Source organism: Bos javanicus, chromosome 29 (genome assembly GCF_032452875.1).
Source record: "Bos javanicus breed banteng chromosome 29, ARS-OSU_banteng_1.0, whole genome shotgun sequence".
In the NCBI taxonomy this organism is placed as follows: Eukaryota; Metazoa; Chordata; class Mammalia; order Artiodactyla; family Bovidae; genus Bos; species Bos javanicus.
The window spans coordinates 43,871,333-44,131,970 of NC_083896.1; the positions used below are offsets into that span (position 1 = coordinate 43,871,333).

General features: G+C 50.8%; 8 protein-coding genes and 3 long non-coding RNA genes across 23 annotated transcripts; 7 read left to right on the plus strand and 4 right to left on the minus strand.

Moving 5' to 3' along the window:
- The first annotated feature begins 792 nt into the window (after positions 1 to 792).
- POLA2 (DNA polymerase alpha 2, accessory subunit) lies at positions 793 to 28,236 on the plus strand. The gene is made up of 18 exons (XM_061406930.1): positions 793 to 1,652; positions 4,650 to 4,774; positions 5,263 to 5,360; positions 5,723 to 5,780; positions 9,116 to 9,222; positions 11,919 to 12,112; positions 12,755 to 12,843; positions 14,280 to 14,435; positions 14,948 to 15,010; positions 16,033 to 16,075; positions 19,442 to 19,566; positions 20,345 to 20,383; positions 21,405 to 21,478; positions 24,939 to 25,047; positions 25,301 to 25,407; positions 26,235 to 26,294; positions 26,937 to 27,063; positions 27,776 to 28,236. The coding sequence occupies exons 1-18, from the start codon at positions 1,574 to 1,576 to the stop codon at positions 27,923 to 27,925; spliced, it is 1,803 nt and encodes a 600-aa protein (XP_061262914.1). The 5' UTR covers positions 793 to 1,573; the 3' UTR covers positions 27,926 to 28,236.
- Positions 28,237 to 46,790: 18,554 nt separating this feature from the next.
- On the plus strand, positions 46,791 to 52,657 carry CDC42EP2 (CDC42 effector protein 2). Its single transcript, XM_061406931.1, has 2 exons — positions 46,791 to 46,878; positions 51,228 to 52,657. Exon 2 carries the CDS (start codon positions 51,520 to 51,522, stop codon positions 52,150 to 52,152), a length of 633 nt encoding a protein of 210 aa, XP_061262915.1. The 5' UTR covers positions 46,791 to 46,878; positions 51,228 to 51,519; the 3' UTR covers positions 52,153 to 52,657.
- Positions 52,658 to 62,442: 9,785 nt separating this feature from the next.
- On the plus strand, positions 62,443 to 75,285 carry DPF2 (double PHD fingers 2). 2 transcript variants are annotated; one of them, XM_061406933.1, is made up of 12 exons: positions 62,577 to 62,696; positions 66,918 to 67,078; positions 67,463 to 67,570; positions 67,897 to 68,060; positions 68,873 to 68,965; positions 69,128 to 69,206; positions 69,716 to 69,757; positions 70,746 to 70,883; positions 71,011 to 71,139; positions 71,280 to 71,392; positions 71,910 to 71,991; positions 73,987 to 75,285. In XM_061406933.1, exons 1-12 carry the CDS (start codon positions 62,665 to 62,667, stop codon positions 74,061 to 74,063), a joined length of 1,218 nt encoding a protein of 405 aa, XP_061262917.1. In that variant the 5' UTR covers positions 62,577 to 62,664; the 3' UTR covers positions 74,064 to 75,285. The 2 variants fall into 2 exon arrangements, with proteins under 2 accessions (XP_061262918.1, XP_061262917.1); XM_061406934.1 differs by lacking the exon at positions 69,716 to 69,757 and having other exon boundaries at positions 62,443 to 62,696.
- A 2,255-nt stretch (positions 75,286 to 77,540) lies between these two features.
- TIGD3 (tigger transposable element derived 3) lies at positions 77,541 to 81,143 on the plus strand. Its single transcript, XM_061406932.1, has 2 exons — positions 77,541 to 78,441; positions 79,362 to 81,143. Exon 2 carries the CDS (start codon positions 79,378 to 79,380, stop codon positions 80,791 to 80,793), a length of 1,416 nt encoding a protein of 471 aa, XP_061262916.1. The 5' UTR covers positions 77,541 to 78,441; positions 79,362 to 79,377; the 3' UTR covers positions 80,794 to 81,143.
- Positions 81,144 to 92,211: 11,068 nt separating this feature from the next.
- On the minus strand, positions 92,212 to 99,315 carry SLC25A45 (solute carrier family 25 member 45). Of its 2 annotated transcripts, XM_061406937.1 has the most exons (7): positions 97,954 to 99,315; positions 97,002 to 97,045; positions 96,743 to 96,814; positions 96,241 to 96,426; positions 93,801 to 94,059; positions 93,537 to 93,676; positions 92,212 to 92,505 (listed from the first exon to the last, which is right to left on the minus strand). In XM_061406937.1, exons 1-7 carry the CDS (start codon positions 97,988 to 97,990, stop codon positions 92,464 to 92,466), a joined length of 780 nt encoding a protein of 259 aa, XP_061262921.1. In that variant the 5' UTR covers positions 97,991 to 99,315; the 3' UTR covers positions 92,212 to 92,463. The 2 variants fall into 2 exon arrangements, with proteins under 2 accessions (XP_061262921.1, XP_061262920.1); XM_061406936.1 differs by having other exon boundaries at positions 92,212 to 93,676; positions 97,954 to 99,300.
- A 6,567-nt stretch (positions 99,316 to 105,882) lies between these two features.
- Positions 105,883 to 127,143, plus strand: FRMD8 (FERM domain containing 8). 2 transcript variants are annotated; one of them, XM_061406938.1, is made up of 11 exons: positions 105,883 to 105,973; positions 106,284 to 106,368; positions 108,020 to 108,187; positions 110,358 to 110,459; positions 110,788 to 110,846; positions 110,971 to 111,137; positions 113,391 to 113,615; positions 114,941 to 115,064; positions 115,971 to 116,114; positions 122,242 to 122,440; positions 125,447 to 127,143. In XM_061406938.1, the coding sequence occupies exons 2-11, from the start codon at positions 106,284 to 106,286 to the stop codon at positions 125,563 to 125,565; spliced, it is 1,392 nt and encodes a 463-aa protein (XP_061262922.1). In that variant the 5' UTR covers positions 105,883 to 105,973; the 3' UTR covers positions 125,566 to 127,143. The 2 variants fall into 2 exon arrangements, with proteins under 2 accessions (XP_061262922.1, XP_061262923.1); XM_061406939.1 differs by lacking the exons at positions 105,883 to 105,973; positions 106,284 to 106,368 and adding an exon at positions 106,818 to 106,906.
- Positions 127,144 to 130,153: 3,010 nt separating this feature from the next.
- On the plus strand, positions 130,154 to 157,828 carry LOC133241439 (uncharacterized). Of its 2 annotated transcripts, none has more exons than XR_009734590.1 (2): positions 130,154 to 157,223; positions 157,455 to 157,828. It is a non-coding gene; the product is annotated as an uncharacterized LOC133241439 (long non-coding RNA). The 2 variants fall into 2 exon arrangements; XR_009734591.1 differs by having other exon boundaries at positions 130,154 to 156,546.
- Positions 154,549 to 182,195, minus strand: LOC133241440 (uncharacterized). Its single transcript, XR_009734592.1, has 2 exons — positions 176,559 to 182,195; positions 154,549 to 161,697 (listed from the first exon to the last, which is right to left on the minus strand). It is a non-coding gene; the product is annotated as an uncharacterized LOC133241440 (long non-coding RNA).
- Positions 182,196 to 207,565: 25,370 nt separating this feature from the next.
- LOC133241444 (uncharacterized) lies at positions 207,566 to 228,522 on the minus strand. Of its 2 annotated transcripts, none has more exons than XR_009734594.1 (4): positions 228,414 to 228,516; positions 227,693 to 227,842; positions 217,272 to 217,418; positions 207,566 to 215,147 (listed from the first exon to the last, which is right to left on the minus strand). It is a non-coding gene; the product is annotated as an uncharacterized LOC133241444 (long non-coding RNA). The 2 variants fall into 2 exon arrangements; XR_009734595.1 differs by lacking the exon at positions 207,566 to 215,147 and adding an exon at positions 215,410 to 216,301 and having other exon boundaries at positions 228,414 to 228,522.
- Positions 228,523 to 228,534: 12 nt separating this feature from the next.
- On the plus strand, positions 228,535 to 239,559 carry SCYL1 (SCY1 like pseudokinase 1). 7 transcript variants are annotated; one of them, XM_061406945.1, is made up of 18 exons: positions 228,536 to 228,727; positions 229,075 to 229,215; positions 229,423 to 229,545; positions 229,628 to 229,854; positions 230,293 to 230,383; positions 230,467 to 230,622; positions 233,539 to 233,697; positions 234,582 to 234,689; positions 235,720 to 235,833; positions 236,239 to 236,394; positions 236,913 to 237,101; positions 237,222 to 237,297; positions 237,566 to 237,730; positions 237,871 to 238,013; positions 238,648 to 238,719; positions 238,816 to 239,028; positions 239,120 to 239,174; positions 239,300 to 239,559. In XM_061406945.1, the coding sequence occupies exons 1-18, from the start codon at positions 228,617 to 228,619 to the stop codon at positions 239,422 to 239,424; spliced, it is 2,424 nt and encodes an 807-aa protein (XP_061262929.1). In that variant the 5' UTR covers positions 228,536 to 228,616; the 3' UTR covers positions 239,425 to 239,559. The 7 variants fall into 7 exon arrangements, 6 of the variants coding, with proteins under 6 accessions (XP_061262927.1, XP_061262928.1, XP_061262931.1 ...); XM_061406946.1 differs by having other exon boundaries at positions 238,651 to 238,719; XM_061406943.1 differs by having other exon boundaries at positions 228,535 to 228,727; positions 238,648 to 239,028.
- Positions 239,560 to 239,672: 113 nt separating this feature from the next.
- LTBP3 (latent transforming growth factor beta binding protein 3) lies at positions 239,673 to 259,276 on the minus strand. 2 transcript variants are annotated; one of them, XM_061406941.1, is made up of 28 exons: positions 258,452 to 259,276; positions 255,281 to 255,610; positions 254,921 to 255,045; positions 254,643 to 254,748; positions 254,366 to 254,458; positions 254,108 to 254,230; positions 253,464 to 253,622; positions 253,188 to 253,373; positions 252,626 to 252,642; positions 252,477 to 252,549; positions 252,209 to 252,298; positions 250,260 to 250,385; positions 250,044 to 250,175; positions 249,778 to 249,906; positions 249,417 to 249,539; positions 249,075 to 249,197; positions 246,253 to 246,375; positions 245,899 to 246,018; positions 242,583 to 242,711; positions 242,118 to 242,285; positions 241,852 to 241,935; positions 241,421 to 241,549; positions 241,180 to 241,317; positions 240,945 to 241,085; positions 240,638 to 240,799; positions 240,458 to 240,538; positions 240,243 to 240,374; positions 239,673 to 240,092 (listed from the first exon to the last, which is right to left on the minus strand). In XM_061406941.1, the coding sequence occupies exons 1-28, from the start codon at positions 258,771 to 258,773 to the stop codon at positions 239,941 to 239,943; spliced, it is 3,816 nt and encodes a 1,271-aa protein (XP_061262925.1). In that variant the 5' UTR covers positions 258,774 to 259,276; the 3' UTR covers positions 239,673 to 239,940. The 2 variants fall into 2 exon arrangements, with proteins under 2 accessions (XP_061262925.1, XP_061262924.1); XM_061406940.1 differs by having other exon boundaries at positions 254,921 to 255,123.
- Between the last annotated feature and the right edge of the window lie 1,362 nt (positions 259,277 to 260,638).

Sequence of the window (260,638 nt, forward strand, 5' to 3'; positions counted from 1 at the left end):
TGCCGGGAGAAATATCAATAACCTCAGATACACAGATGACACTACCCTTATGGCAGAAAGTGAAGAGGAACTAAAGAGCCTCTTGATGAAAGTGAAAGAGAAGAGTGAAAAAGCTGGCTTAAAACTCAACATTCAAAAAACTAAGATCATGGCATCCGGTCCCATCACTTCATGGCCAATAGATGGGCAAACAATGGAATTAGTACAGTTTATTTTCTTGGGCTCCAAAATCACTCCAGACGGTGATTGCAGCCATGAAATTGAAAGACACTTGCTCCTTGGAAGAAAAGCTATGCTCAACCTGGACAGTATATTAAAAAGTAGAGACATTACTTTGCCAACAAAGGTCCATCTACTAAAAGCTATGGTTTTTCCAGTAGTCATGTATGGTTGTGAGAGTTGGACCATAAAGAAAGCTGAGTACCAAAGAATTGATGCTTTTGAGCTGTGGTGTTGGAGAAGACTCTTAAGAGCCCCTTGGACTGCAAGGAGATCAAACAAGTCCATCCTAAAGGAAATCAGTCCTGAATACTCATTGGAAGGATTGATGCTGAAACTCCAAAACTTTGGCCACCTGATGCAAAGAACTGACTCCTTGGAAAAGACCCTGATGCTGGGAAAGATTGAAGGCAGGAGAAGGGGACGACAGAGGATGAGACGGTTGGATGGCATCACCGACTCGATGGGTATGAATTTGAGTAAACTCTGGGAGTTGGTGATGGACAGGGAAGCCTGGTGTGCTGCAATCCCTGGGGTCGCAGAGTCGGACACGAATGAGCGACTGAACTGAACTGAACTGAAGGAATCTCTTCCCAGGTGGCGCTAGTGGTAAAGAACCCGCCTGCCAATCCAGGACAAGAAAGAGATTCAGGTTGGATCCCTGGGTTGGGAAGATCCCCTGGAGTAGGAAATGGCAATCCACTCCAGTACTCTGCCTGGAGAAGCCCATGAACAGAGGAGTCTGTCGGGCTATGATCCATGGGCTCGCAAAGAGTCAGACATGACTGAAGACTTAGCGTAGCACCAAGGCTAACTGCGGAGCCGCCTGTAGAGCGGGCGGGCAGCCAGGCACCGGCGCGCGAGCTGGCGCTCAGGCATTTGTGCTCAAGCGTTCTCGGACGCGCGTGCGCGCGCTTAGTCAGGGACCTGACAGCCGGAAGCAGGAGGAAGTGGTGGGGGTGAACCTGGGTCTCGCGCATGCGTGCGCCGTACAAAGCATTTGGCGGGTTTTTCCGGGCTACTCTGTTTTGCTCCCATCACTGAGAAGTTCTGCAGTGGCTTTTAGGAAGCAGGACGTTCCAGGGGAGCGAACTTCTCAAGCTTTCTGTTTTCTTTCTCTAGGCGTTTGAGGGCTACCAAAAAAAGAAGGAAATAGTGTTTCTCTGTGACTGACGACTGGGCCCTTCTGACCGCCTAAGGTCTTGGGCCATTTGGTCACTCTCCGCCTCAGGCCCTCGGAGGGTGAAAGGATCAGAGGGACCTCGTTCTGCTCATCGATCTCCAGGCTTGTGGGTTTCTTGGCGTCAGATCGGAGCTAGGGTGGGCCCGGCCCCGGTCCCCCTCCTGGGTCATCATGGCTGTGTCCGCCCAGCTCTTGGTGGAGGAGTTGCAGATCTTCGGCCTAGAATGCGAGGAGGCTGTGATTGAGAAATGTGAGTTCCTTGCCCCCTCTCTGGTCCCCAGCCCAGGTCCACCCCCTCCCTGCTCTATTCCGAGGTTCACCTCCCCTAGATGGGGCTTGTCGGTGTTTGTGAGATGAGTGAAACTGAGTTTGAAACTTTGAAATGCTCACAGGGTACTGCTTGGATCCCAACTGAAAAATAAGAATGTGAAGAATGGTTTTCAGTCAGCGCAGTTGCACAGAATTAGGAAAATGTTTAAAGCCCAACAGAAAAGCAAGAGATGTTGGGATTTTGAAATGTAGCTTTTTATTCCTGGCTCCTCCCTTTCCAGCCTACACCTTAACTTCTGCTGGTCCATCACTTCTCATCAAAACTGTTGGCGGTCTGTGCAAATAAGAGTCCCTGTCCTGGGTTCCTAAAATTAAATTTTAGCTTTGCAAGGAACTTTAAGGAGCTTAGCAGCTGTTGCTGACAAAGTTTACAGGTGGAGAAACCTATTGTTGTTGTTGTTTAGAGGCTAGGTGTGTCAAAATGTTTTATGACCCCATGGACTATAGCCTGCAAGGCTCCTGTGTCCATGAGATTTTCCAGACAAGATACTGGAGTGGATTGCCATTTACTTTTCCAGGGGATCTTCCCAACCCAGGGATCGAACCCATGTCTGCTGCACTGCAGGCAGATTCTTTACCACTGAGCCACGGAGAAACAGATAAGGAGAGTTAATTGCCTGAGCTGGGCTGTGAACCAGATCTCCTGCGCCCACGTCCAGTAGTCCATTGTATTGGTGAGGCTCTAGGGCAGTGTCAGGAAGCAAACTCTCGGGAGGTGTGGAGTTACCGGTTTTAGAATCAGGATGATCAGGCATCTGCCTTTACCCTTCATCAGCACATTGAACTTCTTTTTTAATATAGAAAACCAGAATGCAAACGTTAATTTATGAGAGACTGGAATACTCTAAATTTTTATGTCCAGGGCATTCTCTTCCCAACAGGAGACTTGAATGAGAAGACCAATCATAGTCAGAAGTTTACTTGGTGAGCCTAGAGTCAAAACAAGAGAAATGAGTTGTGTGAACTAAGTTTGTAAAGGCTTCAATCCAAGATGCCTCCTGGTCCCATTTCGTGTAGGACCACATTGGCAGTGATGTTGGAATTCTAGACTTGTGCTTCATGATTGCTAACCTCACCTGGACCTCAATATTGCCTGACATATCTTAGCATATTTCCCTGATCTGTTCACTCTGAGTCTCCTATGGGAGACATTCGTCACCTGGTCCTCCTTTGACAATCTTCTGTCCCATGCTCACTCTCAGCTGATGAACTTACTTTCTGTTTCCCTGAGAAAAATAGAAGGATCTGTGTCTATGCTATATTCCTTGCCTCCTCCCATTACAGTGAATAAATTCTCCATATTTCCAGCAAAAGCCACCCGCTCCACTTGAGTCTTGAATCCCATTCCTTCTCTCCTCCTTAAGGACATCACTTCAGTAATTCTTCCCTTTCTTATTTTCTGTTTTCTCTCCGTAAGATATTTTTTCCTAGTAGCCTAGGAATGTGACTCTTACCCCAACCTCTAAGTACTCCATTGTTGCCCCATCCCACTCCAGTTATCTTCTCCCAGTTACAACAAATCTTCTCAGAATGATGGCCTCTTCTTCAGTTTTTCCTCTTTAAGCCCATTTCAGTCAGCTTTTTCATCCCCACCGCTTCACTGAAACTGCTCCTCCCAGGGTCACCAACGACCTTCACCTGGCCAAAGCCGCAGATGCGTTTTTCTGTCCGCCTTTGGATGAGCAGCAGCATGTGATGCCATTCATCTGGTCCTCTTCTTTAAAATGCATTTTCCTCTTAGCTGCTTGGACACTCCTCCTGGGTGTTCTAATGTGCGTGCCACCACCTCTTAGCCTTTGCACATTCCTCTGCATTCTAAGCCCCAGCTCCTTGATGATCTCACCTGATCTCATGTGTTTGCTAGTGGTCCCCAGATTTATAACTCAGCCCAGACCTTTTGCCTGATCTGCAGGCCAGTCTGCCTCCCACATGTCTCCAGCTGGAAGTCTGATTGGCATCTCAGCCTCAGTGTCTGAAGCTAAGCTCCTGCTCCCTCTCCTCAGAGTTCCTCCTGCTGCCTCCCCATCTCAGTTCATAGTAACTGGCCCCTTCTAGATGCTCAGGCTAAACCCACAGCATCATCCTCATGACTTTCTCTCTTTACACCCCACATCCAGTCAGCAGATCCCAGGGGCTCTACCTTCAGGATGCTTCCAGTCTAGAGTCCAACCACTTCTCCCCTCCTCTACTGACACTGCCTTGACCCAAGCAACTGTCATCTCTCGCCATGGATTTTGCCATGGTTCTCTTCATTGGTCCCTGATTCCGCCCTTGTCCCCTTCAATCTGCTTAACACAGCAGCCAGGGTGACCCTGTTCATTGGAAGTCAGGTTGTGTTACTGTTCTATTCAAACCACCCAGTGATTTCTGAGCTTGCTCAGAATAGTTACAGGGGCCAGCAGTCTGCACCCCCTTTACCCTTTCAGCTTGTCTCTGTCTCCTCCTTCCTCTTTGCATCCCAGCCGTGGAGGTCTTGCTGCTCTTGCTTCTCCCTCAGGATCCTTGCCTGAAAGCTCTATCCCCTCAACACTGCCTGCCACACTCCTTTACTTCTTCCAAGTCTACTCAGATGTCATGCCCTCAATGAAGCCTTCCCTAATCACTGTGTTTAAAATTGCCAGCCCCCTGATCCCTCTCCAGGCTTTATTTTTTCTACAAAACACATTTAACCAGCTAACATACATTTTTTACTTATTTGGTTGTTTTCTGTCTCCTCTCCATAGTGAGCTGCGTGAGAACAAGGGTTTGTCTCTTTGTTATTCACTGCTATTAATATATCCTCGTGTCTAGAACAGTGCCTGTCCCTAGTAGGTGCTGAATAAATGACTATTGAATAAATAAAAGATTATTTTCACTTTTCAAGGTGAAAGCCACAAGAAATGAACTAAGTTCTTATGTGTCCAATTTCCCCCTACAGTGGTAGAATTGTGCATTCTGTATGGACAGAATGAAGAGGGAATGGCCAGCGAGCTTATAGCCTTCTGCACCAGCACACGTAAAGACTGCTTTACCTTAGAGACCCTGAATTCTTTTGAGCACGAGGTAAGAAGAAACTGTAGGCAAGCTAATAATGTAAATTTCCGTGTCTGCTCTGTCGGAAGGTGGAGCACTGTATTGAGAAGAGTGTGTACCTTAGAATCAGACCTGGATTCCAGTCCCAAAGTGAGCTTGGACCAACTCTTTAATGACTCCTAACCTCAGTTTCCTCTTCAGTCAGTGGTCCCCATGATGTGTATATTTTATGGTTATTGAATGAATTGAGAATGGTTGTAAGTCCCTCCTAAAACTATGCTCAGCAGGTGGTAGTTTGTCAGCAAGTAATTGGTGTTAATATTAGAATTGTTACGTGTTGCAGAGAAACAGCGACAGGTTAAGTCTTTAGTCTATCATGTACACCTTCATTCTTCTTTTGAGGAATTTTGTATTTTCGATTATATTTCAAAATGCCCATGATTACCTCATGACTGTGGGGAACGCTTCCTCTATTACTTGACTATGGAATAATATATTCATTATCTTTTATTCCTCAGTTTCTGAGCAAAAGAGTATCCAAAACCCGACACGGCGCCTGCAAGGACAAAGGGCTCAGGCACGCAGGAGCCAGAGACATTGTCTCCATACAAGAGCTGTATCCTTTTCTGCTCAAGGCCCTTTATCAATCTACATATTGTATTTGCTCGTTGTCTATAGTTGCATGTGTAAGTTAAGAGCAAGTAATAAGGGATCTCCCTGGTGGTCCAGTGGTTAAGACTCCGAGTTCCCAATGCTCCATCTCTGGTCAGGAAACTAAAATCTGGTGTGCCACATGACATGGCCTAAAAAAAAAAAAAATTTTTTTTAATAAATAAATAATTTTTTGAAAACCACAAAAAACATAAGAACAAACTCAAATTTAAAGTAATATACCTAGTATTCAGATTTCTTATTTGATCGATCCTTGCCTTAGATTTTGGGTGGAAGTTTATTGTTTCTCTTAACCAGTGTTTTTAGAATTGAAGTGGAGGAGGAAGAGGAGACCCTCTTGAACTCTTACACCACACCCTCTAAGGTGCGTGTACCCTGTTTGGAAATTGCATTCTACACGTAGCATTTTTTTTCTTTATTCTAAAAATATCAGCACAGCACTTGAAGTTCTGAAGGAGAAAATTAGCCACTCATACAGTTCCTACTCTATTTCCACGTATGCATCTTCCTTTCCGATCATGTGCGTAGATGATTTTACATGATGGCAGTCCTTGTGGACACATAGTTATCCTGCTGTCTTCAGTTAGCATATCATAAAATTTTGGTCAGTGTGATTTCCCCATAATTGCTCTTTTTAGTGGGAGTCTAGTTTTGTATCGGGTGGAGGCACTGTGACTGCTGCTTGTCCAGTTTATGTGTTGGGCCCCGTGGTAAGAGGCGGAGTAGAGCAGTGGAAGGGCACGGTCCTCAAAGCCTGAGTCAAAGACATAAGTGACCTCGAGTGAGCTGCTTTTATCTCTCTGAGCTGCCATTTCCTTTCCTACATAATCAGGGTTCATTCATTCACTTACTGAGCAACTACTGTGAGCCAGACACTGGATGAACTGGTGAATGAAGCAGCCAAGGTTGTGCTCTGCCCTCAAGAAGCCAATAGCCAGCAGATAATACCCCGTGATATTATCTTGAATAATATCTTGAAGGGCTTGAAAACTAAATGAACATGTAAAGTGCCAAACCCAAAGCAATGTATTCAATAATCATAGTTAGTCTTTATGGAAAATGAATTTGTGGCAATCCTTAAACAAGGAGCAAGCCTTAATCTATCAAAGTAAATTACACTGTAACAAAGAAGATGATAAGGGAATTCCCTGGCAAGAACCTGGTGCTCTCACTGCCAGGGCCCTGGGTTCAGTCTCTGATCTGGGAACTAAGATCCCACAAGCCACGCTGCACGGCCCCCCACCCCAAAAAAAAAGAAGGAAGGAAAGGTGAGTCATTTAAATGTGCTTGTGGAGAGCAAAAAAGCTAAAATGTTCACAGCATCAGAGTTGTTCATATTTGGGAGGACTGACTCGTGGTAACTCAGCTCTCAGTAGACTGATACATAAATCAGATGCAAATTTACTTAATTTACTGTTGAAGTATACACATTTCCGATGGCTGAAATACCATATTGAGGACACCTCATTCCTGCTACAGAAGTACTCAGGAGGCTCGAACACAGATCAAAGTTTGGCCATGGAATCATAGCCAAGAGATGAGCTGAAATGAGTGAACAGTTTGAAATATGCATCTGGAGCTCAGAGGAGAGGCAGACTGGATCTGGGGTAGAAACAGGAAAAAGACTTGAACAGTGCCCAGCACGTGGGAACTCGGGCATCAGCGCAGCACGATGACAGGGTCAGAGCCCAGGGCTGGCCTTTCCCACCCAGACCAGTGCCAGGGGCAGGAGGGCCCATATTGCAGAGGTGAGTATGTCAGTGGTCTTAGCTTGTCACCATTAAATATTTAACTTGTGCAATGACAGCTACTCTTTTTTTATTTTAAAATATTTCTTTCTTTCTTTGTGCCAGGTCTTAGTTGCAGCATGTAGGATCTAGTTCCCCGAGCAGGGACTGAGCCCAGGCTCCCCTCCATTGGGAGTGCAGAGTCTGAGCCACTGGACCACCAGGGAAGTCCCACCAGCTACTCTTGCCCCCGTGCTCACCATAAATCTTCCGGTTGTAGTCCGGCTCCCCACATGTCCCGCCTGACAGGGAAAGATGTGTCAGCCTGCGGATTTGAAGTTCCCGTGCTGCTGCCGTCATGCTTCTAATAAGTGAATAATCTGGCTATAACTTGGGTTCCTGTGTGCTGTGAGGATGAGCTCCCCCCAGGGTATGAGACTGCAGTCCCTCTGTATGTCTCGTTATGGGTGGATAACCCGGCCCGTAGTGTTAGCAGTGAGTCTCCTGAGCTTGCTTCGAGTGAGCACACCCCAGGGACGTCTCGAGCTGGTTTGCTGACACAGTCAGGTTTCACCACATGGCTGAGGGCTGAGCCCCAAGGCTCTGCTCTTTCCCAGAGTCCTGTCCTCTTGCTTCATCCTGGGAGATGGACCTGGAGCTCTGTAGCCCCCTATATATTAGAAGGATCTTCGGGAAAAATAGTTTGAGAAAAGCCTATTGAAACCATAAAATCTTTGCCATCGTTTGGCCCAGTAATCGCTCCTAGTAAGAATCTCTCGTAAGAAATCATCCAAATTCCAGGAAAAGCTACGTGTGTTATACCACCTCAGAATTTGTTGTCTCCAGAAACAGATACACCCAACAATAGAGAAGTAGTTACGTAGACTATTATGTATCAATTCCATCCACACAGCTACCAGAAAGGGTGAAGACTGACAAAGAAGGAGAAATGCTCAGAATTAATATACAGCAAAAAACTCAGTATATACAATACTTCAATGAAGGATCATATTCAAACTAAGATTATAACTATTAGAATATTTTCAATTGGAAAAATATTGAAATACTAGAAAGGAGTATTTTTAAATGGCTATTGTATAAGTGTGGTACATAAGGAAGGGTCCTTTTAAAATCTAGTTTCCATTCCAGCCACTTAAGGGTGGTTTTGAATCCTGCTTTCTCTCTCCTTGCCTGTCTGTAGTCACCCCTGTAGGCAGCTTTGGTGGCATAACCTAAACCCGCAGCCAGGAGGAGCCCAAGGGCAGGGGAACGCCAGCCAACTAGCCGGCTGCCTGGTTTCCCTCCAGCGGAGGATTTTGTCTTTGCTCAGCCACAGTCCGTTGTCCCAGACTCTGGGGAGCGAGGGATCTCGGGATTTGCCAGTTTCACCCTCCACTCCAGGCATCTCTTTGGATTCTTCTTAATGAGCAAAACCACTCAGAAAACAAAACTGACCATCAGTGAGGCGTGTGCTAAATACTCTCCAAGTATGAGCTCACCGTGTTATCTGCTTGGAGTCACTCCCTTCTTTAATTCTGAAAACGTGTGGTAGACTTTGCCAGAATAAATAGTAACATGGTCCCATCCCTTGACAGGAAAATGTGTCCGTGCAGGTTAAAACTGTTTGTGTAGCCAGACTCCCAGCTGCGGTGAAGCAGAGAGGTGGGGAAGGAAAGTGAGCACACGAGCGATTTGACAGGACAGATCGCCTGCTTGGCAGTCCTCTGGGGGGATGTTGTTGGCATTTGTTTCATAGTTGCCTCCCAAATGGAGACAGCATACTGCTGAGGACTGAATTACAGTTGCTGAAGTCTGAGATTCTGCTTGAAAGATGGGTTTCAGAAGAAACCCAGACCTGTGCGGTCTGTGCCCTTCATCCAGGCACGTCCTCCCTTTCTTCCTGAGGATATGCGCACTTCACTTAGCAACCTGGGTCTAGAGTGACTGGGCCCTTCTCCTGTTTTGCTTCTAGGGTTCTCAGAAGCGAACTATCACCACCCCAGAAACCCCCCTCACAAAGAGGAGTGTGTCTGCTCGGAGCCCCCATCAGCTCCTCTCACCATCGAGTTTCTCTCCAAGGTATGCATTCTGGTAATTCAGCTGTCAGGCAGCAGGCCTGCCCTCCCCTCTCTCTGGTTACCTGGTGGAGGTAACCAGACACTACAGCCTGACTTAAGGAAGAGGGGTGGACGTTTCCCTCTGCAGTCGACTGGCTGGACGGCCGACTGCTCCCTCCCCTCCCCACCCTCATCCTGTGTGGAAAGTTACTGCTTCTTAGCTGTAGTTAAGGAAACTCACTTTCCACCCTCTTTTCTAGGGCTCATTTCCTAGCTCAGAAACTGATATCTCCTACCGAAAACAAACTGTCTATTCAGAAGTTGGGGAGCCTGCGAGTCTCTTGTCAGGAGGAGGCTAATAGGTTTCCACCTGCTTCTGTTAGTTCATGTGTTGTTGGTTTCTTTCTTCTTTTTTTTAGGTATTTATTTTTTAAAAAGAAAAGCACGTATCTTTGTTCATAATGTTGCGTAACCTGTTCTTTGTTCCTCACTCAGGTTACAACTAGTTGCTGAGTTTTCTTGTCCCTGAACCTACCCCAACTTCATTGGTATTTTATCCCTGCTGCCACTTCTGCACATAAATCCACAGGGATCACGTGTGACTTTTGGAAATCCATAAATGACACGTGTTCCATGAGAGAATTCCGTAGTGGGAGCTCTTCTGAGGAGAAGAAAGGGCTTTAGGTGCTGCCGCATCGGGATGGGGCAAAAGAACAGTGATGTGAACCAGTTAGGGCGACACTGGCTGCTGGGAGTCACTTCTAGACCAAGCAGAGCTTAAGACTTGCCAACCTAAGACTTTCTGTCACATCAGAAAGGAGGTGATAGGGACCTCCCTGGGAGTCCAGTGGTTAGAACTCAGCTCTTTCACTGCCGTAGTCCCAGGTTTGATCCCTGTCAGGGAACTAAGATCCCACAAGCCACTTGGCAGGGCCAAAACACACAAAAGAAAAAAAAAAAGGGAGCGCTAGCATTGTTCAAGATCAGAGCGGGTCAGATTCTTCTTTTTTTCTTCAATTTATTTATTTATTTGGCTCTGCCTAGTCTTAGTTGTCGGAGAAGGCAACGGCAACCCACTCCAGTACTCTTGCCTGGAAAACCGCATGGATGGAGGAGCCTGGTAGGCTGCAGTCCATGGGGTCGCTAAGAGTCGGGCACAACTGAGCGACTTCACTTTCACTTTTCACTTTCATGCACTGGAGAAGGAAATGGCAACCCACTCCAGTGTTCTTGCCTGGAGAATCCCAGGGACAGGGGAGCCTGGTGGGCTGCAGTCTATGGGGTCACACAGAGTCGGACACGACTGAAGTGACCTAGCAGCAGCAGCAGTCTTCGTTGCGGCACGTGGACTCTTTAGTTGTGGCATGTAGACTCTTGGTTGCAGCCTACAGGATCTCGTTCCCTGACCAGAGGTTGAACCGGGCCCCCTGCATTGGGAGCACAGAGTCTTAGGCCCTGGACCACCGGGGAAGTCCCCTGAAAGGTAGTGGATCCCGAGGGCAGATTTGACTTTGGTGTGGCCCACTCCTGCTTTCAGGAGTTTTCACCCTGGCTTCCGAATAGAACTTTCTAGACTTAGAAGGGCATCTTTGGATGCACAGAGATGGCTGGTTATAGAGTGGTTCTCGTAGGTGCCAGCACCATGGCAGCAGGTCTATTCTCTCAACAAGCAAGACTTTGAAACTTGTAGATCTGTTTGCAGCAGACCCCGTGTGAGCATCTTCCTGGGTTAAAGGGCCGGCTGTAATGTGCGCCTCACAGAGCTTCGTGCTTGGCGCAGTCGAGATGCCCTGCCTAGTCATTCTGTAATGCATGCTAGTAAAGCCGACATCAGAAACTGGCTTCGTAATTTATGAAAGTAACTTCTAAATTATTCAGGTGGAGGCAGCACTGGAGACAGAGGTCATTAGTCAGGCTCGTTTGCTGCAGCCTCTCTGCAAAGGAGGAACCGGCAGCACCCACTGGAACAGTGCCCATGTAGAACTGGCTCCCGCAGGGTTTCAGGGCATCAGATGAAGCCTGTTGTAAGCAGGCCTCTCGGTGCACTGTGTTCACAACCAAAGGCTTAGAGGACCTCGCTGTCCTCTAAGCAGATCAGCCACACTCGTGTGTCCCCGGAGGTGGACTTTATCAGCGAGTGAGGAGAAAGACGAGAACTTGCCGATTGAGACTTGGAGAATGGGAGTGTTTGTTCACTAGCTGACAGAATTCATTGCCTGTCCACCTCCAGAGACACTGGGGAAAGCTGATTCCCTTTCATTTAACTTCATTTTGTTACTGTTTTTACCTTGAACTGTATCATGAGGTGTTACGTGTACACAGAGCAACTTTCGGCTTATCCACAGTTGAGGCTCTGATGATATTCTAACAAATGCTAAAAATGCATAAGGAAGAAAATGGTACTTGAAACTGGCTCTTAATCAATTCAGAGTTTGGGTTTTGTTTTACTTTGTTAGTTTTAAGCCAGGAGAAGACCTTTTAAACTGTGTCTCTGTGTCTAAGCTTTTCTAAACACGTTTGGTATTCCTCAACCCCACTCATTCCTAAAATTCCTTAAAGGTCCAGAATGTCCAACCCCATTAAGCTGATTAGATTTATAAAATGTGAGGCCAGGCTGGCATGCCTCCAATCCCAAATTTCCAAGAGGTAACCTCATCTTAGACTCCTCTCCTTTTAGATGTGAACGCGGTAACTTTGATGTCTTTTGCTTCCAATCAGCGCTACTCCCCCTCAGAAATACAGCTCGAGAAGTAACCGGGGAGAAGTGGTTACCTCCTTTGGCTCGGCGCAGGGGGTGTCTTGGTCCGGGAGAGGAGGAGCTAGTCCCCTCAGCCTGAAGGTCTTGGGACATCCAGAGCCGCTCACCGGGAGCTACAAATACATGTTTCAGAAGCTCCCAGACATTCGAGAAGGTATTTGTTTTTCCCTTTGACATTCTGGAGGGTATAAAACCACCTGGAGGGGCTTGAATCAGTAACAAAGCTTCAGCTAGGCTGGTAGAACAAGTTCAAGGTTCCCTTTGATGGATAGATGTCCTCTGGGCGCCCCTATTAGGAAACGGATATGAGATGACCACTCTCAATAATTCTCCCAAATCACAAGCACTTTGCTAAGAAAAAGCACATAACCGTTTCCCAGTAACAACCACTTGAACTGTGTAGAGGAAGCCAATTAGAGTGTTAAAGGAAGCGGAGACATTTATGGCTTCTTCCTTGGAAAGACTGGAAGGCTCTTAGGGTTGTTCTTGGCTTCCCTGAAACCCCCCTGACCACCTGAGTAAGAGGCAGGCTGGGGAGGGATCCAGGCCGACTTTGGGACTGTGACCTCATCCGTGACCCCTCCCTCCCCCCGACCATGGCCAAATGGAAGGCCGGGTTCAGCAACCAAATATTGGGCAATTGGCTCGGGCTTGAGCAGCTTACAGACTGGCTGCTGTCCTTGGCACCCTGCCTGCTTCTGTGAAATGACTGACTTTAGTGTTTTACAAGGTGCTGTGTTTTCTCTGCTTGGCAAGTAAAATGTCTTAAACACGCTTTTTCCCTCTGGGATTTCAGTTCTGACCTGTAAGATAGAAGAACTTGGCAGTGAACTCAAGGAACATTACAAAATTGAGGCTTTTGCTCCTATTCTAGTCCCAGCACAGGTAAGAGTTGTTCTAATAGTCTTTCCTGATTGATACTGTTTTTTTAAATCAATGATGAAAAGTCAACCTCCAGCTTCCTTTTCACTAACTGTCTACCTTCTAGTTAGAACATCTACCTTGGATGAACTTGGTAAAATGGGTTATAAGTGCTGTCTGGTTTTGTGACCAGATTAAGTCATTTGCTTTGCACTTGGGTTAGAGCCTTGCGTGTAAACAAGATTGAGGGCCTTAAGCATTCAAGTGTCAGGATATGAGAACAGCAGCAAAGTGAGGATTTCCAGAAACGGTGACTCATGGTCTCTCCCCTTCTTTGGTCTCTGTCATCAGGGATCAGGTGCTGTGAATAATGTCCACGTCATACTTTAATCTAGCACGTGTACAGTGCTTTCTCTCTAGCATGTACGCTAAGGGGAGATGTGTTCTCAGAGTTTCTTTACAGCGCCTCTGTCACATATTTGCATTCAGAGGAGAATGGCCAGCTGGGGAAGATATGCAAAACCGTGTCATATAAGGAAGATTCGGGGGAGTTGGGAGGAAGTAGTGGAGGGGAGGCTGGGTTGTACAATCCCTTGGGGAAAGATTAGACTTCCTCGGTTTGCTCCCGGGAGTGAGAACAGGATAGAGGAAGCCACCGAGAGAGGAATTTCAGCTCAGTTTAATGAAGAACTTCCTGTTACAAGGCGGTATGGTGTGTGGTTAAAGGATATGGCCCTGGAGCCAAACATCTGGGCTTCAAACCCACACTTTGCCCACTGTTTGACGTTGATTAAATTATCTAACCTTTCAGCTGCTGGTTTTTCTCATGTCTAATATGGATGCAATAATAATATCCACCTCACAGTTATTGTGAGAGTTAAGTGAGTTGATACACATAAGCCTTTAGAACAGTGCCTGGTGTTCAGTGAGCCCAGTAAACCAGAGCTGTCATTAACCGTTATTCAGGAAATGGGTGAAGAAGGAAATGGCAACCCACTCCAGTATTCTTGCCTGGAAAAGTCAATGGACGGAGGAGCCTGGCGGGCTGCAGTCCATGGGTTTACATGACTGAGCACGCATGCATGAGGAAGGTGGAGGGAGATGGATGGGTTGGTAGCGATAAGCTGGTAGAACTTAAAAAAAGAGAGAGATATGTGGTGAGCGGGCTGCCAGTGGGGACGGTGGGCTCGGGCGCCAGTTCCCCTTCACTGGAGATGCTGTGGCTCAGACAGCCACTTAGAGGGGCTGGGGCATTAGATGGTGGACAGGCTAGGTGCCCTTTAAGGGTCCTTTCACCCCTGGGAGCCAGTGATGATACTTGTGGTCGCCTCGGGCTCAAAGTGATGCGCCACCAAAAACATGAGTGCTGTTATCGGAGGGCTGTTTTGCTCTCCATCGGGCGGACCAGATTGTAAGCTCCTGTGTCCCAAAGACTGTTGTTCTCCTGTGTATCGCGGTAGGAGCCCGTCACCCTGCTGGGCCAGATCGGCTGTGACAGCAACGGGAAGCTGAACCACAAGTCAGTGATTCTGGAGGGAGATTTGGAACATTCCTCAGGCGCTCAGATTCCAGTGGATCTATCTGAGCTCAAAGAATATTCTCTATTTCCTGGACAGGTGAGATCAGGGGTGTGTCTCCCCTCTGGATGTGGCTATGCTATTTGCTCCTGGTGTGTATAGTGAACTGTGGCCAGGTGCCCCGCACTTTTGACCTCTGATGCCAAGAGGTGTAACTGGAGCTCAGGCACCAGAGCGGATGCCAGTGTGGGGGTTCCAATCCCCTGTGTGCTCCGACCTTGGCTCTAGGATCTGCTGCCAGGTTTCAACCCCAGCTCCACCCCGCAGGGCGGATGACTGTGGTGATGTTACTTAACCTCCCAAACCCAGAGTGTCCTGATCTGTGAAATGGAAATGATAATCCTCACCTTATAGGAATGTTGTAAAAATGAGATCACCATGTAAAGCGTAATTATTATTACACTAATATAACCCCCTTCATTTGTTTTCTAGAAAAACACCCCAAGCTTACAATTACAGAATGAGAGTAGCTGGACAGTACTTGTAACTCTATCACAGTAACTTCTTCCAGACCTCCTGTTGACCAAGTCTGTCTGCTGCCTGCCTTTCAGGTGGTGGTCATGGAAGGAATCAACACCACGGGTAGAAAACTTGTTGCCACCAGACTCTACGAGGTACAGTGTGTGGGCTTCTCTCCATCCTGGAGCCCATCCTCTGTAAAGGCCTGTTGATTCGCTTCTCAATTCTCTGTAGAGTATGACCTACTTCTAGGTCAGGGCTTAGCAAACTGCTCCCCTAAAGGGCCAGACGATACATATTTCAGACTCCACAGACTTGGTCTTCATACAATGTCAACTCTGCCATCGTAGCACAAAAGCAGGCACGAACAACCCATTATCCAAAGAGCGTGGCTGTGTGCCAGTGAAAGTTTACTTACAGCAACAGGCGGTAGCCAGATTCGCCCGTAGCTTAGCAGCCCCTGCTCTGCGGTGATCCTCTGCCGGCTTCCAGGGCATGTGGAAGAAGTAGCAGCTTAGCAGCCCCTGCTCTGCAGTAACCCTCTGCCGGCTTCCAGGGGACGTGGAAGAAGTAGCAGCACCTGCCCTCCCAGGCAGGACACTGATCCTGCAGTCGCCCGTTTTGCTCCTGCTCTTTCCTGGGTGTGTTTTGAGTTTAGCCGTGACCTCATGCTACCAGGTGTCTTGGCCACTCTGAGCAGTAGAGGAAAAGGGAAGGGGCATCAACTCTGTGGTCTTCCCTAATAGCTCAGCTGGTAAAGAGTCCACTTGCAATGCAGGAGACCCCGGTTCAATTCCTGGGTCGGGAAGGTCCGCTGGAGAAGGGATAGGCTACCCACTCCAGTATTCTTGGACTTGCTTGGTGGCTCAGCTGGTAAAGAATCCATCTGCAGTGCTGGAGACCTGGGTTCGATCCCTGGGTTGGGAAGATCCCCTAGAGAAGGGAACAGCTACTCACGCTAGTATTCAGGCCTGGAGAATTCCATGGATTTCGTAGTCCATGGGGTCTCAAAGAGTCAGACACGACTGAGCGACTTCCACTTTCATCAACTCTGTGGGCTTTTAGCTCCAAGGAGCAAGACACCCACAAACAAGCCCCCATTCAGTGCCCACCCCGTTCCTGACCAGAGGCGGAACCTGGGGCAAAACCTCACCACAGTTTTCTCTCCTGTTTGAAGGGTGTGCCGCTCCCGTTCCATCAGCCCGATGAAGAGGATGGAGGTGAGCTAGACTTCCAAGGGTATTTTGCCAACAGTGCGGGTGGAGAGGGGTGGGCCAGGGTCTGGAGCACAGTTCCTCTGGCCCTGGGAAAGCTTCAGGAGCTGTGAGAGAACCGTTCTGGAGCTCCAAGGCGACCGCAGATTCATGGGTTCACGGGCCCTTTGTGGAAGGCCAGGGGTCTGAGCCTGTGTGGCTGGTCAGCCTTACCTCCTGTGCTCTGATTCCACAAGAGCTGGCATTTCAAGACTAGTGTTTAACAGGTGTTTGAAGGTTGCTTTGAAAAAGAAAAAAACCAGTGGAATTCCCTGGCTATCCAGTACTTAGGACCCCAAGCTCCCAATGCAGGGGCACAGGCTCCATTCCTGGTTGGGAAAGATCTTGCATGCCATGCGGCCAAAAAATGAAAGGGAAGGGGGAAGAAAAGGAAAAAAACAAGAAAAGGGTAAAGAGCACCAATTTAAAAAAGAATTCCTTTAAATGCCATGTGATATTCTGGACAAGGAAAGGGGACATTAGTGGAAAAACCAGTGACATTTAAATAAAGTCACGAGCTAACACTAACATACCAGTATTAATGCCTTCGTTTTGATGAATGTACCCTAGTTATGTAAGATGTTAGCATTAGCGGTTGCTGGGTGAAAGGTGTACATACGGGAACTCTGGACTCTGTTTGGGACATTTCTACAATTCTAAGGTTATTCCAAAAAGGAAACTGTATTTTAAAATTACACACATTTCTCAGGAAGCCTAGACCATCTTGGTAGCTAACCTAGATGAGAAAAGATGAACATTTCAGTAAACTTGGCTTCAGAACAATTCCAAGCATTTTTGTAAGCAGAGCAGTAGGCTGTTGAGGATTAGCAGGGAGATAGCTGATGCTAGCTGTATTGTCAACACCCCCTCCACGTTAATGTTGTGTGAGGTCATCCTTAGAGGCGGCCTGGAATTGGGAGCAAGATTTAGGAGTTTATGACCTTGCACATTCTCTCAGGAAGTAAGTGTTTATGGAAACTGGAGTGCTGGTGTTGAATCAAGTTCAGGTAGCAAAGGGGACAGACAGGGCTGAACTGCCCGGAGCCGGAGCTGCGCCACGGAAATCTTTGGAAGCAATTGAATAAGTTGCTTTTGTTTTGTTAATAGTCATTTATTTATTTGGCTGCACTGGGGCTGCATTGTGGCATGCCGACCCTAGTTCCCTGACCAGGGATCGAACCTGAACTTCCTGCACTGGGAGTGTAGAATCTTAACTGCTGGAAGTCCCTGAAAAAGTTGTTAATAGACATTTTGTGAGCAAGGTGTTGGGCTCAACACCTGGGTGTGGAGACACAGAATACATGGACCTGGCCCCGGGCGCTCACCGTTTACCTGGGGCCGGCGTCTCCTGGGCGCCTTGGAACTGAATGTAGCTTTGTCGCCTCCCCTCTGCACAGCACCAATATTACTCTCCTCCTTGAATTCTCTATCTCAGTTCAGTTACTGCTACGCTCGACTAACAGTGGCCCTCATTCCTGGAATATATTCCTGAACATATGACTTTATATGGCAAAAGGGACTTTGCAGGTGTGACTAAGTTAAGGCTCTCGAGATGGGGGTTGTCCAGGTGGGCTCAGTGTAACCACAAGGGTCCTTATAAGGAAGGGCGGGAGAGGGCGGGTCACAGAGATGGACATGTCAGGTTCTGGCTTTGAAGATGGAGGAGGGGCCGTGGGCCAAGGATGCAGGCAGCTCTGGAAGCTGGAACGGGCCAGGAAAGGATTCTCCCCAGAGCCTCCAGAAGGAATGCTGCCCTGCCCACACCTTGATTTTAGGACCTCCGACCTCTTGGACTGTAAGATAACAAATGTGTATTGTTTTAAGCCACCAAGTTTGTGGTAGTTTGTTACCAAAACCATAAGAAGCTAATAAAGCTGCCTGTTAAGAAGTCAAGGATCATTGGCTTTGTTGTAAGCTACAGAACCTGGTTCAGACTAACTTAAGAGAATTTGTTAGGGGAAACTCAGGTAGCACACAGCCCGGACAATGGCCGGAACAGGCTTACAGTCCGGATCACGGCTCAGCAACGCCAGGTGTCCAGGTAGCAGGGAGTCCTGGGCTGCACTGACCAGGCACCTCAGCTGGATGGGTCAGCGCCCGTCTTTTTTCTGTCCTTGCATAGTTCACCTTGAGATTCTGGAATCCAGAGGAGAGAGTAAATGGCTTAAGCCAGTACATGCCTGCTGCTCTTTGGCTGGGGAGGACGGTGCACCTAACTTACATCTCCATAGGGCAGCGGGTGGAGGGGAGAGGACCTTATGGACGCCAAGGCGGATTCTCTAAAAGGAAAGCAGATGCTTTGAGGAAAAGGGCACCCCGAAACAAGGCCCTGCACCCCATAACACGAGAGTCTCCCGTCCCAAGCCTTGCCCCCTAGCTGGTCTTCCCGGACCCCTCGATGTACCAAATTCTCCAGCTGCTCTCAACACTGATGGTCCCTCCCACTGAGCTCGCAAACCTCAGTGCTGTTGGGGACCTGCCTTGCCCGGGCTCCCGAAAAACTCTGCTCTCAAGTGTAAGCAAAGTCACAAAAAGACAAATACCACATGATTCCCCTTAGATGACGTTCCTAGAGCCGTCAGAATCATAGAGGTGGTTGCCAGGGACTGGGGGAGGGGGAGCAGGGAGTTAGTGTTTAACGGGTGCGGAGTTTCATTTTTACGAGATAGAAAGAGCTGTGGAGATGGAAGGTGGTGACAATTGCACAACATTATGGATTTATCTAATACCACTCCAGTGTTCTTGCCTGGAGAATCCCAGGGACGGAAGAGCCTGGGGGGCTGCCAGCTATGGGATCGCACAGTCGTACATGACTGAAGCGACTTTGCAGCAGCAGCAGCAATACCACTGAAATGTTGGCTTAAACATGGCTGTGATCAGGAGGAATTTCCCTGGTGGTCCAGTGGTTACACTCAGAGTTTTCACTGCTGGGGGCACAGGTTCGATCCCTGGTCAGGAAACTAAGGTCCTGAGACCCACGCAGCACGTCCCCCCGCCCCCCAAAAAAGTTGAGTTTTGTGTTGTATATATTTTACCACCCAAAAAAAAAAAGTTAAGAGGAAAACCACGTAAGCAAACGTCACTTTGATCAATTCTCTCATGACTCCCACCTTCCTCCCATCATCTCTGGAGTTCTGGTTGCTTGCACACTTGCCTGTCTGTGCAGCTCATGGAGGGCTCTTTGAGGGCAGGGTGAGGTCTCATTCCTTTCAATCCCCAGAGTTGCACATGTGGGACTCTTAATTGAGTCCCGAGGCTTCTTGCCCTCATTGTCCTTTCTCCCACCATCCCAGCATCTTCTCATCAACACCTTAACAATCCTTTCCGGCTTAGATTCTGAGCAGTTCATGGTCCTGGTGGCCTGTGGGCCGTACACCACATCTGACAGCATCACCTTTGACCCCCTGCTCGACCTGATCACCATCATCAACCGCGACCGACCGGACGTCTGCATCCTGGTAGGGCCCCTCCGGGGACAGTTCACCTAGGGAGGCACCGAAGGGAGAATGGGGTGGGCGTAATCTTAGAAAAAGGTCTGATGAGGTTCTAAATTTTTAGGAAGAGTGTCAAACTCTCCTCCTTCTTAAAAGTATTTCTGAGTTCTTGGTCTCCCTCTTTGGCGAGGTGTGTGCGGTCTTTGTTTTAATGTTTGTTTATCTGGCTGCACCGGGTCTTAGTTGTGGTGCGTGGGGTCTCTGATCTTCGTTGCAGCATGCAAGATCTTTAGCTATGGCGTGTGAAATCTAGTTCCCTGACCAGGGATAGAACTCGGGCCCCCTGCGTCGGGAGCAGAGTCTTAGCCCCTGGCCCACCAGGGAGTCCCTTTGTGTGCATGGTCGTAATCAAAAAGCCCAAGGGGTTTGCCACCTGCACTGACTTTTCAGTATTTCACCTCTTGTCTAATTACTCCCATTTGTGGACTCATCTCTTTTGAAAGCTCAGAGTACTGCTTCTTGGAGGTAGATTGCCCTTGCTGGGTTGAAGGGGGAACAAAACCCAGCATTATAGGAGGCAAAGCAGCTAGTGACGGCCCAGTGCCTGTCCATCCAGGAGGCTGTGTCCTTCTGCCTGTCCTTTCCATCCCACCCCCGCCACCTGCCACCTGTCCCAGCCTGTACAGGCAGCCTTGGAGGGAGAGATGGACCCTGGGCAGAGAACTGCTAGGATCGGGTGTGTGAGGGTACTCAGAGGCATGTGCAATTCTGATGTGTTCTTTTGGTACCTTCGTTTCTGCAGTTTGGCCCTTTCCTGGACGCTAAGCATGAACAGGTTGAGGTAAGTGGCTGGGGCTGGAGTCAGGGAGAGACTGGGTACTCGCATTCAGTCAAGGCCTCACTGTTACTTTCATTTCTTGGAGTTTATCCTGCATTTGTAACAGCCTAAATGAATCCCTGTGGCTGATCAGAAAAACATGATTGCAGGGCAAGTCTAATAAAGGTACTGAATGTGAGGGCTTCATTTCACCAGAGTACATAGCCATCTGGAAGCTGGGGCGGGTGGGGGAGGGGATCCAAATATCTGAGTCCTGGTCCCCTTCGTGTACACGTGTGGCTCTGGGGCAGGAGGGTGGGGGAAGTGCCCGTGGTCCCCCGGAGCTGTGCCTGTGAAAGCCCTTTGCTGGCTGCGACAGCTCTGGGCCCTGAGTGTCACTGTCCTTTGAACTTAACACACAAATGGCCCTTCTGGAGGGGTTTCTTTGTTTTTTGTTTTTTTTTTTTAATTTTCAACTGCTGGGTCTTCACTGCAGGCGAGCTCTTCTCTAGCTGGGCAAGCAGGGGCTGCTCTTCAGTTTCGGCGTGCAGGCGTCTCGTTGCAGTGGCTTCTCTTGTTGCAGAGCGTGGACTCTAGGGCATGCAGGCTTTAGTGGCTGCGGCACGTGGGCTCAGTCGTCGCAGTTCCTGCACTCTAAAAGCACAGGCTCAGTAGTTGTGGCACAGGCTCAGTTGCTCCTCGGCATGTGGGATATTCCCAGACCAGGGATCTCCTGCGTTGGCAGGTGAATCCCTTACCCCTGGGCCAGCAGGGAAGCCCTCTCAGGTTTACCAGCCACAGCAAAGGCTGCAAAGCTCTTCCTACTCCTCCCCTCGGCTCACTTTCAGGACTGATTCTTCCCTGACCTCCTTGCCTGCTCCCAACTAGACTCAGTTCTCAAAAGGACAGAGACCTTTGTCTTGTGTATCTTTGTATCTCCTTCAGCTCCTCACCCAGCATCTGCCCCCATGGCCGTCTGACCAGCGCTCTACAAGTGAACAGACACCAAACATTCAACCTGTAAATCTCCTTTCTTTTCTTGCAGAGCTGTCTGCTGACGAGCTCATTTGAAGATGTTTTCAAGCAATGTCTCCGAACAATTATTGAAGGAACACGAAGGTCAGCATTCAAAATACTGGGCAGAACCTTACATTTCCTGAGTTTCTCCAGGGCTCCCCGTTAATGCTGAAACCGTTCAAAAGTCGTGGTAGTTCCCATCCTTGTATCGTTTTGAACTGCAGAGATCAGCTAGAACCCTTGCACTTCAAGCGCGCCGACCCTGAGTGAAGAGGCATCTTTGTAAAAACAGAGATAAACACACTGGAAAGGACAAGGCTGCCCAGACTTTCGCTCTTCCCTGGCTCTTTCTGCATTTCCTTCCTTTTCTCACTCCCTTTTGTAGAAATTCATGTTCCCTGGGAATCTTCCCGGGGTGGGGCCGGGGAGTGTTTGATGGCTTACAGCACAGAGTCCCAGGGGGCCTAACATCTCCTGTGAGTGAGAGTTGGGGGGTGAGCCCAAGTCCTTCCCCGAGTCAGTGCTTCGATGGTTTCACGGCGCCCCGCGACAGCTCGTACGTGGGTGGGGACACATGAGGGTGGGGATTTTGAACCCTTGCCAGGGACTGGAGGGATGGGACTGGGAAAGGTCATAGCGGTGATGAGGGCTGGGCAGTTCTAATTTGAGAGAAAAGTCGCTATTCCAGGAAGAGCCTAAGCTAGAAGTAGAAAGTTTTTCTGGAAGCTGACACCCCCATTTCCTGTCGCTCCCCTCCAGTGCCCGGGTTCGAGAGAAGCTGCTCTTGGTGGTGGATCTCCTCCTCCGGGGATCTGCCTGCCAGGAGCTGAGCTCATCGAAAACAAACATTCCTGAGGCTAAGTGTAAAATACGTCTGGAACAACGGTGGTTTTTGAAACAAGATGTATAGTCTTCCGCCCTTGGCGGTGAGAACTGATCCCAGCAATGATTAGCTGTCATTCTACCTTCTCGTCCCAGCAGGGTAGGCCTCTCGGACTGGGGGAGAACCCCAACCGTCCCCAGAATCGGGGGGCTCGGATCGTGTGGTGTGACAGCCTGCAGCTGGGCCTGCCGCTCCCTTCTCCCTCCCCCACTCCAAGTGACACGACAGGTGTCTTCCCTCTGCACCCCCAGGGTTGTTGGGACCCTGAATGAGTTTGTCAGACCTGGAGGCTCCTCAGGAGATAAGTCCCTGAAAACCAGGGGCAGGCCTGGTGTCCCTGTTTTGTCAGCCCTTGGGTCCCCTCCGGGATAGGCAGGGACCGCCCCGCACGCCAGCCGGGTGCTTTCCCTTGAGATGGGGTTGTTTTTGGTTCCTCACCCCATGTGGTATTGACAGCAGTGCCACACAAAGAACAGACCGGGCATTGTTGCCCTGGGGGTGAGCTCCCAGCACCACCAGGCACTTTCATCTGCAGCCACAGTGCGCCTCGGGGAGAGGGGCTGCCCACCCTCCCCAAACAGTATAAAAATGGCCCTCTTTGGGGGGATTTATTTTTACTCTGAGGGGTCAGCAGTACAGAGCACTGAGCCCATTTATCAGTGAAAACCAGAGCCCATGAGGAAGTGCCGCCTCCCTCCCGGGAGCCCAGCAGAGCCCCGGAGCTTGAGGGAGCGGCTGCGAGGCCCGGCCCACCATGATGTGTGAAGTTGTGCAATGCTCAGCATAGTTGGAATTTTCTCGCGGATCCCTCCCCCTACAACCCGTGTATAACTCAGAGCAGGAGGCCCGTTTCCTCCTTAACTGTTGCTCTGCCAGCTCCTGCGAGGAAACAGAGCAAGTCCACGTCTTAACAGCGGCCGGCTGCACCTCTGCTCTTTGTGTCCATCACACACTGAGCCCCGGGGGTCTGGAACACACACTGTCCCCTCCAGGCCACCCCTCGCTCGTTTGCCAGGCTTCAGCACCCAAATTGGTAGTCTTGGATAATCACAGGGAACTTCTCAGTGGCAAAGGGACAGTAACTCATTTGCAGAGCACCCTTGGTCTCGAGGTTCAGATTTTCCGCTGCAGAAGTGTCGGCTCACGCTTTGAGCAGGCGTGACAAACAAGTGGCACGTGTGTGAGCATCAGCAGCACCTTTATCCCTCGTGAGAGGCAGCTGTGTCCCTATACCTGCACAGGTGGGTACCTGCCTGTGCCCACCTTTGGGAAGCCTTCTCGTCTTAAGCAAGAGAGGGCGCTAGAAGTGAAAGCTAGTGGTGGGTGTTGTTCAGTGGCTAAGTTGTTAACGATTCTTGTGGTCCCATGGACTGTAGCCTGCCGGGCTCCTCCGTCCATGGGATTCCCCAGGCACGGATGCTGGAGACGCAAGAGAAACAGGTTCAATTCCTGGTAGGGAAGATCCCCTGGAATAGGAAATGGCAACCTGCTCTAGTATTCTTGCCTGGGAAATCCCATAGACAGAGGCAACTGGCGAGTCCATGGGGTCACAAAGAGTCGGACACAACTGAGCAACTGAGCATGCACAGGGATCGAACCCGAATCTCCTGCTTGGCAAGTGGATTCTTTACCACTGAGCCACCAGAGAAGCCCAGCGGATGTCAGATATGCCTCCAAAATAACACCTTCCACCTTAGGCCCCTCTGCCAAGGACAGCGAGGGAATCAAGGAGATGGGTTTTTTCCCTCTTCTCTTGTGTGGCTGGAGAGGATAAAGCGTCGGCCCCTAGAGTTTCGGGGTTTCTCTTCACTTCTGTGTTATAACCCTCCACAGAGGGAAGTCTGTCATCTCTGCTTCTGCTGTTGCTGGTAGATCTCTCTTTCATGTTTGTCAGACCGTCAGCTGAGGAATAAAAACCAGCCCTGGTTCCCTGTGTGAGGCGGAGGGGCAGGGAGGGGGCGTGAGCTCTGGGAGAATGCACCATCTCTCCCCCTCCTGGATCCAGCCTGCCTGCCTGGTCCCTCCCGAGGGAAGAGCCCCCAGTCAGGGAGGCAACTGGACACCTAAAAGCCACATCTGTTCACCCAGTGTGAAGAGTCAGAACTTTGGCTTCAGCTCTTGGTCTGAGGAAGGTGAAGATGTCTCAGTCTCTCAGCTGTGTCCGACTCTCCAAACCCGTGGACTTCAGCCCTCTAGGCTCCTCTGTCCATGGAATTCTCCAGATAAGAATACTGGAGTGGGTTGCCATTCCCTTCTCCAGGGGATCTTCCCAACCCAGGAATCGAACCCGGGTCTCCTACATGGCAGGCAGATTCTTTACCACTGCGCCGTCTGGGCTCTGAGGATTTCTGGTCACATCCTTGTCCTTCCTGATTTTCTAGATCTCTGTCTCGTCTTCCCTTTTTCTGCCGGTCATCCTCTTCCTCTCTCAGTAGAACATGATGCGGAGCTGCGAGAAAACATGTCCTGAGCCCGTCGAGGTGGTTGTGTGATAGAACAGCCCGTCTCTCACACCCAGTACCCCATGGGGAAACAGCAGCCCCTCCTCATGGAAGAGCTCTGTTTGAGCATCCCCCTTGGAAGCAGGCTCTTGTCTGAGGCCCTGACACTTGGAATCTGTCACCCGGCTATGAGCTGTGTTCATCTTCCTTCTTCTGACATGTTTTTTTGGCAAACCAGCTCTGGCTCCCACCTCATCATCGTCCCGTCGCTGAGAGACGTGCACCATGAGCCCGTGTACCCACAGCCTCCCTTCAGCTGCTCCGACCTGCTTCGAGAGGACAAAAAGGTACACGCGTCCCCTCCGTAACAGCAGGCAGCCGAGTGCAACGTGCCAGTGGCGACCACCCAACTCCATCTGGAAGTGGAGGGTGGGGAGATGGAGGGCCTGACTCTCAGCTTCTCTTTATCACAAGCACATGTGTTATGTACTGTGTGTTGGACTTTCCGTGGTCTCCCCAGCCCTCTGGACCCCCCACTTTCCCAGAGGAGAAGTTTCTAACTGCGACACACTAACACCTGCCCCGCCCTTCTCGTTCCAGCGAGTGAGGCTCGTGTCCGAGCCCTGCACCCTTTCCATCAACGGAGTGATCTTTGGTTTGACATCCACCGACCTGCTGTTCCACATGGGGGCTGAGGAGATCAGTAGGTGAGAAGGGGCTTCCAGTTCCACGGGCAGTTTCTGGCCCTCTGGACCCTGGTCCTGTCCTTGGCCAAAGGCCTGCTGGGCAGAGTCTCAAACAGGCAGTCCCTAGAGCAGCACTTTCTGCCAAACCCTTTGGCCAGTGAGTTTCTCTGCACCCACAGGGGGCGGTGGGACACGCATGTGTCTGTTACCACTTGTCTGCAGTGTTTGAGGCCCTGCGGGGTCCCTTCCATCCTATCTTTGCCCCTAATTTCTAGTCATAGACATTCATCTACTTTGCTTCCTTTGCCACATGTGTGACCTAAACAAGCTGTCCATGTGCATGGGGTGACTGTATTTACCCTGGAGGGTATTCCCCCTCCCAGAACAAGGTATTACTCTGCAGGGGATCAGATGCTACCGGGTCTGTTGAACTGAGGCCCAGTGGTTCAGTTCTTCCATTACCTGTGATGGGAAGGAGTGCGGAGCCATTCGTGTGTTAGGAGAGATGGGTGTGTGCAGGTTGGCTCTGGTTGGAGGTGCAAGGGTCAGCCAGCTACAGCTGGCCCCTCGAGGGGCAGACCCCACGTGCTCTCGCACGGTGTGGGGCTGATGACGGCCTGCCTGGGCCTGATCACAAGGAGTTCCCGCTCTTCCCCTTCTCAACCCAGTGTCCTGCTCAACAGACCGAGCTGTTTACAGATACGTCTTTAAACTTCCCCAGAGGCAACTTCCTGTCACACACCTTGGCCACATCACTTCTCTCTAGTTTAAGAAATCCTCCCCAAAGAGAAACAGGTGCCGAGAGACAAGTTTCCACATTCCATTTCTTGCTTTTCTTCCTTCTGCAGTTCTTCTGGAACTTCAGACCGGTTCAGCCGAATTCTTAGACACATCCTGACCCAGCGGAGGTGAGCCCGCCCGGTGGGGCACCTGCCCGTGCCCGGGGTGCGTTGGAGTCACAGAGCTCGGACAGATTTGACTTCAAGAACCTTCCCCAGTGGACGTGAAAGTTGCTCAGTCGTGTCCAACTCTTTGCAACCCCATGGACAGCAAGGAGATCAAACCAGTCAATCCTAGAGGAAATCAACCCTGAATATTCATTGGAAGGACTAATGCTGAAGCTGAAGCTCCAATCCTTTGGCCAGGCCACCTGATGCAAAGAGCCAACACATTGGAAAAGACCCTGATGCTGGGAGAGATTGAGGGCAGAAGGAAAAGGGGCAACAGGGAATAAGAGGGTTGGATGGCATCACCGACTCAGTTGACATGAGTTTGAGCAAATTCCTGGAGATGGTGAAGGACAGGGAAGCCTGGCCTGTGCAGTCCCTGGAGTCACAAAGAGTCAGACACGACTTAGCAACTGAACAACAACAGCCTTCCCTAGGCCCCACCAGGGAGCTCCCTCCTGGCATGACAGGCCTGCTCTGTCCCCCAGATACAGAGGCGGGGAGAGGCAGGGTGTGACAGCGTGAAAACCAGCGGCAGAGAAGGAGTCCATCTGGGGACGGCTCCCAAGTCCGCTGCTGCTGACTCTCTCTTCCTCTCTGCAGCTACTACCCACTCTACCCACCCCAGGAGGACATGGCCATCGACTACGAGAACTTCTACCTCTACGCTCAGCTGCCCGTCACCCCCGACGTCTTCATAGCCCCATCAGAGCTGAGATACTTCGTGAAGGTGGGTTTGAACTCAGCCATTTCCCAGCAATGCCAGAACCAGTTCCTTTCTGGAGCCCTGGCACTTAACTCCTCTCGGGTCTGCTGGTGGGGACAGTGGCCTCGTTCCTTTGGGGGAGGGGTAGGAGTAGAAAACAAATCTGTTAGTATAATGCTTAAGTGATGCGCCCTTGCTGCCCACTGCCACCACCCCACCCCACCCACGGCATGGTGCTCAGGCAGCCCAGCCTGGAAGCCCCGGAGGCAGCTAGGAAGGCCCTCGAACCACGGTTCTCACCCATGACCACCTCGGGTGACCTGGGCTTGCCTGTCCCCTCCCTGAATTCTGAGATGAGCTCCCAGCAGCTCTTGGGCACGTTCAGGTTCGGGCTCTCGTGGGGGAATGTACCCCATCAACCTCCTCTTGCCAAAGCAGAGCCAGTCCAACCTCAGGAGGTAAACCTTTCACGCTGTGAAACCAATAGAGCAAGTTTGTCTCCACGTTTGGGAATTGGCTGAGTCACCTTCTTTATTTTGTTTTGGAGACACAAGAGGGACTCAGAGTTTTCTGTAATAAATTAACACATTGGCCCGAAGATGGTTTTCGTCTGCCTTTGTTTCCAGTTTCTATAACATCCTCTGGGGCTGAACCCCTAGATGAGTCCAGCTTCTTCACATCCGTGCCCATGGTTTCAGCCTTTCCAGACCCACAGTCACTCTTTCCTCCCCTCCAGGACATCCTCGGCTGCGTCTGTGTGAACCCGGGGCGCCTCACCAAAGGCCAGGTGGGGGGCACCTTCGGCCGACTCTACCTCAGGAGGCAGACCGCAGGCGGCGAGGGGCGGCAGAGTCCATGTGCTGCCGCCCAGGTGGTCAGGATCTGAGCCGCTGTCCTTCGTCAGCCCCGTCGCGCAGGCCTCACAGACGTTGGGACTGGGAGTAGCCCTCTGACAGGATCCCACCCGTGGAAGGGGCAGGGGCCCTGCGGGAAGGCCTCGGGCAGCCGGTCCCCATCCCTGAGTCCAGCTTCTCTGGAAGAAAACTGTTGTTTCTTCCTGGACACTTAGAGTCCAGAGAGAACTGGCCGTGGGTGCAGCACGCTCAGGAAGGTCAAGGCTTTACGATTTTGTATATGAGTCAGACAGGAAAACAACTTTTGGAGAAATAGAATAAATTCTGTAACTTCTGCGTTAAATCTGTCTTCCACTCCTTCTTTTTCCTGGTAGTGAACAAAGAATGTTGCCTCCTTGACCTCTGTCCAGAGAAGCAGAGCGTCTGTCATGCTGAGTTTCCGCCCAGCCCCAGCTCTGACCCTCTGAGGCCCCCATGGCCTCTGCTGAGGAGGCGCTGGGTTCGGCCGAGGAGCGTGCAGCTGGCTGCATGCCGGGCCCGCCAGGCGCGGTCCTCTCGGGCCCAACGTGGTCCCGGCCCGACCCCTGCATCTGGAGCGGAGCCTCCCGGAGCTGCGCCAGAGCCGGATCCCCTTGCGCTGGCTTGGCCGAGTTGCACCGCTGCCAGGTCTCGCCTCCAGCCCATAATGCTCGGACAAGGCCAGGCCCTCCAGGGCCCCCACCATGTCCCCACCCCTGGGGGTCCTGGCACCTGGCAAGAGGCTATCGCTGCTAAATGAGGAGTGGGTTTCTGTTCTCAGCTGGTGGCCGTCCTGCCTCAGACTCCAGAGCCACGGCTGGAAACTCCCGGCTGCCAGGCCAAGGGCCAATGCCTTGAGTCAGAGATAAATAGGTAACCTAACTGTCCAACTTTTGCCTCCCCTGTCTGACGGCGAAGTGGAATCAACAGATCTGACCAGGCTTGGGCAGAACCGGTCTCCCTTTGAAAACAAGCAGCTGCTGTTCCATTGCATTCGTTTTACAGGCGCCTCCTCTGAGGACCAGAATTAGAGACCAGCCCCACCTGGGGGGTTGAGGAGGCTGGTTTTCACTGCTCCCCAGGGTCCCCCACATGTGAAGCACCCAACCATGGTCCAGAAGGCCACCGTGACTTATCAGTCTCCAGACCCGGCATTCTTGGAGCCCGGGCCCCTCTTCCACAACCCCATAGAATTGCTGCAGCTCAAGAATGTCATTTGCATTTTACCCAGCCAAATGTCAGCAAAAAAACCCCACCCCCACCCCCACCCCACCCCCCACCCCCGGGAAACCCTTGCCTGGGAAGATGACAAGCCTTTGGCCACAATAAACAAAACGACCCTCATCTTGTGAGCCACATGTGGCTCCCAGGGTGCCATAACCCCGGCACTTATTTTCACATTGCTGCTGGAGAAGCTGTGTGGGGAATGGTAATGTCTTGGTGCCCATTTGGCAAGGACGGTCCAGAGATCCCAGTGGGATGGGGGTGGTTAGCAGAGGGGAGACAATACCTGTATCCTGGTGGGGGTGGGGGCAGGGCGGGGGGAGGGGAGGGAAGCACGTGCAGGGCAGGTTGGGGGAGAAAGCCGGAGCTGGCATGAATGGGAACAAGAGCCCGTTGCCTGGATACAAGTCGTGTGACTGTGGGCAGCATTCTGGGAGGGCCTAGGCAGGCATTGAAAACAAACAGAAAAAGCAGGATGAGAACCCCAGATTCAGACAGGTCTGGCAGACACGTGCCCCCCACACCAGAAACTTCCCTTGCTCTCAGCAGGAAGTCAGTGCCCAACGACTGCCAGCCGACTGCTCCTCAGCCCCCTCTAGCTGGCTCAGCAGTTTCCTTAAGCCTCGTTCCTCTCACTCGTGTGGGGCTCATGACTCTAAAATAAGGCTCTGGGGGGGTGGGGGGCCTTGGCGACGGGGAGAAGCAGAGGAGTCCAGCTGGGCCTGGACCCCTGGGACCCACCTGCTCCAGAACCTGCTTTGGTGGCATCTTCCCTGGTCCGGGTCGTGCCCCGGGCCCTTGAGACATAAGCCCAAGGGTGAAGCAGGTGGTTCTGAAGAAGCAAAGTCCTGCACTCAGACCAAGTTTGCCTTCCACGCCTCGATGCCCCAGCTCTGCCCTTGGCAGGGCCCCCAGCCCTCTCACCCGCTGGCCCAGGGGCCTGCCCAGCTTCCTTTAGCCCTGCTCAGCCACCCTTTAGGCTCAGGCTCTGTATCAAGGAAGGTCAGGGGAGAGCTGCTGAAGGAATAAAAGCCCCTCATCGCTTTGTGTCTGGGACCCCAAGTGTATACTAACCAGGAAGCTGGGGGTTCTTGCGGGTGGAGGTCCTGGGGGGTGAGGACCTGGGCAGGGCCGTGACTTCTCCTCTGCCATCCGTCCTTCCTGCCTCCTGCGGCCATTTTGACCTCAGTGTTTCCTTTCCCTCAGCTCGAGGTCACCCAGGCTGGCTCAGCCCAGCCTCGCTGCTTCCCCTGGTGCTGGGAATAGCCATTTAGGCTGATTTTTCACTTCTGTGTTTGATACACACTTCCTTTCCCCTGACCCTGGGGCTCCTGGCTGAGCCACCTGAGAGCCAGTCCCTGCGGGACACACGTGGCCTCTCCCTCAAAGAACCCTGTAAGTAGACGAGAGAGACCTTGACTGGTGGACGGTAGAGGAAGGTAGTTTTTTTTTTTTTTAATTAATTACTGAGATATTGGTTGGCCAAAAAGTTCATTCAGATTGTCAGTACAGAAAACTCGAATAATTTATAATTGTAACAGAGATTTTTTTTTTTTTTTTGCCATGTGGCTTGTAGAATCTTAGCTCTAATCAATCAGGGATGGAACCAGGGGCCCCAGCACGGAAGTAGATGCACCAAGTCCTAACCATTGGACAGCCAAGGAATTCCCAAACTTCACTTTAATGCGTATAATTTAGTGGGTTTTAGTACATTCACAAAGTTGTACAAACATCACCACTACTTCTAGAATATTTTCACCACCCAAAATAAACCCCATACCCACTAGCAGTTGCTCACCGCCTCCACCCTGCTCCCATCCCCTGGCAAACGCTAATCTACTTTCTGTCTCTATGGGTTTGCCTCTTCTGGGCATATCGAATAAATGGCATCATACCAGTGTGCTCTTTGGTGTCTGATTTCTTTCACGGAGCATAATGTTCTCGACGTTCACCCAAGTCGTAGCATTATCAGCGCTTCGTTTCTTTTTATGGCTGAATGCTATTCCATTGTACGTGCATGCGTGCTAAGTCTCCTCAGTTATGCCCAGCTCTTTGCGACCCTGTGGGCTGTAGCCCGCCAGGCTCCCCTGTCCATGGGATTCTCCAGGCAAGAATACTGGAGTGGGTTGCCATCCTCTCCTCCAGTGGATCTTCCTGACCCAGAGATCAAACCCAAGTCTCTCAGGTTTCCTGCATTGGCAGGTGGGTTCTTTACCACTAGCGCCAGCTGGGAAGCCCCATCCCATTGTACAGATGGACTGTATTTTGTTTATCCATTCATCAGTTGATGGACATTAGAGCTGTTTCCGCTTTGGGGCTATTGTGAGTAGTGCTGCTATAAACACTCGTGTACAAGTTTCTGTGTGAACGTGTTCTCAATGCTCTTGTGTATACACCCAGGCTCTAAATTTATGAAGGAAGGGAATACAAGGGAAGGGAGGGAGAAGGGGAAAAAGAAAAGAAAAGAGAACTGAGTGACCTGGTACCATGTATTAGAGCCAGATGACTCAAACAGTCTAGACTTGTGAAGGAGTTTGGACAGATTCTGTGTGTCTCAGGGGATCTTTGAAGGCTTTTCTACAGTGGACAGACAACATCCAGCCTGTAACTTAGGGAAGGGCTGGCAGTGCCACACAGGGCAAAGTGAAGCTGAGAGAGATGCGAGACACTTTAACAGCTGTCAGAGGACAGGACTTCCTTGCTGGTCCAGTGGTTATGAATCCACCTGCCAATGCAGAGGACATGGATTCGATCCCCGATCCAGGAGGATTCCAATTGCAGAGAGGAAACAGACCGTGTGCTGTAACTACTGAGCCAGCATGCTGCAACTAATGAAGCCCACATAGCAACAAACATGGCCACATAGCAACAAACATGGCCACATAGCAACAAACATGGCCACATAGCAACAAACATGGCCACGTAGCAACAAACATGGCCACATAGCAACAAACATGGCCACGTAGCAACAAACATGGCCACGTAGCAACAAACATGCCCAAAAAAGAAAGGAAAAAAAAAAAACAGAGGACAGAGCCTCCCCAGCACCCTCTGTTCCTACAGAAACTGTACCCAAGTTTCCGTGGTGGGGGGAACCTCCCCCCTCCTCCCTTGCCTAAACTGAACCACACACTGCATTTCCCTGGCCTCGGTGGTTGGCCAGGGATAGACGCCACCTAAGACATGGTAAACACCATGGCTCCAAGGCTTCTGCTGGAGGTAGGAGAAAAGACACAGCCACGAGGATGGAGCTGCTGCAGCCATCCTGCTTCCATGAGGGGAAGCTTCCTCCTGAGTATGGATCAAACCAAAGGACAGAGAACCGCAAGCTGGGGGAGAGAGAGGTCAGCACCAGGCCACATTGTCTGGCCATAACGTCCAGAGGTCAAAAGGATGGGACTTAACCACCTGCACTCAGGCATTTGGACGCCTCTGGCTCCTTGACATCATCATTCTATATCTTCTATCCCTAAGCAGCCAGGCCTATCTCTGCTCCCTCTGGGTCTTCCTGGAAATGCCAGGGCCCTAGGGGCCTCAGGGCTGGCCTGCTCTTGGGCCCACCAGGCCCATGGCCAGCTCCAGACTCCCCCGCCCAGACCCACCCTCCTCCTCCTGTCAGCCCAGAGCCCGCCTGACAGCTGAGCACTGTGCAGCTGCCCAGGGCCCCTCAGGAGTCTCCGGACAGCTGCTGGCTGTGACCCCGCTGACCCCTGCCCCTGTACACTGCTCCTTGAGAGCCCAGGCGTCCGCCCCGAGCCGGTGGGGCCCCAAAGAGCCCCATCTCTCCTGCCAGCTCCATTGCTTCCAGATCTTCCCAGGGTCTGAAGCATTTCTTGCTGAGAAACAGAACAGGAGGCCTGGAGGGCTGAGTCAGTGGGCCCCGCCCCAAGGAGTGAGAGGCGGGAGAGCCAGGCCAGCGGAGGCAGCCCCACAGCAGCCCCTCTGGCTTCTCTGCTCCCAGGAGCTGGAGGAGCCCTCAAGCAGAATCTGGAAGGCTCGCCTTGACTGAGCCCTGGGGCCCAACTTCCCCTGAGATCTGGAATCCTCCTCAAATGTTCTGCCCCCAACTTAACTTCTAAAATATACACACGCACACACACACACACACACACACACACACACACAGAGGCTTCCCAGGTGGCGCTGGTGGTAAAGAAACCTGCCTGTCAATTCAGGAGACTTAAGAGACTCGGGTTCAATCCCTGGGTCAGGAAGATCCCCTGGAGGAGGGCATGGCAACCCACTCTAGTATTCTTGCCTGGAGAATTCCATGGACAGAGGAGCCTGGTGGGCTACAGTCCATGGGGTCACAAAGTGTCAGACATACACTTTCACACATATATAAACACCTCATACACTCAATAACAATAACAACAACAACAAACAACCCAATCAAGAAATGGGCAAAAAAAAAAAAGAAATGGGCAGAAGACCTAAATAGCCATTTCTCCACAGAAGACATACAGACAGCCAATAGCACATGAAAAGATGCTCAACATTACTAATTATATGCTGTTGTTTAGTCGCTAAGTCATGTCCAACTCTTTGTGACCCCTTGAACTGTAGCCCGCCAGACTCTATTAGAGAAATGCAAATCAAAACTGCAATGAGGAAGTGGTCAGAAATTAAAAAGTCAGTGGTCATCATTAAAAAGTCAGGGGTCATTATTAAAAAGTTTACAAAAAAAAAAAATCTACAAGTAACAAATGCTGGAGAGGGTGTGGAGAAAAGGAAAAGCTTCTACACCATTGGTGGGAATATAAACCAGTGCACCCACCATGGAGAACAGTATGGAGAGTCCTCAAAAAGCTAAAAACAGAATCGCCGTATGATCCAGCAATCCGACTACTGGGCATATATATGGACAAAACTATAATTCAGAAAGATGGATACAAATTTAAAAAAATATATATATATATACAGACACCCCTGGGTTCATAGCAGCACTATTTACAATAGCCAAGACATGAAAGCAATCTTAATGTCCATCGATAGATGAATAGATAAAGAAAATATGGTAGGGATTTCCCTGGTGGTCCAGTGGTTAAGACTCCCGACTTCTGAAGCAGGGGGCAAGAGTCCAATCCCTGGTCAGGGAACTAAGATCTCACATGCTGCCAAATATTAAAAAAAAAAAGATATATATATATATATATATATATATATACCATTTGCAACAACTTAAAGATTATCATACTAAGAGAAGTAAGAAAGAGAAAGACAAATACCATATGATATCACTTATACATGGAATCTAAAATATGACACAAATGGGGAATTCCCCAGAGATCCTGCGGTTAGGATTCTGGGCTTCCACTGCCGGGGAGTGGGGGAGGGCCACACCAATCCCTTAGTCCAGAAACTGAGATCCTGCATGCTGTGGCATGCCAAAAAAAATAATAGTAAAATGAAATATGACGCAAATGAACTCATCTACAAATTAGGAATATACTCACAGACATAGAGAACAGACTTGCCAAGTAGGGGTGGGTGGAGGAGGAATGGCTTGGGAGTTTGAGATTAGCAGATGCGGATTATTATGTATGTATAAGTGAACCACTGTGCTGTAATACACAGAAATGATTTCTGTTACATCAGGAACTAACACAACACTGCAAATCAACTATACTTCAATAAATTAAATTAAAAGCAAAACAAAAAAATCTCAAATGTTCTGCTCTTAGGATATTTCCGGGGGCTTCCCTGGTGGTCTGGTGGTTAAGACTTTGGCTTCCACTTCAAGGGGGTGTGGGTTCAATCCCCGGTAGGGGAGCTAAGATCCCACTTGGTACACACCCCAAAAAACCAAAACATAAAACAGAAACAATCCTGTAACAAATTCAGTGAAGATTTTTCAAATGATCCACATCAAAAAAAAAAAAAGTCTTAAAAACCACAAGAAAATATTTCCAATCACAGTGGTTTTCCTCTGGGGCTGGGGATTGAAGTAGCAGGGTCAGGAGCAGGAGGTCTCAGGGAATTAGTCATGTCCATCCTCACATCCTGTTTAAAATCTTTTGCCATATGCATGAACTTTTTTAAAAAGAAAGAAAATAATGTATATATATATGTGTGTGCATGCTAAGTCGCTTCAGTAGTGCCTGACTACGTGACCCTACCCCACCCAGGGATCGAACCCAAGTCTCATAAGTCTCCTGCATTGGCAAGTGGGTTCTTTACCACTAGCACCACATGGGAAGCCCCATATAGATCTACATACAACTCTCTCGCCCTTCAGCTCTGTAAACCTGTCTCCTGAGGGCAAAGACTTTGTCCTGTCCCTGTAGAGTGCCTGGCACACAGTAGACCCACAAGAGCTACCCACCGAAGGAATGCAGGGTCATAACACGTCCTCAGTCCATCCACAGAAACAGATTCTTAGAGAGAAGGACGCAGCAGCGTGCCACCCTGGGCCTCAGCCCGTCAGTTCCCACACCCGCTCCTGTTCAGACGCCTGCAGTGCTGCCAGCTCCTGTCGGGATCTCGTCTCAGCATCGAGATGCAGACCTCAACCAAAGGGAACTCCTGGAGTTTCCACTCCAAGGTAGAAACTGCAAGCCACCAAGCACTAACACAAATGCTAAGCAGAAACCCAAGCAAGCCGCATGAGAGGGGGCGCCAGGGAGGGGCCGAGTGGCTGTGCCTCACAGAGAGGCGGCCGGCGCCAGGCCCTTTGGCTTCCTAAACCCTCGTCTCCTGTTTGCCCCGTCTGCTGCCTCCAGCGCCCTGCCCTTCGTTCATTCATTCACTCACATTCATGGGCATCCACTCTGGGGAGACAACCGTGGTTAAAGTCCAGTGTCAGGGTGAGGGGGTGGACATGAGTCAGATGACCATGGCACAGAGAGAACCGTGGTCCAGAGTTTCTCCGAGGCAACCTGACATCAACTGGGGTTGACCCCATGGCTGAGAGCTGCAGAATAAAGGGAGATGGCCCGAGAAAGGAGAAGTCATGCAAGACACCTGCGCCTGGAGCCTGGGTGGGTGCAGGCCGGGTCCAGAGCAGAGGGAACCAAGCAGTGGCTTGGAGTTGGAGGCAAGCAGGGGCACTGCCCAGGGTCTGTGTCCACCGAAGCACGTGAGCAGGGGTGTGTGGCCATCAGCTCGGTGTTTTGCATCAGTCACTACGTGGGATGGAGAGTGGGCAGGGACCCGCTGGGATCCTCCACCGCCTTTGATGACTCACTCACCTATCCTCCCTTCCTACCCTGCCCCCTCGTATCAACCAAGTCATCACCCTGGACTGGCCTGACCCGTCCTTTTCCTTCCTCCCTGGCCCCCGTAGCCCATCTGTCACCAAATTCCAATCTTTCGACCTCATTATCTCCAGCGCCGGCTTTTACACCACAGCTCAGACCCAAGTTCTGTCTCTCTTCTGAACCAACTGTCCCCAAAGTGGCCCCTGCCTCCAATCAGGCCTCTTGCCCCACCCTCGTCTCTGAATCGACCCTCCAAAGCATACTTCTCAGTCAGCTCATGGAAAAGGAAAGAAAGTTGGCCTGAAGACTATGAAAAATGGCCAACCTCATTTATCATAAGAGAAATGTAGGTTAAAACCATACCAAGGCTTCCCTGGTGTCTCAAATAGTAAAGAATCTGCCTGCTATGCAGGAGATCCAGGTTCAATTCCTGGGTTGGGAAGACTCCCCTGGAAAAGGAAATGGCAACCCATTCCAGTATTCTGCCTGGAGAATTCCATAAACAGAGGAGCCTGGCGTGCTGCACTCCGTGGGGTCGCAAAGAGTCAGACACGACTGAGCGACAAACACCTTTGCTTTCACTTTTCAAGCTTCCCCTGTCTTTAGTTAGTGTTTGCCAATCACGGTGACAACAATAAAATAGATTGGGACTTCCCTGGTGGTTCCGCGGCTAAGACTCTGCGCTCCCAAAGCAGGGGGCCCAGATTCGATTCCTGGTCAGGGAATTAGATTTCACAGGCCACAGCTAAAGATCCCGAATGCTTCAACTAAGACCTGGCAAAGCCAAATAAATAAATAAATAGAATTTTTAAAAATAATCAAAAAGGCTGAGAACCTGGTACCAGTGAAGCTTGAGGAGAAACAGGCCCTGTGGTCCATGTGGGGACTCTGGACCTGGTACATCCCCTGAGAAGGACAAGTGGACAGAGCTGATCAAATGACAGCTGCGAGCGTCCTGTGACACCCGTGTGCCGCACGCCAAGTTGCTGCAGTCATGCCCAACTCTTTGTGACCCCATAGACTGTAGCCCCCCAGGCTCCTCTGTCAAGAACACTGGAATGGGTTGCCGTTTCCTCCTCCGGGGGATCTTCCAGACCCAGGGATCAAACCCACGGCTCTTACGTCTCCTGCATTAGCAGGGGGACTCTTTCTTTACCGCTAGCACCACTGGGAAGCACATGACTCTTGAGTTCTTATGAACTTATTCTGCAGCTGTGCTCACATGTGTGTAAAACAGCATCTATACAAGATGACCCACTGCAGCACTGCTTGTCACAGAAAGTCCTGGGGACAAGCTAAACGCCTGTCAGCTGAGACCATTATGAGCTGAAAGCCTGTGTCTGGAGCAGAGGAAGCAGAGGAGTAGCTTGAGACTGGAGAGGCCATAGTTTAGGTAAATTATGGGGCACCCCATGTGGAACACTATGCAGCTGTGAAAAAATTACACTGATGACATGTTCTATGAACGGATATGATGTGGTCATGAGTATAGTGTTAACTGAAAAAAGGGAGGTGCAGGACAATGTGAATAGTAGGGGTTTTAAAAAATGCAGCTTCCCACAGCCCCTGCAGATTCTCCCCCACCACCCCCGGCAATGCGGCCTCTCCTCTCCCCACCCCCACCATGGCCTGCTGTACTTTGGGGCTCTCCTTGTCTAAATATTGCCATTTGTGTAAAAAAGGGCTTCCCCTGTGGCTCAGCTGGTAAAGAATTCACCTGCAATGCAGGAGACCCTGATTTGATTCCTGGGTTGGGAAGATCCCCTGGAGAAGGGAAAGGCTACCCACTCCAGTATTCTGGCCTGGAGAATTCCATTGACTGTATAGTCCATGGGGTCTCAAAGAGTCAGACACAACTGAGCAACTTTCACTTGTATAAAAGAAGATGAGAGAGGCCTTGCTTGTGCAAAGAGTATCTCTAGAAGTGTTTACAAGAAACAGTACTGGTTGTCCGTGGGGAGGAGAACTGGTGCCTGGAAAACAAGAGTGAGAGGGAGACGTTCTGCCCCTTGTGATTTCTAAATTGTGAACCGAATGAAAGCGCTACCATGTCAAAAAAAAAAAAAGTAATTTCAGTGAAAAAATGCAATTCTGGTCATATCGCACTTACACAGATCCTTGATTCCCACCCATTCAGCAACTACCACGAGCTATTGTCTGTTTTTAATTATTCTCTTTTTGGCTGTGCTAGGTCTTCGTTGCTACAAGCGGGCTTTCTCTAGCTGCAGCAAGCGTGGGCTACTCTTCGTTGCAGTGCGAGGGCTTCTCACTGCGGTGGCTTCTCTAGTTGCAGAGCATGGGCTCCAGGGCTCCAGTTCTCACTGCGGTGGCTTCTCTAGTTGCAGAGCACGGACTCCAGGGCTCCAGGGTTCAGTTGTTGCTGAGTTGCTTGGTTGCTCTGCAGCATGTAGAATCTTCCCAGACCAGGGATCGAACCCGTGCCCACTGCCTTGGCAGGCAGATTCTTATCCACTGCACAACCAGGGAAGTCCTGCTTTTAACTATTCTTTAATAGGCAAGATTCTTGGTGGCAAGTGACAGAAACCCAATTCCAACTGCACTAAACAAAAGTCGTTAAGTTGTTGGTTCATATAATGGATGTCTGCCTCAGGCAAGACTGGATGCAGGAGCACAAGCCATGTCATTGAAAGTCATTCTCTTGGCTCTGTTTTTCTCTGTGCTGGCTTTATTCTCTGACAGGCTCTTCCCTCAGAGGGACAGAGCTGGCCGCCGGGAGTCCTGAGTTGACGTCTTGCCATCTGTCGCCGTATCAATCACAGGCTGAAGCTCATTGCTGATATATGGTGGTGAAAGTCGCTCAGTCGTGTCCGACTCTTTAGACCCCATGGACTATACAGTTCATGGAATTCTCCAGGCCAGAATACTGGAGTGGATCGCCATGCCCTCCTCCAAGGGATTTTCCCAACCCAGGGATCAAACCCAGGTCTCCCGAATTGCCTGAAGATTCTTTACCAACTGAGCCACCAGGGAAGCCCTTGCTGATATATGCCTATCCCTAAACCATCCCCATCACTCAGATTGGGTAGACCAGGGTCTCAGACCCACTTTTAGAGCTTGGTAGTGGGGTCAATCATACTAGAGACTCTGGAAAATTGATGGGTGGTCGCCAGAATAAGAAGGATGGGAGGTGGGCAAGGCAAATGGTGCCCTCTACCCTCTTGGTCTTTCCCCCTCTTCTATGCCATGGTCTGCTAGACATCTCTTGTTTCCTGATCACACCATGCATCTACTCGTACTCCTTCTGGCCTTTGCTTTTGTCCCTGCCTGCTCCCCTTGAAATATCTTTTCCATTCTCCAACTGGCAAATTCCTACTTATCCATTAATATCCTGCTCAAATATCACCTCTTCTTGAAGCCTTCCTGACTCTTCCACCTGCTTCCCCTCCACTAGCAGAACAAACCGGTCTTACTGCTGTTCTTTTTGGTTCTTCTCTCAACCCATTTCCTAGGTGGCATTAGTGGTAAAGAGACTGCCTGCCAATGCAGGAGACTTAAGAGATGTGAGTTCAATCCCCGGGACGGGAAGATCCCCTGGAGGAGGGCGTGGCAACCCACCCCAGTATTCTTGCCTGGAAAACCCCATGAACAGAGGAGACTGGAGGGCTAGAGTCCATAGGGTCGCAAAGAGTCAGACACGACTGAAGCGACTTATTAATAGTATGCATGCAATCCATTGTCACTGACTGGGCCTCATCCATGCCGCCCGGGAAGGAAAGAGATAAATCAGAGCTGGCCTCTGCTTTCAAGGATCTCCATTATGGTACAGAATTGGTTGTTTGTTTTACCCAGAGTTTCTGTTTTCTGAGGTCTGGAACTCAGCCTTGGCCATCTGTGTCTTCTCCAGTTGGCACAGCCCTAGGCACAAGGTAGATGCCAATGAGTTTTCAAAATGAATAATGACAAAGTGTCTCAAAAGGGTGGGAAGTGTTGAACACAACCTCTGCTAACTCTGTGTTGCCCTGACCAAAAGACGGCCATGTGGCTCGGAGGTTCCCAAGGAAGTGCCTGGACTGGTCCCTTCTAGGACAGGGCTGTCACGACTCTGGAAAGCCCCTTGGCCCTGGGCCTGGGACCAAAAATCCAGACCCACAGAGAAGTCCTCCAGTCAGGCCCTGCCACCCATTTCCCACGGAGGGGACCAAGGCAGAGGCAGGAGCTGGGGGAGTTCTGGGGGAGCTCTCATCTGGAGTCCCAGCCTCCGTCGGGTCAGAGTTCCCTAAAGGCGGGTGAGAAGCGAGGAGGACAGGGCTGGAGTTGGCAGGAGCCCAGGGGAGGAAGGAAACAAGAAACAATCAAGGAAAAATCCATCCCAGGCCGGGGGTTGGCTCAGGCCACAGGGCCCTGCAGGCTGACCTCAGGCCGCCACGGAGGAGGCTTCCTAGGGGCGGATGCAGCCTGTCCCACTCCCTGCCTCCCGTGGCAGGGGATGGGGGTGGGGGGAGCTTAGGCCCTTTCGGGGATCTTGTCTCCTCTCTCTGCTCCCTTGATGTCCCTTCCCCTGTGATGCCCTGTCCCCAGACCTGTCCCCAGACTCCTGGGCCCCCTCGTCCCACCTGCCTCCCTAGGTGCCCTGTGGGAGGGGCCGAGGAGTCTTACCCTCCGGCTCGGTTCCTCCATCATTCTCCCCAGATGACCTTGTAGAAGGGGGCCTCCAGCTCTATCCCCCAGGGCCCTCAGGGGCAGGGGCTGCTGACGCTGGTGCTTTCCAGGAAGAAGAGGCAGGGAGGGGAAGGAAGAGCTGAGTCAGTCCCTGTGTGGCGATTACAGGTCCTTGGGTGGGGGAAGCAGCTGTGGGGTTGAGGGGCAGGGTTATGGCGCCCGGGCCTAGCTCAGGATCAAGGCAAGGCTCCAGGCTGAGGGGAAGGGACTTGAATGACCCATTGGGGCATTTCTCCCTCCAGGCTTCCTCGCCTCTCGCCTCTCCTGAACGTCCCTCAGGGTCCTACCCCTTAGACCCTAGGCTGTCCGAGACACCTTCCGGCAAGACCAGTCCAGGCCCTGAACAGGAGGCACTTGGCCTGAGCGTCCACTGGGTCAGAAACACAGGACACCTCGATGCTCCGTTGGCCCAGGATCCCAGCCTCATCACCCGTACTCAGGCCTTTACACACAGCCTGAGACATTGCATAAAAAAAAAAAAACAAAAAAAACACATACACAATTCTAGTCAATGAAATCCTGTATTATAAATGCTCATTAACTGCAGGGCTACCATGGCAACATGGGGCGTGTCTGCAAGGATCCCGTCCATTCAGCAGAGCTGAGAGCAGCCAGCAGCAGGCTCCCCAGGGACTCCGCAGGCCCCAGCCAAGCCACACAGCTGCCTCTGTGAATGGGGAGAATGGACCGCCTACCTGAGCGCTTGCAAAGTGCAGAACCCAGTGCCAGGCACAGAGCAGGCCTTGGATGTGGGCTTTGCAGGGGCTGGAACTCCGGTTGATAACAAGGGGAGTAGGAACCGTCCAGGGAGCCAGCGCTGGGTGGAACAGTGTCACATCCAGGTGGGCTTAGAACAGCCCCAGAGCGCAGGTGGCTCTTCCTGTGGCTTTGGGCCCTGCTTGGGAGCCCTGACCACTCAGCCAGGCTGGGCAGATGACTGACTGCTGAGGGAAGGGCCCAGGATTGGGTCAGGCTTGGGGGACAAATCATCGCCCAAGTGCTCTGTCATCCCCAGGGCTTTCCAGTTGCCCTCCCCCATACACCAGAGGATGAGATGGCAGGATGGCATCACTGACTCGATGGACGTGAGTCTGGGTGAACTCTGGGAGTTGGTGATGGACAGGGAGGCCTGGAGTGTTGCGATTCATGGGGTCGCAAAGAGTCGGACAAGACTGAGCAACTGAACTGAACTAAACTGATACACCAGAACTTCTCCAGAGAGCTCTGGAGTTGCTTCCTGGCTTTGTGTGGCCTTGGATAAGGGTCTTTGCCTCTCCAAGCTTTTGTCCCTGTAATTTTGTTTTGTCACCAGCCCTGAATGGAGCTTCTGACCTTTCCCAAGTCTCTTCCCCCAACGGAGGATGCTCACTGATGGGCAGAGAGTGGGGGCTGCGTCTCAGCCTTATTCCCACAGGCTCAGGGGAGTCATTAACAGAGTCAGCTATTCATCATTAGACTCATTCCAAGTCAGGTGGCAAGGCCACCTGCCATCCCCCAAAGCTCCAGTTATAATGTTTCCATGAAATTCCTGCCTGCAGGGACTGTGTGTTCCCATCAACAAAACAAGCCCAAGTCCCTTATCTTGTTTGGGACTTATGGAACTCCACTTTTACAGGCAAGGAGGCTCAGAAAGGGATTGCCCTTTCTTTGTGGCCACAGAGCAAGTCAGCAGCACAGTCAGCTCAGAACCTGGGTCTGTGGCTCAGAGACAGTGCTCAGGGCTGGGCATCGAGCTGTCCCCCCAACCTGATTGCTTTGTAGGAATGAGGGGAGGGCAGGAGTGACAGTGGCTGGGTGGGAAGCTTAAGCGGGGAGGAGGACCCAGAGCCAGCAGGTCTTGCCCTTTCAGGCTAAGTAGATCACTATCAGTGCCCCGAGTTTCAGTTTTCACTTCTATAAAGGGGGATAGTGATGCTGGCTCTGTCCATCTCACTGGCTCTCAGAGGATTTGAGGAGCTCAAGGGCAAAAGGCACTGGGCAAGGGGCACAGGCCGGCCTGGGTGAGTTGGTGGCTGACAAAGCCTGGGTGGTAGGAAGGGGGAAGGTACAATACTTACCCACCCACACCACAACTTGGCCTAGGGCCCCCTTCCTCCACTGTCCAGGTCTCAGCTTTCCTCTGAGCCACTAGGCCAGTCCTGGCAGAATCCACCTAACTGACGCTCCTTGGGGAGTTGAAGGAGCGGCCAGGAAGGCTCCAGATTAACAGTTGAAACTTCCCTGCATTTGTTTTCCATTGCTACCGTAGCAAATCGCCACCAACGTGGGGGCTTTGTTGTCGTTCAGTCGCTCAGTCCTGTCCAACTCTTTGGGACTCCATGGACTGCAGCATGCCAGCCTCCTTATCCTTCACCAACTCCCAGAGCTTGCTCAAACTCATATCCATTGAACTGCTGATGCCATCCAACCATCTCACCCTCTGTCATCCCCTTCTCCTGCCTTCAATCTTTCCCAGCATCAGGGTCTTTTTCATTGAATTGGCTCTTCGCATCAGGTAGCCAAAGTATTGGAGCTTTAGCTTCAGCATCAGTCCTTTCAATGAATATTCAGTACCAATTTCCTTTAGGATTGACTGGTTTGATCTCCTTGCAGTCCAAGGGACTCTCAAGAGTCTTCTCCAGCACCACAATACCAAAGCATCAGTTCTTTGGTGCTCAGCCTTTTTGTATTGTCCAGCTCTCACTTCCATAAGTTGGAGGCTTAAAACAACACAAATTTATAAACTTCCAGTCCCGTTGATGAGAGGTTCCAACATGGGTCTAAAATCAAGCTCAGTGGGCTGTGTTTCTTCTGGATGCTCGAGGGGACAACCCGCTTCCTTGTTTTTTTCCAGCTTCTAGAGGCTGCCTGTTTGTGGCCCCTTCCTCCATCTTCCTAAGCAGCCATACAGCGTTTCTGCCTCATCACATCTCTTTTTCTGACACTCCAGTCTCCCTCTTCCACTTTAAGAACCATCAATCATTATTGTGCTGGACCCACCCAGATAATAAGGATAATCTCTCTGGTTTTTTGTTTTGTTTTTTAAAAGCACAACACAATTTTTAAAAATTCATTTATTTGTCTGTATTGGGTCTTACTTGCCTCACATGGGATATTTTGTTGCAGCACAAGGGCTCTCTAGCTGGGGGTGCACTGGCTTAGTTTCTCCGCTGCACGTGGGATCTTTAGTTCTCCACCCAGGGGTAGAACCCATGTCCCTTGCATTGCAGGGTGGCTTCTTAACCACTGGACCACCAGGGAAGTCCCAATCTCTCTGTTTTAAAGTCAGTTGATTCAGTTCAGTTCAGTTCAGTTCAGTCGATCAGTCCTGTCTGATTCTTTGCAACCCCATGAATCGCAGCACGCCAGGCCTCCCTGTCCATCACCAACTCCCGGAGTTCACCCAGACTCATGTCCATCGAGTCAGTGATGCCATCCAGCCATCTCATCCTCTGTCATCCCCTTCTCCTCCTGCCCCTAATCCCTCCCAGCATCAGGGTCTTTTCCAATGAGTCAACTCTTTGCACGAGGTGGCCAAAGTACTGGAGTTTCAGCTTTAGCATCATTCCTTCCAAAGAAATCCCAGGGCTGATCTCCTTCAGAATGGGCTGGTTGGATCTCCTTTCAGTTCAAGGAACTCTCAAGAATCTTCTCCAACACCACAGTTCAAAAGCATCAATTCTTCAGCGCTCAGCCTTCTTCACAGTCCAACTCTCACATCCATACATGACCACAGCAAAAAACATAGCCTTGACTAGACGGACCTTTGTTGGCAAAGTAATGTCTCTGCTTTTGAATATGCTATCTAGGTTGGTCATAACTTTCCTTCCAAGGAGTAAGCGTCTTTTAATTTCATGGCTGCAGTCACCATCTGCAGTGATTTTGGAGCCCCCCAAAATAAAGTCTGACACTGTTTCCCCATCTATTTCCCATGAAGTGATGGGACCGGATGCCATGATCTTTGTTTTCTGAATGTTGAGATTTAAGCCAACTTTTTCACTCTCCACTTTCACTTTCATCAAGAGGCTTTTTAGTTCCTCTTCATTTTCTGCCATAAGGGTGATGTCATCTGCATATCTGAGGTTATTGATATTTCTCCCGGCAATCTTGATTCCAGCTTGTGTTTCTTCCAGTCCAGCGTTTCTCATGATGTACTCTGCATATAAGTTAAATAAGCAGGGTGACAATATACAGCCTTGATGTACTCCTTTTCCTATTTGGAACCAGTCTGTTGTTCCATGTCCAGTTCTAACTGTTGCTTCCTGACAACAGTTAGAGAAACAAGGTTTCTCAAGAGGCAGGTCAGGTGGTCTGGTATTCCCATCTCTTGAAGAATTTTCCAGTTTATTGTGATCCACACAGTCAAAGGCTTTGGCGTAGTCAATAAAGCAGAAATAGATGTTTTTCTGGAACTCTCTTGCCTTTTCCATGATCCAGCAGATGTTGGCAATTTGATCTCTGGTTCCTCTTCCTTTTCTAAAACCAGCTTGAACATCTGGAAGTTCACGGTTCACATGATGCTGAAGCCTGGCTTGGAGAATTTTGAGCATTACTTTACTAGTGTGTGAGATGAGTGCAATTGTGCGGTAGTCTGAACATTCTTTGGCATTGCCTTTCTTTGGGATTGGAATGAAAACTGACCTTTTCCAGTCCTGTGGCCACTGTTGAGTTTTCCAGATTTGCTGGCATATTGAGTGCAGCACTTTCACAGCATCATCTTTCAGGATTTGAAATAGCTCAACTGGAATTCCATCACCTCCACTAGCTTTGTTCGTAGTGATGCTGGCAAACTTAATTGTTCTTTGCCATGTAACAAAACACATTCACAGGTTTCCCTTCTTTAGGGGGAGCCATTACTCTGCCTACTGGATTCTGCTTCTCCCCATCCTTCCCTCCCTCCTGGCTTAGGTGACCTTCGCCTCCACCCTCAGCATCCTCCCCTCCTTCAAGATGCCTTCCTGACCCCCTCTCCTCCCCTCCCACCTTTACAGTATGGAAGATTTTATCATCTTGGTCACATTGTACTGTCACAGCTGTCAGGTCCCCTTACCTCGTTACCATCCACTCTTTGCAGGATCTGCCTTTCAGTAAATGTTTCTTCTACTGAATGAATGAACCCACCAACCGACCAATCAATAAGCCTCCTGGTCACCGTCTTCCGCAAGCCCCAGGACCTCACCCTGCCGCCGCTCAGGCCCCATCCAACGTTGTAAAGAGACTGAGTACCAGTCCCACCCCCGCCCCGGAAGCCACCTAGCCTGAAGATAAATACGGTAAATACGGGCGTGGCCTGGCCATTCATCCCGCGCACACCCTCAAAGCCCTCTTTTCTAGGGGACGGCAAAGTCCTGAAAGCTCTCGGAAGTCTGTAATATATTGACGTAAGCGCCTCCGAGGCCTCATTCATTTCCTCAGCAGTCACTCAATACTTTTATGCCAGTGCCCTCCAGGGAGGGAACCCTCCAGGGACGCTCCTCTTCTGAATTCTAAAGAATTCGGTCTTCCGGCTACCTCCCCGCTCGGCCCTCATAGAACCGAGAGTTTTGGCTCTGACGGACATAGCCGGAGTCCGCGGAGTCCAGCCCCATCACTCGACTCGGCCCAGCCCGCAGCGGCCCGAGTTCGGACAGAACCCCCGGTCCTGCGGCTGCTGGACCCCTCAGCTGCGCCTCGGAAGAGGGAGCCCAAGCGGGCCCGCGAGTGGGGCGAGGCTGTGGGTGTGGCCTAGATGGAGCGGCTCCGGCATTGGCTCTACGGGCAGGGGGCGGGGCCATAGGGGCCACGGTCTTCCCTGTAAGTTCGCAGCTCAGGTCTATCCCACAGCCGCGCGGTCCAGCTCCTGCGCTTTCGCCTCTCGCCGGTCAGCCGCCTAAACGCACGTCAAGGTGAGTTCAGGCACGAACTCTGCAGCCAGACCTCGGCTCCTGGGCGGGGGGTCCCTCGAGAGGTGCATCCTTAAGGCGCCTCATCCCCGATCGCTCCTCGGTCCCCAACTCATCTCTACGTAGGTCCTTTCTGCCATGAGATGCACGGCATTTCTCACCCGCGCCTCGGTCCCGGCGGCCACGCCCGCGTTCCCCTCAGCCTGCGGGGCGCCGCGCATCCCGAACCCGAATTCCCGGTCCAGTCCTCCATGCTGCGCTGGGCCCCCCGCCCCACCCCCGGGACCCAGGAGTGCCCTCCTGCCTTTCAGCGCCCTCGCCAGAACCCGGGGTCGTATTTTTAGTCGATGGTGAGGTGTCCTCCTATCTTTAGCCGTGGCCGCGAGTGTCCTGAAACGGATCTGGACTGGGTTGGGCTGCGCTCGGGTAGAGGGCGGGGAGGGGGTCGGCCCCGGAACCCGAGCTGGGGCTGAGTAGCAGGACCCGCCGGAGCCACGGGGCGGGGGCCGCACGCCCGAACTCTGGCCCTGCGCCGAGCGGACACTCGGACATCGCCTAGGCCGGAAAGCACAGGGGAGGCTCCTCCCTGAGCTTGGATACCCGGGCAGGGTCCCCGATCGCTCCCTCTTCCCCCGATTGTCTGGTTGTGAGCCCAGAATCCTCCAAGGGAAGAAGATCCTGCAGACAGTCCGCACCTGGTAAGCCAACTTGCGTGCCTCTCCTTGGGAAGCGCCCGCCTAGATCTGTAGATTCGCTGGAGACCCCGGTGCGTGCAGGACCCCTCCGGGACAAGGGCGGTAGAGGGAAAGCGCGCGCCACCTGGTGGCCACGGAACCGAGCGCCGCTCTGCACAGGGAAGTTGGGAGACCCCGCGGCCAGCGAGGGCGCCTGTACCGGCGGACCCCTCGGCCCAGGGGCTGTTATTTTTCGGTCTTGTCTGGAGCACTGTCCCCGGAGAACCTGAATGCTTGAGGAAGTCCCTATAGGTATTTGGTTGAATAAATGTCAAGGCTGACAGTGACCCGCTAACCCCCTCCTACATCCACACTCTGACTTCCAGTAACTCCCTGGTAATGGCCTTGTTGTCATCCCATTTCATGGATGAGGAAGGTGAGGCCCAGAGAGAAAAGATGTTTTCCAGGTAGCAGTGAGTTCAAGGTTAGGGGCCTGCCTTTGGATCACCCCTGGTGGGAAGTGGCCTAGTATTCCTTGTGAGGAGGGGGCTCTGCCTCCAAGAAGTCATTTTCTCTAAAGGAGGCCCTGGGCTCCTTCCAGAGCAGGCCCACAGAGCTGGGATGGCTCCTGTCTGCTCCTCCCAAAGCTGCAGGGTGCAGCCCAGCCCAGCCCCTAGAGCCTTGTCCTGATGGACAGCTCATTCTCATACATCTGGACACTTGCACGTTGAGACATGGAAGCAGCCAAGAGGTAGGACTTAAATGGAGGAGGCTTGGGGACCTGGCAACCCCAGCCCAGATGGATCCCTTTCCCTCTTGCTCCCCAGGCAGTGCACATATTATGGTATGGCCCATTGTATCAGAGACACTGGAACCCAGCTGGGTAGCAGTGCCCACTCTTCCTCTTACTAGCTGGGTGACCTGGGCAAAGTTGCTTGATGTCTCTGAGATTCAGCGTCTGCCTCTGTAAAGGCCAGTGATGACACTGTGTTGTGCCTCGGAGGTTAAAATGGAAACCATGCAAGGCTAGCTGGAGCCTGGGGTCTTGGTGTTGCCAAATCTGAATATTTGGGGCTTGATGGTTGCAGTTCCCAGCTCTCCCCTGGTGGTTGACACTGGCCCAACCCTTCCCCCCAGCCTCAGTTCTCCTCACATCTGGAATTGGGTGGATACATCTGGCTCAGAGTGCGAGAGCTGTCAGGGACGCCGGATCTGTTGTGGAAACACTCAGGCTGTCTTGGCGCCCCTGTATGATGGAGGGCGGGGAGAGGGGGGAGGTCTGGCCCAAGTTCTGGGCAGATCCCACCAGTTGGCCTCCTTCTCCATGAGTGAAAAGGAAGGAAAACTATCCCAGGATTTCTTGCCTGCCAAGGGGACAGATAGGATATATGTCAGCATGCCTCCAGACCTGGCATGGTGGGCACAGATAAATGTCTTTTAGATAAATGAGTGATGGGAGTCCAGGACCTCAGAGCACGTCCTGCCTCCCTCCCCCTGCTCCAGCTCCTTCCAAGCTTAGCTGGAATTCTGCCACTGGAGAGTCATTCCTTTGTTTCCTGTTAAGCTGCAGGTGCTCTGGGAGGGGCAAGATGTCCGGTGTCTGGCTCAGCACCACTGACCCGAGCTGTCCCGTCCTGGGGTGGGGTTTCCTGAGTAAGGGCCTGGCTGGGGGGAGGACTGTAGTTGGGATTCTGCCTCTCCTGCATCCTCCTTCCTCCATCCTGCTCCCTCCTGCCAGCCCCCTCCTTCTTCTTTCACCCTGCTCCTGAGGCTGAATGCAGAGGGGACTTCCCTGGTGGTCCAGTGGCTAAGACTCTGTGCTCCCAATACAGGGATCCTGGGTTCGATCCCTGGTCAGGGAACTAAAAGATCCCATGTGCTCAAGTAAGAGTTTGCTTACTGCAACTAAAGACCCTAGTGCAACAACTAAGACCCGGCACAGTCAGATAAATAAATAAATATTTAAAAAAAAAAAAAAAGATGAAGAAGAAGAATGGGGCAGAGGAACTGGCAGAGGCTGCTTGACCCTTCCCCAGCGATTTCCCACCTGCTCAGCCCCTGTTGGCCCCAGGAGGGTGGGCTCACATGGTCACCCACTGGGCGACCTTGGACAAGTTTCTTTGCCTTTCACGCTGATTCTACACACCAGGCCAGTCCCCTGCTGTGGGAACTAGAGGGAGTGCTCGTTCCACTTCCTTTTTCTGTTAAACCTGTATGACATCCCTCCAGAGTGTATTTATTTTTTCCACCTTAAAAATATCTGTGTTTATTCTGACTACATGAATAATATTGCTCATAAATAATACATGCTTCTTATTAAGAATTTGAGCTTATAGAAGTATGAACAAGAAAGGGGAAGTCACCTGAAATTCTACCATCTTTAGAGAACTACCATCAACATTTGGCAACCATCCTTTCATACTTAGCTTATGTATATCATTTTTAGTAATGAGACCAGATATTAAAGATAATTTTTTATTGAGGGCAACTTTTCCTCCCATGTCACAGACCCCCACACTCCATCCCTGCCCCCCTGCCTCTAGGTAGCCCCTATGCCAACCTAGTGCCAGCCTTCTATATTATTTCCTGCTCCGATATAAGATATAATCCTATGCAGACCTGTATGTGTAGGTGCACATACATGCATGTATGGGGAGTGGGGAGCGGAACTGCTTTCAGCAAATGGGATCTTCTAGACTACATTTTTGCATTTTTGCTTCTCTCATTTTTGCAATGCCTATGGGAATCTCTCCAGAATGTCTGATAGCTCTAACTTTATTTATTTATTTGGCCATGTCATGTGGCTTGCAGGATCTTAGTTCCCCAACCAGGGACTGAACCTGGACCCACAGTAGTGACTGCAAGTCCTAACCACTGGACCACTATGAAGTTCCGAGAGCTCTAATTTTAAATGGGAATGAAAGGAGAGCGGTTGCGATGATTGAATGAGATGGGTTTGCAAAGAACGCAACAAAATCCCAGGCATGGAGCAGAGCCTCCACTCCCCAAGTATTTATATCCTCCACTCCCTCTTCTCCTTAGCTGCTGGGACAGAAAGGAGGGGCAGAAACTACAGTAGACTCAGTTTCTGCCCATAAGGAACTCCTAACCGGGAGGAAGAGAAAAGGGAAGCTCTGAGCAGGCATCTCCCTTCCAGGTGGGATGTGATTGGGCCAAACCGGTATACTTTCGGCTGGGTGGGCTGAACACCTGCTGTGCATCCAGTCCTGGGCCCAGCCCAGGTGGGTGAGACAGAGGTCACAAGACCTCCATCCTCAGTCAAGTCAGGAGCTGAGACAAATCTGAGACAAGTGCCCCCGTCTGCCCCCCACGCCCCCACCCCTGATGACGGCACTGGTCACGTCTCAGGCACAGTTGAGTGCAGATGATGAAGATGAACAGAGCTGTGGACTCAGAGCAGGAGACCAGAACCAGGGCTGTGTATGTGACTTCAGGCCTGTCACTCAGGGTCCCCACTCACAGAGGGAGGGGCTTGGCGCTTGGGATCCAGGCCTTGAGGCCGCAGTAAATCTGTGGAGGAACACAGGATCTTTCCAGGAGGGCTCCCCACAAGAGTAAGCCCCGCATGGGCTCCTGGGGCTCCTGAAGGCACCTGGAAACCAGACAGGTGCCTCGCTTTTGTCCTTCCATCTCTTACTCATATCCTTCGTGTTTCAGCTCCTCAGCCCGGACCGGAAAGAATCTCTCAAGGACAAGCCCGGAGAGTTGCTGCCTACCAGCTTTGCGCCTGCCTGCTTCCGGTTTTCAGAAGCGTTTTCAGCCTTCTTGGGAGAAAGTGATTTTGGCTGTCTCGGCCCTCTGACTTCGCTGATCGTTTCTTAGCCCTTTGGCAAGTGTTTGGTGTCTGGACACCTCGCTCTGGGTGTTTGTGGTGGACGGGGGTGAGAGGAGACAGCGGAGGGCGCGGTCCTGCGAGTGGCTGGTCCCGGTCCCCGGGGGTGAGGTCGCGATGTCCACCAAGGTGCCCATCTATCTGAAGCGCGGCAGCCGCAAGGGCAAGAAGGAGAAGCTGCGGGACCTGCTGTCCTCGGACATGATCAGCCCGCCGCTGGGGGACTTCCGCCACACCATCCACATCGGCAGTGGAGGTGGCAACGACACGTTCGGTGACATCTCCTTCCTGCAGGGCAAGTTCCACCTCCTGCCGGGGACGGCGGTGGACGAGACCCAGGAGGACAGCGGCTTCGAGATGCCCTTCCAGTTCACACGCACGGCCACGCTGTGCGGGCGGGAGCTCCCGGACGGGCCGTCCCCTCTGCTCAAGAATGCCATCTCCCTGCCGGTCATCGGCGGGCCCCAGGCTCTCACCCTGCCCGCCGCCCAGGCCCCCCCCAAACCCCCTCGCCTGCACCTGGAGACCCCGCAGGCCTCCCCGCAGGAGGCGGGGACTGTGGACGTGTGGAGGATCCCAGAGGCTGGCGCCGCCCACAGTGAGCTGACCACCGAGTCCGGGGCGGAGGAGCCCTTCCTGTCCCACGCCAGCTCCCTGCTGTCCCTGCACGTGGACCTGGGGCCTTCCATCCTGGACGACGTCCTCCAGATCATGGACCAAGACCTGGGCCACCTGCAGATCCCCACATAGGACCCGAGGGCGGCTAGTGGGGTGAATGCCACCGAGGCAGGGGGTGGACACCAACCCTGGTCTAGGACTCGGGGTCCCTGGGTCCCACCTGTGTGGTTGTTGGCCAGCGATTTCTCACTTTGAGCCTTTGTCTCCCTCCCTCCCACCCTCTCCACATGGACAGAGTGGCCTCTTTGCTTCCGCCTAAGCCCCACAAGGACACATGCCGACGTCAGCCCAAAGCGCCCCTGTGTGTCTCGGGCCACCTGGACCCCCACCGCCAAATGTTCCTCAGATCCCTCAGACGAAGGCTCTGCTGAAATGGACTCCACATTTCACCTGCCTCTAACTCAGCCTCGATGACACCCTGATGGGAGGGGGGCCAGGGAAGAGGCGGGGCACAGCCAACTGGACCTCTGGCTCCATGCTGTGGATTGGGAACCTGGCATCAGTGACCGGTGTCCCTCCACCCCACCCCTCCCACATGATCAGGGGATTCAAGTTGCAATAAAACTTGCTGCTGCTAGTACTTGTGTTCCCGGTACTCTGTTCCGGGCCCCTCCTCAAGACAGGCCAGTCTCTGGGAGCTTCGAGCTAACTCACTCCAGCCCCAGAGGGCTTTATATGGTGGGATGGGGTGCAGGAAAGGCCTGCCTTCTGGAAGAAACTGTACGGTATTCTGAGCCCATAGTGAGAATGAAGCCTGAACAAACCAAGTGCCAACTGGGGATATTCTGACATTGACTGGGGTGTCTGATGAGAGGTAGCTGGAGTAGGCCAGGCACTGGGCCTGGGAGACTGAGGTCTAGCAAGAGAGGCCCAAGAGCCAAGGAATAACCACAGGCCTAGTGCAAGGGACCAACAGCTTCTCTGGAGTCAGGGGACTGAGGGAGCATGCAGAAGGGCAGGCTAGACCTGGCGCTGGGAGGCATTCGACTGTGTTCCTCAGTGGACCCATCTCATCAGTGCTGCTTGTTGGTCTACAGCACATCACATGTGCTCCAGGTGCTGGGACGTGACCCCCTGATCTCCTGGAGCTCGCAGTCTAGTGGGGGGAAGGATAGCAAATCTGTAATCAAGTGCATTTTCAACCGTGTTGAACACTGTGAAGAAGACACCAAGATCATGAATGCCTGGGGCAGGGTGGGGTGGTGTCAAGATTCTGAGCCAAGCCTGAGGGCAGACGGGCTTATGCTCATTCTTGAACAAACGCGCTGAGGCACCTGAGTGAATGAGAGAGGATCCAAAGCTTGGCCAAAAGGGCCTAGGCCTCTGAGTCCAACCTAGCCTTGTTGAGAGTCAGTTTTCCCATCTCTAAAATGGGAATCAGCGACACCTGCCTTGCAGGGTTGCTGAGAAAATCAGGGATAACATTTCTTTATTTGCAGATAGAAGGTATTCAAACATGGTTATGAAGGATAGATGTGTGGTCAGACCCAGGTTTTAGAAGGGTCACTACAGAGGCCAAGGGGGAGATAGATCACAGATTAGAGAGGAAAAAGCTGTTGCAGGAAGAGAATTGGCCCCAAGTGGGGACTGAGAGAGAGGGTGGGGCTTGATGTCTGGAGGCGCGTGCTGGCCTCAGTGACCCCCGCTCTTCCACTCTCTGCTGGTTCTTTTCCACCCATTTGACTCTACAAATCTGACTCCCACCTCACCTCCAGCCTTTCCTATTTCTAGGCCAAGATTTCATACTAGAGGCAGAGGCAGAATTGGAGCAGGGGACATTTTTCTTGGCCATACTACCTTTTTATTTTTCAGTGATTTTTAAAAAATTGATAAAATATATATAATGTGAAATTTACCATTTCAATCATTTTTAAGCATATGGTTAAGTGGCATTAAATACATTCACATTATTCTGCAACCATCACCACTATCCATTTCCAGAACTTTCTCCATCTTCCCAAAGTGAAACTCCATACCCACTAAACACTGACTCCCATCCCCCAACCCCAGCCACTGGCAGCCACCTTTCTACTTTGTCTCCATGACTTTGACTTCTCTCGGGGCCTGACACAAGTGGAATCACATGTTATTTGTCTTTTGTGTGATTGCCTTATTTCACTTAGCATGACAACTTCAAGGTTTATCCATGCGGTAGCAGGCACTGAAATTTCATTCTTTTAAAAGGCTGAATAATATTCCATTGGGCTTTCCACATAACACTAGTGGTAAAGAACCCACATGCCAATGCAAGAGAAGAAACACAGATTCAACCTCTGGGTCGGGAAGATCTCCTGGAGAGGGAAATGGCTACCCACTCCAGTATTCTTGCCTGGGAAATCTCATGGACAGAGGAGCCTGGTGGGCTACAGTCCATAGGGTCATAAAGAGTCAGACACAACTTAGTGACTTAGCACCCAATATTCCATTGTCTGTATATTCCACGTTTTGTTTATCCAGTCATCCAATCAATGGACACCTGGTTTGCTTCTGCTGCTGCTAAGTCACTTCAGTTGTGTCCGACTCTGTCCGACGCCATAAACGGCAGCCTACCAGGCTCCCCCGTCCCTGGGATTCTCCAGGCAAGAACGCTGGAGTGGGTTGCCATTTCCTTCTCCAATGCATGAAAGTGAAGTCGCTCAGTCGTGTCTGACTCTTCGAGACCCCATGGACTGCAGCCCACCAGGCTCCTCTGTCCATGGAAGTTTCCAGGCAAGAGTACTGGGTTGCTTCTACCCTTTGGCAATTGTGAATAATGCTGTTATGAGCATGGGTGTACGTATATCTGAGTCTCTGCTTTCACTTCTTTGGGATGTGTTTGGAAGTGAGATTGCTGAATCCTATTATCATTCTATATTTAATTTCTTAAGGAAGAGCCATTTTCCATTGGAGCTGCACCATTTTACATACCCACCTCCAAACTTTTTGTTTTTAATCAGAAATTTTGGCCATCATTTAGAGAATAGGAGTTGCAGTATCTGTAGTGGGATTTTGAACCCAGGTCTGTGAGGCCCCAAAGCCCGTACATGATTGCAACCCTCTCCTCCCACTGGGGTTCAGCTTCAGACCCTGGTAATGTATGAAGGCAAAGGATGGGGAGCTGAAGGCCAGCACCGTCTTGCCTGCAGGCTCCCCCTCAGTTCTTGGGTGACTTGGCCCCATCTGCCCAGGAGGGGAAGACAGGAAACACGACACTTTCCTTATAGCTTCACCCAGCCAGAAAACAGCACGTCACCTCAGACCTGAGATGAGGATAAAGTGGCCATGGAAGGCGGACCTTCTTGTCCTGGGTCCCTGGAACTGCTCCCTACCTAGCAGGCACATTCAAAGGACTCTGGGAACCCGCTCGGGGCTACCATGCCTGGGTGGAGAAAGGGAACTGGATGGGGAAACTGAAGCATCGGATTATCTAAACTTGGGACTAAGGTGGACAGAAGTGGAGTGAAGGACCTTCCCCCTTCAGTTTGAATAGAGCTGTACATACTCCCTACAGATACCACTCCCACAAAGGAATCCCCCTATATAGGAAGTGAAGTTGTTGGATGGCCAAAAAAAAAAAAAAATCCCACAGGAATTTCCTGGTTTCCCAGTGGTTAGGACTAGTGATTTCACTGCTGTGGGCCTGGGTTCAATCCCTGGTTGAGGAACTAAGATCCTGCAAGCTATGTGGTATGGCCAAAAAAAAAAGCAAATATCCCCACAGTCCACTGTTTTAAATGCCTGACATCCATGCACTTCTTTATTGGAGTATTTACTCTTAAAAATATTACATATATTATTTTCTATAACCTGTATATATCACCTCTGGTATAATATGTCTGTCCCTGTCAAAAACACACCCACTTGGGACTTCTCTGGTGGTCCAGTGACTAAGACTCTGTGCTTCCAATGCAAGGGGCTCGGGTTCGATCCCTGGTGGGGAATCGGATCCCACGTGCCACAACTAAGGGTCTGCATGCTGCAACTAAAGATCCCATGCTGTAACTAAGACCTAGGACAGCCAAATAAATACTAACTCATTAATTATTATAATAACAATTTTAAAAATGCATTCACTCATTTCCCAAAGGGAGACAACTCAAAACCTTGTAAAGGATAACATCCACTTCCGAGTCCAGGATGTCGAGATGATGCCCATTACCCCTGCAGTTCTTTACCAGCTCATCTCAATAGTTTGCAAACTATAAACTACACTGTACAGTTAATCACCACTGTGTACAACAGTGGAGAAAAACAGAGAAGCGTGGGAGAATTAAAATATATTTAAAATTATACTTGACACAGCAAGAAAAGAAATATATGTAGAAGCTATAGACTTTTCTACAACAAAGCTGTAGCTGGTATGAATAACCTCCCTTCTTTGCTACACGGCTCCTGTTCGCTTTGCCTCCAGCCTGCATTTTGCCTGTTCAGGGTTCTTCACCAGGTTGACACATCCCAGACCTACTTTTTTCAAGAATCTGAGCACTTGGTGGATCTCCCTGTAGAGAACTGATATTTCCCCCAAACTTTTTATTTTGAAACATTTCAAACCTACAGAAATACTGAAAGTATAGTAGAAGGGGGCGACAGAGGATGAGACAGTTGGATGGCATCACCGAATCAATGGATATGAGTTTGAGCAAATTCTGACAGACAGTAAAGGACAGGGAAGCCTGGCGTGCTGCAGTCCATGGAGTCGCAAAGAGCTGGACGTGGCGTAGCCACTGAACAGCAGCAACAATGTACACCCACATATCTGCATCTAGATCTGCCAATTATTACCGTTTTTCCTAATTTGCTTTCTCTCTTGAATATAAAAACTTTTTTCCTGACCTTTTGAAAGTACGTTACAGATGTCACAACTTGTCAGTATTTTTTCTGTTAAGTCTTTCTTTAGCTTTCTTGGGCTTTCTTTGCCATATTCAATGTGTGAGTTGGTGTATTTCATCACTTTTGGGAAATTATTGATCATTTTCTCTTTAAATATTGCCTTTACACCTTTTCTTTCTCTTCACCCTCTGAGATTCCAATTAAATATATCTCAGATCTCTATATTTATCCTGTTTCTACCCTAATTCTGTATTTCCTGTCCATATGTCTTCCATGCTGTATTAAGGACAAGATAATATCTTCCTGCATATGATACAGTTCAGTGGTCCCCAACCTCTGGAATCTAATGCCTAATGATCTGAGGTGGAGCTGATGCAAGAATAATAAAGTGCATAATAAATGTAATACACTTGAATCATCCTGAAACCATCCCACCCTCCTCCAGTCCATGGAAAACTTGCCTTCCACGAAATGGGTCTTTGGTAACAAAATGGTTGGGGACCACTCTGGTAGCACACTCATTCTGTCTTCAGCTGTGTCTAATTTTCTTTTTAACCAATCTATCGTGTTCTTAATTTCTGTTATTGTATTTTTCAGTTGGAGGAGTTCGATGTGATTCTTTAAAAATTCTGTTGTGACACTTAACAGAAACTTGTCACCTGCAGATGTTTTTACACTTGTCTTTATCTTCTTTAAACTCAGTAAGCAGTGTTCTTTTATGGTCGGTATCAGATAATTGCAGCATCTGTAATCTCTATAGGTCAATTTGTGCTTTCTATTGGGTGCAGTCAGTTCTTATGCAAGGTTTCTCGTTTTTTTTCTGTGCCTGGTTGTCTTTGACTAAGTGCTGGATATTGTATATGAAAAAGTACTTTTAAGACATAATTTAAGGCCTTGGATGACAGTACATTCTTTCAAAAAGGATATTTCTTCGTCCCAAACATGCTCACTTCTACTAGGTGAACAGAGGCATTATAAGGATCAGTTCAGTTCAGTCACTCAGTCGTGTCCGACTCTTTTGCAACCCCATGAATCGCAGCACGCCAGGCCTCCCTGCTAAGTCACTTCAGTCATGTCCGACTCTGTGTGACCCCATAGACGTCAGCCCACGAGGCTCCCCCATCCCTGGGATTCTCCAGGCAAGAACACTGGAGTGGGTTGCCATTTCCTTCTCCAATGCAGGGAAGTGAAAAGTGAGAGTGAAGTCGCTCAGTCGTGTCCGACTCTTAGTGACCCCATGGACTGCAGCCCACCATGCAATCCCCTTCGTTCATGGGATTTTCCAGGCAAGAGTACTGGAGTGGGTTGCCATTGCCTTCTCCATGTTCATCGTCAATTCCCGGAGTTCACTCAGACTCATGTCCATCGAGTTGGTGATGCCATCCAGCCATCTCATCCTTTGTCATACCCTTCTTCTCCTGCCCACAATCCCTCCCAGTATCAGAGTCTTTTCCAGTGAGTCAACTCTTCACATGAGGAGGCCAAAGTACTAGAGTTTCAGCTTTAGCATCATTCCTTCCAAAGAAATCCCAGGGCTGATCTCCTTTAGAATGGACTGGTTGGAGTCTTCTCCAACACCACAGTTCAAAAGCATCAATTCTTCAGCGCTCAGCTTTCTTCACAGTCCAACTTTCACATCCATGCATGACCACTGGAAAAACCATAGCCTTGACTAAACGGACCTTTGTTGACAAAGTAATGTCTCTGCTTTTCAATATGCTATCTAGATTGGTCATAACTTTCCACCCAAGGAGTAAGCATCTTTTAATTTCATGGCTGCAATCACCATCTGCAGTGATTTGGGAGTCCCAAAAAATAAAGTCTGACACTGTTTCCACTGTTTCCTCATCTATTTCCCATGAAGTGATGTGACCAGATGCCATGATCTTAGTTTTCTGAATGTTGAGCTTTATAAGGATGGGTCCACTTTAATCCAAATTCAAGGCTTGAGTTCCCGGGACCACTAGTCCATTGATGTTGGGATCACACCTTAAAGTATATATGTATTAGTAGCGGGGTATCTGACTTGGAGTATCTGACCTTGCACAGGCTCTGAGTTTTGATTTTGACCCTCCCCACCAAAGACCACCAAATAAGAGCTGAGTTTCAGTTATATCTTCAAGATCAGTAAATGTCCCCAAGACAAAAACTGTCTTGAATTCTGGGCTTACAGCTCTGGGTTTCAACTTTCTAAATGTTGGATCAGTAATTCTTCACTATATTATTAGCTTGTCAATGCTTTTAAGATTTTTTCTTTTTCTTTTTTTAAGATTTTTTCCTCTTAAAAAGAGGAAAAATCTTATTTTCTATTTCTCCCTTTTTTATTTTCTATTCAGTAGAAAGGTTGGAATTAAATACCCAACCAGGAGGCCTGTCTCCCATTAACCACCTAAATGCAATATTAGAAAGATCTCCTGGGTTTTGTTTACATTTCTCTTTGTCCTCAACGGGTAACAGCAATCCTGCTTACCCTAAACAATTAGAATCAATCACCCCAGCCATCAATGATACTTCCTTTTTACTTTCTTGCCCAGTGACAGGTAGAACTCAAAACAGCCCACTGGCAATCTCAGATCCTATTAATAATTCAGAGAAATCATTATTGCGCCCCCTGGTGGAAGCCTTCCTCGTGTCCCAAAGGCTCTGGATCAGCCAGAGCCCAGAGTGGCGAGAACCGAAAACAAACATTTTGCAAAAGAACCATTAGCTGCGATTGCAAGAGGCTGCACCCCCACTTCCACTTCTCTGTAAGAGAAACACTATATGTATCAGTCACTGGTTCAGAGCATATAGAGGATCTACTGTTCAATGATGGAGCATTTCTTAAAAGAATCCTAACAGAGAGATTTCCCTGGTAGTCCAGTGGCTAAGACTACACTCCCAATGCAGAGGGGCCCAGGTTTGATCCCTGCTCAAGGAACTAGATCCCACATGCCCCAACAAAGTGTTCACATGTCACAACTAAAGATCCCACATGCTGCAACAAAGATCAGAGCTCCTACGTGTGGCAACTAAGACCCAGCACAACCAAATAAATAAATAAAGAAAAAATCCTAAAAAAATCAAAAGCCATTGGTACTGGGCTCATAAACTGCCTTTCCAATAACAGAGAACTAGGCTACTTATCATTACTAGTATCTTTTATTTTAAAACTTTTATTGTTTTAAAAGGTAAGTACCTACAGTTAAGTGTACAAATCTTGGGTGGGTCAATGAATTTTTACAAAGTGAACAAACTTGTGTAACCCAACAAGGAATATTACTAGCATCTTTGTAGCCACCTTATGCCCCCTCCTTGTTACTATCTTCCAAAGTGAACCACTTTCCTGACTTCTGCCCCATAGTTTAGCATGTGTGATTATTTAATTTGATATAAATGGAATCACACAATATGTCCTCTTTGGAAATTGGCTTCTTTTTTTCAAATATTAAGTTTTTGAGATTCATTCATGTTGTTGTGTAGCAATAGTTTGTTTTTTTCCATGTTGCTTAATCCACTCTAGTGCTATGGGCATTTGGAATGTTCTAGTTTGGGGCCAATACAATTAATGCTATTGTGAGCATTCTTATACATGGTTTTCCATATATGCATGCAAATAGAATTGCTGGGTCAGAGGGTATGTGTGTGTTCAGCTTCAGTGCTCACACACTGTCTTAGCTCAGGATGCTGTAACAAAGTACCATAGACAACAGATATTTATTTCTCACAATTCTGGAGGCTGGGAAATCCAAGATCAAGGTGCCAGCAATTTGGTTCCTGGTGGAAGTCCACTTCCTGGCTTGTGGACATCTGCTTTCTTGCTGGGTCCTCACATGGCCTTTCCTCACAGAGAGATCTCCAGCTTCCTCTTCTAAGGAGGGCACTAATCCCACCATGAGAACTCCACCCTCAGGCTGCATCTAATTACCTCTGAGAGACCCCACCTCCAAATACTATCAGACTTAGTGGGGAGGACTTAAACCTATGAGTTTGGGGGTGGGAGCTTCCCTGGTGGTTCAGACAGTAAAGAATCTGCCTGCAATGCACGAGACTGGGGTTTGATCCCTGAGCTGCGAAGATCCCCTGAGGAGGGAATGGCTACCCACTCCAGTGTCCTTGTCTGGAGAATTCCATGGGCAGAGGAGCCAGATGGGCTACAGTCCATGGGGTTGCAGAGTCGAACACAACTGAGCAACTAACACTTCCACTTTTCACAAACATTCATGCTGAAACACATACTTTTGAATTCTTTTGGTGTCACCTTTGATTCCCACAATCATTTGGGGAACAAGAGTGCAACAGTATTGTCCCTAGGTTTTCCTTCCAAGCTGCTGACATCTATTCTGCAAACTTGGTGCAGGGTAAACAGTGACAAATACCACTCAACTCTCACCTCCCAAACTTGATTTTAAGGCATAATGATGATATGTCCTGATTCTGAAATACTAAAATGGGGCGGGGGGGAGATTATGTGCATCTTAGAATTGATGAAATACAGCATATTATCAGGATCAAAGACCAAGCCCTGGGGACTCTGACAGGTCTAGGAAGATGTGAGGATAGAGAGCCAGCAAAAGAAGCTGAAGGAGCTGCCAGTGTGATAGGCAGCCAGCCAGGAGAGTGTGTGTCTCAGAGATGAGTTTGAAAAAGAAGTGAATGGCCAGTGTTGTCATGGGGCTGATAGGTTGATAAAGACAGTGAAGTGAAGTGAAGTGAAATTGCTCAGTCGTGTCCGACTCTTTGCGACCCCATGGACTGTAGCCTACCAGGATTCTCCGTCCATGGGATTTTCCAGGCAAGAGTACTGGAGTGGGTTGCTATTTCCTCCCTGATAAAGACAGGGAGATCTCTAAATCTGTTGAAATGGAGATCATGGTGTCTTTGTTAGATGTTTCAATGAACTGATGAGAACAAAATCCCCATTAAACTGGGCAGAGAGACACTCAGAAATCAATCAACAGAGATAGTAAGTATAAACAAGAATATGTGCTCTGAAAGGGTGAAAAGAAAGAGGGTGATAAAGGCAGAAAGGGCTTAAGGAAGGGCTCTGATATTTTAAAAAGAGGATATTAAGCCATGTTTGCAGATGAATTTGCATGATTCAATAGTGAAGGAGAAGTGAATGGTACAGGAGAGGAAGTTGCAAGAGACAAGTTCTTCAGAGGAGGAAAAGAGCTTAGGGGTAGGAAGCAGGGGAGAAGAGGTGGGGATCAATTAAGTTGGTGGCAGGAAGGTGGGGGAACTTTTGTCAGACCCCAATATTCGGGCCAAAGATCTGTCAGGTTCTTGCAGTTAATATTTCTCTCCCTAAAATGGGCAGCCCAAAAGGACTGTGCACTGCTCTTACCTTCGGCTACCCACCAACCCCTAGTCTGTACGTGAGGGCAAAGGGTTATTAACCACGAGGTTAAAGGTCAGAAAGGTAACAGGACGCATGACCTCCATCTAGACCACCTCTGGGTTTGCCAGTTCTCACCAACCTCTCACCTTCTCATTTCTGGACCTGGTCAGATCCTCGCTCCCTTCTCCCTTCTCCCTTCTCCCTAAACGGATGAGGCAAAACAGGAGCAGAAGCCTCGGGGCGCGCGCCCGCCTCCATTGCGCCTGCGCATTCGTCCCCAGATTTCCAGGCCGGGGAGAACCCGGCAGAAGCTCGTTCTCCGTCGCTCGCTCTCGGGCGCACGCGCCCGAGTGGCGCCTGCGCAGAAGGACAAGGAAATTACTTCTCTCTGCGGTCCCAGCGCCTGCGCGCTGCGGGCTCCGGGCCTCCCGGCCTGAGGGAGAGGAGCCGGGAAGATGGCGGCCGTGGTGGAAAATGTAGTGAAGCTGTGAGTGGTCGTTTCTTTCTTTTCCAGGCTGGGAGGTCTTGTAAGGGACCTGGAAGCAGGGGGCGGTGTGGGAACGGACGAGGCGGAGAGAGGGACGTGCCTGGAGACGCCGTGTTGCGACTCCTGGAGGGGAGGGCAACAGGAGACTCGGGAGAAGACGTTGCGCTTCTTTAGAAACTTGTGGAGGCCCTGAGGGGGGCACACGGGAGCCCCTAACGGGCAGCCTCCCTGTGGGGCTGGGCGCTCCTTCAGGCGAAAGGTTTCCAGAGTATGGCGCCCTTGTTGCGTACGGGAGACGGTCCCGGATTCGCCTCAGTCCGGGAGAGCCGGGCCGACCCCCGCGAAGCGCGGCCGGCGACCCCTCCCCATCGGCTGCCCGCAGCGGGGCCCGGAGGAGCAGGCTTGGCCGCCCTGGCGCCGTTGAGCGCTCAGGGCTGTTTTGTTCTGAACAGCCCCGTGACGTTCCTGGGCGGGCGGGGGCGGGGGTGGGGTGGTCCTCGAGTATCAGGTACCCGAGACCAAAAATATTCCTGGGGAGAATTTGTGGAAGAGCAGATACAGAGGGAAAGAACTTCAGGGAAGAGGGGCTTGGCGCCGGCCAGTCCCAGCCATCGGAAAGTGGGCACTGGACGGACGCAGTCCAGGCCGCCCTGGCCGCCCCTAGGGGCATCTAGGTCGGCCGTCTTCGCTCTGCAATACTCTTGGACTGGGCAGATTTCAAGCGAAGTTAAAGTTCATGGTTGTTTGGCAAACTGAGAATGGCCTGTTAGCTGTGAGTTAAAGATGCTTTGGGACTTGATTTAACCCAGCCTCCTCCCCGAAGAAGAATCTAAATGAGTTTTCCAATGGGGTCTTCCACCTCCACCCCCACCCCCATCGGCCAATACAGCAAGCTCTTTAATGGACACATTTGGCTTGGTGCAGCGGTAGGAAAAATGAGGTGACCAGCTGTCCAACTTGGCTTTTGGGTTTTGACTGGGTGAGAAGGTAAAGGTTTGGGAACTCTTTTAAGGGGCACACAGCTTCTCATATGTCTTTGTAGTAGACTGAGCCCCACTCTTCTCAAGAGCCTTTTTTCTAAGGGGACGTTGCTTCTGTCCCTCCTCCTGCCTGGAGCCTTTTCTTTGAGAATGCTTTCCCACTTCCATTAAGCTAAGTGCCTTCTCCTTGTGGGTTTTTTGGTCGTTTTTTTTTTTTTTTTTTTTCTTCTAACATGCTTTCAGCTCCATCCTGCTGCCTCTTTCAGCCACCCTACTCCCAGCACTATTATCTTCCTCTCTGATCTGCCCACTTCAGTTTCCCCAGCACTCTCTCCAAGCTGACATTTCCCTCAGTTTAGAAATGACGCTGCTGATCTACCATTTATATGTTATCCATACTGACTCAGATGTTCTTTCTTTGTTTCCCTGTCTTTCTCTTTGTTGACTGCCCCTGTCCCATTGTAAAGGGAGGTTTTACACAGGTTTCATGCCTCTCAAAAAAGAATCAAAGCTTCTACCTTGGAAAGCTTACTGTAATGGGGGAATGTCAAAACTTGCCTAGGTTTAAGAGTTTTACGTAGTGAGATTGTTTAGGTTGGAAGACTTTCATCTGAGAAATAAGGTCACCAACCCTTTCATGCAGTATTGGAAGTGAGGGGTTGCCCGTTTAAATAGAACTTGACTTCTTATTTCTCTTTAAAGATCTGTAGAGATAGTGAAGGTCACCAACCGCTGATTCCTGAGTACCAGTAATAACTAACCAACTTTCTGCTCCCTCAGTTCTAGCTGTAAAGAGCTGTGGACCACAGTTAATACATTTTCCTACAGAACCTGCTCTTTAAAAAGAGACTTCCAGTCTTCCTGTACTGTTCTCGTCCTGGAAAGAGACGCTTTTCTTGACCACGGTGTGCCTAGTCGTCTGACTGCTGAGGTTTTACATTGAGGTCAGGACTACTAGCTCATCTTTTCTGACTTGCATCTTGTTCTGGGAGAAGAATTTTCCTTTTGTAAATTCTCCATCCCTCCCAAATGTGGTGTCAGAATTGAAACAATCTTTAAGGGGTCTTACTGGGGCAAAATAATAGTATAAAAGAGCTGTGGTTGCTGACTGGTTTTGAAATCCTCTGAGTTAGGTAACAAGATATGGAGAATGTTAGCTTAAAATTTCTTGTAGTAGGAGCCTTAGATTCTTAAGAGAGCTCTCATTCTTCTTTGCTCTATCCTCATCAGATCCTCTCTTCCTCCAACTTGTATTTCTTTATCAGCTCTCTCACTCACAATGCAGTTTGCCCCACCTTCTGAAATCCCTTTTAACTCACAGGAGCTTTGATAGAACATGTCTCATCCATACCTCAACCCCACCCCCACCCCTGACAGTTTCCAGCCTCCTTGCTCTGACTTTGCAGTTCTCAGCCTGTCTAGCCCTTCCTTCCATCTGACTTACAGTGTCAGTATCAATTTCCATCATCAGAAACAAAGGCGCTGCTGCACTCAGCCTTGTTTATCCAATTTTTCTCTGTTTAGTGAGGACATGGCTGCCTCCTAAAGGCGAGCAAATATGAGCCTATTCCTTCTCTTTATTCTCCAGCACAGGCTTCATGTCTGCCTCAAATTACAGTCATTACAGCACATTGAATCAAGCCAGACTGTCTTGTGTCACTGCCTGCGTGCAGTGTGTATCTTTGTTGGTTGCTGGGAACGTTCTAAGCTGTTCCTCAGTGGTCTATTGTGGCTGCCCAGTGAAAGCCCCTCTTAGATTCCAGAGCAGGGTTTGTTGCTGCAGCTTGAGTTATGAACATAAGCTACAGAGATTTACTGTGTTCAACTTCTCATGCTTGGAGTCTCCCTCTTGTAGAATATGTCAGAGCTTATCTAGTTCAGCCACCCTAGTCAGTAGCATACCTGAGGTCCACATGGGTTGACTAAATGTCCACATATATGTGGTGACTTGCAGCCAAGCCAGATCTTTTTACTTCTGAGTCAGGATATTCCAGACACCTTCTTGGGTGCTGAGGATATTGTGGGGAAGAAATCATCTGCCCTCAGTTAGTTTACTTTAAGATCAATCAAGGGGAATTCCCTGGCGGTCCAGTGGTTAGGACTTGGCGCTTTCACTGCTAAAGGCATAGGTTCAATCCCTGGTTGGCACACTTTAAGATCCTTCAAGCCACTTAGTGCGTAGAAAGAAAAAGTTTGCTCAAATATATAAATGTGAATTGTATTAATTTAAGCTCTAGTATTACTGTGCTTGTTAAACCCTGAAGGATGAGAACAAGGTTGGTTCTATATACATGCTTCTTAGAACCAGATTACTCCTGGCACTGCAGTTTTGCAGCTTTTTAAAGCTCTTAAAAAGTTCAAATTTCAAAGGAGGTCTTTTGAGTTCAAAAAGGTTCTTTCTTAAAAAAATTGTTAGTGTGAGAATGGAGAAGGGTCTAGAATAGGCCTTTCTGCAAACAGGTTTTGTATCAGTGTAATGGTACTCAGTAGAAAGTAGGCTTCAAGGGTGTTCACATATTTCCAAATGTTTTCTATTGATTGTAAAGTTAGTATATAGAATTAGCTACTTGGCAAATACCTAGTTTAAAACTCAAAAGATATAAAATGGCACAAAGGAGAAAGTCCCCTAGTCACCTGGTTTTTCTCCTTGGACGCCTACAGTTTCTTTTCCACCACTTAGGGACATCCCATAACACTCCTCAGCCCTGTACCCCACCGCCCCTCTTTTTTTGTAGTTATCTTGGAGATTGTTTAATATTTGTACATGAAGAGCTTCCTTTTTTTTGTTACAGCTAAGTTGAATTTCTTTGTATAGATGGGGTTTGGTAAACTTTAGTAAGTCCCCCCAGATCTTTTGAACTCTTCTTGTTTGTAAACAGGAGTAACTTCAGCTTCTCAGAATCCTGAGGGTTAAGAGACGTAGCACTTTGGTTACCAAAGGGTTGGAGAGGCACAGAACAAACATTATTTTCTTCCCCTCTTTGTGGGTTAGACTAAGGACTGATTAGACACAGGGTGCAATCATGTGCCCTGACGGTAATTTATTTGTAAGGTACTTTTCCTCATAATGGCCTAGTGAAGGGGTTTGGTGTCCCATGAGGCAGAAATGGAAGCAAATAAAAGCAGAGTGACATTCTCCCAGTCCCTTGAGCCTTCTAGAGAAGCAGATGGCAAGGGAGAGGGATAGCCCAGCACACACACACACGTGCGCAGTCACACCTGAGTTTTGTCTTTCCTGAAGCCTTGGGGAGCAGTATTACAAAGATGCCATGGAGCAGTGCCACAATTACAACGCCCGCCTCTGTGCTGAGCGCAGCGTACGCCTGCCTTTCTTGGACTCACAGACGGGAGTAGCCCAGAGCAACTGTTATATCTGGATGGAAAAGCGACATCGGGGTCCAGGTGAGAATCCACTCAGGAGCCCAAGGAGGAAGCAGCTTCCTCATCTTAGGTGATGAGCCAGCTGAATAGGTTTTCCCTTTTGCTTTCCACCCAGGGATGCATACGGTCTTCCCGTGATTAGAATCCTGGAGAGGTCGAAACACCTTTTGTTTTCCACAGGGCTACACTGCTCAGGGTCTTGCTGGGCTCTGGAGAGCTATGTGTTAGCCAAAGCTCCTGAGCTTAATCTGTTTTCTTGTCCATAAGCCATGCCTCCTCCAGCCCCAGGTGCTCACCAGCCATATTCCTCCCTTGCTCTAGAACGGTACTCATGTGGAAAGTGTTTGATACTATTTTCTAGAGCTGTGTTAGGGTTTAATTTCTCTCTTTTCCTTCCTTCCTTAGGATTGGCCTCTGGGCAGCTGTACTCTTACCCTGCCCGGCGCTGGCGGAAAAAGCGGCGAGCCCACCCTCCTGAGGATCCAAGGCTTTCTTTCCCATCTATTAAACCAGGTGAAGCATAGTCCCTCCTGAGCGGGATATACCCTGCTGCATAGTCAGAGGCCTGCTAATCACCTGTTACGTACCAGGCCCAGTGCTAGATTCTAAAGATACTAAAATGAATGAGATGTGAGTCTTTCTGTAAAGAATTCAGCCTAATAGTTAAGAGACAAGTAAACAGACAAGTTATGGTGCCAAGTAAACCAGAGCATCTTGGTTCCTGGGCACCCAGAGACCAGAAGGCAGTGACTGGCTTATGATTGGTCTGACCCTGTGTAGACCAGGCAGATCTTCGTTCAGCCCTTCTGAGCCTCACCTCCTCCTGACCTTGCCCGCAGACACAGACCAGACCCTGAAGAAGGAGGGGCTGATCTCTCAGGATGGCAGTAGCTTAGAGGCTCTGTTACGCACCGACCCCCTGGAGAAGCGAGGCGCCCCCGATCCCCGAGTTGATGATGACAGCCTGGGCGAATTTCCTGTGACGAACAGTCGAGCACGGAAGGTACACGATTAACACTGTGGTTAAGGAAACTGTGGTGGAAACCAGTCTCCTCTTCATCAGAGGCCAGCCAGTAATCAGAATAGAAGCAGAAGCTATGGGCCAGGAGAGGCCCCTGCTGTTCTGTTCCTGCTCCATTCCTTAATGAGCACTGGGTACTGATGGGCTTCATTGTCATCATCCCGTCTTTCCTGCTCCTTTTCTGGTAACTATAGACTCTCATCTTCTGTTGCCACCTGAGTTTTTTTTAGTGCCTGGGGTTACCTAGGTGATGTCCCTGCCAACAAGGAAGCAAAAACTGTACATAAAAATACGTCAGGCACTGTGCTAAGCACTTTCCCGTCATTTTCTGCAGTCTCTACGATCTTAGGAAATAGGTACCTTTGCCCATTTCACATGGTGGGGGGCGGCGCTGCAGCACATTAGTGAAAAGAAAAACTTGCCACAAGTAAGCAGCATAGTTTAACTCTGGGACGTTAGGTGTTGGAAGGGAACCGCTGCTGACATGCTCCCAGGTGGCAGATCAGAGGCAGGAGAGGGCATGCCACTTGGGGTATCGGAAAGTTTTATGAAAATGTGGCATTTGATTTAGCTACTTGGAGATGGTGGGAAAGGCATTCCAGGCTAGGGGAACAACATGAAGAAAGGCCCAGAGAAAGGAGAGCCCAAAGCCTTGAAAGAACAGCAGTGAGGAGTGAGGCTGGAGTGGAGCCGCTGGGTCATGGAGGCGGCCCTGGCAGCCTTGGCCAGTCCCAACGTGGGGGAGCTGTTGGATGTTCTCATTTCTGCCCATCCTAATCCTCCTGTCTACTCAGCGGATCCTAGAACCAGATGACTTCTTGGATGACCTTGATGATGAGGACTATGAAGAAGACACTCCCAAGCGTCGGGGCAAGGGGAAGTCCAAGGTGAGGGGCAGCCCGGGGGATTGGGGAGCCTGCAGAGTCCCACTGTCTTACCGCTTGTTGTTGCCATCATCCTTCCTGAATGAGATTAGCAGCCACTACCAGGAGAGTAACTCTTCAGGCCTAGACACCTTAGTAAGGGCATCTTTTTGCTCTTATTTGCAGAGTAAAGGTGTGGGCAGTGCCCGTAAGAAGCTGGACGCTTCCATCCTGGAGGATCGGGACAAACCCTATGCCTGTGACAGTGAGTGCCTCACGAGTGGGTGGGTAGTCCTTGCCTTGGACCCAGCTCCTCGGGATATGAGAGGAGGGAAGGTTGTATTCTTGCTCAAAGTGGTTAAACAAGCTTGGACTCTTGTCCTGCCTGCTGACTGGTTCCCTCTGAAATCCCTGAGAGGCCCTGGCCTCTGCTGCACGACGGGTGAGCCTTGCATGCTCTGGGGGAGATTTCTCCTGTCCTCTGGGGTGGGGGTGCCCACGAGGGACACACAGCAGGCAGAGTTGGCCTCTCAGTAGATGACATCTGGGCCTGCTGGCCCCAATCTAGTCAGGCCCCAGGAGTCCAACGCTAACTTTTCCAGCGTCTGTTCCCTCTTCCCCTTTTCTCTGACTCGCCCCACTTCTGTCCCTCCACCCTGGGAGCACGGTCGCCACTGGGGTTTCTCTCTCGTTTGCTCTGCTTTCCTGCTGCTGCTATACCTGTCTCAAGTGTACCAAGGCCCTCTTCTCATGACTTTTCTTTCTGTCTTTCAGATAGTTTCAAACAAAAGCATACCTCGAAAGCGCCCCAGAGAGGTAGCTCTCTCAACTTCTCAGACTTTTGGTTTTCCTATCCCTTTTTCCCTTCTCCCTTTGTTCCTGCCTTTCTCATCTGTGACGCTAGTGTTAAGGTCCCTGGAATGGCATGGAGAGAGGAGCCCTGGCCCTTCTGTTGCGGTCCACTGCTCACAGTCCCAGAAGCTGCCTCTCCCTGCTTGTCTCCCACCATGTTGCTCTAGGGCTGCTTGGGCCCACTGCATGGGGTGGCTTTAGAAGCATTCTGAGGGACCCATTGTCCCAGATCCCTCTGCTTCCGCTTCCCCAAAACAGACATGTGGTGGTCAGCTAATGTTCCCACCATCCTGCCACCCTTCCCATCCCTTCCCCATTCCTTTCCTGCTACCCCCTATTCTTGGTATCACTGCTCGAAGGTACAGAGTGCCTCGTCGGGATCTGCTTTCCTTGCTGGTTGAGGGGTCGTTGGTTGGATAGAGCACTGATGTGGGCATGTCTTTGCGTTTCTCTGGGGGACAGCTACCCCAGGAGACTCAGTTGATAGATTTTCCCCAAGAGATCCAGAGGTGGGCTATGTTGTATTTGGGGAGTAGCATGAGCCTACATTTACTGAGAGATAAAAAAAGTCTGGAGTCTTAGCTTTCCTCCTGCCTGCCATTATTTTAAAATTATTGCAATACTATAGAAGGTCCCTTTCCTTCCTGACTTGGAGCTCCCCAGACTATTCCCAGGGCAGGCAGAAGGCAACAGCTCAGTCTCCCAGACAGCTTGAGTGGAGGAGCAGAGGTGGCCGTGCTCTGGGCTTTAGTAAGTGGAGGAGCCGTGGAAGCTTGAGCCCCAGGCCTGCTGTTCCTGGCCACGGGGAGGCGGTTCTCAGTAGACGTCTGTCCCTGAGCAGAGCTGATGGGGGCGGTTACCTCTGCCTCAGGTGGAGCCCACAGCTTAGAGGGGCAGGGATGAGGTACCCTCAGATCCTAACACCTTTCTCTGCAATCTTCTCCCCACTCAGTTTGTGGAAAACGTTACAAGAACCGACCAGGCCTGAGTTACCACTATGCCCACTCCCACTTGGCTGAGGAGGAGGGCGAGGACAAGGAAGACTCACAGCCACCCACCCCAGTTTCCCAGAGGTCCGAGGAGCAGAAATGTAAGCTGGTGTCAGGGGCGGGGCAAGCAGGAGTCGGCCGGGCTGTGAAAAACCCTCCTTTCGGGGATGTCAGGAGACCCAGAGGCCTGCATGGGTGTCATCTGAGTTCTTCCCTTTCTCGTTATAGCCAAGAAGGGTCCTGATGGATTGGCCCTGCCCAACAACTACTGCGACTTCTGTCTGGGGGACTCCAAGATCAACAAGAAGACAGGACAGCCCGAGGAGCTGGTGTCCTGTTCTGACTGTGGCCGCTCAGGTATCTGAGCCAGTGCAGCCCCTGCCGACACCCAGACCCTGAGGGCCCGTGGCTCACCAGCATCCCAGTGGCTGTCATAGCTGGGTCCCCTCACTGCTCCCCAGCCTTCAGTTCCCTGATTCGCTCGCTCTCCTCCACAGGGCATCCGTCCTGCCTCCAGTTCACCCCCGTGATGATGGCAGCAGTGAAGACCTACCGCTGGCAGTGCATTGAGTGCAAGTGCTGCAACATCTGCGGCACCTCCGAGAATGACGTGCGTGTCCCCCCCACCCCCCCCCCCCCCCCAGCACACTCCTGCTCGGCTTTTCCTGTCCTTTCCACCAGGAGGAACTTTGATTTGTTTGGCAGGTGTTCACTGAGTATCTGTGTCAGACCCTGTTTTAGGCACTCAGGACACTAAAGACAAACAACGTCCCTACTTTCATGGGCGTCACCCTCTTGTGTGAACAAACAGTTAGCAAGGAAATGAGTGGCATCTTTATGCTGTTCCCTTCAGAGAACGTTCCATGCAGTAGTGTGGTTAACTGTTAGAGTAAGTGAATAACTGATTCAGATAGAGCTTTTCTGAGGCTGTTGGGGTCCCAGTGGGATGACAGTGACTTTCTGGATGGAGAGGGACAGCAGTAGTTTTCTGGCCAGAGGGTCCCACGTGTGTTCTTCCTGCCATCTGCCCCCACCCCTCTTGGAAGAGCCCTTCTAACCCATTCCCAGCGGCCCAGGCAAGGGGAGTCATTCACCTCCCCCTTCCTCTTCCATCTCACCTCCTCTAGGACCAGCTGCTCTTCTGTGATGACTGCGATCGTGGCTACCACATGTATTGTCTAACCCCGTCCATGTCTGAGCCTCCTGAAGGTAGGTTTCCCTGTACTCTTACTCAGAACAAGTATTTATTAGTGACTTGGAAAATCACTTATATAGTGAGTGTATTCCTGTATCAGTGATACAGTCTTCCAGGTTAGGGAGTAGGCTCTTAGCCTTCACTCAGTTCTGAGTGCTTTACTAGCATTGTACCTTTGGGGTTTAACGTTTGTACATTATCACCAGATAACATGCACAGCCACAGAAAACGGACAGCCTGAAAGAAAACAGATGCTGAGCAGAAAATAATTACCAGAAGGAGAGATCTGTTATCTTTCAACCAGCCTACAAAACTCAGTCATAGTTTGTCTAGTGGGGGACTGTGGTTTCACCACTCCATGCCTGACAGATTGAGTGTTCATTTCCACCAGTTGGGAGAGGGAGCTGAACCTGGGACCTGAAAAGTTTGCTCAGGCCCTCCAGCAGTGTTTAGTAAGATGCTTCAAATTTATGGAAGGTCTTCAATGAAACCATTGGGGACACCAAAAAGTGGCTGCCTCTCCGCAAGTCCTCTTTGCACCAGATTTCCGTGCTGAAGTCCATCCTTTATAGAAATTCAGAAGCTTACTCAGGAGTACATGAAGCCCAGGAGCTGTTACTGTGACAGAGGATGTGGGCCAACATTGCAGGTGAGAGAAAGTAGCTCACTGCCTGATGTGAGCTGACTTGCAGTGTAGGTCAGACTGCTGTCACCCCCTAGGAGGATGCCACTGACAAAGTCTGAGGGCCCTTTAACAGCTGCAGGGAGGATGTCTTGCTCATCTGTCACACCGCATTTGTTTATTTTATCTGTCAGGCCACATTTAGGGAGAAGCAGCATGTTTTGTGTTCTATTGTTTTTTAACCATAAAATACCAATTCACAGGCACAATTCTGCATGAACTGTAGAAAGGCTTTCCTGTGGAAGTGCTGTCAGACACTGCTGTGGTAGAGAGTTGCAGATAGCTGGGGAGTACCCGCCACAACCATCAGATGGTCTAGCCTCTAGGCCAGGAGTTCCAAACTATGACCCCAGGCCAAATCGAGCCGAACCTAGTATACATAATTCACAAGCTAAAAATTATTTTTACATTTTCAAACAGAATTAAAAAAAAAAAATGACTGAAACTGTGTGGCTCACAAAGCCTAAAGCAGTTAACACTGTCTGGCAGTTTACAGAAAAAATTTATCAACTGCTATATATTGACCTTTGGGTTAGGAAGGACCTTAGCTTTTTGAGAGTCACCTCTGAAGAGCTGATAAAAGCTATGGATTCTTTCCCTCAGAATGATGTTGAAATACACGTATGTACAACTGTGTTTATAGTTTTGAGGTATTAAGGGCTAATTTTGTTTCTCAAGGCATAGAAGAATTTAGCTGTAGCAAGTATTAATAAATGAACAAAATAAACCAGTTATTTTGCTTATAAGGAATATTATTTTCTGTTTTTTTTTTTTTTTTTTTTAATGAAACCAGACTTGGGTCACAGTAAGTTGCATCATCATAGCTGGCCCCCTTTTCCTCTCATTGGGTCCTCAGCCTCTGCTCAGACAGCTGGTGACAGCGGAGAGCCCGTCTCTTCTGTCTGTGGGCTTTGCAGAAAACTGTCTTCTGTGGAATCAGTATTGGTTTCTCTAGACCCTCTATTCATGATCTTTATTCTAGCCTTTGGGCCCATGAGAACAAAAGTCTGGCTCTTTTGTAATCACAAGTTTAAAGCTCGGTTGCTTTAAAAAAGTTCTTTGTCTCTCCAGGTCCTCTTTAGTGATTATAATTATAGGGCCCAGAGGCCCTGGGAATCTGTCTTCTAAAATAGGCCTCCAGGTGATGCTTTCTTTCATCTCCATTGAGAATTATTTTTCATGCTGTTTGAAGACCTAGAGTTTGTCCCTGCTCAAGATAACTGAAACTTTGCTGCTGCAGCACATCTCCAGTCCTCCCCGTAGCCAGTCCTGCCACTGGAGGTGAGGATTGTGTGGAGCCCTCCTGACCCTCTGTGCTTCTCTGCAGGAAGTTGGAGCTGCCATTTGTGTCTGGACCTGTTGAAGGAAAAAGCTTCCATCTACCAGAATCAGAACTCCTCTTGATGTGGCCACCCCCAACCCCTCATACATCTAGGGCTGTTTCTCTCCTCTCTGTTTTCCATACCCACTTTCCCTTCCCCCTCTCTTTCTCAAGTCCAGAGAATTGCAGGTGGTCATGCCAGCCTGCCTTTGGCAGCAGCAAGCTGAGGTGGCAGCTCTGACCACCTCTGGCCCCAGGCCCTCAGGGAGAACGGAGCAGCACCCTGGCCCAGGGCATAGCTGTGGGCCCAGCTTCTCCCTGCTCTCCCTGAAGAGCATTCACTCTGTCTACCTTGGGCCGAGGCCAGGGTTCAAACATTGTCCTCCAAGAGAGAGTGGGAGAGCAGCTCACTTCTCTCAGCTCAGCCTCCACTCTGGTCCCACAGTTTTCCCTTCCTGTGAAGGTGAGTCAGACTGGGGCATATGCCAGAGCAGCTGGGAGTGAGAACTGAGCAAGCTGGCAAGCAGCTGCCCATGCCCTCGTGCTGCTTAGCCTCACTGCCTCCTTCCCCCAGAGTGGCTTCCTGTGGCCCTCTGTTCCTGCAGCCCAGGATCCTTTACCTGAGCCAGGTAAATGCTCTTGGTCCTGCTCCTGGCTCTACCCTGTTCCCACAAACCTACCCCAGGGGGAGTAGCAGCCTCACCCTGATTGTTCCTTGTGCTTGCCTGTCTCATTCTCACAGGCCCTGGTCTCTAGTGACTGAAGCATTCCCCACCCTTGTTATTTTCTGTCTTCTGCCCCACCCCCCTCCTTATTCCCTTTGGTTTTGTGGGGAGAGGGGAAGCATCATGGGGCCGGGCCAGAAGCTTGGGGGCCACTGGGAGATATTGGATAATGTGCCTGTTTTTTAACTCGATGAAAAAGCCTACCTCCGAAATCCCCTTTTTGTTCTTCCTGGACCTGGGCATTCAGCTCCTGCCCTTAACTGAATTGGGAGCCTCTGCCGCCTGCTCTGTGTATCCTGGCTCCTGGGTCGTGGGGAAGCCACCTAGACATCTCTTTCTTCCCTCGCACACTTGCTAGCAGCTGGTAAGGTCTTCACACCCTGATTCTTTAATTTTCTGCCTGGTGACACTTTAAATAATAGGGGGGACTGTTCATCCCAGGACAGCCTGGAATGTCCTTCCCCTTGGCTGTGGGCAGGCCCTAATTCACTGTCACTTTGGAGTTGAGGTGTCTTTTTTTTCTTTCTTTCCTTAGTTCCTATATTCTAAGCATTAGTACAAATAAACATTTTTACACAGAGCCTTTTGCTGGATTCTTTTATCTCCAGGTCTCCTTTGCTGTTTAAGGCCACTTTATCCTAAAACTTCCTTAGGACAGTGGTTTTAAATGTTTTGAAGCATAGCTTTTCACCCAACTTAAAATTTTTGCTTAACCTTAGTAGATTAAGTTGATACAAAATTGGGTACTTTGTTTTAATCTTTTATGTAAATTATGACAATTTCTTATAAAGAAAAATGAAGTTGTTTTGATTAATACAAAATTTGAGGGCACTCCTGGTGGCTCAGTGGTAAAGAATCCACCTGCCATTACAGGAGAAACAGGTTTGATCCCTGGTCTGGGAAGATTCTATATGCCTCGGAGCAACTAACCCTAACCCGGGGGCCACAGCTATGTAAGCCTGTGCACCAGAGCCTGTCAGCTGCAACTGCGGAGGCCCACATGCTAGGGCCCGCGCTCCCCAGCGAGAGAAGCCGCCGCAGGGAAAAACCAGAGCGTTGCACCTGGAGGAAAGCCTGTGTAGCAACGAACACCCAATGCAGGCAAAAATAATGTTTTAAATGCAGTTAAAAATAACTTGAGAATCCTGTTTGTTTCTGTATTTTTGTGTCTTTGGGGGAGATTCTGCTGGATTTGTACATGCAAGTAATGACAACTTTATAACAGTTGACCTTGCAATTTAAGATACTTAAAAATAGGTCCAGAAGCTTGATTATTATATAAATAGAATGACAAGAAGACTCATGACATCATGATGAGACACATGACTTTTTGCATAAGCCGTGAACATGAGATGAGAGACCCCAACCTTGTGAGTGAGCCCACAGTGCAGTGCTACAGCCTTTCCAGACAGATTTATGAGCACAAAAAGGAGTTTCTTTTTCCTTCAGCCGACACGTGAAAGGTATGAATCAGTTATGAACCCCCTGAAACATGCTTAGGGTTTTCTGGGCCAGCCTGAAGGCCACTTGTTCCTCCTGGAAGGCAGAGTGGCCTGGGCCCCTGTGCTCAGTTAAGTAAGCCAGGTGCTCCAGTTTGGAATCGTATTAGGGACACAGCACAGCCCCCATCCTCCTGTCTGTACCTGGAAGTAGGCCTGGAGCAGAGGGAGTAAAACAGTGAAATGATCCTTGCTGGTGGATTAAGTGTAGAAGATGAGATGCTGATGAGAGCCCTGTATCATTGAGAAGAGATTTGGAAAGGTTGCTGAAGGAGGATTTAGGATGGGACATAGAAGGATGGAAGAGGGATCAGGGTTGGGATAGGAAGGAAAGCCTGTGAGAAAGGGGACTCACCTGTGGCCCCAGACTTTGACTTGACTGAAGGGAGAGGAAAGCAGTCTAGAGCTGAGGATTCGGCACTCCAGACTCGGGGTTAAAGTCTACATTGGACTTCAAAGAACTGAAGTCTACCAAGGAAAGGAATACTAAATCTTGACTTTAGGAACTTGAGTCTTGCCAAAAAAGATACCAAAACTAAATAAAAATTAATCTCCACATGCCCTAACTCAGAACTAGCCCCAAGCAAGTAGTCTTGAAGGAGGAGACAGAATAGGCTCTATTTTGAAAGCAGGACTCCATCTTGGGCCAGACTGTGGACTTTGAGCTGTATGTCCAGTATCTATGGAAACGACATACCAACAGGAAAACCAGACCCCCGGATGGAAGAGCCCCAGGGCTCATACCTAGACTCTCCATGGCCTGAAAGAATACCCTGATTATCTGTGTAACCCAATAGTCATAAATTTTATTATGCTTTTTTGGGTATGACCACAGGCCTGTTGATAATTGTCCCCTGTTAACCACAGTAGACTTAAGGCATATGAATCATGGGTTAACTTTGTATCTTTCTTTTCCTTTGTTCAGACTAGTTTCAGGGAATTTGGGGAGGTGGGTTTGGGCAGATACACTTAGGGTATTGTAGCCACACATTCTGGGAAACAAACTCACTCGGACAATACAGATAGTGGAGTGCAGTTTATTACACCGGCAGGCCCAAAGCAGTCTCCGCTTAGCCAAGAACCCCGACCGGTTTTTGTGAAAACCTTATATACCGTAAGTGTACAGTGCCCAAACCCACTTCCCCAAATTCCCTGTAACTAGTCTGAACAAAGGAAAAGAAAGATACAAAGTAGCCTAGGTAGTTAACAGTGGACAATTAGCAATAGGTCTGTGGTCATAGCCCAAGAAGTATAATAAAATTTATGATTCCATTGGGTTACACAGATAATCAGGTTATTCTTTCAGGCGACGGAGAGTCTAGGTATGAGCCCTGGGGCTCTTCCATCCAGGGGGGTCTGGTTTTCCAGTTGGTATGTCATTTCCATAGATACTGGGCATACAGCTCAAAGTCCACAGTATGGCCCAAGATGGAGTCCTGCTTTCAAGATGAAGCTTGCTCTGTTTCCTCCTTCACGGGTATACAAGGTTTTCACAAAAACTGGTTGGGGTCCTTACCTAAGAGGAGACTCTGCCTTGGGCCCGCCGGTGTAATAAACTGCACTCCACTATCTGCGTTGTCCTTCTGAGTGAGTTTGTTTCCCAGAATGCATGGCTACAACAGTCTGTTGTACCTTGGCTGACCGACCTGAGGTCAGTGCTGTCCATGGTAACATCTTTTGTGTGGCTTATAACCTGCTTCTATTTTTCAAAGACCACTGGGTAAGGGGAACGAGATCTGTTTGGTAGATGAGGAAGCTGCCTAGGGTCACGGCCAGGAAGACGTACTGCGTCCACGCTGTCGAGTCCTGTCAGGCTCCGAGGGCCGGGTCCCTGAGGCTGGCGGCGCATGCAGGACTCCCGCCGCGACCAGTCTCCGCCTCGCCATCCCTTCTTGCAGAAAGCTCCGTCCCCTCGGGGACCTGACGACCCGCCACTTTCGCAATGTCCAATGAGACTTAGCCGGGGGCGGGACGGACTTCACCGAAGGCCTATCTAATTGGTTCGGGGCGGGGCTGCGGCGGGTGGATGCTGAGCGGCGGACATCGGTCTTCCCAGCCTGGAGAGACCCCCGCGCGGGCTGCGCGCAGAGGGTGCGCGCGCCCGCCGCCCGCGCAGCCCCTCTGTCCGCTCGGCGCGTCCCTCTCCTGCTCTCCGGTAGCCGCCGGGAGAGGGGCTCGGGAGTCCGGCCCCAGCCAGAGTTGGGACCGGGGCGGCAGCCGCGGGACGAGCGCCTGAGGTGGGTGCAGAGCGGAAGGGCTGGAAGCCGGGAGGCGGGGAGGCCGGGCAGGCAGATGACTGGGTCCGCCCTGCCGATGGACTCCGGGTCACCAGAGGGAGAGGCCAGCCGAGTTGCGGAGCCCGACTCCTCGCCTGCCTGGGTCCCGGACGCTCGTCCCCCCGCCCTCCCAGGCCACAAGCCTCCCCGCTGAGGACAACCCGCCCCTCTCGCTGCCCGCGGCCTCCTAACCCCTCCTGCCCTTTGTCGCCTGTGCACCTGCCTTTCGGCCTTGTGTTTCCACCCACCCCCTCTCCAGGCCGGACCCCGGCCCAGCCTTCCCTGCTCAGGACCCAGCCCCAAATTAGACTTGCTTCTTCAGCCCCTAGTCCGTCCCTCTTTGTCGTCTGTACACCTGTCACCCCAACTCTGTTCATTCACTCCACCACCGGCCCCCAACATCATCTAAATTCAGCCTAGGCCCGGCGCCCCCTCCCTGTCCTGGGGGTTCCTCCCGCCCGCTCTGATTATCCCCTACACCTGCCCCCCTCGGCCCCAGCCCCTGTCCTCCCCCGTCCTCGCTCCTTTGTTGTGTCTGCAGCTGTCCCCTCGTCTCTATTCATCCCTCTCCCGCGGACCCCTTTCTCCCTCTGACCAGGGGGCCATCCCCTCCAGGCTCTGTTCTGTCATTCTCCCATCAACGCCCGGCCCACTGCCCACTCAGCCTGGCCTTTTCCCTTCCTTTCAGCCCAGCCTTCTCACCTCCTACCCAGGGTACCCTCGCCCTCTCCCAGCTGGTCCAGCCTTCCCTGGACTGCCCCCGCCCCTCCACACCAACCTGTCTCCCTGCCTCATATACTCTCTTTTCCTTGCTGCTCTCCTCTCCTAACCTGCGTGGCCTCCACCGTCAGTCCCCCGCTCACCCTTTCCTCCCTGCCCAGGTGCCGCCGAGAGGCCATGGAGCTGTGTGGCAAGAAGAAGCTTCACGCCCTGTCCCTGGCCGAGAAGATCCAGGTGCTGGAACTCCTGGATGAGTCCAAGATGTCCCAGTCGGAGGTGGCCCGGCGCTTCCAGGTCTCCCAGCCTCAGATCTCCCGCATCTGCAAGAATAAAGAGAAGCTGCTGGCGGACTGGTGCAGCGGCACGGCCAACCGGGAGCGCAAGCGCAAGCGGGAGTCCAAGTACAGCGGCATCGACGAGGCTCTGCTCTGCTGGTACCACATTGCCCGGGCCAAGGCCTGGGACGTGACAGGTCCCATGCTGCTCCACAAAGCCAAGGAGCTGGCCGACATCCTGGGCCAGGACTTTGTGCCCAGCATCGGCTGGCTGGTCCGCTGGAAACGCCGAAACAACGTGGGCTTCGGGGCCCGCCACATATTGGCGCCTCCGTTCCCCCCTGAGCCGCCTCCCCCAACTCCCACTCCCCAGGCCCAGCTGCCTCTTTCTCTTAAAGATTTCTCCCCAGAGGACATTTTTGGCTGTGTTGAAGTGCCCTTGCTGTATCGGGCAGTGCCTGGCAGAGCGGGTACGTGTGATCGGGTGCAGGTGCTGCTGTGTGCCAACAGCAGGGGCACAGAGAAACGGCGGCTGTTGGTCTGTGGGCCCCAGGCTGCCCCACGATGCTTCTTTGGGGTCAGCAGTGAGGCCCTGCCTGCCTCCTACCACCCTGACCTGGCCATCCCCTGGTCGGAGTGGTTGTCACAATTCGATCGGGACATGGGGCGGCAGGGCCGGCAGGTGGCCTTGCTGATGGCTGCCCGAGTGGTGGAGGAGGTGGCTGGCCTGCCTGGGCTCTGCCACGTGAGGCTCTTGCCTCTGTCTGCTGCGAGCCCCACACAACCCCTGCCCAGCTCCGTGGTCCGGGCATTTAAGGCCCATTACCGGCGGCGTCTGTTGAGCAAATTGGCTGCCGCCCAGAGCGAGAGGGCTGGCACGTTGCTGGCCGAGATCGGGGCGGGCATCACAGTTCTGGACGCTCTGCACATGGCAGCAGCGGCCTGGGCCAAGGTGCCTCTCCAGCTCATTGTGAGCAGCTTCATTCAGGAAGGGCTGGCTCCCGGCAAAACGCCAGTGGCCCAGGACCAAGCCTCAGAGGTACTGCAGGTCCCCGGTGGGCTGAGCCTCGAGGAATTTTCCCGCTTTGTGGATCTGGAGAGTGAGGAGCCTGTGTCTGGAGCGTGCAAAGAGGAGGTGGGCCCTGCAGACGAGGCGGGAGGCGGAGAGGACGGCTTCGAGCCCCTGCCCACCAAGGCTGATGCCCTCCAGGCTCTGGGCACCTTGAGGAGGTGGTTGGAGTGCAGTGGCACCACCCCAGAGCTATTTGAAAATTTCTATGCCTGTGAAGAGGGGGTGGAGCGACTCTGCTGCCTGTGAAGGGCTCTTCCTGCCGCAGCCCTCTCTCCTGTTTCCCATGGAAACGCCCTCTCTCAGAAGGCAGGTTGGGGGCTGGTCTCTTTCCCGTGGAAATGGAGCTTTTGTGAAAGGTGTTGAAGGGAGACAGGTTGGGAGACCAAGTCTAGGCTCTGAGCAAAAGTTGTCCAACCCCTAGAAAAGAGAGTCTAAACACAGGGCGGTGGGGCAGTGAAGCTCAGCTGCGTAGTTTCGGAACCTCTGTGGAGGCTGGGACTTAGGAAGGTGGAATAGGAATTTACAGACAGACCGACCCCTTGAACTCCGTGTTCAAAACAGTTCTGCTTCTGGAAATAAAGCTTTTAATCAGAAAAGCGGCCAAGGTTTTATCTTTATGTGTGTATGTGTGCTCAGTCATGTCCGACTTTTTGCGACCCCTTGGACTGTAGCTCACCAGGCTCCTTTGTCCATAGAGTTTTCCAGGCAAGAATACTGGAGTAGGTTGCCATTTTCTCCCCAAGGGGATCTTATCGACCCAGGGATTCAACCGGTGTCTCTTGCATCTCCTGCATTGGCAGGCAGATTCTTCACCACTGTGCCACCTGGGAAGCCCATTATTTTCATGAAAGGAGGGTATAGAAACTTTCAACTCAGGTTTTTTTGTTTTTGTTTTATGCAGGCCACTTTTAAAGTCTTTATTAAATTTGTCACAGTATTGTTTCTGTTTTATGTTTTGGTTTTTGACCTCAAAGTATGTGGGATCTTAGCTCCCCAACCAGGATTTGAACCCTCATGCCTTGCATTGGAAGGCGAAGTCTTACACACTGGATCACCAAGGAAGTCCCAAGACTCAGATTTTTTAAACTGATTGCCAAAGATTGCTGCCATGCAGATGTCTAGAGCTGTCTGAGAAATGACCAGGAGTGAACCTCCTCTCCCAGAATTCCAGCAAGAAGGAGCCCTGGGCATGGGGATTCATCATGGGCTAACAGACAGACAGATTCCCAGGACATTCTGCTTCTCTGATCATTTCCCTCTTTGGGGAATTCACCTCTATTGGAGTGCTGTCTGAGAAAGGAAAAGGGGCAGGCTAAGAACATTCTAGGGAAACAGAAGGAGCCAGAACTTGGAAGTCATTCATTCTTTTTTTTTTTCATTTGTCTGATTATTTCACATCTCTTTAGCAAGGCTTCTTGAGGGCAAGGTTGCAAAGGCCGTGTCCCTGCCGGGCAGGACCTTGCAGACAGTGGCGGTGGAGTGTGATTAACGGCCATCCTAAAGGCGTGTGCACAGGGCTGTGAGCCCAGGAAGCCTCCGGAGGAGGGGAGCTTTGAGTTGCAGCTGAAGGACAGACAGACAGGAGAGTCAAGGACAGTCCTGGCCAAAAGGCAGGGGGCTTGGAGGCAGCTTTTCCCAGAGTGCACAGGGAGGCCCAGGGGGAGCAGGAGGGGCCTGGAGCCCACTGAGCCTAGTGGTGGGGCACCCCCAAAGAGTTTCAGGTTATTTGTAAGGTTCTAGAAAACATGTGGAGGATGGGTCAGAGATGTGAGACCTAGAGGAAGAGAAACTCACTGGTCCCCGTGAGACATGGGGCAGCCCGAGCCAGATCGAGGCAGCAGGGCAGGAAGGGCACAGTTTACCTGGAAAGGATCGGGACTTTGGACACAGACAGACTCAGGCTGGTGAGGAGTCCAGCTCATGGCAGAAATCGTTCATGTGGCCTTTCAGGTCAACTGCAGGAATCACAAGCCAGCACAGTGCAGTTTTCTGGGGGTATCGCTGGCAAGGACACAGGTCAGCTGTGCATCTCCAGCCCAGGCCTCTCCCTATGGGGCCTCAGCCAAGACCCTTACTGGGTCTTACTGGGATCCTTACTGGGGTTGCGGGCTGACACTTCTTCCACCCTGATGCAGCATCTTTCACTCCCAGCCCTTCCTGGGCTGGAAGGAGCCCCTCCAGCAGCCTGCCATCTGACCCTCCCCTCCAGACTGGTGAAAACGGGCCCCTGGGGAGCTGGTGCCTTTTTTTGCTCCTCACAGGGACACCTCAGCGAATAAAGGCCAACTGTTCTTTCAGTTTGGCTCATCGTCCTCACTGACCACCTCTATGCCTGGCTGCTCAACAGTGAGACAAAGGTATGTCACAGTCCACTTGTAAACTGTTCTGAAGCTTCTTGCCAGCTTTCACTCCCAACATAAGATCCCAAATCACCTGCCTTTCCCCACAGATTCTGCTTTCCTACCTGCATTCACTCCTTTTTCCTTGTATTTATTTCCCTGCTCTGGGTCTTGGTTGCGACACTTGGGATCTTGAGTTGAGGTGTGCAGACTCTTAGTTGTAGCATGTGGGACCTAGTTCCCTGACCAGGGATGGAACCCAGGGCCCCTGCCCTGAGAGTGAGAGTCTTGGCCGCTGGACCACCTGGGAAGTCCCCCTGCCTGTACTCATTTAAGTTGTCCTTTTCTAAAGTCATTCCAGTTCTGACATAACTCTTTAAATGTTGAAGCCAAAACTTAGAGGATCTGTGAAGACCTGACCGGAGTAACAGAGGGGACGGATGAGCTCCGTTCCCAGGGGTCCTATTCCTGTTGCAGGAGCAGGATACAGCATGGGGTTCTCTCATTGACTTCATCCCAGAGCCTTTTTTCTTTTTTTTAAACCCATCCATTACGTCTTCCTTTCTTGTACTGTTACCAGGTGTCATACTTACCTCTTCCTGGGTGGCTCCATGTGCTCATTTAAGCAGCATTCACTGACATTTACTGAATGCTTTGCTTGTGAAGTGGGTCCTATTCCAGGACCTGAAGCTAGTGCTGAACAAGACAGAGAGAAAAAAGAGAGGATCTTCCTCGCTAAGCCCTTCTTTCCTGGTAGAGGGGATAAAGAAGAGACAAGTAAAGAAATACACATGGTCATTTTGGACAGCAATAAGTGCAAGATGAAAATAAAATAACGACGTTCTAGAGAGGGCTTCCCTGGTGGCTCGGTAGTAAAGAATCCTCCTGCCAGTGCAGGAGACACGGGTTTGATCTCTGGCCAGGAAGACCCCCTGAAAAAAGGAAATGGCAACCCGCTCCAGTATTCTTGCCTGGGAAATCCCATGGACGCAGGAGCCTGGTGGGCTGCAGTCCACGGGGCCAGAAAATAGTTGGAAGCGACTGAGCACGCATCCACACAATAGAAATTATTGCTGTTGTTACATTCATCATCAGCATCAGTCTAGAGGTGATGAACGTGGGGTGCAGAGATCCCCAAAGCAGGAAGATCGGTTCCCTGTCTTCTTATATCTGCATTGTCCTGTGAGAAATCTCTCTCCATCTACCTTCCGCTTCTCTTCAGCTGTGACAATTCTTTTGGGTTGTTTTTTTAATATATATAATCATTTTTTTCAGTGCAAAGAAATAGAGGAAAACAATAGAATGGGAAAGACTAGAGATCTCTTCAAGAAAATTAGAGATACCAGGGGAACATTTCATGTAACTGCTACTGCTACTGCTAAGTCGCTTCAGTCGTGTCTGACTCTGTGCGACCCCATAGACAGCAGCCCACCAGGCTCCCCTGTCCCTGGGATTCTCCAGGCAAAAACACTGGAGTGGGTTGCCATTTCCTTCTCCAATGCAAAGATGGGCACAATAAAGGACAGAAATGGTATGGACCTAACAGAAGCAGAAGATATTAAGAAGAAGTGGCAAGAATACACAGAAGAACTATATAAAAAAGATCTTCATGACCCAGATAACCACAATGGTGTGATCACTCACCTAGAGTCAGACATCCTGGAGTGCGAAGTCAAATGGGCTTTAGGAAGCATCACTGTGGACAAAGCTAGTGGAGGTGATGGAATTCCAGCTGAGCTGTTTCAAATCCTGAAAGATGATGCTGTTTAAGTGCTGCACTCAATATGCCAGCAAATTTGGAAAACTCAGCAGGGACTCCACAGGACTGGAAACTCCACAGGACTGGAAAAGGTCAGTTTTCATTCCAATCCCAAAGAAAGGCAATGCCAAAGAATGTTCAAACTACCTCACAGTTGCACTCATTTCACATGCTAGCAAAGTAATGCTCAAAATTCTCTAAGCTAGGTTTCAACAGTACGTGAACCAAGAACTTCCAGATGTACAAGCTGGATTTAGAAAAGGCAGAGGAACCAGAGATCAAATTGCCAACATCCGTTGGATCATAGAAAAAGCAAGAGAATTCCGGAAAAAGATCTACTTCTGCTTCATTGACTACACTAAAGCCTTTGACTGTGTGGATCACAACAAACTGTGGAAAATTCTTAAAGAGATGGGAATACCAGACCACCTGATCTGCCTCCTGAGAAACCTGTATGCAGATCAAGAAGCAACAGTTAGAACTAGACATGAAACAATGGACTGGTTACAAATTGGGAAAGGAGTACATCAAGGCTATATAATGTCCCCTTGCTTATTTAACTTATATGCAGAATACATCATGTGAAATGCCAGGCTGGATGAAGCACAAGCTGGAATCAAGATTGCTGGGAGAAATATCAACAACCTCAGATATGCAGATGACACTACCTTTATGGTAGAAAACGAAGAGGAACTAAAAAGCCTCTTGATGAAGCTGAAAGAGGAGAGTGAAAAAGCTGGCTTGAAACTCAACATTTAAAAAACTAAGATCATGGCATCCAGTCCCATCACTTCATGGCAAAACGATGGGAAAACAATGGAAACAGTGACAGACTTTATTTTCTTGGGCTCCAAAATCACTGCAGATGGTGACTGCAGCCATGAAATTAACAGACGCTTGCTCCTTGGAAGACAAGCTATGACAAACCTGCTGCCGCTAAGTCGCTTCAGTCGTGTCCGACTCTGTGCGACCCCAGAGATGGCAGCCCACCAGGCTCCCCCGTCCCTGGGATTCTCCAGGCAAGAACACTGGAGTGGGTTGCCATTTCCTTCTCCAATGCATGAAAGTGAAAAGTGAAAGTGAAGTCGCTCAGTCGTGTCCGGCTCTTAGTGACCCCATGGACTGCAGCCTACCAGGCTCCTCCGTCCATGGGATTTTCCAGGCAAGAATACTGGAGTGGGGTGCCATCACCTTCAATGACAAACCTAGAGAGCGTATTAAAAAGTAAAGCCATTACTTTGCCAGCAAAGGTCCGTCTAGTCAAAGCTATGGTTTTTCCAGTAGTCATGTATGGATGTGAGAGTTGGACCATAAAGAAGGCTGAGTGCTGAAGAACTGATGCTTTTGAACTGTGGTGTTGGAGAAGGCTCTTGAGAGTCCCTTGGACTGCAAGATCAAACTTGTCAATCCTAAAGGAAATCAGTCCTGAATATTCATTGGAAAGACTGTTGCTGAAGCTGAAGCTCCAATACTTTGGCTATGTGATGCCAAGAGCCAACTCATTGGAAAAGACCTGATGCTGGGAAAGACTGAAGGCAGTAAGAGAAGGGGACAACAGAGGATGAGATGGTTGGATGGCATCACCGACTCGATGGACACGAGGTTGAGCAAGCTCCGGGAGTTGGTGATGGACAGGGAAGCCTGGCGTGCTGCAGCCCACGGGGTCACAAAGAATCAGACACGATTGAACAACAACAGTAACTCATTTTTTAAAACTTTTAAAAAATGATTTTATTTATTTATTTTTGCCTGTGCTGGGCCTTTGCTGCTGCACAGGCCGTTCTCTAGCTGCAGTGAGTGGGGGCCACTCTTCAGTTGCGGTGCACGGGCTTCTCACTGCAGTGGCTTCTCTTGCTCAGAGTATGGGCTCAGTAGTTGTGGCACACGGACTTAGTTGCCCCGAGATATATGGGATCTTCCTGGACCGGGGATCGAACCCATGCCTCCTACACTGGCAGGTGGATTCTTTACCAGTGAGCCACCAGGGAAGCCCTATAGTCATTTTTGTACTCTCTTGTTTCCTCTCTTTTAATTCTTTTATATATTTAGATCTTTCATGCGTGGTTATTTTAAATTCTGCATTTGCTGAGTGTAATACCTGAAATCCTGGCGGGCTAAATCTGTTGCTTTTGTTTCTCCTGATGCCTTAATTCGTGGTGGCTTTTTTCTTAGTGGGTCTGGTGGTTTTTTGGTCCTGGAATTTTTTTTTATTGGTTGCACTTAATCTCTGGAAAACCTGAAAATCCCCATTTGGGGACTCTCCTATGGAAAAACCTGTAGTTATTCCTATGAGACACAAGGGGGCAGTACATTCATGATAAATTAATTCCTGGGAGGAAGGTGTCCCAGAGCTGAAGGACTCCCGTAGCAGATGCTGTGGTTCATAGGAGCCCATCTTTTTTTTTTTTTTAACTTTTTATTTTAACTGGATTATAGTTGATTAACAGTGTTATGTTAGTTTCAGGTGTACAGCAAAATGATTCCGTTATACATACACATGTATCTATTATTTTTCAAATTCTTTTCCTATTTGGGTTGTTACATAATACTGACCAGAGTTTCAGGAGGCCATCTTATTTTGAATTTTTTCCCACCACAGGGAAAGGCAGTTTTCTTTGTAGGTTCCCTCTACTGGTGGGTGGAGTTTTTCTGTTCTGCTCTCACTAAAGGTGTAGCCCTTTCCAGGATCTTGACTTAATTTATGAAGGTTGTGTTCGGCTGCCTCACTCTCTGGGCCAAAGTCTTCTGTTCTTCTGTGTTTCTTTCATCTTCAAGTTCTCAGTGTCACCGTTTGCCTCAAGGGCAGCACAGTTCCAACACATGCTCACTGCCTTGTTTTGAAGGGGTCTTTGGGATGTTCCCTCACGTCTTGCAAAGTTAGCAATGGTTTTACAATCATGTTTGTTATCATGGTTGAAACCTAATGCCTTATAGTAGGAGGGCTCTGTGTAAAATCTAGAGTGGGGAAGACCAGTTTTCATTCATTCATTCGTTCGTTCAACAATTATATATTGAGCTTCTGTAAGCCCACTAGTGTTTTAATGAGCAAAAGAGTCAAGATCTCTGCCTCGTGGAGCTTGTAGTTTAGAGAAGAGACAATTATAACCAAAGAGAAAATGTTAGTTACTCAGTCATGTCCGACTCTTTGCAACCCCATGGCCTATAGACCACCAGGTTCCTCCGTCCATGGGATTCTCCAGGCAAGAACACTAGAGCGGGTAGCCATTCCCGTCTCCAGGGGATCTTCCCCAACCAGCAGTTGAACCTGGGTCTCCTGCATTGCGGTAGATTTCTTACCATCTGAACCACCAGGGCCACACAAATGGAAGTATGTGATTACAGACTGAAAAGGGGAGAGAACATCAAAGTACAAGCCAGTGGTTCTCAAACTGCGGCTGAAACCAGCAGCATCCAGGAATATAGTGAAAAGCAAATTCTCAGACCCTCTCTAAACCAAAGGACACTGACCTAGAAAGAGGAGCTGAGGACAGTTTCACTATGGAGGTGATGCTGAACTGAGAGCCAGAGGCACAGAGAGTGAGAATAGCGTGCACAACGCAGATGTCCTGCGATGGGAGGGAAGCGAGAGAGGAGGAATGTCCAAGTGCTTTACAGGCCGTGGAAGGAAACTGCCTCGATTCCTCAGAGCAATGGGAGGCCATCCAGGGGCAAGAGGAGTAGAGGGACCTGATCAGATTCGCATTTGAAAAGTTATTTGTCCAGATTCCAGACAGGACTTGGGGTGCATTAGTAGGATTGGAAAAGGGAGAATAAGTCCCAAGTTTAGCAGCAGGATTCACAGGGGTTGGGGACCCTTTTGAAGTGGGAGCAGGGGAGAAGGAAAGCTGCTCTTCTGGCCTCCGAAACTCTAGGCACGTGTGGGATGCTCAAGAATCTGCGACCAGAGACAGTTGGCCACGTGGGCCGGGAGCTCAGGCCAGCACTCAGGCCAGAGATGCCAATGAAGGGCGACTCCTCTTGGCTCAGTGAGTCTGGCAAAAGTGATTTAACCAGAATCATCCCAGGGTTCTGCTTTGTCCCCCTTTACCTGCATGTGTAGCCCTTAAGTCTGTATACCCAGAAATTAATCTCCTCCATTTCTCCTACTGTGATTGATGCTGTAAGAATAAATAGGACAGGGGACTTCCCTGATGGTCCGGTGGTTAAGACCTCACCTTCCAGTGCAGGAGGAACAGGTTGAGTCCTGGTCAGGGAATTAAGACCCCACAAGCCTCAGGGCCAAAAAACCAGAACAAAAAATATAAGCACAACTGTAACAAATTCAATAAAGACCTTAAAAAAATAAGTACGACATTTGATGACCCAAATCCAATGAGACACTGTTTAACATGTTTACCCAAGTTGTAAACCATTTACTTGTGACCCTCAGACACCACCCCCATGTTCAACCTCAAAGCAGGTTCCTGTACTATTTCCTAGTTCTCAGGGACTCCTCTCTGAATGAGTCTCAAATAATGATGCGTAAAAGTGAAAGTCGTTCAGTCGTGTCCGACTCTTTGCGACCCCATGGACTATACAGTCCATGGAATTCTCCAGGCCAGAATACTGGAGTGGGTAGCCTTTCCCTTCTCCAGGGAATCTTCCCAACCCAGGGATCAAACCCAGGTCTCCTGCCTTGCAGGTGGATTCTTAACCAGCTGAGCTATAAGGGAAGCCCAATAAGGCCAAACAACATGTGTTAATTCCTTAAGGAGTTTAACAGGCATATTCTGACCCCCTGCTGATATGAAACCATCTGGCTTTTAAAAATATCTTTGGTCATTTCCTGCCTGATCTTTGTTTGTCTTTCCACCCTCCTTTCCAAGAGGAGTGAGTTGTTTTCTCTTTAATCACACTGTGCTTAACCCTCACCTCACCACAGCACTGTTCTCCAGGCCAGCTGGCAGCCCTTGCCATAGGCCAGTGGAAGCGACTCAGGCTTGGGACCGCATGGCCAGCCAGAGGAGGGCCTGCCACTCTCTCTGGTTCTAACGAGGAGCACAGAGGAAGGGAGTTCCCGCCCCTCCACACAGCGAGGAAACAGAAACTGTGCCCTGCAGTGCAAAGGCAAGCTTGCGGGTGGAATTACAGCCCCCAAAGGATCTAATTAAAACAAAGTTGCAGGACTTCCCTGGTGGCACAGTGGATAAGCATCTGCTTGACAGTGCAGAGGACATGAGTTTGATCCCTGGTCTGGGAAGATTTCCCATGCCGCCGAGCAACTAAGCAAGTGTGCAACAACTATTGAGCCTGTGCTCTAGAGCCTGCAAGCAACAATGACTGAGCCCACGTGTCATGATTGAAGCCTGCCTGCCCTGGCGCCTGTGAGCCACACCGAATGAGCCCTGTGCCACAACTGCTGAAGCGCCTTGAGCCCGTGCTCCGCAACAAGAGAAGCCACTGCAGTGAGAAGCCTGTGCGCCGCAACTGGAGAGTAGCCCCCGCTTTCTACCCCTAGAGAAAGCCTGCTTGCAGCAAGGAAGATACAGCGCAGCCAAAAAAACAACCCATAAACAGAAGCGATACTATAACAAATTCAACAAAGACTTTTAAAAAATGATCTACATCAAAAAATCTTGGGGAAAAAAAAGTCAAAAAAGAATTTTGGAAATTTTATCATTATTATTTTAATTTTTTTTGAAGCTGTGTGATTCTGTTTTATTTTTTATTTTTTGGCTGCACCACACAGCATGTGGAGTCTTAGTCCCCCAACCAGGGATCGAACCTGCACCCCCTGCATTGGAAGTGCTGAAGCTAAACCATTGGATCACCACGAAAGTCCAAAAAAAAGCATTTTTAAATTTTCTTTTCTTGCTAACTGGTGAGGTGGTGAGAAATGACGAACTACAGAGGACCACTCTGGCCTCCTGCCCCATTTCTAAGAACCACCTCCTATTTCACATGCATGCTGTTCGCTCCCTCGGAACCAGCCCCCGACTCCCCTGAGAAGTTCCGATGACTACTCCCCAACACTGCGGTGTCTGGCCTGAAATCCCTGACACTGCAGTGACCCTGGAGATCTTAGACTGGCCACTTGGGCTCAAGGACGGACCAGTTAGAAGGGATCTCAGAGGAAACTGGGGCACAGAACGGGCACTGGCTGCCTCAGACAGACCCTGTTTTTCCACACCAGGAACATGGGCTGCCTGAATCTGCGTGAAATCTGTGTAAGAGAGGAGGCCACCGGAACTGGAGTTCCAGTCACCAGAATGACAGCTTCCTCAGCTTGAAAAGGTGATGCGTTTCTTCCCTTAGAAGCATCCAGAGCACCATTTCTTAAACTTTAGCCTGGAAAGGTCCATAGAGCCAAAGCTATGGCTTTTCTACTAATCATGTATGGATGTGAGAGCTGGACAATAGAAAAAGGCTGAGTGTCAAAGAACTGATGCTTTTGAACTGTGGTGTTGGAGAAAACTCTTGAGAGATCAAACCAGTCAATCCCAAAGGGAAGAAACCCTGGATATCCATTGGAAGGACTGATGCTGAAGCTGAAGCTCCAGTACTTTGACTACCTGATGCAAAGAGTGAACTTGTTGGAAGAGACCTTGATGCTGGAAAAGATTGAAGGGGGCGACAGAGGATGAGACAATTAAATGGCATCACCAGTTCAATGCACATGAGTTTGAGCAAACTCCGGGAGATAATGAAGGACTGGGAAGCCTGGCGTGCTGCAGTTCATGGGACATGACTGAGGGTCGGACACGACTGAGCAACTGAACAACAACAGAAGATCACAGTGAGAGTTTTGTGCAACACTGATTCCCAGGCCCCAGCCTCAGAGGTTCTGATTCTGTCAGTTCAGGGTGGGGCCTGGGACTCTGCCTTTCTAACCCCCTCTAGGAAGTCCTCTTGCTGCTGCTCCATGAACCACGCTGGGATCACCCCGACCTTACCCACTGTGTTAGTTCGGGTGAAGGCTAAAGAGATGTCAGAATGCAGCAGCCCAGGGCGACCAGTCAGCAGTGTTCACTGAGTCCCTGGGTTCCAGGAGCCCCCTATATCCTCACCAGTGGCCCCTATTTCCAGCCAACAGTGAGGAAACTCCTCTGAAGCAAGCGATGGGCAATTTGCACACATTTCTTCTGCTCACATGTCGCTAGCAAGAAGCCAAGCAGCAGTCCCCACCTAGGGGAACAGAGCCTCACTCAGCGGCCGCGTGCCCAGCGGCCATGCTGTGAGAAGGGAAGAATGCTTAGGGTCCTGTCTGCTGCTGTTTCACATGATCCCATAAACAAGGGATCCGAAGAGCACACGGGGAGGTCGAGTCCGGGTGAATCTGAGCTTAGGTGTCTTGTGGGAGACGGTCACAAGCCCCAGGCAGAGCAGGATAGCAGAGCAACTGAGCTCTCGAGGCGGAGGCGCAGATGCGTGCAGGCGAGCTGTGTAAAGCAGCAGCCATGCGGCCTGGGACGGGTGACGCGCTGTCTCTGAGCCAAGGCCACCTCCTGTGTGAACCGTGGTGATAACACTGTGATTGTCTTTATACGGGGGCCCCAGTAAATGGCAGGCATCCCAGGCGTTCAGGTCACCATGCGCGGGCGGAGGGGGCCCTGGTTGATCCCAGACTAGATTAGGATGTCTGCTCACTTTATTTGCCAATTAAGTGAACCTTTTCAGCTAGTTTTTAATTCCCCTTTAGCAATAGAGATGGTGAAGAAAACAAGTGCCCTCGATGGGATTGGTCTAGGCAGACACTACTCCGCTGGAGACCCCAAGAGGGGCCGGGGGAGGGGATCTCAGTGGAAGCCGGTAAGAGGGTGCCCCGGAGGACGGTGTGGTGGTTGGAGTGAAGGATGGAGGTTAGGACTGCACTTCATTTCACAAGCATTTATCAGGCTCCTTCAAGCATGGGGCTCCGTGCTGGGAAACGACCAGAAATAGGACCCTTGACCTCAAGGAGCACCCAGTCTAATTGGGAAGCCGAGAAGCAAACCCGCAACCATGATTAAGTATAGGCCAAGGCTGTGATCAAGGCATGGGGATGAGCAGAAAGGTCTGGAAACCCCAGAGTCAGTTCCGGGCAGGGGGAGGCAAGCCAAGGAAGAACTCCAGGAGACAGGCCCAGGTTGGAGCTGGCTCAGCCCTGGGATGGGGGAGTCAGCCTGCAAGCACTGCCCACTGCTGGCTGAGAGGAAAGGAACCTTCTAGGTGGGAGGCGATGAGAGAGTACGGCTTGTTCAGGGACCTCAAGCAGGACTGGGCTGCTGAGAACAGAAGGAGAAGAAAGCTGGGGGGCAGAGGGGAGGAGGGGGCCTTTTCCTGAAGGTGACGGAGTCACTGAAGGATTCTGGACTAGAGGAGGCATAAAGGCTACCCTCAAGTCCTGCACGGAGAGGTTTGAAGGGAAGTGAGGTGGGGGGCCAATGAGGATCTCCTCACTCAAATCCAGGGAGGGTGGTTAGCACCAGGCAGCTCTTAAAGGGGCAAAGTCACAGGACGGGTGGGGTGGGGGGGCTGGAATGTCACCAGCACCGCTGGCTCTGAGTTTACTTCTCAGATTCAGGAAGCCAAGGAATCAGGGCACGTGCTGCCAAGAGGCCCCGGCCAGCCTTGGACTTTGGGGGCGGGGCGCGCCAGGGACCCCAGGCCTCCTGCTCCAATGCCGTCTCCCCAGCCCCATCTGGTCTGAGCACTGGAGGTGACTTGGTAAAAGGGGGTTCACCCTCTGCATCAGACCCACAAGTCAGGGCTCTCAGCTTGGCCTCCAGTCTGGGCAGGTGGGCGGTGGTCCCTCCAGGGAGCTGCCGGAGTCGCCCGGCGGCTCACCCCCAGGAGAGGAGGAGGTGCTCGTAGCTGAGGAAGGTGACAGCATTGACGGGAAAGGCGCGGGCACTGTTGATGGTGAGCCCCCGGAAGAAGACCCCCAGTCCTTCCTGCCGGGCGCTGCTCACCATGCAGTCCAGCAGCCCCCCGTAGGCCCTCTGCTTCAGCCCCGCCATCTGCATCCGGGACTTGATCACGTCCAGGGGGGTGGCGGCGACCCAGGAGGTGATGCCGGCAAAGCCCCCTGCCACCAGCACTGTGCCCGAGCCTGGGGGGCAGGAGTGGAGAGGCATTCAGCCGAGGGACGAAACAGCCCCCGTCACAGTCCCCCTCCCCGTCCTCCCCTTCCTTCCTCCTCTCTGTCCCCCGCCCTCTGACGCCACTTCACTTACTGGGGGTCTGGCCGTCCGGCGTGAATTGGCGACACAGCCACTCATAGGTGACGAAATAGATTCCCAGAGTGGGGGTGTCCCTCAGGGTCAGGGCCCAGGCTCCCCGGAACAGCCCCCGGGGCCCCTCAGCCTGGAAGATGGAGGCTGCACAGTGCACGGGCCCCCGGTACCGGGGCGGGGGGCTCCCCGGCTTAGCCCTGGGCTCCGTCTGGTTTTGTAGCCGGACTTTGATGAGATCAAAGGGAGCCAAGCAGTAGGCCTGTAGGGAAGGAAGCAGGAAGGGCCTGGGCGGACCTTGGGACAGGAACAATCCCTCCGAGTCGAGTCGTCTTGACGGGAGGAAGGCAGCGAGCAGACACGGCAGCATCTTTCCGCAGGGCCTCGCGGGCTCCCGTGGCCGCTCTCAGCCTCTCTCACGCGCAGTGGGGAACGGGCCAGAGCCCCCTCCCTTACCATTAGACCCCTGACAGCAAGGAGGCCTGGCCCTCTCCTCGGCCGAACTTGCTGACACACCCATGGCGCTAAAGAAAGAGTTCCCTAGCGGGCCAGTGCTTAGGACTCGGTGCTTTCATTGCCATGGCTGGGGCCCAAAAAAACCAAAAAGAGGCTTCCATCTGTGCTCACAAAACAGCGGGGGATGGACCCCTCCCCACGGATAAAGGGGTCACCTCGATAGTGTTGAGGACTCAACTTCATAGACTCCTCCGGCCTCACCTGCTGCCAGACGCCTCTCAGAGGCCCCTGGGTGGGGAAATTGGCCTCACAAAGCCCCAGACTCTAGCGTCCCAAGAAGGTGGGTGACAGGGTGGGATCTGACGGTCCTCGAACACGATGGCTGAGGCGGACGAGACAGATCTGGGGTAACATTGGTGCTGGGGGCTCGGAGGGAAGGGGGGGCCGAGGTGTGAGTCAGGGGTGCAACTAGGGCACGTTCAGGTGAGGACTGAAGTCCCAGCCGAGATCGGCACATCATCTCTGGACTTGGGTGTTTTTTGTTTTTCTTTCGTGGAAGGTACCCAAGCTCGCAGCCCTGGAGACGGCTGACGGCAGCGGAGCCTGCAGGCTGGCTCTGGTGGTGATCTTTAGAGGATGGCAGTTGGCTTACTTACTCCCCCACAGGAAGCGCCGTGGGCTGGGGTCCCTCCCTGTGAGGTGGTGCTGTGATGTCACCCTCCCAGCAGAGCCCATGGGCAGTACTGAGCTGAGGGCTGCTCTGGGGGGTGGGTCCCTGGGGGTGAAGACATGGCTGGGCCAAAGGCAGGGTGGTGGGGAGGGGTGGGCTCGGGTCCCTGCCCTCCCCACCCTGTGCCCACCACAGGGGCCGTGGGGATGTCAGACACTATACCAGACTTAGCCGAGTCAAATGCAACTTTTGTACACAAGAGGTTGTCATTCCCTGCTTTATGCTAACTAGAGTCTTCCTGTCCATCTCCATGCAAAATATACATTTCCCGTCCCAGGTGGAAATCAGAGCCTTGGTCTTGGTAGTAAACGGGGCTCCATGTGGTCCCTGGACCCTATCCCCATCAATGACTGGACAGTCCCCAGTTCCACCATCTGTTCTGCTTTCTGAGGAACCAGAGAGGAAGGAAATGGAGAAGTTGGGCCCGGTTGAGCCTAAATCAGGCCACTTGGCCTGGGGGCTCACTCTCTTCCTTGTTTTTGCTGGATGCATGTCTCAGGGTTTGGGAAATATGCAGGCATGAACCCCGCACTAGGGGCAGAAGCAAAGCCTGGACCTTTCACGTCTCATGAATTATTAATTCACTCAATGAGCCCCTGACTCTGTTCTTTGTCCTTGCTCTCTACCCTGAAGTGGACAGAGCATCAGGGCAGGTGTCAAGTAGAGGGTGACCTGGGGTACTAGCTGGGGGGGCGTGGAGCCAGGTGCACACCCTTGGACCTCTGCGCTCAGGCCCCCCCTTAGCTAGGGCTCCCCCTGCTGCTCTGTCCCCTCCACCCCACCCCTCAAAACCCAGTACTCGAGCGCCGAGAACAAAGACCAGAACCAAATGGTTAGTCACTTAATAATTAACACCCTGGACCTCTCCCAGCGAGATCTGTGGATGGGCCACAGGTGAGGGTCAGAGATGGCAACAGACCCCCCCCCCGAGGTGGGCACCAACGGCTGTCCTCCTGGCACTGTCTCCCCCCTCACCCCAGCTCTCTTGCCCCTTGCCCCTTCTGTTCTCCATGACTCTCCCCTCCAGACCTGCAGCCTAGAAGGCCACTGCTCGGCCAGGTCAGGTCCCAGGAGCAGGCCTTTCCCCACCACTCCTCACGTTCCCCTTGAGAAGGCCGGGGGTCTGTGGCTGTGGGTCACTAGAGGTGGGTTGGAGGGAAAGGAGTGAACTGATCATCACTATGCAAGTGTGTGTGTGTGTGTGTGCGTGCGTGTGTGCGTGTGTGCGTGTGTGCGCGCGCCTGTGCACCCCCTCACCTGCAGGAACCCCCCGGTGCAGCCAGCTATGAAGACGTGTGTGTAGCTGGGCGGCTGGGCCCGCCGCTCCTGGTGGGAGGTGGCCGTCAGCGCCAGCAGGGCGTTGCTGTAGACCCCGAACAGGACGGAGTTGACCACAGCTATGCTGGCGATGGGGAAACTCATCCCCTTGAAGAAGCCCAGGAGCTGCAGAGACACGGTGCGAGCTGGCTAGGGGCTCTGGGAGCCTCCCATTGGCCCTCTCCAGGCCTGGCACGGCCTCCTCTGGCTGGAAACCACTCCCAAGTCCGCCCACAGGCAGGTGGAGGCTGGCTAAGGCCGGGGATGGCCTCAGCTCCACTTTGGGGGGCATGAAGCTACTGTTCAGCCCATCCCCTGGTGGCCCCAGACTTGGGTCTTCTTTCTCTCTTCCCGGGGGCAGAGCCCTGCTGGGAGAGAAGGAAGCTGGCCCCGACAGTCCAGAGGCCTCCCACACGCAAACCCCGCAACGCAGGCCACCCACCGACTCATGGCGGTAAGTCTTGACCATACAGTCAACGATGCCCCGGTATGTGGTCTGGGTCTGCAGCCGCACCTGGACAGGGAGGACAGAGCAGGCGGGAAGGCCGGGTGTCCAGCCGGCTCATTCCTTGGGCCCTTTGGGCAGGACCCCAGCAGGGCAGGAGAGGCGGAGAGAGTCTCCGCGAGCCAGGCCCTGCTCTCTCCCTGATGTCTGTTTCAGGCGACATCGTTCCTTCCTTGGGCGCCTCCCCTAGACTCACCTTCACAGTGTCAAAGGGGTGTCCCAGGACCAAGCCCAGAGCTCCTGTGGGGACGAAAAGGTGCTAGGAGTTAGGCCCCTTGGACTGGGCTGAGGAAGCCAGGGTGTGTCAGGGGGGAGCAGAAGTTGCCCCCTGGCACCTTCCTCCGTGCCAGGCACTGGGCAGGGAAGGTGTGGGGAGCAGAGAGAGAGAGCGAGCCTGGCCCTGCCTGGAGGACGCACATGCAGAGGGGAGGAGCCAACCCCAGATACACAGGGACATCGCCCGTCCGGACTTGACCCCCGAGCATCCTGCTGACTTGTCTAACTGGGGGATTCCAGGGCTCCGGCCTCCCTTCAGCTCACAGCTGCTGTCGAGTGCAGGGCCTTGGTCCAGGCCCCGCCTTCCCAGCGCTCTGCCCGGGCAGTGCAGAGTTGGGGGCTCTGAGAGGACGCCTGCTGGCACCAGGGGGGCCCAGCCCCCCAGCATCTCCCCACCTCCTGGTCCTGCCCTGCTTAGCAGAAGCTGGTCCTGGAGCTTCGGGGAGGTCACTCAGATGCTGGGCTGGGGCGACAGCACAGCTGGCCTCAGGGCTCACAGCCCATTGCCAGGTAGGACAGAGGTCCAGAGCGGAATGCAGGACAGCGGGTGATGTCAAAGGTGAACTGTCCTCTGAGCCCTGGAGATGGATCTGCGGTGCAGGTGAGTCTGGGAGAGCGCTCACCACGGCCCCACCCCTGACAGGTGTCCAGGTTGGCAGGGGGCAGCCTGGGGCTTGGCAGTAGCCCCCGCCCACTGCACCGTCCTCTCCTCGCCCCCTCGGGCAACTCCCAGGAGGCCCAGGGACGGCTGGTTCTGGACACTCCCAGGCCACCAGGACTTTGGCTTCAGCTCCTCTCAGGTCACCCACCTTCCCCAGGAAGAGTGACCTGCAATTGGCATTGATATGACAGAGGCAAGAAAAGTGTCTCACCGGAGATCCAGCCGGCCACAAACTCCTCCGCGGGCATGTCTGGCAGGGGCGGGCACAGATGGCTCCAGCAGAGGAGACGCTGGTGAAAGTGTAATTCCACCCTCCCCGGACCCTGGACTGATAATCTGCTACTAATGTTTAACCCTGGGTGAGGGCCGGGTGCCAAGACCTCAGGGGACCAGGATGGGGAGCCAACCAGCTCTAGAGATGTGCAGAGTGTGAGATCTCACGGGGCAGGGAGGATGGCCCACCGTGACCTGAGCCCCCTGACAGCCAGCGAGGGCCTCGTGGTGTGACCAGGCCCGGCAGCCAGGCTTGGGCCCTGGGGGCATCCCTCCGGGGCTGCCTCAGTGTACAAGGATTTAAGGAGCCACCCTCCCTTGGCCCAACTCCTGTTCATCCCCCAGCCCTGCACAGCAGGCTGCTCACCCCAGCTTGGGTAGGTGGGGCCTGGCCACCAGGAACCAGGCCCAGCCAAGAGGAGTGACTCACCAGGGCCGGAAGCCACCTTCTCCGAGGGTTGTTTACCACTGACTCCACAGCATGTGTCAGAAACAGCCTCCCTTGCCTTCTCCTCCTGGAGCCTCTTTCCCAGGGGAGAGCTAGGGACATGTTGTATAAAGGATGGTGTGTCTCTCTGCCTGGGGTGACCAAGCTATGACGCCCACTTCTCTGAGGACAACAACTCAAGCCAACAGGCCAGGGACCGGAATCCCTGTCTTCCTCTCTGCTTCCTTAAACCTACTTCCCCTGCTGCCAGCTCACTAAACGAAAGGTTACTCCAGTCACCCTCTTGCTCTGTTATGAGCTAAGCCATGCTAAGTCACTTTTGTCGTGTCCGACTCTTTGTGACCCCACGAACTGTAGCCGGCCAGGCTTCTCTGTTCATGGGGTTTTCCAGACAAGAGTATTGGAGTGGGTTGCCATTTCCTCCTCCAGGGGATCTTCCCAACCAGGGATCAAACCAGCATCTCTTAGTTCTCCTGCATTGGCAGGCAGGTTCTTTACCACTAGGGCCACCCGGGAAGCCCCAAAACACACATGCTTTGTTTTGAAAATGCTATTTTGTATCATTTGAAAATGTGTTGCCTCTTGGCCTTACACCTGGAAACTAACACAGCATTGTAAATCAACTGTGTTACTGTTGCTCTGTCCCTAAGACCTGTCCCATTCTTTGCGACCCCATGGACTGCAGCACGCCAGGCTTCCCTGCCCTTCACTATCTCCTGGAGTTTGCTCAAAGTCATGTTCATTGAGTCCATGAAGCCATCCAGCCATCTCATTCTCTGTCACCCCTTTCTCTTCCTGCCCTCAATCTTACTGAGCATCAAGGTCTTTTCCAATAAATAAACGATACTTCGACTTAAAAAATTTTGTTGCCTCTTTTTATAAATCAGATGATTGCTCATAGGTTGTGTTTTCTATAAGTGTCTGGTACTTTGATTTTTCCTACTCTGTCATCTCTCTCTGCCCCACAAGGGGAGACATGTACATGGAGTGAAAGATGCACAGGGTTTGGCATCTTCTAAACTGAGTTCCAATGCCAAAGAATGCTCAGACTACCGCACAATTGCACTCATCTCACACGCTAGTAAAGTAATGCTCAAAATTCTCCAAGCCAGGCTTCAGCAATATGTGAACAGTGAACTTCCTGATGTTCAAGCTGGTTTTAGAAAAGGCAGAGGAACCAGAGATCAAATTGCCAACATCCGCTGGATCATGGAAAAAGCAAGAGAGTTCCAGAAAAACATCTATTTCTGCTTTATTGACTATGCCAAAGCCTTTGACTGTGTGGATCACAATAAACTGCGGAAAATTCTTCAAGAGATGGGAATACCAGACCACCTGACCTGCCTCTTGATAAATCTGTATGCAGGTCAGGAAGCAACAGTTAGAACTGGACATGGAACAACAGACTGGTTCCAAATAGGAAAAGGAGTACGTCAAGGCTGTATATTGTCACCCTGCTTATTTAACTTATATGCAGAGTACATCATGAGAAACGCTGGACTGGAGGAAACACAAGCTGGAATCAAGATTGCCAGGAGAAATATCAATAACCTCAGATATGCAGATGACACCACCCTTATGGCAGAAAGTGAAGAGGAACTGAAAAGCCTCTTGATGAAAGTAAAAGAGGAGAGTGAAAAAGTTGGCTTAAAGCTCAACATTCAGAAAACGAAGATCATGGCATCCGGTCCCATCACTTCATGGGAAATAGATGGGGAAACAGTGGAAACAGTGTCAGACTTTATTTTTGGGGGCTCCAAAATCACTGCAGATGGTGACTGCAGCCATGAAATTAAAAGACGCTTACTCCTTGGAAGGAAAGTTATGACCAACCTAGATAGCATATTCAAAAGCAGAGACATTACTTTGCCAACAAAGGTCCATCTAGTCAAGGCTATGGTTTTTCCTGTGGTCATGTATGGATGTGAGAGTTGGACTGTGAAGAAGGCTGAGCGCCAAAGAATTGATGCTTTTGAACTGTGGTGTTGGAGAAGATTCTTGAGAGTTCCTTGAACTGAAAGGAGATCCAACCAGTCCATTCGGAAGGAGATCAGCCCTGGGATTTCTTTGGAAGGAATGATGCTAAAGCTGAAACTCCAGTACTTTGGCCACCTCATGTAAAGAGTTGACTCATTGGAAAAGACTCTGATGCTGGGAGGGATTGGGGGCAAGAGGAAAAGGGGACGATAGAGGATGAGATGGCTGGATGGCATCACTGACTCGATGGACGTGAGTCTGGGTGAACTCCGGGAGTTGGTGATGGACAGGGAGGCCTGGCATGCTGCGATTCATGGGGTCGCAAAGAGTCGGACACGACTGAGTGACTGATCTGATCTGATCTGAAACTGAGTTCCAGTCTCAGCTGCCCCGGCCAGCAAGGTGATCTGGTCAGGCACGTGCTTTTTGAGGCTCTCTTGTCCCATGTCATCTGGGAGGCTTGGGAGGCCATCAAAGGGGCTTTCCAGGTATTGGTGTTGTCTACAAAAATAATCAACAACAATCTGCAATAAGAATTGAAAAGAGTTTTATTTGAGTCAAACTGAAGACTATGCCCCAAAAGACAGCCTCAGATAACCCTGAGGAACAGCTCTGGAGAAGCATGGTTTTCAGCACAGTTTTATGTCTGATCAGAACAAAGATCCGTCTAGTCAAAGCTATGGTTTTTCCAGTAGTCATGTATGGATGTGAGAGTTGGACCATAAGGAAAGCTGAGCGCCGAAGAATTGTGCTTTTGAACTATGGTGTTAGAGAAGACTCCTGAGTCCCTTGGACAGCAAGGAAGTCCAACCAGTCAATCCTAGAGGAAATCAACCCTGGATATTCATTGGAAGGACTGATGCTGAAGCTGAAACTCCAATACTTTGGCCACCTGATGTAAACAACCGACTTATTGGAATAGACCCTGATGCTGGGAAAGATTGAAGGCAAGAGGAGAAGGGGATGACAGAGGACAAGATGGTTGGATGGCATCACTGACTGAATGGACGTGAGTTTGAGCAAACTCTGGGAGATAGTGAGTGACAGAGAAGCCTGTCTTCTGCCCCGCTGGACTGCTCTGCTGCACTTCATGAGGTCGCAAAGAGTCAGACAAGACTTAGTGACTGAACAACAAGGACAAGGAAAAGAACATCAAGCGAATCAGTGATATATTCCTTCAAAGTTTCAGAAAAACAAATCAGCACAAACACGGCAAGGCAGTATGGCCTTGGTGCCTGGGAAGGGTGTCATCACTGAGGGAGCACCTGTGTTGGTGTCCCAGGAAGAGCGGCAGTTCATCTTTATTTTTAAGATGGACATTCTTTTTTTTTGTTTTTTTTTCCGGCTGCCCAGTATGTGGGATCTTAGTTCCCTGATCAGGGATCGAAACCACGTCCCCTGCAGTGGAAGCCCAGAGTCTTAACTGCTAGACTGCCAGGGAAGTCCCTTAACATGGATGTTCTTTACTTCTGGTCAATAATTAAAGCAGATCTACAGTGTATGTTTGATAGGCCACAAACAGGCTGTTTTAGTTAGCATCAAATTCAAGTTAACTCATGTATAAGCCAGAGTGACTCCCCCACACCTCAGTAAGTGAACATTCCTTTTGTCAGTGTCCCCGTTCAGGACCACATCATGCAGGATCATGTTTCTGATTGTCTGTTAATCTCACATGTATTCCTATGAGGTATGCCCGGATGCAGGCAAGGTGCTGACTGCAAGTTTGGCTGCAAGCCCGGAGGAATATGGCATTAGGAGAGCATGGGGGCACTCCAATGGAACACGGGCTTCACATTGACAAACATGAAATATTCTCTCCGATTTCTATTCTCAGGAATGTTGGGCAATTGGGGCCTTGGGGTGGAGGTTGAGGAGAAAGGGGTCTTCTCTCAAGGGCACGGAGACCTCAGGCTCAGGTGTCACTGCTCAGAGAAAGCTGTGATGGCCCCAAAGCAGCCCCAACCCCTGGAATTGCCTGGACACCTCCCTTTCTCTCTACCTCACCACCTTTCCATGAGGAAACGCATTCATAGTACCTCCAAAACAGACCCCTGAATCCAATCTCTTGCCGGCTCCCCCATTGCTTCTGCCCTGGCCCCAGACCACCATCACAGCCACTTGAATACCTCCCCGCAGCTGGCCTCTCTGCCCCCGCCCCATCCCTTCCACTTCCCCTTCCTGCCTGTCCTTCACCAGCAGCCCGATAATGCAACTGAAATTGAAGTAGACCATGTCTCTCCCCTGCTCCACACCCTGCAATGGCCCACACCGCTGCTCCCTCCTCCAGTTGGCTTCCTCTCGATGGGCTCAGACATCGCCTACACAGTGAGCCCGCCCTGACTGGCTCGGTGACCGCTGTCGTCTGCCCCACCTGCCCAGCGTTCCCGGTGCCCCTTCCCTAGCCCAACCTTCTCTTTCACTCATCACCTTCTGACACACCAAGCAATTAACTTGTCTGTCTGGGCAGGTATCTCTGGCTGTTTTGTTCCCTCATGTTATCTTAAAGGCTTAGAACTATGCGTGGTACAGAGTAGGCAATGAATGAGATATGAATGAGCGGACAAGTCAGGGAAGAGCATTAGAGAGCCCTGGGTCTCCAGTTCTCTCTCCCCATTTCCAAAGGGCCCCAAAGAATGTACAGTTCCCAAACACCCCCTACCTGCTCCTCCAGGTCTCCTCCAGCTCTTAGTTTCCCACCAGCCCAAGGATCAGTCCTGATGGTGCTTCTCCTCTCCCACAGCTGCCAAAGCAGAACGCATCCCCCACCACCACTTACTCGTGGGTGGGAGCAGAACCTCTGACCTCCTCCCCCTGGAACTATCCTGGGCTCTTTGGGCTGCCCCCAAAGACCTTCCCGAGCCCTGGTCCCTCACGATGGCTAAGCTGTAATCCTAGTTTTGCAGCTTGTTCTCTCCTGAGTGATGCTGGGCAATCCCTCTGTGGGCCTTTACTGTTTGCAAAAGTCAGGGACCAGCCCAGCAGATAGCTGAGTCCCAGGCTTCTTGGCTGTAAAGGCCATCAGGCTGCCTGTCTCTTCAGAATGGGCCCCAGTCTGTCCCCTAAGCCTACCACACGCCCCCAGCTCAAGGGAGACCACTCCCCAGAGCCTTACAGAAGGGCAACCCCACGCCCGGCTAGCTCTTCTCCAATTCTCCAGCAAGGTCTACCAGGTTAACCCTCGGCCTGGCAAAGCAGAGCTCAGGTCTTGACATTCTCTAGCTCACAACCTCCAAAATGGCTTCACTGCCTGCCAACAACCCCCTCCGTGCCCCCCCCCACATACTTCTATTCCTGGTGTTCATGCCATCCCTGACCCCCACTGGGTGCCACCCCACCTTCCCACCTGCTGTGCTGTTTGCTCAGGCCTTCCCTGGTGTCCTAACTATGCTCCTGCAGTTCTCACTACCTGGAATGCTTTTAGGAATCTCTTCCAGCTCCCCTCCTCGCCGGACCTGGGTTCGTCGCTTCACCACCACCACCACACATACTGCCAGACATCAGCTTTGTTATTGAACCTGCTGATCCTGTTTTCTCATGAAATGGAAATCTGATGCTCACCTCTTAATGTCTGAGAAAGATTATAGCACTTAGAAAAGGATCTGGCACGTTTTCTATGCTCCACAAATAGCAGCTACCATTATTCTTATCAGCACTCACAGGGTCGTCCCTGAGGTTGACATGAGGAAACACACATGAAAGGGCCTAGCACGCAGTAGGTGCTCAGGAATTGAGGACCTTGTTCTTCCTGCTTTTGACATTTTATAGCTCTTATGGCATTTCTGTCACTTTATGGGGCTTTAAGGGCTTCCCAGGTGGCGCAACTTGGGACTTCCCTGGCAGTTCAGTGGTAAAGATTCTGCCTTCCTATGCAGAGGGTATGGATTCAATCCCTAGTTAGGGAACTATATCCAGCATGCCACAGCCAACATTTTTAAAATAAATAAATAAACACAACATTGTAAATCAACTATACTTCAATTTTAAAAAATTTTTAATGCAAAAACAAAAAAAAACATGCATCTTTCTCAGTGTTCTCTCTCCTCTCTCCCTCCACCCCCCCCCCCACCCCAGTGAAACCATAACATAACCTTTCCGAGGGCAGGAGCCTTGTTTCACCGAGGTCTCCACGTCCTGCCCCAGCCCAAGCCCGACACCACAGTAAGCACTCAACATACTGAACTGTGTTTGCACTTTACCCCAGCCAGTTTAGGGAAGACACCGAGCCATTGTGTCCCATCCCAGAGCTGGGAACCTGGAGGCGGGTGCCGCTTCCCACTGTTCACATCTGAACTTCCCTGAGTCCTTAGGTCATGTTGGGAAGGAAGACAAGATGTAATGGGCCAATCGTGGGGCAACCTGGGTCCTGGAGGCTAGGCAGAGAGCTGTTTCAAATATTGAGACTTGGATTGTGTTAGGCTGGAGCTGCCTTCCAACACGCTGCAATCAGGGCAGGTGAGCCCTCTACCCTCCACCCCTCACCCCACCTCCTGATCACCCAGCCCATTGCTGTCATTTGGAACAATCTCTGGCTTCTCTGTCTCAGGAAGGCGATCCATGGACCTGTTTTTTCTGAGATCTACATGCCAGGCACACACATGCTGGCCTTGCCAGGACACGTTGGTGACATGACCCTGGGGATAGGTGCTTTCACACCTGCCTCCTCTGGGCCCCAACCCCTCTACCCAGCCTGGGAATGCTGCAAGGTGTCCCAGGATGTGTGTCTAAGATAGTGAAGGCTCATGTGACTGCTCCCTGGATTAACAAGAGTGCCCAGCCTGGATTCCTGACAGGTAATCTGAGGATCTTTGGAGGTCATCGAATCCAATGTCTTCGTCTGACAGAAGGGGTAACTGGGGACCCGAGGGGAAAGGACTTGTCTGGAATAGTCAAGACAGGTACCCCAGTTCCTGACCACTGTGGGGAACTGACCACCTCATCCCCACTCCCGGCCTCGAGGCACTGCGGTACAGCAGGTTGCCAGCATCACCTTTACCCAGCACCCAGCACCCAGCACAGTGTGGCTCCGGGACACGTCCCCACGAAGCATCTCCCTTTCAGAAGTGAGGGGACTAGCCCAAAGTCACACGCGTGTGAGCGCCAGAGCTCGCGCCCCCATTCCCTATTTCCTTGAACCTTCGCCACATTCTGCTACAGGCCAACAGAGGGGGCCTGTGTGTGGGGATCACGGGCCCCCCAGTTACTCTGGTAGGTGGCGGGGCAGTTTCTTCAGTCGGCCACCAGGAGCCTTAGGCGGGCGGCCGGGATAAACGCGAGCCTGCAAGGGGCGTGCGCGCGCGGGCGGGAGGCAGGGCGCGTGCGCGGCGGCCCCGGGCTCCGATTGGCTCGCGCGGCCCGAAGAGGCGGGGCCGTGCGCGCCGCGCTTCCTCCGCCCCGGCTTCCGCGTCGCAGCCCCGGGAACCCGGGCGCGGGCGGGATCCTGCGTCTCCGCTGGCGGTGAGGTCGGAGCGGCACCTGGGGGCCCGGGTCAGGGCAGGAACCTGGACTGAGGCAGCGGGCGCTGCGTTCCTGCGAGGTGAGAGAGCGGCGACGCCCTGCACGGGCCTCCGCCCGGGACAGGGGTGTTGCAGGGTCGTGCCTGGGCATCTCGGCGAGCCGAGCTTGACCCTTCTCCTGACCACCACGGCCCCGATCTAAAGTTGACTGAGGAACCCGCCCCCCGCAGTCCCTCACCCCGCTAGTCTGCACACCTGTGCCTTCAGCCCTGGTGTTCACCTTCGTAGATAGCTCTGAACCCCTTCCTTGCTCAGTGACAGCTTGAAGGGCTTCCCAGCACCCCCATCCTTGTACCCTCCAGGAACAACTTTTTCTCTTTTCCTCTGCAGATGGACGGGCCAGAAGACAGTACCGGGCAGCCCGGCCCAGCTGATCGGTCCCATCGAAGCAGTGTGTCCTCCGTGGGAGCCCGAGGTGGGTCCCTGACCCCAGTCCCCACCCCGCCGTAACTTCCTAGGGTTCCAGCCCTGAGGAAGTGGCCCTGGCTCATCATCTCTGTCATTGAAGAGAATTTTATTTATTAATTAACAAGTAAGGTCTGTTGGGATGTGGAAAAGTGACAAGTCAGTCCGAGGACCTGGGCTCTGTCACACTAGGCTACTTGCAGAGTTGGGTACTCACTTGTAGATCTTCCTCACTTGTAAAACCTTAGGTAGCTGTGAAATTCACATAAAATCTCATGAATGAAAAGTGACAAATTCACTTTCTCTGTTATTTACATTTTGTAGGAAGAAAATTGGGCCCTAGAGAGGTTAAGTACAGGACACTGGAGCCTTTACTGCCCTAGACGTCCCTCTGAATTTCAGCCTCCTGGCGTGCTGCAGACCATGGTGTCGCAAAGAGTCGATACGACTGAGCTGAACTGACTGAACTGAACATTATTTTATGATCTCTCAAGAAAGTGACTGTTAGAGCCTAACAGACTGGGGATCCAAAAAGCACCTTCATTTGTGTTAGTAATAAACTATACCTATGTGTTTCGCAGGCTTCACCTCATTTGATTCACAGAAGCTCTGGGTGGGGTAGAGGGTGATGGGTAGTGGGGGATAGGAATTAGCCCTACTTGGTGCCTGAGGCGTGTGATGCACTGACTTGCTGAAGCCAGTCAGCCAGCCGGAGGCCAGGCAGGATTGGAGCCCTCAGGGCTTCTTCACAGTGCCTGTGGTTCCAGTGATGGAGATTTGAATCTAGCTGCCCTTCCAAGGGTCTCCTTTGGGCTCCAGGCTCCAAACAGGCATCCATAGGCTGTCACCAGGGAACACTCAGCTTTCAGGGTTGTACCTCAGCTGGCCTGTTTAAGACTTAAGTCCTTCTGAAAGGCCATTGTGTTGAGTCCTGAGGCCTGAAGAATCCTAAGGAGGCTGAGCCCTGAAACTTGCTATACCGCGGGGTGGCCTTGGGATTCCTCTGTCCCCACGTTAGCTTGGGCCAGAGAGAGGTAGTGGCTTGTTTAAGGTAATAGCTTGTCACCAGCTCTCTTCCTCCTTGCTTGATTTACTAACTGCTGTAACCTCAGGATGGGTTCAGTCTCTCTGCCCCAGTCCCACCTGTGGAATGTTCTCTTTCAGGGGAGAAGCACAGCAGAGTCCTTGGGGCTGCAGGGGGAGTGTGTTGCCGGTGAAGCAGCCAGCCCCAGTTTGAAACTTTGGAGGTTTAGGGTGGGACAAGGCTGATTCCTGGGCCAGAGTTGCAGTCTTCCTGGGTGGTTTGAAGGTCTCCAGCAAGTCCTAACAGACTTAAAAAAAAAATTATGCATTTATTTCAGCTGCACTGTGGCTTAGTTGCCATGTGCAGGATCTTTAGTTGCTGCATGTGAACTCTTAGTTGAGGTACGTGGGATCTAGCTCCCTGACCAGGGATTGAACCTGGGGCCTCTGTGTTGACAGCATGGAGCTAACAAGCACTCTTCACAGTGTCCTTCGGGGATGCTGGGGCTCTGCCTCTGGAGTGTAGCCTTGGTCACCCCAAGGGTTACAGGGTCCAACCCTAGCAGGGGAATGGAAGATGCTTAGATGGCACGCCTGTGCCAGCTGGCTCAGCTGACCTTGTCCGGCCCTCACTGCAGCAGCCGACGTGCTGGTGTACCTGGCGGATGATTCGATGGTGCCCCTGGCCGTGGAGAACCTGCCCTCACTCAGCGCCCACGAGCTGCATCGGGCCATCCGCGAGGTCCTACAGCTTCCAGACATCGCCCTGGACGCCTTTGCACTCTGGCTTGTCTCCCCTCTGCTGGGTAAGGCTTGGCACTGAGAAGCCCAGGTCGGGGGGCTGGAAGGGCACAGGCAGGGGAGGAGGGGGCAGCTTCTAGAACCTCTGGCCACTCTACATCAGGGAAAGGTGGGACTCACATGTGTCCTGGAGCCACCCATGCCTTCCAGGACCCAGAGCCTTGGAATGATGCCTGGCTTCTCTGCCCCCGTCTCCTTTCTTGATGCTGGTGGCAGAGAAGAGGCCGTGCCTGCCCCTTACCTCAGGGCGGCTGGAGCCTGATCATCAGGAGGAGTGGGATGGGGGACAGAGAGGGAGCTGTGCACGTTCACAGAGCACATGGTCCATGCCACAACCTGAGCTGGCATTTTGCAAGTAGAATTTCACCTTATCCTCATGGCCCAGCCTGGTCATACTGATGAGGAAATTGAGGTTTGGAGCAGCGGGGGCATTGAGTGGTGGGACAGAGATCGGAACAGAAGCCTGGGTGGGCCCCCAACCAGCCTCTTTGAACTGCACCCTGCTCTTTGGAGGCTGGGAGGAAGGTGGGACCTGCCCCAGGACGCAGCCACCCCAAGGGTGAGACTTTAAAGAGCACGGATGATGAGTGGGAACCCAGCTTCTCTGCAGGGACCCTCCAGCCCTGCCCGGTTTCTGATCACCTTGTCCTGCTTTTTCAGGCTGAGATCCCAAGGTGGGAGCGTAGCAAGAGTGAGGGCAGTGGGGGCTCTCCAGCCCTCAGGCCTGGGGGATGTGCGGCGGGCTTGCAGAGAGCCCCCTGGGGCCTCTGAACAGGGCCACTAGCCTGCTGACTTGGTTGGGAAAGGGGCCAGTGAGAGGATGCTCCAACTGGTGCCAGGGCAAGGCTTGTTCTGGGATTAGATACTCTCCCTTGTAGAGAAACAGGGGCAGAAGGGTGTGCCTGGTCCCTGGGCCCCCAGGAGTTTGTGCCTCTGCCCTGGAGGGAAGATATGCTGGCTTGGTGGGAAGGGGAATGCCTGTCTCCCCACCCCCACCCACCGGTGGGAGCTTCCTGCCCAGCTGTTGCTCTCGCCCACCCTCTTCCTGCTGACCAGTCTCTCTCTGCCGCTCCCCACCCGGCTCAGCCGCCCCACCTTCACCCTCTGGCTATCGGGCAGGACTGCGGGCCCCTCTGCTTGTGTCTCTGGAAATCTGGGGGTGGTGGTTTCATGTGGCCCCTGCCCGGCCTTCAGCTCCTGTCCCTGCAGTCGGCCAGCTGACTTCCTCCCCCACTCCCTCCTCGTCGCATTCCATCTGCCCCCTCACAAGAACATGAATGGGCTGCCTGTGTGGCCAGTGGGTTATGCTGGGCACCACCCCGGCCAGGGGGCCCCAGCACGGGGTCAGCGCCCACTCTGTTCCCAGGCTGGGTTCAGGAAGGCTGAAAGGCCACTTCAGCTTTGACGCGGGCCCTCAGGACTCTTGGCCGCAGTCCGCCCCCAGAGTGGGTGTGGTGGTGACCCACGCCCCAGGGCTGTGAGGCAGGGAGGGGTGCTGCCTGCTGGAGCCACCCTTCAAGCTGGATGTTTGGGAGGGTTTGACCTTCTGAGTGCCATTGTTACTCTGCGTGGAACAGGGCTCCAGGGACAGTCCGTCTCGCTGAGGGGACAACCTCTAGGCAGGAAGGCCCCATCTGGAAGTGTGGGACCAGGGTCCCATACTGATAACGGGAGTCCTCTGAGCTGCCGGGGCTTGGGGTAAGGCCATCTGGAGCCCAGAGCCCCCAGGGGACATGCTTGGGTGGGGGCTGGCAAGGGAGAGGCCCAGGCAGGGCCTGGAGCAGGGAGAACAGCTCCCTGGGCCTCTGAGCCTGTCACCAGCTTTGGGCTCTGCTTTCCAGGTAGTGCCAGGGGCAGCAGGACCTCCACCCCCAGCACCTTCCGTCTGCCTCAGCCTCTCGGCTATAGCCCACCCTGGGCACTGTAGGGAACAGTCAGGCTGGCTGCCTGGAACCTGACCCCCTCTCACTTGCTGTTTGACTTTGGACAAACAGCTTAACCTCTCTGAGCCTCAGTTTTCCCTGTGGATGAAGTGAGAGTAGGGTTATTCCAGGGCAGTTGCTATAAAGCACTTGACATGGTTTGGTGAACGTTGGCCCTGAGTGCATCGCTGCTGTGAGCGTGGGCAGTTGCGCTGCTCACGGCTTCACGGCTGCTTTCCCTCTCCTCTCGCAGAGGTGCAGCTGAAGCCCAAGCACCAGCCCTACAAGCTGGGCCGCCAGTGGCAGGAGCTGCTGCTGCGATTCACTGACGCCCCGGACGACGACGTGGCCATGGGTCAGTGCTGCTGCCTGTGTGTCCTTGGCTTGGGGGCCCACCTGGGTCTGGGGTGTGACCTCCCGGCCCATCCAGACCTCCCCTGGCAGGTGGAGCTGCGCTCGCTGAGGGCAGGGCCGGCATCTCCCCCAGGGGAGGGGAGCCCAGGATAGGGTGGGCTGAGGGGAACAGTGAGCACCTCGAGATAAGCCACACATCTCTGGACGGCTCTGGGGTTTCCTGAGCGGTGGTGGAGAAGACTCCCCCAAGACTAAGGAGACTGGGTCACTCAGTGGGGAAGGCAGGGTGGCTGTGCAAGGCGGCCGGTGACCCCCTCCTCTCTCCCCAGATGAGCCTTCCCTACAGTTCCGGAGAAACGTGTTTTTCCCCAAACGGCGGGAGCTCCAGGTGAGTCAGGGAGCCCCATGCGGTACTACCTCCCCAGGGTATCCAGCCTTCCCTTGGCCCTTGGCCCCTGGACACGGGTGTCCCTCTGGACTGAGCCATTCCTCCCTGCCACACCGGCTCGCAGATCCATGACAAGGAGGTCCTGCGGCTGCTCTACGAGGAGGCCAAGGGCAACGTGCTGGCCTCCCGGTACCCCTGCGACGTGGAGGACTGCGAGGCCCTGGGTGCCCTGGTGTGCCGCGTGCAGCTCGGGCCCTACCAGCCTGGCCAGCCCACCGCCTGCGCCCTGAGGTGAGGGCCCATGGAGGGGAGCCCCTGGTCTCGGAATCCTGGTTCCAAGTGGTCTTGCCACGTCCTGGAGTCAGGAGGCCCTGATGCTGTGTGACCTTGAGTGAGTCACCCCACCTCTCTGGACCTCCTCTTCCTCATCTGCTCTAGGCTGAGGGGCCTGGGCAGTGGGAGACAGGTGAAGTGATACCCGTGAGAGGACCCCTACTTGTGCACAAGGGTGGAGCCCAGCCCCCGTCTGAGGTCAGAGGGAGCTGGGCTTGTTCTCTTGGAAGTCATCGCCGGGGACTGACCACATTCTGAGTCCCAGTTGCCACCGATTGTCCTGTTTAGTCCTGAACTCCAGGGAAGAGGCCCCATTTCCTGACACTCCAGCATGCTGGTCTGTGCTTCCCAGCTGTCTTTCAAGAAACTGTGCTCTTTGATTGGCAGGGCCTGGGATTGTGACAATTGAGTCTACCCGGGTAGTAGACCAGGCCTGCCTCTGACCTCTGTAGACAAATCCTGAGGTTTAGCAATAATTGCAATGAGGATGTACTTGAAACACAGCCTGTCCTAGACTCAGGGTTCCCCCCACACCAGCCCTTCGGTGTATGGCTGTGTTGCGGGGGGAAGGATGTGCAGAGGTTGGGCCCTGTGCCCGGTGACTAACAGCTGGGGCCTAGCAGGGCCACCCAAGCTCAGCGGAGCCTGAACGCGCCCAGCTGAGCTGGCTTGAGGCTGGCAGCCATAGAAATCCCGGCTCTTGTGATGGCATGTCTGGTCCTGTTGCGGGTGACAGCAGACCCAGCTCAGACTGTTTGGACTTGAGGGACTTTGTCAGGACATGGACAGGCCCAGGGTGACTGAGGGCTTCCCAGGTGGCTCGATGGGTAGAGAATCCACCTGCAGTGCAGGAGATTATGGAGACCCGGGTTTGATCGCTGAGTCAGGAAGATCCCCTGGAGAAGGAAATGGCAACCCACTCCAGTATTCTTGCTTGGAGAGTCCCATGGACAGAGGAGCCTGGCGGTTTACAATCCACGGGGTCACAAAAGGTCGAACACAACTGAGACAGTGGAGGGTGACTGAGGTTCAGGGGCTCTGACTGGGTCCCTCCCACCCACCAGACCCGGTCCTCGCTCTCCTTGGCCAGCCCTTTGTCCTCTGGACCAGCTTTCACTCAGGCAAGCTCTTGCCTCATAGTGGCCAGGTGGCCACAGTGGTTGCACGTTGGCAAGAAGAGACCTCATCCCTCACGTGACCAGAGTCCTGAGACTCATGATGACGGCTAGGCCCAGGTCCACCCAAAGGAGACAGCGTGGCCAGGACACTGATTGGCTGAGGTCCAGATCCTCCCTTGGACCCGCCATGAGCCTGCACAGACCCCATGGACTGAGGGTAGGAGGCCAGATTTCCAAACGACAAGGGGGAGCTGTGGCTGGAAGTAGAGATGTGGGTGGCCCTGAGAAGTGGAGGGGCAGCCCCCTGGACGCCCCTCCTCCTGCTGCTCTATGGCCAGGCCTCTCCCCGCATTATGTTCCTTTCTGTGTCAGGGCCGCAGGGCTGGCCACCCCCTCCGTGGCCTGGAGTCTTGCTCCTCCAAAAGCCTCCTCCCTTCTTCAGTGAAAATGACAACCTCAACTGTGTGTGTTCGGCCCCTGCCATGTGCCAAGCACGTGTCAGCACCCATCTATATGAGTAGGGATCCCTGTCATTGAAACATGGGGAAACGGGCTTGGAGAGGCGCTCATGCCCCGAGCCCCAGCTGCGGTCCACTGGAAGGGGCGGCGCCCAGCCACAGTCGGAGGGCTGCCTGAGGGGGAGACACGGTGCTGTCACTCCAGGATTCTTGAGTCTGTGTGATTGAAAATGCCCTTTCCTTCATGAGCCTGTGCTGGTGGTGATTTTTTTTAACATCCGTGTTTAGCAGAACAGAACATCGCCAGCTCTAGGTCATTTGCACTATCTTTTGATTGTAAAATTGCTGGCTTAGGATTCCAAAGCTTCCTGACTTGATGACACAGACTTGATCCCGAGACCCTCTGGTCACAGTCTGGTTCTGGGGTGGGCGTGGTTTCAGCTCTCATCTTGTCTCCTGGCTTTGCCTTCTGGCCTCTCACCAACCAGGCGCGCTGCAGGGATAGGGGCAGTGGGCTCTCTGGGGGCTTGTGTCCAGGCGCCCCCCATGCTCCCCACACCCCAGGACCGTGGCATCTTCCCAGCCCGCAGGCACGGAGCCGTCCTCAGCCCAGCCCCATGTCCCTTCCTCCACAGGGAGAAGCTGGACTCCTTCCTCCCTGCCCACCTCTGCAAGCGGGGCCACGGGCTTTTCGCTGCTCTCCGGGGCCGTGGGGCCAAGGCCGGGACGGGCGAGCAGGGCCTGCTGAGTGCCTACCGCCGGGTGCAGGAGGCGGCCGGCAGTGACGGCGAGCGCGAGGCCTCCCTGAGCCCCCACTACCGCGCCTACCTCCTCAAGTGCCACGAGCTGCCCTTCTACGGGTGAGCAGCTCCCAAGTGCGGCCACAGCCCTGGGCGCTGTGTCCCTCCCCGGCCTGTGAACCCATCTCCAACCCCACTGAGCTCTGTCCTCACTCGAGGTGCGTCTAGATGCCAGCGCCTCAGGCTCCGCGGGTCCCGGGCTGGACACTCTTCCTCCCGTTCCCCTGTCACGAGCTCAGACACCGGGCAGGTCCTCTCCTCTCTCCTGCTACAGTCACGTGGCCCGTGGACCTGCCACCTCCCCTTCCGCCAGCTCTTGTTCACATAGGCACTTCTAGCCCTTAGCTCTTGGGTTCCTACTGGGTGCCAGCACCCTTGAGGTGCTAGAGACCCCTCGGTGAGCAAAAGAGACCACCTTCCTGCCCGTGAAGAGGCTGTTCTAGGGGCAAGAGAGACAGCAAACAGTAGAATCAGAGAACAGACCGTGGGCAGGCAGGATGAGCTGTGAGGACAGTGGCCACACTCCAGAGAGTGCCGAGGCTCAGGCCGAGGGCGGTGCTGCTCCCCTCCTGGGGCTTCAGGATTTAACTAAGGCTCTGGCTTTGCCAGAGACCTGGGTTTGATCCCTAGGTTGGGAAGATCCCCTGGAGGAGGGCATGGCAACCCACTCCAGTGTTCTTGCCTGGAGAATATCATGGACAGAGGAGCTTGGCGGGCTACAGTCCATAGGGTCTCAAAGAGTCGAACACGACTGAGCGATTAACACCTTTGCTTTCACTGGCTTAGCCAGGGGTGAGGGCCCAGGGCAGCCGGAGTGCGACAGGCCACGAGGGGGCCGGAGGGAGAGGGTGGCAGCTCAGTGCCTGCGTGTCCCAAGGCCCCTGCCCCTTTCCCTTTGTCAGCGTCAAGTCCTGAAGTGGCTTCCCTGCCTGAGCAGCCCGTCGGGGGACGGTGGGCAGCCTCAGCCCCCAGGCTCTCCCAGCCTCCAGCAGCTTCAGCTCCCATCTCTGAGCTCTCGGGCTCCTGGCCATTCCTGGAACATCACTCACTCTGTCTGACACCTGTGTTCATGCTCTGCCTTCTGCCCATGGTGCCCAGCTCTCTGTGAGCCACCCAGTTCCCCTCCTGTCCTATCTATTCCAGCCCTCCTATCCTGCCCAATCAGCTCAGAGGCCACACCTCCACAAAGCCTCCCTCTCGCCCACCTCCTCTGTTCCTCCCTCCCTGGGATGGGTTTCCACTTAACCTTTAGTCACCCAAACAGCGTAAGCATCTCAGGTGCCTGGGACAGGGCCTGGCCGGTGCACTCACTGGTGGGTGAACCCCGACCCTGGCCTTGTTCTTGGTGCTGGAGGGGACAGACTAACCCCAGCTTCCCGCCCCAGGTGTGCCTTCTTCCACGGCGAGATTGACAAGCCGGCCCAGGGCTTTCTGCACCGGGGCGGGCGCAAGCCAGTGTCTGTGGCCATCAGCCTGGATGGCGTGCATGTCATCGACTGCAGAGAGAAGGTACGTCCTGCTCCTCCAGGCGGCACCTGGAGCGGGAGCCTCAGTGGAGAGGTGGGCAGTGGGGTCCTTACCCAGGCCTTCCTGGTTCCCTGGGGCCTGTGGTTGGCCTCGGGGCAGGGTGGGCAGCCTTTCTGGCCTCCCTCTCTCAGATGTCTCTGGGGCTTCCACTGTCATTCTGGGGGCTTTGCTGAGCCTACTGTGGGTCAGCTTTCCTGCCCAGCCTGCAGGGCATGGAGGTGACCAGGGGAAGGGGCTGCAGCTGGTGGAGAGTGCTTGGCAGGGCCTGGCTGCTCTGCCTGACCAATGGCTGCACACTGGTGGTTTTCTGGAAAAACTCCATGATTGGGAGCCCTCCTGGCTGTCGGAGTCTTGCTCTGCCTCCTGCTTTTGGCGCTGGCTGTCTCCGCTGGTTGTCTCAGTCCGTGTAGAAGTGGTGTCGACAGCCCGCCCTGGGGGCTTCTATGCACCTGAGCGGGAGTCCCTCCCATGCCAGCAGACAAGTTTTGGGGGTACTTCTGGTGGTTCCCAGAGAGGGACCCCAGCCCTTCCTGGGCACCTGCTCCCCAACATGCCGGGTCCAGCTGCACCTCCTGCCGAGATGCCACCCAGCTGATCTCTGGGGAAGGAGGGTCTCCCCTGCCCCCCATCCCAACTCTCAGGGGCTTGTCCCACTGATGAGAAGGGCTGTGGGTTACGGGGTCTCAGTTCCTGGACCACAGCCCTCCTTGAGGGTCTGATGGGAGCGGGGATTCCTCTCCAGAGAGAAACTCATACGTGAGTTTCAGCTCAGCCTTGGAGGTAAATATTAGCCTGGCCAGGTGTGCCCTCCTAGTGATGCCCTCGGGGATGGGGCAGGGCAATGGGCCTCAGCCCAGAGGAGTCCAAGCTCTGTCTCCCGCTGGCCAGCACGTCCTGCTGGGCCTGCGCTTCCAGGAGCTGTCCTGGGACCATACCTCCCCCGAGGAGGAGGAGTCTGTGCTGTGGCTGGAGTTCGACGGCGACAACGAGGGCACACCGGTCAACAAACTCCTCAAGATCTATTCCAAGCAGGTAGGGGTGGGTGCTGCCTGCATCCCGGGGATGGGCGTGGAGAGGGTGGACTTAGGGGCCTCAGGTTATTGGAGGTCTCAGCCTGGCTAGCAAAGAGGTGAGAGGGCTGCTGAGGGCCTGGACACCACGGAGCTGACTGCTGCCGACCAGGAGCCACCCTTGAGGGTTGGGAAGGCCTAGCCAGGTGGTGGGGCAGCTGGGGCAGTGGTTGGTGGGGGGCTGCCCAGCGCTGTGTGACCAGCGTGCCTTTGTTTCACTCTTGTGTGCTCAGCACCCTGTCTTCCCACCCCAAACTCCACCCCTGCCCCTTCTCCTCCCACCTTGGTCACGGCCGAGGGCCCTTCCAGGACTGTGTGCCTCGGTGCTGCCCTGCCCAAGCACAGAGATACGCTCCAGGGACTCCCCATCGGTGCAAGCACACGGCCCTTCCTGCCGCCACCTTGAGCCTCTCACCCCTCCTGGCCACTCTGCTCCCTCTGCCCCCGCTTATTACTGGCCTAGACTTTTTTTTTTTGTCACACTGGAGCCTGTGGAATTCTAGTTCCCTGACCGGGGATCAGACTTGGGCCCTGAGTGATGAAAGCAGAGTCCCAACCACTGGAACACCAGGGAATTACCCAGGTCTCTTTTTTTTAATCTAAATGTTCTCTTTTATTTCTTTAGCACAGTTTTTTTTTTTTCTAAATCTCAAACGTCCTTTTCTTTTTAAAAATATGCTCATTCGGCTACATTGGGTCCTAACTGCGGCACACGTGATCTTTGTCACGTCACGCGGGATCTTTCGTCGCAGCACACGAATCCTCTGGTTGCGGCGTGTGGACTCCGGAGCACACAGCCTCAGTGCTTGCAGTGCACGGGCCTAGTTGCTCTGCAGCATGTGGAATCTTAGTTCCTGACCAGGGATCGAACCTGTGTCCCCTGCATGGCAAGACAGATTCTTAACCACTGGACCACCAGGGAAGTCTCCACTCTATTGAATTACAATATACATACAGAAAAGTGCCCAGCTCCTAAGTGTATATGGCTCAACACATTTCCTAAAAGAAACCCGTGAAACAGACTTCCCGGGTGGACAATGGGTGGGAATCTGCCTGCCAGTGTAGGGGACACAGGTTCGGTCCCTGGTCCAGGAAGATTCCACAGGCCGAGGAGCAACCAAAAGCCCGTGTGCCACAACTGCTGAGCCCACACTCCGCAACAAGAGAAGCCACCGCGATGAGAAGCCCGTGCCTGGAGAGTAGCTCCCGTTCACCGCAACTAGGGAAAAGTCCAAGCAGCAGCGAAGACCCAGTGCAGCCAAAATTAAATAAATCATATATTTAAAAAAGAAACCCATGTAACACCTTTCAGATTAAGAAGTCCCCTCCTCGATCCCCCTCCCAGCCGTGCCTCCCACCCAGGGACCCCCGCATCCTGACTTGTGTCACCCCAGAGTCTTTGTGCCTGGCTTCGAGCTTTACGGCAGAGGGTCCCCACGGCGCGTTCTGTTCTGCCCAGTCTCGCGCTCAGCCCTGTATCGGGGGCTCCATCCTCGTCCCCACTGTAGGTGCCAGTGCCGTGGTCTCCCACTTGCACTGGGCAGTCCCGCGTATGAATTTGCCCCTCTTGACTTTTCCGTCCCATTGCTGACGGGCCCTTGGGTGTTCAGTTCTGACTGTGGCAGAAGATGCTGCCTGTATCCTCTGTGCGCACGCCCAGCTTCAGGCCCAGGAGCCGACTGGTCCCTTCAGCCACTCTGGTGGTTGAGGAGGGATATCTCCTCGTGCTTTTTTTCTTTACTTTCTAGTCAACTTTATGAGATATAATTTACAATAAAAAGCACCCGTTTTGAGAGGTGAGTTTTAACATGTTCACATACCCACCGCCACCACAGGCAAACTACAGAGCTGCTTGTTTGCTGTCCGCGTATCTTCCTAGAAGTGAAACGCCTCTTCACATCTTTTGCCCATTTTTTATGGGCATTTCCATCACCCCCAAATCTCCACGTGATTTTAGTTGGCATTCCCCCCACATACACACACACAAATGAGGTTGAGCACCTTTATATATATATATAATGATGCTCAACCTTTATATATATATAGATGGCTCATATATATCTGCCATGTGGATGTCCTGTTTGTTGAAGTCTGCCAATTTTTCTTTGGAGTTTTTTCTCTCTTTTTTTTTTTTTAACTGTTTTATACATATCTCTTCTGACTTCAGACTCATCTCTTCACTTGCTATCTGATAACCTCCTCTTAGCTGTACCTAGAGTTTTGCTTTCTCCAGAATGTCATATAAACACACTTATCGTATTTACCCAGGAGAAAGGGACATATGTCCACACACAGACTTACACTAAGATGTTCATACAGCTTGTGTGTCATAACCAAAGAACTGAAAACCACACGAATGCCTGTCAGCTGGTAGATGAACAAATAGCGACCCAACGCTGCAGCATACACACACTCTGCAGCCTTTTGAGCCTGGCCACTTTCACTAAGATTCACGCCCCTGAGATGGTCCGCATTTCACAGTGTACCGGTTTTTCCCTTTTGACTGTTGAGTAGTGTTCCACTGGGCGGATACTCTTTACCCACTGAAGGGTATTTCCAGTTTGGGACTTCTGTGAATAAAGCTGCTCTAGACATTTGTGTGCAGGCTGTTGGGTGGCATATGCCTCAGTTCTCTGGTGTGAATACCTAGGAGTGGGGTTACTGGGTTGTATCAGAACAGCCTTACTGGAAGCTACCAAACCGTCTTCCAAAGGGACTGTGCCATCCTGCAGTCCCTCCAGCCGCGTCTGAGTCCAGGGCTCCGCATCCTTGCTCAGCGCTTGGTGGTGTCAGTGTTGTTGGTTGGTTTGCCATTGTAATGACTGCGGTAGTGACAGGTCAGTGTGGCTGTCGCTTGCATTTTCATTGTGACTTATGATGTTGATTATCCTTCTGTGTGTTTATTTGTTATCTGTAGGTCTTTGATGGAATGTCTGTTCAAATCATTTCTCCACTTGGTTAAAATCGGGAAATTTGTAACATAGTTTTATTTATGTGTTTTATTTCTGACCGTGCTGGGTATTCATTGCTTTTTGTGCAGGCTTTCTCTAGTTGCAGCAAGTGGGGGCTACTCCTCATGGCGGGGCTCTGGCTCCTTGTTGCGATGGCCTCTCTCGTTGCAGAGCAGCAAGGGCTCCAGGCGCTAGGGGCTGCAGCGGTCGCGGCACAGGCTCGTCGCTGCAGCGCGGGCTTAGTTGCTCTGCAGCACGTGGAGTCTTCCTGGACCAGGGATCGAACCCGTGTCCCCTGCATTGGCAGGCAGGTTCTGATCCCTCGTGTCACCAGGGAAGTTCCTGAATTGGCTTATTTGTTTTCTTAGTGAGCTATAGGAGTTCATTATATGTTCTGCATACCAGTCCCTTATCAGATAAATATTTTACAAATGTTTTGTCTAATAACTTGACAAAATCTATAACTTTGTCTACAACTTTTTATTTTCTTAAAAGTGTCTTTTGAAGAGATGTTTTTAAATCTTCCAGTCCATTTATTTTAAATGACATTTTAAAAATTATTTTATTTATTTATTTTTGGCTTTTTTGGTGGCTCAAGACAGTAAAGAATTTGCCTACAATGCAGGAGACCCAGGTTTGATCCCTGGGTCAGGAAGATCCCCTAGTGAAGGGAATGGCAACCCACTGCAGTATTCTTGCCTGGAGAATTCCATGGACAGAGGAGGCTGGCAAGCTACAGTCCATGGGGTCGCAAAGAGTCAAATACACGACTTTGACTTTGTACTGGGTCTTCATTGCTGCACGGGCTTTTCTCTAGTTGTGGCGAGCGGTGGCTACTTCAGAGTTTTGGTATAGAGCTTCTCATTGCGATAGCTTCCCTTGCTGTGGAGCACGGGCTCTAAGGCGCACGGGCTTCAGTAGTTGGGGCACGTGGGCTCTAGACACAGGCTCAGTAGTTGTGGCACACCAGCTTAGTTGCTCCTTGGCACGTGAGATCTTCCGGGATCAGGGATCGAACCCGTGTCTCCTGCATTGGCAGGGGTATTCTTTACCACTCACCCACCAGGGAAGCCCCTGGTCCATTTATTTTACATCTCCATTTATGTCTTTGATTTCTTTCACGAACATTCTGTGGTTTTCAGCATACATATCGTATCTATCTTTTATTAGATTTATCCCCCTCCCTATTTGTTTGGTGCTGCCAGAGATGGTACACCGTTTTTTAATTTCAATTTCCAGTTGTTGGCTGTGGCGTATAGAAACACCGTTGATTTTGTTTTCCTCATATCCTATAACCCTGTGAAACTCACTCGTTGAAAGCAGGTTTTTTGAGGCTCCTTTGGGATTGTCTCTGGGCTGTTCAGCGTCGTCTGTGAAGGGGGCAGTTGTGTTCTAACTTTGCAGGCTGCGTGCCTCTCCCTGGTCTCACCTGGTGAGTCGGGGTGAGCAGACATCCTGGGCCTGAGGGGAAAGCCTTCAGTCTTGCTCTAAGTCAGCGTGGTGTTGGCTGTGCGTTCTTCATAGATGCCCTTCATCAGGTCAAGGAAGTTCTCTTCCATTTCTAGAAATGGAAGTCTTATCCTGAGTGAATATTTCATTTTGTTGGAGGCAGCTGAGCTGTAATGGCAGCCTCCCCCAACCTCAGGACCTGTGTTGGAGGATCTCAGAGGGCGCCCTGGTGTGCTCAGCTCCGTGCAGCTCCCTCAGGGAGGAGAGGAGGGTGTGTGGGGCCCGGACCTCCCATGCAGTTTCCTGCCCTGCTTGCCCTCCTCAGGGCGGCTTGTGTTGCTCTGGAGCAGCCTCGGGTCCCCCCATCGGGCAGGCAGTCACCGACCGCCCCCTTGGCCTCTGACCCTGCTCCCCAGCGGGTTCTCATCTTGGGGTCCAAGGCCAGCCTGTGTCTACCCCAGTCCTTGCTGTGTCCTGCTCCCTGAACATGCCCTGCCTAGGCGACGCCACCTGCTGGCAACTTTCTGTCTGTGGATCTGCCAGCCCTGGCTGTCCCCGCCCTAAGGTGCCCAGACCCTGCCCTCTAACATCTGGTCATGTCACCTTTTATGTCAATGTGTGTGATGTTCAAGTCTGTTGAGAAGGCTTCAGGAATGTGTTCAGGGGAACCGCCTACTCCACTCAGCTGACCTCACTATTTAGCAAGCCAGGCTCCCCTGTCCTTCACTCTCTGCTGGAGTTTGCTGAGATTCGTGTCCACTGAGTCGGTGATGCTCTCCTACCACCCCATCCTCTACCACCCCCTTCTCCTCGTGCCTTAAGTCTTCCCCAGCATCAGGGTCTTTTCCAATGAGTCAATTCTTCACATCAGGTGGCCAAAGTATTTGAGCTTCACAGTCCTTCCAATGAATATTCAGGACTGATTCCCTTTAGGATGGACTGGTTTGATCTCCTTGCAGTCCAAGGGACTCTCAAGAGTCTTTTCCAACACCACAGTTCAAAAGCATCAATTCTTTGTGGTCCTTCTTTATGATCCAGCTGTCACATCCATACATGACTACTGGAAAAACCATTGCTTTTCAAACTATTCAGACTTTTGTCAGCAAAGTGATGTCTCTGCTTTTTAATACACTGTCTGGGTTTGTCATAGCTTTCCTTCCAAGGAGCAAGCATCTTAATTTCGTGGCTGCTATCACCATCCGTAGTGATTTTGGAGCCCAAGAAAATAAAATCTGTCGCTGCTTCCACTTTTTCCCCATCTGTTTGCCATTAAGTGATGGGACCGGATGCCATGATCTTATTTTTTTAATGATGAGTTTCAAGCCAGCTTTTTCACTCTCCTTTCTTTCGGGAAGATCCCCTGGAGGAGGAAATGGCAACCCACTCCAATATTCTTACCCGAGAAATCCCATAGACAGAGGCGCCTAGAGCGCTACAGTCCATGGGGTCGCAAGAGTCAGACACAACCACACAATTAAACAGCAACAATCTGACCCCTGAAGTCAACCCAAATGGGGTGCCTCCCCTGGCTCACAGAGCAGACTCCCCTTCTTCTATTGTGTAAAAGGTATTTGTTTCCTCATCGGCCTCCCCCACCAGCTGGTAGGGCATGTGGGTCTGGATCCTCTCGCTCTGTAGCAGGTAATAGAGAGCCCCCCAGGCCTCACACCAGCCCCTTCTCCTCCCCAGGCCGAGCTGATGAGCAGCCTCATCGAGTACTGCATCGAGCTGAGCCAGGCTGCGGAGCCCGCCGCCTCCCAGGAGGCCGGCCCCACCTCGGCCTCTGGCTCCTCACCACCCCCTCACCAGCGCCCCCAGCTGCGGAGGCAGGGCAGCGTGGTGTGCAGCCGCATCCAGCATCTCTCCACCATCGACTACGTGGAGGAGGGTGAGTGACCACCTCATGCTGTGCACACACACCTACACGTGTGCACATGCACACCACGGGGAGTTCTGGAAGTGGGAAGCAGTTCCAGATGCAATGAGTTAGCTTCCAGCCGGCAGGACCTGGCGGGGGACAAGGGCTGGGTTTGAGCATCCCATCGTTTGATGGAGAGTTGGAGGCTTCTCTCTGGGGCCCCAGCAGTAAGAGCCCCTCACTGCTGTGTCCACAGGCATATCCAGACATGAAAAACTAGAAACTACTGGTTTTTAGTAGTTCTTAGTTACTAAAGCTATGGGTATAGGAAGGACGGATACACACCCTGTGGAATCGGTGCAGCTGGTAAAGATGACATAGGTGCCCTAATGCATGCTTTGCCTGCTGGCTCAGTGGTAAAGAATCCGCCTGCAGTGCAGGAGATGCAGTTTTGATCCCTGGGTCAGGAAGATCCCCTACAGAAGAGAATGACAGCCCATTTCAGTATTCTTGCCTGGAGAATCCCATGGACAGAGGAATCTGGCGGGCTACCGTCCATAGGATCGCAGAGGCAAGACACGACTGAGCGACTAACAAACATACACACGTGATCTGCAGTTGATTGAACTGGTGGGTGAGACGGAACCATGTCTATGAAGGGCCAGCGAGAAGTTATACTTGGATTTTCGACTGCACAGAGGGTTGGCATCTCAACCCGCTTGTTATCTAAGGGCCAACTGTATTTGTAGTTCATCAGCTACTATAAACAGCATACCAAATCCTTACCTGGAATCCATAACTGTTTCCTCGAGATAAATTACTAGAAATAGGGTTGCCAGGTCAAAGTGTGCAGCCACTGTACCCCCCCAGTGAGAAGGACGCACGTGCCTCTCCATCCTCACCCATGACAGGTGTTATCACCCTGAGGGCTGTGGGCTCATCAGAGTTGGTGTTCGGATGCTGGTGAAGCAGGGCCGTTTTTCCGTGCAAGTTTCTTCATCAGTTCAGTTCAGTTCAGTCGCTAAGTCGTGTCCGACTGTTTGCGACCCCATGAATCACAGCACACCAGGCCTCCCTGTCCATCACCAACTCCCGGAGTTCACCCAGACTCATGTCTATCGAGTCAGTGATGCCATCCAGCCATCTCATCCTCTGTCATCCCCTTCTCCTCCTGCCCCCAATCCTTCCCAGCATCAGGGTCTTTTCCAATGAGTCAACTCTTCGCATGAGGTGGCCAAAGTACTGGAGTTTCAGCTTTAGCATCATTCCTTCCAAAGAAATCCCAGGGCTGATCTCCTTCAGAATGGACTGGTTGGATCTCCCTGCAGTCCTAGGGACTCTCAAGAGTCTTCTCCAACACCACAGTTCAAAAGCATCAATTCAGCGCTCAGCCTTCTTCACAGTCCAACTCTCACATCCATACATGACCACAGGAAAAACCATAGCCTTGACTAGATGAACCTTTGTTGGCAAAGTAATGTCTCTGCTTCTGAATATGCTATCTAGGTTGGTCATAACTTTCCTTCCAAGAAGTAAGTGTCTTTTAATTTCATGGCTGCAGTCACCATCTGCAGTGATTTTGGAGCCCAAAAAAATAAAGTCTGACACTGTTTCCACTGTTTCCCCATCTATTTGCCATGAAGTGATGGGATCAGATGCCATGATCTTCGTTTTCTGAATGTTGAGCTTTAAGCCAACTTTTTCACTCTCCACTTTCACTTTCATCATGCGTTACCATTTATTTCTGTTGCCTGTTTTTCTTCTGTCACTTGCTTTTTAACATGAACGTATTATGTTAATACGGTATGTTTGTTAGAATTAATGAACTGACACGATGCAGTAAATTAACTGAAGTCCTTAGTTTTAACCTTACCTAACATCCTCTTTCAGATGCATGGTCCCATCCAGAACACCACACCTCATGTGGCTGTTGTGTCTCCTTAGGCTCCTCTTGGCTGTGACAAGTTTCTCAGACCTTCCTGGTTTTGATGACCTTGAAGTCTTGAGGAGGACTGGTCAGGCATATTGTAGGATGCCCCTTTACTGGAATCTCTCTTCTGTTTTTCTCCTTATTAGACAAGAGTGAAAGGTTTGGGGGAGGAAGGTCACAGAGGTAATGTGCCATTTTTGCCACGTCATATCAAAGGTGCATTATCAACATGATTTGTGACTTTTGATGTTGACCTTGATCACCTGGCTTGAAATTTTTAACTTTTAAGAAGTCTTTTTAGGGACTTTCCTGGCAGTCCACTGGTTAGGATTCCAGGCTTCTACTGCCAGGTTCGATCCCAGGTTGGGGAACTAAAATTCCACAAGCACCACCCTCTCCTCCCTCCCCCAGAAAAAGTCTGTCTGTTTCATCAAGGATCATTTTCAGCCAGTGGTATGTATTATAGGTATTTTGTGATGTTGGTCTGTTCTTTCTTCTTTTTTATAATTGAATGATGTGTGTGCTCAGTCATGTCTGACTCTTTGCGACCCCATGTACTACACCCCGCCGGGCTCCTCTGACCATGGAATTTTCCAGGCAAGAATACTGGAGTGGGCTGCCCTTTCCTACTCCAGAACTGAACTACAGTTGACATATTATATATTCGTATATATAGTGATTTTGCCATAGTGATTCAGTATTTTTATACGTTATGAAGTGATCTTCCTGAGTCTGGTCATCTGTCACCATTCAGAGTTACTATAGTATTACTGACCATATTCCTTATACTATCCAGGACATCCCTGTGAGTTCTTTTTAGCTGGATGTTTGTACCCCTCTCCAGTCTCTTTTCGAACAGGTTTAGACACCACAGCAGGCCCACCATCAAATGGAAACCCTGGTGACCTGATATAGGAGACTGGGCACCCCCCCCAACCCCGATCCTCTCACTATGGGAGGGTTGGGGGTCGGGCTGAGGCTCACGAAGCTGGTGGGAGTGAAGAGGGGAGCTCAGCCTGAACAGGCTCCAGAAGGGGCTCCCCTGGGGCCGGGCCCCTCCCCGGGGGGTCACCCTCCTCAGTGCGTCCCTCTTGTTCCCCCAACAGGTGAGACGATCAAGCGGGTGAAACCGAAACGCACCACATCCTTCTTCAGCCGGCAGCTGTCCCTGGGCCAGGGGAGCTACACCGTGGTCCAGCCCGCCGACAGCCTGGAGCAAGGCTGAGGGCCGCCGTGCAGGCGGGAGAGCATGGGGGCATCGTGCTGCCTGAAGGCGCGTGCCGGGGGGAGGGCGGCCTCCGTGTGTGGCCAAGCTGCTGCTGTGCCGGGCTGGGGTGTGCAGAACTGGCTGGGGGCTGCTGCAGGCACCCTCTTGCAGCCTGCCTGCTGTCCCTGGACTCCGGGCTCCGCTGCAGTCTCAGAACCAATCTGACTAGCCCCCAGCCAGCCCCTCCCACCCAGGGACTCGCCTTTGTGCCCTCTCAAGACAGAGTATCCCCCGCTCTGAAGTCCCTCGGTTGGCAGGTGGCTGAGCAGTAGGGCTCAGGACACTCCAGAGGAGCATGTGTGTCTTTGGTTTTTTCCCTGGACATTGGTGACCACATCCCCACATTCCAGCTCATGTGGCCAGGCTGGGACATGGCCCTGCGAGGAGAGGGTCGGGGCCTCCACAGTGAGGCCCCCACAGAACCCTCTCCAGTTCGATGGAACTGGAGGGCCCCCTGTGCCCCTCACTCTGGTCTCCTTTGTAAGCAGGAGACTCTGACCAGCAGGAAAGCAAGCCTGCTGATCTTTGGTGATGTCACTGTGCTGGGAGGTGGCTGCCCTGTGGACCCACCAGCCCGCGGGCCCACATTCCACACCCAGAGGAGCTCCCAACCCCCCTTGAGGCTTCCAGTTTCAGTTTTGATCTTTTTTTGATCCGCTTTGGTTCCATGAAGCCTGCAAACTCAGGCTACTCACGAGGGTGCCCCCACCATCTCGGAGCTGCTGGCGCTCCTTCCAGGATGATACTGAGGTTTCATCCAGCCCTAGGCCCATGCACGGGAAGTCCCTGGCAGGGAGGGGTCTGTTCTTTCTCGGGGACCTTGTAGGGCGGTGGATGTGGCCTGGGTGGGGCTCTTCCCATGGCCTCCTGCCTCCTCCCAGAAGAGCTGGCCTCTCAGCCTTGGGCTCTTTCTCGGCGGTCACCCCCCTCACCACCACCACTGGGGCGCTTCTGGGGACTTTCCACAGGAAGGAGGCAGATCCAGCCCGACACAGGGTTTGCTTTGTCTTTCCTTCCCGGTGGAGAATGGGGGGAAGGGAATGTGAACCTCTTGTCTCCGGATGTCAGAGCCCACTCACCTCCTCCTCCCTTTGTTGGCTCTTGAACACTCCAGATGTTTGGGGGGGGGGGGCTTGCCCTCCAGCAGTAGGGCCTTTGTTATCTGTCATAATGAATAGGTGTCTCCAGCCTTTGCAAATGTCCCAGCTAGAGGACATCTCATCTCTGCTGGAGACCTCATTGGCTCCCAGCCCCTCCGGCTCCTAGCCCTCTGGTTATCTGCTCCCATGCACTGTTTTGATGCCAAGTGAATTCTTATCTGACAGATTGAGGGGCCTGAGGGACGTGATGGGTGTGTGTGTGTACACAGATTACTTGTTTTGACTCTTCAGCCTCCTCTTCCTGTTTTCTGAGCATCCATTGTGCCTTAACTTTTTCTCTCTGCCCTTGTGGGACAAAGCAGTGTTTCACTAAGTGCCCTTTGAATGTTCCTATCCTTTTGTATCATGTGACTTATTAAAATCAATTTCCAGCAAACTTTGTTATTGTTGTTCTGTTGCTAAGTCGTGGACTGCAGCACTCCAGGCTTCCCTGTCCTTCACTGTCTCCCGGAGTTTGCTCAAACTCATGTCCATTGAGCCGGCGATGCCATCCAACCATCTCATCATGTGACTTATTATTAATAAAATCCATTTCCAGCAAACTGTGGGGTGGTTTATGTTATCAAATAATGAGAGTGTGTTAATTACAGTCTGGGAGTTGATTATAGGCTGCATATTTGTTTTTTGTTAAATATGCATGAAGAAGGACTTACCTGGCAGTCCAGTGGTTAAGACTCCATGCTCCCAATTCAGGGGGCACAGATTCAGTCCCTAGTTGGGGAACTAAGATCTCAAGTGCTGCAAGGAAGATCAAAGATCCCACGTGCTGCAACTGACTCCTGGCACAGCCAAATAAATACTTTTTAAAATAAAAAATCAATTAAAATACTTGATAAAAAGTAAATAAAACAACCCACAGGGAATTGCCAGGTGGTCCAGCGGTTAGGACTCACTGCTATCACTGCTAAAGCCCCGGCTTCAATCCCTGGTGGAGGAATGAAGAAACCACAAGCCATGTGGCATGGCCAAATAAATAGAAATAAAACAACCCACATTCATGGTCTCACGGTTCTCGAGGTCAGTCTGAACTGAAGTCTCACCAAGCTGAGATCCATGTCGGCAGGGCCACATTCCTTTTGGAAGCTCCAAGGGAGAATAAATCTATTTCCTGGGACCCCTTCCTCCATCCCTAAAGCCCGTGAAGGCCAGTGGGGTCCTCAGCACTGCTCTCTGCCTTCTCTCTCCATGTTTCTCTCTGGCTTTTCTGCCTTCCTCTTCCTCACGATTACACTGGGCCAAGGCAGATAATCAGTCCTGAATATTCACTGGAAGGACTGATGCTGAAGTTCCAACACTTTGACCACCTAATGGGAAGAACTGATTCATTGGAAAAGACCCTGATGCTGGGAAAGACTGAAAGCGGGAGAAGGGGACAACAGAGGATGAGATGGTTGGATGGCATCACCAACTGGATGGACATGAGTTTGAGCAAGCTCCAGGAGTTGGTGATGGACAGGAAAGCCTGGCGTGCTGTGGTCCATAGGGTCGCAAAAGGGACGGACACGACTGAGCGACTGAACTGAACTGAAGGCAGATAATCTAGGATAATTTCCCTATTAAAGTCTGAAAGTGAAAGTGAAGTTGCTCAGTCGTGTCCGACTCTTTGCGACCCCATGGACAGTAGCCTGCACCAGGCTCCTCCATCCATGGCATTTTCTAGGCAAGAGTACTGGAGTGGGTTGCCATTTCCTTCTCCAGGGAATCTTTCCGACCCAGGGATCGAACCCAGGTCTCCCGCATTGTAGACAGACGCTTTACCATCTGAGCCACCAGGGAAGTCCATCTATTAAAGTCTACTGATTAGCAATTTGAATTCCCCTTCGCCATGTAACTTAACATTCACAGGCTCCAGGGTTAGGATGCAGACATCCTGGGGGTCCTTATTCTGTCTACCGCGCCATCTTTCCTGCTTTGTGCTGCATGCGGCAATGGGTTTGACTCCTCTCAGCGGGCTCTGACCAGGCCTGCGTAGGCAGTTGCAGGGGAGCTGGAGCGGCTGCCTGTAGGTTGCTGGTCCGGCTGTGGCCAGCAGGGGGCAGTTGAGCCCGCCCTTTCCTCTCCAGCTCAGCGGCAGAGGCGGAGCCCGCACTTCCTGCCCGTATCCTACGCAGCCCGGAACCCGGAGCAGCTCTGCGGTCCTCGGGTCTGGCGCTGCATGCCTGCTGCTTCTCAGAGGGGCCCCCTGGCTTCTGACCGCCGCCACCTTCCTCTGGTCCACCATCAGGGGTTTTGGGCCTTCAAGAGCACCAGATACAGGGTTTCTCCCTGTGGTCCCCAGTTGGTGTTCAGTTCAGTCGCTCAGTCATGTCCTACTCTTGTGACCCCATGGACTGCAGCATGCCAGGCCTCCCTGTCCATCACCAACTCCCGGAGTTTACTCAAACTCACGTCCATTGAGTCAGTGATGCCATCCAACCATCTCATCCTCTGTCGTCCCCTTCACCCGCCTTCAATCTTTCCCAGCATCAGGGTCTTTCCAGATGAGTCAGCTCTTCACATCAGGTGGCCAAAGTATTGGAGTTTCAGCTTCAACGTCAGTCCTTCCAATGAACACTCAGGACTGACCTCCTTAAGGATGGACTGGTTGGATCTCCTTGCAGTCCAAGGGACTCTCAAGAGTCTTCCCCAACACCACAGTTCAAAACCATCAGTTCTTCGGCACTCAGCCTTCTTTATGGTCCCACTCTCACATCCATACATGACTACTGGAAAAACCATAGCCTTGACTAGATGGACCTTTGTTGGTAAAGTAGTATCTCTGCTTGCTTCTTAATATGCTGTCTAGGTTGGTGAGGGACCATGTTCTTCAAAGATCAGGATCTACATCCCAAGAACAGATTCTGCTTTGGGACTGTGTGTGTGTGTGATGAAAACAGATTCTGCTTTGGGATTGTGTGTGTGTTGTGTGTATGTAATGAAAACAGAGTCAAAATATTTAAAACCATGGAATCCAGGAAGTGGGGTGGGCACATCCGGGGTCCGCCCTGCTCCCCACCTTGCGCACAGGAGGAGCTGACTGTCCCAGGCCCCAACCCTCCCCCCACCCCACTTCCTGGCAGTCCCACCCATCTCTAAGCACCTCCCTTCCCCCACCCCTACTGCGCCCTCAGCTACTTTGAGCTACTTGTCATAGGTATAATTTGCAAGCAGCAGAGTAATAATAGCTCCAGCTCTTCCCAGGACCTCTGTGTCCCCTGCCCCTTTGAACTTGGCGTTTGGGGAGGAGGGGGAAGTGGTGATAGCTGACTCTCTGGGTCAGTAAGCACAGGCCTCGCTCCCAGCATTAAGGTCAGCAGCCTCCAGGGGCAGATGAACCATTTGGAGGGGTTCCTCTGCCCAGAGGCAGCCCTGGCACCACACACGCCTTTCTCTCTCTCTCTCTCTCTCTCTCTCTCTCTCTCTCTCTCCCTCTGATGCCACTCAGGCGGCCAAAGGGAGTCGGAACAGAAAAGTCTCCTTCAGAGGGTCAAGGAGAGTCTGAACAACCAGTGCTCCAGCGAGGTCACTGAGGGGGTGAGACAGGCTCAGGCCGGAAGACAGTCCCATCCGCAGGGACGCAGCCTAAGCGAGCTCTGGCAGTGGGGGCTGCAGGCGGGTCTGGGAGAGGAGGAGGGGGGCTGTGCAGACCCAGACATGGGAGGTGTCAGCACCGCTCCTCTGTCCATGGGATTCTCCAGGCAAGAATACTGGAGTGGGTTGCCATTTCCTTGTCCAAAAGAGAGGCAGTGGCAGAAGGTCAATATGTAAGATTTGGTGAAGGGGGAGTTCCATGCAATCAAGCACTTACTTTACAAGAGGTTTTCTGCTAGTCACAAGCATCTGATGTCATCATGAAGGGATTTAGTGCTTTTCTAGATATGAGGAGATGCAGGATTGAGACCATGAAATCAGTTCCTGAAAATATCCAATTATCTACAGACCTGCCCTACCAGGGTACAGAGTGCCTCACTCCACCTGGAACTCCCTCCAGGGGTTGAAGGTCAACAGCTGCAGAGCACAGGGTTCAGTCTCCACAGAAGCAGATGGCAAATGGCCTTGTTGTTCAGTCCTTGGCAAAGCTTTTGGCACGTGCCAATTTGTAGTTGACAGTCTGCAACAGGGGGGCTGGCAAGGAGATCTGGAAGCCACTAGTGGGGCAACAGTGGTCAAGGGGGGCAAGACGTGTGGGACCAAGTCCCTCATTCCACAGGCCTTCCCTCTGCTGGGGGCTTGGGGGTGAGGACACAACCGCTCAGGGTGGGGCAGAGAGGACAACTGAATCTGGTCAGCACTTAGGGGCAGGGCTTCAGGGCACAAGGACCATGAACCTGTAAAGGAGCTGGCAGGAGAAGGGCAGAGAGAGCTCCAGGCAGGAGGCCAGCGTGGGCAAGGCTCAGGGATGGCAGGGAGGCGGGTAGAAGGGCTGAGGCACCAAGGGCCTGATGCCCTTTACGTGGCAGGGAGTCCCAAACATCCGGATGCAAGAAACACATTGACAAAGTTATTTCCTGGAGGCATGGCCTGAGGCCCGAGGCCTGGCCTTAGGAACTGGGAGGTGCTCCTGGTTGGAGCTGCCTGGCAGTGGCCAAGAAAGGACTTCAGGAACCCAGAACCTACGTGGCCTGGGACCCCCAGAGGAGGCGTGGGTCACACCTGTGAAAAGCCCTCTCCTAACTTAGCATCCCCTCCTTGCTTTCCTCCCACTTTTCTACACACATGGATCCAAAAAATGAGTGTGAACTGCAGGTGGGCTGGCCCATCTACTCCTCTGTCTTACACACCAGGGTCTGGGAGTATCCACCCCTGGCACCCTCTCCCTGGAATGCCTCCCACCAGCACTGGCTGAGAGACGCGCCCCCTGGTTCCCTTAGCCGCCCAAAAAATGAAAGTGAAAGTCACTTAGTCGTGTCCAACTCTTAGTGACCCCATGGACTACAGTCTGCCAGGCTCCTCTGTCCATGGAATTCTCCAGGCCAGAATACTGGAGTGGGTAGCCATTCCCTTCTGCAGGTGATTTTCCTAACCCAGGAATTGAACCAGGTCTCCCACATTGCAGGCAGATTCTTTACCAGCTGAGCCACCAGGGGAGCCATAAAAAAAAGAGCTTGCCTGCTGAATCACTTCAGTCCTGTCCAATGCCTCCATGGGATCTTCCAGACCCAGGGATCGAACCTGCCTCTCTTATGTCTCCTGCATTAGCAGGGGTGTTCGTTACCACTAGCACCACCTCGGAGGCCCAGCTGGAGCTGCTCAGCAGTGACCAGGGCCACCCTTCATGTGAACTGCTGGTCGGGGGCCACAGGGAGCAACCCTCTCCTTTCTCCTCCTCTCAAGACCTGGGAGTCCAGGGCTGGACAGGCCGCCAGAGCTGGACCTGTAATCGAGCTTGTGGGCCTGCTGCTGACCTGGGAACTCATTTCCTTCCTTCCATCTGTCCAGAAACATCCCAAATATTTACTGAGAGCCTCACAGTGGACAGCAAGCTTTTTGTTGTTCAGTTGCTAAGTTGTGTTCCACTCCTTGCAACCTCATTGTCTGCGGCCTGCCAGGCTTCGCTGTCCTTCACGATCTCCTGGAGTTTGCTCAAATTCATGTTGGTTGAGTCAGTGATGCCATCCAACCATAACCTCCTTTTGCAAAGTGACCTTTACAAAACATAATTGTTAGGGACTTCCCTGTCAGTCCAGTGGTTAAGACTCTGTGCTTTCACTGCAGGGGATACAGGTTCAATCCCTGGTCAGGGAAATAAGATCCTGCATGCTGAGTGACAAAATAACAAAACCAAACCAACGTAAATTGTGTGGTCAACACGTGCCTGGAGGTCTGTTCCATGCCAGAGCCATTTTCAGAGACTGCCGGGCCCAGTGGAGGACAAAACAGAGAGAAACCCCTCCCTTGAGGAGCTCAAGTCCCAGTGGGGGTGGAGTAGGGTAGGATGAAGGTGTTAGTGGCTCAATCATGTCCAACTCTTTGCTACCCCATAGACTGTACCTCTGTCCATGGGATTCTCCAGACAAGAATACTAGAGTGGGTTACCATTCTCTTCTCCAGGGGATCTTCCCCACCCAGGGATAGAATTCAGGTCTTCTGCATTGCAGGCAGATTCTTTACCATCTGAGCCACAGGGAAGGGGTAGGGAGGGGGGGACTCAATGAGAAGGTGACCCCGGCAGAAGCCAGGAGGAGCTGAGTGTGGACTGGGCCAGGCGACCACTGGGTGAAGTGCTTTTAGGCAGGACAGTATTCATCAGAATTATGAAGTAAGAACAGGAAGGCGCGCTGTGAGCGTGTGAGGGCCTGCCAGGGTCATGCTGCAAGGGGGTGCGGGGAGCAGGCTGAAGCCCAGGCTGAGGCCCGCTTCCTGCCAGGGCAGGAGAGGCCAGGGCGGGCTGGGCAGGAGTTCCCGGTTGTGGTTCCTGCTGGGCTGCAGTGAGGCGGGCCAGGGCAGGAAGGGCTCTGGGCCAGTACGCAGTGACTGTGCAGTTCCTCACTCAGGCCCTGGGACCAGGGGCCTCAGGGCTCAGAGGGAAAAGGCCCCCGCCACCGGTCTCCTGTGAGTGGTGAGCCCAAGGTGACCCAGGAGGCCATGGCTCTGGAATTGGACCTGGGGGTGGTGGGGGGCAGGGTTCTGGCACCTTCTCTAATGGCTGCAGCAATACTGTCATCCTGTCCCCATTTGAACCTGAAGTACCACCCCTTTCTCACCCCTCTCCTTCTCCATTTTTGGCCACACTTCACCCCTTATGGGATCCTGGTTCCCTAACCAGAGATGGCACTCGTTCCCCCTGCAGTGGAAGTGAGGAATTCTAACCACTGGACCACCAGGGATGTCCCTCACCCCTCATCCTCTCTTTGCTGGGTCCTTCTCCGGCTGGTGTGTATGCTAGTTAACAATCCAGCTGAGCAGGCTGCGGAACAAGTCGGGGAGGAAACCCTGGCTGTGAGAAAAGACTTGGAACCTGGACTTTGACCCTGAAATCCTGGGCAACACCGGTTGCCCAAGGGGTCCTTCCTAACCTCCTTTCCCCTCCAACCATGAGCTCCAAAGCTGGCTGGCCAGAAGCAGCAGGCTTCAGCCACCCACCCGGGTGTGGCAGACCCATCACTACCCAGCCCCACCCAGGGATCCAAGGTCATCTTGTTTACGCCTGTTTCCTGGAACAGCTTGTTTTGATCTACAGAAATCTGCTGACACACTGGCCGCCTTGCCCCTCCTCCTCTGTCAGGATGGAAGTATTTTTAGCCTTATTTGCAGAGAAAGAGGCAGAACCCAGGTCCCACATTTGTCCACCGTACTGTGAGCACTGCCTTGGCCCCTTAAGGCAGCACAAAGTGGTCCCTGTGTGGCTTTCTACCCTCATCTGAGCTCAAACACGTCCCACATCCCGTTTCCAAAGAAAACTAGCTGTGGAAAAGTCCATGGCCAGGAGAAACAAACCAGGACCCACTGCAACCCTGTCATTTTGTCCTTGAAATGGAGCTGGGCTCCTCCAGACATAAGGGCACAGAGGAGATGGTTCATTCCTTTTGTGCTGGAGTCATCAGATCTGTAGGATCCTAATGCTTTCTGTGTGCCTACTTCCACATACTCCTGCTCTCCTGAAAAAGAAAACCTAAGGTAGTGTGGTCCTGGAATTTGGGAGTATGTGTGAATGAGAAAGGTTATTAGACCAGGTAGAGAGCAGCATCTGGAGAAGGGCATGGCAACCCACTCCAGTATTCTCGCCTGGAGAATTCCATGGACAGAGAAGCCTGGCGGGCTACAGTCCATGGGGTCACAAAGAGTCGGACACGACCGAGAGACTAACACACAGAAAGCAGCAAGCTGAGACATCAAGCAGACACACAGCAGTGACTACATCCTCTCAGGCACCTTGTAGATAAATATAGAGCTGAGCCCACAGCCTGGTACTGTGACTCAGCAGAGAAGGTACTTGCTTGGTATTACACACACCTCTCAGCCTTTCTAGAACATTCTGACATGCAATTCCCTTTTTCCACACTGTTCTTTCAGGTCTAGTCTCCCCAACCCACCTACGGAAATATCAGGACAAGACAGATGAGCCAGACCTTGGGGAAAAGTGAGCTTCCATAATCTTTCCCTGGCTGGAGAGAGCAGCTGAGCTGCCCTGTGAACAAGCCTGGGCTTGCCACATACTCAACCTTCTGGGTCGACGGTCACATGAGCAACAGCAGTTTTCCGAGAACCAGGAAGGGTGCAGCAGCTGGCCCCAGCCCCCACCTAGCAGCTGCAGATGCCATCTTGCAGAGGCTGAGGGGAAAAACCTCCTTCCCCAGTTTTCCCCTTGTTGCCAAGGGAGCCTGTTGTCACAGGTGGGTTTGTTTAGGGTGTGGGTGTTTATCCTGGGAGAAGACTTCCTGGCTGGAGTTGGTCCAAGAGGCCCTTCTCAGTTCTCCTTACTCCTGACCACTGTCCTTCCATCCCATGCGGCAGGGCTGAGAGGACGCCCCGTGGGGGTCTGGGGCTGCGACTCCCCTTACTCTGGTCCCTACATGGGCAAGGGAGGTGCCAGCGACCCTTTCCAAATTCTCACCAGTCCCGCAGGCGCTGCCAGGCCTCGGTGAAGTGGACAGGCGCTCACGGGGTTGCTTTTGCTTCCACTTTGGAAGAGCCACATTGAGGGCCTGCTCCCTGTAGGCAGTCACCGGGAGGTGCCCCCCACAATCATCAGGCAGACTCCCTGAGGCCCATCACAGGTTGTCAAGTAGCTTGGACAAACTAGTTCCCTTCGCACCCCAAATGTTTTCCCTCACCTCCCAACCCCAAAGGAAAGAGGGTTATCTATATCCTTTTAGTCTTGTTGCCATACAATTACACGTTTTGTTTTCTGCACAAACAAGCTCTTGCTTTTCATTACCTCACAACTACCTTTTCCCAGTTAATAGAGAATGAATAATCATAAAGTACTCTAACCCAACAGGCACAACTTTTCTGATGAAATACTTCAAGCCTCCAGGCCCCTGGTAACAGAATAACAAGCGATGACACACGTCCCTCAAGCTACCAAGCAGCAACAGGGGGGCTTAACTTTTTAATCAACGTTTTAAAAATCACAGCGATGTTTCTTAGCCAGAGACACTGAGCACAGCTGTGGGTGCGGTTCTCTAAGAGCCGCCCCGGTGCAGACGTGCTCACAATCCACGACCCCCGCAGGCGGAGCCCTGGCTCCAGCCCGTCGGGCCGCGGGCTTCCCCTCCCCCGCCCCGCTCCCACCCGCAGGCCTCAGCGCTGACGTCACCGGCGCTCACGAGGCCCAGCCGACGCCCGAGGAGTCACGCGCTGCCGCTCCACCCCCACCCCCGCCGCCAGGGAGTGATGCGCCCTCTGCAGAGATCCCTCCGCGGCCGCCGCCTGGAATTTTCCAGACGCTCTGCCGGCGCTTCTTTCGGACTTCTGCTGGGCAGGGGTGACCTGAGGCGACCCCCAGCAGTTCCCTTCGCTTCCAGAGAGCAGCCCCAACCCGCCTCATCCACTCCCCACTCACACCTCCCCTCAAGGAACAGGAAGCCTGCCAACCCTCGGCTCCATCACAGGCTGAGAAGGGGATTCCTCGTCCCCGTTGGAATCCGCCTCCCCCCCAAGGTGACCTTGAGATCTGTCGTCGATCTCAGGAAGCACTTGCTTAGAGGAGTGGGGATAATCGGGGAATTCGAGACCTGCACACTCGGGAAACTGGGAGCCGCCCCGAGTCCTCTACTTGGCCAGGGTCGGGGAGGGACTTTTTTTCTAGTGGCAGTGGAGGAATCGTCCCGTTGAGCAGTGCCCCAGTGACGCGGCCCAGGACTATAAAAGCAAAAGTTGTGGCCTGTCCAGCAGGAGTTAGCGACAGGGAGGGCCGAGGGCCTGGGCTTAGTTGTGGAGGGCGGAGTAGACCAGTTTAGGGTCTTAGGAGACCGATGAGAGAGATGGCAGAGTTAGATGAGCCTGGGGGATTTGGGGTGCCAAGAGAAGGAGGGTTAACGGGCGGACTAGATCTTGGGGAAATTGTGCTGGGGAGAGCTGTGTTGAAAGGGCTCTTAGTAGTCCAGGGGGAAGACGACACCCCAGGCCTGGCTGTCGCAGCTGTCTGCTGGAGAAGGGGAACTTGACCTTCGGGTGGGCGCCGCTCCTGCGTAGGCTGAGCGGCCCCCGGTGCCCTGGTTTGTGTAGGAGGAGGAAGACAGAGACGGAGAGGTGGAGGAGGTTGAGGGTCTTGCCTCCCTTGCTGGAGGCGGAGTTGGTCAGTCGATGCTTTGAAAAGGAGCTGGAAGGCAGGCAGTGGGGTGCAGGGTGGCAGGTGGGCAGGGAGGGCAGGACTTGAACTTGTCAATACCAGCAGCCCCCTTTTTTTCCAGACAAAGGGTTGTGAGCCTGCCTGGGGATGAGGCCTCATGTGGTGGAAGCTGCCCTTAGCTTCGCGGGGCTGACAGCTCTGGCCCAGGGCGGTATGTAAGTCTGGCTCGGCCCGGGACAGGGTCCAGCCAGGCCCAGCCTGGTGAAACCCAGGTCTGGGTGTGAGGGTGGTCTAGGGAGTGAGTGAGGAGGTAAGGTGCCGGTCCAAGCGGTTACTATTATGTCTGGCAGGCGGGAGCTGTAGGCAGACAAAATTGACCCTCACTTTATTTTCCAGGTGGCAGTGCTCCCCTTTGGACTTTTCCTCTAGGTTCTGCGCTAACCTCTTCTGCGAGCTCACTCTGCCCACCCCCCACTCCCCCTCCTCCCCTTCACTCTCTCGAGGTTACCCATTCACTTAAAACATTGCTTCTGGTAATCTGGTAAGACGGGAAAGTTGTTGCCATTGGAGTGGGTATCTTGGTAACCGTCAAGAGGAGAGGCATCCCCTGCTGAGACTCTGGGTGGGCGGGGTGGTGTTGCTTGCCAGTGGAAAGGGTGGGGATTGAATGTGCACCCTTGGGTGGGCCCGCAACGACGGTACCATCTAAAAGCTACGAAAATGCCTCATAGACGGTGGTTTGTTACTGTAGTGTTCATCATGGCGATCTGATGGCACCAGGAGAAATGGAGCCCCTGGCCAGTGTGAGTCGTAGCGGTGCAGGAGGGGAGACCCTGGAGGAAAGAGCCCGCCTAAATTGCTGTCTGCAGAGTGAATTTCCAGAGGCTTAGGAGGAGGAAGTTCTCCAGTGGCATGTTTCCAGGCCTTGCTCAGGAAGCCCTGTATTCAGGAGGCCATCCTTTAAGGTTTTCATGAGCTTATGAGGGGCAGTCTTTAAAAGGCCAAAGCAGATGGAGCCGGGCCGTCAGCAGATGTGTTGCTTTGAGTATTTGATCCGGGAGCAACGATCTCTGGGCACGTGAATGTCAGCAAGCACGTCTCCTGGGTTGGAGGTTTCAGATGCTGCCATCTTCTAAATTGTCTCCTGTCATACTAGTGTGCTACGAACCTTGTTTCCAGAAGACTCTTAAGCTGTAGAACATTTTAACGCTGATGCCACAACACAGATGATGCCTTGTAGATGGAGCTTGCACATGGATCCCAGTGACCCTCATCTACCCACCTGCCTGCCTGTGCTTTTGTCAGAGGAATTCTTAGTGTGATATATAATGTGTGTGTTGGGAAAGCGTTCCAGACTGAAATGCATTAGGCAAATACTTAAATGAAGCCAACTGACTTAAATGAAGCCAACTGGCGAAGTGGGGGTGGGGTGTCATTGTGCTGTGCTAGGTGGGAGGGCGCGATATGGTCATGTCCAGATGGTGATAAAAATGGCAGGTTTCGTTTGGTCACTTCTGCTACCAGAAGGGAATAGTTGGGGTACCAAGAGTAATCTTCTGTTCATCTTGCTCTATATGCTTAATTTATCTTACTTGATTAGATTTCAGAGGAATCTTCGTGTACAAATGGGAGGGCCCTGAGGTGAGGGTTTGGGTGGGAAACAGCCTGGGCTGGGGAGGGTGAGCTGAAGAGAAGGCTGTGATTAGGTGTGGCTTGCGGAGGGTGGGAGGGTAGGGAAAGTGGGTTGAAGGGAATTCTCTGGAGAAAAGATCAGTAGGCAGAGCTCTGGGGAATAGAGCTCAAAGGCAAAGAAAATGCTAGTTAATAGTACATTGTTAATGTTAAATTGTTACTTGAAAAGTTTCTACAATGCTTAAAACTGCTAAGTGTGGGGAAGGAAAAAAGCAAAATTGTTTTGCTTTGCTACAAGAAGGGGAAGACTGAAAAGTTAACTGAAACCTGGATATCAGTCTCTTGAAAGATTGTTAGGGACTTGCATCAGCAGATTAACATCTTTCACTCCTTTGCAAGCTTCTTAAGTGGTTTATCTGAAGGTGTGCAATGTTCAGGGACTAGTTTCAGAAAAGACTTTCAGTACCCTAATTGTGGGCTTTTAAAGTATTTTGAGATTTTGGTACAGGCTTAGATGCCCTCTTCTGGGTTTGTAACATTTTTGTTCACTTGATATTTTGCAGTTGAAAGTTTGAGCAAAGTGAAAACACAATGGTTTTTAAAGGAGTTTTATATGTTACTTCCTGCCTTATAAACATCTTATCTTTTCTTTGTGATGAGTAATTAGTAATAGCCAAAGTGCTTGCTTTTCATCCTCATTGTAACAAGGAGAACTTAAATCGACGATGATCACTCTAATTACTGTAATATTTGGTAGCAAACAATCTATGTACCCTTGCTAAGGTTCCAGTTAATAGTTTACTCCATCTTCAGTTTGAATGTTTGTCTTAGTGAAGGTGGTACTAGAGGGGAAACTTAACCAAAATCAGGTAGGGAAATAAGAGCAAAACTGGGGGCGGGGAGTTTCTTTCCTGGATTATGGTGTTTGTAAACATTTAGGGAAGTATCAGTTTTGTGAGAATACCAGTGACTATCCTGTCCATTTTCCCATTGAATTTCGTTTTGAGAATTTTAAACCCTCAATACTTACGACACGGAATTTTTCTGGGTTCTCTCTTGAATGTTTACAAGTATGTTGATCCGATCTTAACCTGTAACTTGGGCATGTGATACAGTTACTGTCATGAATTTAGAGTATTAGTCATGCGTCTATGGGGAAATATGTTCCGGTAAAAACATTCCGGTAAATATGTTTCTGTTGTGAAACTGAAACTGTAAAAACAGGTGGAAAGGGTTCTTGTACGTTGCTCTGTATGGTAAGAACCAGTCCTTGTTGCATCATGTATGTGACTACTAACACTTTCTTCCCCTTTGCAGCACGAATAAAGGTTTGCGTTCTGGACTCATTAGAATTGCTTGTATTGCTATATTTTTTCAACCCTGATCTTGCCTGTGTATCATGAAGTGAAATGTACCTTCATACTGTAGATTTAGGCTTGGATTCACTAATATAACTCCAGACTGAGCTCGTTGAGCTCGGTGTGGTAACCTCAACAGAACGGGTAGGTCCTGAATGGCCTGCATCCCCAGTGGCAGTTGGGGATGGACTCTGCTGACTGGGAGTGTGTGATGGTTGTGCAAAATGTGATGACAAAGCACAAGCCAACGAAGGTCATTGTCAGGGTGGGGGGACTATTTCCTAACTTCTTGGAATTTTACCCAATTCTATTTCCAAATGATATTGTCAAAAAGGGGATCTCTCTCGATGACTGTAAGCAGCCTAACAAATGGAAAGAACATGTAATATATGTTTGACGTAGTTGTGGTCTTTGGGAGGCTGGAATGTGTCTAGGATTTGGGTTTAAGCACATACTTCTCATTTTACTAAAGAGTTGCGTAAGTGCTGTGCTAAGCAATTTGGAATCCAGGGTGTGTGTTGTGTCTAAGCTGACCCTGTGTCCTGGGCGGGGAGAGCCCAGCAGTGATGCTGTTGTGTGTTCATTGGGGCCCTAAGGTTTTGCTTTGCGCGAGATGAACTTGGAATAGAAACCACCACCCGCCTCTACTGAGAAGGCTTTTATGTCCAAGGGAGTGGAAAGGGGACAGGGACAGGTTGTGCTCTGACCACAGTGAGGGGCTGGGAGAGCAGCTGGGTGTGGCCCCTGCAGAAACTGGAATTAGGTTCCCGCCTGTCCGAGGCTCACAGCTGTCCAGGTTCCAGGATCTTTCCCTGCTTGGCACCTTGTTCTCTAATTTCCCCAGAACAATCGAGGCTTCCTTTCCTACCTTGCCCTTCTTGTTTTTGCTCAGCTCTCTTCTGCCTGCTTTTCCTTTTTTTCAGAACTTATTTTTCCTTTTGTTTTTATACAGTGGTTATCAAACTCAAGGGTAGCTGCTATGAGTGCCTCTGGGTACTGTTACCTAGCGACCGGTGGGCTGATGAAGGGTTTCTCCGCAGGGGTGTAAATGTTCGTCTTTGAAAAGGGACTGTGAGGTGGGCCTGATGGTACAGGAGCAGAGCAGGCAGCTAGAGGCTGTGCCCATGCCCTCCTGGCATCTGCCTTGTCCCAGGGCCCTGCCTGTTCTTTATCCTCTGTTCACAGGTCAGGTGGGATAGGTCAAAGGTATTGATGGTGTTGGTGATCACTGCTGATCAGTTTTTGTCTTCGTACACAGATCTGAATTCAGCCTTCCCTCTGAACTCTGAGAGGCAGTGGATGGTACAATGAAATTCAGTGAATGGGCTTGTAGCATTTAGTAGACAATGGAGACCTGGTGCAGCTAAATGTAATGGGGTATAAAAATAACAAGAGGTGAATTTGGAAGTTCTTTCAAAAAGAAATAGCCGGAGAGGAAGTGTTGGTTTAGGCTCCTTTGTGGGCCCAGACTGGACACCCTGAGAACTGTGGAAATGGCCTGTGTTACAGAAGGGGTTCCTCACCCCCACTTCACTCTCTTGGCTGCCCCTGGTTTGTCTTACTGGTTGTGGCCATGAAGGGACTCCTTGAACCTCTTATGTCAGGGCTAACCTCTTGTGTACTTAAGTTTCTGGAGGAAATGTTAACCTCTGGCCTTGAGCAGTACTTGCTATTGTGCAGTGCTGATATTAAATGAAACGGCAAGACAGGCTTTGGATATTTGTGGTAAATTTTAAATGGTTAACGTGCAAAAATATACAGATGCAGTCTGGAAATGACAAGAGGAAGATAGAAAAATAACCAGAAATAAGAAAGCTGTATTTGGGGAGGGTGGCCTTGACCTTTGGGTGAAGGCAGCTGCTTCTACCCTTGGTCTCCCAAGTAGGATGCCTTCTGCTGAAGGCTCCACCTTCCAGGGCCCCTCAGCGTTGGACCAACATCCCTTTCTTTTAAGTAACTGTTAGTTCTCATGTTGTAAAAGGGTTTATTGTAAAGTTTACAAATAAGAAAATTGATAAAAACAAACTCCTCAGTAATCTTATTGACAATTGTTATTGGCCTCTTTGCTTCTAGAGGTTTGGTTTTTTTTCCTATGCATAGGATATTTATACCTTTTTACACAAAATTGGAATTATACTGTAGATTCTGTTGTGCAACTCTTTTCACTTAGGCATCTTTGTGGTGACATAATGTGCATTGTGTGACTTTATCAATTTAAAATATCTTCATTTAGACAACATGTAAGTTATTTTCCACTTTTTTTTAGTAAGTAATGCTGTGATAACCCTCCTTCTAGCTCAAACTTTATCATACCTGATAGTATTTCTTTGGGGTACATGAATGTATTTCAGCACATGAATTGCCTTTGTCAGACTTCTTACGTCTGAGTTCATGTTGCTAAGTTGCCCTCCTGGGAGGGGTTTTGTAAATAGCATCCTCAATCTTAAGGTAAACCTTGTTGGCCCCGCTTTTTCTCGAACGAGGTAGTTTCACACTAAAAACCTTTGCTTCCGTTTTGGATCCAGCAGCGTTTTTTGTGTGTGAGCCCTGCTAGTGACGCTGAAATCCATGTGTTTCGACATCTGCAGTGTTGTATGTGCGTCCATGTGTGACTTCGTACTTCGAAATGGCTCATTTTTCTATTTTGTAAAAGCACTTATGTATTAATAATGCTTCATTCTGTTTGATGCAAATATTTTCCCAGTTTGTAGATTGCCTTTTCATTTTTCAGTCATACAAAAGTTAGTGTTTCTGAGTCCGTCATTCTTCATGTGGTTTCTGTACTTGTGTTATGTCTAGATCTCTCCCAACCCCAAAGTATGTATCAATCTCTTATTTTGTGACAATTGTATGGTTTCATTTTTTTACATTTAAACGTTCAATCCAACTGGGTTTTATTAGCAGTCGGGGCTGGGGGTGTGTGTGTGTGTATACAAGAGGAGGCCTGGTGCCCGCCCAGAGCCCCCGGGCTTGCTCCTTCCCTGTGGCTGGATGATGGAGTGGCAGAGAGTGCTGTCAGCTGGGAGACTTGTCACAACTGGACAGTTCGCTGAAGACGTGGGGGCAGGTGGCTATTGTGTTAACTGAGCCCACCTGGCACCCCTGGGTGGGGCGGTTCTGGTGCAGACAGACGTGCGGATCTACTCCTGACTGGGAGCAGTTTCTGAGCCTCTCGGGGCTGGTTTTCCTCCAGTGTGAGGTGGGAGAATGGATGTCTGTATTTGGCACGTGGCCGATCCCCACTGAGTGGTGATGGTGATTCCTTCGCCTCCTTTGTGGCCAGCCTAGGTCCAGCCTCTTCCTTCTGGTTCCCACTAGTTCCCCGCCTTCTCTGGGCCTTTCATGTCGTGTAATCCGTGTGCGTGTTCTGGGCTGTTCTGGTTTTCCACCTTAAGTTTGTTTCCATGCAGATTTCCCTGTATCAGCAGAGTCCACAAATAAATGTGTTGGAAGTGCTTTTTCTCAGGAATATTAATAATTCTCCCACAGAAGTCCCATGGAGGACTCTTCTAGAAGCCTGTGAGTGCTCTGAAACTGTTTTTCCACGGAAAGCATAAGCTTGCTGAAGGGGTTCATGACCTCAAGAAAATACCATAATGAACAGTTGCAGTACTTTATCCTGTTGTGCGTATGCTATAAGACATTGAGCCGGTTTCTTAAGTTGTAAACAGCGTTTTAACTGTTTTCAGTTGTGCTAGTATGAGCATCTCTTAAGTTTTGTGAAAATATGTAAATATGTATTGGTAGAAATATATGTATATCCATATCTGTTTTCTAGGGTGGCACAGCCTGGGCACTGAGCATGCATGGTTTTCTAGCTTTTGTCACAGACTCTCAGATACTCTCCAGATACCTTACACTTCCTCTTGTGAGAATATCCATTTCCCTTCATAATTGCTAGCATCAGGTTTTTCTGTTTTATTTATTGCTACTTTCTAAAAAACGAGTGGTAAAATATGCGTAACATGAATTTCACCATCTTAACCATTCTACTGTACAGTTCAGTAGCGTTCAGATAATCTCCAGAACTTTCTCATTTAGTAAAATTGAAACTCTGTACCCATTAAACTCATCCTCTTCTCCCTAACCCTGGGCAACCACCATTCTGCTTCTCTGTTTCTATGAGTTTGAGAACTCTGGGTACCTCGTATTAAGTGGAATCATGTGATATTTGTGTTTTGTGACTGGCTTATTTTATGTAGCATAATGTCCCCTAGGTTCATGCATATTGTACCATGAGTCAAGGTTTTTTTCCTTTTTAGAAGAAGATTCCATTGTACGTATACATCACAACTTGTTTATATTGGACATAGCTATTGACCAGCTCATCCTTGAACATTGGGTTGCTTCTACTTGTAAGTTGTGAATGATCCTGTTATGAACATGGGTGTACAATGCCTTCTTGAGACACTGCTTTCGATTCTTTTGGATATAGAGAACAGTACTCAGAAGGGGTATTGTTGCCTCATAGGATATTGCTATTTTAAATTTGGGGCGAACTTTCATGCTATCTTCTGTAGCAGCTGCACCATTTTATACTCCTGTGGACAATTTACAAGGTCTCATATCCTCAGCAACACTTGTTTTTAGTGTAGCCATCTTAACGGGTGTGAAGAGATATTTCATTGTGATCTGATTTACACTTCCCTAGTAGTGGTGTTGCATCTTTTCGTATGCTGTCTGCCCAATTCTGTATCTTTGGAGAAATGTCCTTTCACCTTTGCCCATTGAAAAAATGGTTTATTTTTTGTTGTTGATTTATGGGAGTTATTTACATATTCTGAATATTGACCTCTTATCAGATACATGGTTTCAAACATGTTTTTCCATTCCATAGGTTGCCTTTTCACTGTTGATTGTGTCTATTGATGCACAGAAGGTTCTAATTTTGATGTAATTCAATTTATCTGTTTTTACTTTTGTTTCCCCTGCTTTTGGTGTCATGTCCAAGAAACTGTTGCCATGTTGAATGTTATAAAGTATTTATTGTTACTTTATTTTAAAACTACTTACATGGTCAGCCTGTATTTATGTAATAACTTTTTAGTCTATTTTACCACTTGATTTACCATTTGTATTTTTTCTTTGACCATTTACCATTTAAAATTTCTATATTGATTTTTATAAAGATCATGAATTCCTTGTATAGTTGGGAAGGGAAGCTTTTGCCAGTGATTATCAAACTTACTCTCATTTTTTCCTTTTATTGTTGTGCTTAGAAAGTATTATACAAAGACATTTTAAAGATTGATGTAACAAGACTAATAATAACAATGAATTAAAACTGTTGGGTTTGCTTCTGATTACTTTTTCTTTAGCAGCTAAACATGTGTGTACTCCCACCTTACAGTAAATGCTCTCCTCCATTTAAGGAGTTATGTATCCAGCCTACTTGATGTCTCTAAACTAATTACACTGATAAAGTTGAATTATCAGAGTTGAATTATCAGACTTCAAGTAAATACTGTCATCACTCTTTTGTTCCAGGTCTGTCAGTATTAGCTTCTTGTCATTATCTGCCTGAATCTGCTTCTCAAATTTTTAGTCTCTAGTTTTTGTTGTTTCTAATCAAATGCTTTGGATTGTAATGACTTAGTGTTCATTATAAAATCTAGTAAGTGGAAGATATGATACTCCTTAAGACAAGACTATTCCTTCTCTTTGTTGGAACTTGAGCAGACAGAACTGGGCTAATCTTTGGTTCGAGACATAAAACATGGCTGTCTTTTTTTTGGTTCCGTGATGTTTTAATGCTGTGGCAAACATTTCTGAATCTTCTAGTATATAACTAGGACTTGTAGACACTGACTTTGGCCACCTGTGTGGTTCTGCTCGTTCCCCTTCCTGCCTCCCTCTAAGCCAAAGTGGTTATGATCCTGAATACTAAGTTTTTCTTTTACTTATTCTTTTCTCATCTAACTTTGGAAAAAAGAAAAAACTTACCTAAATGAACTATAATTTTCATTTTAGTAGTTTTTAACTTTATAGAAAAAGTATATAAGTTTCTGGAATTTTCTCATTTAATGATGTTACCATTCATCCTTTACCTTAGTGTGTAGTTGTTTTGGAGCCTCTCATGTGACTATATGGACATAGTTAATGATTCCATTTTTCCCATTGTTTTTTATTCTGGTCAGTGTCATTGGATAAGTGGTAGGTGGATGCTCTCTTATACAGAATTAAAGTTTGACTAGGTTGTCACTACCAAACACCACCCCCTGACCCCAGCCCCTACCACCTTGAGTGCTGTTTCCTGCTAGACGTTATTCTGTACACTTTTATCCACATCTAATATTAAAAAATCTATGTAAGTGGTAAAATACTGTTTTATAGCATATATCATTACTGACTTGCTTTTTTCACTTGGCAGTAGGGAGATTCCCATGAGTACGTGTTGAACTGCCAGCCTTGTATTAAGCTGCTGGGCACTAGTCCTTCACTTGGACGTTCCGTGGGTTATTTAGAGCTTCTGCTGCTGATGGATATTTACACTCTTTCCAGTCCTTTTGGATGCTGTGTGATCATTGTCAGACACACCCTGTGTGCATACACATGAATGTTTCTCAGAGTCGGTACCAAAATGTCAGACGTTGTACACTCAATTCTGCCCTGTTCTCCAGAGTGGGCGTACAAATGTGCTTGCCAGAGTGTAGTGTGTATGTCCATGTCCTCTTAGACAGTCTGAAGAGCAAGCTCTGAAATTCCTGCCAGATGCTGTCTTTGATCTGTCGTGTTCACAGTGACCCACTGAGACTCTAATGGGTACAGTGGACTCCTGTCATCTGTGGGTTTACATTTGTGGGCTTGAAGCTGATGGAGGTGCCAGATCCAAGGCATATCATCATTGGTAATCTTCTTGAGGTATAATTTTGTAAATTATTCATGTCATGAGGCTGCTGATGAGAGTACCCAGCCAAACACTCTCCATCCACGTCACCCTGTGGCTTTGTTCTCCACTTGTCTGCATTGCAGCAACTCTCGAAGGGACCAAAACCTGGAAGATTTAGGTAAGTTCGTGGCTAATGTCACTATACTGTGTACTGTATAATGGATGGGACTGTGGAGTGTATGTTTGTGGCAGAATTTATATTAATCCCTTTATAAATCACTGGTTTTGCATTTAAATTTTAAACACTGTGTAAAAAAACATAGAAGATGTTTCTCTGTAGTTCTTCTCCCAAGAATAGTTACTAATAGAAACTTCATTTATTGTCCTTCAGAGATTTCCCCTCCTTGGACATACAACAGTTTTATCCTATTATTATCTGCTCAATCGCAAACATGCGGTGTGACTGTTCTGCAACATCTTTATTATTTTCATGATTCTATAATATTTACTTAATCTTGCACATGTTGGTATAGTCATCTTAACCATTTTCCTGTTGATGAGTTTTTAAGGTGGTTTCCAGGGTTTTCTGGCCTACAAACAGTGCTGCAGTGAGCGTCTTACAAATACCTTTCTGTGCATGTGCTGTGCCAGCCCTCGGGTCATGATGCTGCAGGAAGCGTGAGTTCCAGGCACACCTGCTCCAAATGCCCTGCGCCCAGCTCGCCTGCCCTGGTGCTGTCCAGGTCTGGGGCTCACAGTCTTGTGCGGTGGGTTGAGAGTTTCTGCTGCCCAAGTAGAATAATGCTGGTCTTCTCCTAATGTGCTGTGGAGTTCAGTTGAAACTGCTTGTTCATACCAGATTTTAACTGAAGATGGTATCCGACTTTTTAGCACAAAACAAGGACAGGCCTAACAAACCTCAGTCTTTTCCACTGTTCTTCCCCTAAGGTTGAAAAACAAACTTCTAGAAAAGCAGTTGTGACATTTGCAAAATTACCTTATGCGTTTGGTCTGTTGAAACCTGACTGGCTGCTATCTGTAGGCATTTCTCTCCTCGGGAAAGAGGAGTGTTCAGGTGAGGCACAGTCTGCTCCCTGTCTTCTCAGCGCTGCCTTGGCTGCTTTCTGGTTTAGGTGCATGCTCGCTCTCCTCTGAGAGGCCACTCGATGGCGGGAACACAGGTGTGAATCCCTCTGTCTCTCACTCTCCTCGTAGGGTCACGAGGAGTTCGGGATCTGTCCCCCAGCCTTGTTCTCTCCTCGCAGCTTCTGGGGTGATTGCTGCAATGTCCCCCTTACTCTTCTTTCGATGTGACAACTGTGTGACCCGCCGTCTGGGTGTCAGATCCAGGCTCTGCCTCTGCCCTGAGCTGACCCTAAGGGCAAAGACTCCTCTAATTCAACTTAAAGGTGTAAAAAAATGTTCAAAGTAAAACCTGCACATGTTAAAATCCAAACCCATGAGAGTTACTGTGATGTGTTTTCCTCTAACCCCGGCCTCCCGTCCCGTAGAGACTGCTATTGTGGCCAGGTAGTTGCTGGAGTTTTCTGGAGAGCTCTTGTATGCACTTTGCTGTGAGGCCCTGATAAACCACAGGCCCTGTGTTACTCCGCGTGGGTCGGATAGCGGTGCACGAGCTCACTGCGCACCTGTGCTCTTGTCCGCCTTGGGCACTTCAGTGTCTGCGTGCAGGTCCATGTTTGAATTGCCCGTTCCCCTTTTGAGGAACAACGAAGGTGGTTTCCAGCAACTTTTACTGTATGTAAATCTACGCTAAGTGTCAGTTTCTATGTGTTTCTATGTACATGGCAGCTATATCTGTGTCGTACGCTTCTTTTGAGGGAAATTCTGGCCCGTAGTTCTTCCTTTCCAAACATGAGGGAGCCATCAGCTTACACTCCAGGAAGGCTGTTCTGGTTGACCATTTCCTACACCTTTACTGACACTGTTCTTGAACTTGGTTATTTGTCTATGTGAAAAGTAAAAACAGTTATTTCATTGCAGTTTTGATTTGCATTTCTATTGGGGTGTGTACTTAGGGAATTTTAAGAGCTCTTAGGGCTCCCCTTGTGGCTCAGCTGGTAAAGAAGAGCTCTTAACATATTAGTTAATAACCCTTTGTGATTTGTTTGTCATTTACCTTTAAATTTTATGCTTCTAGATTTTTTGGTGTTCAAGAGTTTTAAATATATTTAAGCTTTTTTATGAGTGTTTTCTTTTATGACTTCTGGATTTTATGAGAGGAAATGGCACCCCACTCCAGTACTCTTGCCTGAAAAATCCCAAGGATGGAGGATCCTGGTAGGCTACAGTCCATGGGATCGCAAAGAGGTGGACACAACTGAGCGGCTTCACTTTCTTTCTTTCAGAAAGACTAATCCAGCTCAAGATTATTTTTTGTTAAACCTTGTGTTTTACCCAGTTCTTCTAAGATTTTATTTTTATTTGAATCTTAGCTCCATCTGAACTTAATCTTGTCATAATGAGTGACTGATAATCAGCCTATCATCCCTCCATGACTTACTGGTTTATGTACCTGTTCACCATTTATCTGTCCATGTTCCAGTTCCAGTTTTCAATACTGTAGTTCTGTGCCTCATTATACGGTGAAGATAGGCCCGCCTTATTATTTCACTCCCAGATTTTCCTGGGGGTTCTTGCCTGTTTACTTTTCCTTCCGTATGATGTCTTCATGCTGTTGTCTCCCTGTGCGAGGATAAGGCATGTCCTCCTGTTTACTCCCATTATTTTGATTTGGGTCCATAGGATGTAGAAAGCTGTGGTCCATTAGACTGATCTTAATCTGTCTGTAATTAATATTTTCATGACTCTGTAATGGTTACCCTCGCACATTTGTATGACTAGCCATTTTCTTCCTGTGTGTCTGGGCGTCCTAACCTGCTTCGAGAGAGCCCCCAGCAGCCACCCTCATGACCACCCCCATCACAGCACTTACATGTTTTTCTGCTGGTTTCTGCTGAGCCTAATGGGTACTTGTCACTATTGAACTGACGATGTCCTGTTCAGTGGACTTTACAGGTGAAATGCTCCAAAACATACTGCCAACAATGCCAATAGCTTTCTGCAGACCCAGCGTGAAGAATGAATTGGGCATATTCTAGGAGGTGACCTCCTAGGAAGGGAGTTCAGCGGGAAGGTTTGCATTCTGAACCTCTGTCCCTGTGTGGCTGACTCCTGTCACCTAGGATGATCTGTGTACCCAGAATGTCAAGGGGAATCCTGTCCTGGAAAGCAGCGCCTGACCCTGAACTGCCTTTTTTCTCCTGTCAACGCCTGACAGGCTGTTTACAGAATGTCTTGCATGCTTTCCTGCCTTATCAGAGTGGTTATGCAAACTAGAATTTACCATTGCTTTAGCGTCTCAAGGCCGCCATCCACATCCATGTTGTCCTGTCTGGCACACGGCAGTTGATTTGGGGTCTGCTTCAGTGGCCTGTTTGTCCCCTCGCTGACCACCCTCCCCAGCGCAGCCCTTCCTCAGGGTTGGCCCACCCCTCCTGTACCAGACTTGCGATGTCTATACTAGGGGCGGACTGGAGGTGACTGGAGGTGAGACAGCCAGGCCTTCCCTTCAGTTATTTTACTGTTTCACCTGTGCGTCAGTGGTGGCCTGTGTCTCTTCAGAGGTAACGTGTATGGGTTTGTTTTTCAACCCAACACAATTCTGTTTTCTGATTATGATTTTTTTCTCATTTACTGTTGAAATACACCAGGATGCTTTTCTTTGTCTTGGAAGATGTCGTTGTGCAGAAACCTGATTGTTTCCTTAGGGGAATTTCTTACTGGTGACATTACTGGCTCAGTGGGCATGGCCAGTGTGAAGGTTTTGGTCTCACGTTTCTGAGTGCCTTCTTGAAAGGCCAGCACACTTCAGCCCGGCCCTGCCCTTTTCTTGGCAGTTTAAGCCAAACTGATAGGCAGTTTAAGCAGTGTCTTAGTGTTTTAATTTGCACATTTGACTCTGTAGGGCTGAATATACACTGTGTTTGTTAGTTGGTCTCTGCATCTGCTTTGTGCTTCACTTTTATTTTCATCGCTTCCTGAGAATCCTTTTTTGTGTTGAGGACATTTACTGTAGATAACTACAAAATGTTTTTCAAGTTTGTAATTTGCTTTTTAAGTTTACGTCTTGGATCTTGCTGTTGGTTTTAAATTTTGTAACCAAATCTGATTTTATCATTAGGGTTATGTACTTCGGTGTCACTGCACAGCCTGTGAGATCTTAGTTCGAATCCAGACGCCTGCAGTGGAAACGCAGAGTCGTAACCACTGACCTACCAGGGAAGTCCTTTTTCTGGTTCTTTTTTGGTTTCATTTTTGACATTTAACGTTTTACTCCATCTAGAAGTTTTGGTGTACCGTATGAGGTAAGAATCTAATTTAGATCTTTTGAAATGGTTAACATTTTCCCACACCTTTACTAAATAATTGCTCTCTCTACTGATTTGTTAATTATGGGCTAAATACTCTGAATCTGTTCATGAACTCTTCAGTCTGCTCCACTGATGTCTTTCCTTGTGCCAACCCAATGTTTTAAGTATTTAGCTTTATAATATCTGCTTTAATATAAGTAATACAGGCCCCCACCATTCTTTTTTCAAGTATTTGGATTTTATTGGAGTTGAATTGCATTTATATATATATGTTACTGAAACTTCCCGTTTAGGAACTGGCCTCCCTGTTAATTCAGGATAGGATGATTTTCACCTCTCTTGGGAATTTTAGACTTCATTCAAATTAAGCATGTTTATAAAGTATGTTCCTAGAAGTATTCTGTATTGTGGTTGGATACATTTTTCTATTAAACTTTCTGACTATGGTAGCATATGGTAAGACTGATTTTAATGTATTTTATAAACAAACACATTGAAATTTATTACTAGAGCCAGTTGAGATGCAATATAGCATCTTGGCTAAAAGTGTGGACTTTTGAGTTGGGTGACCCTACTTTCATGCTGGGCCTGCCTCATTTCTGTGTGACCATCTCTCTGCCTCGGTTTTCCCATCTGTACAGGGAGGGGAGTGCTAATCGTATTATCTGTGAAAAAGTGGGATGAGGACTAACGGAGCAATGTAAGCTTTGTGCTTGGTGCTGGCCTGCCATGGCATGAGCACTGTTCAAAGTGGTTTCCAAGTAACTAACGTCATCTTTAATCATATTATCCATATGATTTATTCCGTTTTCATGCTTCTCTCCTGTCTTGTTTGCATTGGCTGTAATTACATTGTGATCCTGTTCCCTTCTGAGCCACCCATTAGCAAATGGAGGAGGCCACGCAGGCAGCCCACACCAGGTTGCCCAAGGGAGTGATTGTTCTGCTGGTGGTCCTCAAGGCGAGTTGGGGTGATCTGCTGATATACATTTTAAATTTCAATATTTATGTATTTTTTTAACATGTACTTGGAAATTCCTTGTTTTCCACTTGTGGTAATACAAAGTTTCCTTTTAACTAGATTTATTTTTCCTTTTTTAACTGAAATATTCACAGTACCATAAAATTCATGCTTTCAAAGTGTATGATTAAGTGGGTTTTAGTATGTTCAGTGGAGAAGGGAATGGCACCCCACTCCAGTACTTTTGCCTAGAAAATCCCATGGACGGAGGAGCCTGGTAGGCTGCAGTCCATGGGGTCAATAGAGTTGGACACGACTGAGCGGCTTCACTTTCACTTTTCACTTTCATGCATTGGAGAAGGAAATGGCAACCCACTCCAGTGTTCTTGCCTGGAGAATCCCAGGGATGAGAAGCCTGGTGGGCTGCCGTCTATGGGGTTGCACAGTTGGACACGACTGAAGTGACGCAGCAGCAGTATGTTCAGTGTGTTGTGAATGTGCTGTGTGTTCACATTAGTTCACATGCACTAATGTTCCATTTCCATTATCCATTTCCAGAACATTTCATTATTTCAAACAGAAGTTCTCTACCCTTGCAGTTTCCCATCTTCCAACCCTACCCCCCCGATCCCTGGTTCCTTTATTACACTCTCTGGCTCTGTGAATTTGCCTTTTCTTGATACCTTGTATAAGTGGAACCATACGATGTTTGTCCTTTTGTGTCTGTCTTATTTAGTGTGGTGTTTTCAAGGTTCATTCATGTTGTGGCAGGCAATAATATTTCTTTTTGTGACTGAGTAATATTTCATGGTATGGATATACCATATTTGTTTATCCATTCATCAGTTGGACATTTGAATTGTCCCACCATTTGTGCAATTAGAAGTAATTCTTCTGTGAACATTTGTGTACAAGTTCTTGTGAAAACACAAGTTTTAAGTTCTCGTGTATACCTAGGCGTGGAACTGCTGGTTCATACAACAACTCTGTTTAACTTTAACCAGAGTATTTCTCAGTGGAGCTATGCTGTTTTACATTCCCATCAGTAATTTACGAGGGTTCCAGTTTTCCCACATTCTTGCCAACACTTGTTCTTACCTTTTTGGTTGTAGCCATCTGAGTGAAAATGATGGTGGCATCTCATAATTTTGATTTGCCTTTCTGTGATGACTGATAACGTCAAGCACATTTTTAACGTGTTTGTTAGCCACGTGTGTATCTTCTTTAAGGAAGTGTCTATACTGATCCTTTGCCATCTTTTCAGTTGGGTGTTTGTCTTCTCATCATTGAGCTGTGAGTTCTTTATATATTCTGGATGCTATACCCTTATCTGATATATGATCTCCTCATGTTTTCTCCCATTCTGTAGGTTGCAACTCTACTTTCTTGATACTGTCTTTTGAAATAAGTTAATTTATATTTTAAAAGTTAGTTGATTTAAGTGGGGGAAATAGGACTGCTGTATTCAGATGTGGCAAAAAGATGTGTGAATTACGGTTTGGGAAAGTGTCTTCTGTGAAACCACAAGCGTTTGGGGAAAAAAGAGTGTGAACCTTAAATGAGAAGTAAGTGAATGAGGAGCACTGTCCCTCCATACTGATGTCAGCGGGTTCACTGCTAGATGCACTGGGATCATTTGTTAGTAGATTATGAGGAAGCTTCTATTGTATTTTTTAAATCAGTGATAGGGATTTATTAATGTCTTTTCTGCATCTTTTGAGATGGAGCATCAGGGTTTTCTCCTTGCATTTTCTAATGATTAAGAATTAATGGGATGGTAAGCCCTCCTTTGACTTCTGAAACAAACTTTTCCAGGCCTGGAGCTCTATTTTGTTGACAGAAATGAACCAGAGGGTCGACTTTGACTTGGGGCCTTGCCAGGCAGGCAGGTGTGGGGATCTCAGGAAAGGCAGACATAACTTCAGGGCATTGGTTTGAGCTCAGCTCTGATAGCTGGTCCCTGTTCCCTGCTTTGGTGCTTATGGGCACATGCTTTTGGCCAAATTCCTTAAATTCTTAAAGCCAATTTCCTGAGAATGGGGGTAAAAACAGTGCATCGCTCTCCAAAGGTGTGAAGCTGAAGTGAGGGGTGCATGTGTGAAGCTGAAGTGAGGGGGTGGCGCCACCCTTCCCGTCCGTTATGACAGAAACACCTAAGGATGGAAAGTTCCCAGCCTTCTCTTCCCAGATCGCACACAGTGGGGTGTTTGCCACTTCTTTGTGGAGGTTGAGTGATTCTTTGAAAACTGAGTCCTGGACTAGTCAATATTTCTATCTGATCATACACTTTTTAGGTTTATTTTCTAAGAAAATCACGTCGTTCATATGTATTAGTGTGCAATATCCTTTTACATTTTATTTACATTTTAATATCCTTATGAGTAGTTTTCTTCACTTTGTTTTAAATGAACTTATTGCTGACTGTGCTGAGTCCTCGTTGTCGTGCACGGGCTGTCTCTAGCTGCGGTAAGCTTGGGCTGCTCTCTAGTTGCCCGCGCAGAATCCTCACTGTCAGTGGTTTCTCCCGTTGTGGAGCCCCAGCTCCAGGGCAGGTGAGCTCAGCAGTTGTGGAGCACGGGCTTAGCTGTCCGGTGGCATGTGGAACCTTCCTGGACCAGGGATCACACCTGTGTCCCCTGCAGGTGGACTCCGAACCACTGGACCACCACGAAGTCCTCCACTATGTTCTTCCTACTGGTTTTTCTTGAATAGTCTTTTAAGAACTCTATTTTATTGACCTTTTCAAAGAAGCAGCTTTAGATAAAATAACCAGTTCTACTGCTTTCATTTTGTAATTCATAAATTTCTGCTTTTATTTTATTCTTCTCTCTGGCTTTCCTTGGACTTTGTTCTGTTACTCTCTTTCTAGAGTCTTGCATACCTCATTCACTCATGTTCAGACTCACACACTTTTAACAACGGAAGGAGGTGGAGAATGGCACAGGGTGGCTGTGGCCTGAGGTCCTGCTCCAGCTCTGTGGCTCTGTCATCCCTGTGACCTTGGACAGGGCCCTCAACTACTGGGGTGTGGGGCCTAAGAGAGGCTACTGATGCCACCCAGGAGGATGTACCAATGCCAGCTGGTGGTTGGGGCCTGGCAGACACACAGGGAATTCAGCAAAGAGAAGCAGTGAGCTGCTGTCGCCTCCTTCAAGCTTTGACTTCTAACGTTCATCTCCATGGCCAGACCCTGAGCGGGTCCCCAGGAACACAGGTAAACATGACGACTGGCCCTGCCTTCATGGTACACGTTGTTTTTTAACTATGGTAATCAGGCTGTGGTTTACTGAATGGTTACTTGAAGAAGTGACGAGAAGTAGTTCTAAACACTACTGCTTTTTTGAATCTATGGCTCCCTTTGTTCATTGCTTAAAGTATTATTTTTATAAATGTTCCACGGCACTCAAGAAGGTATTCTCTGATACGTTCCACATTCTGGATCAGTCCTTCTGTGTGTTTTTTGGTCTGGTTCAAATCCAGTCTTTTTGTATGAGGAGTGTGGTTACACTCTCAGCACCTCTTCTGGTTCTCCCCACGTCCCCCAAGATGGTTCAGCAGCTCTGTTCTCTGTGTTTTGCTGCAGCATCATTGGAACAAGATCTGCCTGTTTGACTGCTGCCTGCTTGGAATTCCCTTTGTCTGATGTAGACAGGGCAGACCTTCACCCCACCCCACCCCCGGCCTGGCCCTGTCTCATTTGCATTTGACTGAAGTACCTGTGGAGAGTATTTTCAACTGGAATTTGAAACTATTTTTACGTCTTTCTGCCTATGTATGTGTGTTCACTTTACATTGTTAAATTGGTGCTATTTTGCTTTTTCCACTTGAGGTCACATTGTGAGCACAGTTACCCTCTGAAAGCATGCACCTGCTCTAGTTGAGGCCCCTGGGCATCCCAGGTGGGAGACTGTTACTGGTGCCTTGTGAGCCACAGCAGCTGGGGCCCAGCATTTTGTGATGACAGATGACTGTCACAGACGCCTTTGGGCAAATCCCTCACGGCCTTGCATTCCCCACTGGAACCCCAAAGGGAAGCAGCAGTTGCCTAGTCCTCCTTGCTCACTGCCCTGTGCCCCCCAGATGGCTCTCAGTGGCCAGTGACGCGCTTACATTTGCTCACTGACTATGAGTGTGTGGTGGTTTCTTGACACCACCTTAATTTCAACCCTTTAGTCGGTGGCATGTTTCCCTGTGTAGATCACCCTCTGGGTTTCCCAAAGTACAAACAGTGAGGGCCTTGTCACTAACGTGTCAAATTAACTCTTTGCTCATCTTGCAGACTGTGTTTTGACTACCCCCATTTCTGGGGCCTTTTAAGGTCATAGCTTTGTTGCTTCTTCATCAGGTTGGGACTTAGATGGCCATGCACGTCTCTCTCTCCTGCTGCAATAAGTAAGTGCTGCCTTTTGTTGTGTGTTTGGGGGGGGTGAGTTGAAGGAAGGCTGTGAGGGGAGATGGGCTAGAGAGAGGGAAAGGGACACAAGGGATGTGGGTGAGGGGATGGAGGCTCGGGTCACAGGCCCGGCTCTGAGCCCGCCTGGTGGGCCCCAGGCCTTGGGGTGTGGGGTGTGTGTGAACGGGGTCAGCTCCGCTCACACCTCTCAGCCTGATGTTTGTGGCCCCGAGCAGGTCTGGGTCCTCTCTGAGCCTCTCAGCCTTTCATCTGGACTTTGCAAAGGAAGGGGCTTCTGAGCTTCTCGGGGCTGACAGCAGGGGGCCAGGAGCCCTCTCCCTTTGAGAGGCCGGGGCAGAACTTCTGGATGAAGATTACGGAGCTGGGAGGGGTGCACCCACTGGACCAGTCGTGGGCCCAGGGGAGGCAGAGCCTGGCCTGGGAGCAGTGGGTGCTGCGGGCAGGGGGCTGAGAGGGAGAGCTGGGGGAGGTACTGGCCAGGGTCCACAGTGAGCCCCTTGTACCTCTGGACCCTGGAACGCAGGCCCCACTGAGTCGGTGAGAGGAGAGACTGGTGGGGACCCTGTGCTTCCGACTTCGTCTTCCAGTCAAGGCAGTTCCCAGGAGGGATTCCACAGATGACGATGGCTGAGACGGAGGACAGCAGGCGAGGCAGGTGGGCATGTCTCTGACCCCAGGCAGCCGGGGCACAGCAGACCTGCAGGACCGTTGGCATTGGTGCTAGGCCTGAGTGCTCAAGTTTCCCCTGGCTCTTAGATTTCCTGTTGTGATGAAAGATTTAAGATTTTTGTCTTTTATCATAAAAGTAATCTGCATAGAGTTAAAAAATCAAGCCATGGAAAAGCTAGAAAACAAAAGTAAAATTCCTTTCCCTCACCCATCCCAGCCCTACTACGCAGAAGTGACTTCTCAAGTGTCTCAGGGTCTCGGAGGTTTCTGCACCCACACACATCCTGTCACCGCTGGCCCTGTCCTAGAAGCATCAGGATTGTAACTCGTGGGTGGGTTTGCCCGTCGGATGTCACGTGCTCCCGGACGCTGTGCAGCGCAACACGACAGCAGACACATCTCTGTGAAGCTGAGGGGACGCGTGTCCCCTGGCTGTGCCTGTGAAAGGGGTGTCCGGGGAGGACTGAGCCTGGGGGACGGGGAGCACGGAGCCGCCGCAGGTGTTTCTTTTCCTAGATGCGGCTCATGGCCGCATCCAGGTTTTGCTTTTCACCTTTGAGTCTGTGAGAAAATGAGCAGGAAAAAGCAAAAGGCGCTGGTGGTGGCACGCCTGGCACTGCTGGGCTGGGGTTCGAGTCCCTGCAGCGTCCCTGCTTCCTTCCGGCTCCCCACTCCAGGCCCTTCCCGCCTCATCAGGCATCGTGGTCCCCAAGGAGAGAGGTGTGGGGGTGGGGCACCCAGGGCCTCTCCCAGGAGCCCTCCAGCCCCGCTCGGCCCCTCAACCCCTGGAGGGGCCTGGCTGAGACAGCAGACATGGAAGGTGGCTGGAGCTCAAGGGCTCTACAGGTTGCAGCCCCCCTCCCCCAGGCCACATGTGGTGGGCGGACGCGGAAAGGGGAGGACAGCCAGGGTGTGCTCCCCACCTGGCCTTATCCACCCAGGGCTCCTGGGATCAACTCACCACTGCCCTCCTCTCTGCTTCTGAGGGCCAGGAAGGGCTGGGTGGACAAGGTAGGCCTGGCCGAAGTGGGCAGGTCGTGGAGTGGCCCTGGGGAGCGGGGCCTCAACAATAAGCAGGCCTCGGTGCAGAAAACGCAAGAGGGGCCTGAGTGGCCCTGAGCCTGCACTCTCCTGGCACCTGGGACTGGACGCAGGACCCCAGGAGACCCCAGCTCATAACCCAACAGGGGTGGCTGTGATCCTAGGCAAGCCCCAACACAAGCTGACATTGGGTGCCTGGTCTCTCAGCCTCAGAGTTTCCCTCTGCCCGTCCCCTAACTTTGACCAGCTTCCCTCATTCCCACCTTGCAAGAGGTCAAGAGGATCACAGCCCATTTTGCTGGACCTGATGCTGACAGTCTGCAACTCGGAACAGGGCTGCCTGGGCTCCAGTCAAACCCTGCGATTCCCGAGGGAGCCCCTGCCCATCATTGCAATAATCTCTCCCTTTAACAACACGCATCCCATAAAGAACAGCTGGAAGCAGGAGGGGAGGTATGCCAAGTTGGCCTGGGACACAGGGCTCTCGGAGCCCAGTTTGAACACCAGGCCCCTGTAGGTCTTCTCAGCTCAAACTCCAGTCACATGATGGGACAGGTTCTCCCAGGAAGCCGGGCTCCCATACCTGGACAAGCCTGAGGCAGACACAGGCTGCAAGCCTGGAGTGGGGTCGGGGGAGGGATGGGGGGCAGAACTAGGAAAGAGAAGGGTGCGGGCCAGCCAGCCTTGGTTAAAGAATTCCTTAATAAGGGGCCTTGGCTTGGGCCTCCTGAATGAGAGCAGTGGCTGCTTTGCCATCATCTGCAATGCCTCAGCCCCTTGGCAACTTCTGGTGACAGAATCCCTCTTTGGAGATGGTGTTTCTTGAGGGTGGTAAGAGGAGACAGAGGAGGCTATGATCCCAACGAGCAGACTGTCCAGGCCTGGGTGGTGAGATCACCATGTCCACCAAGGTGCCCATCTATCTGAAGCTTGGCAGGCGCAAGGGCAAAAAGAAGCCGTGGGACCTGGCTGACAGGCTTATGCGCATGCATGAGCAAAGGCACAGAGGCACCAGAGTTAATGCCAGAGGGGAGCCAACACATGGCAAAAAGAACCTAGGTCTCTGAGTCCAACCTAGCCTGTGAGAGTCAGTTTCCCCATTTCCAAAATAGAGTCAGTGATACCTGCCTTGCAGGGTTGTTGAGAAAATCAGGGCTAACATTGCTTAATTTGCATGTGTGCGTGCATGGTCAGTCATGTCCGACCCTCTGTGACCCTATGGACTGTAGGCTGCCAAGCTCCTCTGTCCAGGGAATTCTCCAGGCAAGAATACTGCAGTGGGTTGCCATGCTCTTCTCCAGCAGATCTTCCCGACCCAGGGATCAAACCCATGTCTCCAGCATCTCCTGCAATGGCACATTTACCACTGAGCCACCAGGGAAAGTGTAGTGGGATTTAAACTCAGGTCTGTGAGAACCCAAAGCTGCCATGAATGAGTGAAGAGAGGTTCTGAAGTGGAAGAGACTGGTGGGGGCATCACAGCTGGTCTACCACCCTAGAGTCCTACCACCCAAGGGCACTGTCCTTCAGGCCCACCTCTGGGCCAGCTCTGTAGGGCCCAACACCACCTGGCAGGGCACGGGGCAGGGGCTCAACCATTTTCACAGGGGACTGTAGGGACAGTTGGCCTAGGAGGAAAGCCCACCCCGTCTTGAGTACCACACCCACTTCCAGAGTTTAAGTTGCCTCCTGCTGGAGCTGGGTTAGGATACATGCTCCCACCAAGCAGAAGAGCCAGTGGCCTCACAAGTGAAGCGGGAAGGAAGTGGACACCAGCAGCTTTCCCACACACTGCCTGCCTACTCCTGGTGGGTCTCTATAAATACCCCTCCCTGAAGGTACTCAGAGCCTGTCTTCTGCTGCTGATCCCTCCGTGGGTTCCCACCTCCATCCCTTTCAGGGCAGAGCCTGGTTCCACGGATCCAGTTACTGTGCTCTCTCAGTCACAATTCCAGCATCTCTCCCCAGCTTAGAGGCCCCTTGAGCTTGTCTGTAATACAGGGGACACGAATGCTGGCTGCTTGGCCGAACTTCAGAAGCCCTTCCCTAGGGGCCAGGAGGGAGCCGCCCTTGGCCGGCATGGTCCCCTTTACCTCACTGATGTGGGTGATGGGCATCAAACCTAGCGGGGGAAGCCCTCCACGTCCTGCTGTGGGCCAGGGGTAAGGTCAGGCAGGCCTCGCCAGGGGCACCCTCCAGACAGCAGTCTAGCCTTCTAGGTTCCTAATCCCCTTTCCCTGAAAAGGCAGAGACCAAGAAGTCTGACCCACCCACTGGCCGAATGTCTCTCCCTCTCCTCATCTAGAGCTGCTGTGGGAGGCTGCTGGGGGTAGCAGGAGCTCCATAAACTAGCCCTCAACCACAGATCACACCATGACAGCATGATTAGGCAGGCCTTGGGTCTGTGTCTGAAGCAAAGAAACAACCACCTTTCTCTCAGCCACTGGCCTCCAAGGATGGGAAGAAACCCAACAGGTGAAAGGAGAGCATTCCAAGTAGGAAGCAAGGCGGCAGGGGCCTGGAGGTAGAAAAGCATTGGGTTCAATTTGCCAGGAGTCGGGGAGACTAGTGGGCTACAAACAAGGTTGGAAAAAGGGTTGGGCTCCGATGTGTCTGCTCCTCCGACCTGTGGGACTCGAGTAAGCAGATGCATTTGAAGAATTCTGAGGCAAGTTTTAATTACAGGTCTAACTCAAGAGGCTACTTATCTAGTCTGTGCCAAACACTGTTCTGAATATTTTATAAATACGTGAACTTGGGGACTTCCCTGGTGGTCCAGTGGTTAAGATTCCAGCATCTGCAACGTTCCACAGCCCGGCAGGGTGCCAATTTTCCAGCTCCTCAAGGCCGGACGAGAACTGAGGACGCCATCTTGGGCACGCCCTCCGAAAGCCGTTGTGCGCCCAGGAGGATGCCTGCGCCCCGCTGTGGATCGCAGGGGGCGTGGCGAAGAGGATGGGGGTGTGGCCTCAGTGGAAGGCGTGAGGCAGTGATGCAATGCGCCTCTAGTGGCGGCTGGGTTCGTGCTCCTGCTCTGCCTCCGTTGGATTCCGTTTCCACGGTTACGGCGGCCTTTCGAGACAGTGTCCCAGGTAAGATCTAGGTAGAACTGAAACATGAAACCTGAGAGACTGAAGTCTTCAGGGCTCCGAGGAATGGGAAAGCAGTGCCTCACCCTGGGTCTCAGGAGGCCTGGCTTGCCCGGCACATGCCCCTTCTGTGGCTCTCTAGGATGCTATCTGGTCCACAAACACCCTTAAGAGCCACGAACTGTCCTGGATTCCCATACTCCTTCCCCTACCTCGCCCAGCTCCTGACTTCACTATTGTCTATCCTCCAGTCGCCAAGATGCAGCTGTTTGTCTGTGGCCGGGAGCTGCACACTCTTGAAGTGACCGGCCTGGAGACCGTTGTCCAGATCTAGGCAAAGATAACAGAGTATCACCGAGCCATCCGCCCTTTGCCAATCCTGTGGCTCCCTCAGAGAATACTCTTGGCTCTCCCTTTCCTTCCTCGTCCCATGTAGCCTCCCTGGAGGGGCTCACTCCTGAGGCTAAGGGTGTGCTTCCGGCAGATTTCCCCTCAGAATGAAGCCCCCCTGGGCCAGTGTGGGTAGAAGCCCTGACTACCCTGGAAGTGGTGGGCGGCATGCTAGGAGGTGAGTGGAGCTACAGAGGCCCCAGACTGGTGCCCAGAGGGTGTTTTTGACCCTTAGGTTTATTTTGTTTGCCCTGCACAGCGTCTAACATTTTTTGTTTTAATTTACAATATCTTAATGAGCCAGCTCATTTTGTGATCAAATGCAATGCTGCTGCTGCTAAGTCGCTTCAGTCGTGTCTGACCCTGTGCGACCCCATAGACAGCAGCCCACCAGGCTCCCCCTTCCCCGGGATTCTCAAGGCAAGAACACTGGAGTGGGTTGCCATTTCCTCCTCCAATGCATGAAAGTGGAAAGTGAAAGTGAAGTCGCTCAGTCGTGCGTGTCCGGCTCTTAGCGACCCCATGGACTGCAGCCTACCAGGCTCCTCCGTCCATGGGATTTTCTAGGCAAAAGTACTGGAGTGGGGTGCCATTGCCTTCTCTGGATAAAATGCAATATCTGGCTTCAAAAATTGGGAAGATCTAGTGACAATAACCTGTGTTATCAAATACCAAGAGTCTGCCCTACGTGACTAAGGGCTGCTCCCCTTGGAAGGCTCTCCAGTTTGCTACAGTCCCTCCTCCTCCCTGTTACTCCTCAAAACGGTGTCAGTTACCATTTTTCAGCAGGTTTGTGCTGCTGCTTCTCTCAGAGAAAAGAAAAATGAGCTCTCTTTTTGTATCTCTATCAAAAGTGGGACAATGAAAGATGGATCCAGGGCATTGCATGTTTCAAGAAAAGCGGGAAGGAGCCTATTTTTTTTTTTTTTGGAAGTAAAGAATAGCCCCGTGTGTTTAATATGCAACCAAACCTTGTGTCAAAAGAATCCAACTTAAGACACCATCATGAAACAAACCATAGTAAGAATTTTGACTGGTACGCAGAAAAGATGCATGATGAAAACCTTCATGAGCTCAAAAAAAAAGACTAAACTTTCTACAGCGTTTATCATCAAATACAAATAAAACAAGTGATGCTGCTATGAAGTGCAGTTACATAAGCGAAAAAATTGCCCAGGCATCAAAACCTTTCACAGATGGTGAGTTTATAAAAGCTTGTCTATCCAGTGCAGCTGAAATCATGCGACCTGAACAGAAGCATTTGCAAACGTAAGTTCTACATGGAAACACTGTTGCTCAGCAAGTAAAAGATATGGCTGAGAACTTACAGGATAAGTTGTGAGAAAAAGTTAAATAAATTATTTGTGACATTTTCTATTGCAGTTGATGACAGCACATACATAAATAATATGAGCCAGTTAATTATATTTATCTGCAGCGTTGAGAATTTTGACATCACTGAAGAACTTTTGGACATGGTACTTTATGACTTACTCAGCATCTGAAGATGACTTATTTTTGCATGTTTAGAAAAGTCTCAAAAAGTTTGATGTTGACTAGTCAAAATTAGTAAGTGTGATCACAATGGTCCCCATGTGATGGTCTGTGATAACATCGGGCTTGCTGTAAAACTTTAATGCAAGGTCAAAATGTTTTTGCAAGGATGCAGAACTTAAATCCATTCACTGCATTATTCCCCAGGAATTGTTTTATACTAAGAAGTTAAAACTAGAACGTGTCATGGATGTAGTCATTAACACAGTGAACTGGATACACTCTCATGGCTCCAGTCATAGATAATTCAGTGTTTTGCTTGAGGAATTGAATATACAATATGATAATCTCCTTTACTATACAAAGGTAAGGTGGCTTAGTCTGTCATGGTATTGAAGAGATTTTTTGAATTGATAAAGGAGATAGATTTGTTCATGTCATCCAAGGGCAAATCCCTTCCCCAGCTCACCAGTGAAGATTGGATCAGAGGTCTGGCCTTTTTGGGTGACATTACAAACCATCTAAGCATTTTGAATACTTTTCTGCAAAGACATTCACCAAATAGTTACACAAATGTATGATAGTTTGCTCTTTCCTAGTAAAACTGAAACCTTGGGCTACTCATTTGGAGTAAACAATCTGGCTCACATTGAGATTAGTTTACAGAAATGAAAGTTATGGTTTAATCTACATCTCCAAAATTGTAGAGTTGAGCATTGCATCCCAAAAAAGATTCTTTTGATTTCAAACATTATGAAAATCAGCTCACATTGTTTAGCTCACCTTTCTTAACTAACATTGATAGCTTTAACGAAGAATTACAAATGGAAGTTATTGAACTGCGGTGTGATACAGTACTGAAGACTAAATATGATGGCATTGGGGTACCAGAATTCTACAGATACTTGAGCAAGAGTTCCCCTAGATATAGAAACCATTGTGCGAAGATTCTGTCCATGTTTGGAAGCACCTATGTCTGTGAACAGCTATTTTCTGTCATGAAATTGAGTATAACTAAATTTTGCTCCCAGTTAAAGGATATAAGATTGAATTCAGTCCTACACACCGAACTTCAAAATATGAGACCAGACCTTGATATCTTGGTGCAGAAAAAAAAGGTGTCAGGTTTCTGGTTCCAAGTCAAAGGAGTAACAGATAATGAAAGAAATGTTTAATAATTATAAGATCTCTATTTTTAAATGTGTATTTCTAAATTTTATCTTTGAAATATCTAGTATTATAAATTTTGTATGTTATGTGCTTATACTGTGTTTAATAAAAAAATTAAGTTACCACACTTATTTTTTGTGTTTTTCTACTGGTCTCACACCTTGAGCAAAATGTACCTGAGTTGTAGAATTTCTGTGGCTGTTTGAATGAAATTGTGGCTGTTATTAATTTTTGCCTCTTAGCCCCAGATTTATCCTTCATTGTCTGCTCTCCAAAAACAGATCTGGGCCTTTAAATATCTTTCCTTTGACACCTGGCATGATGTTAAGCTTTGTCGGTAGAGGGCACTGGACACGCATTGCCAAAGAAAGGAGTTTTCCTTTCTGGTCTGCTCACTTGGCAGGTTCCTGCAGTATGGGTGACGGATGGCAGGTACCAGGCTCCTGCAGTGCCCAGCAGTCAGCAGCCCCCAGGAACCAGCGGCCTCCCCTGCTTCCAGCAGTTACATAATTGAATCCTTCTGCTGAGACATTTCCCCATGAACAGCTTTCCCTAGTACCCTAGAGGGCAGATTTCCAGCAAATTCTTTCACTGTGACATAGAAGCTATTTCTCTGTTATTCCATAAGCCTGAACCATACCCTATCCAACCAGGTGTGAATTTTAGCCCTGCAGTGGGAAACTTCTTCCTTGGGCACCTATTTCAGCCCTGGGGGTAGTGGCTGCTTCTTGGACCTGCTCTTTCTTTAGAGTTTTCCTTATGCCCATTGTAGTTAATTCTTTATATTAAATTGTCCCTGTTCAAGTTACTGTGTGTTTTCTTTCTCCTGATTGCACCCTGACAGACTCAGACCCTATTTTTTCTTATCTGTCTTGGGATTCCCCCCAAATAAGACTGGGTTCTGGGCAACAAAGAGGCCTTTGCCTTTGTCTTTGCCTTTACTTGAGTCAGCAAGTCACCTAACAAAAAGCAGATGTCCCTGGGACCTGTAACACTTAATTAGGCAGACTCTTAATTATGTTTATAATAGTTGGTTTTATCTGATAACTATTGTACCTCAACTTTAAGCTAATTTTTTTTTTTTTTTTTTTGGGCTATGCCACATATCTTTCAGGATCCTAGATCTCCAATTAGGGAATGAACCCAAGCCATGCCAGTGAAAGCATGAAGTCCTAACCATTGGGCTGCCAGGGAATTCCCTAAACTAATTTGATAACAGGAAAAAAAAATGATTGAGCCAATTCAACAAATATTTGTTGGCAATATACTATATGCAAGGCCCTACTCTGAGTGCAAGTCAGTTCTGTCTTTTGTTCATTCCTTGACCTTGATCTGGTTACCTTGTCCCTTTGAGCTTTACCTTTATTCATAAAATGAGGCTATTACTGCACATATTAGTTTTCTGTTACTGCATTCAAGTTATATCAGTGTGAAATGGCTTAAAACAACAAATATTATCATACTGGTATTTCTAGGTCAGGAATCTGGGAGTGGCTTAGCAGGGTGGTTTCAGCGAGGGTCTCTTAAGAGTTTGCAATCAAATTGTCAGCTGGGCCTGCAGTTCTCTGAAGGCTTCAGCAGGATGAGAGGATCTGCATCCAAGATGGCACACACATGGCTGTTGGCAAGAGGCCTCAGTCCTTGGCTACCTGGGCCTATCTGTAGGGCTGCTCACAGCATGGTGGCTGACTTTCCTGAAGCAAATGGTGTGAAAGAGAAAGACACAGTATCTTTATAACCTGATCTTGAAAGCGACACACCATCGCTTCTGCCTTATTCTGTTGGTCACTGTATTTATCATGTATTTTATTTTCTGTGTTCTGATGCTCTAACATCTGGGGCCGTGCTGACCCTAAGATTAGCCAATCCCAAGGGATATAAACTAACCAATCAGAGCTTATACCCACAACCACCTCCTTTGTCAGGCTCTAACACTCTAGGCCACTGTCCGTATATCCTAATCACTTCAAGGCCAGGCATCAGACAGTCCCTGTGACTCAGAGCCTGATGAAATTATTCAGAGTTACCAATACTAAACCCAGCCGTTCTGCCTTGCCCATTCCTTCCTGCAGAAAATACAGTGAAGGCTCTCCCTGTGGTTGCAGTCAGCTGTCAGCTGGGGCTGCAGTCAGTCTGAAGGCTTAGCTGGGCTGGATGTTCATGATGGCAAACCAGCTGTGGTCCTGGTTTAAGCTGGGAGCTCCAGTTGGCTATACATGAGCTCTCCAGCATGGCAGTCTTGGGGGGGTTAATAACGGAATCTGACACAGTTGATGTCTCCCTCCTCCAAAAACATGTCCAAGTTGCTTCCCTTTCGCCACACTGGCAACTCTTTCTCAGCCTCCTTTCTGATTCTTTGTCACTTCCCAAATTCTAAATGTTATAGCTCCTCAGGCTCTGTTCTTTTTCATTTACACTCCCTCCCCTGACGCACATTCCTCTTGTTCTCCTGGTTTTAAATGGGTGTTAATGTGCTCCTAACTCCCAAAGTTGTACCTCCTGCTAGACCTCTCTTTCCGAACTCCAAAACAGAGCTGCTGATTTTTCTCTTCAAAATCTCCTGCTGTGGTTTATGGCGGTTCTGGTATTCCTACTGCTCAGACTGAAGACCCTGGCCTTCTCCTTGGTTCCCTTCTTCTCCATAGCCCACAGCCATTGAAACTTGTTTCCTGGGTTTAGAGACTAGAATCCCTAGTGACCTTGGAGAGAGCCCTTTGGTGGTGTTATTAGGGGCAACATCAAAGCTGACACTTTCTCAGAACTTTTAGACTATTTATTCAGTAGGCATTGACTGGTCCACTGCTGTTGTAAGATTGTGCTTGGATCAGGCAGGCGGGCAGGGTACTACATACCCAGTAGGGGGCTTCCTGCATCCCAAAAGGGAGTCTTGAAGGCCGCTGAGCAGTTAAAATTAATAGGGAATTCCCTGGTGGTCCAGAAGTTAGCATATTAAAAAGCAGACATGACTTTGCTGACAAAGGTCTATATAGTCAAAGTTATGGTTTTTCCAGTAGTCACGTAAGGATATGAGAGTTGGACCATAAAGAAGGCTGAGCGTCAAAGAATTGATGCTTTTGAATTATAGTGCTGGAGAAGACTCTTGAGAGTCCCTTGGAGAGCAAGGAGGTCAAACCAGTCGATCCTAAAGGAAATCAACCCTGAATATTCATTGGAAGGACTGATGCTGACGCTGAAACTCCAATCCTTTGGCCACCTGATGCGAAGAGCCCACTTATTGGAAAAGACCCTGATGCTGGGAAAGATTGAGGGCAGGAGGAGAAGAGGATGAGATGGTTGGGTGGCATTACCGACTCAATGGACATGAGTTTGAGCAAACTTCAGCAGATGCTGAAGGACAGGGAAGCCTGGCGTGCTGCGGTCCATAGGGTCACAAAGAATTGGATATGACTGAGTGACTAAGCGATAACAAAAACCAGAAGTCAGGACTCACTGCTTTCACTGCTGTAGCCTGGGTTCAGCCTCTGGTCGGGAACTAAGATCCTGCAAGCTGCGTGGTATGGCCAAATAAAGTAAAAATAAAATAAGCAAGAACATAGCTCTTGGAATCCCCACCTCACAGCTTCCTGATTTCTATTTTACGTATATTTGTATCATGTGGGGTCTGATTTCCTCCAAAGCCAGTGCGTGTGTATGTGTGTGTGTGTGTATGTGTGTGTGTGTGCATGCACTTAGTCACTCAGTCGTGTCTGACTCTTTGCAACCCCATGGACTGTAGCCTGCCAGGTACCTCTGTCCATAGGGATTCTCCAGGCAAGAATACTGGAGTGGCTTGCCATACTTTCTCCAGGGGTTCTTCCGAACCCAGGAATCAAACCAGGGTCTCCTGCATTTTGCAGGCAGATTCTTTACCAGCAGAGCTACCAAGGAAGCCTGCCAGAGCCACTAAGAAACAACAAATTACCATGAGTAGCAGGATTGCTGCAGGTGGGCAACGGGCTGCTAGACTCAAAACAGGGAGAAATTAAAAAGAAGAATTCCAAAGGTACAACTGCAGAGGCCGCTTAGTGAAGGACAAGCAGCCTGGCACACGTCACCAGGGGCTGATGAGGTCAAGACTGGGGAATCCACAGACCACCACCGGAGGGCCTGGCCTGTCTACTGTCACAGTCTCGCTGTGTGACCTTCAGTGAGTCACTGAACTTGTCCTCAGTCTTGTAGTTTTTGATTAGAAATATTAACCTTTGTCCTGCCTTTTAATTAGAAAAAAATTCACTGTATATATACAGTTAAAATGCAGCATAAATACAGGGGTTATTATAAGACACTGGACAAGGTACATGAGAAAACAGAAAGAGTCTAATGTTTATTGACCACCTACTTTGTGCCAAGTACTGATGCTTTGCTTCTGTGCTTTCACTCACCCCCAAAAAATACCCCTTAGTGTAGCTATTATTGGTATTGTTGTTGTTCAGTTACTAAGTCGTGTCTGACTCTTTGCAAACCTATGAACTGCAGCACACCAGGCTTCCCTGTCCTTCACTATCTCCCAGAGGTTGCTCATCCATTGAGTCGATGATGCCATCCAACCATCTCATCCTCTGTCATCCCCTTCTCCTCCTGCCTGCAAACTTTGCAGCACTGGGGTCTTTTCCAATGAGTCGGCTCTTGAGAGTCCTCTGGACAGCAAGGAGATCAAACCAGTCAATCCTAAAGGAAATCAACCCTGAATATTCACTAGAAGGACTGATGCTGGAGCTGAAGCTCCAATACTTTGGCCACCTGATGCAAAGAGCCATCTCATTTTTGGTATAGTTTTATTTATTAAAGAAAAAAAGAATACAGAGGAAATAACTAGCTTTTTAAAAGTACACTGCCAGAAAAGGGCAGCAACTAGGCCTTCATAAAAGACGAAAGGCAACCTCCATCTTCAGGTTCAGCTGGATCTAGCAACAAATGACAGAATCAGTAGGTCAGGAGTTCCTTGGTGGCCTAGTGGTTAAGCTTCCTGCTTTTACTACCTTGGCCCAGGTAGAATCCCTGATGGGGAAATGAGATCCCACAAGCTGCATTTTGCAGCCAAAAAAAAATAAATAAATTGGAACGATACCAAGCACAGGCAAACATGTGAAGCCACAAAAATTCTCATGCTCTGCTGGTGAGACTGTAAAATAACACAATGGAGAATGATTTTGCCATTTCTTATAGTTAAACATATAATTACCATATGACTTAGCAATGAAAACATATATCCTCACAAAGAGTTTTACACACAAAGAATGTTCAGAGTGGTCTTATTCATAAAAACCCCCAAATGGACATCCTAAATATCCATCACAGATGAATATATAAACAAATTTCTGTATGTCCATACAATGGAATATTACTCGGCAACAAAAAGGAGAGAACTACTGACACATGTAACAACATGGATGAATCTCAAAAATATTGAAAACAAGCCAGACACAAAAGACTTGCCTACTTTTTATGATCTTATTTATAGAAATTCTAGAAAGCCGCAGCTAAAGTAACAGAAAGCAGACCCGTGGTTGCCTGGCTGGGTGGTAGTGGGTAGACTGACAGCAAGGGGACACAGGGAACCTCAGGGTACAACAGAAATTTCTCTTTTTAAAATGTTTATTTAAAAAAATAAAAAAAAATAAATAAATAATAAAATGTTTATTTTATTTATTTATTTGGCTGTACCAGCTCTTAGTTTTGTCCCTTGGGATCTTTGATCTTCATCTTTTTGTTGTGGCATGGGAACTCTTAATTGCCACATGTGAGATCTAGTTCCCTGACCAGGCATCACATCCAGGCCCCTTGCATTGGGAGCACAGAGTGTCAGCCCCTGGGCCACCAGGGAACTCCCTACATTTATATTTCAGCAGGGCTCAGCAGGAAAATGAACACGCTAGAACCAGGCACACTATACAAACATGAGGCAAATGAACAGAGCCAGCTGCAGAAAAGCCCCCTGCTACCCACACACTGGGTCTGTGTGCTGCCAGCCCTCCTGTTACAGAGCTTGGAAAACAAGTCAAGGTCACTCTGTGCCCATTTCTAGCGACGGCTGAAGGCTGGGCTGGGCCGAGCGCCTGCTTGCTGTTTCCTCCCACTCCAGCCTTCATCTCCTAAACTCACACTGAACTTCAACACCCAGATTCCTGGGGCCTCTCTCCTTGTCCTCTGATCCCCCTCTGCATTTCTTCTGGCCTGGTCTGACTCTGTTTTGCTTTGACCCTGACACCAGCTTTTCATGTATTGATTTATTGACTGCTCTGGATCTCTGGTGCTCCTCGTGGGCTTTCTCTAGCTGTGGTGAGCAGAGGCTACTCTCTAGTCACACTGTGAGAGCTTCTCATTGTGGTTTCTCTTGCTGCCAAGCACGCGCGCTCTGAGCTCAGGCTCAGTAGTGCTGCACGGCCTTAGTTGCCCCGAAGCATGGGGAATCTTCCTGGACCAGGGATTAAACTCATGTTCTCTGCATTGGCAGGCAGATTCTTAACCCCTCAACCACCAAAGAAGTCCGACATCAGCTTCTCCCTTCCACTGTCCTGGGGTCTGATGAATCCAGTACTTGGATAGCTTTGAAATACCTCCTTTAGCGTCCTTCCAGGTATAGCATTCCACAGCAGGAGGAAATCACAGTGAACATCCTTGTTCAGCCAGTTTAACAAGCATTTTCTGTTCCTTCTGTACAATACAAACCACTGCTAAGTGACGTGAGAAGGCTGGTCTGAGAAGGAAGTCTCCTAGAGGACAGCAGAGCCTCACAGTGGGGAGCCTTGGAGAGCCCTGGGGCCAGCTCTGCCCCAGGCGGAGACCACCTGTGCATTTTTCAATAACCTAATACAATAAATACCCTTTTTTGCTTAGCGCCTCTTAAGCTGGTGTGGAAGTTTCAGGTGAAACTCAAGGAGGTCTGGGAGACCTTGACGTGGGCCTAGTGCGCTAGTGCTGACATGCCTCAGGTATGCGACGTCAGGCAAGTAATAACGGGATGAGGGCATGTCTCTTGAGGGGAGAAAAAAGACCAGTCCTAGACCTGACCTCAGAGAAGGCAATGGCACCCCACTCCAGTACTCTTGCCTGGAAAATCCCATGGACGGAGGAGTCTGGTAGGCTGCAGTCCATGGGGTCGTGAAGAGTTGGATACGACTGAGCGACTTCACTTTCACTTTTCACTTTCATGCATTGGAGAAGGAAATGGCAACCCACTCCAGTGTTCTTGCCTGGAGAATCCCAGGGACGGGGGAGCCTGGTGGGCTGCCATCTATGGGGTCGCACAGAGTTGGACCCGACTGAAGCCACTTAGCAGCAGCAGCAGCAGACCTGACCTGCTGTGGGGCAGGAAACGTGAACTCTAGACTGGCTTCTACTTCCTCACTGAGTTGTCTCTGGGCCTGTGTTTCCCAAGGCTGTGGAGAGGCTGAGGGAGTGAAGGCTCGGCCTCCATGTCCCCTGCCCAGGCTGCCAGCTGCACCACAGCCACCCGCTCCTCAGAGGGCAGTGTGCACTCCCCCAGGGGACTCTTGGGGTCAGAACTCGGACTCGTGACTCAGAACAGATACATCCACTGCCAACTGACGTGATGGGAGAGGCAGGGGAGGCCAGGCTGCCTTGCCTGCTAGCTCCCACTCATCTCTGTGACTGCCTGTCCCCAGCGCCAGCACACTGGGAAGCCCCTTCAGGGTTCAGACTTTTCCTCTGGGCAGCAAAGAGGGGCTCCTCCGTGGCCCCCGCTCTGAGGAGCACAGGAGATTCACAAACTGGACCTTGCTGGTTCCTTGGGGCTAGAACTTGAGCCACAGTCTGGTGGTTCTGACCATGGCTCCCCGCACCCCCACCCCCCACTCCCCCCAGCCTCCGTGGGCCTCAGTTCTGCTATTTAGACATTATTTTCCCACCAGCAAACCAAGTTCCCTGCCTGCAGTGTCCTGCCCAACTTATCCACCAGCTCATCCTTCCTGGCCTAATTAAAGCACCACCCACTCTCGGAAGCCTCTTCCAAACTCGTGACCATGACTATCTCCCTGACGCAGGTTCCCAATGCGCTGGGTGCCTCAGTTACAGCGTTGGCAGGCCCACGCGCATCACAACTATTTATAGATGTCTTCAACTCCCTGGAAGGAAAGCGACTCAACCCCCAAAAGCAAGTTCTAGAAATATGCTTAGGAAGGTAAAGAAACCTGGGAAAAAACAACGTTGTGGCCTTCGGTAGGGGGTGTGTGTGTACTTTTACTTCTTGCTTCATACATTTCATCGTTTATAAAATTATCAATATTACAAGGCTGTAAATATTACAACCCTTGAATTTGTTAGAAAACAACATCTTTAATAACATTCTACATGAAATGTCACATACTTCTTAAATGTATTCCTAGGTATTTTATGGTTTGTGTTGCCATGTTAGCACTTAAAAAGAATAAGGTAGGTCTTATGTGCCAAAAGAGATTTTCAATTCTAGTTTTGAGAAAAAGCAGGCTGCAAAATAATTTCTTCAGAATAATACCTTTTATAGAAGAAAATCTCCAGCCACTAAAATGATATTACATTTGTATATATGTATATGTGATATACACATGTATCAATTAGGGTGTATACATATTCGTATAGCTATATATACATATATGTGTGTGTGTATATATATACACACAGTACATTAATATATGTATGTCTGTATATATACCCAAACAAGAGTGTATATATATTCTTCACACTGATATATTTGTGTTATATATATGATATCTATATATCATATATATAAACAGTTGTCAACTTTAGGACAGGTTGAGGGGGACACAATGGTTCAAGGGGTTTTGACAGCACTATTTAAATTTTGTAACAATAAAGTGGTGGATATTTCTAAATAAATAATAATATAAATACATCACAGGATGCAATCAGGAAGCCTGAGGTGGGAGAGGCGTCATTTCAGCTAAGCCCATGAGACACTTCAACAAAGTTTAATTGGCCCTGGCAGCTGAGTCTGGTTGGACATCTTGGTTAGACAGTTTCTGGAAGAGTCACAGTATATAATTTTCAAAGTTCAAAGCATGACTCTTAATATAGGGTATGTGTCAAAGATTACTTAACGCCTTAAGGAAGGTACCCGTATGGGGGAAGAGCTAGTTCAAAGAGAACTGGCGAGACGGAAGTATCGAGAGGCACCAAAAGCGAAAGTGCTGGAGTAAGGCTCTGGGTTACACACAGACTGGCTGATGACCTACAGGGGTCACTGTTACCTTGGGGGTCATCTTCTCTACCTGCCAGAGTTATTCACAGCTTCGCAGTCTGCTTAACACCGAGTTGGAGCTGACAGTCATCCTTTTGCCTTTTCAAATTCTGAATTTTTTTCTTAACTGCAGTGTTGCTGCGAACCTCTGTGGATCGCAAGTTTTCTCAGAGCGACTGGTCTGCGCTGGGTGGAGAGTGAAGTGGCCACACTCGGTGGCAGCACTCTAGTCTACTCTAGGTCTGGGCCACTGGAGCTCCTGTCTTGAGAGAGCAGGAACCAGGCAGCCCTCTGCCTAAGGTCAGGGAGCCCTGCAGCAGGACTCTCACACTCATGTCTTCAAGGAGGCTGCAGGGCTGAGCTGAGACTCAAGGACAAACTAGAATTCACCAAGACTGGGGCAGGGGGCAACTGGGTGAGCCAGGAACACAAGCAGAATAAACCCAGAGAAGCCAGGGTTTACTCAGGAAGGCTAGGGTGGGACAGGACCAAAGACTGGTTCATCAAGTTTCCTGAAGGCAGATGACCTGGGGCTCTGGGGAGGAGGTATGCGGCACAAGGGAGAGGCCCTGGCCTGGGGAGGAGGCCGCTTGTGGGTGCGGGGAAGGGGACTGTGGAGGAGGCCGACTCAGCAGGTGAGGCTCAAGTGAGGTAGCAGGGGACCTCAGGCTGACAGAGGGCAGCCCTGCCTCACCCTGGGGCCTTCCTGTACCGCCCAGAAAGAGGCCCAGCTCTAGGGTCCTTCGAGAACCCTTTGGCCCCTGTGCTCCTGCCCCAATCACGTTACCACGCCTTTGGATCAAGGACCACAGTACCTGCCCGACACTGTGCAGATACCAAGATGGGCCAAGCCGATAGGAAAAGCAGTTCTCAAAGGCCCAGGCCCACCGGGACCCAGGAGTTCCCGCCCCATAAGCCCCTCCTTCCCAGCCAACTCAGACACTGGCCAGGCTTCAGACATGGGGCCACCAGCAAGTGGCAGACCAGGGAACAGAGGCGAGGGGACCATGCAGTTCAGAGGGGGCCCGCCCCGCTGGTGCCTGTCTCAGCCCCAGCTTGCACGGAGGCAGGTTAGACACAATAGATTTTCCGGAGGCTCAGAGGTAAAGAATCCGCCTGCAATGCAGGAGATGTGGGTCTGTGGGTTCCATCCCTGGGAAAGATCTCTTGGAGAAGATCCCCTGGCAACCCACTCCAATATTCTTGCCTGGGAAATCCCAGGGACAGGAGCCTGGAAGGCTACAGTCCAAAGGGTCGCAAAGAGTCAGACACGACTTAGCGACTAAACCACCACCACCAGGGACTCCTAGAAGCCGTCAGATGGATATTTACTGGGACAGTCAAGGGAGGAGCCACTCTGACTGAACCAGCAGAGGATCTGGTGGGGTAGGGGCCTGGCTAATCTGCGGACATTGTGTCTCTCCCCGCCCAGAGATCCCCAGGCTGGGTGGGTGGGAGGAGCCCAGGCCCCTTCTCTGCCCAGGGTCTCTGCCTGGGCCTTACCGATTGGGAAACCTGGTGCCTTTGCACGTGCACTGCCCTCCCCCAAACCCCTCTTCTCGCCTTGGTGAACGCTGGAGCCAGCGCTACACCCAGCTACAAAGCAGCACACCCTCCGGAATGGCTTCTCTGCGAGCCTCTACCACCAGCTCCACTCTCAGCCTCACTTTCAGACCTCCCTCAGACGGGGGACCCAAGCGCGTGCTCGGGGCCTGTCACTTGCTGCGAAAAGGCTCTGGGGCTGGGGAACCGCACAGGGCTCCGGGTGAATGGGCGGGTCACTCGGCCTCTGGGAATCGGGTGTCAAGGGACTCTGGGCAGCGTGGAGGGGGGACAGTGATGGAAGGAAGGAGGGGTGTGGTGCTCTGGGGCTCTGCCCGCCCCAGGTTAGGGTGGGGGGTGGTGGTGGTATGCAGAACTGCAAACCAGGCTAGTGCCTGCGCTCCCTCCTCCCCTCCCCTCCTCCTCCTCCCCCTCCTCCCCTCTCCGGTCCTCCTCCCCTCTCCGGTCCTCCTCCCCCTCCTCTTCCCCCCTTCTCTCCTCTCTCTCCTCCTCCTCTCTCCGGTCCTCCTCCCCCTCCTCTTCCCCCCTTCTCTCCTCTCTCTCCTCCTCCTCTCTCCGGTCTTCCTCCCCCTCCTCTTACCCCCTTCTCCCCTCCTCCCCTCTCCTCTCCTCCGCCCCTCCTTCCCATCCACCCCTTCTCCCCTCGGGGTCGAGTGGCAGCCGCAGGCTGAGCTCACTCGGCTGCAGTGACGCGCGTGCTCCAACTGCGGCCCCCGCGGCCCCGCCTCGGAACCGAGCGGGCGAGCACGCCCGCAGCTGCGTCAGCTCCGCCGCCCTGCCGACGCGGGTCTTCAGCCTGAGCTCCGCGCCGGGGAGGCGCAGGGGTGGGCGCTTCTCAAGTCTGGGGGCCTGGGAGGCATGACTGCGCGAACGACTCTGGCGGCTGCGGGGACGCAGAGGGGTCTAGGGGACTGAGCCAGCAGTCTCCGTGTGTATTGCTTTGCTGGACTTGACTTCCCATCCCAGGTTATTCAAAGTTAACCTCACACCGCCCTGGGATAGAAGGCTCTCCTCGGTCCTCACCAGTCCCCAAGGTGGGACCCCAGACCAGTGGCCATCTAACAGGGCCAGCGGGTTCCTCCCAGTAATAAGGAGCTTACTAACTATTACTGCTAAGAAAGATCTTAACAACCCCTGCCCATTCATTCACGCCACAGATATTTACCAAGCACCTACTGTGTGGCAGAGGCTGGGCACTGGTTTAGATAATGAGGATTAATTTAGCCCTGATAAAATAGAGCCTTGTGGTTGATGTTCCAGGATTCTTCTGTGTGGATTGCTTCCCCCTGGAAGCCCTCCTAGCTCTGCCCTCTGAGTTAAGCCCCTCTTCTTTGCTCTAGTAGCCCCCAGCCTCCCCCTTCATCAGCACCCACCATACCTCCACCTCATTAATCCGGAGAAGGCAGGGCCTCTTCTGGTTTGGACTTGACCAAGGTGTTTAGTGATGACTGATGCACCAACGCCTGGTGAGACCTGAATCCTGAGCTTTGAGAAATCCCCACAGCTTCCAGCTTTGTGCTCTGGAGTAGGCTGTCCAGGGGAAACCGGGTCTTGCCTTGAAGCACAGACCCTAGAGCAGGTATCCTGACAAACGTGTGGTACAGGAAGCCAGGATTGCAGGGGTTGCCTGTCTGAGGTGAAGCCCACAGGTCAAAAAGCCTGGGGCCCCTACCCACAAACAAGGACGTGAGCATGTGTTTTCACACAGGTGGTGGTTGGAATCTAGGAGCAGGGAGGGTGGCCGCATATTTCACATTCATTGGCCAAGGGCAGATAGCTATGTCGTTGTTCAGTCGCTCAGTCATGTCTGACTCTTTGTGACCCCGTGGACCGCAGTATGCCAGGCTTCCCTGTCCTTCACCATCTCCTGCAGTTTGCTCAAATTCATATGCATTGAGTCCGTGGAATCATTCAACCATCTCATCCTCTCTCATCCCCTTCTCTTCCTGCCTTCAATCTTTCCCAGCATCAGGGTCAGGGTCTTGTCCAATGAGTCTGCTGTTGGCATCAGGTGGCCAAAGTACTGGAGCTTCAGATGGCCATGCTGGGAGACTTCCCCAGGGGTGAGGGGAAGGAACCCCCTCTCCCCATTGCGGAACAGCCCATCTCCCAGAGCTACATCTCCGTGAGCCTGACTTCCTCTGTCCACCCTTGTTCTTCCTTATGGCTGAAATTCCTCTATCTCTCCTCAAGGCTAGTTCATTCTCATCCTTTGACTTGCTGCTCAGATGTCACCTTCCTGGTCTACCCTATCTAAAATTGGTTCCCTCCTCTGGTTCCCTTTATCCCATCACTTTACCTTTTTCAGAACACTTACACTGCTGCTACTCACTGGGATTGTTGCCTCACTCCTCCGCCAGAAAATACGCTCCCTAAAGGTAGAAACCTTGCCTTTCATCTGCCTTATTCCCGTTAGATGTGCCTTGCATAGAGGGTATTTGTTGAACGAATGAAGTTCTGTTCCAGAATCATAAAAAGAATGAAGCTAGAAGTAGGGAAAACCAAATCCTGTTCTGATACTAATTTTTAAATTTATCTTGGGGACCTCCCTGGTGATCCAGTGGCTAAGATTCTGCACTCCCATTCCGCATACTGCACAATGCAGGAGGCCTGGGTTCCATCCCAGGTCAGGGAACCAGATCCCACATGCCGCAACTAAGAGCTCACATGCCACAGCTAAAGACCCCTCAGACCACAATAAGGACCGTAGATCCTGAGTGTCACAACTGAGACCCAGCACAGCCAAACAAGGAAATATTTAAAATTTTCTCTTTATACCTATTTTTTACACAAAGGACTGGAGTCAGCTTTTAAATATACAGTGAGCCTGAGATAGGTAGGTAGCTAGATTGAAAAGTCAGGCAGAGAAAGCTCAGGCAGGTTTAAAAGACCAGGGTAAAGGCCTTAGAGTCCTTTATCATTGCCAACTTTGTGCCTCACTTATAGCTTTGAGCTTCCTGAGAGCTAAAGGAAAAGGGAACAGTATTTATTACATGATTTATCTTGTCTATTAAGAGTTTCCCAGTTCCTCAGGGAAAGCAAACTTTTTGTGGGTAGTTAATATCGAAGAAGTTTCTCACATAGGCCTTCAGATGGGGATGCTCTCGACAGCAGCGTTTCGAGCTGAAGGCCTTGTTCGCAGAGCATTGCAGCATCAGCAGTGAGCTGGGTGCCAAGAACGACTCAGCACATGCAGTGCTGCAGTGTGGACAAAGGGGTTTTCTGGGGCTCTGGCTAGACCCGGGGGTTGGGTGCGGGGAGGGGTGTGAGGCCTCGCATCAAAGAGGGATGGAGGGACACAATTCCTTTCTAAACAGTGTGGCTCTCATTTTTGGGCTTACACGGTCAATAATTTTATTTTCAAATTGGATGTTTTCAACACCAATATTGCTACTGATATCAATAAAATATTCCTGTTTAAAAAAAAAGAACCCAAATCGGATCAAGATCTAATCCCCTCTTTACAAAAACTGCAGAAGAGACAGAAGAATATGTCTCACCATACCACAGGGGTATAATCAGCAAAATCTACAACGTGAAAAATTCCAAGGGCCAACAACCTAGATTCCTCACCAAATAAACTACAAGGGGGAAAAAAAAAGTGGGGAAGGGAAACCTATAGAATATAAAGAGAATCTTAAGAGACATAATCAAAGGAAATGTTTGGACTCTGTTAAGATCTTAATTGAACTCAGTTCAATTCAGTTCAGTCACTCACTCAGTCATGTCTGACTCTTTGTGAACCCATGGACCGCAGCACACCAGGCCTCCCTGTCCATCACCAACTCCCAGAGCCTACTCAAACTCATGTCCATTGAGTTGGTGATGCCATCCAATCAGCTCATCCTCTGTTGTCCCCTTCTCCTCCTGCCTTCAATCCTTCCCAGTATCAGGGTCTTTTCCAATGAGTCAGTTCTTTGCATCAGGTGGCCAAAGTATTGGAGTTTCAGCTTTAGCATCAGTCCTTCCAATGAATATTCAGGACTGAGTCCCTTTAGGATGAACTGGTTGGATCTCCTTGCAGTCCAAGGGACTCTCAAGAGTCTTGAATACCATAGTTCAAAAGCATCAATTCTTTGGTGCTCAGCTTTCTTTATAGTCCAACTCTCACATCCATACATGACCACTGGAAAAACCATAGCTTTGACTAGACGGACCTTTGTTGGTAAAGTAATGTCTCTGCTTTTTAATATGCTGTCTAGGTTGGTCATAACTTTTCTTCCAAGGAGCAAGTGTCTCTTAATTTCATGGCTGCAGTCACAATTTGCAGTGATTTTGGAGCCCCCAAAAATAAAGTCTGTCACTGTTTCCATTGTTTCCCCATCTATTCGCCATGAAGTAATGGGACCAGATGCCATGATCTTAGTTTTCTGAATGTTGAGCTTTAAGCCAACTTTTTCACTTTCCTCAAGAGGCTCTTTAGTTCTTTGCTTTCTGCCATAAGTGTGGTGTCATCTGCATATCTGAGGTTATTGATTTTTCTCCCGGCAATCTTGATTCCAGCTTGTGCTTCTTCCAGCCCAGTGTTTCTCATGATGTACTCTGCATATAAGTTAAATAAGCAGGGTGACAATACACAGCCTCGACGTACTCCTTTCCCAATTTGGAACCAGTCTGTTGTTCCATGTCCGGTTCTAACCTGCTTCTTGACCTGCATACAGATTTCTCAGGGGGCAGGTAAGGTGGTCTGGTATTTCCATCTCTTTAAGAATTTCCCACAGTTTCTGTGTGTGATCCACACAGTCAAAGGCTTTGGCATAGTCAATAAAGAAGAAATAGATGTTTTTCTGGAACTCTCTTACTTTTTCAATGATCCAACAGATGTTGGCAATTTGATCTTTGGTTCCTCTGCCTTTTCTAAATCCAGCTTGAACATCTGGAAATTCACAGTTCACATACTGTTGAAGCCTGGCTTGGAGAATTTTGAGCATTACTTTGCTAGCATGTGAGATGAGTGCAATTATGTGGTAGCTTGAACATTCCTTGGCATTGTCTTTCTTAGGGATTGGAATGAAAACTGACCTTTTCCAGACCTGTGGCCACTGCTGAGTTTTCCAAATTTGCTGCCATATTGAGTGTAGCACTTTCAGAGCATCATCTTTCAGGATTTGGAATAGGTCAACTGGAATTCCATCACCTCCACTAGCTTTGTTTGTAGTGATGCTTCCTAAGGCCCACTTGACTTCTCATTCCAGGATGTCTGGCTCTAGGTTGGTGATCACACCATCGTGATTATCTGGTGATGATAATCATCAGATAATCTTTTTTGTATAGTTCTTCTGTGTATTCTAATCATCTCTTCTTAATATCTTCTGCTTCTGTTAGGTCCATGCCATTTCTGTCCTTTATTGTGCCCATCTTTGCATGAAATTTCCCTTGGTATCTCTACTTTTCTTGAAGAGACCTCTAGTCTTTCCCACTCTATTGTTTTCCTCTATTTCTTTGCATTGATCACTGAGGAAGGCTTTCTTATCTCTCCTTGCTATTCTTTGGAACTCTTCATTCAGATGCTTATATCTTTCCTTTTCTCCTTTGCCTCTCGCTTCTCTTCTTTTCACAGCTATTTGTAAGGCCTCCTCAGACAACCATTTTGTCTTTTTGCATTTCTTTTTCTTGGGGATGGTCTTGAATCACTGCCTCCTGTACAATGTGTAACTGAACTAACAAACTGCAAAACAGAGAGAGATAAATTATATATCTGAAGACTAATATTTAAAAAGTACATTATTTTTTAAAGTGTGGAAATGCTCATCTGGTTATATTAAAAGATCTTTTTTTATTTTTTACATATGAATTTATTTGATGTCTGTGATTTGTTCTAGAATAACCCAGGGTACATGTTTTTGGGAGACAAAAGTGGCAAGCAGTTAGTAATATTGAACCTGCCTAACCCAGGAATTCTTTAAACTATTCATATTAGTTTTTTGCATGTTTGAAATTTTCCATAATAAGACATGTTTAGGGAGTCCCCTGGTGGTCTAGTGGTTTAAATTCTGGGCTTTCACGGCCATGGCCCACCCAGGTTCGATCTCTGGTCAGGGAACTGAGCTCCTGCAAGCTGTGTGGGGCACCAAAAAAACAAAAAGCTGAAAAACATTTTTAAAAATTGGATATGTTGGGCTTCCCTGGCGGTCCAGTGGTTAAGATTCTGCCTTGCATTGCAGGGGACACCAGTTCAATCCCTGGCCCAGGAAGACCCCACATGCTGTGGGGCAATTAATCTTGTGCGCCACAGCTACTGAGCCGCCTTGCTGCAACAACCGAAGCCCGAGAGCCCTAGAGCTTGTGCTCAGCAATAAGAGAAGCCCAAGCACTGCAGCTAGAGAGTAGCCCCTGCTTGCCACAGTTAGAGAAAGCCTGAACACAGCAACAAAGACCAGAGGAGCCAAAAAATTCGGATATGTTGACAAAAGGTTAGCCTTTTGTCAGTTAGCCAACTTTTACCAAATAAGAACATGACAACGAAATAGCTCCCATCTGCTATCATCATCGTTTCATAAGAAGAAGGACTTTATCAAATCAAAGATGCAGGAAAGGCTGGATCTCTGATAAAGGCCAGTCAAGACGGAATGTATTTTGCTTTCTGCAAAAATCACAGCACACTACCATCGGCCAGTGCTGGGCAGTGGGCTCCAGCTCAACCATCCCTCCCAGACCTTGTGTTTTTCAAAAGTTGAGGTCTAAGCCAGTGGACAGTCCATTGGCGCTGGACTTGTCTGCTCTGTGTCTTGGGAAGGCTGTCACCTGTCTCCTCTTGGTCAATTTCTCAAAGAATCTGTGTATTTAACCTAGAAAGGCCCTCAGAGATCTGGTTTAACCTCTTATTTTTACAGATGGGAAAACTGAGGCCAAGAGAGCAAAAGTGACTTGCTAGAGGTTACACAAGACAGAATGACCTAATAGCAGAGCCCACAGTTGAACCCAGGACTTTTGATTCCTATGCCAGTGTCCCCTCCACCCACTGTTTTACCTTCTTTGATTGACTCACGTTGTCTTTGTCTTCATTGCAGCTGGTGCCTGGGAAGATAGCTACATGGACTTGCTACCAAACCACCAGGCTTTAAATCTTGCCACCTGCTACTGTGTGACCTTGGGTCTACCTGTCTTCTCAGGGCCTCAGTTTCTTCATCTGAAAATGAGTGGGAACTGTAATAATGATCCTCCCTTCTAAGGCTGCAGTGAGGATGGAACTGGGCATGAGCAGTGCCTGCCACAGAGAACAGTGCTCGGTGTACAGCAGTTGCCTATGTTTTTACTTCCTGCGGGGATGATGAGGTCCACAGATTTAGTGTGGAGAACATGTTGCTGGCCAAAATCTTGGCTTTCTCTACCCACTGAAGCCGAATAAAAAATAGAATTTGGAGGAAATAGAAGGTGGCTTTAATTCTCAGCTGCCAGAGAGAGGAACACGGAAGGGTTCATGCCTCAAGAACTGTGCCCTCCCCCCCCCATAAGGAGTCTGCTGCTGCTGCTGCTAAGTCGCTTCAGTCATGTCCGACTCTGTGCGACCCCATAGATGGCAGCCCACCAGGCTCCCCCATCCCTGGGATTCTCCAGGCAAGAGTACTGGAGTGGGGTGCCATTTCCTTCTCCAATGCATGAAAGTGAAAAGTGAAAGTGAAGTCGCTCAGTCGTGTCCGGCTCTTAGTGACCGCATGGACTGCAGCCCACCAGGCTCCTCCCATGGGATTTTTCCAGGCAAGAGTACTGGAGTGGGGTGCCATTGCCTTCTCCGTATAAGGAGTCTAGGGGCTTATATAAGGCAAGGGCTCGAAGTCAGGATTCGGTGATGAGGAACAAAGGTGATAAGATCTTGATTTCTTCCCCTTGCATTCTTTCTAAGACAGTCATAGTTTGGCGTCAGTAACCTAGTGATTGAGTCTGGTAGTTCAGTGGCTCTACAGCCTCCTTTCTACAAGGGGAAAGCTGTTTTAAGGGTAAACACCAGATACAGGATGTATTTAGCATGGAGTCAAAGGAAAAACTGAATTATAGCTCCTGCAGAGTTAGGGAGCAGAAAAGCAAACTTAGTTATAGACATGTAGAGTTAGGAGCAGTTAAAGTTAAAAAAAAAAAAAAAAACAACTAGGAATGTTCAGGCCTGCTCACACTTTTCTTTATCTATTTTGTTCTTGGGAAAGAGAAAGAGAAAAACTCATTCCTCTTTTTTCCTTTTCAGTGCAACAAGCAGGCAGGCTTTTAACTTAGATTCGTAAGATGTCAGAGCTAGAATGGGCCTTCCAAGGTCCTCTACAGAATTCTTTTACAGAAAGAGAAAGGGAGTCCCTGGGAAGCTATGTGAACTGCTGATCGTCCCAGTGGCAGAACAGTAAGTGGACTTCCAAGGGGCCCCTGGGTCCAAAGCCCCTGGCGCAAGGCTCTGGGCTTTGCTAAACAAGTCAGTAGGGCCCTCAACTCCACTTCATAGGGTTGTTCCACCCTACACTAATGTCAACGCTCATCAATTAAAGACACACGGTGAGTGCACAGAGCTTTACAGTTTACAGTGAGCATTTGCAAACTTAAAAAAAAGAATCACTAAGTTGTGTCTGACTCTTTGTGACCCCATGGACTGTAGCCTGCCAGGCTCCTCTGACCATGGGATGTCCCAGGCAAGAACACAGGAGTGGGTTGCCATTTCAGTCTCCAAGGGATCTTCCTGGACCAAGAATCAAACCCGAATCTCCTGCATTAGCAGGTGGATTCTTTAGCACTGAGCTACCAGGGAAGCCCATTTGCAAACTTACTCCAGCCCTAGAAGATAGGGTGTCCTGAATGAATACTCCATTTCACAAAAAGAAAGCAGGGTGGACTGGTAACCAAAGCCATAAGTAGAGGCTCAGAAATTCCTTGACTACTGGGGATGATGAGAGTATTCCCCTTCAAAGAAGATGCTTAAGTCAGTGTAAAATGGCCGCCACTCCTTCTGCCTTTGGAAAAGTACTTCAACTACAAAGAAGTCAAGTATCAACTCCTAAGAGAGCAGAAAGGAAAGCAGTTGCTATGGCAATATCTCTGGCAGCCTATTTTCCATCTTCCTCTGGTTCAAAACAACAGCTTCCAGCAGGTTCCAGCAGTGGCGTGGGGAAGATCTAACTCCAGCCCAGTAACTGCACTTGGCCAATCTCCTGCTAGATTTTGGTGGCAAGAGAATGTGGCAGCCAATGAAAAGGCCTGGAGCTTGTGTCATAGGCCTTGAGCCAGGTTGGAATAATCAGAAAGTAGGCACACGTGACCGTTTCCATGGTGACCACAGTTAGCAACCCAGATGGCCCTGTTTATGAACACTGGAAAATTCCACCCAGTCTCTGGCCTGATTTTGTTATTTTCTCTGCCTCCTTCCTCCTCCAAGGCAAGGATGAAGTCATTGCAGTGTTTAACCCCTTCCTGAGATGTGCCTGGCTCTAGTCAGACCTGGGAGTCTGGGAGGGGGCTACCTACTTAGTACAGGAGTGGGGGGAAGGAAGGTGGTGATGGCCACCATTTACAGGATGGATCATTTGAGCCAGGCACTATACTAAGCTCTGGACATCCTCACAACTCTGAGAAGGGGGTACTACACAGATCACCCCTATTTCACTGAGGAATAAACTTGATTCAGAGAGGTTAACTTACTTGCCACATAACAGGGCATAGCCAGCAATGGGGGAACCAGGCTGAGACCAAGTGTGTGGGACTCTCAAGGCCACTCTCTCCATGACCCCTCTATAAAGGCCAAAGAGTTTTAGAACCAGATGGGGTGGAGAGGGGGAGAGATTCATGATCTTCTGGGGGACTGAGGGAAGGTGACTTTCGACTGAATGGAAGAATGGGGAGGAGACACCTGCTTGGCTCCAGGACACCCATGTTGCTGGGTTGGGGCTGAGGGCTGGTGGGCATGGCTGCACAGGCCCCAGGGAAGGCTGTGGCCAGGACCCCGGGCTGAGTCCCCATCATTCATCCTCTCTGGGATTCAGATCGGGGTGGGGGTGGAGTGGGGAAAGAGGTCAAGTCTGTAAATATTCATGCTGGACTCCTGCTGGGGAAGTGCAGGCTTGGGCTGGGGGTGGATCCTGGGGACCAGCAGCTGGAACCTGGGGTGAGCCTCTCAGAGTCTCACCAGCTGGAGGAACACACAGGATGGTCTGTGTGGATGCTGTACAAGCTGTGTGCACCACTATTTTGAGCTGAGGCAGGGCTATAGGAAGACTTGGACTGTGCTTTCAAGGATAAGTGATAAACAGCAATAAAAGTCATAGACCATGGCTGAGGGTAACAGATGAGTCACTGAGCAAAGGGCATGATCACAAGAGTGCTGGGGAGGTCACTGGACAATGATGGCAATGGGTGACCGAAGGACGGATGGGCCATTCAGCAGGAAAGGCTTCCCGCAGGAGGCAAGGGGCCTTGATGTGGCTTCTAAAGCAGGGGCTTCCACTGGCCGGGAGGTTGGCCCATGTCCTTGAGGGAGAGGTGGTAGGATGTCTCATGAAACTAGGAGACTGATATCAAGTGGGGCTGGAATAGAGGGGACACAACTGATTTAGTTTTATGGCCCAGGTTCAGGGTGGGGCAGCTACTGACAAAGATCTGGGAGAATGAGGAAAGGTGACCCTTTGTGACCTTGATGGTTTCTAGCTCCCAGGTTTGTCTCTGTCTTGGGCCTCAGCTGAAGTCTTTGCTTTGGCAGAAGAGTCATGGAAATTTCCACCCATATACTTTTCCCAGTACTGTTCTTGGCTCCACCTTCTTCCCAAGCTCTGCTGTGTCTAAAGTTCTTGGGTTTTTGCAGGCTGCAGGCTGAAGAGGCCTGAGGCAGCCTGAGACTTGGTGACACCAGGGCCCGTCTGGTGTGGACGTGTCAGAACTGCAGTCATGCTGGGCACTGTGCTGCCATGGGTCGCCAGGGCTGGCCCCCAACCGATGTTCCCAGGAGCCCCAGGATTCTTGCCTTGGGGGAAGGCAAAAGGAGAGAAATGACAGCTTCTATAACCATTTTATGGTTCTTGAGCCAAGTCACTCTGTCGGGCATGCTCCGCCCCCCCCCGCCCCGCCCCGCCCCCGTACCCCTCCGCCCCGCCCCCGTACCCCTCCGCCCCGCCCCCGTACCCCTCCGCCACGCCCCTGGATTACAGGGCAGCGGGGCTGAAACAAGCCCAGGGGCACCTAAGTAGTGGGGGTGCACCACTTCCGCTCCCCAGAAATTATCTGGATGCTCTGATTTCTTAGGGGGAGTATTTTGTTTGTCCATTTGTGGAACTCACAAGCAGAAGTGACGACGACGTCTGTGGAGAGTGGGGAAGACACGGGAAGTTCTCTCTTCCTTCTCCCCTCCCCCATTTCCCTCCTCTGGATTCTAAGCTGCGCCCCATCTCAGGTTAGCTGCACCGCAGCAGCAGCAGCTGGGAATGCAGGGGCCAGAATGAGCTCTGGCCTTACAGAAACAAGTTTTCAAAAGAAGCCAAGGGACATCTCTGTGGAGTTCCTGCCCTTTGTCCACAGCCAGGGCTTGTAGGAGGGATGGCACAGACCCATCTCTCCTGTATCTATGAAGAATGAGCCTCCAGCAGTGACATCCCATCCTCCCTGCCAACCAGGCTGCAAACCCTGGAGGCCCTTTGACCCTCTGAAGAGAGGGGGACGTGTTACCAAACACATACTCAAGCAGGAAAATATAGGCTGTGTTGTGACAGAGTTACTGCGGGGTGGTGATACAGGATGACTTCAGATGTGCTGGTCAGAGAGGCCCTTTCCCAGGAGTGACGTCTGGGCAGGGTGATGAGAATGTCATCTGAAGAGAGAGGGAGGGGCATCCCAGGCAGATGTGTCACTGAGAGTAGGGAACAGGCGTCTGGACTCACAGATATAGAAACAAACTAGTGGTTACCCGTGGGGAGAGGGAAGGGAGAGGGGCAATACAAAGGTGGAGGGAAAGGGTTATTATGGGATTATATGAAGTCACATGTGTGAAATTGTTAAAAAATTATTTATTTAGCTGTGTCAGGTCTTAGTTGTGGCTTGTGAGAGCTGTTAGTTGCAGCGTGTGGGATCTAGTTCTCTGACTAGAGATCAAACCTAGGCCCCCTGCATCAGGAACTCGAGTCTTAGCCACTGGACCACCAGGAAAAACCCCATGTGAAACTTGAAAATTGTAAAGCACTATAGAATTTACAGAATCTTTCTTTTAATAAACATCTATTGAGTGCCTGGGCTTCCCTGATAGCTCAGCTGGTAAAGAATCTGCCTGCAATGCAGAAGACCCTGGTTTGATTCCCGGGTCAAGAAGATCCCCTGGAAAGTGGGTACTCCAGTATTCTTGGTGGCTCGGCTGGTAAAGAATCTGCTTGCAATGTGGGAGACCTGGGTTCGGTCCCCCACAAAAATAAATAAGGATGAACATGAATGCTTAAAAAAGTGGGGGGACTTCCCTGGAGGTCCAATGGTTACTGCATTTCCACCATAGGGAGCACAGATTCCATTCCTGGATGGAAAACTAAGATCCCATATGCCACACAGTGTGGCCAAAAAAAGGAGGAAAGAACATGAGTCTGGAAAGGGTGCTGAGGAGGCGGCCAGGGTGGGGAGCCCAGAGAGCCTCTGCAGACCTATACCTGTCTTGTTTCTCTTGTCCCATGCCACCATCCACCCCAATCCAAGCCTCCATGACGTCTGGCCCAGGCTGGGACGATGGACTCTGGTGCCCTCCCCTCTGTGGCCTCTCCCAGCTCAGCCACCTTGCAAAGAGCAGCTACACAATACCACCCAAAGCCAGGGCCTCTCCCAGCTCAAAAGCCATCCTTCTGTGCAAACAGTCGAGTCTCAACTCCCTCTCCAGGTAACTCAAGTCCTCCCAGACCTCGCTTCTGTCTCCCCGCCTGCTCCTCTTGCTTTCTAGTGAGCTCCCATCACCTAAAGGGCTTTAAGGTCCATTCCGCCTCAATTGCTGCAAGCCTCTACTATTACATCAGCCCTGGATAAAGACCCATGGTGCCGTGGCTTCAGTTTTTATCTGGCATGTGCTGAGGAATACATGACTGAGCATGCACACAGGCACGCAGGCAAGGTTCCTAGAGCTTCGTGACCTCTACCCCTATTTCATGAGACTGGTCTCTGCTGGATGTGGGCCACAGCTGTGTGGAGAAAGAATGGACACCTGTGTGTGTGTATGAGTGTGAGTGTGTGTGTGTGTGTGTGTAGGAGGGGAGGAGTGTTTTCTAGCCTTGTGCTGGGTGTGTGATGCTAACACAGCATCTGTCTGGACCTCAGCGGGTGACTGAACACATGCATGCTGCCCACTGGGAAGCTTCACAGTCCCTCCAGGCTATTTTGGAAGGTCTGCTCTCAGGCCTCAGAGGATGAGTAACCAGAGTGCCCCCAGCACAGGTCAGAGCTAGACACAGCGACTCCTACAGTGAGTCCTCCAGTGAAGCGATAGTGAGACCTGCCCTCCGCTCTGGAGGCCAGAGCTCCATGGACACTGAAGACAGCCTTCCGGTGCCGCCCTTCCCCCACCGCTGTGGATCACTCTGTCTAGAAGTTCTGCAGTTTCTTGCCCAGGACAGCTCAGTGCCATTTTACTCCAGCCTGCTGGGAGATCATGTTTGCGTCACATCTGAAAGCATTTTGTTCCTATCAAAGCACATCAAGCTTTTGTCTAATCACTGCCTTCTTCCTCACCACCACCCTCCAATACTTACACAGTGCAACAAAGTGCTGGAAACTTCAGAGAACCACTGAGCTCACTTTATAAAAGTGTCCCTGGACTGGACATTCCTGGATGGGGGCCAAGTTATCCTTTCACAGCCCCTCCCTGGCTGGGTTACCCATCACTCTGCACTTACTGGGCATCTACTGTGTTAAAAAAACTATTCTGTTTTTTTTAATTTAAGGATTCCCTGGTGGCTCAGGGGGTAAAGAGTCTGCCTGCAATGTGGGAGACCTGAATTCGATCCCTGGGTCAGGAAGATCCCCTGGAGAAGGAAATGGCAACCCACTACAGTATTCTTGCCTGGAAAATCCCATGGACAGAAGGGCCTGACGGGCTACAGTCCATAGGGTTGCAAAGAGTCAAGACACGACTGAGCGACTTCACTTTCACTTTCAAAAGAGATACTATTCCAATGTATTCATTTAATTATTATTTAATAGACACATTTTGAGCTTCTAGTCTGTGCCAGGCACTAGTGATGCCAAGAGAGACAGCCTTGGCCTCAGTTTTCTCATCCATCCAAGGGGTTAACAACAGCATCTCCCTCACAGGGTGATCGTGAGAACTGAAAAGAGAGGTCCACGGAATGCGTATGGCACAGTGCTCAATAAATATTACAGAAAATAAAGCTGCCACTGGATTTCCTGTCCTGCAGGTGCACCAGGCACAACGAAGGGACTGAAGAAAGCTGGGAGACCCTGTTCTCTGCCTAGGGAGGGGGTCGGTAGACCGTCTCCACTCAAGGCTAGCCAGGACAAGAGCAGAGGCCACAGGGAGGGTGCACAGCCTAGGAAAGGAAGGTCTGGAAGTTCTGGGTGAAGCCGGTGAAGGGCCCTTAAACTGGGGAGAAACAGGGTGAAACAGAGCTGCCTTCTGCCTCTTGTTGTCATTCTGTCCTCCTACACCCCATGATGCTACAGATTGGCCTTCCGGAAAGATCCACAAATAGGCTGCAGGGCCCAGGGCCAAGAACATTATGTGGCAAATAAAGAGGGAACTAGCAGCATGTTCTTGGACTGGAGATGAGAAACCTCTTTTTCAAGATACTTTCGCCTATATTCTCCCCCAGAAAGAGGATTCTATCTTCACAGAACTCTTCCACTATGTCCTACACTTAAAGATGGATTCTTTTCTTTTCTTGTTTTAATTATTTATTCGGCTGTGCTGGGCCTGAGTTGCAGCATGTGGGATCTAGTTCCCTGACCAGAGATCAAACTTGAGCCCTCTGTGTTGGGAGCACAGAGTCCTAGCCACTGGACCACCCGGGGAGTCCCTGGATTCTTTTTACTAACTTTTATTGAAGTATAATTGCTTTACAACGTGTGTTAGTTTCTGCTGTACAGCAAAGTGAATCAGCTACGTGTTTACATATACATGCCTTCTTTTTTGGATTTCCTTCCCATGTAGTTAGTTCACCACTGAGCACTGAGGAGAGTTTCCTATGTCATACAATAGTTTATTAGTTATCCATTTTGCACATAGTGTAACAGTGTATATATGTCAATCCAAACTCCCAGTTTATCCCACTCTCTCGCCCCTCTTTTTCCCTTGGTATCCATACGTTTGTTCTCTACATTTGTGTCTCTATTTCTGCTTTGCAAAAAAGATCATCTGTACCATTTTTCTAGGTTCCACTATATTTCTCTTTTTTACTTCACCCTGTAAGACAGTCTGTATGTCCGGTCACATTTCTGCAAATGTCACAATTTTGTTCCTTTAAGATGGCTGCTTTTCTGAGGAAGATAAGAGGAGAATGTTTCCCTTACTCTTCAGCCTAGTTATGTTCAGTGCCTGAGAGAGAGAGGCTCAGGCTGTCTCTTCCCAACAATAGTTTGGGGAAGGCCGATGACACAGCCATTTTTAGTTTCTGTAACTTGTTTTTGCTAGAATTGCCCACAGTTCTCTGTGAGGTAAACTATGTGTCTGGTGGATTTCAGTGGTTGATTTTAGATTTTCTCTGGGTACGTTTTTAGCTGCCCAAAATCCCCTAGAAAACAATGACCTCTCTTTTGCATAATGGAGCTCTGAGCTGCATCCATCTCTGTGGGATTTTCCTACAGTGTGAGTAGTCTGCTGTGCAGAGAGGAGGGAGCTAACTTTTGTGCAGTCATCATTCCAGAGATCAGCTTGGGGAAGGTGGGCAGCAGAATGGCGCTGGGAACTGCAAATTTCTTGAGTCTTTAGAAAACAAGAAAGTTGTTCTCCGGGATGGGGGTTGGGTGGGGATTCCCCTTGCCTTTTATTGCTGACCGCACTTCCCTGGTGGCTCAGATGGTAAAGCATCTGCCTACAATGCAGGAGACCCAGGTTCAGTCCCTCAGTCGGGAAGATCCCATGGAGAAGGAAATGACAACCCATTCCAGTACTCTTGCCTGGAAAATTCCGTGGACGGAGGAGCCTGGTAGGTTACAGTCCATGGGGTCGCAAAGAGTCGGACACGACAAGCGACTTCACTCTTTACTTTATTGCTGACCAGCATTTCCAAAACTGTCTCTGGCAACAAAGGATTAGCTAAATAGCACGAGCTTAGAGGAAATACAAGAAAAGAGGTGTGGGGGGTTCCCAGATATCCCTGAAGACCCACTCAGACTGGCCTCTGAACCTTAAACCCAGAAAGGAAAGGCCTCAGAAACTTCTCTTGACTAAGCCCCACTGGCCTTATTAAAAAGAGGAGGTGGAGCAGATTCTAGCATTCTTTGGAGGTTTCTGGCCTGACGTGATTCTGGAGGATTAGGTGACAGATGCTGTAGAGGCCTGATTCTAAATTTTTGCTACTTTAGTCCTTTTCAGTGCCCCACCTCCTTGGAGCTACAGCCAGGAGGTCTAAAACCTTCCATGTTCCCGTCTCATCTCTTTGTTTACTGCACTTTATAGACTCCGCATCATCATTCCTTTCCTCTCATCTCCTCATTTTACACGTAAGAAAATTGCCACTGAGAAGCTATTTGGGGTAGTACCCAAGGTCACATGCTGCCAGGAGAGTAATTGCCAGAAACCAGAACCAGGAGCCTCCTATTTTTAGCCTGGGCATTTTGAGGGTGCGGTGGGAGCACAAGGTGACCCATCAGCTGAGATGGATTAGCCCTCTTATACCTGTGCCCTTAGGCCCAAATAAAGACCAGGTTTCAGCCTGAGGTAGAGGGGAATAAACAGGGTTTTGAGACCAGCTGCCTTAGAATGTTATGAAGTAAAAGGAACATGAACGAGGGCCAGACAAAAGATGCCTTGAAGAAAATTTAGTTTTGTGTTAAAGAGAGCCTTGGTTCAAAAGAATTGAGAGAAAGGCTCATAATCAAATGTATTATCTATCTCCTCACCAAAGAAAATGGCAAATTTAGGCCATCTTGTTTAAATTATCTTACAGAAAAAGAGACTCACCATATCAAGAAGAAGAAGAAGGAATTAGTATTTTGCTAAGGAGTATTTTGGAGACCACTAATTTTGTGAAGCAAAAGCTAGGAGAGATGAGGGCAGTAAACCTTCAGGCCTAAATAGTAAAAAAGAGGGTCAGAGTTCATAACCTCTAAAATATTTTTTACTTACCAACGGGGGAAAAAAAGGTAAGAATTGTCTCTGGCAAGCCATACCTCTCACCGAAGTTTCCTTCATTCAAATCTCTTTCCCCAAACTCAGGGGGAATTAGCCAAATACAACACAGCCATTCTCACAGTATAAGCAAAATGCTACACCTGTGTGTAAGGAGAATGGAAATGACTAGTTAGCTATGTCCAGTTCAGTTCAGTTGCTCAGTCGTGTCCGACTCTTTGCGACCCCATGAATTGCATCAGGCCAGGCCTCCCTGTCCATCACCAACTCTCGGGAGTTCACCCAAACTCATGTCCATCAAGTCGGTGATGTTAGCTATGTTAACAGCTACTTAAAGCACTTCAGGGCTCTTATTTCAGTGGCTCCTGAAGAGAAAGAGTGGGCGAGAGATCGCAGACAAGACGGGGGGCCTAGGTCTCCCATTCCCACCAAGCTCTAGAGAAGGGCAGTCAAGGAGACTGACAGGAGCCCTGGGAGAAGGGGGGTTAGTAGTAAGAGGGAGTGGGAGAGAAAGGCAAGTGCCATGAGATTGGAATTCTTAGATTCAAGAATAACTTCTGATACTAATTAGCTGTGTCTGATTTTAAGCAAATCCCAAACTCCCCAGGCCCCCAAATCCCCATTTGTAAAATGAGGTGACCCAACTCAGTTTTTCCTCCTTCTAGTCCTAAAAATCTACTAAAAATTTTCCAGTCCCTGAGCAAATATCAAAACTGCATCTGAGGGGAACCATCGGCTTCTCTGTAATATTCCACTCTTACAGGGAAAAAGATTGATTAAAAAAGTACAGCTTCACGAACATCATTTTAATTAGCTGCTTAAGCTAGCCCTGCTTTATCGGGGGGGGGGGGGTTAGTAAAGTTATGAGGTTAGCACAGGGTACAGAACCCTCACTTGCTAAAGGCCCCCAAGCTTGCTCCCTCACCCTTTCACAACCAGTGCCGTTTGTAAAAACCAAAGGGGTTTTAAAAATACAGATTAGAGACGTTAAGAGGCCATCCTAAGCTATACCGTGCCAACGGACTCCGTTTACCCCTTTTGGAATGTACTGCGTAAACATCTGCACACGTTCTAGAATTAAAAACTCTGGAGTTAAGAGAGGGTCAAAGAGTGGGGTCACCCTGTCCTGGGGTCTAGGTTTTAAATCACCATGTGCCCTGCAGCGTTCCACTTTATCTCACCACTGCTCTCCTCAAAAACAACCAACACCCTCTTCCAAAAAAAACAAACAAAAACAGGCAGCTGTTAGGTCAATCTCTGAGACCCCTTCTGTTTCAAGCAACCCAGATTAACAAAATCTGGTGACGTACAAACACTCAAGGGCTGTTACAATAAACAATTAAAGAGGAAGGATGATGTGCCAAAATTTTTAGTTAATGGATGACTTTGCGATAATGGAATGACAAAAGACGGAGGACGTGAAAGATAGGCCATCTGGGCTGAAAAGGAAGGCAGGATCTCCTGGAAGAGAAGAGAAGCCCAAGCGTGGTGAAAAGTTGGAGCGGCGGCCAATAAACCCCCAACCAAGGACAGCTGCCACCCTCCCCCACGCATTTCTCTAGGCTAGGCATCGGCCTTGGGGGTGGGGCGCGCGTGCGCAGTGGCGCGCTGCGTCAACAGCCACCGCCACCGCCCCCGCCCCCGGAGGCGGCCGGGACCGGTTGGAGCCGGTTAGAACCGGCAACCCGCCCGCGAGTCGACGCCTCACAAAGGGAGGCGGCTCACGGCCAGCATATCCCTGCGCCGTGCCGGCGTGGGGTGTGGGGATCGAGCCCCACCCCTGGACTCACTGGCCGAGGGTTCTGGAGGTTATACTTATCCCGCTTGGCCTCTCCCTGGTTTTTTGTCGCCGCAGTCGCTTTAGCTGCGTGGAAGGCGTGTCTGGAAACCAGCGGCGCCATTGTCTTTTCTAAATCCTCAGTCCTCGCCCGCGAGACAGGTCCCCCTTGCAGTCGGGAGAACTGAGGCATGTCTTCAAACGTCGGAGACGCAGCAGTTCTCCTTTCCCGGTGCTTCCCTCGGATTTCCCTTTTGGTAGGACAGAGAACGTGTTTTTAAAATGGACTACTGATTAATCTGGACAAAGAAAAGGCTTTGGGTTTGGGGGAAAGTTATTTCTCTTTGTGCTCTACTTTTAAAAGTCTTAAGGGAATCAAAATGGAGATAATACAAAATTTGGGGAGGGGGGAAAACCACAAAAACCTAGTAAACCCTTAACTAAAGGTTCACAAACATTTTAGAACACGTTCCTTCCGCGAGTGGCAGCCGGAGGTCTGTCTTTGACAGTGAAACCATTGGCTTTTCCGGATACTTGAAACAGCACACGTTTGGAAAGAACAGAAAGTCCAGGCCATGTCTAAACAGGCTACCAAAAGTGTAGGAGTCTAGCTGGTATTTAGTAAATACAAAATCAACAACAAAAGCCAAGTAACAAGCCCACCATTGTGTTAAGCCCTTCAGATGGGTCCAGCTCTATTGCAGGGGACAACAGTAAACGGTAACTGTTGAGAGATTTTCCGGAAGTGGATTTCTACAATTAGTAGAATTCTTAAGTGGATAACCCGGAGTAGCTGTATTTTACGAATAAAAGGCCAAATGAGCCGGGTGAGGTATAAACATCAAAACCACCTCGCAGGACCTGAGACCGTTTTTGTGTTTTTTTTGGGGGGGGGGGGTGCCTCCCAAAACTTTACGGCTTCTAAAATGGCTGCGGTCTGTAGTTGTGAGGCTGAAGTTCGGTTGCATAATGGAAAGGAAGGCCGTCAGGAAACTTAACCTCCTTTCCAAAACCACTGACTTGTACCCAATGTACTCCAAGGAAACACGAAAAGTATTTTAAAACCTACTAGAAACCTTCCCACGTAACGGCGCTTAGTTTTTATGAGCTATTCGATGTTTATTTAAATGTGCTTTTCATTGTTTTTGCCCAAATTTTCAGCTCAAATCTATTTGCTAATAAGTACAAGGTACAGGGCTTGCAAGCAAGTTGGATAAACTGTTAGGAAAAGTCCAGAAAGTTTTGTAAATGAGATTCTATTTTTACCTCTTCAGAGGAACTATTTTTGCTTTCCTCACAAAGGCGGCGGAGGAGTATTGAATACCGGAGGTGTGAGCTGTACTTGTTCTATAAATACTCCGCTGCGGCCTGTGCGACAGGCATTGAGGCAGCGAGCGCAGAGATGGCTCTAGGGATGGAGATGCTGCTTGAGGAGCCCGCAGATAAGTTTTTCTATTAAAAAAGATAGGCGTTAGTGTATTTCTTTAGGGATTATAAGTAGTGAAAATACGGAGATACTGCTTTGCATTAAGTTCTTAGATAAATTTTACGGAAAATATGAAGACTTAAAGAGTAGTTGGAGAAAGGAAGAGGGAAGAAAAAAGATAATTTTAGAACCTGATGGAGGTTAAGAGCTGAAATTTTTTCATGGAGTGAAAAATTTAAAAGAATTGATGAGCTAGGACTGCAAAGTCTGGATTTTTTTTTTTTTAAGCCTTAACTTGAAGGGCAACCTTTTACCTTAACATTAAAACGTTGGGTTACGTAAATCGAACCTAAACGTTTTAAAAGGTTGAGTTGTAGGTGATTAAAATACTACAAAGGCCATCTTAAGATTTAACTGAAGGTGGTTTCAGAAATAATGCCTTCAAATTCACGGCGCAGTAAAAATGGCGTCATTTGAAGCCTGCTTGATATTAAGGCTTTGTTTGGCTAAAGTTGACGGAAATACTAGGAATGGTAGGAAAGAAAATTGGAAGATTGAAGTGGAAAATTCGGAAGACAGAAGTACAGGAAGGTGAAGAAAAAACTAGAGAAGATAGAGATACACGTTTTAGAAGACAAAACCTGAGCCTAGTAAGTAGGCAGAAAAAGACAAATCTAGGAGAAAATTGAAAATACGGTCGAGTGCTTAAGATAGAATGAAAAGAAAGCTATTGGACGCAAACATACAAGATAGACGTCCAAAAATTTAGATAGTTCAAAATCAATAATGTTGGATAAATTACAGGAACAAAAACTAAGGAAATTTTTATAGCCAATAAGAATTTATTGTAAAAGCCCATCAACTTATTTCTAGTGGTGCAAAAGTTAGATCTCAGAAGATGAGGGTTTTTTTTTAAAACTACTGTAGACCAGGACCAACTTAGAAGAAAATCCGGAAACTAGGAGAGTCAATTTAAAATCTCAGCAAAAAGTTACTGAAGGGGACTGAAGTAACTTAAAAGTTAAGAATGTATTTGGGAGAGTTAAAAATCTGAAAGGCCTTAAATGCGGTAGCGTAGTTTCCTTTGGAAAATGTAAAGGACTTTATAAGTGAATTAAATTGAAGAGCAAGAATAACCATCGAGTTATTGGACTTTGAGCTAAGATGAATGTTTAAATCCTGAGGACTAGGCGCTAAATAACAGCTGACGCAGGTGCTACGCAGAAGTGGATTCAGTGAAGCTAGGAAGACAGGAGCGGCAGACAGGATTCGGAGCCAGTGTTGGTGAAAACTAGGACTGAGGAGCCAGCGGCAGTTCGTGAAGATAGGAAAGAGAAGCCCGGGAGCCAGTGCGACTTGGTGAAGGAAGCTAGGAAGAAGGAGCGAGTCCTAACGATTTGGAGGTGAAGCTAGGAGAGGATTCCAGGAAGGAGGAAGCCAGTGCGGTGTGGTGAAGCTAGCGTGCGGCTTGGCTTGGCAACCACGCGGAGGCGGCGAGCAGGCGGAGTGGAGGATAGATAGAGGATCCTAGAGCAGCAGACCAGTGTACGAGCCCCGCAGGGAGAGCCAGTGGTGTGGTAAAAATCCGTGAAGTCGGCACTATCGTGGGTTTTTTTTCCTCCTGTAACTCAGTATGGTAATATCTCTTATTAAATTTTCCTAATAGTAATGGGGGAGTTGTATACTTAAGCATAAAGGGGATTTTATTACGGGGATGTAGGCCGGTTTTCGGGTGTCGTAGGTTTCTCTTTTTCAGGCCTATTTTCTCATGCATCTTGTCTGGAGCTTTTGAGGGCAGACTTCAAGGCCCGGAGGAATGGTAGATGGCAAGTGTTCTTGTTTTTAACCAATATGAGGGATGTCCTGAATTTGGTAGAACAACTGTGAGACAACTTCAGCAAGCTTTGTAAACAGGTTTTATATTCAGTTTGGGGGTAATGAAGCATTTCAGTTTCGTGAGTAGAGGGCCTACTTTTCTTTCCTCACCCTGTATTTTAAAAGTCTTCTAAATATGTAGTTTCGGTGTATAATTCTGGGCGGGGGGAGTTTTTTTTGGGGGGGAGCAAAATATGTTTTGAGTTCTTTTCCCTTTAGGTCTGTCTAGAATTCCAAAGGCAAATGACTCGAGGTAACAGGCGAAAAGAAAATCCAATATCAGGATAATCAGAACACTGCAGGTTTACAGTTATAGAAACTCTAGCACAAGCAGCTTTCACTTTGAGGTCTGTGGCGCAGCTGTCCATTGGAGTAATGGCTGGTAGTTTATTCTTTTTTTCCCCACCCCTTTATTAAATATTTTTATAAAGTACGTAACTGGTTATTTTTACTTAAATATTTTGGGGTGGTGTGAACAGGGAAGAGGGTGGGGGAGAAACTTTTTTTTTCTAAGATTTTCCACAGATTCTATAGTACTATTGACAATCTGAGTTAGAGAAGGATTGTACTGCTACGCTGTTTGGCACCAACACCTTCAGGGATTGGAGCAGCTTTTTTCCTTGGAAGAGTATTCCCAGTGAAGCTGAAATGTACAGCCCAGTGCAGCTTTGGTTCATATTCAGTCATCTCAGGAGAACTTCAGAAGAGCTTGACTAGGCCAAATGTTGAAGTTAAGTTTTCAAATAACGACTTTTAAGATACCTTTATTAAAGGGGAGGGGCAAATTTTGGCGATTTGTAGTTGGCAGTGGCTTGTGATGATTGGGATGGGGGGGGGGGCGTGGGTTTAGGTAATTGTTTAGTTTTTGATTACAGATAAACTCATGCCAGAGAACTTAAATACTTAAGGTGGAAAAACTAAAGAAATCTCAACTTCCAAGTTGGCAAGTAACTCAAAATCCTCTGGTTCTGTTTTGCCCCAATTTTTGAATTTAACAGATGGGGAAGTTGATGAAGATTCACTGGATTTAAAAGAGTAGGGCTTGGGAAAGGAAAATGACTGGGGGTTGGTCTGGCCCTCTGCGCTGACTTAGATAAAAACTTGGGGAATTTTTTTTAAATGGTAAAGTTCGGATATAGTAGTGTGTGGTTCTCTCTTGGAATATTTTTCAGGTGATTTAATAAAACTTAATACTACTATAGGAGCTTCAGAGCAAAGGAGGTGGCTTAATGATCCTGAAGGGATTTCTTCTGGTGGTAGCTTTTGTATTATCAAGTAAGATTCTTTTTTCGGCTGTATATAAGCAAGATTGTTTGGTTTATTCTTTTCTTTTTTAGCGTAGGAAAAGTTTGTTGTTAAGGTATGCTTCAAAATTATTGTTAATTGTATTTTGAATTTACATCTAAGCCTTGTAAATCATAACTGATAAGAGGGGGTGGGCTTTTGTTGATGAGGGAGGGGAAACCTTTTTTTTTTCTGTAGACTTTTTTCAGATAACATCTTCTGAGTCATAACCAGCCTGGCAATCTGATGGCCTAGATGGAGAGGGGAACAGCTCCTTGGTGAATGATAAGTAAAGGCAGAAAAGATTGTATTTCATACCTACATTGGGGAAAAAAGCATAACCCTGAGATTTTCTTCTGATGAACACATTGTCTGCACATGCAAAAAAAAAAGCAAATGAAAACTACCAATTTAAAGTTAATGGAATCTACTACTATAAAGTTAATGGCTTATCAAGCTGTATCCACAAAAATAATGAATTGATGAAAAATAAAAATAACGATACAGTGAAGATCAAAATGTCAATCTCAATACTGCTTTTACAAAAGCAGAATTAAAAAAGCGAAATGAAAATAGCGCTACATATTAATCCTGGAAAAAAAAGAAGCTGAAATAATTGAAATGAGTGGGATCAAGTGAATTGAGAGGAGGAAGAGGCTGTGCTGTTTGCCAATCTTTCGTTTGCCTCAGACAGGTTTTTCTTCATTATCAGAAGAGTTGCTTCATTTCATCTGGGAGCAGAAAACAGCAGGCAGCTGTTAACAGATAAGTTTAACTTGCATCTGCAGTATTGCATGTTAGGAATAAGTGCTTACCTTTGTGAAGAGCTGTGGAAGTCCTAGGTCCCTTACCTAAGGGATTTCAGGATTGTGAGGCATCGTCCCATCCAGCCTTTTAAAATTAGACAGGACAGCGTTCCTGTGGGCTTTGATGATGGGACAGCACATTTCATTCAAGAGGCAAGTAATTCCTTAAAGCCTCTTGAGATTAGCAAAGATAATGTTTATAAAACTAAGAACATTTGTTTAGCCTTGAATCTGACAGCCCTATTTAAGGGATAGTATTGTACTGTTAAGAATTCAGATTTTGTTAATCTTGCTAAAATTCAAATGTTATGTGTATTGTGCAGAAAACCATTAAATCATTCAAAATAAAATACTTTTTATTTTTAGAGAATGTATGCTTTTAGGAAGCTGTCTCCTTATTTAAATAAAACATTGTTTGTCTGTAGTTAGTGTTGGGGCAATCTGGGGGGGGTTTCTTCTCATCTTTCAGAAACTTTGTCTGCGAACACTCTTTAATGGACAAGATCAGGAAATTGAGCAGAAGAACGAATTTAATTTAAGGCAGGAAAAAATTTTGTCCTTCGTAAAAGTGATGAGCATTTAATAATTCCAGGCACATGGCAATAGAGGCCCTCTAAATAAGGAATAAATACCTCTTAGACAGGTGGGAGATTATGATCAGAAGAACAGGTAACTTAACTCCTACAATGTTTACAGAAAGTCAGGAGTCTGTCTAGTGGTTAAACTAGAGTAATGGAATGTACTGTCCACATTTCCAGTTTGCATGTTAACTTTGCTTAGTCATCTCATCTGGTGTTAGCCAGTGTTCACACTGTTGGCCTACTTTTTAGATACCTGGTGGGGGGGTGGTTGGTTTTTTTTTTTTTTTTTTTAAAGAATTTTCCTTTGCAGAGGCTTCATTTCATCCTTCGTGAAGCTTTTCAGGATTTTGGCTTTCATGTAAACGCTTGGCTCTGCCTTCTGTTCTCCTAGGGAGTGTGTCAGACCTTGCAGTGAGTTTATCGGCATATTTAAGTATAAACATTTTTCCCCTTGAATTTGGAGGGAAGGGAGGAGAGGGTGGGGCTTACTTGTTTTAGCTTTTTTTTTTACAGACTACACAGAATGCAGTTGTCTTGACCTCAGGTCTGTGTGTTCTCTTGGCAAGTAATACAGTACTGTTCTGATCCGCTGCTATTAGAATGCATTTTGAAACGACTGGAGTATGAGTCAAAGTTGTGTTTCCCCCAATGCTTGGAGTGGAGTAGTGATTGTTAAAAGAAAATCCAGCTGAGTGATAAAAGGCTGAGTGTTGAGGAAATTTCTGCAGCTTTTTAAGCATTCATGTTTGTGATTGGAGCGGAGTCCCTTTTGCTGTGCTTTTTTTAGGTAAAATGCTTTTTGTTCACTTCTGGTAAGGGGGTGGGGAGGGCACTGAAGCCTTTAGTCTTTTCCAGATGCAACTTTAAAATCAGTGACAAGAAATAATTCCAAACGAGCAGCACTCTTGAAGAAATTTAACTGGCAAGTGGAAATGTTTACCAACAGTTCAGTGGTCTTAGTGCATTTGTTTTTGTTTGGGTGTCTCTCTCTCCTCCCCTGGTCTTAATTTCATACACAGGAACATTCAAAACAACAGACGTATGCGAAAGGCCAGAGAAGCCAGACCCAGTAAGGAAAAATAGCTTACTTACTTTTAAAATAATAAACCAAACACTGCATTTTAAATGTGGGGATTGGGAACCACTAGTTCTTTCAGATGGTATTCTTCAGACTATAGAAGGAGCTTCCAGTTGAATTCACCAGTGGACAAAATGAGGACAACAGGTGAACAAGTTTTTTCTATGTCTACATACCAAGTCAGATCTGTATGAGTAAACAATTCAGTGTTAAATGACCTTTCAGCTTTACGCTGGAGTCAACAGCATGAGCAAGTTGTTTGTTGGCCTGGGGGTGGAGGGGTGAGGTGGGCGCTAAGCCTTTTTTTTAAGATTTTTCAGGTACCCCTCACTAAAGGCACCAAAGGCTTAAAGTAGGACAACCATGGAGTCTTCCTGTGGCAAGAGAGACAACAAAGCGCTATTAACTAAGGTCAATCAAAATGGTGTCGGCCTCACAGCCCCATCTTCTGTTAGAAATGAGGACTTGACTCAACCCCCTTGACAATGTGCATTGAGGCTCTCTGGGGGAGCGAGCATTTAAAGGAATGCTTGAGTACCTTGTATATATATCCCTGTGCTTGTCCTAATATTTAATTTGGCTGTTTTCATAGCAGCTGTTAATGAAGCCTGAACTTCAAGTGATGCTTGAAGGGGAGGGAAAGGGGGAAAGCGGGCAACCACTTTTCCCTAGCTTTTCCAGAAGCCTGTTAAAAAGCAAGGTCTCCCCACAAGTGACTTCTCTGCCACATCGCCACCCTGTGCCTTTGGCCTAGCGCAGACCCTTCACCCCTCACCTCGATGCTGCTGGTAGCTTGGATCCTTGTGGGCATGATCCATAATCGCTTTTAAGGTAATTGCCAAGGTCTTCCGGTGGGTTGCACTACTAGAAAAGACCATTAATTTACCTGTCAACAGGTAATATTTAGACCACAACTAAAAAGCTCTTAAAGTGTTGTAAGTGTGTGGCATTATCCAATGACTTTAAAAAAACATTTCAAACCAGTAAGTGGAGAAATAGCATCTAAGAACTGTCATATTGGGTGGGAGAGTACATTTATGAACTGAAAAGTGTTTTGGCAGTTGAGAGGGCTGTTGGGTGGGATTGCAAAAATTCTCTGCTAAGACTTTTTCAGGTGAACATAACAGACTTGACCAAGCTAGCACCTTAGCTGAAGCAGATTCTCCAGTGCTCTTCAATAGGGTTATTGATAAAGGTTTTTCTTTTCCTGAGAAAACAAAATCTTTTTTGTTTTCTCAGGTTTTGCTTTTTTGCCTTTTCTTATCTTAAAAAAAAAAGCAAAAGATGCTGGTGGTTGGCACTCCTGGTTTCCAGGACGGGGTTCAAATCCCTGTGGCGTCTTTGCTTGACTTTTACTCTCCAGACTCTACTTCCTGTCTCTCAGGTGCTAGGCCTTAGAATTAGGGGAGGTGGAAGATAATAGTGTGAAACTTTGCATTTGTGTTTACATGACAACGTAATGTAACTACCATGCATGTAATTTGCAGATATTCCTCATGCAACTAGTGATTGGAGAAGCCTGTTTTGAAAAATTGATTATACATATCAATAAAAATTGAAAAAACTTCACTGGTGTGATTCATTTATGTATATACCAAACTTCTGTTCGTGAATAGAAAATGGATGTTTTGTGAGTGTTCTGCCTGGTTCCTGTATAAGTATATGGTTCTGTCATGCAGCCCCATCTCCAGGAAGAGCAGGAATCTACAGAGGAAAGGGGTGAAATGGGTGAGTGACCTGAAAGACACTTGTTTAAAGAAACCTACTTTCTGCTGCTTAGCAGTTGCCTGTAAGCTGGATTGGGATAAAGAGAAACAACTGGGGAACATGGGGAGGAGAGGTGTTACATTGATTCTATCTAAGTAAGGCCAGTCTAAGAGCTCTGACAGTAGGTGACTCGCACACAATCTTTTAAAGTTGTCAATTCCCAAGCTACAAGTTGAGTATGTGGTCACGTGTCCTGTGGAATTCCTGTATGTTCAGTTGCCAAGTCGTCCCCAACTCTTAGCAACGCCATGGACTGCAGCACGCCAGGCTTCTCTGTTACTGTTTCCCAGAGTTTGCTCAAAAACTCCATCGAGTCAGTGATGCCATCCAACCATCTCGTCCTCTCCCCTTCTGCCTTCATTTTTTGCCAGTATCAGGGTCTTTCTAGTGAGCTCGCTCTTCATATCAGGTGGCCAAAAATGGCCTGTATACCAGCAGATAATGCCTCATTTGCAAGTGAAATACCCTCATGGTCCCACCCATTCTCTAAATCCCTAAAGTGTCCTAGCTCAGATTGTATTCCCTGCATAGGTAGGTAAAAGGCTCCCAGTAAATCTGGCCAGTGAAACCGGGTTATAGGTCTACAGGTCTCCCAGCCTTGGCTATACCCTTGGCCCAGTGGAGGGCAGTGTTAAGTTACTTGGTTGTTTCTGACTGCACTAGCCCACCAGGCATCTCTGTCCACGGAATTCTCCAGGCAAGGATACCGAAGTGGGCAGAGGCTTTAGCAAATGAATTTCTGTCCTGTACTTCTGAACTCAAGTTATAACTTGTGTTGCAAATGGAGAAGCAAGCTCTGGGACACTGGCAAGGCGGGAGTGCTGGAATTTGAACCCTAACCTTCAACACTTCAACTCTATGGTCTACTTAAGTGCACGAATGTCCTCACATAATTATCCAGGGACTTGCCTGGTGGTGCAGTGGATATAAATTGGTCGGCCAATGCAGGGGTCATGGGTTCAATCCCTGGTGCAGGGAGATTCCACATGCTGCGGAGAGCAACAACCTACACTCTAGAGCCCAAAAGTCACAACTGCAGAAGCCTGTGCACCTAGAGCCCACTGTAAGAAGCAGCTCATGCACCTCAAAGAACAGTAGCCCCTGCTGGCTGCAACTAGAGAAAGCCGGTGGGTAGCAATGAAGACTCAGCACAACCAAAAATAATTTTTTTTTTAAGAATCAACTGTCCAACTATATGTAACAAGGACCTAGCTTATATAGCACAGGGAATATCTTGCACAGGCAATATCTTGTAATAACCTATAATGGAAAAGAATCTGAAAAGTATATAATGTATATGCAATTTATATACACATATATATAATCTTCACTTGCTGTTCACCTGAAGCACAACATTGTAAACCAAATACACTTGAATTAAAAAAATAACTGTCCAGTGGGTCAGCAGCAATCTAATCTCCAACACGGTCCCTGGGCTTGGTTAAGTACCTGTTCTGAATTGATGCCATTCAAGTACCTTATGGAGAAGTCTTTGTTCTTCCAGAGCTGTATTACTCCCTGGAAGGACTTCCCCGGAGAGCAAAGGAGAAAGAAGAGCGGCTAGGGATTCACCAGGGGCTACATGGTTCCTGGCACTGCTTAGGCTCAAAATTGGCCAGGATCGGGAAATGTCAGTGCCAGGGTCAGCAATAAGAAGGGCCAGAGAAGCAGGCCGGAAGTCATTTCCTCCTTGGCACAAAAAGAGAATACAGAAGGAGGCCAGCATAAAACTTCTGAAGGCTATATCCAAGTCAAGGGGCTAGGTCTCAATAATATAAATGAACCCCCCAGGCAAGTCTTTTATATACCCCTTCAGCTTTACCAAGGGCTTTCACACTGGGCTTTTTGGTATTTCATTATCCTGATAATTTCAGTAGTTCTGTGGGTGCCTAATAAACATGAGTATTGGAGAAGAAAATGGCAACCCACTCCAGTGTTCTTGCCTGGAGAATCCCAGGGACGGGGGAGCCTGGTGGGCTGCCATCTATGGGGTAGCACAGAGTTGGACACAACTGAAGCGACTTAGCAGCAGCAGCAGCAGCAGCAGCAGCAGCAGCAGCGAGTGAGATAGCTCCATTTCGTAACCTCTCCAAACTTGTCCTGAAGTCTCCCAGGCCCAGGGCTAGTTGGTTTGGACTTGGGAAATAGATTTCTGACCTCAGTCAAAGGGTGCAACTAGGAGAATGAGACTTGGAGAGAGGGCAGGGTATACGGAAAGTGAAAAATGGGGGTATCTAGCTGGGTTGCTGATTCAGATGCTCTGAAAATCTAGGAGATGTGTCAGATCCTGGTGTCTTGGCTGGCTCTGACAAGTTGGCAAACCGGGATGTCATGTGTCCTTTCCAGGTCCTTGCTTTCCTGCTGGTTAAATGGAGATAATGTCCTGTCTACCTGCTATGGTAAGGACAGCTAGCCACAGGAGATGCAAATTTATGAAACTGGAAATGAGTGTGCTTTGCCACCATCTAGTGGACAATAACAGTATTGCACATCCTGTCCGTGGAGTGTTTCTTAATGCTACCCTTGTTCATTCAACAAATGTTTATTTTTATTGCTGACCATTTAGGTATGACCTAAATCAACTCCCTTACGATTATACAGTGGAAGTGACAAATAGATTCAAAGGATTAGATCTGATAGAGTGCCTGAAGAACTATGACCAAAAATTCAGGACATTGTACAGGACGTGGTGATCAAAACCATCCGCAAGAAAAAGGAATGCAAAAAGGCAAAATGGTTGTCCGAGGAGGCCTTACAAATATCTGAGAAAAGAAGAGAAGTGAAAAGGGAAGATATACCCATCTGAATGCAGAGTTCCAAAGAATAGCAAGGAGAGATAAAGTGAAAGTGAAGTCGCTCAGTCGTGTCTGACACTTTGCGAACCCATGGATTGTAGCCCGTGGAATTTTCCAGGCAAGAGGACTAGAGTGGGTTGCCATTTCCTTTTCCAGGGAATCTTCCTGACCCAGGGATCAAACCCGGTCTCCCACATTGCAGGCAGAGGCTTTACCTCTGAGCCACCAGGGAAGCAAGAACACACATAGAACTATACAAAAAAGATCTTCATGACCCAGATAACCACGGTGGTGTGATCACTCACCTAGAGTCAGATATCCTGGAGTGTGAAGTCAAATGGGCCTTAGGAAGCATCACTACGAACAAAGCTAGTGGAGGTGATGGAATTCTAGCTGAGCTATTTCAAATCCTAAAAGATGATGCTGTTTAAGTGCTGCACTCAATATGCCAGCAAATTTGGAAAACTCAACTGGGGCCACAGGTCTGAAAAAGGTCAGTTTTCATCCCAATCCCTAAGAAGGGCAATGCCAAGGAATGTTCAAACAAGTGCACAATTGTACTCATTTCACATGCTAGCAAGGTAATGCTCAAAAATCTTTCAAGCTAGGCTTTAACAGTATGTGAACCAAGAACTTCCAGATGTACAAGCTGGATTTAGAAAACGCAGAGGAACCAGAGATAAAATTGCCAACATCCATTGGCTCACAGAAAAAACAAGAGAATTCCAGACAAACATTTACTTCTGCTTCATTGACTACGCTAAAGCCTTTGACTGTGTGGCTCACAACAAACTGTGGAAGATTCTTAAAGAGATGGGAATACCAGACCACCTTACCTGCCTCCTGAGAAACCTGTATGCAGGGCAAGAAGCAACGGTTAGAACCAGACATGGAATAACAGACTGGTTCAGAATTGGAAAAGTAGTACGTCAAGGCTGTATATTGTGACCCTGCTTATTTAACTTAAGTGCAGAGTACATCACGTGAAATGCTGGGCTGGAAGAAGCACAAGCCGGAATCAAGATTGCCGGGAGAAATATCAATAACCTCAGATATGCAGATGACACCACCCTTATGGCAGAAAGTGAAGATGAGCTACAGCCTCTTGATGAAAGTGAAAGAGGAAAGTGAAAAAGCGGGCTTAAAACTCTACATTCAAAAAATGAAGATCATGGCATGTAATTCCATCACTTCATGGCAAATAGATGGGGAAACAATGGAAACAGTGACAGATTTTCTTCTGTTGGGCTCCAAGATCACTGCAGATGGTGACTGCAGCCATGAAATTAAAAGATGCTTGGTCCTTGGAAGAAAAGTATGACAAACTTAGACAGTGTATTTAAAAGCAGAGACATTCATTACTTTGCAAAAAAGATCTGTATAGTCAAATGCCAGGGTCCAGCCCCAGCAGGATCCAAGGATACCCTCAGGATGGATGGCGTCGGCGAGAGAGATGACACGGGTCTTATAATGGACTGGAACCTGATGGTCCGGGGTTGAACAATAGAGAAGAAAGAAGAAAGAAAGAGGTTGATATTCCTTGGTTTACACAGAAAGCCAATAAAGCCCCTGACACGGGACTTGCTCTGTTCACGGAGGCCTCAGGTGCCCTCTCGATGGGGCGAAGACGCAGAGCGCTTTCTCGATTGGGTCTTAGAAGCCCAGGCAAAAAAGTGAACTCAGAGAGCCTCTGTGCTCCAGGGAATCAGCCTGAAAAAAAAAGGAGAAAGAGAGAAAGAAAGACACAGAGACGAGAGCTCTGGTGAAATGGGATCCGCAGCTTTATTTTCAAAAGGAGCTTTTATACCCTGAGTTACACATTTCCAGAAGTGAAAGATACAAAGTCATGCAGAGTCAGCTCAACATTACATCAGTTTCACCTTCTTTGGGACCAGGATGTTTTCTGCATACCTTTTCATTTACAAGGGCCTTTGTGTTATGTGGGAGAAGGCAATGGCACCCCACTCCAGTACTGTTGCCTGGAAAATCCCATGGATGGAGGAGCCTGGTAGGCTGCAGTCCATGGGGTCGCTGGGAGTCGGACACGACTGAGCGACTTCACTTTCACTTTTCACTTTCATGCATTGGAGAAGGAAATGGCAACCCACTCCAGTGTTCTTGTCTGGAGAATCCCATGGATGGAGAAGCCTGGTGGGCTGCAGTCCATGGGGTTGCACAGAGTCGGACACAACTGAAGCAACTTAGTAGTAGTAGTAGTTGTGTTATGTACATTATCTTCTGGCCCTGTGGCCTGCCAACATTTTATGACTCTTTCCTGATAAAGGTTGGTCAACCAGAAAACTTGTTTTCTCTTTTAAAGTGTTTTTTCTTTATTTTTCCAATCTGCATCACCCTCAAAAAAGTACTAAATAAAGTTACATTTCATAGAGCAAAGGTATAATGGGTTACAACAAAGAAAGAGCTCATTAACTCAGGGTCTTATGTTGCTAATGTCAAGGCTACTACTTGTTTTTCCTACATTTCAACTATATTAATTAATGCACTCTCAGGCACACAGTGGGTAAGGGATGTGGAGACTTGGCAGCAAGCATTGGCTCAACAATGAAACCCTTCATTAGTACTATCTAATAAGTTTTCATCTCTCAAAGGGCTCTATGCTCATTAGGACTTTTAGAATGCTTAGGCTTCCCGTGCCTTTCATGGTTGGGGAGTTGTGAGCAATTATTTGTGTTAGTTGCAAGAGTATGGATAAACCTGTCAAGCAAGCTAAAATGAATTGAGATACTCCTTTCACGCCCAGGAGACTTATTAATTAGAGCCCTAAGTTGATTTTTTTCAGAGAAAGGTGGTCGGGGACAGCCCCCTGCTAATGTCAGAAGAGTTGGTGAAAGGCATAATATAGTAAACAGTAGACAGACAGACTTTGGTTTCGGGGTAGATGCTCAAGCAGGTCCAGGGAGTCCCTCGAGTCCTGATCCACCTTGCCTGTCAGGTCTCTTCCGCATTACCTTGTCATGGGTGGGATCTCCCATGCTGGCTCCCGGCAGTCAAAGCTATTGTTTTCCCAGTAGTCATGTATGGATGTGACAGTTGGACCATAAAGAAGGCTGAGCACCAAAGAATTGATGCTTTTGAACTGTGGTGCTGGAGAAGACTCTTAAAGAGTCCCTTGGACTGCAAGGAGATCCAACCAGTCAATCCTAAAGGAAATCACTCCTGAATATTCATTGGAAGGACTGATGCTGAAGTTGAAACTCCAATACTTTGGCCACCTGATGCAAAGAGCCAATTCATTGGAAAAGACCTTGATGCTGGGAAAGACTGAAGGCAGGAGGAGAAGGGGACGACAGAGGATGAGATGGTTGGGTAGCATCACAGACTCAATGGACATGAGTTTGAGCAAGCTCCAGGAGATGGTGAAGGACAGTGAAGCCTGGCATGCAGCAGTCCATGGGGTCACAAAGAGTTGGACATGATGGAGCGACTGAACAATAGCAACAGTATTCCATTGCATGGATATCATCATTTGAGTCTTTCCCCATTTTTTCTAATTATGACTAAAGATGTTATGAACGCTGCTTACAAGTCTCTGTGGATATAAATTTTCCTTTTTCTTGGTATGTTGTATGGTAGGTATATAAGTAGTTTTTAAGAAATTTCCAAACTATTTTCCAAAGTGGTTGTACCGTTTTGGATCCTCACCAATAGTGTATGAAAGTTCCAGTTGCTCGATATTCACCATCATATGGTTTGATCATATCTTTAAATTTTAGCTATTCTCATGAATACGTAGCGATATCTCATTGTGATTTTAATTTGCATTCTGACTCTTGCTCATTGGAAGGGATGCTATGGCAAACCTAGACAGCATATTAAAATGCAGAGACATCATTTTGCCAACAGAGAACATATAGTCAAAGCTAGGGTTTTTCCAGTAGTTGTGTACAGATGTGAGAGTTGGACCATAAAGAAGGCTGAGCACCAAAGAGTTTATGGTTTTGAACTGTGGTGCTGAAGAAGATTCTTGAAAGTCCCTTGGACTGAAAGGAGATCAAATCAGTCAATCCTAAACGAAATCACTCCTGAATATTCATTGGAAGGACTGATGCTGAAGCTGAAACTCCAATACTTTGGTCACCTGATGCAAAGAACTGGCTCATCGGAAAAGACTCTAATGCTGGGAAAGATTGAAGCAGGAGGAGAAGGGGACGACAGAGGATGAGATGGTTGGATAGCATCACCGACTCAATGCACATGAATTTGAACAAATTCTGGGAGATAGTGGAGGACACAGGAGCCTGGTGTGCTGTAGTGCATGGTGTAGCAAAGAGTTGGACATGAGTTAGCACTGAACGACAGCATGACTAATGATGTTTAGAATCTTTTCGTGTGCTTACTTGCCATTTATATATTTTCTTAGGTGTAGTGTCTATTCATGGAGAAGGCAATGGCACCCCACTCCAGCACTCTTGCCTGGAAAATCCCATGGACGGAGGAGCCTGGTGGGCTGCAGTCCATGGGGTCGCTAGGAGTCAGACACGACTGAGCGACTTCACTTTCACTTTTCACTTTCATGCATTGGAGAAGGAAATAGCAACCCACTTCAGTGTTCTTGCCTGGAGAATCCCAGGGATGGGGGAGCCTGGTGGCCTGCCGTCTATGGGGTCGCACAGAGTTGGACACGACTGAAGCGACTTAGCAGCAGCAGCAGGGTCTATTCAGGGTTTTTTGCCAGTGTTATTGGGATGTTTATCTTTTTATTGCTGAATTGTAAGAGCTTTTACATTTATCAGGTTTAAGTTCTTTGTCAATGTATATTTTCAATATATTTTCTTTCAGTATGTGCCTTGACTTTTCATTTTTTTGTAACTGTCTTTTCAGAGTGGTGGTGGTTTAGTCGCTAAGTTGTGTCCAACTCTTGGAACTCCATGCACTGGAGCCGGCCGTGCTCCTCTGTCCGTGGAATTTTCCAGACAAGAACACTGAAGTGGGTTGCCATTTCCTTCTCCAGGGGATCTTCCTGACCCAGGAATTGAACCCAGGTCTCCTGCATTGCAGGCAGATTCTTTACCAACTGAGCTACGAGGGAAGCCTGTGTTTTCAGAGTAGAAGTTTTAAATCTTCAACAAATCACTAATGTGTACAGTAACATGGAGAAATTTCAAAATAATTACATTGTGAAGAAGAAGCCAGTTTAAAAAAAATACATACAGGGAATTCCCTGGCAGTCCACTGGTTAGGACCTTTCACTGCCAAGGGTGCAGTTTCAATCGCTGGTTGGGAAACTGAGATCCTGCAAAGTCAGTGACACTGTCAAAAAAAAAAGTACATACAGTCCGGTTCCATGTATACAAAATTTTTCAAAAATAAAAACTAATCTAAAATAACAGCCAAGGAATTCCCTGGTGGTACAGTGGGTAAGAATCTGCCTGCCAATGCAGGGGGCACAGTTTCAATCTCTGGTTCGGGAAGATCCCACATGCCGCTGAGCAACGAAGCCCATGTGCCACAACTACTGAGCCCAGGGGCTGCGACTACTAAAGCCCGTGAGCCCAGAGCCTGTGCCCCGTAAGGAGAGAAGCCCCCACGGTGAGAAGCCTGCACCACAATGAAGAGTGGCCTCCACTTATGCAGCTGGACAAAGTCCTCACATAGCAACAAACATCCAGTGCAACCGAAAAGCATAAGAGAAATGATTAAAAAAATAAAACAGCTGACTAGGAGTTACAAAGGAGCACAGGGAAACCCTGGGAGTAATGAAGATGTTCATGGCCTGGATCGTGGCTTTCAAGGATGTACATTTATGTCAGAAGTTATCCAATTACGTACTTCAGTTACTTGCACTTTATTGTACATTGATAAACTGTAAAATAAAGTGCACACACATGAACTAGCATTTCTCGTTCACTTATTGTGTGCCAAACACTGACCAGATGCTGGGGATGCAAAGAGAAAGAGTGGACTGTCTTGAGCAGCTCAAGACTTGAAGTAGAGCCCTCCTTGTCACTTCCCCAAGGTTGGGCTGACGGGGTGTGTTCCAGACCCATCTCTGCTCCTTGATCCTGTTTTCACAGATTCCCTGTTAGGGTTCCCTTGCCGATTCCAGCTGTGTCCACCTCACCGGCCTCCACCCAACCTCTGATACCCACACCCCACTTGACCGGCAGTCTTTCCTTCCCCCTACAGGAACCACTCACACCCACACACATCTTCTCCTGTCCTGTCTCTGGCCTTCCCTCATGCCTTTCCCCCTTTCTAGAATACTCTCTGTCCTCACCAATCTCCAGGGTGAATCCCACTCCTTCGAGGTTCAGCCCCCTCCTTCAGCCCTCATCTGGGCCGTCTTGCCTGGAGCCCCCATCGTGCATGATCCCCAACCTCCTGGAGCCTGTGTCTTGGTTCCCATCCAAGCCCTACCTGGGCACCAACCCACGACCATGCTCTGGCTCACTCCACTAAAACAGGAGGACCATATCGTCCTGAACAGATGTGCATGTACACGTGTGCATGTGAGAGCCCTGGTCACAGCCCCTGGTGTTGTTGCACACTTGCCAGAGCAGCTCTTACAAAATTAAGGAAGTTTTTGACAGTGACTATATTTTGGCTGCACCATGCAGCTTGTGGGATCTCAGTTCCCCCATCGGGGCTTGAACCCAGACTCCTGGCATTGAGAGCGTGGGGTCCTAACCATGGGGCTGCCAGCAAATCCCCTTTCTTTTGTATCTTCATAACCTTTTTTATACTGCTTTTAGACTTATAGAAAAATTGCAAAAATAGTACAGCGAGATATAGTGACTTTTTTTTTTTAACCAAGAAACACATCAAATCGACACACTCTTACATTACAACATCAACAACTAATTCAACATCCAGGGAAAGAGATTCATTACTGAACTCAACACAACAGTTGGGAACAATCTGGAACAAATGGAATCATGGATCAGATTTGGTTGAGCCAAGAGCACTCAGCTTTGGACCGCAGTCCTGCCAAGCCTGAGAGTGGGCAGAGTGGAAACGGAACGGGTGGTCCTAGACTTGCAGGCCTAAGGCAGGATGCTAAGTGAAGTGGGAACTGTTGGAGGGTCTTGAGCAGTGGAGCCAGGTGACCTGCCTTACCTTCTCTAAAGATCTCTCTAGGGGCTGGAGAACAGGGGCTTGCAGGGGACATCAGTTGCCTTAGGCCCCAGCAACAGAGGCTGGTGGCCTGTGGCTGGGGGAGGGGCAGCGGAGGTGGCGGTGCCAGGTGACTGGAGCCCCAGTCCCCATGCTGGTGGCCTTCGGGGATGGGAGCGGAAGCGTTGGGGTTACCTTGGCTTCTGGTCTGGAAGGGTGGAGTTGCTGAGCTAGCTGGGGACATGGAGAGCTGTTTGAGTCTGTTAGACATCTGGGCTGGGCAAAGGGGAGGGTCCCCACTGTGGTGAGGGATGCAGATGGCATTTAAAACCCCAAACTCCATGAGATGACCTGGGATGACTTGCCCTGGCCAGACCAGCTGCCTGGCCTTAGTTCCTCAGCCTAAAATTCTTCCCCGGAAGCCACCCTCCCCCCTAGCCCACCTTGGCGCCTGTGACCAGGGATTGGAACTCTGAAGGCACCACTGGGATTCAGCATCACAAACCTGTCATACGGACACTGCCAATACCCAGCAAACAGTGTGGTCGTCCCCTCCTCTTCCCACCAGGGAAAGAAACCACACCAGGCCTCCTGGCAGCCCAAGTGCCCCGAAAGGGCATCATTAGTCGCTCAGTCATGTCCAACTCTTTGTGACCCTGTGGACTGTAGCTTGCCAGGCTCCTCTGTCCATGGGATTTTCCAGGCAAGAATACTGGAGTGGGTTGTATTTTCCTTCTTCAGGGGATCTTCCCAACCCAGGGATTGAACACCGGTCTCCTGTGTTGCAGGCAGATTCTTTACCGTCTGAGCCACCAGGGAAGGTGGAGTCAAAAGGGCTCTACCTGGAACCTGGAACAATGGCAGTAGGGGTGCAGGGTGGTAGGCGGCCAACAAACCTGGGAAGGAAGACGCGAGCATGTAGAGCAGAGGGGGATGGGGGTGTCTCACCCTCATCTGACCTGGGCCACTTTCCCCAGAGAAGTGCTGCTGGGGGAGGGCGAGGGTGGTGGCAGAAGCTGACAGGTTCCCAGGCCAGTGCTGAAATGGTGTTACTGGGAACCAGGCATTCCCTGGCTCAAGCAACTGACAGTCAAACAGGTGGCTCAAGCTGCACTCATTTCTGCCCATGTGGAGCCAGGCCACCTGGAGACAGTGCAATCCCTTCATCCCTTTGCCTCACTAGGCTGTCCCATCCTGCCTGCACTCATCCACTCATAACAGTCATCCACACACCATCAGTAGTCACTGCACTGAGGTTTGAACCCAGGCAGCCTGGCACACACCCAACTTACATTCTCAGCACATTCGCCAGCCAGCTGGGCCTGGGCCTGGTGACAGAGTAGGCATGGGCCCTAACACCATCAGCCCTGACATGCTCACTAACGCTGGGTGCACAGGCCCTTAGGGTCAGGCCAGGAGCCTCAGGGCTGGGAGGAGGGTAGGCTTCCTGGAGAAGCAGGCATCTGAATTCAATCTTGACAAAATGTTGGGACTCACTCATGCAAGGACAGGGGGAACGTCAGGCCAAGGGAGAGCCAAGACAAGAGGCTGAAAGTGTCCGTCCGTGGAGTTACATCCTCAATTCCAGGTGATCATGGTTCCCAACCTACTCTATGTCACCCCTGAGCTGTGGGGACCGCCCCACCCCAATCCCCACTCCAGATCTTTTCTTGGGCCTCCCCAACATTCACTTTCTCTTGATTTCTTTTTTCCTCTCCTTCCAAAGCTTCCCTGGTGGCTCAGATGGTAAAGAATCTGCCTGCAATTCAGGAGACCCAGGTTCGATCCCTGGGTTGGGAAGATCCCCTGGAGAAGAGAATGGCAACCCATTCCGGAATTCTTGCCTGGAGAATTCCATGGACAGAGGGGCTAGGTGGGCTACAATCCACGGGGTCACAAAGACATGGGCATGACTGAGCGACTAACACTTTCACTTTTCACGACTTGCACTTATTTCTAATCTTTTGGTGTCATTCATACAAGGGCTTGGAGAAGGCAATGGCACCCCACTCCAGTACTCTTGCCTGGAGAATCCCAGGGATGGCGGAGCCTGGTGGGCTGCCGTCTATGGGGTCGCACAGAGTCAGACACGACTAAAGCGACTTAGCAGCAGCAGCAGCAGCATACAAGGGCTTCCCTGGTAGCTCAGCTGGTAAAGAATCTGCCTGCAATGCAGGAGAGACCAGTTCAATTCCCAGGCTGGGAAGATTTGCTAGAGAAGGGATCTGCTGGAGTAGGCTACCCTTGTGGCTCAGCTGGTAAAGAATCCACCTGCAACAACAACAAAAATTATTTAAAAAAGACAAAAAAAAAAAAAAAGAATCTGCCTGCAATTCGGGAGACCTGGGTTTGATCCCTATGTTGGGAAGATCCCCTAGAGAATGGGAATAGCTACCCACTCCAGTATTCTGGCCTGGAGAATTCCATGGACTGTAGAGTCCAGAGGGTTGCAAAGAGTTGGACACAACTGAGCGACTTTCACTTCACTTCATACATTTGTACCCAGGACACTGATTTTTCACAATGGCCTACTTGTGCCCCAGCTGCTCAGCTCCCCATTGCTTTCTTGGATCCTATTTCTTCCTTCTGGACTCAAGGTCCTTTTTTAAAAAATATTTATTTGGCTACATGAGGTCTGCCCTAGTTGTGGCATGCAAACTCTGAGTTGTGGCTTGTGGGATCTAGTTCCCTGACCAGGGATTGAACCCAGGATCCCTGCCTTGGGAGCATGGAGTCTTAGCCACTGAACCACCAAGTCCCAAGGTCCTTCTTCCTAAGGTTCTGGAAGTTCTCTCAGCAAGGATTTCTGAGTGGTAAATACTTAGAGCCTTTGTTTGAAATATCTTTATTTCACTGTCTGCTTTCACAGCCAGTTGAGCTGGTATGGCACTTTCAGTAGCCCTCACTTCTCAGCATCTGAAGATGTTGTCTGGATTCAGTTGTTGCTTTTCAGAAACTGCCTCTGTCCCACATTCTGCCTTCTTGGACCCTGAGTCCTCACAGGTTGCTTCTGGTTCCTCTGGGCCATTTGAGGAATCTCCAGATGGGAATCTCCCAAGGATGAAGCTCTTGGCATCCTACATTGCCCCAATTTCAGTCCTCAGAGCTGTCTGCCACTGAAGGAGGAGACAGGCAGAACAGGCTCCATCTTGAAAGCAGGACTCCTTCTTGGGCCGGACTGTGGACTTTGAGCTATATGCCCAGTATCTATGGAAATGACGTACTGTCACGCGAATGTATGTTCCTTGGTTCTTTGGTCACAACAAAGATTCGGAGTGACGGACATTAAAGCCCCCTCATCGTGTCACAGCTCTTAGGTCTCGAAAGGACCATGTTATAGCTCTTAGACATATCAGTGTTACAGCTCTATTTTATTTAGAAGATAGCAGGAAAATCCATCTCTGAGGTGTGAGGGCACGTAGATCCTAAGACGTGAAGAGAAGAACGCCCCAGGGCAACGAGTGAGCTCGCGTGCTACCTTTGTCTCCTCTTTTTATACATTTATCTCTCCCTGGGCCTGTCCTATGTAAACTGGGCCAGCCAGGAGTGTTGTTTGTTTTACCTGAGGTCCTCACTCCGGACCTTCTTTTGTTCTATTTTCAAGGGTTTTTCCCTTCCTTGTCTTTTAGCCACCGCCATTTTGGAATCCTTGTCCCTATTCTGCCTACCTAACAATACCAACTGGAAAACCAGACCCCCCCGGATGGAAGAGCCCCAGGGCTCGTACATCTGTGTAACCCAATAGAATCATAAATTTTATTATGCTTATTGGGGTATGACCACAGGCCTGTTGATAACTGTCCACTGTTAACTACCTAGGCTTAAGGCATATGAATCACGGGTTAACTTTGATTGTATCTTTCTTTTCCTTTGTTCAGACTAGTTTCAGGGAATTTGGGGAAGTGGGTTTGGGCATGTACACTTTGGGTACATAAGGTTTTCACAAAAACTGGTCGGGCTCCTTGGCTAAGAGGAGACTCTGCCTTGGGCCCGCCGGTGTAATAAACTGCACTCCACTATCTGCATTGTCCTTCTGAGTGAGTTTGTTTCCCAGAACATGTGGCTACAATACCATTACCCTGCTCACAAAGTACCCCACCTCTCTGCCCCATGCGGTCCTTGGGCCTCTCTCCTTCTGTGTGACTCTCCCCTCTCCTGCTCCCCACCCCAGATTCTCTTCTTCCTCCTGACTCTCCACCTCCTGCCCAGCTTCAGCATCACCCATGCCTCCCACTGCCCACTGCCTCTGCCCTGGTCCAGCCACCAGCTCCCTGTACTGCACATCTACAACCCTTCCTGAGAGTTCTCTACATGATAATTTTACCCCTTCCAGTCCTTTCCCAGGCTGTGGCCTGATAGACGCTTCTAATGTGCAAATCTGATCCTGCCACCCACCTCGTTTTCTCCCAGAGTCGAGCTCCATCACCTGACTGAGGGGCCTTCCGTGATTGCCCGATCTCACTTCCTGGTTCCATCTTCCCCACCTCAAACCAAGGACTCCTTTCAAGACTCCCACAGGAAGCAGTTGGGAAACAATTTTATCTACAAACAAACAGCATCAGATAAGCCAAAAGCAGCTACAATGGCACTTTGTCAAACACCACAGTCTATTGTGGGTAAATGTAAAACCCCTCTGGCTGGGTGAAATGCTGAACATTGTATTGTATTTTGGTTTCTTCTTTGAACCAGGAGGCATTTTTTTTTTTTTTTAACTCAACTCTATGTTTACATACAATAAAATTCAGGTCTTTTAAGGATGTAGGTTGATGAGCTCTGACAAATTACCTGTGTAACTACCACCACATTCAAGGTTTTTCAGAACTCTTAATTCTATTCCATTTCTCTGTATGTTTATCCTTATGACACCACACTTTCTTGCTTACTATTGCCTTGGAGTAAGTTCTGAAATCAGGAAGAGTGAATCCTCCAACTTTGTTCTTTTTCAGGATTGTTTTGGCTACTTTGAATCCCTTGCAATCACATGTGAATTTTAAAATCAGCTTGTTAATTTCTGCAAAGAAGCCCTATGGAATTCTGGTTGAGATTGTGTATTTGTGAAGAATTGATATTCTTTTTTAAATGTTTGGTGAAAGTTACCATCTAAATCATCTGGGCCTGGATTTTTCTGTGTGTGCAGGGTTTGTTTTTTTTTTTTTTTTGACCACACCACGCAGGCAGCTTGTGGGATCTTAGTTCCCTGATCAGGATCAAACCTGGGACCTCAGCAGTGAAAGTGTGGAGTCCTACCCACTGGACTGCCAGGGAATTGGTTTTGATTATTAATTCAATCTCTACTTGTTATAGATCTATTCACATTGTTTATTTTGTCTTGGGGGTTTCCCAGGTGGCACTAATGGTAAAGAACCCACCTGCCAGTGCAGGAGAGACAGAGATTTGGGTTCAATCTCTGGGTCGGGAAGATCCCCGGAGGAGGATAGCAACCCAGTATTCTTGCCTGAAGAATCCCACGGACAGAGGAGCCTGGTGGGTCCATAGGCTCGCAGAGTTGGATGTAACTGAAGCAACTTAGCATGCGTGCACACATTTCTTCTTGAGTCAATTTTGGGAGTTTGTATCATCTAAAAATTTGTCCATTTCACCTAAGTTATCTAGTCTATTGACATAAATTACTTATAGTATTCCTTTATAATCTTTTTTTAATTTCTATAAAGTCATTAATACAGTCCCTTTTTCCACTTTTGATTCTATTAATTTGAATCTTCTTTTTCCTTAGTCAACCCAGCTAAAGGTTTTTCAAATTTACTGATATCTTCAAAGAACTAGATTTTGGTTTCGTTAATTTTTCTCTTTTGTTTTTCTATTTTCTATTTCATTCATTTTATGTTTTTCTATTTTCTATTCCATTAATTTCAAATAAAGTTAAAAATTTTAAATCTTTTTCTATTTTACTGAGAAATAGACTTAATTTTTTGTTTCAGATGTACAACATAACAATTATATACAGAGAGAGAGCAAAATGATCACCAAAATAGTTCAGTTATCATCCATTACCATTGTTATTCAGTCGCTAAGTCGTGTCTGACTCTGTGACCCCATGGACTTTGGCGCACCAGGTTCCTCTGTCCTCCACTGTCTCCTGGAATTTGCTCAAATTCAAGTCCATTGAGTTGGTGATACCATCCATCTCATTCTCTGCTGCTCCCTGCTCCTCCTGCCTTCAATACTTCCCAGGATCAGGATCTTTTCCAATGAATTGACTCTCCACATCAGGTGGCCAAGGTATTGGAGCTTCAGCTTCAGCATCAGTCCTTCTAATGAATATTCAGGGTTGATTTCCTTTAGGATTGTCTGGTTTGATCTCCTTTGCTGTCCAAGGGACTCTCAAGCATCTCTTCCAGCCCCACAATTTGAAAGCATCAATTCTTTGCTGCTCAGCCTTCTTTAGGGCCCAACTCTCACATCTGTACATGACTACCGGAAAAACCACAGCTTTGAGCATATGGACTTTTGTCCGCAAAGCGACGTCTCTGCTTTTTAACATGTTGTTTAGGTTTGTCGTCACTTCCCTTCCAAGGAGCAGGCGTCTTTTAATTTCATTGCTGGAGTCACTGTCCCCAGTGATTTTGGTGCCCAAGAAAATAACATCTGTCACTGCTTCCACTTTTACTCCTTCTATTTGCCACAAAATGATGGGACTGAATGCCATGATCTTTGTTTCTTTAATGTTGAGTTTCAAGGAAGCTTTTTCATTCTCCTCTTTCCCCCTCATCAAGAGGCACTTAGTTCCTCTTCACATTCTGTCTTTAAAGTGGTATCAGCTATTTGTAAAGACTGCTCAGACAACCAATTTACCTTCTTGCATTTATTTTTCATTGGGATTGCAAACCATTTTTGTCTTGAGACAAGAAGTTTCAAGATCCATTCTCTTACCGACTTTCAAATATGCCATACAGTATTATAAACTATAGTCACCATGCTCTACAGTATCTCCCCACAGCTTGTTAATTTTATAACTGGAAATTTGTACCTTTTGACCCCCTTCAATCAATTTTCCCACTCCCCACTCCCAATTCCCACTTTCATCTTTATTATTTCCTTCCTTCCACTTGCTGTAGGCTTAGTTTTCTCTTTTTCTGATGTCTTAAGATAGACATTGAAGTTATTGATATGAGATATTTCTTCTTCTTCTTCTCTTTTGAGTGAGTAAATTAACTTTTTTTTTTTTTTTTGGCTATGCCACATGGCATGTTTGGAGAAGGCAATGGCAACCCACTCCAGCACTCTTGCCTGGAAAATCCCACGGACCGAGGAGCCTGGTGGGCTGCAGTCCATGGGGTCGCTAAGAGTCGGGCACGACTGAGCGACTTTACTTTTACTTTTCACTTTCATGCTTTGGAGAAGGAAATGGCAACCCACTCCAGTGTTCTTGCCTGGAGAATCCCAGGCATGGGGGAGCCTGGTGGGCTGCAGTCCATGGGGTCGCACAGAGTCGGACACAACAGAAGCAACTTAGCAGCAGCAGCAGCATGGCATGTGGGATCTTTAGTTCCCCATCCATGGATCAAACCTATGCTTCCTGCAGTAGAAGCATGGAGTCTTAACAATTGAACCACCAGTGAAGTCCCTAAATGCTTTCTTTAATTATCAATTTTTAGACTTAATACAAAGCACAATTGAAATACTTTCTAAAATGACATTTGGGTAACTGCCACAAAAAACCCACCATTATTTAATAGCATTTTTTTTTCTGTTTCATGACTTAAATCTCATAAAATAAGTAGAAAAAACACAACTGATGGTTTTATCCTGTGGTAAGTCATCAAGAAACAAAGCATGGACCATTAGCAAGTAGCTCTTGGGATCTTGCAGTGAGCTAAATGAGAAATAGTTTCCTCTGAAGTCTTTGGATCTCTGTTAGTTAAAGTTTCTATTGTATTGTAGGGGAAGATACTACTACTGGCAAAAGACAGTTAGATTTCCCTGGTGGTGCAGCAGATAGCAATCTGCCTGCCAATGCAGGGGACATGGGTTCGGTCCCTGATCTGGGAAAATCCTACATGTCTGTGGAGCAATTAAGCCCATGCAGCACAGCTACTGAAGCCGCGCTCTAGAGCCTGTGCTCCACTACAGGAGAAACCAGTTCAATGAGAAGTCCACACACCACGACAAAGGGTAGCCCCCGCTAGCTGCAACTAGAGAAAGCTCACGCACAGGAATGAAGGCCCCATGCAACCAAAACTAAATAAGTAAATACATTTTTAAAATTAAAAACAAACAAAAAAGATAATAAAATAAAATTTAAAAAAAAGAAAAGAGAGAGACAGTTGGAGGGGAGACTTTCCAAAACCTGCATGTATGCATAATATGTTCTTTTACATCAGCTGGTAAAGAATCCGCCCGCAATGTGGGAGACCTGGGTTCCATCCCTGGGTGGGGAAGATCCCCTGGAGAAGGGAAAGGCTACCCACTCCAGTACTCTGGCCTGGAGAATTCCATGCACTGTATAGTCCATGGGGTCGCAGAGAGTCAGATACAACTGAGCGACTTTCACTTTCACATTATATATGTTTTATAATGAAAAAATATAATTACACATATACAATGAAATTATAGGTACACACATATGTATACATACATATATGTATACACATATGTATACATACACATATATGTAAGTATAAATGTATATATACATATATACATAATTTCCGGTTTACAAAAGGAATTCACACATTGTGAAAACTTCAAACATCACATCTCAGAAATAAATATTATGTTGCACTTATAAATTTGCCAATATTTCACTATTTTTTGATAAATTCAGTTCAGTTCAGTCACTCAGTAGCGTCCGACTCTGCAACCCCATGAACCGCAGCATGCCAGGCCTCCCTGTCTATCACCAACTCCTGGAGTCCACCCAAACCCATGTCCATCAAGTTGATGATGTCATCCAACCATCTCATCCTCTGTCGTCCCCTTCTCCTCGTGCCCTCAATCTTTCCCAGCATCAGGGTCTTTTCCAATGAGTTAGCTCTTCGCATCAGGTGGCCAAAGTACTGGAGTTTCAGCCTCAACATCAGTCCTTCCAATGAACACCCAGGACTGATCTCCTTTAGGATGGACTGGTTGGATCTCCTTGCAGTCCAAGGGACTCTCAAGAGTCTTCTCCAACACCACAGTTCAAAAGCATCAATTCTTCGGCACTCAGCTTTCTTCACAGTCCAATTCTCATATCCATACGTGACCACTGGAAAAACCATAGCCTTGACTAGACGGACCTTTGTTGGCAAAGTAGTGTCTCTGCTTTTGAATATACTGTCCAGGTTGGTCATAACTTTCCTTCCACGGTGTAAGCGTCTTTTAATTTCATTGCTGCAATCGCCATCTACAGTGATTTTGGAGCCCAGAAAAATAAAGTCAGCCACTTTTCCCACTGTTTCCCCATCTATCTGCCATGAAGTGATGGGACCGGATGCCATGATCTTAGTTTTCTGAATGTTGAGGTTTAAGCCAACTTTTTCACTCTCCTCTTTCACTTTCATCAAGAGGCTCTTTAGTTCTTCTAAAGACATCAATTTTCTACCGTCAACCTAAGAATGTATAGGAGGACTCCCTGTAATCCTTGCATCCTAGAGGAAACCACTGACATTCAGTATACATTCCTTCATGCTGGAGAGTATGTCTGTGCACGTTTAAGGTTAGTGGAGTTATCACCACAATGATATAACGTGGATAATTTTGCAACCTGCTTTTTAATCACCTTGTAGAACAAAGCAATATTCATTGCAAGGACCGTAGCTGATGTTGAAGCTCCAATACTTTGGCCACCTGATGCAAAGAGCCAACTCACTGGAAAAGACCCTAATACTGGGAAAGTTTGAAGGCAAAAAGAAAAGGGGGTGGCAGAGAATGAGACGGTTAGGCAGCATCACCCACTCAATGGATATGAATTTGAGCAAACTCTGGGAGATAGTGGAGAACAGAGAAGCCTGGTGGGATACAGTCCTTGGGGTCGCAAAGAGTCAGACACGACTTCGCCACTGAACAAGAGCAAAGCAAATCCTAGCACTGGTTGTGCCGTTTCCCTTCGCTGGAGCCTCAGTTTCCTTACTTGTAAAAGTCAAACTAGTGATTCCGTTCCAGTTATTAATTTATTGACTCTCAGCTCCAAATTTATCATGTTTGCCTTCTCTGTGAGTATGAATCCAGGCCCTTTACCTTTTTTTTTCCTTTGCCAGATGGCAGAGTGTTAAATTTTGCCAGTAGAGGGCGCTAACAGACACTGCTTGAGGAAAAGGTTTTACTTCCGGGTTTTGATGAGCATCTCGGCGGACTTCCGCAGGGGGCCCAGCCTCCCCAGCTCAGCTTCCTGAGGCAGCTTTTACAGCACTGGGTCTCTGCAGTGCAGGTGGCCAGCAGCCCTTAGCCCGCAACCTGGGAGGAGTGGAACGCCTCTAGGGAGACTCTTCATGAACAGTTTTTCCCAGCATCGTAGGGGGTGGTTTTCCAGCAAGTTTCACGGGGCGTGCACAGCATTTGAGTAACTTCTCTACCATCCAATGAGCCCCAGCCATTCCCTCTCCAACAGGTCTGGATCTCAGCCCAGCCCTGGGGATGGGAGCTGCTACTTATATTTGCTATTCCTGTGCCCTTTAGAGTTCTCTTTACTTCTTACTAGTCAGTTCCTGGTTATCCCAACCCCCTGTAAATAATTTTTATATTAGACTTTAATATAAGTCTTACACGGGCTTCCCTTGTGGCTCAGGTGGTAAAGAATCAGCCTGCAATGTGTGAGACCTGGGTTCGATCCCTGGGTTGGGAAGATCCCCTGGAGAAGGGACAGTCTACTCCAGTATTCTGGCCTGGAGAATTCCATGGATTGTATAGTCCATGGGGTCACAGAGTATAAATAATATACATTTATAAAAATATAAATAGAATATATTTATTTAAAATAAATATATTTATAAAATATAAGTAATTCTTATATTAGACTTTAATATGTATAATATAAACAGTTAATAATTCTTTATATTAGACTTTTCCTGTTCAAATCACTTTGTGGTTCTTCTCTGGCACAGATCCCCTGCACTGTTATAAAGATCAAATTGCAGGCAGATTCTTTACCAGCTGAGCCACCAGGGAAGCCCCAAAATATTGGAGTGGGTAGCCTATCCCTTCTCCAGCAGATCTTCCCAACCTAAGAGTTGAACTGGGGTCTCCTGCATTGCAAGCAGATTCTTAACCAGCTGAGCTACCAGGGAAGCCCAAATAATTCTTATATTAGACTTTAAGGCTAATATAAACAGTTAATGATTCCTTATATTAGACTTTCCCTATGAAAATCACTTTTTTCCCCCCTCTGACTGGCACAGATCCCGTACATTGTTACAAAGATCAGACGAGATCCTGCAGGGAGAGCTCCTAGTTCAGTGCCTGTGGGGCAGTGAGCACTCAGAAAACAGTTGTAATATCTCTACCACAATCATCATTTCTCCATGTCAGTACCTGTAGAGCAGCCTCTTTCTTAGCAACTATTGTTCTGCTTCTATAGTATGGATGGAGTTGTGAATCACACTATTCCTGATGGAATTTGGATTATTCCAGTTTTCCATGACTACAAACAGCCCTGTGATTGCTGCACAGAAGAGCTATCTTTTATTGAGCTGCAGTAGTTACACATATTAACTCAGGAATCCTCACAACATGCCTAGTGTATTAGCTCCCATGGCTGCTGTAACGAATTGCCACAATCTTCGTGGCTTAAAACAACACATATTTATTATCTTACAGTCTGGATGTCAGAAATCTAAAATGAAGGTGTGGGTAGGGCTGTGTCCTTCTGAAAGCTGCACAAGAGAATCTGTTTCCTTGTCTTTTTCAGCTTCTAGAGGCCACCTGCCTTCCTTGGCTCATGACCTCTTCCTCCCATCACTTCACCTTCTTGATCCAACTACTCACTGTGATCCTCCTGCCTCCCTCTTACAAGAACCCTTGTAACTGCATCAGGCTGGCCCAGATAATCCAGTATACTCTCGCCATCGCAAGGCCCTTAACTTAATCAAAAGAGTAAAGTCCCTTTGATTGTATAAGGGAACATATTCATAGGTTCCAGGGATCAGGATGTGGATATCTTTGAGTGGGCATTATTCAGCCTCCCACACCTATGAATTTGAAACTACTATTCCACTCATTTGACAGGTGAGAAAACCGAGGAACAAGGAGAGTAATTAACTTGCCCAAAGTCACACAGCTCATAAGCAGCAGAGTTAGGATACAGGCAATCTGGCTTGATAATCCAAGCTCTAAGGATTACATAGCGTTGTTATAAATCTTCGCATACCTGTATAAGCACTTGTGTAGAATATATTTCTAGAAGTGGAGTGACTGGGCAAATTGTTTAACAGTTATTTCCAATTCTTCCTTCATGACAGCTGTGCCAATTATTTCCCACCAGCAGTGTCTGAAATCCTGAACTGTTACCCCAACTCTTGATGCTCTAGGGTCAGAATGTTACTTGAACACACAAAATCAAAAGATTTTTACTGCTTCTTATCAACTTAGGGACTGAAAAGTGTTTCTCTTCATGAGAGGAGAGGAACGTTCCTTAGATAATAGTAACCAAAAAATTACAGTTGGAATAAAGAAACATCGATTTCCTGGAGAAAAGAAAATCATTTCGTTACCTTAACATACTGTAAGACCGCAAACATTGTCCTAACACTGATCATGAAGACCAGCTTCCTGTCTTCACCAAGACTTGAACGTTCTACCTTGTCAGAAGCACTGCTTCTGAGAGTTTTATTTTCCACCTAAATGGGCTGTTTTCATCTCCCATGTCATCTCCTGAAGATCTCTGGGTAATAAATCACTTCCTTCACTGAGCCTTTTCAATCACTCCCTTTTGGGGGGCGGGGTCACACTGGTGGCATGGAGGATCTTAGTTACCTGGAGGATGCAACCTGTGGCTCCTGAAGTTGAAACACGGAATTTTAACCCCTTGACCACCAGGGAAGTCCAATCACCCTTCTTTATCTTGCAACCATGCCACATGTGTTATTTATAGCTTGCTTTTCAAGGTTTTCCATTTTCCTTCCCAGTGTATGAGACCAAATACTTCACTAACCCCAAAGGCAAACACTTAATATAGTTACTTTTAGAGTCTTCATTTTACAGATGAGGAAAAGGAGTGAAGTGACAGGTTCAAGTTCCCACAGAAATGGGATTCAAACAGGCATCTGCCTAAAGATGCTCCTGATCCTACTGTGTCTCCTCAGGAGCAAATGGCCTCCTGGTGTGCCCTTGAACCCCAGGCCTGCCTGCCCTGGGACTTCCCTGGGTCTTGGCCAAGCTTGCAGGGCTGCTTGCACTCGTCCTGGCAGGTGACGAAGGCAGCCAGCAACACTCAGGCCCTGCTACTTCCTACTGCGTGAGCCTTCAGAGCCTCAGTTTCCTCATCTGTAAGATGGGAACAACACTGGTCCCCCTCATAGGCCAGTAATGAGGAGCTGGTATTATCCCCAGTTTGTAATCGATGAAATGGAGGGTCACACTGTGAGGTCAGGCTGTTCCCTTCCTAGGCTGCTAGCCTCTGTGTGCCAAGCTCAGCTGGAGAAGCAGAGTTACAGAATCTGGGAGGCCAACCCTTTATCTGGCTCTTCTTTTGTAACTCTTCCTGGTGTCCCCTGTCCATCCTGTTGTATCTCCTCGCTGTTCTTCTGTGCACTGGGACTTTCAGATGCCCCCCACCCCTGCCCCAGCTCAGGGGCCCTGCCCTTCCTGCTCTGGTTTCCTCTCTAGGTGAGGCCCCATGCATGGCACAGGACTGATGTTTGGCAGGTGCTAAGAGAATGTGCCACTAACTAAACAACACCGCCGCCCCCCTGTGTTGTTAAACCCTCCTCTCCAACTGTGATCTCTACCCCAAAGCATCACTCCAGCCCAGCCTGCCACACTCCATCATCCCACAAACACAGTTCAGGCTTAAGTGGGGCAAAGTTCCAGACTCTGTATTCTGGTATTGAAGCCCCCTACTTTCTCCCTTTTCATGACAAGATGCTCCCCACCCCCAACACTGCCAAGTCCATATTCACAATGTTGTCCCCATCTTCCCAGGGAAGTCAGAAGAATCTCTAGTTAATATTTCTATTCTGCCCCAAGCGGCCAGCACTGTCTGATCGTCCCTCTGAGTGCCCTGCACAAGTTGTTGGATGAGAAAAGGGACAAGTCTCTGCTGAGCAGCGGCTCTGTGTCAGGTAAGGCACCCCAGTTTATAGATGGGGGAACTGAGGCTCCCAGATAATGTGAGTTCCCACAGGCAATGATGGGGGCTGGGCCAGGATTTGAACCCAGGAAATGGCGATCCACTCCAGTACTCTTGCCTGGAGAATTCCACAGACAGTGGAAGTTGGTGGGCTACAGTCCATGGGTTCATAAAGAGTCATACACGACTAAGTGACTAATTTTGATCAGGTTTTTTTTTTTTTTTTTAATCTACTGACTTTAAGGGGTGTGTCCCTGGTGGCTCAGAGGGTAAAGAACCTGTCCGCAATGCAGGAGACCTGGGTTCAATCCCTGGGTTGGGAAGATCCCCTGGAGAAGAGATGGCAACCCACTCCAGTATTCTTGCCTGGAGAATTCCATGGACAGGCAGGCTGTAGTCCACGGGGTTGAAAAGAGTCAGACACGGCTTACCATCTGAGCAACACCTACTGACTCTGGCATCCCTTCCCCTTGAATCTGCTCCCAAGGGCATCCCAACCAGACATTTCATAATCAACCTCAGAACTCTCGTCCAGGCTCCATAGGGTGTGGCTGCAGGTCTGTCCCCAACCTTGAGTCCCCTGAGACCTTACCTTTGGAGGAGCCCCTTGCCAGCCCAGTCACTCCTGGACACTGGACTCTGTCCAGCTAAGGGGCCAGGTTTCCATCAGTGTGAAAGGCATTTGAGCTGCTGACAGACCCTCTCCGCACAGACACTGGGGGACCTGGAGGCGATGCTGGCCCTAGAGACAGAGAGCCAAGTCTGCTGGGCTCAAGGGAGGAGGGGGCCCTCTTGACCTCTTGGCTTCTTCTGGACGTGCTGGGTTGTCCCTCCTCTACCCTTCTCCTTTCCTAGGTTCACTGCCTTTTCCCTCCCCAGGCTCCCTCCCTTGTCCCAGGGTTCCTAGACCTTCCCAGGACCTTTGTTTCACTCTGCTCCCCAAACACGCTCCTTTTCAGAGGTTCTGCTTCCTTATGCCTCTCTCCCCTGGTCACTCCATCATTCCACCAACACGATGCCTCACTGGATCCTCGAGGTGCCCACCAGCAGGTGGGTGCAAGAGTCTGGCTTGGGGACAGTCGCCCTCCCCAAGTTTTTTCCCACTGAACACTGCATCCTTTCATATCTTTCTATCGACTTCCTCTTCCATTTGTCTCTCTCTCTGCTTCCTTGCCTCGGTTTCCCTATCCTCTGTTTCTTCTCAAGGTCTCATCCTTATATAACGCTGGGAGGTGGACTCTATTACCATCCACATGTTAGATATAAGGACACAGAGGGGCTGAGAGTTTAGGGGACCTGACAGAGAGGCAGACCTGGTAACTGGCTGGGCCCGAGCAGTTGCGCCAAAGGTTGGTCTCCCAGTCACCCTCCGACTCCTACTCCGCCCGCCGACCACGCCCACCGACCAAAACCACGCCCATCCGGTTATGCCCCGCCCTCGCCCCGCCCCGCCCCGGCTCGGGCTGCCGGAGGACCAGGAGCTCAGGCGCCCGAGGCCGCCGCGGCGGCGGGGACGATGTGGTTCTTTGCCCGGGACCCGGTCCGGGATTTCCCGTTCGAGCTCAGCCCGGAACCCCCCGAGGGCAGCCCGCCGGGACCCTGGGTCCTGCACCGCGGCCGCAAGAAGGTGAGAGCGGCCCCGCTCTGCAGGCCGCGGCCGACCTCGGTCTCGCCTAACTAGCGCCGCCGGCTCCGCCGCGTCGCGCCCGCCTGACGTGGCTGCGGAGCCTCTAGGACTACGGGCCGAGGGAGGGGGACGGGCAGTGTCGACGTGGCGGGCGGAAGGACCGAGGGACCCACAGGCGGACCCAACCAGGGTTACGTGGGCCGGGTTCAATCTCCGAGGGGACTTGGGGAGAGACCCGGCCGGCGGCCCTTCTCTTCCGGCACTGAACCAACTCCGGGGACTTATCTCGGAGGTGGAGTGGTCAGCAACCTGAGGCCACAACCTGAGGCCCCTCTGCCCTCCCCCAGGCCACAGGGAGCCCGGTGTCCATCTTCGTGTATGACGTGAAGCCCGGTGCCGAAGAGCAGACCCAGGTGGCCAAAGCTGCCTTCAAGCGCCTCAAAACTCTCCGGCACCCCAATATCCTTGCCTACATCGATGGGCTGGAGGTACCTACCAGCTGCTCAGTCTACCCCACCTCTGTCCCTCACTTTCTTCCAGTCCTGTCTTCTGTCTTCCTGTGGATTTCCAGCCCTTCTGCGCCAGCGCCCCACCCCCCCAGATTTGACTTCCCCTTCTTTGCTCCTGTCCCCATGTCTCTCATCGCTTCTTGCTCTCCCCCATCCCTCCCTGATACCCCGTGTTCCCTTCTTCAGACAGACAAATGCCTCCACGTAGTGACAGAGGCTGTGACCCCGCTGGGAGTATACCTCAAGGCGCGAGCAGAGGCCGGTGGCCTGAAGGAGCTGGAGCTCTCCTGGGGGCTACACCAGATTGTGGTGAGGTGGGGGGGCAGTGGGGATGAGAGCAGGGGTGGAGGGGCTGCAGCTACTGGGCTGTGATGGGTCCTTCTGCCCCTAGAAAGCCCTCAGCTTCCTGGTCAACGACTGCAGCCTCATCCACAACAATGTCTGCATGGCCGCTGTGTTCGTGGACCGCGCTGGCGAGTGGAAGCTTGGGGGCCTGGACTACATGTATTCAGCCCAGGGCAATGGTGGGGGACCTCCCCGCAAGGGGATCCCTGAGCTTGAGCAGTATGATCCCCCGGAGTTGGCTGATGGTAGCGGCAGAGCAGTCAGAGAGAAATGGTGGGTGACTAGGGGGAGTATGTCCCATCCTGCCCTATTCTGGAAGCCTCCTGTAGTCTCAGGACCCCTAGACTAGCTGGCACTCCCTCCATCCCCTGCTGCTTGGCTGGGGAGGGAACCAGGGTCCTCAGGGTGGAGCCCACTCCTCGCTCCCAGGATCCTCAGGGAGGAAGGGCAGGGGAAACACAGGCTTTGGGGTTAGGTGGTTCTGAATTTGAATGTTATGTCACCTGGGATGGATGTCCTTGTTTCTCTGAGCCTCAGTTTCCTGATCTGTCCATTGGGGCTAATGAAACCTGCTTCTTGAGGCTGATGGGATCATCAGCTAAGGAACACAGCCCAGGGTTTGCCATGCAGTGACTGCCTGGTGCCCAGGGTAGGTTGGAGGCCTATGCAGGCAGGTGGCAGAGTCTTGAGCAGCTCTGGTCACTGTCTCAGGTCAGCTGACATGTGGCGTTTGGGCTGCCTCATCTGGGAAGTCTTCAATGGGCCCCTACCTCGAGCGGCAGCCCTGCGAAACCCTGGGAAGGTGAGTGTCCGACTCCACCTGCACCCCAGCCCCTCTCCCCCAGCCCACCAGCCACTGCCCTGACCCTGACACTTCTCCCGCAGATCCCCAAATCACTGGTGCCCCATTACTGCGAACTGGTCGGAGCCAACCCCAAGGTGCGTCCCAACCCAGCCCGCTTCCTGCAGAACTGCCGGGCGCCTGGTGGCTTCATGAACAACCGCTTCGTGGAGACCAACCTCTTCCTGGAAGAGATTCAGGTGAGCCCCTTGCACCACCCTGGGCTCTGGCCCTACATTCCTCACCTCTGTGCGCAGATGATGGAGCTAGGCTCTTTAAGTTCATACCCTGGCTCCAACTATTGCTTATTTAAAATATTGATCTATCTATTTATTTGGCTGGGCTGGGTCTCAGTTGTATCTTGCAGGATCTTCCATCTTCATTGTGGCATGTCAGATCTTTAGTTGTGGCATGTGGGATAGCGTTCCTTGACCAGGGATCAAACTCTGGCCCCCTGCATTGGGAGCTCAGAGTCTTAGCCACTGGACCATCAGGAAAGTCCCTCTAGTTATTATTTATGTGCGACTTTCCTCGGCTGAAGTTCAGTCCTATTAATAGTACCTGCTTCAGAGGAGCCGGATGAGGAGTCAGTGAGTCTGAAGTGCACAGTACAGTGTCTGGCACATAGTGGGTGCTTCGTGAGTGCGCCTGGCACTCTGTTAACTGCACACATACATTCCAGCCCTGGCCCTGATGTTGGCTGCAGGGTGGGGAGGAAGAGTCAGACCCAGACCCCTGCCCTCGAGGCTCTAGCATGGGGTGAATGATCCAGGTGTCCACCCTTGGGGACTCTCACTGGGGAAAAGGGACAGAAAACACGTAAATGAGGAAACGTGCTTCCCGGTTGCAGATAAGTGCCGGAAGGAAAAGAGTGAGGGTGGGGCCTGGGGAAGAGTTCTCAAGGGTGACGTCTGAGCTGTGACCTGAAGGGTGTGAAGGTGGGAGTCATGGGGATGGTAACTGGGGAAGAAAGTTCCAGGCAGAGGGAACCTCTTTGCGAGGAGGGAGCCCGCAGCTTAACCTCACTGAACCTCAGTTTCCTTATCTGTGTGGTGAGGATAATGGCGGTGTCTGCTGACCCACAGGGTTGTTGTAGGGGATGCAGAAGGGAGGCTCTGTCCCCTGCCCCGGCCTTGTGTGGGGCACAGAGAGGTGATGAGAGTGGAATGGGAGGAGTGACAGGGCTTTCATGGCCCTCCTTGGTCAGTGGAGTCTTGACTCAGATGGGGCTAGGGGGCCGTCAGAGGATGGGAACCTGCGCCGAAGGAGAAGGTGCTGGAGAAGTTGAGCCTTGCGGCCCCCGGGCAGTATGGGCAGCAGGAGCTCTGTTACATGGAGTTCTCACATGGCTGGCTCTGCCGGGCTGCCCTTCTCCTTAATGTGCGCCCCATAGGAAACAAGCTGTTTCTGGAGGGTCCCGAGGAGAATGTGGGAGGGCCGCGCCTGGAGGCCTCCCTTCCCATCGGAGAGCAGAGCGGTGGAGGAGCCCAGCTGTGACTGTCAGGGGGCAGCCTTGGATGCGGCTTGGCCTCTCTCTGGGACTGTGCTCCCCCAAACCCTGTGTCAGAGCACCAAGCCTGCCTGCCACGTCAGACTGAGCTGCTACAGCCCAATCAGGTCCTCCCCAACCCGGGTTAGAGGTCACTTCTGGGTCAGGCAGCGGCTGTGGCCATGAGGGTACAACCAAGAGCACAGGGACTATGGAAGCGTACTGGACGGGGCTGTAACACCTGTCCGGACTCTCTTGCCTGGTGACCTTGAACCTCAAGCCTCTTCCTTTGTAAATGGGGGAATGAGAGCACTTCTTCACAGGGCGCAACACAGCAGAAGTGCCACACCACTGGGCCACGCCCTTTCTTTTTATTTATTTCTCTGTTTATTTGGCTGTGTCCAGTCTTAGTTGCGATATACAGGATCTTCATTGCATCATGCAGGATCTTTGGTTGAGGAGCACAGACTCTCTAGTTGTGCGTGAGCTCAGTTGCTTCACAGCATGTGGAATCTTAGTTTCCCAACCAGGAATCAAACCTGCATCCCCTGCATTACAAGGTGGATTCTTAACCAGCAGACCACCAGAGAAGTCCCCACACCCTTCCTTGACTGCTGCTTAGCTGTGTGACTTTGGATAAGCTCCTTGCCCTTTCTGTGCCTCAGCTTCCTTGGATTATTTCATCTGTGTAATGGTTTAAGAATATAATCCTGCCTGGCCATGTGGTCTATGCTCAGGAAGTGTGAGTTGTGGATAGGACAGCCTCGGGGAGGTTAGAAGGATGGAGGGAGACCATTGAGCTGACGGTGTGGCCTGACTCGGCTCAGTGAGAGGACCAGATCTAGGGGTAAATGCACCTCATCCCTGCCTTCTGACAGCCTGCCACGCCTCTACCGCAGAGCTGCCGGTGAGCCCAAGCCAACAGGGCCAGGTGGCGGAGTAAGCCCTTATTCCCTGCTTCCTTGTACCATATGTTTAATGGTGCTCCTGGGATAGTGGTCTCTTCTGTGGTCCTCAGGAGCTAAGGCGATACTGATAAAGGGCTTGATCCCCCTAGTGGCCGCTTTCATAGCGGCAGGTCAGGTGGCAGTGCCACTGACTGACTGGGCGCCTCCAGTGTGCCAGGCGCTGCGCTAGCAGCATTAGTGTGCCTTTTCTGGTTGAATCCTCAGAACAGTTATGAGGCAGTACAGTTATTACCCCATTTCACTCGTGGAGGAACTTGCCTAAGGTCACGTTTGGTTGCTCAGTCTCACACTCGCTAGTGAAAGTGAAACTGTCGGTCACTCAGTCCTGTCCGGTGGACTGTGGCCCACCGGGCTCCTCCGTCCATGGGATTTTCCAGGCAGGAATACTGGAGCAGATTGCCATTTCTTTCTCCAGGGGACCTTCCCAACCCAGGGATCGAACCCACGTCTCCTGCATTGGCAGGAGGATTCCTTACCACTTAAAGCCCCCTAAAGTCACATGGCTAATAAGTGGGAGAGTTGGGCTTTGAACCCAGGCAGTCTGGCTCCGCAACTTGTTTTCCTTCGGGTTGGAGGTGACCCCATGTCCTGGCCCTTGGCTGAAGGGACCGCGACCAGGCTAATTTCTTGTTCCCTGCCTCCTGCCCACTCTCCCCCAGATCAAAGAGCCAGCTGAGAAGCAAAAGTTCTTCCAAGAGCTGAGCAAAAGCCTGGACTCGTTCCCTGAGGATTTCTGCCGGCACAAGGTGCTGCCCCAGCTGCTGACTGCCTTCGAGTTTGGCAGTGCGGGGGCCGTGGTCCTCACACCCCTATTCAAGGTGAGTGGGGCCTGGAGCCTCAGTACCTGTGGGGCCCAGAGACTGGCTGAGTGGCCTGAAGGGCAGAAGAGAGGGCCGTGGGTGGGGCCAGCCTTGCCAGCGTCCTGGGAGGGGAGCCTGGTCAGGGGGCCCCAAGCCCACTTGAGGACCTCTGACATCCAGCGGTTCAGCAGGCCATGGCCATGTGACCAGCTGTCAGGGAGACATGGGGACCTCCTGTCCTTGGTGAAGGGAAAATCTGTGCCTCCAAAATTCTTTTTCCAAAGACCCCTTGCTTCACAGCCTACAGCCCTTCCTCCATTTCCTCAGGACAGTCTCCCCGGTCTGACCCGGACACTCTGGTGCCCAGGGGTCAGCTGCTCACCGCCTCGCTTTCCTTCCTCCCTCCTGACTGTTCAGCACTTAGCTGTCTTGGCTTCTTGGGGCTGGATCCTCTCTCCCTCCTCAGATCCCAGCCTGCCAGTAGCTGGACATCTACCATTCCCTGCTCAGTGGGAGAACCCCTTCCCCAAAGGAACTTGGTGTGGGGGGAGGTGGGGAGGACAGCAAGTACATCCTGTATACATCCTGTGTAGCTGGGAACCCCCAGAACTTACAGGCAGAATCCTGTGTGCACGTGGGATCTAGTGCCTGATTACAGGGAAAGGCCCAGAGCTTCTTCGAGCCTCCTAAGAGAGGCCTGACTTAGAAAGGGTAAGGGTAGGGCTAACTTGACATGGAGTCTGGGCAGAGGGGCTGCTGAGGAAATGCCCGCCTCATCCCACCACGATCACCCTGTTCCCACCCCGAGAAATCAGCAGGGGGCCTGAGGAAGTTCACTGAGCCCAGGGACATCATCCCACTCGTGTGGACGTGGCTGAGCCCCTCTTCCTGCTCCTTCTCAGGTGGGTAAGTTCCTCAACGCCGAGGAGTATCAGCAGAAGATCATCCCTGTCGTGGTCAAAATGTTCTCCTCGACTGACCGGGCCATGCGCATTCGCCTCCTGCAGCAGGTAGGGGCTGTGGGGAGAGCCTGCCCGCTTCTACTCCACCCAGACCTCACCCTTGCTGCAGGGTAGGCCCCTGTCTCACCTCTAGCCCCAGGCAGATAACTTGAGCCGTTGCTTTGGCTGCATGGGGGCCCCAGAAACCCCTCCTCGAAACATACACACAGGTGAGGGACCAGTGAGGCTGTGCTCTCAGGAAGTCAAGATAATCACTGGGCTCATTGGAGGCTTAGGGAACGCCCCCACCCAGGCTGCATGGCTCAAATGCTTCTCCCTGTGCTGCCCAGTCTCCCGGGTTGAGCCTGTTGTTCTGTTGTTCAGTCGCTAAGTCACATCCAACTCTGACCCCATGGACTGCAGCATGCCAGACTTCTCTGTCTTTCACTATCTCACAGAGTTTTCTCAAACTCATGTCCATTGAGTCAGTGATGCCATTCAACCACCTCATCCTCTGCCACCCACTTTTCCTCCTGCCCTCAATCTTTCCCAGCATCGGGGTCTTTTCCAAAGAGTCGGTGCTTCACATTAGGTGGCCAAAGTATTGGAGCTTCAGGATCAGTCCTTCCAATGACTATTCAGGGTTGATTTCCTCTTGAGGGGGGATAGCGTCTCTCTTGCCAACCCCCAGGCAGTTGGGAGCATCAGACAGGGTTGATGGGATCGGGGATGGGGGGCCGCTGCGTTAGGTATCCAGGTATCAGTCCTTCTCCAACTCCAAACACTCCAGCCTCCTCCCAGCACTCCTCTAGGCAGGGGTTATACCCTTTTTATAGAAAAGGTTGGGAGGCTCCGAGAGGGGGTGTGACCACTCCAGCTCTCCAGCACCCAGTCCCTGGTTCTTCTCAGCCCCCTCCCTCGCCCCCAGCACCCTCTTCATTCCATGTGGCCCTGAGGCCAGAGGCACGGTGCAGGGCTCAGGAGACTCCCTGGCCAGCCAGTGTCTGCTGGGTAGAGAAACCATGCCAAGGGTGGCCCCCTGGCTCTGGTGAGGGGTGGAAGGCCTCACCGTGTTCTCATGCCCCAACCCGGGCCGCAGATGGAGCAGTTCATCCAGTACCTTGATGAGCCAACAGTCAACACCCAGATCTTTCCCCACGTTGTGCACGGTTTCCTGGACACCAACCCTGCCATCCGGGAGCAGACAGTCAAGGTGGGTGTGGCCAGGCCCAAAGGGGCCACCCCTGGTTTTCTAAGGCTCAGAGGCGGCTCATCAGAGGACACAGAGGCCTTGGTTTTGGTCTGTGGCTCAAACAGGGTATGGGAGGGGCAGACAGGCACTGTTCTGCATGTGGGTCCTGGCTGTGGGTATAGCACTGCAGGTGGTCGGGGGAAGGGTGGGTATGGCTAATAGTCCTGAGTGCAACAGACATTCATGAGACTGGAGTGCAGACGGGGTACCCCTTCCAAAGCCTTCTGGGTAAGGCCCAGGAGCAGGTTGGAGGGCTCTGGCGGTTCTCCTCAGCACCCAGGGTCACTGGTGCCCTCCCAGGAGGCCCCTCCCATGTGTGGTACCCCGCCCACTCCGGCCCACACTCTCCGGTCTCCCGCCCTGCAGTCCATGCTGCTTCTGGCCCCAAAGCTGAATGAGACCAACCTCAATGTGGAGCTGATGAAACACTTCGCGCGGCTGCAGGCCAAGGACGAGCAGGGCCCCATCCGTTGCAACACCACCGTGTGCCTGGGCAAGATCGGCTCCTACCTCAGTGCCAGTGTGAGTGCCCCGCACACGTGGCAGGAGTTCTGTCAGCGTCACAGCCACATCCCCCAGGGTCAGGTCCCCTTGTGTGGGGGCTGTCACCCCACACATACACACACACACAGACCCAGGCCCTGGGTGCTCCAGTCCCCATGTCTGAGGGACAGAGTAAGTTGTGCCAGGTCACACAGCCAGTAGGTGGTGGCTGCTGGAACCGAACCTAGGTCTGCCTGCCCCCTCAGGGTCTGTGAACGCAGACACTGCAGCCCCTGGGCACTTAGCAGGAATGATTGAATGGGTCAGCAGGGCAGGCAGGCAGGGAGGCGTGGCCCGGCCCCAGGGCAGCTTCTGCTCTGGCCCCTGTCACTCTGAGCCGTGGGCCGGTGATCTGGAAGGACAAGCCAAGATCCAGAGTTGTCGTTAGTGATTAACTCACACCTGTTAGACTCTGGAGGCCCTGTGGTTGGCCTCTGTTGTGGCAGTTCTGGACCCCAGGACGGACCCTATACCCAGGAGCCCTCTTCCTGCCCCAGACCAGACACAGGGTCCTCACCTCCGCCTTTAGCCGGGCCACAAAGGACCCATTTGCACCATCCCGGGTCGCGGGCGTTTTGGGTTTTGCCGCTACCCACAACCTCTACTCGATGAACGACTGCGCCCACAAGATCCTGCCTGTGCTCTGCGGCCTCACTGTGGATCCTGAGAAATCCGTGCGAGACCAGGTGAGGCGTTACTGGGGCTGGGCCCTGGGGCTGGGGGTCCGGGGGTACCTGGGCCCCAGCTGGCCTGGCGGGCTCACAGGAACCTTGGAGGCTCCAGCTCTGCCCCTTGCTGCCCCACAGGCCTTCAAGGCCATTCGAAGCTTCCTGTCCAAACTGGAGTCTGTGTCAGAGGACCCCACACAGCTGGCCGAAGTGGGTGAGTGGCCCACGCTCATGTTCCCTGTTCTTCTTGCCACTTTCTTGACTGGCCTGTTGTGGCCCCCGTCTGCCTCGCTGGAGTGTCTGCAGAGCCCCAGGGGACAGATTGTTGCGCACTCTTCAACCTCCCATTTAACAGCTGGGAGAGCGCAGGCCTGGGGAGGAGGGCGCCCACTCTAGGTTGCTCTGCTTCAGTTAGTGCCGTCCTGTCGCCCTCCCCACGGAGGCCTGAGGTGTCTGTACTTGTCGCTCCTGTCCCTGCCCAGAGAAGGATGTCCACGCAGCCTCCAGCCCCGGGATGGGAGGAGCCGCAGCCAGCTGGGCAGGCTGGGCCGTGACGGGGGTCTCCTCGCTCACATCTAAGCTGATCCGGGCACATCCCACGGCTGCCCTGGCTGAGACCAACGTCCCCCAGAGACCTGCGCCTGAGGGTGAGAGTCCTGGACTGAGAGGGCTTGGAGTTCCCCCCAGGATGGTGATGGGGACACCCCCAGCCCCAGCAACCTCTGCCCTGTGCTGAGGCCTTCCTGGGGCTTAGTGGGCGGAAACTCAGTGAACCTCTGCTCCCCAGGACTTCCTGCCCCAGCCCCTACCCCTGTGCCTGCCACGCCTACGACCTCAGGCCCCTGGGAGACCCAGGAGGAGAGCAAGGACACGGAAGAGGACAGCAGTGCCGCTGACAGATGGGATGATGAGGACTGGGGAAGCCTGGAGGTGAGGGGCCGAGGACTCCCGCGGGGACCCAGCGGCAGGGCCACAGACTGCCATTCGGGGAGCTCTCGTGGGCTTGGCCGGAGTCAGATCTTTCCTCATCTGCAAGTATCCTAAGCAGGAGTCATGGAGCAGCCATTGTGGGTCGGAGCTGACAGCTGAGCCCCATCTCAACTCCAGAAATGAGAGGCCAAGCTGATGGTGGTTGGGTCTGCCCATCCCTCCTATGGCCTTTCTGGGGCCCGCCCTGCCCTGTGATCAGCAGAGAGAGGTTACGCCCAGGCCTACAACCAACCTGTCCTCCCTGAGGGTGGGCTCAGGATGGGCTGAGGCCAGAGTGGGGCTGTCCTAAGGGGAACGGGGTGGGCAGAGCTCCGGCTGCCAGCAGTCTCTGCCCCTGAGGCCGCAGGCAGGGGTGTGGAACTCAGGATCTCGTTCCCCACCTCACAGAGGAGTGACAACAGGCCTGGTTCAGCGTGTCCAGTTTATTGATGGGACACAGGGCTGAGGAGAAAATGAGATGGAAGACAAAAGAAGAAAGGGTGGAGCCCATAGCTAGGCAGAGACTGGGGGCTTCCTTGGCCTTTCGGGTGGAGCAAGAGGGCTCTATGGTCGTGCTTTCCTCCCCATCCTGCAGCAGGAGGCCGAATCTGTGTTGGCTCAGCGGGATGACTGGAGTACTGGGAACCAAGCCAGCCGGGCTGGGCAGGTGAGCTGGGCGGGACAGAGCGTGTGTACGGGGGAGCGGGGTGCCCCTGCTCCTCCCTCCCCTTCTCTAGCACTGTCTCCGCCGCCTCTTCTACAGGCCAGCAACCCTGGCCACAGATCCCAGGAGTCAGACTGGAGCAGTTGGGAAGCTGAGGGCTCGTGGGAGCAAGACTGGCAGGAGGCAAGCCCCCCGGCGCCACCCCCTGAGGGCACACGGCTGGCCAGCGAGTATAACTGGGGTGGACCGGAGCCTAGTGACAAAGGCGACCCTTTTGCTGCCCTGTCAGTGCATCGGGAGGCTGGGGCGCAGGTACTGGTGCCTTTCCAGTGGGAGGGTGCAGACCTGGGGTGGACCTCAGCTGAGAGTAGGTCTCCACTCCAGCCCACACTTCCCTTTTCAGTCGAGGCGAGACTCATGGGGTGATGACAACTGGGAAGGCCTGGAGACCGAGAGCAGTAAGTGTTTCTCCCCAGCCAGCTGGTTGATGGCCTGGGCCTACCTTCCACCGGGGCAGGCATGGGAAGGGAAGCCGAGACCCAGGTTGTCCTGACACCTTCAGCCCTCCCTTTCTTGTTTCTAGGACAGGCGAAGGCGGAGCTAGCCCGGAAGAAGCGCGAGGAGCGAAGGAGGGAGATGGAGGCAAAACGCGCTGAGAAAAAGGCAGCCAAGGGTCCCATGAAGCTGGGAACCCGGAAGCTGGACTGAACTGCAGGTGTGGGCCCTTCCCAGTCTCGGAGGCCCCACAGATGTATTTATTGTACAAACCATGCGAGCCCGGTCAGCCTGGCCAGGCACATCTCACATGTACATAATCAGAGCCACAATAAATTCTATTTCACACCTGTTGTGCTGGGCTCAGTCCAGCGCCTCCAAGGAGGCTAGAGTCTGGCGCTGCCCTTTGGAGTCTGCGCCCATCACGGACGTGAACATCAATTTACTTCGAAAACCAAGAGTAAAGAGAAACGATCTGATTTATCAGTTTCTGGGGAAATGCCCTCTGGAAGGAAGGCCGGCAGCGCCAGACAGACCCAACATCTGCCTGTGAGCCAGGCGGAACCGGCAGGGGCGCCCTTGGAACATGGGGCGCGGGGAAGGGGTCTACGGGCCCGAAGGGTCCCTGGGTCCGAGCCCCGAGTCGGGGCACCAGCGAGAGGCCGAGCTCGCCCCAATTGCTGGGCAGAAACCCCTCGGTGATTGCGAAGGTCCAGACCGAGGGTGGTGTCAGCGGCGTCGCTGGGGCACGCAGGCTCCATGCGTGCGGCTGCGCGCGAAGCCAGCTTTGCAGACGCAGCGGTAGGAACCGCTCGTGTTCACGCAGCGCTCGGTCTTACATAGTAACCCGCGCTGGTTCAGCTCTCGGCACTCATCGATGTCTGGAAGTGGGGGTGACAAGTGAGGACTTTAAGAGGGCGCCAAAGCTGTGCGACCCCTTGGTTTCTGGTCCGAGCCGAGCTTCTGCAGGGCCTGACCCCGCCCCGCCCCGCCCACATGCCCTCTGGCCCCGCCCCCTCGGCGCGGCTCACCGACGCAGCGGGCGCGGGACGCGTCCAGCTGGAAACCGCCAGGACACTCGCACACTGCGCCGCCCGGCCGCGGCACACAGCGACCACTCACGCAGCGACACTCGTCCGAATCCTCCTCTGAGCTGTCCTCTTCTGCGCGGGCCGAGAGAATGAGACGTCAACACTGCCCCCGGCGATGGCCGCGGACCCGCCTCTGTCCCTCCAGCTACACTCACCTCTGGCGGGCTTCCCCAGCAGCAGGGGGCTCGTGTCCCAGAAAGAATTACTTTCACTCTGCGACGTCGGACACTGGGACCCTGAGAGGGGCAGGGGGGCGATCAGCAGTCAATGGCTTTGATTCACTTCGGCTCGGCCCCCAAATTCCCTCCGGGCCAACCCCTCTCGGGCATGCTCACCAGCGCCGCGCGGCGGGCACGGACGGCACTGGGCTCCCCAACCTCGACCCTGGCGACAGCAGCAGTCATCGAAGGTGAGGGCGGGCCCGGCCAGGGGCCCCGCACACATGCCGTCATCTCCGCGCTGGCCCCAGCACACGTCCCGCCGCTCCGGGGCACGCTCTGCGGAGGGGGACCCGGCGTCAGGGAGGAGCCCAAAGCAGGGGCCGCCCTCCCCCGCTCCAATCCACCCTCGTGGGAACGACGGCCCCGGGCCTCCACGGGGCACACAGTGTTCTGGAGAGCCCAAGATGACCCTCGCCCTTACCGGCCGGGCTCTCGGGGCGCTGGCAGTCGCGGCCTGAGGGTCCGGGTACCCAGGGCGGGCGGCACTCGCAGCGGTAGGAGCCGGGCAGGTTGACACACCGGCCAGGGCGGCAGGCTGTGGGGTCCTGGCACTCGTCCACGTCTGCGGGCAGCAAGTGGATGGGTCGGGGTGGAAATCACAGCTTGGCTCGGCTAGCCTCTCTCCCGTTTCCCCAGAGGACCGACCCGGGCCTCACCCATCTCTTCTGGGCTCAGACACTGGCGCTGCACCGGGCTGTACTCGGCCGGGGGAGTGCAGGCACAGCGGTAACCACCGCGCGTATTCTCACACACTCCGTTCCGGCAATTAGACTCGTCCAAACACTCGTCCACGTCTGAGGGGAGGAAAAGCGCGAGTGGTAGGAACCGGCCTGCAGTCGGGTGGTTTTGCGTGTCTCCTGGCTGCTTTCCCACGGCCACGGGGGCAGCTGCACTCACCCACGCATTCCAGCAGGTTCGAGTCGTAGTAGAATCCGTGCTGGCAATAGCACTCGTAGCCGGGCTGCGTGTTCACGCACTTGCCCTCCTTGCATATCTCCGCCCCAAACAATATGCATTCATCGATGTCTGCAGAGCGACAGGCCGTGGGCGACCGCACCCTCTACCTGCCGGGCCTCTGAGGCCCCGCAGCAGAGGACGTGGGGGTGGCGCTTACCGTGGAAAGGCGAAAAGTCTGCTATGGCCTTTTCCCAACGCCTACTTAAGGCGATAGGGCGGGGCTTGGGAGAGGGGCGGGGCAGTCGGTGAGAGAGTGGGCGGGCCTTATCCCAGTACCCGCAATTGACAAGCAAGCACTGGAGGGATGGGGTGGTCCAAACCGGAGGGCAGAGCGGGGCGAGCCAGGTGGGCGGAGCCATGTTGGGGCTTACCACGGTGGGCTGGGATGCCATAGTTGACAATGTTGTTGTCCTGGGTATAGCCCTTCCCGTCTGGGCAGAGGCTGTGGAACTCAGCTACAGGGAGACAGTGGCCATGGGGAAGGAAAAGAGCAGGATTGAGCACGTACGTCCTGGCCATAGGGCCAGAGCTCTGGCCTCATTTCCCACCAACTCAGGAAGGGGCCCTCTTCCCCAGTCCGGCCCCAAATGAAGAAACTGAGGTTCTGGAAAGGGGAGAGGCCTGCCCGGCTCCTGACCTGAGCTGTAGACTGGGCAGGGATAGATCTCGCAGTGGTCTCCCCAGCCAGCCCCCAGCGAGCAGCAGCACTCCTGCTGGGTGACGTTGGTGGCCAGAACACTGTCACAGAACACGGTATCATCGAAGTTAAGGTAGCACTCCTTCTTGTGGTGGGGCTGCTCCACCTCTGAGGGGAGGGGAGAGCAGCTCAGGGTCTGGCACTGTGTCCTTGCCTGTCCACACTGCCCACCAACCTCCGCCCTCTGTGCCCCCACATCGCCTGGCTCCTGGAGCTGCCACGTGAAAGCCAAGCTCCATCCTCAGTGTGGCATTCAGGGGCCGCCTGACAGGTCTGGTCCCGCCAGGGTCTCCCAGGCAAAAGAAATTTCTTCCTGTTCCTCATAGTCCAGAGGGTGGGACCAGGTCCAACTCTGAGTCCCAGCTGCAGCGTCTAGACTGAGGAGGGAGCCGAGAGGGCACTCACCCTCACAGCCATGTTGGTCCTGGGTGGGTGTGAAGCCCTCATCACAGATGCAAACGTAGGAGCCCTGCAGGTTCTCGCAGGCCCCATGGGGAAGGCACAGGCCTGGGTCCTGGCTGCACTCATCTATGTCTTCAGGGGGGAGAAGAGCAGAAAGAATCACTCAGAGGGAAACCAGCCCCTCTCTCCCTGGGGGTGGGCCTCAAGGGCCTCACACAAGCCGAGAACCTGAATTTCCACTTTGACTTCAAAGCACACACAACAGGAAAGCCACTCGTGTGGGTCTGTGCACAGGGGTCGATGTATACACATTCAGTGCACTGTTCTTCACAAGCGCTAACAGAATGAAGCCCTAGCTCTCAGCTCAGCATCTGGGGGTTCAGTTTGCTCTCCCAGTATCTTTGTCTCATCACCCTTTGCTCTAAACCACTAACACCCTCAGCTCTATGTCTAGGCCAAGGTATCTACTCTCCCTAAAAACACAACTAGCTCTGCTTCCTGATCTCTGTGCTTTGCAAATACTCTTCTTTGGGCCTGGTAAATACCATCCTTTGTTTTTCTCTGCTTAGGGAATCTACTTATGCTTTAGGGAAGCCTGTTTATACTTCAAGTTCCAATACAACTGTCACTTCTCAGTTGCAATTAATCACTAGTCCAGACCTCTTTTGGCACTTAGCACTCTGAATTGTAAGAATCAATTTACCCAGGGCTCCTTCCTAGGGGAGACTGTCTTCCTAGCAAGGAACCCTGGGTTATTGCTCAGTATCTAGCATATAGCATAGAACCTGGCAAATATTAGGTGTTCAGTAAATTGGTCATAGCAAACACCCTCTTCCAACAACACAAGAGAAGACTCTACACATGGACATCACCAGATGGTCAACACCGAAATCAGATTGATTATATTCTTTGCAGCAAAAGATGGAGAAGCTCTATACAGTCAGCAAAAACAAGACCGGGAGCTGACTGTGTCTCAGATCATGAACTCCTTATTGCCAAATTCAGACTTAAATTGAAGAAAATAGGGAAAACCACTATACCATTCAGGTATGACCTACATCAAATCCCTTATGATTATACAATGGAAATGAGAAATAGATTTAAGCGACTAGATGTGATAGAGTGCCTGATGAACTATGGATGGAGATTCGTGACACTGTACAGGCGACAGGGATCAAGACCATCCCCATGGAAAAGAAATGCAAAAAAGCAAAATGACTGTCTGGGGAGGCCTTACAAATAGCTGTGAAAAGAAGAGAAGCGAAAAGCAAAGGAGAAAAGGAAAGATATAAGCATCTGAATGCAGAGTTCCAAAGAATAGCAAGGAGAGATAAGAAAGCCTTCCTCAGCGATCAATGCAAAGAAATAGAGGAAAACAACAGAATGGGAAAGACTAGAGATCTCTTCAAGAAAATTAGAGATACCAAGGGAACATTTCATGCAAAGATGGGCTCGATAAAGGACAGAAATGGTATGGACCTAACAGAAGCAGAAGATATTAAGAAGAGGTGGCAAGAATACACAGAAGAACTGTACGAAAAAGATCTTCATGACCAAGATAATCACGATGGTGTGATCACTCACCTAGAGCCAGATATCCTGGAATGAGAAGTCAAGTGGGCCTTAGAAAGCATCACTACAAAGCCAGTGGAGGTGATGGAATTCCAGTTGAGCTATTTCAAATCCTGAAAGATGATGCTGTGAAAGTGCTGCACTCAATATGTCAGCAAATTTGGAAAACTCAGCAGTGGCCACAGGACTGGAAAAGGTCAGTTTTCATTCCAATCCCAAAGAAAGGCAATGCCAAAGAATGCTCAAACTGCTGCACAATTGTATTCATCTCACACGCTAGTAAAGTAATGCTCAAAATTCTCCAAGCCAGGCTTCAGCAATAGGTGAACCGTGAACTTCCAGATGTTCAAGCTGGTTTTAGAAAAGACAGAGGAACCAGAGATCAAATTGCCAACATGTGCTGGATCATGGAAAAAGGAAGAGAGTTCCAGAAAAACATCTATTTCTGCTTTATTGACTATGCCAAAGCCTTTGACTGTGTGGATCACAATAAACTGTGGAAAATTCTGAAAGAGATGGGAATACCAGACCACCTGACCTGCTTCTTGAGAAACCTATATGCAGGTCAGGAAGCAGTAGTTAGAACTGGACGTGGAACAACAGACTGGTTCCAAATAGGAAAAGGAGTATGTCAAGGCTGTATATTGTCACCCTGCTTATTTAACTTCTATGCAGAGTACATCATGACAAATGCTGGGCTGGAAGAAGCACAAGCTGGAATCAAGATTGCCAGGAGAAATATCAATAACCTCAGATATGCAGATGACACCACCCTTATGGCAGAAAGTGAAGAGGAACTCAAAAGCCTCTTGATGAAAGTAAAAGAGGAGAGTGAAAAAGTTGGCTTAAAGCTCAACATTCAGAAAACGAACATCATGGCATCTGGTCCCATCACTTCTTGGGAAATAGATGGGGAAACAGTGTCAGACTTTATTTTGGGGGGCTCCAAAATCACTACAGATGGTGACAGCAGCCATGAAATTAAAAGACGCTTACTCCTTGGAAGGAAAGTTATGACCAACCTAGATAGCATATTCAAAAGCAGAGACATTACTTTGCCAACAAAGGTCCGTCTAGTCAAGGCTACGGTTTTTCCAGTAGTCATGTATGGATGTGAGAGTTGGACTGTGAAGAAAGCTGAGCGCTGAAGAACTGATGCTTTTAAACTGTGGTGTTGGAGAAGACTCTTGAAAGTCCCTTGGACTGTGAGGAGATCCAACCAGTCCATTGTAAAGGAGATCAGTCCTGGGTGTTCTTTGGAAGGACTGATGCTAAAGCTGAAACTCCAATACTTTGGCCACCTCATGCAAAGAACTGACTCATTGGGAAAGACTCTGATGCTGGGAGGGATTGGGGGCAGGAGGAGAACGGGACAACAGAGGATGAGATGGCTGGATGGCATCACCAACTCGATGGACATGAGTCTGGGTGAATTCCAGGAGTTGGTGATGGACAGGGAGGCCTGGCGTGCTGCGATTCATGGGGTTGCAAAGAGTCGGACACGACTGAGCAACTGAACTGAACTGAACTGAAACTCTTATTGGATGAATGCATTGAGGGGTGAGTTGGCACATAGTAATAAGCATCATCTAATTACTGTCATTATTACTGTTATATTATTTTCTGTGAAAGAGTAAGATGAATGAGTGGGTGGATGGATGGATGGAAAGACAGATCAACAGTGTGTCTAGGAGATGACTGCTTGCTGCCATTGCTCCTTGGGAGTTCTCAGCCAATCCCCCCATACCTTGGCATTTCCGGCCGCCTACCAGCCGATGCCCCTGGGGACAGAGACATCGATAGGAGCCATTGGTGTTGATGCAATCACCCCCAATGCAGGCTGCAGGGAAGTCACACTCATTGATGTCTGTAGGGAATCAAAGGGGTGGAGAATCTCAGGGACAAAGCCCACTCTCACAGCCTAAGGCTTCCGAAGAGCCCTGGGTAGGGCCCACACCCTATGGCCTATCTTGGATCTGGATGGGGGCTGGCCATGGAGTGGTGGGCTTGCTCACAGTAGCCCCTGGGGTTGGGGCCTGGGCAGTGAAGGTCTGGGACAGGGGGGAACAGGTCAGCCCCCCAGCTTGAGGTCTCCCCTCACCCTCGCAGCGGCTCCGGTCCCTTGACAGATGGTAGCCAGAGAGGCACTGACACTGGAAGGAGCCTGGCGTGTTGGCACAGATGCCGTTGTCGCACACGTCCCCAGCCTCACACTCGTCCACATCTGTGGGGCACAGGGGCCATCAGAGGGCTAGGACGGGGTGGTCCTGTGTCTCTGCTCCCCTCTTCCCACTCCTGCCCACAGCCTGGAGCACCAGAGCTGAGGCAGGTGGAGCTGGAGACAAGCATGGGCCCCTCACCCCGCCCCTGTGTGGCACACCGTGCCCTAATGACCAGGCCAGGTGCTGGCAGGAACCCTGGGCCATTTCTGGTTCCAAAGAGCTCAGGCCTCCCCATCCTTCGTCCACCCTCACCAAACAATCCTCGCCTTCTGCCCCGGGTTCATGGCCCCAGCTGCTCTGGTGGCTGCTCCCGCCCCTCCCCCACTGCCAGGGCTCCCTTTATAAGTAAGCTCCCCTATATCTTCAGTCTCACAGAATAATTTCTCCCGCTTGTGCAGTAAAGGGACTTGGCTCTGAGAGCACGCTTCTGTGCAGTCCTTTCTGGGGGGAGCTGGTAGTCGCCCACACCCCAGACCCCTTCCAAACCCCGCACTTCCTGAAGGACACCTGAACCCCACCCCGGCCTCCCACCTCTCTATTGCCATCAGCACCCACCTCCCTAGTGCTCTCCCTTTCCCTTTCTCTCCCTCTCCATCCTGGGCGTTTTCAACATCCATTTGGCCAGCCAGGCCCAGCCTCTGATCCAAGAGTCCTTCCCTCAGTGTCTGCGACCTCCACTTCAACGCCAGTCACTTGCTCTCAGTACAAGGGACTGGGAGCTGCCCCGCCATCTCCAGGCCCCGGCGTCTCAGACTCGGCTCCTTTCGCACTGCCTCCGCTGCTGCTCTCCAGGCCCCTCCTCACCTCCTCTCCCCAAGGGCCCCTGAACACCTCTCCTGCCTCCCCTCTGCTGTGGCAAAGCCAGAGCCCTCGCCTGCTTCTCAGGATGCTGGGTGCTGAGTGCGGCTGAGGCTGGCCACCACGCGGAGCACCCCGGGCCACTCCACTCCCTGTGGCCTTCAGCTGGGCTAGATCCTCTGCATGGCCGCACCACTCTCTCCTCCTCCTCTCAGGCCTTGACACCGGGGAGGCCTAGGGAGCCCCATGCCCTTCAGCAGGTCCAAACTTGTGCCGTTCTCCTCAGCCCACAGCCTCCACCCCACTCGCTCTTCCTCACCTGCTGCCTCCGTCTTCTGGCCTCTCCTCAGGACACAGAAGCTACCCTGCTAAGGCCGCCTTCTCATCTCCCTGGTTAGTTCTTAGTTACAAGGACCTCTCTACTGCATTTAGCGCATCCTCCTCTGCCCTCGATGCCTGCCCTCCCCAACCGGCCCCCCAGGCCCCCCGTTCCCCCGTCTCCCGCTCCTATCCCCCTGCCTTCTGCCGACCTGGCAGTGTCCACCATGCTCCGCTCACTGGACTCACCCTCCTTGACTGCACCCCACAGCTCCACAGCTCCCCTAGTGTGCACCCCACGGCTCCACATCTCCCCTAGTGCGCACCCCACGGCTCCACAGCTCCCCTAGTGTGCACCCCGAGGCTCCACAGCTCCCCTAGTGTGCACCCCGAGGCTCCACAGCTCCCCTAGTGTGCACCCCACGGCTCCACAGCTCCCCTAGTGTGCACCCCCCAGCTCTACAGCCCACAGTCGCAACTGGGTGTGTCTGGCCCAAGGCTTCCAATCTATACCGCCGGCCCTCTGTGGGAATCACCAGCTGAGAGACCCACAGGGACCACACACTCAGCTATCCAACAGGAAACTTAATGTCTTCCTTCTCAAACACGCCTCACCCCAGGGACCCTATCCCAGTGAACAGCACCCACTGAGTCACCCAAACTAGAAACCTGGAGACCCCTTACTCCTCTCTCTCCTTCGCCTTGACATCCAGTTAACAAGCCCAGGTAACTCGTTTTAATATTTCTCTAATATCACACTGTCTTATGACCATCTTTGAGGCCACTATTATCACATCCACCACTGTCTCTGTCCTGAGTCTCCACCAGACCTCCAGTCCTCTGCACAATGGGCATCAGGGAACTTTCTAGAACAAATAGCAAATGTCATTCTTCCCCTTAAAATGCTTCAGGTGCCTCCTAATACCTTCAGGGCGAAGCTCAACCTCCTGGGCAGGGCTTAGGTGGGCCCTTCAGGAGGTGGGGGCCTGCCCCTCACCAGCCAGCCTCAGCCCCACCCCCTACTTACACCTTACTTTCCCTGTACACTCTGTGCTGGTGTTCACAGAGCCTGGCATACTCTTCCCTCTCTCCTTTCTTTGCTTGGCTAACTCCTGTTGATCCTTTAAGACAACTCACGCCTCCTCTTCTCCCAGTCCCCCTGAGGTTTCCCAGAAACACCCAGACTCCATTGAGGCCGACAGCCCTGCGCTCCACAGTCGGTGTCCATGGTTCTCCAGTTTCTCTGACTCTCATCCCTCAGCCCATCTCCTGATGCATAAGAAACATTATTGTCGGTGGGGGGAGAGGACTACTGACACCCCCTTTCTTTTATATCTCTTCCACTCCATATTCAAGTAACTGCTTTGCAAACGCAGCTCCAAGCCTTGCCTCCTAAGATCCTTCCTACCTAGAAATTCCGCGGCCCCCTCCTCCGTCAGGTTGCGGAGAAAGTGAGTGAGTGGGTCAGTGAAGGGAAGGTGCCTGCGAATTAGCTGTCTCCCGGCCGACAGATGGAGTAACCCGGTCCCCAACTTCGACGCTCGAGTAGGTGGAGGGACGCAGGGCGGGGAGGGCTGTCGCTCACCCAGGCAACTGCGGCCGTCCTGCGCGGGCGCATAGCCCTGGGCGCACGTGCAGCGGAAGGAGCCCGGAAGGTTCTCGCACCAGCCGGGAGAGCAGGGGTTGCCCTCAGCGCACTCGTTTACATCTGCGGCGGAGAAGGCTCGCCTCGGACCCCGCCCCACTGGACGAGGTACTGTGAGGGGATGGGAGACCCTCCTTCCAGAATTGGGGGGGGTGTGGAAGCCGGGTTCTGGAGCCGACTCCCACGCCAATAGCCCCGCCCCATCACCGGGGCAACTCCCGAAGGGCCCCGTCCTCTTGTGATCGAAGCCCCTCCCCACCCGGGCCCCAGCCTCATGCTCACCGCGGCAGGCCCCGCCCCCCTGGCTGCGGTAGCCTGGCAGACAGGCAATGCACTTGAAGCTCCCAGGTTTGTTCTCGCATTTGCTATCCGGGCAGGTGCTAGGGTCTCGGCACTCGTCGATGTCTGCGCAGTAGGAAGGAAGAAGACTTGTCTGGGGACAACATTGCCGGCCAGGTGCTCAGGGGCCTCGGCAGGGCCTCCCTCTGTCACGGATCGACCAGGCGAAGCGGGCCCTCTGGGTTCCAGTCCGAAACCTCCGAGAGGCCCAGGGGTGGGCAGAGACGGGAGTGAGGCCCTCCGCCCCCACCCTAGGCCGAGGCACCGCTGAGGACCCGCGTCGGTCCGGATGGGTCTTCCCCACCTTCGCACACGGGCGGTCTGGAGGCTTTAAGCCGGTAGCCGGGGTAGCAGTTGCACTTGTAGTGTCCCGGAAAGTTGATGCAGAAGCCGCCGTCGCCGCACAGGTGGGGCTTTGCGCACTCGTTCAGGTCTGAGAGGGAGGAAGGGGGCGCGAGGGGAATGCAAGGCGGCGGAGGGGATGACATGCGGTCGGGAGAGCCCCTCGGGTCCGCCGATCCCCGGGCCCGCCCCCGGCCCCGGCCACGCCCCCGGCCACTCCGTGCTCACCCACGCAAGAGCGCCCCCCGGCGCCGACGTGCAGGCGGTAGCCTCGGTTGCAGTGGCAGTTGTAGGAACCGCCGGTGTTCATGCAGATGCCCCGCCCGGCGCCGCAAGGCTCCGCCTCGCATTCGTTCACGTCTGAGAAGGGCGCGCGGGTGGGGAGACGTCACACGACGGTCGGGAGCCAGGGCCGCCGCTGCGCCACCCACTCTCCACGCTCACCCACGCAGTAGCGGTGCTGCGGATGCGACCGGTAGCCGGGATTGCAATGGCAGGAATAGTCCGAGGGTCCCGGGACGCACTCTCCGTGGCCACAGATGTTCTGGTTCAGTCGGCACTCGTCCGTCTCTGCGGGGGGCGCCCGGGGGAAAACGGCGGCAGGTCAGAGGGGGCAGGCAGGGAGCAGTCACTTTCTGCCACATTCCCAGGGAAGAACTGGACACCCCATCACTCTCGACGCCGATAACTGAGCCTGGTCGCACTATGAGTTCAGATCTCCATACAGCCATGCCCCCCATCCTAGGATTCCCTACACCTCCATCACAGATAACCGCAAAATCACAACCCCAAGTAGCCCCAAACCATGATCCCAGATCCCTGGGATCCCCACCTCCTCAAGTTCAGGACCCTTGATACTTCTCTCTCCACTTACTATACTCTGACTCCAGTCACCTCAACACCTCAAACTCTGTCGCCTCAATCACACCAATATCCTCCAGACAAGCGAACCAACACCCCTTGCCTTAGAGACCTGCCCACCTCCCCCCAATTCCAGAAGTTTTCCTCCCCCTCTCAAGGCAGGCAGGAGCTAGTTTCCTGGGAACCCTGGCTGGAACAGGTGATCAGACTCAGGAAGCCTCCTTACCTTCTTTCCTAGTATTCACAGTACTCCCTGCCTCCCACCTCTTCCTCCTTGTGGCCCCTCCCCTGAACCCTGCCCTAGGAAGCCCCAGGAAGCCCTGGCGGCTGAACTCCACTCCTTCCCAAACACACCTGGCCAGGGGGCTCTTGCAGGCTGTTCTCTCTGCTTAGAGTGACTCTCCCTAGTCTCCTTAACACCCCGTCCTCTGATAAGTGTCCCCAAGTGCCTCTTTCTCCACATTCCCACAGCCCCCAGGCTGTCACTGGGTTATCCCAGCCTGTGCAGATTTCCTGGGCAGCCACCTTCCACTAGGAGCTCATCTAGCCTCCAGTTTTCAATTGGGTTGGTGGCTTCCTTGTGGCTGGAGTCCAACCAGACATGGGCTTGAATCCGGCTCAACTGTGTGACCTGGGATCAGCTACTGAACCTCTCTTAGCCTCAGTTTTCTCATCTGGAAAATGAGGCTAGCCGTGCCCACTTCACAGAGGTCAAGAAAGTTAAATGGTATTTAGTATGTAAAACTCTCCAGTCAGTGCCTGGCCCAGGGCAACTGTTCAGCCATAGCTAGCAATTATTATGATGCCCCAAACCATGCAGACACTTCCCACAGCCTTTGGGATCAAATCCAAGCCTCTTAAAGCTCCCTGAGCTGGCCCTCTCCTAGTTCAGAAACACTGATCTATGTGTGGTTTCTCTCTTCTCCATGAAACCAGGGTTTCATGTTTCCATGCCTTTGCCCAAACTTCTGCCCAAACTGGAATGTCCTTTTCCCCAACCTGCTAGCCCATTTCTTTCCCACATTTTGTCGTTAATTTCTAACACTCTTAAAAGCTCTGTTCAGAAAGGCTTCTCTCATCGCCATTCTACATATGATCAAACACCCAGACTTCCTTCCTTCTTCTCTGATTTACTTTTGCACAGCCCTTATGAGACACACTAGATTTGGACTCATTGATCTGTTTGCTGTCTGTCTATTCCACAAGGACAGGGAATTTTTGTCTGTTTTGTTTATTTCTGTGTCCTCAGCACCTAAACAGTGCCTGCGCATAGTAGGTGCTCCATAAATATTCACTGACTGTGAATGCCTTCAGACTGGCCTGACCATCACACCACCCGGATCAGCTGAGGGCAGAGTGGCGTCTCAGAGTGTTGCACGCCGAGGCTTCCCCAGCCCCCAGCCCAGGGTCTGGCATACAGTAAGCCCTTGAGGGTGTCAGCCCTCCGGAAGGATTGGAAGGGGTGAGGGAGGAGAAACTCTAAGTTGGGGGCGTGGCTTACCTGGGTCGTGACCTAGGTGGGCGGGTCTTACCTGTGACTTGAGTAGGGGCGATTTCCACCGCACTGCGGGACGGGGGCAAGTCGGGCAGGAACTGGGGCGGCGGGGGCCAGGAGATCAGCTCTGCGGGCAGCAGCACACGACCATCAGCGGGTGAGGAGGCTGAGAGCGCCGCCCCTCTCCCCGCAGGTCAGGGGGCCGGCAACTCCACACCCAGCTGCACCGCCCCCTGGTGCCTAAGCTGTGAACTTCCCCGTCAGTGACAGCCCTTGAGGACTGGTCCCTACAGGGCCCAGCTCACCCGGGTAGGGCCGGGCAGGAGATACGGTGACAGTCGGGTGGCTCTGCTGCGCTGACTGCTCTTCAATCACTGGCTGCGGGCGACAGCAGCGTGAACCCTCTGTGTCTCCTCGGCCTCCCCGCCCCTCCCACCTGAGTTCTCATACTCACTGAGTCTGTGCTCACCCCTAGAAGGGAAGAAGATGGGGCCATTAAGTGTTGGGCTGGGAGAAGGGAGTCAAGTCTGGGATTGGCAGTTGGACATGTGTGGTCAGAGTCCCTGAGAGTTCAACGATCATGTCTCTGGGTCAAGCATCAAGGATTAGATCCTGATGTCTGGGAATGTTTTCATCACAGGTCAGTGAAGCGATGGCTGGACAAGGTCCTCAGCTTGGGAGCTTATAGCCAGGGTCAAATCCCTGAGTCAGGGGTCAGAGGGTCAGATCTAGAGGCAGCATTTGAGCTGCATTAGTGTCCTGATCTGGAAATCAAAAGTGTCTTGGTGTCAGAGGATTGAACCTGGAGGGCAATAAATGATCAAATCCCGTGGCTCAGGGGTGACATCCTGGGCTTAGTTACAACACTGGTTAGGGGTCAGAGTGTCAGCTCCGGGGGCCAATGCTAGTCTGGGATTAGGAGCTAGAGGTTAGACTTGGGTCCTGTGGGTCAAAGGTCAAGGTGTCAGACCTAGGGGTTCTGCAACTGTCAGGAAACAGGAGGGATCGGGCCAGACCTCTCTCTTCCTCTGTGTCCTCAGGTGGTGGTGCCCGGCTGGGGCTCTCGGGCAGCTGCTGGGGCTTGGGTGGCCCATCCGGGTGCAGGAAAAGGGAAAAGTCACTTTCGCCCTGAATGGTGAGCGTCTGGTGGGAGGTGAGGATGTGGTACCCCTTCCCAGCTGGGCAGATCTCCTTGAAGGCAGCTGTGGCCAGAGCAAGAGGCAGGCAAGTGAGCCCTTCCTGGAGAAGCAGGCTCACAGACAGCCCCCCAGCCTCAAAGGCCCCTGGCTCACCAGTGCCATCAGCTGGGCAGCGCTGGCACCTGGCACCCCAGGCCTTGCCGACACTGCAGCAGCAGAGTTGGCGGGTGAGGCGTGTGGTCAGGGGGTGCTGGCACTGGTGTTCAGGGCTCACCAGGCGGAAACACAGGCTCTTCTCTTCCGGCTTGTCCGCTGCAGGGGCCAGTGATGGGCATGGGCATCTGGGCCTGAACGCTGCCCACGCCCCTCTTCCCAGCTGCCCCAGACCTCACCTCTCTGGCACAGGAGGCCTTGATTCTCGTGTTGTCCCTGACCCTGAATTCATTTGACCCCTGAAACCTGTATTATTCTGACCTCATGTAATACCTGAAACTTCTGTGACCTCTGAACCCATTGAGCCCTGATTCTAGCTGCTCTAGACTTGATCCCTCCCACTCATCAAGCCCCTGGTCTCATATGACACTGCCTTCTCATAACCCCTGACCCCATGTGACCTCTTACTCCAGATCTCATGCAACTCCTGAACCCACTGATCCCTGACCCCATCTGTTTTAGATCTTGCTCCTCTAGCAGTCAACCCTTGACCCCACTCTGACCTCTGTGACCTCTGATCCTTACTGTTTGGAGCCTTACCCTCCACCCATACTTGGTGACCTCCAAGGACCCCCGAGTCTCACCAATGCACTGTGTGCGGGAGGGGCCCAAGCTATGGCCAGGTGGGCAGACACAGCGATAGGAACCAGGGTTGTTGAGGCAGTCACCATGGCGACACATGCCTGGCATCGCGCACTCATTGATGTCTGCGGTAATAAGTGAGAGTTTGGTCCCTCCAGGCTGGGGCCACAAGGTGACAGCGATCTGCTCCAGGAACCTCAGGGTTCTACCCCAGCCCCACCTCCTCCCTTCCCCCCTCCCCAGTGACAACTGGCCCATACCCTGGCAGTGTGTGCTGTTGAGCCTCTTGTAGCCCTGGGGGCAGTCAGTGCCCATCTCCCCACGTACAGGCCCTGGCTTCTGCACCCCTGTGTCTGTGGAGAGAGGAGAGCATGGCAGGAGAGGACACGGGGGCTGCAGAGAGGGAAGAGACCGCACTGGGTGGGGGAGTGGGGTACTGAGGGGATCCGGGTGGCATCCAGCTGCAGGGATGGGAGGGGCTGGGTGAGGGTGTGCCCCGTGGGGAGGGCAGAGATCTCACCGAGCCAGGGCACTCACACTGCAGCTGGGGGCACTTGTGGCACTTGCTCTGGCCCCAAGCGGTGCCGATGCTCCCGCAGCAGTCTTCCTGCTTGGTGAGGCCCGGGAGGGGGTTGCTGCCACACTAGGGAGAGGAGTGTGGACAGGGGTGACAGGCTGCCCAGCCCTCACCTGGCCTCCCTCCTCGGGCCCTTTTCCTCCTCCCCCCACTCAACCTGCAGGACACCCTCCAGTTTTGAGCAAACCCGGTGGATTGGAACAGGGCGGCCCTGAGAGGCATCTGTGGGTTCACTCACTGGTTGCTTGGGCAGCGTGTCCTGGAAGCAACGGCCCAGGGGCTTCTGGGTGGGTGGCCGGGGATGCGCGGGCTTGGGGTGCGGCAGCAGGTGCTGGGAGGGGGCCGGGCCCTCGGCGTTGGGCCCTTCAATGCGGTGCACTTGGACTGAGGCCTCGGCCGGGTGGTGGACGCGCACGTTCACCACGGGGGGCGGGGCCTGCACTGGGGGGCGGGGCACGGCGGCTTCAGGGCTGCCCCGCAGCGCCGGATGGCAGGTGGTGGCGAGGAGCTCCTCCAGGGCTGGCCCCGCCCGGGTCCTGCCCACCCCGGCCAGTGCCCGCCCACCTCGGCCTCCCGGGGTCTGCCCGTTGCCTGGTACCTTCCGCTGAGATCTGTCCTGGCCCGAGGGGCACCAGGAAGGTCGCATGCTGGGCAGGAGGCCCCTCCCCGGGCCCTGGCGGATCGGCGATCACCTGGACCGCGTACATGGCGTGCTTGCTGGCCACAGACTCGCCTTCTGGAGCCAGGGGCGGCAGCGCACCCGTGGACAGGGCCCCGGCCCGGCCAAGCCCAGGGCCTGAGCCGCCAGCGCCTCCGCCAGCTCCTCCAGCCGGCACCTGGCAGAAGCGACCCGTGAAGTCCGGGGGACACAGGCACTGGTTTCGCGAGGAGCACTGGCCGCCGTTCATACAGGGCAGGGGGCACACCACTGGGGAGGAGAGGTGGGTCAGGGCCCAGGCAGACCCCTGTGGCCAGCGCCCAGACCCAGTCCCTCACCCACATCCTGTCTCTTCTTTCCCCTCCTCCCTACTTCCAAGCCACCCACTGGTTCTGTCCTCCCTGGGAAGCTGGCCTTAGTAACACATCAGATACACACACATGCTACCCTCTAGGTCCCCCAACATCCTTATACCCTAGGGGCCACTGGCATCTTGAACTTGCATCCTAGCTAGGAGACCCTGTGCCAGCTGCGTGACCCTGAGCGACTGACTTCCCCTCCCAGGCCTGTGTCCTCATCTGTAGGGCGGTCCCATCTATTAAATGAAGCAAGGCCTGTCCAAAACTCTGCACAGTGCCCAGTGCACAGAGCGTATTTAATAAGCAGCAGCAGCAGCTGATGATGGTGATGGACTAGCCTTTCCCTCCCCTTGGGCCTTTCCTGGACACCCAGTCTCTATCTGGTGCCTCCTCCTTGCCCCTCAGTCCTTCCCCTGACTCAGCCCCCTCTGGGCTCTCCCTCCCTCTGTTCAGCCATCCCAGGGCCCGCACCTCACCACTGCCAACTTGAGCTGTACTCCGCTGGGACCTCTCTTAAGCAACTCCACCCAGGGGACCCTGTCAGAAATCAGCATTCTGCCTCCCCACCTCTTCTTGGCCTTGGACCACCACTGGGATCCCTGCCTGCCCGGTCATTCGTAACTGAGTCTTGAGGCTCCAGTCTCCCCTGCTCCCACCCCAGCCAGTTCTGGCCTCTGTAATGTCTCATAATCCATCTTCCCTCCTCCCCATGCCCCCTGCCCCTCCCCTGCCTGTCCACGTCCCAAGCACCCTCAGAGAAACTTGCCTCGGGTAAAGCTCCGGCTCAGTCACAGCCCTGCTCCCAGCTAGCTTCCCTGCCTGCTCTCCGTGGCCCAGAAGGAACCGTCTTTCGGCCCATCCCCGTCTGCTCTTTCCATGTGCACCCTACGCTCCAGGACTCATCTCCTGTTTCCTACAAACGTGCCACGTCTTCTGCTTCCCTGCCTTGACCCATGCCATTTCTGCCCACTCAGAGCCTAGTCCCCATCTGTGCATATTCACATCATATCCTTCCAGCCCCTCCCCCAGGAGGAGAGCCCTTCCTCACATCCCACCCACCCTCTGCCTCAGCTCTGGGTGCCAGAGGAGGTGCTGGGGGAATGAATGAAGGAGTGAATTCAGGGAGCTGATGGGATGTCTGTCTGTCTGTCCCACACTCACATCTGAAATCCAGCCTTGGGGACCTGTGCTTGTCCACCAAGCCCAGCCCCTCTCCGGCCCCTCCCCCAGGACTGCCCTCACTTGCCAGGATGGGGAAGTAGGGGTGCTGCCCCCTGGACACCTGGAGGGCCTCAGAGGGATGGCCCACATGCAAGGCCACCGGGGCCTGGCTACGAGCAGCCCAGCCCAGCCCAGCCCAGCCCATCCTGCTTGGCCTCTGGGGGCCAGATTCTCAGGGCAGAAGGGGTGTGTCCTGGGCTGGGGGAGGCAGGATCCTCTCCTTCCTGCCTCCCAGTGAGTCACCCACAGTGGTGAGGGTGACCTCCCAGTGACACCCGCCCACTGTGGCCTGGGCACCGAGCCTGAGGGATGTGGGCAGCACGGATGGAGACAGCAGCCTGGGCAGGATGGCCGGGGGCTTGGGAGGCCGGGCCCAGGGACACTCACATGCACAGTCATCTCATCACACACACACATGCACAGACTCATTCTGACACCAACACAGGCTTACATAAACACTCCCATAGTCACTGCAGACGTGCACCCAAGATAACACAAAGAAACCTGTACTTGAGCCCAGTGTGCCAGCCCAAAGCCCGGGCATACCCCTGCGTGTATGCCATGTGTAAGCACGCGTGCACACATCTTATGAGAAGCGTGAGCCACATCTGTGGGGTTCCTCAGATCTGTAGTGGCTATGTGAGTATAGGAGTGTGTGAGAGGGGCTGTTTTGCTGGTGCCATCGTGGGCCTAGCCTAATTACCCTGTCCAGGAGGGTAATTACTGCTGGGACACCTCCCCCAGCCTGGCCCACAGGGCCCTGGGGGAGGAGCGCTGAGCCCCAGGCCTGGCCCTTTGAAGAGCAATGTTGGGAGAAGGGTGGGCTCCAGGACCAGGAGGAGTTTTCAGGGTTTGGGGAGTTGGGGGTAGACTCTGAGGCGGAACTGTTCCGAGCTTCTGGGGGAAGCACAGATGGGGCATCAGGAAAAGGAGAGACCGAGGATCCAAGCCAGCCCCTACCTCCAGGCCTGTGCCCCACTTGTTAGGCCTCAACGCCCCTCCCCTCTAAGACCTCGCCAGTAACTAATTCCCTCACTCCCAGCCTGAGCTTGGCTCCTCCTCCCAGGGAATGCAGGTGTCTACCGCTGGCAGGCCCTACTTGAGACATTTTTTAAAGACTTTTCCTGTTTCTTTCACCGAGTCTGTTTCTAGGGGGAATACTTAACCCTTCTCTGAGACCTGGGCCAGCTGGCATCCCCGCAAAAGCCCCTGCCTGTCGACCTCGACTCCCTCTCAGAACCCAGCACTTTCCTAGAAGCCTGTGCCATCCAGGGCACCAGCATGACCCCACACCTTAGGCCTCAACCCCAACCCGAAGCTGTGAAGTCCAGGCTTCCACGCAGCCCTCCCAACCGCGACCCCAGCACTCCAGCCTCCCAAGACCCCTGAAGCCCCTGGGGCCCGCGGCCCTCCGGTTCCGCTCTCTGAACCCACGGTCGCCAGGGTCACAAGGCCTCCGCTGCCATGTCTCCCACGTGGGCTCCGGGAGCTGGCCTTCCCCGCGCCCCCCGCCCGCGCCCCCGGCCCTCACCCACGCGGAAGCCGGAGCCCGTGAGCGTGTCGGTGCTGTGGCCGTTCTCTCCGATGAGCGTCATGTTGGAGCCCTTCTGACAACTGTCCCGACACTGGCCCTTGAGACAGGTCCGCTTGCAGATCACCGGCGCAAAGACCACCTTGAAGCGCTCGCGGGCCAGCGCCCCGCCCCCGCCAGCGCCCCTCTCGCCCGCCGGCCCCCCCTCGGCCCCGCCGCCCGGGCCCAGCAGCAGCAGCAGCAGCAGCGCCAGCAGCCCCGCCGCCCCCGCCCCGCGCATCTCAGGGGCCAGGCCGCCAGCAGCCCCACGGGGCCCGGGCATCCGGGGCCGCAGGACCCGGGGGGGCGCGCCCGGGCGGGGGCGATGGTCCCGACGCCCGAGGGGGATAAGCAAGCCGGGAGCCCCGGGAGAGGCGCAGAGAGGGCAGCGAGGGACAGGATGGGAGGAAGCGCGCGTGGAGGGGACTGCAGGCGCGGGCGCGGGCCCAGTGAGAGGCAGAGAGATGGAGGCTGGACCGCGGGGAGCCCAGAAACTTCCACCGCCCCGGGAAGGAGCCCAGCCACGAGCCGGGGCCGGGGGCCTGCGGAGGCCCAAACGTGAGGCCGGAGCGAGGAGGCCGGAGCAAGTTGAGGCGGAGAGGAGGAGCGAGGGGAGAGGAAGGCCGGGCGGCCGGCCCGCTCCGCGCCTCCCCCGGCCGGGCTGGGCTCCCGCGGCCGCCGGGAAGCAGGGAGCGCGCGGGGCGGACGCAGGGAGAAGTGAGCAGTTGTTTTCCCTGGCTGGAGCGCGGCGCGGCGGCGGCGAGGGGGGCTGGGACGCTGGCCCCGGGCCAGGGAGACAGTTTTTTTCTGTTTAAAGCGTCGTCGCTGCCGCCTGGGGGAGCGAGGGTGTGCGGGCGGGTGGAGGCTAGGGGGGGCGGTCCCCGCCCCAGATGCCCGCCCCGCCGGAACCCGCCGCCGCCGCGCTGGGCCCGCTCCAGCGAGCCCTCACCTGGGACCGCTGGCCGCCCCGCCGGATTCCTCCGGGCGGGGCCGGGAGGCCAGCGCCCACCTCCGCCCCGTAGCATCCAAGTGGGAAACCGAGGCTGGAGGCGGAAGATGGGCCGGGCCCGGGGGTCGCGCGGCTGGTAGGAGGCCAGGTGGGGCTGGAACCCAGGGCTCCCAGCCCTGGCCCAGCCTCCTTTGCACATGCGGGGGTCTCACCACCCCTCAGTCACTTCTCATGAGTACCGGTCCACCCCTGCCCACTAGGACTCGAGGAGGGGGTACCCCTTCACCAGGCCCTCCGTGGGAGTCCCGGGAAGAAGTCCTTGGGGTCCTGAAGAAGAGTAGATAGAGCAAAGTTTGAAATCCAGCTTGCCTGCCAACCCCCAGTAAATGGCTTCCCGGTGCCCACCCTGCCCCCGCCCCTCCGCCTTGTCTGGCCGGGCTGGCTGGGCTGGCTCTGGGCCTCAGACACTCTGGAATCGCCAAGGTCTGAGCTCAGGGCCTGGCCCCCTTCCCAGGCTAACAGCCGGGAGGAGGGGAGTGATGCCTGAGGGCCTGGGGCTGGGGAGGGGCACAGCCGGGCCCCAGGGCAGGGTCTGGCAGGGACTGGGGAAGGGCCCTGAGTTGGGTCAAGGCTGGAGAGAAGCCAGGCCTGCCCACTGGTCTGGAAGGGAGGCCCTTGAGGGCTGCAGTGGCCTGGTACCCAGGCCATATCACCGCGTACCTGGCCAGGGGAGACCCCCGATTCAGTCTCTGACTCACAGAACTCAGCAGGGGGTGAGTATGACCAGGGTACCTCCAGAGCGGGTCACAGCCAAGACAGGGTGATACCCTCTCTCCAGGGGGAACAGGGGTTGCAGTCTGAAGGAAAAGGGGTTCAGGTACGTGACTTGAGGTACACCTGTGTAAGTAACTCATGGCTTTAACTTTGAGGGTGGGCTTATTTGGGGTGACCGAGGGAGACTTTTTAGTGGACCCCTGCCCAAATTGCTCAGTGGGCTCAGGCCCTGTTCAGATAGACAGGTATTGGAGGAGTAAGATGCGGGGGGCAGTCCCGTGTCCCCAGGGGAGGTAGGAGGGTATGTAGTATGGACAGCCCCCACACTCCCTCAGGGGGGTCTCTGGTCACACACTGAGGCCGGGAGTGGTACTGATGCTCACCACCTGCCAGGCATAGGGCTAAGCATTTTCCGGTCATTTTTC

Coding starts and splice junctions, on each gene's coding strand:
- SLC25A45 (XM_061406936.1), bottom strand. CDS start 97,990: ATGCCCGCGGAGGAGTTTGTGGCCGGCTGGATCTCCG. Junction 96,427..96,742: donor AGACTTACCGCCATGAGTCG/GTGGGTGGCCTG, acceptor GTGTCTCTGCAG/CTCCTGGGCTTCTTCAAGGG. Junction 93,677..93,800: donor GCCGGACGGCCAGACCCCCA/GTAAGTGAAGTG, acceptor CCTGCCCCCCAG/GCTCGGGCACAGTGCTGGTG.
- LTBP3 (XM_061406940.1), bottom strand. CDS start 258,773: ATGCCCGGGCCCCGTGGGGCTGCTGGCGGCCTGGCCCCTGAGATGCGC. Junction 249,198..249,416: donor GGGGGGCGGGGCCTGCCGCG/GTGAGCATGAGG, acceptor TCTCCGCCGCAG/ATGTAAACGAGTGCGCTGAG. Junction 241,318..241,420: donor GAACCTGCTGGAATGCGTGG/GTGAGTGCAGCT, acceptor TCCTCCCCTCAG/ACGTGGACGAGTGTTTGGAC.
- POLA2 (XM_061406930.1), top strand. CDS start 1,574: ATGGCTGTGTCCGCCCAGCTCTTGGTGGAGGAGTTGCAGATCTTCGGC. Junction 25,048..25,300: donor TGCTTCGAGAGGACAAAAAG/GTACACGCGTCC, acceptor TTCTCGTTCCAG/CGAGTGAGGCTCGTGTCCGA. Junction 26,295..26,936: donor CACATCCTGACCCAGCGGAG/GTGAGCCCGCCC, acceptor TCCTCTCTGCAG/CTACTACCCACTCTACCCAC.
- SCYL1 (XM_061406943.1), top strand. CDS start 228,617: ATGTGGTTCTTTGCCCGGGACCCGGTCCGGGATTTCCCGTTCGAGCTC. Junction 234,690..235,719: donor GCATTCGCCTCCTGCAGCAG/GTAGGGGCTGTG, acceptor CCCGGGCCGCAG/ATGGAGCAGTTCATCCAGTA. Junction 239,175..239,299: donor AGGCCTGGAGACCGAGAGCA/GTAAGTGTTTCT, acceptor TCTTGTTTCTAG/GACAGGCGAAGGCGGAGCTA.
- DPF2 (XM_061406933.1), top strand. CDS start 62,665: ATGGCGGCCGTGGTGGAAAATGTAGTGAAGCT. Junction 62,697..66,917: donor GTGGAAAATGTAGTGAAGCT/GTGAGTGGTCGT, acceptor TCTTTCCTGAAG/CCTTGGGGAGCAGTATTACA. Junction 71,992..73,986: donor CATGTCTGAGCCTCCTGAAG/GTAGGTTTCCCT, acceptor GCTTCTCTGCAG/GAAGTTGGAGCTGCCATTTG.
- TIGD3 (XM_061406932.1), top strand. CDS start 79,378: ATGGAGCTGTGTGGCAAGAAGAAGCTTCACGCCCTGTCCCTGGCCGAG.
- FRMD8 (XM_061406938.1), top strand. CDS start 106,284: ATGGACGGGCCAGAAGACAGTACCGGGCAGCCCGGCCCAGCTGATCGG. Junction 106,369..108,019: donor GTCCTCCGTGGGAGCCCGAG/GTGGGTCCCTGA, acceptor CCCTCACTGCAG/CAGCCGACGTGCTGGTGTAC. Junction 113,616..114,940: donor CACGAGCTGCCCTTCTACGG/GTGAGCAGCTCC, acceptor TTCCCGCCCCAG/GTGTGCCTTCTTCCACGGCG.
- CDC42EP2 (XM_061406931.1), top strand. CDS start 51,520: ATGTCCACCAAGGTGCCCATCTATCTGAAGCGCGGCAGCCGCAAGGGC.